This window comes from Episyrphus balteatus, chromosome 1, assembly GCF_945859705.1.
Source record: "Episyrphus balteatus chromosome 1, idEpiBalt1.1, whole genome shotgun sequence".
Lineage (NCBI taxonomy): Eukaryota > Metazoa > Arthropoda > Insecta > Diptera > Syrphidae > Episyrphus > Episyrphus balteatus.
In genome coordinates, this window is record NC_079134.1 from 14,302,075 (window position 1) to 14,590,432 (window position 288,358).

Consider the following 288,358-nt stretch of genomic DNA (forward strand, 5'->3'; position numbering starts at 1 on the left):
TGGGTTTAAGGTTTGTGAAGAGATGGCTGAGTCATGTTAGGCTTGTAAGCCATGTTTTGTTGACGCAGGTTTTTAAAATTTTCCTTTAATCCAATCAAGCTAAATTTCTAACTCTCCGAAAAAATCTGTATGGTTTGAACAAATTCTTTATGATTATACAAAATACATAGCTCAGGGAAATTAGTCAAAATATGGGCATGAAATCGCATTTTTCGCGGGACAAAATTTTTTTCATGAAATGTGTTCGGGTGGTTGTCCTTATCATAAAAGTCAATTTGTTGGGATAATTGGAGGTTGGGAACAGCCGCCATCTTGGAAAAGAGATTGGTATCGTTTTTATTGAATAGCTCCATTGTTATTCATTTTAACAAAAAATGACAAAGGTAAGACTTATTAACAATAAAATTATCTAAGAAATGATATACAAAACAATTCCGTGAGTTGATTAAATTAAATTTTATAGTTGGTCAAAGTGCGGGTTTGTATCGCAAGGTTGGGACAAAATGACATTTTTTCATATATCTGACGAACTTTTGATTTGTTTGGATAATTCTTCAAGAATGAATTGTAGTACTTATAATTACCTATAAAATGAGCCCACAATCGTTATTGTCACCATCGTATTGTAGAAGTAATCTAACTCCGAAACTCTTCATGTACTAGTCAAAAGTAAGAAAAAAGCTGTTTTTTTGCTAGTAGGCCGAGAAAATTTTGGGAGTAGAGGTATAACCAAAATATAAGTACGCAGTTTTGCAGCCATACGCGTGTTAATGTCGATTTCGAAGGTCTGACAACTCTAATTTTGTGCTTTATACGGTTTTTGGGGGGTTAAATAACGTAAGTTTTCCAGTTAATGTGAATGGGCTAAATTTATACTATTTGAAATTATAAATATACAAGCTGATGCTCTATTATTTTTCCTAAATCTGAACACCCCAATCTTGAGGATGTGACCAATAGAACTATATATAAGCCGTTTATACGATTATGTTTTAGAAGCTTTTTTTGTTTAGATTTTTGTTTGTTTATTTGAATTGAAAAGCCTGAAATGGTTAGTTAAAAAAGCTTATATCGTGAGTTCTATTAACCCCATAGCCGAGATTGAGGTGTCCAGATTTAGGAAAAATAATAGAGCATCAGTTTGTATATTTATAATTTCAAATAGTATAAATTTAGCCCATTCACATTAACTGGAAAACTTACGTTATTTAACCCCCCAAAAACCGTATAAAGCACAAAATTAGAGTTGTCAGACCTTCGAAATCGACATTAACACGCGTATGGCTGCAAAACTGCGTACTTATATTTTGGTTATACCTCTACTCCCAAAATTTTCTCGGCCTACTAGCAAAAAAACAGCTTTTTTCTTACTTTTGACTAGTACATGGAGAGTTTCGGAGTTAGATTACTTCTACAATACGATGGTGACAATAACGATTGTGGGCTCATTTTATAGGTAATTATAAGTACTACAATTCATTCTTGAAGAATTATCCAAACAAATCAAAAGTTCGTCAGATATATGAAAAAATGTCATTTTGTCCCAACCTTGCGATACAAACCCGCACTTTGACCAACTATAAAATTTAATTTAATCAACTCACGGAATTGTTCTGTATATCATTTCTTAGATAATTTTATTGTTAATAAGTCTTACCTTTGTTATTTTTTGTTAAAATGAATAACAATGGAGCTATTCAATAAAAACGATACCAATCTCTTTTCCAAGATGGCGGCTGTTCCCAACCTCCAATTATCCCAACAAATTGACTTTTATGATAAGGACAACCACCCGAACACATTCCATGAAAAAAATTTTGTCCCGCGAAAAATGCGATTTAAATTACTAATTTCCCTGGGCTAACATATTTTTGGTGGATTTAATTTAACTTATCTTAAGTTAAAGTTAAGTTTTGGAAACTTTATCCTTATTCTGGAATAAAAATGGTTGTGATTAGATAATAGCTATAGTTTTTCAAACACTATTTGAACGAAAACGTGAAGGGGATGATAATAAAGGCGAGAGGTATTCCTATTTTATTAACTTAAATGGTCACTGTGGCGAATGCATACTTTTTTGTATGCAAAACAAATTATCAAACCAGCTGAACATTTATAACTCTCAAAATCATAAAATTGATCAATCAAAATATAACCATTATTTATTACTCACATTTGTTTGTAGATTCTGCTATTAGACGAAAATACCGCCATAGGATTAAAAACCCTGCATGGCTATTGGCTATTCTAGTTGAGAGTAAATTTTTTTTAAGTGACTAAATAAACATTTTAACATTTAGTTTGTTCCATATTTTATTTACACTAAGGGCCAGTTTGTTCAAACTCGTTTTTCTTTTATTCAAGGATTATTCTAAGGAAAATCCTTGATTAAAAGATAATCAAGTGTGAACGAACTGCCCCTAAGACTTGTTTTATAAGCTGGGTCGGGTAGTTTACATTTTTTCGTGGCATAAAATCTAACTACCTATATGCAAACTATTTCTTAAGACACTTGCTTAACCGAAAATACACTTTTCAACTGGTATGACGTTAATGGAATTTTTTTTTGGGAAAAAAGATAGTTTTGGACAGGTCTCAGATTTTAAATGAAAATATGAAGGAATATTGTGGGCATTGGCGTTAATTAATAATTTTTTATGTAAGTCGACTCTGTTAGAAAAAAAGTACTTTAAAGTGGCGGTAAGCCTATGACCCCACTCATTTGTCAAGGCCACCCTATTACACCGTGTTCCCAATAAAAAAGCTATTCAGAGACATGGGGTAGCAACCCATTTTTGCTTTGTTGATTTTAGTCTCATGTTGCGTATTCATAAGTGAAACTCAATGAGGAAAGAGATAATAAATTTCTCTCAAACATAGTTACTCCGCTAAGGTTCAAGTATGGATAAAATACTTTGAAATTAGAATAACAACGAAACGATTTGGAGTTTAGATCATTTGAACTTTAAAATTGAATTCAATCACTCCACTTAAAATAAAATTAATTTTAATCAATTTTTTTCTTCGTTGTTAAAAAAACAAGTGCGAAAGTGGGTCTTTGCTTTACCAGTCTGTTTACCTACATTTCGATTTTTTTTTTTTTCAAAAATTCAAAGAATGTGAGCGAAAAATTCGACTATTTTAAAAATAATTAACGCGTTAATTACTGCTGATATTAGAGATATACATTAGGCTGGGTCAAAAATGTATGGAGAAATTTTTTTTGCTGCGGGCACAGTGATAAAAAGGTGCCAAACTGTGAATAGAACAATAATATAAAGTTTGGTTATAATCAGACTTTATCTTCTGCCTCCGGTTGCCCAGCCAAGTTCTCTATGAACTTTGGTCCTAAACCCTTAGGAAAAAACTCATGCCTTTTTCGAAACATTCTAACTTTTGTTTTAATAATGTCAAACATTTCAAACTCGTTTTATTTGTTAACATAGACCAAATCAAGCTCCTCAAAAACTTTCAGCTACGTAGGATTAGTAGTTTCTGAGAAAAAGGCCTTTAAAAATCGCAAAAAGAGTAGCTGATTTACTCACTAACACACTAACTAACATATGATAAAAATTATGGCAAACTTCTAGTTTTCATAGAAACTTGTTATGGTCATGGATCTTGAAGTACATACAAAGAAAAAAATAGAAAAATTGAGATTTTACAATCAGGGGGCGTGGTAACCCATTTTGGTAGATTTAATATCAATTATTATTAAAAAGTATACTTCTGAATACCCTAGAATCTTGAAACTTGGTAGAATTATAGTTAGTGCAGAGGAAACATATTCAAACTAACGATTTTCTACCTTGGAGGCGTGGTATCCTCTAAAAATAATAAAAGAAAGATATAAAGTTTCATAAATTAATTGACAAGTCTTAGAAAAATGTAGTTTTGGTTTTTTTTTAATTTCTCAAAATCGACAAAACATTTTTGCATTAGGTTTTCTGTTTTTGCTTACAAACAAATAAGTGCATTGAATTTTGAAAACTTAAATAGTACTTAGAGCCAATTTTTCAATCTTCTAATAAACAGTCAGTTAACTGTTCGACGAATAATGTTATTAGGCTCATAAACAATCAGATAAAAACATTGAATTTTTCAATCAAGAATAATTTATTCTACAGAATAAAAAAAACAAAAATTGTCAAATTCAAAAATATTCAAAATTAAACGTCATTTTTATTCATGATTGTTTAGTTTTTGTTTTCTTGTGTTTCACTGTATTTTTTTCAAAATTCTTTGAAAACAACTTTGACAACTGACACAATGGGCACGTTCAGGAAATATTAGGGACTAAATATTTAGGCAACGTCATTTTCTGAACGGAAATTTGAATTAATTCACTAAATTAGTTTGGATCTGATGTTATTGTCAAATTTCGAAATTTATTTAAGAATTTTTAGAGACATCGCATATGGGGCAGACACCAAATTTCACTTTTCTTTAATTAATTACAACCGATAATACACTTTTTGCTTGTTTTTCACACAAATAGATTCAATTTTGCTCATATAATTCAATAATTAAAAACAATCAGCTGTCATGTTGACAAAAAAAACTTTCCTAAATGTTTAGGGAAAATTTTCTTGCCTAACTTTCCAGTCAGCTTTCCAATAAAATTACCTAAATTGGAAGGATTTTTTTTGACAGTTGACCAATCAGAGAACGAGAAATTACCTAAATATTTAGTCCCCAACGTTTCTGAACCTGCCCAATATTTTTGTTGAGATTATTCCTTAGAATAATTTTTATTCGTCTCTGAAAGAAGCAAATAGTTTTATTCTTAGGAATAAACTTTATATGCCTGTTGAAAAATTGATTTTTTCTCTATCCTTAGGAATAAGTACTAACTGACTGTTTAACTGACTATTGAAAAATTGGCCCTTAATCAAATAAAATTTTGAAAAAAAATTAGTTCGCAAATTAAAAAAAAAAAAATTTTCAAAATTTTGATTTTGAAAATAAATTTTTCAAAAACTATTTTATAAAACAGCTTTATTTGAAAGCAAAATAAAAAAGAGATTTTGGGCTTGACAAAAAGGTATAACATGTTGTTGTAAGTATAACCGTTGATTTTTAATAATATTTTTTCCTAATTAAATCATTTTTTTAGAAAATTGCCCCTCCTGACTAAACGGGGGCGAATATTTACTCCCTCCAATACGATTTTTTTCTTGTCCCGACCCAACCTACACGCTTAACTTTTTTGGCACATCCTCCTGAATTTGCTTGTATAAGAAATGAGATAATAATAAATTAAGCAAAGCATGTGTGGTTTTTAGGCACAAATCTGCTTTTTCAAAAATGAAACCACAATCCGGAGGCACTTAGGCTTAAAATAATGAAATGAAATTTTACTTATAAGCTAACCGAAACAAAATGCTCTAATACTATATTTTCCCTTTGAAGAATAAGCAATCGTAAATTTTTTGCACGCAATATGGTTTTTTTTTTTTTTTTTGTGTCGTTGTAGAGGTACCCAAATAAATTTTAGAACTATATTTCATTTAGTTTTTTTTTTTGGTTTCTAATTTTATACGTACCTAAATATTATGTGAAATTTTTTAATATGTATGTAATAGTTTTTAGCGACTTAAGTTTTTAATTTAACACGCATTTATGTAATTTATACATAATTTTTTATAGTTTACGGTAAAGTTTACAATTTTAATTTGGGCCACTCTGGTGTATACGTACTTTTTTTTTCTTTTCAGTATTGGAATTCTATTATTTGCTATTCAGAAGGTATTTGTGTATGGAACTTATGCCTGGAAATTACATAAAATAAAATGATTCATTAAATTAAAAACATTCATGTATTTTCCTCTCACTAATTTCATTGGAAAAAAAAAACCAAAAGAATAATGTAACTTTACCCTACCTAAATAAATACTCATACCATTCAAATACCCAAACCACAAAACATAATCTCCAACCATTCACCGCTAGGTGTCGAACCAACATAATTTCTTAAATTTGTTTATGCACCGACTACGCATGTTTGACCTTCAAACAAGGTGACCGACATAATTTCCACTACATTCATACACTTGCTATCAGAATTGATTGTAATCCACAGATTCAAATTCTCATAATAAAAATCAGAAGAGAAATCCAAATCATTCACAGAATTTTTGTATGTTCAATTGGCCGGTGTCATTTATCGAAATCACAATCTTCTTTCATCAAAACAGGGACACATATCGTCTGTTGTCCCAATATCTTTTAGAAATAAAAATTTATTTTCAAAAAGATACAAAAAAGACTTCACCAACCAAACATTCAAGCTCCATGTGATTTATAAGAAAATTTAAAAAAAAAATACTCAAAAATAAATAAAAACAAAAAAATCTCTTATATTTTTTTTTTTCTTTTTTTATTCTCTCCACTCCGTCCACAAAAATACATTTATACAAACTCTCTTATAAAAATTGAATCTTCTCTTTAATTTTCGTATAGAAACAAAAAAAAAAACTAAAATTTTATTAATATCTCTCTAATTTTATACATATCAAGCAACGTTGCTCGCAATTTTAGCTGAGAAGTGCTCCAGAGTTCGAGAAGACAGCACCACCAGTACCATCGTTCAGTGTCGTTATATTATAGTACTGTCCAGGAAAGTTTATTAGAATTTCGGTATCTCCCACGCATTTTGTGGCATTACGCAAAAAAAAAACAATCAAAAATAAAGGTCAATTTATTCGTGTCCTTAAAACAAAGTGAATAAACAAGAACATTTGAATATCCTTGTTAATTTTAACAACAAATAAATTAGTAAAAAATGTCGAAACCTCAAACCGATGCCGATCGTCGGAAGCAGATCAGTGTCCGCGGTATCGCTGAAGTTGGCAATGTGACTGAAGTCAAGAAGACTTTCAACCGTCATTTGCATTACACTTTAGTTAAGGATCGTAATGTCGCCACCACGAGGGATTACTATTTCGCTTTGGCTAACACAGTCAAGGATAATATGGTATCGAGATGGATTCGTACCCAACAGCATTACTATGAGAAGGATCCCAAGGTTAGTTGAAGTGCAAAAGAAAAATCGAATTTAGTTTTTTTTTTTTTTTAACATAGTACGTCATAAAGTCTGTCTATCGTTTTGAGCGGGATAAGAGCAAGGAGGACAAGACATTCGAAAAAAAATGTCAAGAAAATGTTCAATGTCACACAGTAGCGGGTGTGGTAGAGTAGGAGTGCGATTAGTAGACTAGATGTGGGGTGTGTCTGTTTATCCTTCATAAAATGGTTAGGGGGTTTCTGGGATACGAGAAAGTTTTTCGTCTCTAATTTCCTAAAGGAATTCTAAGACATAGACAAGATCAACATAATCAGTATATAAGTTGGCACGGAAAAAAGAATTCATTACAAAAATAATCATACTAACATAGGTTATCAAAAAATCTACCTTAATTTGTTTTTTCATAAAAACAATTAAATTAAATGGAATTTGAAACTTTTATTTTTAATTTGTTTTTTTTGAAGATTTACTCTTATTATTTTTAAGAAAGTTTTAGCATAGATAAAAGGTAGCTTACATAAGATGTAAAGAGCCTAAACGATATTATGAAAAGATATAAAAAAAGCATAACAAAAATCGAGCTTGTGTGTATATGACAGCAGACCAAAGGGATGATGAGGTGATTCAATTCAAAGTTGGTACTTACATTTGGGTTGAGATTCTCCAACTCGTATTTTAGAACCGTAAATAACGATACCATTCATTAAGTAATTTTGAAAATATACCTACATATTTTATTTTAAAACCGGCTTTTAGGATTTCACCCACTTTTATAGATAATCGAATTTGGAGCTGTGTTGTCATTTAAATAATGGCTTAATAAATGTGGCTTTATTTCTAAACAGTAGCTTCCAAAGAGCTATTTTTGTTTTTATTTTTTTTCTCTCCTAAGCCACTTTTCCGATTTACAAAAAAATCAAGTTAGGAAGCTTTTAAGAAACCTGAAAGAATTTTCTTTTGTGCTTTATTTTATTTTTTTTTTGTTCTGGAAAAAAACGTAAATCAAGTAAAATGTTTATAAAATAATTTTTTGATTTAAAAAAAAGTTCGAATTCATTTTTTTTTTTGTAAAATCAATTCAATTTAAAACGGACCAATGAATTTTTTTAAACTTTGTTTTTATGTGTCGATCAATATTTTTTTTTTAATTTCGTACCTTTGAAATTTTTTATTTATTTTATTATAGACCAAAATTTGTGTAACATATCTAACGGTACAATTCGCTATGCTCTTTGTTTTTCTGTCATTAATCATAAATACCTACATTTTTTATATTATTTATTTTCATAAATTGTAGTTCATGTAAACTAATATTTTCCTTCTAAATTCAACTAACAACAAAAAGGGTCTAGTCAATTTTGAATGTCTTTTTAATAACGAATTAAAAAAAGGCAGGTTAAATTTTTCAATAAAATTTTTTTTTTTCAAAATTCTGAACTGTGGCCCGATTTTTTAGAAAAGAAACGCATCATTGGACTAATTTGATCTAAAAATAAAAGACGACTTTTTAAAAATATTCAGCTTAGAATTGTAAGCGTTGTCGTTCTGTTCAAATAGTTTTTTTTTTATGTTTGAACTCAGTTTGTGAGAAAATGTCATAAGATTTTTTTTGTTGAATACCATTTAATTTATAAAATTTTTATTTAAAAATTCATAAAATTGAAAAAAAAAAATTGAGTTTGTTCACAAATTCTTAACAATACGGCAACCAACGTTAGCGGTAATTCATAGAGTTTAAAGTATTTTTAATAGCCGACATTTGAAAATAGTCATCAAAATCGGAGCTGTTCGGTTGTTCCGAAATATCCCCTCTGGATTTTAAAGTTTTTTTCCAAATCCAGCTGTGGACTTTTATTAAATATTTGATCAAACTTTTTTTTAATGTTTCCATCATTTTAATTTATTTAACATATGTTTGTAAATTAAATTATTTTGGATTATTTTTTTGTGTTTAAGTCCTAAAAATTCCACCACCAATATTCTACGGACCATGTTCCATAATCATTTTTATTATCTCTTTCTCTACCAGTTACTATTGAAAAACAGAAAATAAATAAAAATAAAAACAACAACAACACTGATTGCTGATTCAAATGTTGGGGTAGTTGCCAACTGCCGGCAAGTCAAGTGTTCTCTGATCACTTTTAATCAGTCGTTCTCGCCGTTCGTTGTTATAATAAAAACAAAACAAAAATATTAGCAATACCCTAATTTGTTATTTTTGTAAGTGCTGAACGAGTGCTTTTTAATTTACGAGTCAATTATGCTGATGAGAGAATGATGATTATATTGATTTAAAAATTAAAATCAAATGTACAATTTTCCCTTTCGGAAACGTTGGTGAAATAATTTTTTTTTTATTTTGATAATTTTTTTTTAGAAAAATGCCCCTCCCACCTAAACGGGGGGAGAGAGACCCCCCTCTCAAAGAAAAAAATGTTTGTATTGAGCTCCTCTACAAAAACCCGTTATCAAAAAATCCTTTCGCCCAAGTTATCCTACTACGTGCCGAAACAACATTTTTGTTCTATACCTAAAAGTTCGAATTTCTGTATCTGGGTTGAAATCGAAAAATTTTTTTTCTAAGCCAATTTTGAAGTGATTTTCATAAAAAATACCTCGATTGATTGAGGAATAGATATAGTTTCAGAATATATTTTTTAAATAGCATGTTGTTTTGAAAACATATACTTTAAATTGATGCCGAAGTTGGGCAAATGACGAAAAAATGGAATTTTTGAACTTTGACAGCTTATAAATTCTAAGTGGTTTAACCGAGTTACATGTTTTATACATTGTTGAAAAGGTATATTTATCTTCTATCAGAAACTGTAAAAAAATCGAAAATGGGTAAAAAATTGTCGAAGCTAGAATTTTTTCAATGGGTGAAGGTCCAAAAAACCGTTTTTTGCCCGTAACTTCAGATTTTGGGGGTGTTAGGGGATTTTCAAATACCGTTTCGTATTCAGTGCGACTAGCTCTACAAAACCTGATAGGTCTCCGCCCGCGTATATTTTGAAACCTCATTTTTGTAACACCGTGTAATTGTTGTCAGTAATGCAGTTTCAATCTTAAGTATACACATGATTTTTTGTTGAAAGAATTTCTTGAAAACAATTGATAGCATCTATTTAATCTATTTCAAAATCGACACATCTCAAAACTTCCTCCAAATTCAATTTTTCATATCAATTTATATGCTTTCCTTGGACTATGATTAATTCATGAATACTTACATATGTGTCTACGCTGTTCAGCATTTTGTTAAACGGCATTAAGTTAAACGGTCACTGTGGCGTATGCGCGCTATTTGTTTGACAATTTGTATATGTGTAAATAAAAGCAAATGATGAAAACAGTTTACTATTTTGAAGCATTTTCTTACCATCAACAATATAGGTGAAGTCAGTCGAAACTTAATATATGAAGTGAAGGGACTGGACTTTTCAAGTTAACGCTACACTGAAAGATGTACCATATCGTTGTAATAGGGTTCAAGTGGGGTAAATTATAATTTGGCCTGATTGTATGGTATATCAAAATCTCTTTGAGGGAGAGTTTCCTTATATCAATCTGATTTAAAACGGTGTTTTCATAATTATAAAGATAGGTTGTAATACTTTTTTAACATTTCTTATAAAATTTATGATAAAATAAAATTAAAATTATACTTCTATTAATGCTATAAAAAGCTTTTACTTTCTAAGCAACTTTTACCTTAAGAACAAGTACGTGCGACCCAGTCATGCATTATATTTTTTTTTTTTGAACCACTGTTCTTTTAGAAAAATAACATTTCTTGCATACCTACATAATTTAAAGATAAGATCTGCCAAAAACAATGATTTCTTTTCAAACAATGAAAACCTACATAATATATCATAAACATTCGTCGATATTGACAAAGTTCGAACAGCAGTCAAGGTTTATAAGAGGTACTGAAAAATTAAGTCTTTTGACCTCCTTTATAACATCAATTAAAAACATAGTTTGCTCTTTTAACACCTTATATTAAAACACCCAAGTAAAAACAAAAAATAATGAAATTGACATCACCAACTTGAGAAATTCAATCATATTCGCATAAATTTTTCACCAAATAAATTTGTCCTTCTCCAATGTCAATTATAATTTAGGCAGAAACGAAATTCTTTTTCTTCAGTTCACACATAAAAAAAGAATATACATTATTTATTTTTGCCTACAAGACATACCCCAAAGACGTTAGGGAGCTTTATATTCTATACTAATTTTTCGTTGCATCTAACAAAAGATATATTTTCTTTTCTTTATTTTTAAATTTTCTCAAAAAGAAAATTTGGGTAAAATTTCGATTTTGTTTAAATAAATTTATGACCAATGTCTTGCGCCTTAAAAATTTGTTTCTTCTTCAATTTTCTTCTAATATTTACTTCCAAGGTCATTAAAGGTCGTTGAATTTGGTTTCTCAATTGAATGTGTTAAGGGAGAAGAGGTTGGTGAAAGACTGTCAAAAGGAAAATAAAAAGCTTTGTGTATTCTCTTTATTTTGTCGTTTTCTTTTTATATACCTACACTACACAGCTTTTTCAAATTCACCCATAATGGTAAGGGTGTAGAGATGTGAGAAGGAAATAAAATATAAAATAAAAACAAAACAGATAGACTCATATGTAGACTGTAGATAGAAGATTAGATGGAATCCACTTGTTGAAACCATTATTTAATAAAGCAATGACAATGTAAAAAAAAAAAGGAAAAGAAGAAAATCGCGAAACATAAAAATATATAGATACGAGCACATACATACTAACATCGAATGGAAATTTTTATTTTCACTTGACTTGTTTTACAAAATTTGCTATAAGATGTGTCTGTTTGTATTTGGAGATGCCATACGACAGTCACACATTTTTAAATGTATTTATTCAAACCTAGAACATGTTTGCGATGTTTTATAATAGGTGAAAATCTAAGCAATTTTAATTTATTATTTTTGATTATTTGAAAATATCATAAACACACTTTTTTGACTATTTGGGTAAATGCTTTTCACTGCGTTTAGTTAAAAGATTTAATTTTTTTAATTTAAGAAACACCAAGAATTTTTGTATAGTAATTTTCTTTGAAATCAATTTAGTCGTTGACTGGAAAGTCAAAAGCGAAGAAATGGCAAGTTCCCTTTATAACTATTCAAGTATTTTTTTTTTATTCGAAAGTAGAATCTGTTTTGCACAACGTACCCATATTATTTTTTATCAAAATCGTTAGAGCCGTTTTGGAAAAAAAAGTTTCCCTCTAGGGTATAGGGAATCAACCAAAAACCTTAACTTCCAATTTTGAAGCAGTAGAGAGATTGGCTAAAATTGGATTTGATGAACGAAAGTGAATAAGATAAACTACAAAGTCATAACCTCATAGATAGCATAGATAATTTATCAATTGGAAATATTTAAAACTGTTGTTACATAAAACCAGGAGTAGCATTCAAAATTGTATAGTTAATATGTATGTCCCTAACCAACAATTGTTTTTTTGTTTTGTTTTTCATTGATTTTTAAACAACAAAAACTGATAATGAATGCTAAAAAAGAATATGCATACATACGTTTGTACGTGGTGTTATGTGAATAAATTAATTTACCAAATAAAGTCTGAGACCTTTCCTATAAAAATCATAAAAATGCTACATAACTGCATGGCTCCTCTCACTACCTTTAATATATTGTTGACGATTATCTAAAGGAAAAGACTGAAAATGTGTTAATTAATGATGAATCATCAATGCATCAACATTTCAACAAGCTAATCAATGGTTTGAATAATAACTCAGAGAAACCACTTTATTATGATGGAGTGCAGGTCCCATTTCATTTCGTCCAGTTATGGCTAAAGAAGCTAAGAAAACAACCATAAAATAGAGTTTTGATCCATGAAAGTCGGTTTTTTTTTTTTGTTGATAAAAATGATTATTTGAAAAAAAGTGATAACAAAAAAATAAATATTTTCAAAAAAAGGAACAAATTTAAAAAAAAATAGTTTTTTTCTTTAAAATTAAATAATTTTTTTCTCAAAATTTAACCTTTTCTGAAGAGTTTAAATTTTTTGTATGAATAAATTTGTAAATTTGAAGATTTATTTCAGGTCAATTGAACTAATTAATTAAACCTCATTTTTATCTTTTTTAGCTTTTCTCAAAAACAAATGAAAGAACAACATGAGCTAAAACAGTTGACTTTATTTTTTTGTAGAGAATTAAATGAATATATTAAGTGCATTCTTGAATTTTCTATAAAGTGATTCGGTGTTAGTATTAAGATCGTAAAACTAGTAGATTGTAGCATGTTAAATGCTTTTTATTTTATCATTACCAGATCATTTTTTTACCGACTTCCAAAAAGGAGGATATATTCAATTCGTCTGTATTTTTTTTTTGTTTTTTTTTTTTTGTGTTTGTTACCTCATAATTTTGTACTGAGTGAACCAATTTAGATAATTTAATCTTTTTATATTGGAAAGCTGGTGGCTGCGATGTAGTCCCATTTCAATTTCGTTAATTTTTGGCTATAGGAACTATTAGAAAAGCCATAAAACCCAGTTTTGATACATGGAAGTCGGTATTGTTTTTTGATAAAAATGATTATACTGCGATACAGACTATGAAAAATCACTTAAAAAAATCAAAAATTGTTGCTGTCCCATTAATTTTATTTGAGCTAGTGTATTACAAACCCCAATGGTAGGTTTCATAAATTGTTTATTTTATGCGTGGGAAGAGTTGATTTTTGTCACCGCAACACAAACGTCAAAACAAATACTGTTCTTTTATCTCTGTTGAATATCATTTTCGCTGCATTTTGTCTCAGCTAGTTATCTACTGATTTTGCTTGGAAAATAAATTAAAAATAACAATCTATCAAAATGTCTCCATACCTATTTAATGGATAACAAGAACAATCCCTCCATTAAGCTATCCCACACCCTTTCCAAATTGGTAATCTAACTTCGTGTTATTGCAAAATGTGCTCCATAATGAACTCCATAAGTTCCTGATAAGACACTATTCAAACAAATATGTTTTTGTTTATGCATTATTATATTATATTACATCCAAAAATAGTTTGACGACAATAATAAATGATATGATAAGCAATCCTGCTTTGTTGTAAAATCAGGTCAACTGTTAATAAACCGCGATGCATCGTTAGGTATTGCAAAAGGTTTTAAAAATAGATTATAGTTAGAAACAGCAAATAATTCTACATATATCTTTTCTAACATTGAAACTTAAAACACCCTTGCCATGCAAAAAATATTGTTTTCCGCGAGCGCGATGAGTTTGATTAACATCATCGATAACCAACTGCCCTTTTGATGCTCCATTTGATCACGGTTGTGAGTAGTGCTACACTTGTTAGATGAGCAATGCCTTCACGCCAATTAGCAAAATTTTGTTTATGAACAAACAAAAAAAAAAAAAATAACAAATAAAAAAGTTATCGATGTTTTTAAAATGGTCTATGATCTGCTCTTGATTTGGTATAAAGTTGAATGAAATACACTTGACCATTTCGTGATTATGATTAATTGTTTTTTTATGAATTAACAACAAATGGCAATGTCAAATGCGAAATTTCTTCTTCATCATAAATAGGTATTATTTGAACATTGCGTAATAATTATTCCACAGTGGGATAACATTATTAAGAAACTGGAATTATATTAACAAATAATTAATATAAAAGGCATCAAAATAGGTTAATCGCTTATCGATGATGCACATCATCGATCTCACGTTACAGGTGATAATAAAGTTTAATTTTAAAATGTATTTATAAACAGAGTAAAACTAATTGTCATATTAATAATATATTTTGCTTAACTATTTTTGGATGCATTTTATTGCAAAAACAAAAACATATTGGGCCATATTCATTAAGATTTACTAAAGTTAAAACTTCTAAGTCCACAGTTTAAGCTAAATAAGTTAAATAAACTCGGCTGCTGTTCATTGACGTTTTCATTGCAATGTTTAACTAAACTCGGTTTATTGAAAAAAATCTATTATATACTTAAAATAATGACATTTGACATCATAATTATCAAATTCATTTATGGGGTTTTCTTTTGTTAAAAAAAAAAAACAAATATATTTTATCTAAATCTGTCTTAATAATAATGAATACGACCGATTATCTTTAATAGAAAATGCATATTTGTAAATCCTATGAAAAATCTTGGATAAAAAAAAGAAAATAACAATCCTTTGTTAGGTACACACCAAATTTAGTCAAGAATTGCAAAAAAAAATTACTATATAAATCTAATTTTTGGAATCTAGCCAAATTGGCAAACTAAATTATTGCATTATATTAGCGCAGCGCAGCTAATTTAAATTAGACAATGTGGTGTGAAATTATTTAGGTACAACTGACGTTTTTTGTTGAACAGGTGAGTCGACAGCTCCTAACATTTACTACAATTTATGTTGAACACAGTATTTTCAAATTACACTATGAACAAAAATTAGAATTAATGTTCTGCCAAATTGGGTTTTCATTTCAATTAAACTTACCATCAATTTAAAATTTTATAATTAAGTCTGTTGGAATCTATTCATTGTTCTATACCTATTTGTTCTAGTTTTTAACATGAAGAGATCTAAAACTTTAAGATAAAAAAAGTTATCACTTACTAGTACAAAATTTGCACTTCTATCTCGCCGTCATCGTCATCGTCTTATTTAAATTTTCCTATAGGTATGAACATAATCCCAGCTGAGATCTTTATTGCGTTATTCCGTGAGGGTACAAACGCAACGTAAAATATAAAAAATAGTCAACGGATTTAGTTTGTTTCGTTAAATACTAACGGTACATAAGTACATTTTCTTAAAATTAAAATAACAATTATATATTATATTATTACAAAATAAAAGAAAACTTACATATAGTTCGTATTATAGATTGTTTTAAATGAACAATATTTTTCTTAAGTTAACTGATTTAACATTAACATTGGTGGAAATAATTATATTTGAATTTTTATTGTAGATAGTTATTAAATGATTTAAAGAACTATTAGCACCGTAGTTTGATCTAATAAAAATGTTACTAATTGGCAACTGCCTTCTCAAACTATAGAGAAGAGAGAGCACAAAATACTGAGCTTAGTTGAGAGTGCTTCTTACAATGATTGAAAAGGGCATCGAACTAACCATTACACCATGGAGAACATAACAAAAAAAATTTTTTGAATTGTTCGCAAATCACTGTTACAGATTTATCAGTCTAATGATTATAAAAGCTATAAAAGTGAACATAGTTACTAAATACATTAATTTAACGAGCGTATTTAGTTCGACCTGTTGTCACTATTTAAATAAATTATAGTCATTGATAAGTTGGGATAAGCTAAACGAATTGGTAGCTTCAATTTCACTGAAAAAGTGTAAGTACTTATTGCGTTACCACTGAGTTACCGCATTTTTGACATTTATATTATTGTTATTCTTATACAGAGTTTTTAAGCTCACAGTTTTGACAGTAAGGACATTTTTGACATTTGTTCATTTGTTATTTTTATGGTTTTATAAATAAAACTGTTATTTTTATGGTTTTATAAATAAAACTGAAATTTGTACTAAAGTAACGCAGAGTGTTATAATTGTCATAAATATAGAAATAACATTCAAATCATCATTGCAAATATTAATATAATTATAGATTAAACTAAGACCATTGTGTAATAACTAGAAAAAAAATATTTATTAAGATTTTAATTATTGATCAAGATTAAATATTAAAAAATATTGATTGTGATTTAAAATGATTAAGATTTAGCTAGACCTATAGCCCACCAAACAGTAGAATTCATTTTTATTAAGATTTAAACTAAATTTTTAAAAAAACACTGCCTTAAAGGCAAGCATAAAGTATTTTAACCCAAGAATATAGGAACATTTTAAACCAAAAACGAAAAGCCTCCTATTAAAATTGAAGATAAATCCTACCTGCAGGGGCGTATACAGGTTTACTTCTTGGGGGGGGTCATGCCAAAATTTTTGGCACAACAATTTTGATAGGTGGAAAATGTGATAGTTGAATCGAACAAAAACGGAATGTGATTCGTTTGCTTCCATTGAATAATTTGCCTAAAAGCAACTATGTATATATTTTTTCCGCTAGCCTAAAGTAATTTTAAAAGTTACAATAAAAAATAAAATCTTTTTTTATGTAATAAACAGTGGTAACTTTTGAATTAAAAGTCTTCTTAACCTCAGGCAAACGAATCGCATTTGAAAATAATGTTTTTTAATTTTGTTTTAAAATTGAATGAAAAAATTTAGTTTGGAGTTTGATACACCAAATCGAGCTTAGAAAAAACTTAAAAGAAAATAAAGTTTCTTCTTTGTTTTATATACTGATGAAAATGACACTCGGTTTCGTGTCTATACGGTGCTATTACACCTTAAAGATAATTTTTGAATAAATTACCTCAGTACAGACAAAATTAAAAATTAATTGTCGAATTTTTGTTTTAAATAATTTTTTGTTGTATTGTTTTCGTATTAGAAGTGACACAAAAATGTAAAATTTTCGGGGTGGTCGTGAATTTTTTCTCGTTATAACTTAAACAGTTTTGGGCGTGCAAAAAAAAAACATAATATAAATGTAAATTTAGATTTGTACAAAAATTATGATAAGATTTTTTCGGTTAGATGAACCTTAATCGAGAAAAAAATGTAATATTGACGACTATCTCCGAAAATTTTACCTACATTTTTTCGTTGAAAACTTTTTATACGGAAACATTACAAAAAAAAAGTTTTTTAATTAAAAAAAAAATAAAGAATGAGTTTTTCTACAAAACAAGACAAACAAATCTTTTCTACAACAAACTGAAGCCGAGAAAATCACAAAAAGGCATTTTTCAAAATGGCGGCCAAAAATTTTTTTGTAAAAATGTACTTATTTATGAAATATCAATGCTTTCCGAATATTCTCAGATGATTCAATTATGTAGTTATAGTAAAAACTGAGATTTTTGCCAAAAATTGAACAAACCTCAAAAATCTTCAGTTATGCAAGATTTCAGCCTGTCCCTATTTTTTCCATTTGCTTCATAGTAAAATGTCTCTATTCACTGGACTAAAATTATAGTTTGCCTTAAAACGCGATTGAAGATTGAGTAATGTATGAAAATCGATGAGTTCTTGAGGATTAATCCGTTTATTTTTATAGGGAAAGTTGCTCTAATGGTGATTTTTTTTTTACATACCCAATTCAATTTTTTTTTAAAGCTCTAAATATGTATTCTTGTTCGGATTTTAAATCTACACAAAACTCTACAGCAGAACTCAACTTAGTGTCTGTCAATTTGTAATATTATCGAACTAATGAAAATAATCCTAATCCAGCATAGCATTCGCTAAAAATATGATCGCATCCCCAAAAAATGGTAAAATAGGTTGTTTGAATACCAAAAATTTGTTTCACTTTTCATTTTCGTATGTTCTAAAACTTCAATATTTTGAAAACGGTCTTTCTTAAAGGAATTGAGTATAACATAACAATTTCTTGTTTAAGTTTTGAGTTCTTGGGGGGGGTCATGACCCCGTGACCCCCCCCTTGTATACGCCGTTGCCTACCTGTAGGTATAAAGCAACCACTCCAAGAACCTCTACTTAATCTTATTTTCACCTGATAACAAGCTTTTATACAACGAGAAAGTACCTTACATATACTTATGTATAACTAAACGGTTAAGGTCAGATATTGTATGAAATGTAGGTGCATATTTTTCGCAAAACAAAATTTGTTTAAACAACATTATCAATACATAGTTTGTTTGAGTTTATTTTTTCGCTAAATGATGAATTACTCATTGTCATCTACCACATGGTAATCATAATCAGTAATCACGTTGTTTACTGGTATAAAAAACATGTCTTTGACATTTCTGGAAAAATTAGATTTGAGATTTTATTTTGTTTAATAAAATTGTTATCATTTTGGTAGGCCACGCACGTTCAGAATGAATGAGAGTTCTTATCTATTATTTTTTGCTCTTTAGTCTAGTAAATTTTAATTTGGTGTATTTCAAGTTTTTGAATGTGTATAAAAATATTCTTTATCGATTAATTTATCAAAATGAATCGAAACGTAGATACTAATTGGATGTGGGTCAAAATAAAAAAAAATAGGTGAAATATTGTTTGTATACTTTTTTTTCTTAAACTATACATTTGACTATATTTATGTTTTAACTACAAATACGTACCTATCTCCTGTAGTACTAAGTTGAAATAATGAAAAAACACTTAAGTAATTGAATTTTTAAATTTTTTACATTTGCCTACCTGTTTTTTTTTTTCTTCTTACAAATAGTTGTAATCGTCAATTTGTCTACCCCATTATATAAAATGTCTTCTTCCTTCTAATACAATATACATTGACATAGGGTAAAGTCGGGTGATATGGCACCACGGGTGATATGGCACCCTTTCAATATCTCCCACTTAATGACTTCTTTTCAAAGCAAAAAGAGCAAAATAGAATTCAGTCTGACGTAAGCTTTCAGTGGATGCATTCGGATCCTCAGTAGCCATTGCCACTTAAATTTAAAAAATGGACAAACAAAAAAATGAGTTCAATTTGACCGAAAAGTTTTTTTGTGTAAAATTGTTGTACTTGTGGTTCCAAAAGTATTTGACGCTGAGGGTTCATTTTAACACAAAAACAACGGTAACGGTTGTATTTTTGTGTTTGCTCATTGCCATAACTAAGCAAACGTGATTATTCGTGTCATTTGAAGAAAACAGAAGTGTAGTCAAATGGGGGATATGGCACCCAAGAACTTCGGGATATATGGCACCGGTGCAATTTCCCCCGCATCTACTTTTGAACCTATTTATTTTTCAACTGACAATTGCATTTACAAAAAACTTCAGCAAACCAGGCCAAGTGGACTCAAAACCAGATCACAGCAGCCGTTGGAGCTGTTGAATGTCAAAAAAAAGCAGGACCTAAGCATTTTGCGATTCCCTTCACACTTCACTACATTAAGAAGGCTTAAATGACCAGAACCTAAAAGTTTGCCAAATAGCTTTCAGATTGACTGAAAAGTGCGGAATAAGGCAGTAATCATAATTTCACTTTTGGTCTCATGATTCGTGTACGTCTTTCAACAACACATGCAACAAGTTTTACAAAAAATATCAAGAAGAAATAGGGTGCCATATCACCCTCCATTTTTTCAATCATGTTTTTTTTAATGGTTTTTATTTTTGCAAAAAATAACAAGAAATTATCTTTGAATTACACTTATGTACCTATTTTGCATTTAAGAAATAGTTTTAAAATAAACCTGCCTTTGTTCGAAATAGATATCTTCTTTATTTCTCAAGTAATAACGAAAAACAAAAATGGGTGCCATATCCCCCGACTTTACCCTACTGAAATTCTTAAATCTAATTTTAAGTCTCATGATCAAGTGGGGGAAAAATCTTGGCATCCAACAAATAAGACGCATTGCAATATACAGAATACAGGCTTTATGTCATGGTCAACAATTCAAAAAATAAAACGAAAAAAGAAAACCGAGATAACGAATATCGAAAACAAAACAAAAATTGTTTTCTGAAAAAAGTTGAGGTATACCCACTAATTGTCTTTATTGACTTAAAAATAATACAAAAAAAAAAGAACTCAATTAGCTTATAAATGAGTTGCCTAGGTACCTACTACCAACCTAAACTAAGCGAACTAATAGTAAAAGTGTTTTGTTAATTGTTTGTTACTCAAAGAATGCAAACACAAATAAATGTCTTATAATCAGAAGAGTAGAGTTGCAATTTTAAGTCATGACACAATTTATCACAGTCAAAATTTCCCATAGATTTTGTCCAAATCCAAGTATTAATAGTTGTTAAGGTTAAGTTAGAAAAAGGTTTCTGTAACCATTTATATTTACAAAATTGCGTAACTCATTTGTTTCCATCATTACGGGCGTGACACTTATGAATTTATTTGGCTATTGTTCAATATCAAACGAATTCATCTTGAGAAATGACTATAGTAAAACATATTCATTCAATTTTTTGTTACGAGCGTGATCCTTTTAATGCTCAGATATTCGAATAGCGAATCAAATTTCTTAAAAGTGAAATTTAATTATTCGTTTTTATGCATTTACCTATATAAACTTCAATACTCTTTCAACAATGTAAAATTTTGCATACAAGTGCAATGTACATCTTATTTGTTTTTAATGTTCCGGGTGTGACTAATTGTATTTTATCTTGAGTTTTTTTTTATGATGTATGGTTTGTTATGGATGGTAAATTGTCTCTATTTCAATGTTTTGCCAAATTTCAAAGTTTTGTCTCACATTTTGAAAAAAGTTCCAATTTTAAACAGTTTCTTGAAACATAAGACTCTAAAATTTCAGAATATAAGTTCTGAGTCATTTTGAATCAGTATATCAACGCTATCAATCGTTCATATTTTATGTGAAACCGAATACATTTTAAGTATTAAAATGTAAAGTGCAGTTTTTCACAGTATAAATCGGTAATCGAAATGCAACCAAATTGACTTGACTATGAAAATTTGTATCTTATGAATGTATAGATTTATAGATTTAAGAGAGCCTACACAAAAGAGAATGTTAAAAAGAAATAATTCTCTCAGGTCTCATCTCTTTAACTCAACAGTCAACACATGTTGTTTCTTGTTTTATTATCTTTGTACAAAATTAAAAAAAAAAAAAAACATTATCTGACTCTGACTCTACTCTCATCTAATTTTTGTTTTCTTATTTTTATTTTGAGATTTTTGTTGTTGACCTTATTCTAGATAAGTTACTTTCTTATTTCATTTGTTCTCTAAAAATCTGAGATCGAGATGCAGTTTTTGTTTTCATTTGGTAATGATCTTGAACAGATTATTTTTTTTTTTTTTCTTTTATTGACTTACTTGACTAGTTGGATTAAAAAAAAATTATGTATGTCACTGCCAGCGTCTGTTTCATGACAATGAAAGTAAATTCAATTTATTTTTTTGTAGCAATTTCAATTTCAAGTATCAAGGAAATGTAATCAGGTAGGTACCAACAAAGAAAAGAAAAAAGAACTTATTTTTATCTTACCGACTGTTACGTAAAATTTGTTTTTCTCATTTTTTGTGTATATTTTTGTGTTGTGTAGATTTTTTTTTTTATTTTTGAATATTTGTTTTTTTTTTCGGTACTCTCGATCAATTTTTCGCTCAGTTATAGTTATATCTTGCGCCTTAAAGTATACAAAATCTTTGAAGTATTCAGTTTCAATTTTGGGTGCTCGTTTGAGATTATAAAGGGTGTTTTTTTTTAAGTTTGGAACAAAAAATTATATCATAATGGAGTTTTAATATGCGAATCTGTATGAGGCAACGTTATTTAAAAGGAAAAATGCAATAGCTACAGCATTTAGTAATTAGGACAAGGAATGTGGAAACCCTGTTTTTGTCAAAAAAAAAGGCTCAATTCTGATTCTCTTATTTTAGTTCGTGAGCGAGAATTATGATACTCTTTAAGAATGAAAAAGACAAGCCATGTTGGCACCCAAAAATAAATCAACCGAAAAGAAAGGCCATACATTACAGCCTCCGATCATTATACAAGAGAGAAAAGTCCAGATATGTATTCCTATGTATTCATGTAGGTAACTATCTCGTTTTTTAAGTCTCAATAAAAAATACAATCCAATCTGATTCTCTTATATTTTCAAATTGTCCGATTTCATCTATAAAACAGGGCTGCTTACATTTGTTGCAACCCTATTTCAATGCAAAATTTACTAATTGCGCTTTAAACTCATGCGTTATGAGTTTAATTCATTAAGGAAAGCATTTATACAAGGTCCTATGTTGGGCGCCATTTATTTGAATACAAGTTACTGTAGCTTAGTGAATTTTTAAACAAAATAGCAGCTTTTCCATTAGTTTTTATCAACCACAAAAAGCATTTTTCACGGTTAAAACTGTTTCCATTGTTAACAATCCTTAGCATGTTTTCCGTAGCCATTCATATTCATATAAAATTATTTGTTACTGTTACCTTCGTTCTTGAAGCAGAGTTTCAGAGAGCTGAGAGTTGATTTTTGATGTGTAAAGCTTTCAATTCAATGCACTCTCACGCCTAATCCAAAAGTCGAAATTTGAACAAATTAAATGTCATGTTCATGTTCATGTAATGATATTTCATTTTATTTTTGGCACTTAGACATTTGAAATTTGAATAGATCTTCCAGTTGATCACAAAGTGAGTTTATGAAGGTTCTCTTGATTAAGAAATAGGTTTTCGTGTCCAACTTTCGGATCAAAGTTAACGAGTTAAGTATTCAAACTGAATTTGATGAAAATTTTACGTTGGGCGCCATTTAAGCAGCACTAAGTTTTTCTTTTAGTTCAAACTGAGTTTGAGTGAGATGGAAAATAATCTCATCACACACTTCGCATGAAAAGTGTCTTTTGTCTTAAGTTTCTTTATAAATTAGATTCCCTAAGCAGTTTTAAATCATGTCTGACACTGGGCGCCATTTAAGTTAAACTTAAGAAAATAAAAGAATAGATCAGGGGTAATATTCGCACTTCTATGAAGACTCATTTGCTTACCATCGAGTTCATATTCAGAGAGAATGCTTTGTAAGAAGAAACACATTTAAGAAGCCGCTCTACATCAATATATGAAAGGTAAGACAGGTCACAGGTGTCCCAAGTTATTTAAAAAAAACGCAGAAAGTAGGTTTAGGAGTTATAGAAACAAAAAAGTAATTTACAAGTTCGCAGGTGATCTTTCTGAAATTCTGAACAGGCATTTTGACATTGGGCGCCATTTAAGCAAACCATCATTACCTATCATTATAACTTTATTTTCTTTGACTAATTTGTTATTTCTTTTTTCTTCTCATTCTAGCGTGTGTACTATCTTTCTCTGGAATACTACATGGGTCGTTCCCTACAAAACACCATGATCAACTTGGGCATCCAAAGTGAATGCGAAGAGGCCATGTACCAAATCGGTCTCGATATTGAAGCACTCGAAGAAATGGAAGAAGATGCCGGTTTGGGTAATGGTGGCTTGGGCCGTTTGGCTGCTTGCTTCCTCGACTCTATGGCTACTCTTGGTTTGGCTGCCTATGGTTATGGTATTCGTTATGAATACGGTATTTTCGCCCAAAAGATTCGCAACGGTGAACAAGTGGAGGAACCCGATGATTGGTTGCGTTATGGCAACCCATGGGAAAAGGCCCGTCCCGAATTCATGTTGCCAGTTAATTTCTATGGTCGTGTGATTGATGAAGCCGGTGGCAAGAAATGGGTTGACACACAAGTTGTCTATGCTATGCCATATGACAATCCAATTCCTGGATATGGCAATAATGTTGTTAATACCCTTCGTTTGTGGTCAGCTAAGAGTCCAATTGACTTTAATTTGAAATTCTGTAAGTATTCCTAAAACGTTCTTAGTCTTTTTTGAAGCTTATGATTCTTGCTTTTTCCAGTTAACGATGGTGACTACATCCAAGCTGTGCTGGACCGCAACTTGGCTGAGAACATCTCTCGTGTACTTTATCCCAACGATAACTTCTTCGAGGGCAAGGAACTTCGTTTGAAGCAAGAATACTTCATGTGCGCTGCCACCCTTCAAGATATCATCCGTCGTTACAAATCATCCAAATTCGGAAGCCGGGAAGCCGTCCGTAACAACTTCGATCACTTCCCAGACAAGGTTGCCATCCAGCTCAATGACACCCATCCCTCATTGGCTATTCCAGAATTGATGCGCATCCTTCTCGATGAAGAGAAGCTGCCATGGGCTAAGGCATGGGAAATTACCACCAAGACCTGTGCTTACACCAATCACACCGTCTTGCCAGAAGCCTTGGAACGCTGGCCAGTATCTTTGTTGGAATCGATCTTGCCACGTCACTTGCAGATCATCTATCACATTAACTTCTTGCACATGGAAGAAGTTAAGAAGCATTTCAATGGAGACATGGAACGCATGCGTCGCATGTCTTGCGTTGAGGAAGACGGTGAGAAACGCATCAACATGGCTCATTTGTCAATTGTTGGTTCCCACGCTGTCAACGGTGTGGCTGCTATTCACTCTCAGATCCTCAAGGATGCCCTTTTCCATGATTTCTATGAAATGACTCCCAAGAAGTTCCAAAACAAGACCAACGGTATTACCCCCCGTCGTTGGTTGTTGCTCTGCAATCCTGGTCTGTCTGATTTGATCTGTGAGAAGATCGGTGACGAATGGCCAGTTCATTTGGAACAATTGGCTGCACTCAAAAAGTGGGCTAAGGACCCCAACTTCCAGAGGAATGTTGCCCGTGTCAAGCAAGAAAACAAACTTCGTCTTGCTGAACACTTGGAAGCTGACTATGGCATCAAGGTTAACCCTGCTTCCATGTTTGATATTCAAGTTAAGCGTATCCATGAGTACAAACGTCAACTCTTGAACTGCTTGCACATCATTACCATGTACAATCGCATCAAGAAGGACCCTTCGGCCAAATTCACACCACGTACTGTGATGATTGGTGGCAAGGCTGCTCCAGGTTACTATGTAGCCAAACAGATCATCAAGTTGATCTGTGCTGTAGGAAATGTTGTCAACAACGATCCAATTGTTGGAGATAAGCTGAAGGTTATCTTCTTGGAGAACTACCGTGTAACTTTGGCTGAACGTATCATGCCTGCTGCTGATTTGTCTGAACAAATCTCTACAGCTGGTACTGAAGCTTCCGGTACCGGAAACATGAAATTCCAGTTGAACGGTGCTCTGACTGTCGGTACTCTTGATGGTGCTAACGTTGAAATGGCCGAAGAAATGGGCATGGAGAATATCTTCATCTTCGGTATGACTGTCGATGAGGTTGAAGCTCTCAAGAAGAAGGGTTACAATGCCTATGACTACTACAATAGCAATCCAGAGATCAAACAGTGTGTTGACCAGATCCAAGGAGGATTCTTCAGCCCTAGCAATCCAAATGAATTCAAGAACATCGCCGATATTCTGTTGAAATATGATAGTTACTACTTGTTGGCTGACTTTGCCGCTTACATCAAGGCTCAAGATATGGTTTCTAAGACCTATCAGGTAAGATCGACTTCAAGTCTTAAAATTGAAAGCTTATACAAATGATAAATTTTCTTTTTTAGGATCAAAACAAATGGTTGGAGATGTCAATTAATAACATCGCATCCAGCGGTAAATTCTCATCAGATCGTACCATTGCTGAATATGCCCGCGAAATTTGGGGTGTTGAGCCCTCATGGGAGAAGCTGCCAGCTCCAACTGATGCAAATTAAATTTGTTATTTAATTTTTAAAAAAATCTTATAATTAAAAATGAAGAAAAAAAAGCCATAAACTCATCATCAGAAAAAAGATAGAAGAATAAACTGCCAATAATTCAGCAGGTTTCAGTGAAAAAAGAAAATCAAATTAACGTCCACCTCTAAATACTAACTGTTTACATAAATGAATTCGGTTAAGTTACTATTTTTCAACTAAAAAAACAACAAAAAATGGTCGTTAAAGCACAACAACACCACCACCTCTCGAAAGAAACAAACATGACCTCAGGCAAACCAATTAATACCTATTTTTATAAAAATAAAAAATTTAAATTAATAAATATAATTGATATAAAAATTATATATATTTACTTTTTAGGAAAATATAAAAACAAAAGAAAATATATAAAAACAAATTAACTTTTAATTTTTTATTAGAAATTTTAGATTAGATGCTTTATTGTTAAAGTTTTATGAATAATAAATTAAAAAATAAAATATTATTCGAGTTGATTCTCGAAAAGAAAACTACAAAAACCCTTTGCACTAGTTAATGTTTTATTTTTTTGATGTAGCACATAATTAGTAAAAAAAAACATAAAAGTACCTACAAAAAAGACGTTAAAGAATCTTATATTGTATTATTGTACTATTCTTCAAAATTGTTCATAAATTCTTGTTGTTACATATCTTAAGACCAAAAATAAAACATTCAACTTTGAGAGCAGGGGCGTACACTCCCTTGGGGCAAGCGGGGCGTTGCCCCGGGGCCCCCGACCTACCCCAGAGCCCCCACTGGAGACAATGCAGAGAAGAAAACTGTTAGCATAAATTGAGTTACGAAGTAACCAGGGAGACAAATTATGTCATTTAGTGTAATGTATAATGCATTGGTAGCCACACAATATATGTATATTGATTTAAAAAAAAGTTTACCCCAGGGGCCCCAAAAAAATAAACTGCTTATTTAAAAGAAAAATTATAATTTTATCTTAGGGCCCCAAAAAATATTACTTGAAAAATCTTTGCCACCACAAATAATACAAAAATATTATTTGAGGATCCTCAAAAGTGGTTCAAAACAATCAAATGGAAAATTAAATATAAAATCAGGGGCCCCAACATAAATACATCAGGGCCCAAAATAAAAACATTACGTTATTGGTGGCATTCCGAATATTACTTCAGAACAAAGGCCCCAATACCTATTAATTCTTGGCTCCAAAAAAATTATATTATATTAAAGGGGTCTCTAAGCACTTAATTTTGGGGCTCTAAAAATAATTTTTCAGAGGCCCCAAAATAAAAAAAAATATGTGCGATGTTGAAAATAAAATATGTATTTATTACTTCAGAACAGAGGCCCCAAGAACTATCAATTCTTAGCTAAAAAATTTTTATTTTAGGGGTATCTAAATATTTAATTTTGGGGGCCCCTAGTGCAAGTGCTTACTACTTTTATGCTTTTATGAGAGACATTTTAAGTAAGTATAGCAAAGTACATTACGAACATATTAAAACATTAAAATAAACCTAAAAATAAATAAGCCATACAAAAAAAAAACGTATGGCGTATACGTAATTTTTTTTTGTAACTAAGGGGCCCCCTAATATCAAAGGGGCCCCAAAATTTAGTCTTACCCCGGGGTCCCGGCGACTCAACGTACGCCACTGTTTGAGAGTGTAAAGAAAAAATATTTTTTTGTATCAGTATTAAGGTTCAGGTGGAGTTTTTTGCCAAAAACAATACTCCAAAAACTGAACCTTTAAGAAAATGAATTATTTGTTTAAAAATCACGTTATGAAAAAAAGTCAGTTTAACACTTTTTAAGCATCAAATTATGGAACCTTTTTCTTACACCAATTTTTTTTCTAACAATAAGGGTGTATTTCGTTGTGATAAATGAGGGAAAAAGTGTTCCAAAAATAGCACAAAGTATCAATACCTACTGTGCAAAAAGTAGGTATGTACATAGCATAGCCGTAGCTAGGATTTCATTTCGGGGGGGGGTTAGCTCAGACCAAACAAAATTTTTTTTTAGAAATCACAATACTTTGTATCAACTATATGTAACTGCAGTCGATTCTAAATCCCGCTAAATCAAATAGTCATTTGAACTGTGTAGAAGCGAAAAATTTGCCAATATCGTTTTTAAGTATTTTTAGGAGAGGAATTCGTAGTTAAAAGTTTAAAAAAGCCCTGCTTACGGTAAACGTAATTTCAAAATGGCCGAATATTCAGCGGCATCTCTAGTTTTGTAGGTACAAAGAGTGATAAGTTGGTTGATATAAATTGCGAGCGTTAGCGAGCAAGAAAATTTTTTTTAAGAAACAAATTTTAACCAATCTAAGGCTTTATAAAAAAAATTATTTCGTACAATTTAATATATAAAACATTGAAAAATGTACTTTTTCTTGCACTGAAATTTTGTAGCAGAAAATTGACAGGTACATTCTATCTATTGAGTTCTAAATGAAATTAGCAATACTTAAAAACCAAAATTTTAAATAATCCAAGTTGTTTGACATCAGCTAATTACACTGGTCAACAAGGTTTTTGTTACAGAAACCAGGGTATACTTTTCTATAGGCTGAGCTCGAATCCGAAGTCAGAAAAATTCTATCACATCACGTTTTGGAGATATTCCCGTTAGAAAATTGAAAATGCCGATTTTTACCAGTTTTCAAAGTTATTTTTTAGCGTTTACTTATTTTTTTTTAAATTAAATTTGTAACGGTTTCTAAAAGAATTATGTCAAAATTTGAAAGCGATTGGTACAGAACTTTTCGATATTTGCTATTAAAAGCAAATAAATATGAGATGCCCCAAGCACTTTGATTTCAAGTTATGATTTCTCGAGGAAGAAAATAGATATTTAAAAGATTTAAACGGATTTAGAGAGACAAAACTTAATTCTTTTAGAAACTGTTACAAATTCAATTTAAAAAAAAATGAGTAAACGCTAAAAAATAACCCTGAAAACTGGTAAAAAGCGGCATTTTCGATTTTCTAACGGGAATATCTCAAAAACTTGATGTGATCGAATTTTTCTGACTTCGGTTTCGAGCTCAGCACACAAAAAACCTATAGAAGAGTATACCCTGGTTTCTGTAACAAAAAAGAAGTTTAATTTTGTTGACCATTGTTATACTTCACTTTGAAATTTAACAATCTACAATATTTAAATATACATTTTTAAAAAGCTAGAAGCTTATTCATATTTGTAAAATTAAAATTAAGTAAATTGAATAAAGGGCTCTTGAAAGAATGGTAATTGAACTCAGATTTTTTGAAAAAAAAAAATTATTGAAAACATTTTAACTTGTCGTTTTTAGAACATTTTCGTAATATAAAATGGATTTATTTTTCAAATTTTTTTGACCACATTTACTATGGTTTGAAATTATAAAACGAAATGTCAATATGTATTACGGTTAATGAAAAAAATTAAAAAGTATTTCATTTTCGAAGAACTTTTTTTAATAGAAGTTTTGAAAAAAATTTAACTTATTTTTTTTTTTAAGTTCAACATTTAAATATAAAGTTATTTTTTATTCAATCAACAGCCTTTATTGTTGAAAGTTAAAAAGCAAAAGTTTAAAGTTCTTATTTCATAAAATCTTTGAGAAAATCAATTATGTATTGCATTGCAATGCAATTCAGTCAATCAATCAAATCCAATAAAATTGAAGTAATTTTTATATTATTTTTTCAAAACTGTAATATATGTTACCTTTTCCTCTTCGGAATTCAACTAATAATATTCATGACCAAAATTTTTTTTTAAATAAATTCATATTTTGCTACGAAAAAGTTTGAAAAAAAGCCATTTAAAAATTTTTAATAACTTTTTTTTCCAAAATTTTGAGTTGAGGACTATTCTTTCAAAAGCTCTTGGTTAAATTAAGTGGATTTAAATTTTTCAGGTAGAAATGAGATTCTGGCTTTTTAAAAACGTGTCTGTAAATATTGTAGGTGTTGCCGTTGTGTTCAAAATATTTTTTTTGTGTTTGAAGTCAGTTTGAAAGAAAATTGCATTTATCGCCTAAACGATTTAATATTGGCCCTTAATCCCATATATTTTTTTCCTTAAATTACCTAGAGAATCTTTTGCTATCATTTGTTTTATGAAATCTAAGAAAAAAAAATTGTTTTGTTCAAAAAAATTTAATTTAATTTTTTTTTTTTACGGGAGGAAATCTTCAAAAGACACTTGGCAGTAATCGACACCAAGTAGTGTGGGACTCTTAACCACTTAAACCACCTCTTTATCAGCACCAATCTTGAGAGATCGACATCAGATTTTTCTTTCTTAACTTTGTAAAATCACTTTGTTGGGAGTTTAAACTTTTAATACCTTCCCATGTTTTTTTAGACCATAAGCTCATGACTCATGAGGCTTGGTTCTTCTTAATCTCCGAACATGGTTTCTTGTATTCAAGACGGACACCATTTCAGAATTGGTATGACTTTGCAGTCTCTGATTATGCGATACAGCGTATTTTTTAACAACTTCTGTAACCGTTTCTATTTGTAAGTCACGATGTAGACCGCTATTTCTTATGTACCAAGGTGCATTAACTATTCCACGAAGGACTTTGTTTTGGAATTTTTGGATGATTTCGGTATTTGTTTTCTTTGTACAGCCTCATAATTGGATACCATAGGTCCAAACAGGCTTTAGTACCTACTTGATTATACAGCATTATTTTGTTTTGGGTTGTTAAATCAGAGTTGTTACCAAGTAACCAGTACATTTTTCTATATTTCAAGTTTAGTTCTTCTCTTTTCTTTTTGATGTGCTCTTTCCACTTTAGCTTTGCATCCAAAGTCATTCCAAGGTATTTGGCCGTATTAGCGTAAGGTACAGCTTGATTATTAATTTAAAAAAAAACAATACGGCAACATCGGCAATTTTTAATCTATAGACTTTAAAGTATTTTTAATTACCTACGTTTGAAAAAAAAATCGTCAAAATCAGAGGTGTTCGGCAGGATTCCCTAATAATTTGCTTTAGTTACTCTACTAATTAATGATGTGCAGTTTTGAACAAAAATCAATTTAAAAAAAATTATTTAAAATTTTTTCTTTCGAGATATCAACATTGAAAGATAAATTGGCATGCAGCAAGACAAAGGAAAGAAAAAACTAATATACTTTGTAAAAGTTGTATTCGCAGCTGGATTAAGCTTCTATTCTTATCGAGAGCTGCGTGTTGATTTTATAAGACAAGTTGACACTTCAACTAAAGATACGGATAGTAATGCCAAAAGATCAGGAGGACGAGGCAGTCGATCGGCTGGAAGCTGTAGAAGCATCACATTGACACTTCCACATATGGACCTAGATTGCCAGGCAAACGCAACGCCAAGTACTTAGGAATCAACTTTAACGAGCTTCTCAGATTCAACAATCACTCCCATTTGGTCCTCAAAAAAGCCAACTTTGCCTTCCGTGTCGCCTTCACCCTCTGATGAAAAGAAGAACAGAATTGAGTCAGCCAACGAAACTCTTGATCTACAAGCAGCTTCTGCGACCAGTCATTGCCTACAGCTTTCCGGTATGGTACACCATTTCCAAGACAGCCATGAAGGAACTGCAAATGTTCGACAGAAAATTATTGAGGATGTGCAAGGGACTTTTCTTCGACCGACAGCGGCAGAAATACTATAGCAACAAGCGACTCTACGAGGAAGCAAAAATCATACCACTGGACAAGTATCTACTGCAATCGGCGAAGATACTTGTAGGAAATATCGCCAATCACCCCAATCAGCTGATGAGAAGAATGACAGCCCAAAAACGACCTAACGAACCTAGGTACTGGAAGAGCACATAATTTCAATGGACAGCGAAGAAGCAGTTAATTTTTACGCCGACTTTCGGACTTTTTCAGTTTTTACCTCATAAATTCTGTGCATATTACGAAAACATTCACCAGAAACCAGTTAAAAAATTTGCAATGCTGGGGTGGAATCGCCTAAGGTGATTGTTGATTGTTATTGTTGATCATCACAATAAATACTTTTGCTCCACGTAGAAGATTGTCAAAGTGACGATCACCTTTTTGTTATGGTGTTATTTAGGTGTCACTTTCACTTTCTACTTTTATTTAAATCCTCAACGAAGAACTACATTATATTCTAAACTAATGCGAAAATTTGAGTTCGTTAAGTAAAATATGGTTTCTTGTGAAGAAAAAATATAGAATTAATATTTATTAAAAACTAAAAAAAATAATTTGGGCACCACCGGTAGGAATCGAACCTCAAATTTCTGCACTTGTTTTAGTGATCACTTTACTCAGAGCAAAGAATAGGTGATGGTCAAAAGTGACAATAAAAAAGGTGACAAACAATTATCACCTTTGCAGATTTCTTTTTTTTTCCTTCTATTTCTTTTATTTTTTTTTTTCTTACTTTCAAAAGGCCTTACTTCCACGATGGATTTGTATTGACCGGTATAGCTACAGTCAAAATGTTATGATCTGATAGTCATGTGATTAAACAGTTAATTGACTATACTATTTTAAATTGCAGCCAAAATATCACTTTTTTTAGCAAACTAAATTGCACAATTATAACCTATTTAATCGAAACAAAATATTTGGTTTTCATTTATAGCTCAAAAAATGTATTCATAATCTAAACCTCGATATGACGGAGTGAAAACATAGGTACAATAAAGACTGAAAAAAAAACAGAAAGTTTTTACCGCTGGTCACTATGGCCTATACGTAATATTTTACCAGTTATCATGGTTTACATAATTGTTTGCAAGAGTTTTCTATTAAATGCAATACGCCGCCGGTCGATGTCTCTGCTAACAAAATCAATTGGATTTTGAGAAGATTTCAATGTAATCTACATTATGAAGTAGATTATAATATCTGCAAATGTATGGCAAATCTAAGTAAAATTGGATGATATTTGGAGGTTTTTACTCGAAACCTAAATTTGGATTTAGTGTGAAAAGGGTAATTCATGGCTCATTGAGACCCAATATTGTGAACCAGACAGTTAACGCATTCAAGCATTCATACCAGCTCTCAGCGTTTCGGACATTTTCATGGTGCATAGAGGAACATTTCTATTTTGCTAAAGATTTTTTAGACGCACTGGACTTTTCTACGTAAAGTGTAATTGGCACTTTCCTTATTCTTTTATTTTTCGATTTATGTATAAAAAAGTGTCGTTGTCAATTTTGACTAATATTAGTTATTTTTAAACTTTACCTAATTCATGTTTGGATACGTACAATCGGTCCACCCATCTAGGCTGTGGAAATATGTACAGATGGACGCATGGACGGACGAAATTGCGAGACCAACTTTTTCGGACTTCTCCATCAACGTAATGTTGGTTTTGATTAAAACCGCAAAATGTTTTTTTCGACACGAAATGAATACTTGCCCTATAAATACGGTGACCATCCGGCCCGGTTTACCCGGGACTGTCCCGTATTTCCATAGCTTGTCCCGGGTTTTTATTTAAACTCGGACGTATAACTGTCCCGTATTTTGAAATCTGTCCCGTGATTGTCCCGTATTTGTAAATTCTCTGATTTTTGTATTCAATTTCATTTACTTTTTAAGGAAAACAGTGGTTGGAAAATAAATGTTTTTCTAATTTCCCGGATAAAATCATTGGTTTTTAAGATTTTTCGTCTACTACTTAGTTCCAGCTTAAAAAGCTAAACCAGAAAAAATTTTTTTTAGAATAATGAACAACATATGGAAGAGTTAAGAACAAAGCTAAATTTCAAAACTTTTAAAGGCATATTAAAAGTTGAATTAAAGATTACACAACTTCAAAATCGTTTTAAATAAAATTAAAATGTTAAAAACCAGCTCTCACGATTTTGATAAAAAAAATATTTTTTTGAAGTTATTTTCAACAGTACTTTTTAAAAACCGTTTTCTTCATTTTTGACTTCCTTGTAAACGACTTAAATGATTACAACAAAAACGTTCCATTGAAACCGTTTAAAAAATCTAGACTTCAAAATTAGGCATAATTATGAAAAGTCATTTTAAAAATATATATATTTTTTTTAATCAATACTTTAAAAGCGACTTTTTATCTGTCCCGGGTTTCGCTCCTAGAAATATGGTCACCGTACCTATTAAGCAAGTTGAAACTATGTAGTCTGTAGCCAACAAACAATTTTCTCTTCTTGCGGAATATTCGTCAAGAGATTCTACAGTTTTAACATTTGGAAAATGTCTAAAAAGACGAAAAACGAATACACATAGTGCGCATTTTAGATGTGTCGGTTAAATTTCGTTGTGGCGAAGTTTTTCTTTTGCAATTTTACTATTTTTTTTTTTGCAATTTCACTATTTTTCTACAAAAAACGCAAATTTATGGAATATATATATCAAACATTTTGTTAGTTTCGCTGGGAAAACTTTAGCCCCAAAAATTTTTGTCTGCCAGAATTTTTAAAAGTTTTAAGATTAACTCACAAATAGAAGTTATACTTTTCACCAAACTTGTTTTTTTTTCGCTTTAATTAAAGTAAAAAAAAACTTAACTGCAGATTTTTTCGGATTTGACTTTAAAATTGTTCAGAATAAGGGACTTTTAGGAACATGAACCTATTTTCAATGAAGGAAAAGTGAGATGCCATTTTTTTCGTGTTGATCGTTTGCAGTATATTTGATTTAAATCCGCTAGAGATGCCTTTTGATATATTTTTACCAATCCTCAGTTTGTTATAAATAAAGTAAATGATTTCACTGTTTTAATTGTTTTTATTTTTATAAAATATACGTCAATATTTGTTTCATAAATTCCCTTTTATCAAATTAATAATTTGCTTTATAATAAATAAAAATATAAAATTGTACCTACATAATGCATATAAAAGTCGTATTAAATGGTAAAGGATTTGTGAGTGAAAAAAACAAGTTCATGACCAAAAAAAAAAAAACATAAATAAATAATAAAATTAACTTTTGGTGTTCGCATTAAATCGTATTTATTTTAAACAACAAAATTGTTTAATATAACATCGATAATATTATATAATATATGTATTGGCAATTAATTTGACATAATATTTTCATTTTGATTAATTAATAAAACTAATAAACTACAAATACATGATTTTTAATTTTTTTTTCTTGTTTTTCTTTTGATAAATTTGTATATTTTGAACACATCATTTTTTTTTCACGCCATTTCCTATGTAGGCGAGTTTATTTATTTTTTTTTTGTAAATCGAAAATTTTAAAATAAAAAATGTTTACATTTGTTAGGAGAAAAAAATATATTAAACATTTTAAGGCACTTGCGTTTGTTTAGTATTTTTTTTTTTATATATATTCAAACTGGAAATTGCGTATAATTTTTTTTCTTTATTTGTTTATAAATTTTTCTTTAAAGAAATTGTCTGGATTGTTGTTAGTTTAAATACTGATGTGCTCTCATTACTTATTAAATTAGGTACATTTTAAAAATAATATTTATCGAACAATTTATTGGTTTCTAAAATTATAATATTCGTTGAATTAAAATTTTTGAAATTTTTTCTTTCTTTTTATTTATTTATTTATTTATTTTATTTTTTTTATTATTGTTTTGAGAGAGAGTGTTGTAAAATACACTATTTTCGGAAAGTGCATTGGTTTCGAGTAACGAAATCAAAAATATAATAATTATGCGACATTAATTGGATTTCCTCCTCCATTATAGTTGGCAAAATAACGAGGATCTCCAAAGCGACTGTACATCTGCAAAAGAATAAAACAAAATAATTTAATTAAGTAATTGATTGACTTAACATGTTGTTAATGGAAAATTAATATTAGGTATTTAAGAAGAGCAAAATAAAATTTCTAGAAAAATTCTGATGAAAAACACAATTTACATATTTACATGTGCCAAATTCTTATTGGTCATCATCATCAATTTGTTTGAAATTCAGCAAGTAGGCCAAAAGTTTCCAATTTATGATTCAGATGTTTTTTTTTTTTTGTGATTCAATTGAACACGGGTATACCAAGAACATCGAGTGTATCAAGAGGTCACGGATGAGTTTATCGGATTTAACATTCTACAATCATTATGTTGGTAAAATCCAAAATTGTCATACATTACTGATTTCAGTTTAATAAACCCAATTATTGATTAATCATTAAAAAAAAAAAATAAACCACCAAGGTTTGGAAAAATTGTTCAACTCATGGTGACTGTCAAATTTGTATACCTCAGACCAGGCTTATTATTATTATTGTATGAAGTAAAAAAATCCAATCGACTACATAAATTTAAAAGGAAAAATTCAACTTGGGAGTATCCCTTTTTGTGGGAATTATAAAAAATTCGGAAACGAACAACATATAAATTTTTTTTATAATTTCACTTTCAAAAAGAATTGTTTTTCTATTTAATATAAATAGTTGATTGGATTTACTTTATATGAAATTACCAATAACCCGGGTATGAAAATTACGTGGGAATTTTTCGTACACAAAGGTGTTCAGGAAACTTATATTGGTTCTAACCATTTTTTTTTTAAATAAGTCAGTGAGTTTCACATGAAAGTGAGAAAAGTTATTCAAGTTCGAAAAAAAACACCTTATTCTGAATTAATTTTCAAGTTGAATGTGAAATTGACAGCCCCTTTTTTCACTTACATAATGTGTAGCGAAAAGAAACAGTTTAGCGTAAAATATTAAATTTCATTTTCCGTATGTTTATAATGGAAAATATTGATTTCATTTCATTGAAATTCTTAATAATTTAAGAAAAATCGGACGAACAAAAATATTTCGGGCGAATTTCACTTTAGGGTTGTTTTTTATCCCTAATCGCATTGAAAACACATTTTTGAGTTCCGTTAATGTCGTGTTTTCTTTTCATTTTTGGACATGATAACTTTTGTTGCAATTTTTAGACTTAAGAAAATCGAAAAATGTTTGTAAACGTCAAAAGGTTAGGACTTAAAACCAATTAATTTGAGTCATTTCTGATAAATCTATTCTATTATAAAAACTCTCTATTAATTTTCTTAAAACAATGGTAGTTAAAAAAAAAAAAAAAAAACAGATTGGCCCATAACAAATTTTTTTATAATAAGTATTAAGTTCCACAACTTAACATGGTCATGTATAGAAATAATGAGGTAATTTTTACCTAGAAGGTATTACATTGTCTTACCCACAGATGGATGGCGATTTCTTAAAGGAAGCAGCTCCAGGGTAAAAGTATATTTTTAATTAAAAACGTTTGGTTGTGCCTTTTTTCTGCTGAGAAGGGAGTTATAATAGATCCATTAGAAAAACGTTGGAACTTTTTTTGTATTGTTATTATTGCGAATGAGTACTGTGAATTCCACGTGAACAAAACTACCCTCGTTTTTAACCTAATTTGAAATACGAGTGGGGTTCATGTTCGAAAAATTCCAAATTTTAAGTCGAAATAGCTCTGGCACGACACGTTTTAGAAATATTTTAATATACATGTCAAAAAACGTGGTTTTAGGATAGGTACTTTTGGGGAAATCGACGAAGTTACGAATACCAGAGTTACGGGCGACAGAGTTACGAGCGTCAAATTTACGCGAAACCGAAGTTACGAACAACTAGAGTTACGAATTCTAACGTTATGTTAAGCTATGACATGTTATTTTTGTGTTGGCAACAATTGCGAGGAACGATATGGAATTATGGAAATACAAACAAGAGATTAACATTTTTCTCATTGGTCAGAACTAAATGAGTTAAGCGAAAATGGGTGTTATTTAATCTTGTCAAATTTTGATTGGATAGGTATAGATATACATATATGGTTTTGTTTTTGTGAGAAGATCGCAAAAACGTTGAAATAGAAAAAAAAACATAAGTATACTTATGTAAGTTTGTTGGACATAATTGAAATTAACTTCTTATTTGTCCAACTAATATTGCACCTACGTATTTTTTTTTTCTATTAATTAATATAATTATTCATAGCGTATTTTGTAATACCCACTTTGTATATCTATACAAGATTAAATAACACCCATTTTCGCTTAACTCATTTAGTTCTGACCAATGAGAAAAATGTTAATCTCTTGTTTGTATTTCCATAATTCCAAAAATCACATGTCATAGCTTAACATAACTTTAGAATTCGTAACCCTAGTTTTACGTAACTTCGGTTTCGCGTAACTTTGACGGCCGTAACTCTGTTATTCGTAACTCCGTTACCATTTCGTACTTTTGACGTGGTATTTGACTTCTTATACATACAATCTGAAAAAGCCATATTTTATTTTCCTGACTATATTTTTTTCTCTTAAAAATTAATTTTTCTCTCAGACATTGGAAAATTTATGATATTTAAAAATTTTAGTGGTTAACATAGCTAATAGTTTTTTGAAGGATACATCAATGTGCGACTTCGGATTGGGATTAAAAAAACTAAAATATTAAGGAAAAATATATGAGCCCTATTCTGCTATTCGATTCACGTGAAATTCTTAAATGTGCCCTTAATTATGAAAGTGGACTAGGTCACTCCTAAAAATGGCATCAAATCTAGCCTAAAAATAATTATTATTTGAGAGGTACAGTTTATTTGAAAGCGAAATTGCAGTAAATAAATTTCTTTATTGCTTCTTCAGTGATTTCATAACAGAAATACAAGTAAATTGTTAAAAGGAAATTATTCTGTAAGTTTTCCTTTAACCAATGCAAAAAGTGACTTAGTTCACTTTCATAATCAAGGACACATAATAAGAAGCGTTTAAAAGGTGCTTAAAATAAATTTAGATAATTTATTTTTCCTTACAATTTTTAAAACAGACGGAAACAACACGGGTGCTTTCATAATTGCATGGTTGCTTTGTTTACATGCGGTCATTTGCGATCAGATTAATGTCAGAAAAACTATTTGTGCATGTATTTTACTTTGAATTTATGCACACTTTTTCTGATTTGGATCTTTTGTCAAAAGTTTGAAGTTTCAATTCAGCCTCTTCTTCAAAATAAACCAATTCCATCCTTTAAGAAAAAAATCTTTTTTTTAAACATTTCTCCAAATGTTTACAAATTTATTATATGCAAGAAATTCGTAGCTTTTTTTGTTATTTTGACTTGAATTTTGAATTTCCATTCAAAATATTGATAGAATTGAGAAATAAAGGAAAGCTGTATCATTTTTTACGTCATGTTCCTTCTTTCTTCAAGTTTAAATTCATTGCGCATGGGAATTTTTTCATTTGCACATTTGCGCTGCAAATATTTGCGTTTTACATTTATGAACATCTGACATTTGTCATTTGCATTAATGAAAGCTTTGCATTCGTCAGACTTGCGCAACCATGCATTTATGAAAGCACCCCACTTCGCTATGGAAAGTTAGAAGTTTTTCAGACCCAATTTGACATTGTTAAGAAAGGGAATCCTTCGATTCACGTGAATCGAATAGCAGAATAGGGATGTATTTGTATATGTACATTGTACATACATACATACATATAATTTGGAGGATTTCATTGCAAATTGTGAGTTCCACGTGAACAAGATTCGACCCGATAAAATTGAATTTCACTTATCCTCTATTGTCAGTTCCGGGCGAAAAGTTGTTCACGTTCGGACTCTTCTTCTTCTTCTTAGGGTGACCAGCGCCGTAAGGCGGCTACAATCCGTTTTGGATTTGGGCCTCAACCAACAAGCTTCGCCAGCCAGCTCTATCCTTAGCTCGCTGCTTCCAGTTGCGCACGCCAAGTTGAGTTCACGTTCGGACATCTACTTGTATTTTCAGGTAATTTGCGAGGTATTCGACAGGTTTTCGAAGGTTTCGAGAGTTTTCTTACAATATCCTTGACCGCACAAATCTCCAAAACATATAAATTCCATTTTAACCGAAATCAATTTTGTTTCATAATTTTAAATAATGAAAGCAATTTCGAAATGTCTGTTGGCTTTTTGTAAAGCACATGTTTTAAGCTAAACTCAATATTATTATTAATATCGTTATGGTATTAATTTCTCACATTAATTTATTTAACGCATACAAAATTAATCCCCTTGAAGTAAATGCTGTGTACATCCTACTTTTGAAAAAATCCTCAAATTAGGTCCTATAGATTCCTATAAACCTATACCAATTATTCTCCCCTTTAAAACAATTAATTATCGTCAGTAGAAAGCAATTTTTTCTAACTTTATAGGATTTATTATGGACTTGCCAATATCGATGATTTTGGATAGCTCGATCAACTCCGTTAATGTGCAATTTTATTTGATTTTAGAATGGATATTTGAAACTCAAAGTGCAATTGAAATATAGAGCTGACGGCTGAGATCAGCTAGCGTTATACTGACGTTCAAAATCAACATTTTTGTTTTATGTGATTATCAAAATGCCAATCGTTGTCACTAAAACCTATTTCAGTTAAACTGATCATAATCTCGTAAAGGCCCTAACTACATTTTTCATACTTCGGAGTTATAGAGTGAAACACTAAGGTCCATTTTCTTCACTCGGAGTTGAACATAACTTGAGAATTTTTAATATAAAAATTCTCAAGTTTTGTTCAACTCCGAGTGAAGAAAATGGACCTAAATTCATTACCGCTATTTGCATATAAAAATGAAAAAACTAATAAAATATATGGAAAGTATTTGTCTCATACAATTCGAATGAAAATTTTTAATATCCAAGTATAGAATAGTTACTGAGGTTCTTATTTGATGAATAATTCTAAAATACATATCGATACCTTCCCGTAAGAATGTATTAAGCGACATTTCTAAAATTGTTCAGGAAACGCAAAAAACAAAATTATTCTGTGAGGAAATGTATGGGCTGCACAATTTTATTTTCTACCAAAATGTGGCGCTCAACTCATAGTATATTTCCACATCAAAAAGTCATTTTCGAAAAAAATGTCGCTTAATACATTCTTACTGGAAGGTATCGATATGTATTGAAACAAAATTAAAACATTATGTAATTGTTTATGATTATAAAACTTAAAATTTCTTAATTTAACTTTCAGCCCTATTCTGCTATTCGATTCACGTTAATCGGAGGATTTCCTTTCTTAATTATGTCAAATTGGTTTTGAAAAACTTCTAACTTTCGATAGCAAAGTGTTTTTCCCGTCTGTTTTAGAAATTCTAAAGAAAAAAAAATGTCTAAACTTAATTTTAACCACATTATAAACGTTTCTTATTTTCGACTTCCACGTGAATCGAATAGCAGAATAGGGCTGTTTATCTTCTTCGAGTTAACTATTATAAGAATAATGTATACCTACTTTGTATATCAGCATCATGTACAATCCAACCAAAAATCATCGGCTGAATTTTTATCCAAAATAACTTATCCGATTTGTATTAGTTTGACAAAACAAACATTCAAAAATATTAAACCCAACACCATTTGTTTTTGTTTTTTCAATATTTTTTTTTTATTTTTATTGATATTTTGTAAATTTGTCAGTCAGATTAAATAACAATTATTATTACATTTTTTTACAATAACATATATACGATATTTTTATTTTTTAGCTTTTGTTTAACTAAAAATTAAAATTTTAACTATAGGTACACATACATTTAATTTACTTTTTTTTTTGTTTTATCTCATTTATTATAACTTAACTACAGCAATTAATTCTTTGTATTACGAGATTTTCCTTACACAACTTACACACACACAGAATTATTCAAACTACAACATTAAATATATATATATATTTTAATTTTTTATTTAATTATTTTTCTTATTTAAAAGAAATTATTTTTCTATATAGTAGACGACATTGATTTTTTTTTTATTTTTAATATAAATTCAGTAGACGACAATCTTGGTTGGCTTGACATGATGTGACAAATATACAACAATGACAGAAACATTATAATAGCTACTATTAAAGTTACTAATTTTTCTTTTTTTTTTCTCAATTTTGATTTATGATTATTAATTTATAAAAAAAAAAACACAAAAAAAAACAAACAATTCTACTAAAACATAGAATTAACATAGAATTTGAGCATTTCATTTGTATCATTTTTTTTGTTGTTGTTGTTATTGAATTGGTTCTTTAATTTTTCCTTGACAATACGGGTACGCACATACAAGAGGGCGGGATTGTGGGTTGTTTGGAGAGAGAGAGAATACAAAATAAACACTTCTTTTGTTTCTTTTGTTCGGTTTGTTACTTCTTTTTTTATAAATATTTACTGAATTTTTTCAAGATTTTGCTCTCTTTATAGTATTTATTATTTTCTTTTTAGAGATTCTTCTTCTTTTTTGTTTGTTTAATTAACAGATAAGCTCACCTGCGAATCATCTAAATCTGTTTCAATGTCGCTACTATCATAATCACTATCCGGAGGTGTAAGTGTCTGGGCGCCATTCTTTTCTAAATGATTTTGCATAATTGGATTGTCAAGAATACATGCCACTTGGTAAGCTGTTAGACCGGCATATGTTGCTGTTTCAATATTTAATGTTGAACATTCCTCGAGTAGGAAATTGGCTAATATCTCATTGCAACATTCAATGGCGATATGTAATGATGTACGTCCTGATTTGCCTTCCTGTAAAACAAAAAATTGAAAATTAGAAAAATGAACGAAAAATTTAATGTTGTAAAACTTACCCTAGCATTAATATCAGCTCCAAACCAAACTAAATGTCTCAGGATATCAATATGACCACCTTGTGCTGCCAAATGTACGCATCTTTCACCTGAAATTAATAAAAAAAAAAAAAAATAAGTAATTAATAAATAAATCAAATTTTTGATTAAAATTTTTATTAAAATATAAAAGAAGTGTGTGAAGGATTGTTTTTCTTTTTTTATTGGAGTATTTCCCATTGATAAGAAATCTGCAATTCATCAACAATTTTTTGGTATAAATAGAAAGATAAAGCGTTTATTGGTGGTAAAAATCGAGGTTCGGTAGACCATTGATGGCCGATAAGATTAATTTCAAGTATTTGGGAAATACCAAAACCTATTTCGTTTCCAAAAAGCTATGAGCAATGCGTTAAGATTGAATTCAATATACTCGTGGGCGATTTCAATGATAAGAGATTGGAAAGAAGGCCTATTTGGTATCACGATTGGCACACTTCTTTATCACTTCTTAGATCATTGACCAAGAAGTAAAATATTAACCCTTTGGCTGTCACATTTTAAGATTTTAGCATTCAAAAAGCCAATGTATGAAGTGTCCTTTTAGGTGTTCCATGAAAATGAGTAACGTGAGTCGTACAAAATGGCAGCCGATTGCTTAGGAAGGCATGTGGAGCAAATTGCAACATTTATAATTGAAAATATTAACTCAATGTGTATAATCCGATGTTTGGATGGTAACGTAGAGTTAGAGGAAGGACGAAAGCAAAAAATCTTGAGCTTCCATGATAGAAAGGAGTGAATTTAACGACCAAGCTCCACCATATGAGCATTGTAACCGCCCATTGCCCAACAAAAGAGAAAGATGACTTCTTCAAAAAAAAAATATTAATTTTAATTCCAAGACTGGAAAGGGAGATCTCTTCGATATAACATTTTCCTCGTCTCTATGTTCTCAAAGGCACTTGAATGTCACTTTGTGGTCGAACTTTCAACCAAATCGATCAAATTGCAACGTCGTCGGGGGCATACAGAATGTAAGTAGCTTCAGTTCAGCTAACATGGACTCAAAATAAAAATGGTTAGAAGAACTGTCAGAAATACTCCTCAAATACTTGGTTCAACTCCGAATGTACTCGGATGCAGAGGCCTGGCTGGTAAGCACAAGCAGAGCTTCTGGAGAAGATCTTGAAGGAAAAAAATACCTTACCTTACCTCATGAACTCTGTGTCCGAGGGCTGAAATTATTTTGTCATGTTTGAAAGGAAGGTCTGGTATAGCACTATTTTCATCAATAAGTGTAGGAGATGGAAGGTACATGAAAAAGTGAATTATGATGGAAACAAGTTATTAGACATGCGTAAAAGAGGTCCTCATTTCCCAAGTAACCAAGTTGAGGACGATCACCAAAGATCCAAATCAAGATGCCAAGTCGAAGGGTATGAGAATAAGATGAACTCTTATTCTCCGCTGAATTGGCTATGGAAGATGATCTCAAACAACTTGTTCTTGACAGTTATCTGGGGATCCAACTGAATGGAAAAACCATTGAATCTTATAACTTTAAACGAGCTAAAATTGTTTATATATATGTATATATATATATAAATATATATAAAATTGGGATCTCGGAAACGGCTCTAACGATTTCGATGAAATTTTCAGGGTTTGTTCATCTAAGCGAGTAAAAAATTTTGGAAGTATTTTTGGAAAAATCCGCCCACTGCCACGCCCACTTTTTTAACATATAAGTTTTTTCAGAAACGGCTCTAACGATTTCGATGAAATTTTCAGGGTTTGTTTATCTTAGCGAGTCAAAAGTTTTGCAAGTTTTTTTTGGAAAAATCCGCCCACTGCCACGCCCACTTTTTTAACATATAAGTTTTTTCAGTAACGGCTCTAACGATTTCGATGAAATTTTCAGGGTTTGTTTATCTTAGCGAGTCAAAAGTTTTGGAAGTTTTTTTTGGAAAATCCGCCCACTGCCACGCCCACTTTTTTAACATACATATAAGTTTTTTCAGAAACGGCTCTAACGATTTCGATGAAATTTTCAGGGTTTGTTTATCTTAGCGAGTCAAAAGTTTTGGAAGTTTTTTTTGGAAAAATCCGCCCACTGCCACGCCCACTTTTTTAACATATAAGTTTTTTCAGAAACGGCTCTAACGATTTCGATGAAATTTTCAGGGTTTGTTTATCTTAGCGAGTCAAAAGTTTTGGAAGTTTTTTTTGGAAAAATCCGCCCACTGCCACGCCCACTTTTTTAACATATAAGTTTTTTCAGAAACGGCTCTAACGATTTCGATGAAATTTTCAGGGTTTGTTTATCTTAGCGAGTCAAAAGTTTTGGAAGTTTTTTTGGAAAAATCCGCCCACTGCCACGCCCACTTTTTTAACATATAAGTTTTTTCGGGAACGGCTCTAACGATTTCGATGAAATTTTCAGGGTTTGTTTATCTAAGTGAGTAAAAAGTTTGGAAGTATTTTTGGAAAAATCCGCCCACTGCCACGCCCACTTTTTTAACATGGAATTTTTTTTTGGTAACCACTTTAAGGATTTCGATGAAATTTTCGGAGTTTGTTTATCTAAGTGAGTAAAAAGTTTGGAAGTATTTTTGGAAAAATCCGCCCACCTCCACGCCCACTTTTTTAACATGGAATTTTTTTTGGTAACAACTTTAAGGATTTCGATGAAATTTTAAGGTTTTGGTCCCCTAGCCGAATAAAATGTTTTGGAAGTACTTTTAGAAACATCCGCTCACAGCTACGCTTATTTTTCTCACATATTAGTTTTTTGGTAATTGCTTTAAAGATTTCGATAAAATTTTGAGGGTTTTTTCCTCTAGGCAAATACAACATTTTGAAAGTATTTTCTCTTACATTAGTTTTTTTTCGCGGAGACAGATTCAACGATTTCAATAAAATTTTGAAGGATGGTTCCATATTTTACGCATTGTTCTTTTTCTTTTTGTTACAATAACTAAACAAAAATTTTTAGATCATGACTTTTTTGATCATGTATTGAAACTTTTAAGTAATTTGTTAATTAGGTATCACACATTACCTTTGTCTTACGTTTTTCTTTTGATTAAATGCAACTATTGTTAACGTATAAAAATAAAATAACTCACAACAAGCCGACAAGGCTTAACTTGAAAAAAAGATTAACTTTATGTACACTATCCAAAACTTTCTGACCCGTAAATTAAAATTTGAACAAAAAGGGATCTCATTGCTGTAGGCATTTTCGATAATGCAGATTCCTGTAACCCTTCTATCCATTACTGATCGTCGTATGTGTATTCAAACGTAAATAAACTGGATTATAAAGTGGGAATGTGGTGTTTTGTAACCCGCGAAAAAACTGGTCATTGCAAACTCAAACCCACTCCAAAAAATTGCTGTTTACATTTGACTTTTTTCACTGAAAGTTATGACATTTAAAGATACCGAGCAAAGCTCGGTCACCCAGGTACTGTAATCATAATTCACACAGCACTGTAGTGCCTTTTCTCATTAAGTAACAGATACCGCCCGCCTTAAAAGCGGTAACTTTTAATTTTCTCCTGATTTGGATAAAAATCAGCTCCTATATATTTAATAATAAACTGTTCGTCATGTCATAATATAGTAAAAAGATTTTTTTGTTATATTATTTTGTTGTTGTATTGTATTTTACACACTCTCTCTTTCTCTTGTTGGTTGGTTGGGTTGATTATGATTTGTGTTGTACATTTTCATTCAGAAAAGCTCTGCTGGTTAACCAGTTTCAAGCCAACAAACTCTCACTATGACGAGTTTTTTTTTTTTGAGAGATCACAAAATATAGTCAGAGTTAGCTACAACAACAACGAAAAAAGAAAGAAAAAAAAGTTAAACACATTCCATGCGCCAATATAATATAAGCTTTTGGCATGTCCCCCTTTTGCCCCCGAATGAAAGGTAGCAGCTAGCTTAATACAGGTTAATTAACAGCAACGATCGGAACGAGCATTGGCATTTGTGTGTATGTTTATAAATTTCAGAAAAACCCAAGAAATTCCCATAATCCAATAAAAAATAAAATAAAATGAAAAAAAAAAAAACGTGGGACTGGTTGTATGATTTTTTTTGTTTAGAGATACATATACAAGTCTGTAGGTTTTTTTTTTTTTAATTGTGATTGTTGTTGTTGGAATAAACTGTAAATGTGGTATTGAGAAAAGAAGAAACAATATAAACCAGAAAGCAAACATCAAACGACTACGATGAACGACGACGACGATGACAACAACGACTGAACAATAAAAAAGTTAATATTTACTTGGTTTTCTGTGTCTCAGTCTAGCTAGCGTTTGAATTTGAAAAAAAAAAAAATAATTAAACTTAATTGCGTTGCATTGCAAAAAAAAGTTGTTTTGAAAGGGTCAATATCGAAGCCAGACCAATACACTCATAAAAAATTAGATTATGGCATAAATAAAAATAATATCGATTACAAGTTTATTTATGGTGGTCATCTCACTGGTCACACCAGTTGGATAAAATTGAAATTTATAATTCAATAAAAATATATATATCATAGACGACCACAAACATCATAAAACTGTGTTTTTTTTTTTCTTTTTGAGACGTGATAGTTCTAAAGTAAATCATCATGTTTGATGTAATTAGATAATTATTATTCTTTTACAATTTGTATTTTACTATGAATTACAAATATAACAACAACTTGGAGTAAAATTGTTATTATTTGATTTGTCATGAAGTACGAGTATGAATTCTATATAAGGTCACTTCCGCTTTGATGTGTGTGGAAACTAGTAGATGCAGGTGCTAAGTGACATAAGTTGTTTATTATTAACAATATTTATAGAACAATATTTTTCACGTTAATTTTTGTAATTTTTTAACATCATGGATTTTATTAAAAAAAAAAAAAATCGAGTAGATTTTTTAGATTTGTGCTAATTTTGGTAGAATGTTTGTTTTTATAAGACAAAATTGCTGCTGGTCCAATTTTTTGTTAAAATTTTCGAAAGGAACTTCAATGGAACTTTTCTGAGCTGGGAACACGATAACGATTTTTTCACTCTTGAGATATAGAAAAAAAGAAGAGGAGTTGTTAGAAAATTATTCTGGACTAGATTGGGGCATTTACAGGATAAATACATAAATTTAAAACCTTTTCTATCTCTTCGTTCAGACCTCATAAATCATAAATCATCATTTTGTGATCTTCAGGTTTCCAGTTAATAGCAAAAGCTGAGGTTTTCTAAAATAACACTGGTCGGCAACGAAAATAGAATTTAAATCTAACAATACTTTTCTAAAGAATTTTGTGTTCAAAAAAATTTAAAAATGAAGACCGGCTGCAAAACGGATACATATAACCATTTAATTTTGTAAGGTTTAGACTTGAAACCAATCAATTAACTTCAATTGCAAGATTTGTAATGGATCTGCTGATGCAAGGAAAGATGATTTTTTTTTACCGAATGTACGTTTTTTCTACCACAGATCTTGAGAATTTAGTCTCTGAACGGATGCTACCTAAATTTTTTGTCAAATATGTTGAGGCAAACATATTTTTGGAAAGCGTTACCGATTCCTCCGAAATTAAGAGGAATCGGTAACGCTTTATAAAAATATGTTCATTTTTTAAAACAATATAAAGGGTTGCTTCAACTATTAACTGATAAATCCTGTTCTGCTCAACCCATCAAACACTTTAAATGGGTTATTTGAACTCATTCAAGCTCATTCCCATGTCTTTAAGAAAAAACCTGTCTCTGCTGAAATTCCCAAACAACTTTCCAATTTAATTATAATCCATTTTTTAAAATACAAAAATATCCCAAAAATTAATTTAAAATCGGTACTTTCTCTATATGCCAAACGACCTTTAAGTTAGTTCAAGTACCTTTCTCATTCTATACACCACTCATATTTTTCGATAATTTTTTGTTTTCAAGAATTCGACTTTGAACTTTAGACTAATACAACACACCTATGGAAATTCTCAAACCACAAAACAATTAGATATTTACGTTTGCAAAAAATAATTTTAATTGATTTCTTGAAATGCTGCATTCTCTACACTTTTCTCTTCCCTCTGATGGAAGCCGCTTTTGTGTAATAACTACAAGCAAATAAAATAACTAACAAGAAGAAGAAATACAAATTAAAAAAAAAAAAAAAACTTTGGGAAATTCCGCATTTCAAATGTGTAACTTCTCCATCACAAGCCTTGCACAATGGATTCCTCTTCTCTTCAGATGCGAATTTGTGTGTTTCATCGCAGTTTGTAATTTTATGTTTATTTTGTCTGTCATGCAGTTATTTTTTTATTTCATCTTTTCATTGGTCACGTTTTTTTTGGAATTTCGTTTTTTGGGATTTTCCTACCTCCTACCATGTGAAGCATATGGATCATATACATACGTTTCCAATTGACTAACCACCAAAAAATAAATCCCCACATTTAAACTTAAAAAAGGAAATACATTTCAAAAGCCAAAGAGCAACAACACTTTGGACTCATGACCCCTGGTTATTTTTTTTTTACGTGATTTTTTCGGTTATCGATAAATATAGCAAAATTTCTCCAAACTTGTAGTGAGAAACAAAAGAAATAAAAAAAAATGAATCGATTAAAGGTGGATGAAGAGCATATTATACCCCGGTTGACGATCATTGTCGTCGGTCGTCGCTATGTCGACAATAATATCTGAAAAACCAGTTAAGCTCTTTATAATGACATAATCCCAGTCGGAGCTTGGTAGGTAGTCCCTCAAGGTTTTTTTGGTTGATATTTTTAATGAATTTTGTGATCGCGGTCGGTCGCGAAAAACCCCATTGGCATAGGTTGCGTCTCGTGCCGCGCAATATACGTGCGTGATTTATGATTATGTTGGGTTGGTTGGGTTGTTTGGAGGTGATGATGAAGTTGTGAATTTTCCAGTTGCGGTTTTTGTGACAAATAATGTCTCGTTTCTACTTTCCCAAAAAAAAAAATAAGTTACATTGCATTGTTTTTTGCGACTCATCAAGAGTTACTGTCCCACTTTTTTTTCTTTTTTTAAATCTTTTTTTGAATTCTGATTTCAGTCTTCTTTCTTTTTTGTATTTTTTGTTCCCGTTTCGTTGACGACAAGACAAGACTCTAAACTTTTATGGAAAAACCAATAATTTTTAAGAAAGTGATATAGCAACAAAAATTGTAGCGGTCAATATCAGAGACTTTTGAATAAAAAGTTGAAACTTGTTGGCAGACTTGAATTGATTTCTTTGTCTCTTGGCAAATTATCTATTTTGTTGGAGGAGATGAGATTGGCAATAATAGAAAGAAATGAAAATAGACTTTGTTTTTTTAGCATAGTTAGCATAGTTAATCATGAATACTAACTTATCTATCGGCTTTTCTTTTTCAAAAAAATTAAGTTTGAATAGAAACTATTCAAAATGATAATTTCCAGCCTTTATTAAATGGAGAGTAATAAATTCTATTCAAGAAAATGCATTTCTTGACAGCAAGCTAATCGCTTTGAAGAAGGAAAACAACAAGAACAATAAACGATCAATCATCTTTTTTTTTCTACATCTCTCAAGTTTCTTCAAAGGAAAACAAGAATATTAATAAAAACAACAACAACAAAGGGAAGTTTAAAAATCAACAACAAAATAAAAAAAAAATGCATCATTGGGAATTCCCACTCACAGTGATAAATTCTCGATCCACACATTGGTATTTTAAGTGGTGTTATTTTTCTTGTTTTTTTTTATTCTTTTTATGAAACGTACCTATATTTTTTTTTAAATTTTAATAAAATCATGATAAATCTGATTCTTGCAAATGTTATTTAATAAAATAGAAACAGATAGTAAAAAAAAAAAATACTTTTAACTGGAGACACTAGTACCGGGGGACCACTTGTATTTTAAACTAAAAATTAATTGGAATTAGATAGTCGCCAGATAATGATAAACGCAAGTCATTTGATATTGGAAACACAAAAAAAAAACATCGTAAAATTCTTCATAAACAACTAAACACTTTCACCTGATTTGATTGGGGGATATCTACTCGTACTTTGAATAGGAAAAGCAATATTGAATATTCATTTAATTTAAATTCATTGACAGGGGTTTCCATTTTCAGTGTGGGAAAAGGTTCAATTTAAATTAAAAATGTCTGGGTTCTGGGATGATTAAGATAAGTTAATTGATTAAACATAGATTAAATGGAAGTGTTGAGTTAATAAAGGGGTGAAAGAGTGTAGCACTAACGGTTAATTTGGTTGAATTTTTTTAAATAAAAATAAGGTCTCAGGAATATGGAATGAATTAAAATTTAATAGAGTGAATGAATTTTAGTTATTACCCCAAATTTGGGCCTCTTACCATAATTTTGTGGTTATCTTTCCACCATTTCCACAACAAATTGAGACCCGAAAATAAATTTTATCAAAAAAATTCTATAATTCGTAGGTGTTTAAGAACAAAATTTAAAAAACGCCAAGTTAGAACCTAATGTAAAATTACGCCCTTAAGATCAAATAAAAATACTATAGACTTGAGCATTTTTTTAAAAGACTTATAATGATGAAAAAAAGATAAATAAAGGTCTTAAAGTTTGTTATTTTAGTTATTTTCATTTTTCATCTGGTAAACTATTTTATTACAGAAGACTTATTTTAGAGTCATATTTTTTTAAAACCCATTTACAGCCTTGTTAATTATAGCGCATTTCACACTTTTTTTTTTAATTCACCGTTTTTTTATTCGAAAATTTCCAGCAATAATTTAAACAAAAAAAAAAGAACAATTGGTTTATCTAATAATAATTTCATGTTGGGTTTTTATTATTTTGGCTTTATCAAGAGTGTTTAAACAAGTGTTTGAATTTCCCCACTTGGGAGTTTCCTGAACTAGTTGCGACTTAACAAAATTAAGTACTCAAAGTGTACATAGGTAACGACGAGAAATAGAATTTCCGAAAAAAAAAATCCAAACAAATAATATGGCAACTATTGACATTTTGCATTTTTTTCTATAACACACGTTTTTCAACAAAAAAAAATCCATAAAAATTCCAATGACTTAATCGATTTTATTTATTTTATTTAAAACAAATATTTTAACATTAAAAATATAATATCATTCAATGTCATTTGCAAAATCTTGTGAAATTCTTAGAGAAATTAAATTAAGTACGAACTTCCTCTTTAATAAATTTTTTTTTCTTTCTTTCTTTAATCGGTTATCGTGTTTATTACAAATCTAAATCAACAAAAAAAAGAAATTATTTAAAACAGCTGCTAAAACTGTTTTAAAAATAAACTATGATTGAATAAACCGGAGTTGAGTAAGATTTATAATTTCTTTAATAAATTTTACTACCCTCAAAAAGCTTCGCGGTGGTTTTGTTGTAGTATGAAAGTTGTGAACAAAAAATACATGTTTAAAGGTTTATTTAATTCCCCTTTTTTCCTCATAAATTATTATCTAATTTATTGATAGAATTTGATTAAAAAGTGTAAATCAAATCAAATTCAAAACCTTTCTGACCTCATGTATAGGTATACTTGTTTGGCGATGACAAAACATAAAATATTACTCATACGCCACCATTTCTTTATGTTAATTTCGATTCTATTTTAAACAAAAATTTTTTGTTAGACCCGGCGACTATTTTTAATAATAAGAAACTTGATTTATAAAATGTAATTTACATATTGAATAAATTTGTATGATCCACATACGTTCCACAAGTGTATTCTACTAGAGTTTTTTACAAAAAAAAAAAAAAAAAACATTTTCTAAATAATTTGAGAAATATAAAAGGCAGTATTATACAATCGACTTCCACATAAGATCCACATGTTTATGTTCTGAAGATCCACATACGTTCCACAAAGGGTTTCTACTGAGATAACGCTGCCAAAATGATCAGTAAAAATTTTGTAAGAGTATTTATTTACAATAAACAACATTCCACAGGTTCTACATCGCTTAAAAACAGCTCTACATAATTTTCACAAGTGTTTAATGATAAACAATCGATAACTTGTCATTGATCCACATTTTGAGTACTATTACCATTACGTTATAACTTCTATGCATAACTTTTAAATACAAATTCTTAGATAATAATTGTTCATTTGTTAAATTCTTAATGAAAAATTGTAGTAAATAAATTTATTGTTTGGATTGTAAAGGAACACACAACACATTCTACAAGTATTTCCGCATTCAACACTTTATTAAAAAAAAAAATTAGTATCATTCATTCCATTTGTTTTGTATTGTGATTATGATGCATAGGAATTCTGGGAAATCCTATCGTTTCTTTACAAAGACAAAAAATAAACACTGAAATAAAGAAATTCTACAATTATTTAATAATGGCGCTACATTCTTTTGCGATCAGGAAACTCCCAATATGGGAAAATTCAAACAATTGTTTAAACATAAAACCGCCCACAAAACACAACATACAAACAGATATAGAATGTATCTTAACCTTCTTGATGGAATTTGTGTGTTTTTTTTTTTCTTACGACCTGAATAAACATTGAATATGTTTAGTTGGAAAAATGAGTCAAAAATATGTAGCACAATAATTAAAATCACACAGAGGTTAGGTTTTTTCAAGAATTAATAAACTTTTTTAGGGAATTGCCTTGTTCGGCACGTGCTGACCAACAGCTGGAAATGTTTTGTCATTTTTAGTGATAAATGCTTTATTTTGTTCTTAATTCAAAACCACTTTAAAAAGTCTGTTTCATCTATGATCCACATAGGTTTCATAAGAGATTGTAAATTATTTAAATATTGATTTGATTATTCAGTATAGTACATATAACGTAATATTGTTTGTCATTGCTTATGATCCACACATACGTTCCACAAACATTTTAACTTAATTTCAATCAAATTGAACTACAAATTAGTTTCGTTTCTTTAAGTTTATCGTTTTGTTTGTCCAAAATAAATACTAAACTTTGAGAATAATACGCATTCCAAGTATTTACGCATCAATAAACCCACATACAATTAATGAGGTGCAGAATGAAATGTAATGCATAAGCTTAGAAATCTATGTCGCCATACAATGTACTATGAATAAGTTTCTTCAATTAAATTGAAAAGTTTCTTGATAAAGAAATTCCCAATTTTTAGAAAATTGGTCAAAGGTGAAGGTGATTATCATGATAACAATAATCATTTATTGCGTTATAACAACTTATTTCTGTGTCCTTCTAAAATCATTTTTGTTTCTTCTTTTCTTTTTTTTTTTAGAAATTATGACTTCTAGTTGAAATGGAGATACCAATAATAAATCATTGCGGTTAATTGGACTTTGTGGTCGAATTCTCGGAATAATTTTCTGAATTTTTGCAGACGTCAATTCATGAGTGAATGGGATTTCACACATTTATTTGATGTTACCCCAAAAAAAAATTTTAAATTCAATTAACTTTGGCGCATTATCAAATTAGTTTTGTTTTTATTTTAATAATTTTAAAACAAGTTTGAGTAAACAATAATATAATTAACAGTGATAAAGTAAAAATTAGGTAAAAACCAAACTTAGTACATTCTGTGCCAGTCGGAACCACATAAACAATTCTTAGAATTGAATATAGGTTATTGTGATTTATTCTCATAGAACATTAGTTGAATTTTCCCAAGCCGAACTGCTTTTCGACTCATAGAAATGCATAATATCATCTTTTTAAGTTTTACATTTACCTACAATCTTTCTTTTCGAATTATGATTGGCAAATATTAAGATTTTTTCAATGCTATTTTTACTCTGTTACGGGTGTGACACAAAATTGATTCGATTCCTTATATCATTTGAAAAAGTCTATATTTAATAAAATACATTTTATCTCCTCATTATTCGTAAGACAAGATATTACGGGCGTGACGTTATGAAATCACGCCCGTTAGATCTTATTATGCGATATTCTTATAATTTCATACATATAGCATAGTTTTTTTATGCAGTCAAGGCTCTCAAATATTTATATTCTTTAATTAATTGAAATATACATATAATAATTGAGAGTAAAGTATTTAAGTTTATTTTTATAAAATTTGTAAATGATGTAAGACAGTGTCACATTTCAAGTAACCAAGTAATTGTGTAAAATTTCTATCCATTCAACCAACTTCAACTCTTTAGTCACATTAATTCAAAATAAAAGGCATTATTTTTTTTTTTCATTAATCGAAATTCAATCCGAAGATCAAATCATCAAAAATTTGAATGGATTATGTTACATTCACAATAAACATTATTTTTGTTTGTTGCATTCAATGACTTGTACAAAAATTTAAATTATTATTTCAAAGTTCAAAGTTCTTATTGCATCAGTCAATTCAAAGTTTTTTTTGAATGGATCATATATCTTCAATTCAATCACAACTATCATTTTCATTTTTTTTTTTTCTAATTACATTCATGACTTGTATAAAACTCATTTAATGATTAAATCTTGGTATTCCAAGAATTTTAATCGATTCATCAGTTTCAACAACACACTGAGAAAACAGGGATACCCCGAATTGTTTGTTATTTCTTAAACTAAACCACATGCCTGCATTATACTTATCAATAGAAATAGAAATTTCCTTAACAACACCGACTGGTACCGTGGAGTTTTACGCAAATGACATTTAATCATAATTATACTACGTAATATAATAACCCCCGTTTCCGGTTCAGTATGCAATGCATACATATTTAAGTTGATGATAACATTATTGAACTGCATCATCATTGTAACTTAAATCTAAAGATTTATTATAGCAGCGATTATCTATCGGTTCACAATCACAATAATAATGATTGTATTCCACACGACAACAAAAGCCGAGTATAATAAAAATAAATAATAATTGTTTTTCAACTTTCTCAATTAATATATTAAAGTTTCCATTCAACTAATTAGTCCTGATTCATTTGTTTACTTCTTTATTGCAATATATTTTTTTTATTGGGGATAGGGATTTTGAAAAAAAAAAAAAAAAAACCTATCCACAACATTAATTAATTCCGATTGACGTATGAAATGTTATTTTTGCTATAATCATAATTTCTTTAAGGAACGTCATAGTTCTTAATATGGCTATACTTGAGAGTTTTATTTGGTTTTTGGTTTCGATTTGGAAATTTTATATTTTAAAGAGAAAAAAAATCTTTTTGATTGCTCATAGGTGATAATTCTGATAATTCTTTGAATAGCGGAAAGAAATTTCCCAAAAAAGTCATTGTGAATTACAATATCATAAAAATTTACTATGTATAAGAAGAATACCTAAACGACAGGAATTTTTGTTGTTCAATATAATCATTATTGACCATAGTTGAATGACGTTCGAATTTTGATGAAAGATAGATATTCGACGGAATGAGATTGTAAACTTGAGGTCAAAAAGCAATAAATTGTGAGATAAGAATTATGAATTGATACAAAAAAAAAAAATTCACAGTAACGAAAATTATGAATCTGTGAATAAACACTATAAAAAAAATGGTTATAAAAAGTAAATAAAAAAAAAATGAAATAAAATTTCAACTTCTATAAGGTGTTAGTATAGGAGGTAAATTTTTTCTTCGATAAGGCGTCGATAAATTTCAATACGTTGCAAGTTTAAGTCCTTATTACAATGTCTTAAAAAAGAATCTTACGATACAAGTCTTAAAGAAGTAAAAGAAAGTTGTTATAGAATGTTTCAGAAAATTTACCGAAAGTCAATACTTTTTTGACAGTTAAAAAAATTTTACAAAATTAACTTCCGTAAAGAAATAAGCTTTATAGAAACGTTATAACGCGATATTTTCGATAGCATATTGTAAAATCATGATAAATGTCAATTGATTTTACCTTAATTTATCAATAAACTTGGCATTTTGAATCTTAATCTTTGTATTTATTTAACACTTGTTAACGTATTTGCCATCAGATTTGATAAAATTTATGTATTTTGCAGTTCATAGACTCTTTCTTCTCGAGTCCGCCACATAGGAGGATAGCCCATAACCTGCAGATAAGCAAAACACTTCTAAAAATATCACATTTGTCAAATTATGACGAATAGTTTAGAAGTTATGAGGGAACAAACATTCCCAAAAACACTGTCTTTTTTTACTGGGACATGATAAAAAAAAACTTGAGCAAGGTACTTAAAATGTTCATGAATCATATAAAATAAAAATTATCTTCTTTGGGTATTATTGTGAAAACCAATAAAAGGGTACTTAAAGGATAAAAAAGAGGGCACGAATGGGCCCGCTTACACTTTTTGTGCTTTCGATCAAAACAAAAATACCTAAAACGTAGCTCAAAATTTCCGTATCCATTATCTTTTTGTAAAGTTTTTTTTTTGTTTTTCAACCCTGATTGTGTACTACAATTATGTGGGAATTCCGTTTACGTTTTTGCAAACTTCAAGTTTATTTTGTGTTTTACCCCAATGATAGCCAAGATAAGATATTATACCTATTTTTATATGATTGACAAATAATTAAATATCCACACCCCATAATAACCCGTATGATTTTCTTTAACACAGAATAATAGCGTGTTGCTATGTTACTTGTATAATGTAAGTACTAAAGAAGGTCAGTATTTTAATTACACATTCTTTTAAGTTGTAATCTTTAGGAATTTACAGATTTACAGAGATTTGAAATTCCATATTTTTGATAACTTTTTAAATTAGTTTAAAATATTGTTTTGGTTTTATCGTTATTTCCGAAAACCTTGCCACTTTCGATAAAATCGCACCTTTATCGAATATTCTCATTATGTCAATTAAAGTTTTTTAGCTTCAAATTGATTCTCAAATCAAAAGATGACATCATTGATGGAACCAAAGAAGATAATGAATTTTATAAAATTCCAAAATATGACGGAAAGATTCTAGTAGATCACGAACGTTGCCCAAATTCATCCAGATCATCATTTTTTTAATATTATCTTTTCAACTCAATCAAAAACTTCTTTTTCGCAAGCAAAAATTAACAATTAAATATAATTATTATTAAATTTACTCTTGTCTCTTATCATAAAATTTAATATCAAATAAAAAAAAAGAGGATTAAAGCTCTTGACCTGATTATCTCATTTCATTGGCAAGGAATACTAAAAATATCTTTAAAAAAAAAAAAACAATTTGTGTCTTTTTTTTAATTTATTTTTTAATTTTCAAGAATTGAGATAGTAAATATAAATATGTACTACTTTACTATAATTCATCAGATAATTCTAAATTAAGTATTTTAAGTGCGACAAAAACCCACTTGATACTTAATTTTAAGAAGGCGGATGATTTAGATTTCCAAGACGATACCAAACTGAAGAGGTTTAATTAGATTCTGAATATTGATTATCTGCTATATTTCGTCTAAATAAAATTAAACGACGCATTCGGAAAAATTAAACAGTAATGGGGTACATTTGTCTGTACGAGACAAAAAGTTTTGATTTAAGTCAAAAGTTATTTTAAAATATTTACAATTTATCAAACTTTTCCTTAATTACAAAAATGACTTTTTGTTTCAATATGAAAAATAGATATAAAAATTTATATTTTTCCCTCAAAAATAAATTGCATGGCCCCATGACAAAAAAAGACCGCAAACCCGCAAACAGACAATATTTGGTCTCCCCCATGATAATCATCAATAAATTATAGAACCAAAAATACACACTTGACCAAAGATGATGAAAATAGTTCATAAGCACCACACAAACACATACAGATATGTACGAAAGTATATGCAAATTATGATATAAACATTTATGAAATATATTAATTGTCTACTGTAGAGTATATGCCACCGTTGCCATTTATAGTCCCTGAACGAGCATATGAGTGAGTGGCTTTTCTAGACACCATTTAGACAAGACATCCAATGGTGAAAAAAATGAAAAATTATCTAGAGATCAATTTTTATATTTTTAGAATTTGGATGCGCAAAATTTTTTTGCCTCGCATAAATTGTATTTTTTTTTTTTTTTTGTGAAAAACTTAAGTGTCAGGAAAAGAAATGTGTGCTTCTGGAAAGATTTGTTATGATTTATTAAGAAACATTTTTTTTTTTTTTATTTTATTTTTTAGAAAACGAAAATAGTTCAAAAGACTTATCTTGTGTTTTTCGCTCAAAATATAAAAAAAAAACCTTAATACTGAAAAGACAAATGAGAATAAAAAATCTTAAAAAACCTTGGTGTGGAAATTTTTTAAAAGTGAAACAAGTTGACATGTACAAAAGAATTCAATTTGTTTTGATTGTTTTTTTTTTTAGTAAAAATACTTTTGAAAGTTTTTATATTTTACGACAACCAATACTTATATTAATAAAGATTAGTTAAACGTCAAGAAGAACCACAAGATTTCCTTATTGAAAAACTATGGAAAATATGTTTTAACTAATGCATAATTTTTGTTTGAAGAAAATGTTACACATACACCACAGTGACCGTAGCTAAAAAAATCGACAAGATATTATTTATCGCTGATCAAATATTCGCACTTTGTATTCTTTTTGGCTACTTAATTAACTTTGTGCTCGTATAACGTGCAAATTATTTTAACGCAGCCCTGAAAAAAAAAAAAAATATTTAACATACCAAATCGTGAAATCAATGGAGCTCATGATACAGTCCATCCGCATGTGCCAGTGATAAGAGGTTTTAATCTTTCATATTTCACGCATTTTAGTATTTTCATTGAGAATAACCGGAATGAAACATAGGTTTTCTTTAAGTCTAATTTTCTTATCATTCAGTCAACTGTTTAAAATTTCATTTAATTTAGCATGTGCTCAATGTTTCAATATCACTGAAGCATTCGTCTAATTTTATTTGGTATTTTTCAGAAGAACAAATTGCAAAAAAAAGTTTCAAATCAATTGCAATTATTCTTAAATTAGTTCTAAATCGATTGCAAATAAGTTGCAAATCGGTTCTTGACGAGTTAATATCGCTTTACAATCCAGTCTTAGTAGTTTGCATCTTATCATATTTTGAATTTGCCATCATCATTTATGCAAAAATCTACCCTAAAAAATCGCTAGTTAATTTCAATTCGATTTAAACTGAAATTCATTTTAAAAATGTCTGCCTAAGCAAGTTGCAAAGTAGTTTCAGATCGATTGCAAATCATTAAATGATGTATTGCAATTTTGTTTAAGGCTCTTTTTTAAGTTAAAAGGAACTACCTTGTTTAAAAATCCTTTTAAAATAAACTTCACCAAAGCCAATAAATAAATAAAAAACAATTTGAAACGTAAAATTGAAAACAAAAAATAAAAAACCCTAAAGTGGTGTAGATGATGTTGCTCTTTAAGTAATTGAATATACTGACTGTTTCTAATTCAGCGAAGATGTAGTTTCTTCTTAATAAAAATTTGTTCCCAGCTTTAACGTGTCATACACGAGACAAACAAAAAAATTGTGCAAAATCATCATTAATTGTTTCTCAAATGTTCTAAGGAAATACAATGGATGATAAAAATCCCAAACTACACAGCACGTGTCAGAATTGTAAACTCAATTAAAAAACAAAAAACTATTCTTCCCATATAGGATAACTTTTACTCAGAATAAACCAAAACCGTTAAAATTGTTATTTAGAATTGTTAACTAGAATTCAAGACAATTAAAAATCATCATAGAGCAAATTTAATTAAATTTAACAACATACAAAAAAAACCTTCTTTGAAATACCCACTTTTCATCAAGTTCAACAAACCCAATTATTTGCATGTGAATTGTTATTTTTTTTATTTCTCATTTTTTTCTACTAATTTTTTTTGTCAGATCTTTACTGAAATGAATAGAATTTTTTTTTATTATATTTCCACTTCAGTGAGTGTAACAAAACAACATGAGGTTTTATTTGCGTCGTTAAAAACAATAGCTTCAAAACAAAAAAACAGCTATAGTAGAGCAATTACAGAAGTGCTTAAATTAAATAAACAATATTTTTAATTAATGATATGAGACACTTTTCATAATCAGGAAAATAACAACAAACCAATTTGATATGAAAGGGACTTTTTTTTCAAAGAAAGCATACGTGTAGTGCAGGTTGTAAGGTATTCACAATAAGTAAAATTGGAAGTTTTGAATGATGTAAACTTACCCAAAAAAAGTATGCACGCTTTGACCAATTCGAAGAATTGAAAACTTGTATACAAATTTTAGCTTGTGCCTCAAGGAAAACAAAAAATCTTAATATTCAAGAATTTAAGTTTTGATTAATCATAAATTTAAAAAATTAATACTTTTTAATCCTTATTTAAGCTTTTTAATCAAAAATATGCGATTATTAAAATAATTTAATAATTTTATGATGGGGCAAAACAAAACAAAAAGAATAAAAAATACAATATTCATTGAGAACATTAAAAATATTGTTATCCAATTTTTATAGCCCGATTATAAATTGTTTTCTATTTTTTTTTTTTAATTTATTCAATATTTTATTGAACTTTTTGATCCATTGTTATTGTTTTCATAACATTGATGATGACGATTTTACGTAAATGAGAGGCGGCAAAGCACCAGTACACAATTTAAATACAAATAAAACAAAAAACAACATTATTATGTATATAATTTATTATCTTGATGGGTTTTCCCACAATTTTAAAGCCAAAAAGCTAGCAAAACAAGAGCAACAGTAAACTCAAGCATTCTTCAGTTATATACATAGCTTGAGCGATATATGTATATTTTGTATCTTATTTAGATTCAAAAATAAATCCACTATGAGAATATAATTCTTCTTGACTATTGTTAGTCTAGCCATTACACAGCCAGTCAAGTAGACGAAATTCGAATTTAAATTTACATTTTTAGCAAAATGCTTTGAAAAGTTGAGGTGGATGAGATGTTTATAAACCATGAACAAAAATATCGAGAGCATTTTTATATATTTATATATTTTTTTAAAGATATTTTTGGGGATGGAGGGTGGTGGTGTTGGCAATGTGAGAAAAAATAAAAGAAAATAATGAATTCTTTTCAATTTTTTCTATATAATTTATACATTTTCCGAATAAACACACGAACTCTGACGTCAATGTTAACCTCAAGAATTATTGTATGTTTATATTAAAACGAAAAAAGAAATAGAAAAATTGAACATTCGCCAAAGTTAGATGGAAATTAGGTTTATTTTTTGACAAAATATCAAAAAAGATGAAAGACTATTTTTTTTTCTTGTCTGTTATTTTATTGTTTATAAGAAAAATATATATATCTATTTACTTAATGTATTTTTATTTAACATGTGAATGTTATTTCTTAAATAATTTTAGAATTGTATTTCTTGGTTGTTTTTAAATGAGAGTCTTTTTGGCGAGACAAAATTTTAGACATTTCGACGGTTAACTGGATGGAATTTTCTTTTTGAATTTTATTTTAAATTTCTTTGATGATAAAATTTATTTTTGAAAAGAAAAAATTGCTCACGATTCGATTTGTATTCTAACTTCAAGAACAAATGAAAGGTATTTCCATACTATGCATTTCTGAATTTAAAAACAAAACTCATCTGTTTCGATGGAAATGTCTTGCAAATTTCTAAATACGTTTTGGACTCGATGGGGAATCTCCGGAAGAATATTTTTTTCCTGGAAATACATAATTAAATCCTCCAAATTTTTTGTTTGTCATGATGAATCTCCCACGGATTTAATTTTCATTGAAAAAAATAAAATCCAATTAAGAGAAATTCCATTGAAAAAAATTCACGCGATAACCCTAAAAAAAACTACATCTGATTTTGAGTGTTAAGAAACAAATTAAACAAACAATAAACCGGAATAGAATATGATAATATTTCGTTTTCGAAGAAATTTTATATTTTGAAGAGTTGAGTAAGGTTAAGAATTCGTCAAGCTTCGAACAAAATGTGTTTTCAGCCCAGACAGCGATAAGAAAATTCAAAACTTTTTTAATTAGTTTATGTACCTAATTCCGTAGTATTAACAAATTTTTTTACAAATATTTATTATGTCTGATGGAAAACAATGGCAGTCATCAAAAGTTAATGGCAAATTCTACAAACGAAAAACAATTGCAAACCTTAACCCTTTAAACAGTTGATGGGACGCTTTAATGTAATCCGAAAATGTCATAGCTAGAGAACTTCAAAGTGCCAAATCAATCGATTCGACTGATTACAAGAATTCAAAATTCAGCAATCATTTCAAGCTTTTTCAAAAGAAAATTTCGACCGCAAACGGGTTAAGGGTGGTTACATAAACAAATTTCACTTTAAAAATGAATGAATAGATTTCAATCTAAAAATCTCTTTATTTTGTCCTACGCCCTACTTTGCCCTAAAAATATCTCTAAAGCCTTAATCTACTGCATCAGAAATTTGTAATTTAATACAAATGCACTTCACACCTCATGAATACCGTTTTGCCAACTGTTAATTCTACCGCAACTAAGGTATTAATTTTCAAAAAAAATTGCAATCTTCAAAGCTCGACCTCTAACTGACAAAACTTAAAAATCTAGTTTTTGTTGTATGACAAATTACTTTAGCACCCTGTTGACCACATGTTTTTCTCTTTACATTTTTATTATTAGCGAATTAAAATGACAACGTTAATTATAATCAATTATAAACCTTTGCATTTCTTCAGTAACCTCTTAATAATTAAGAATTTACGTTGTCAATGCAGATTCTCGTACCAACAAGTACAAGTATCATTACATCACCTTATCGATTAAGGTAAACTAGACGTAGAGGGGGCAGAGAGAGTCCAAGAAAACTATCAAGTTTGTAATATTTTTTGTACTTCACCAAAAACAGGTTTTAAAAAATATAATATAAATAATATCTATTTTCTGCCCTTCGATTTCTATAAATCTATCATGATTTGTAACAATTTACTTGAATGAAAAATATAATATTACCTACGTCCTTGACTAGGTTATTCTTATTACTTTCCTTCCCTAGATTGCGTGTATAGAAAATATACATTTTGATTGGTGACCTTTAGAACCTTTTATTGGTTGTATTTTGTAATTTACCTTGCATGGATACTATTTTTTCTATATTTCTTTTTTTGGTATTATCAAGGAATTTCCATTTCTATAACGTCAGCAAAAAAGAAGAACCTCCAACTCCAACACCCACCGCAATAATTCAAAAAAAGCCATTGTTCGACAATGTTCGTGCCCCAACAAACAAACAGCAGGCTGCTATAATTTCTATTCTATTTTTAAAACCGAGTTGAAATAAACAAAACCAGCTAGAGCGTGATGCGTGTGAAAAACAAAAACAACAAAACAAAAAACAAATTCACATATGGTTGAGGTGATGGTGGTAGTTCAATGAAATCGCACATGCCTAGCCTGACTGGAAAAACCCAGGAAAACTTATCCTTTTCTATTCTATAGACATAGGTATGTCTACCATAATCAAAAAAAAAAGCCACCCATCCATACCCATCATCATCATCATCGTTGTTGTCGACGTCTGCTTTCAATAACAACACAATATCCAACAGCTATATGGATAGCTATAGAGAACCAGAGAGAGTATAAGGGAGAAAGACTGAATCGCATGTGACCGGGAGTTATTTTTAGACCAATTCTAGTAGAAAAGTGGAATGTGCTTTGCAGAACATGCGCTCTTCTCAGCGAGGTTTCTAAATAAAATTTTCGTTTTCGACTTCTCTAGTTTTCATAAATATATTCCTCTCCTCAATTGTGTGTTAAAACAATTCGCAACAAATAAAGAAAAAAACATTTGTCATGCCTAAGCCTGCCTAAGGGATATTTTTATGTGTAGAATGTGCAAGAAATAGATTTTTCTTCATTCGCACAGTAGGAATTCCTCTTAGTCTGTGTCGTTTTCGTCTGCAAAATGACGAAAATAGTTTCTTTTTTTTTGACAAAGAAATTCCTATTCTAATTCTAATGAATGCAAAATGTGTGTGTATTGCAGATAAAAATACATTGTTCAAGGGATTAATAGAAATAATGTGTTAGAGGGACAATTGGTTTTTGAAAAAGAAAAAAATTTAAACTTACCATCATAATTACGAATTTCCAAATCAGCTGGTAGACGTGCACAATCGAGGTAAGATGTTGTTTTGTCACTACTCAGGTGACCATAAGAACGATGGGCTTCATTTATTTCTGATGCACTGATTGGTATTGTGAGAGCTTTGACACATTGTGTATCACCGGAAATGCAGGCTAAATGGAGAGGAGTATTGCCATGACGATCTCGAGCTGTGGGCTAGAATTAAAAACAAAAACAGAAGCAATTTAGTAATAATTCTAAAAAATGCTAAAAAAACAAATACATTCTAAGCTTGTTCCAGGCCTGTGGGTCATATTTTTTAACTGGCGTTTGTGGATTTTGTTGTTTATTATTCAATCACTACTGACCTATTGACTCTCCAATGTTTGCTGCCCAATTCAAGACAACCGATTTAGTGAAAATATTTTTTTTTTTTTTGACGGCAACTCTGGGTAAATAAAAGTAACGAAAGATCGGCAGACAACATGAACGTGGTGTGTTAAACGTGCAGCAGAATCCAAGGAAGTCAATGAAACGCCTAGGTCTTTGCAGACTTCAACTTGACGAATATTGCATTGGCATTCAAGCTAAGACACCTACTGACCAAGGACCTCAAATTTCAATAACACCGAAAACGCAGTTTGTCCCCTGACATGGTTTGGCGCCTTTAAAAAGGCCCTGCTTTTTTTTTGGAAGTATGTCTTTGCTGAGGCACAAATCCATAATAGATTGTAGCATGGTCGGATATGCAAAATTTGCTTTTTAATGGAAATGTGCCAATCAACATGAGGATCAAAAAAAAAAAAATTAGGACCTGAACGTAGACGTCTGAAGCTACGATGAGCATTCAGCAAAAAACATTTTTTCATGAGGGCGTCTGAATCAGGTTTAAAATTTCGATTTAGTGTGCAAGGTCTAAAAAATGATATATTGTTACTTGAGATGTTTATGCATAAATTTGTATTTTTTTTATTTCTCAAGTGAATAATCAAAAGTTCGGTATTTTCGAAGTTGTGGAAACTGAAGATAAAGATTCCCATGAGTCACAATTAGGAAATACTTAAATCGATACTGGTGCAAATATGCTCAGACATATTTTTGACATCCACTGAATTCTGGATCTCAAAGTTAAAGGAAATGACAGTTTTTACAAATGCTTTTAAAATTCGTTAGTGACTTTTTTGAAGTCTGAACATATCTAAATCCAATACCTATCGACTTTTCAATTTTTTGGGGGTTTTTCCTGCAGATTAATATTCTTTAAAAAAAAATCAGATAAGAAACGAACATTAGCCATATGTTTGGCTATTTTGTACATGAATTGAATCACACCATTGCGTAGATAAAGTTAAACATTTTTGAACACTGACCTCAGGGTCACTCTTATCTGACTTTTAGTCGGAATTTTGCAAGAAAGAACAATTTAGTTTGTGTGATGTGGAATCTTTCATGACTTCTTTGCAAAAAGAAAATACTTTTCCCTCGATAAAGGATAGAATATCTAAATCGGAATCTTTCCACAATTAGAATTGGTATCAGATTTTCCACTAAGAGCCGATTTTTCCATCTTCTAATAAACAGTCAGTTAACTGTTCGACGAATAAATTTATTAGGCTCATAAACAATCGGATAACAGCATTGAATTTTTCAATTAAAAATAATTTATTCTACAGAATAACAAAAAAAAATTGTCAAATTCAATAATATTCAAAACTAAACGTCTTTTTTATTTATAATTGTTTTTGTTTTCTTGTGTTCCTCTGTATTCTTTGTCAAAATTATTTCAAAGCAGCTTTGACAATTCACACAGTATTTTTATTGATATTATTCCTTAGAATAATTTTTATTCTTCTCTGAAAGAAGCAGATAGTTTTATTCATAGGAATAAGCTATATCTGCCTGTTGAAAAAATGATTTTTTCTCTATCAGGAGAATAAGTACTAACTGACTGTTTAACTGACTGTTGAAAAATTGGCCCTAAATACGATTTCTGTGTTATTTGTTTGATATTCGTTCCGAATATAATTGAACATTTAAGACACCTAAAATACCTAATTTATGCAATCATTAATTTAAATTAAAATAATTTTAGTGATTGTCTCTTCCTGTTTTATATTCATACCATCCTTTCTCTTGCTTTAATAGAAAAGCCTTTCATATTTTTTTTTGCCACACTTGCATAAATTGTAGCTTTCGCTATTTATTCCCATCTCATTGAATTCATTGCTTTGCAAAAAATCCCAAGTAAATGTGAACGAAAATAGTGTTTCTTTCATACCAAGAAAACGTCATTATTAAAAATAAGATATTTTTTTTATTGCCTTTCTATGTCTTCTTTTGTTTCAAGATGATTTCAATATTTAATAATTAACAACAATAACGAATTTAAAATGCTAACCTCAATTTAAAGATAATAAAATAAAATTTCAAACACTTACCTCAGCGCCTGCAATTAAAAGCATTCGTAAAATTTTAGGTTGTCCATAAATCACAGCCAAATGGAGGCTGGTTTGTGCTTCATCATTTTGTATATTGAATAGACATGGATGTGGTGCCATACGAATTAGAGCAGCAACAACATCAACATAACCAGTTATACAAGCCAGGTGCAATTGTCTGCAAAAATATAGAAAAAGTATAAATAATAAATGAAATGGTTTTAGGTATTTTGTATTCAAAGAAAAAATGTTATTTTTCTAGGAAGGTTTAAATCGAGAGGCTAGGATTGGGCGCATACAAAAAGTACAAATAAACACCAAAGAAGAGAATGAAGGGGATTTAACAGGTGCATTCGGATTACCTATGTTGTTCAAAGAAGAAAACTATTTTAAAAGCAGGTAGAATGGCTATGTATACCTTAAAGTTTAGAAATGGCTACCTGATCTCTTAAGGAATATGTATATATGTAACTAATTTGCAAAAGACAATAATTCTTATACTTTTTTGACAATAATGTATTTTTACGGGTTCTTTTAGAGAAATAAAAATGTACCCAAAGAAAGAGATCAAATTCATTTAGTTTCGGTCTTTTGTTTAAAGATCTATGAATAATATCAGAGAACTTGTCTTTGATTAAGAGGAATAAAAGACTTCCTATTTGAAAAAAAAGAGAAATCGGCAGATGATATCTGCTATTCCAAATTCTTATCTAATTTTTGTTAATTCTGCTTTTGGTAAAAATGTGACTGAAGATCAAAATGTGGAAATCCCCTGTTGCCCTGTTCTTTCAAAATGAAGGCAGAAAAACACAGCCAATTAGGATTTTCTTCACAATTTTTTTTTTATTTTGACATTAGACCTCATGATTTTTGAGGAATTTTTGAGGAATTTAACATTTGATCTTTGAGTCCAAAAATACGTAAAAAAAAATCGAACGAACCTTCAAATATTATAGAAACGAAACAATTCAGACCATCAAAAAGATCATTGGAATACATTTTGATTATGCTATACAGGGTGTCCCAAAAGTAATGGTTCAAACGAAATATGCTGATAGACCAACTTTAGGGCTCTCAGAATTTGGTAACTTGTTCATCCCAAATCTTTACGGTTTTCGATTTAATGCAGTTTTTGTGAAATTTCGATAAATCCCGACTTTGCAACAGTATTTTGCTTCCTCCGCTCATAATTGATTTTTGTTTTTTACAATTCTTTCACTAAAATATTGTCTGATAATAAGAAATAATTAATTAATCCAAATATTTTTCATTTCATTCGCCATTTTGCTGCAAATTAATTAACAGTTCCATGTTTTATGAAAACTCAATTTCTCACTTTTATTTCAGAGCAACACCCTGAAAAAAATTTTAATGGTGTAACCCTGGTTTATTATTTTGAAAACTTGACGTGTTATTGCAGATTTCAAAAATGTATAAAAGTTTCCAAAGATGAAATTAGAACCAAAGATATTACAATTTGAATGCAAAAAAAACAGAGGTTTTCAGAGCAAAATAATAAACAAAAATTGAGGCTTTTATTCAAAAAGAAATAAACAAACAACAGTCGACAAAATTTGTTTATTTTTCTTTGTTATTTTTCTCTGAAAGACCCTGTTTTGTTGCTTTTAAATTGTAATATCTTTCGTTCTAATTCCAACTTTGGAAATTTTTATACATTTTTGATAACTGCAATAACACGGCAATTTTTCAAAATAATAAACCAGGGTCACACCATACAAATTTTTTTCAGGGTGTTGCTCTGAAATAAAAGTAACAAATTGAGTTTTTATAAAAAATGGAACTGTTAATTAATTTGCAGCAAAATGGCGAATGAAATGAAAAATATTTGGATTAATTAATTATTTCTTATTATCAGACAATATTTTAGTGAAAGAATTGTAAAAAACAAAAATCAATTATGAGCGGAGGAAGCAAAATACTGTTGCAAAGTCGGGATTTATCGAAATTTCACAAAAACTGCATTAAATCGAAAACCGTAAAGATTTGGGATGAACAAGTTACCAAATTCTGAGAGCCCTAAAGTTGGTCTATCAGCATATTTCGTTTGAACCATTACTTTTGGGACACCCTGTATACTACGCATAGGTTAATGCGTAGGATACCAGCACGTGACTCGAGCTATAGTAGTGGTTACAATACAGTATGTGCGGCCTCTAGGTTTAACCGAAGGCTTTTAATTGGAATTATCTTATCACTCCTCGATTGTATCTAGTTTACATGTTTATACCTTGAAAGCCCATCGAAGTGATAGGGAAAAGTTTTTGAAATCACAGCAATTTATCTAGTCAAAATAGATAATATGAATTAAAATCGCGTGTTCTTTTTCATTTGAAACATGATTAGATAATACAAAAAGTTTGTATTTTTTTTTGTTACAAGAACCAAAACGTACCAGCTTAAGCCAGTTAATATAATTATTTAAGATCAAATCGAAGTTTCATTTTAAGTCGAATGTTGAAATCGCTTTTTTCTTATGGTGAAATAGGTTGTCAAAAAATAGTATTTATATTGGTATAGCCACAAGGAATGTCCTTCGAACGTTCCAAGTTATGCTCACAAATGTGCTAACAATCCTAACTGACGCAACGGTTTTCTTAAGCTATTACCATTTAAGTAATTTTAAGCCTTTTCAAATTTGAATTTGTGAACCATTATGAACATGAATCTATTCGATATTTGTTAAGTAGATACATAAGTGGTCTACCTAATTTTTTCTATTTCGGTTCTTTAGAATCTTAAACAAAAACTTCCTTGGTCGGACGATCTGATATTACAAGTCAATCCACGAGAGAACTTGGGAAATGCAGAAAATAATATATGAAAAATGGCACTGACCATCCACAATCGGACCATCGGTTCTTTAGAATCTTAAACAAAAACGTCCTTGGTGGGACGATCTGATATTACAAGTCAATCCACGAGAGAACTTGGGAAATACAGAAAATAATATATGAAAAATGGCACTGACCATCCACAAGACAAGTAAATGTTAGAGGCATATCGAATGGACATACATTATTTGCATAGTCTTATTTGATAAGAAACACAGCGACTAAATAATGGTTTTTCTTTTTAATTGCTAAGGGAATAAACCAAAGCAAAAATTATACATTAAATGTAGGTAATTCAGTTTTGAGTATTTGAGCCATTCAAAAATTAAAGTATAGGAGAAACAATATAGAAAAACACAATATAACAAACAATTTTCGCTAATTTGAACTCTTAGTTAACTTTTCCAATTTTTATCTTTTGGTTGAAGAGCCTTCAATTCAAAACGCCTTAGCTAATAGCGCAAATCTGCTACTTTTCCACACAAAGTTAAAATTTGGACATGTCTCCCTTTCATGCAAGGTCCTCAAATGTTTTCAACTTGACCCTGTAACTTAAAAAGCTAGCATGATAGCTCAGAGATCAAAAACCTGTTCCTTTTATTTCCTGCCATTAATGCAACTATATACAATTTGGTAAACTACCTTTAAAGACTGTTCGTAATTCAGAGGGTGGGATCAAATTAATACCTAGTTAAATCAGATTTAGGTTATTAAACTATAAATCAACTAAATAGGCACTTTGGGAACTAGCTTCCACCTTTTTAGGCCCTTCTTCGTGCATTCAGTGATGAAAAAAATTGACCCCGACTTAACTCAGCTTTCTGATCAAGAAAACAAATGCCTTTGGCGTTCCCTTCGTACTACTTCCCTGAGTCTAAGGCTGGTAATTCCATATACAAAGAAGATATTTCGAAAACGATATTCCAATACAATTGCGAAGAAAAGGAAGAACTAAGAACTACGGGAACAAACCAACGCAACGACAATTTTATATACTTGACATTAGATCGAGAAACTTGACAAAGTTTTTTTTAAGGCAAACAGATGAAACCTTCAGATGTACCCTTAAATTTATATAGTGAAGTGGGAAACTCAGTACTGACTCCAAACTAGTCAAGACTAAATTAATTAGCAGAATGATCAAAACTTTAAATAACAAAAATGACTAATTTTTCTTTTGGTGTAGAAATATGCAAGCTACGTGAAGCAATAAAAATAAATAACATAATAATCTCTTACAAGCTTTAAACAATACCTGTGGCTTCACAGTCCATCGCACGAAAAAAAATTACCGATATTTGGAATAAACAAGAAAACCAGCTGACATAAACTAAAAAGTATTAAAACCTTCAAGGTAAGTCCTATCAGACAAGACTAGTCAAAAGATCGAATTTAGAAAAACAAAACTTTGTTCGAAATTAAGAAAAAGAAGATAATGATTTTTTATGATCAAATTTTACAACTTTTTTGTTTCATTTTAAATTGAGTTAATAGCAACTCAGAGTTCTTCACAGAGACTCTATTGCAATAGAAACTGTGTATCTAAAGTGGATTCAAATTATAAATCAAGGTAAATTGCACAGAAAAGAACAGAAAAGATCCAAAAAGTACAAGTTTTTGTGTTTCATGAAAAAAAAACTAGCCCCAACTTATTCTACAATCTGTCATTTTATGTTTCATGAATTTGTTTAGTTCAAGTTTTTCTGCTGCTACTTTTGGGGTAGAGCAAGTGAGTGAAAAGTGTCAATTATCAGCTGTTTGTTTGATTGTGAAAAAATAAGAGAAAAGAAGATTTTAAAAAGTGAATTTCTTAAGAGTTTTTGATTAATAACAAAAAAAAAATTACGGGAATATCAAAAGTGCTAGTAAATAATTTATTTTAGTAAGAAATTATTTCAAGAAATTATTTTTGAATTTAAAATTATGCAATTGATTTAGATAACTGTCAATCTTGTTAAATACGAAGTTTCTTGTTTTGACAGTATTTACAAACTTGTGCTGCTCTGATCTGTTCTATCCTAGACTTTTTTCATCAAACAGACCTATATTATAGTGAGGAATCCCTCCCAAGTTACCTAGATGGCTAAGAGATATCTTAATCTAAAAGACCTGAATTGACAATGACCGAACTAAATTCAACCAATGTCCTTAACCCCGCAAGAAAGAAAGAAAGACGAATATTAAGTACCACACCTAGCAGCTAAATTGATTAATTAAGAATTCAAGGATAAACAAAAAAACAATGCAAACAAAAATCAACAACTTACGTATCGCCTTCATTATTTTGTTGATAATAAATTTCCCATGATGCCATATCACTGTTGCTATTATTTGTTGTTGTTCCACTTCCAGCTACTCTTTGAGTTGTTCCCAAATTATTAACTTGTTGATTTGGATCTCTCAGAGTTAATTTACAAAACCACTCCGATACACCGGAGTCAACACCTTTATCCAAAATCATTTGTTCGTCGTCGTCCTGTTGGGTTCCACTACCACCACGTTGTTGTGGTGAAGCAGCTGTTGTTGTTATAGCTGGACGTGAATGTGAATGTCCTCCACCAACTTTTGGTTCTAATTCAACTTCAACGTCTTCGTCGTCAAAATCTTCGTCAATACAACCAGAATCTAAATAATTTTCTGTGGATTTTTTTTGTTTTGAATGTACAATATTTAATTGAACTGGTGGATGATTAATTGATTTATTTCCTCCTCCAGAAGAAGAATGACCACGATGACTATTACCAAAATCTTCTTCTTCAAAATCTTCAGATAATTGTGGACCAGATAAAAATCCAGAATCAATTGCTCCTTCACTTGTTGAAGAAGTGTAGTTGTCCTTGTCCTTGCTGGTGGTAGAATGATCGAAATTATTACTTTCACTACCACCAACACCCGTTTTCCCGTTGCCAGATGCAGAATGCAAATGTTGCTGTTGCCCTGCCTTTGATGTTTCTACAACAATTTTCTTCTCAACAAAGTTGTTTGTAGTAGTTGTTTCTGATGCAACAACAGAAACATCCTGCTGCTTGTTTTTGTTGTTGTTATCACTATTTTGATTTTGGTTCCACATTATCAACAAATTGACAGAAGTTTTTTTTTTTTTACTAGTTTATTTAATAAAGGTTCTTGTTTTTTAGGTTAGAATGAAATTTATGTGCAACAGTTTACCGAATGACTATCGTCTGGGAAACTGAATACGTTTGTATCTGTGTGAGTAACATCTATTTACGCGAATTTTGCTGCAAAGATTTATTTATTCTTTGATTAAAAAAAAATATTTTTTTATTTGATCTTTTTTTACGATCCACACATATAAATAAAAATTGAAAGAATTGAGGAGAAAAAAAAAAACAATATAATTTTTTTCTTGATATTTTTTATTCAACAATTCACCACAAATTATAATCAACAAATACACACAAATAATAGACAACACATGGAAAAAAAATAACTTGGAAAAGTTTACCTACTCGGATTAAATTCAATTTTTTTTTGTTTCTTTTTGTTTTTTTTTGCAAACTGCGACGAAACGACTGACGGCGTGAGTGACGACAGAAAGATGATGGGTTTTGTGTAGAGGAGAGAGAGGAGAATGGTGTTTTAATTAGTTTTTTTTTTTTTATTTATTTAATTCCAATATGGCTACGAGAGTTGTTTTCTCCTTTTTATTTATTTTTGTCTTTATTTTTCAATAGACAAAAAACAAGTTTTAACACTGTTTTTTTTTTAGTATTTTTTTTTTAAGACAAGAGAGTCAGGAAGTTTTTTGTTTTAATTTAATTTGAAATTTTGTGTTTTGTAGAATTTCAAATGAGATGTTTATGCAAATTGGTATTTTGCTGGTAAGAATTTATGTATTTTTTTTTTATATATTAGTTTAAAAGGGGCGACGGAAGAGCACTTTTTAATCAACACTTCTCAAATCGTTCGCTGTCTCGTTAAAACTGATTTGGTTGGATGGAATTTGGAAAAAAGATAGACATCGAATGGAAATCACAAAAATCAAGTGGGGTTTTTTTTTTTTTGCTCGCAGATGATTTTAGTTCGGATTTTGTGTGGGTTTTTTGATAGGTGGTGCTTAGATAGGTATAGAGAATTTTACGGGGTTACGTTAGTACTGTTTGATTCAAAATTTTCAGAGGTTCGATAGTTTTCACTTTTCACATTGACCTACTATATATGGACTGCTAGTCGTTTGACTTTTCCATACAAAAATTGAAAAAAAATGATTCCACATCTTTCTAGCTCTACTAGCGGTATAACCTTAGACGGCGAAAAGAGGAAACTTTTAGTGAGTGACATCTGTCGTTAAAAGGTAGTGCTTTCTCTGTTTTTCTATATTTGTTCCTTTCGCACTTCGTCAAAAATGTTGCACTTATTCTCCGCTTTTTTTTAGGGCGCTAGTATCGCGAAGAAACAAGTGGAACCAACCTGAATATGCTTCTAGCAGTCCATATATATTAAGTCAATGACTTTTCAGATGTTTGTTTTTTTTTCGCTAGTTTTATTTATTTTTTAAATAATTTTATTGAGTAGTGAATAGAATAGGGAAAAAGTGGTTGTTGGAGATACATTACCCAGCAAACGTAGAACTACAGAAAAAAAAAACGGTAAAATATGTACGTCAAAGAAGTGCTTTTTTCACTGAAAAAAGATAGTTATATAATTTCTGTATATAAGAATACGTGAAGCAGCAGCTTGCATGAAAGATGAAATAAATATCCCCTCCATTAAAAGTACAGACAAATAATGTACTTTAAAAGTACATCAGCGAAGCACATCTGGAAGTGCTTCTGATGTATATTTACCAGTACTTTTTTAACTACAGAAAAACCACTGAAACTTGTTCTTTTAAAAGTACTTATATGGAGTACAATACAATTTCACCGGTATATCCGTACTGCTAAAATCCATATTTTAATCTCATCTGGAAATAATCTTCAAAACAAACAAACAATTCTTTTAGGGCCAGTTGTACAAACGTGGTTCAGCCTCGGATCAGGAATTTAATCCACCGATTTCGGCGGATTAGCTGCGAGTCAACTTCGGTTCAAGCATGGATGTGGATATTTTCACAAATTGTGAACCTTGAAAGAGTGCTAAAACGCAACTTTACCACCGATTTCAGAAGATAAAAGTTGCTGATCCACAGATTAAATATTTGTACAACTGGCCCTTAAACAACCATTAGGGGTATTCACGATTCGTTGCAAAGAAAATGTGTAAAATTGCAAAATTTTATTTTTCTACTACTACAACTACAACAGACAAATTTTGCACCATTGTATTTTATTTTTGCAATAAGGTTACTGTACTGTATAGCAAAAGTGCAAAAGTGTAAAAAAATTGTAGTCTGCATGGAATCGTGAATACCCCTATTATACTTATTGGAAAAACAGAAAATCGTTTGTTTTTGGTTAAAGCCTGGTACGCTGCTCGCGCTAAATTTTAGCTCCCATACAAATTATCGAAAATTTTTAGCCTTTATAATTTAAATACATACCTATATAACTTTATGAATAACTTAACTAAGTATTATAATTTTCCATTATTTTTTCTCTAAAAATTATATTTAGCTTTTAAGTAAGAGCCGCTAGTCCCTGCAGCTTGTGCTCTTTATAGATATTAACTTTGTAATTATTCTGTTAAGCCTGGTACGCTGCTCGCGCTAAATTTTAGCTCCCATACAAATTATCGAAAAATTTTAGCCGAGCTAAAATGAGTCCCATACAAATAATCGATAACTTGTATGGAAATTTTATCTTGGCTAAAATTTAGCGCGAGCAGCGTACCACACAGAGAAAAATGAATCTAGTATTTTATACTCCATATGACTAGTAAGGTAATTAAAGTAAAAAGCCCTAGATTTTAAGTGAAATTTACCTTACGTATTGAACATTTCTTTGATCCGTAAAGTAATTTTTACAAAAAAATTACGGTGAACAAATTAAAGTAGTATATACCTTACGAGTAGCAATATTTTCTTTACGTAGAGTCAAATATACCTTCAACCAAAAAAGTGTATGAATCTTTTCACTTTAAGATTCTAGTAAAACATATTTTACAAATTTAACTATTCTATGAATAAGTTTTACCTTACACTAAGGTAATAATAATACTGAATTCTAGGAATTTTCCCCAATAGAGATCAGTGCCCTCGATACATAGAAAAAACTCTTTAAGCTGTCATTGAAAAGTGCGCCATTTGCTCTCCATTTGTGTTGGATGTTTTTTTTTTTTGTCAAAGTTTTTATGTGGCGAGTGCGGAATAATTACATTAATTCATAAAGAATTCGCAAACAATTGGATCAAATAAAGTCAATTTCATTTTTATTGATGATATTTGCTAAGATAAAATTGTATGCATTTATCTTACAAAAATTAATTAAAATAAAAAAAGGTGATTTTTGTAATTATTGAAAAACATAACAGGGTCATACGTACTTACTCCTAAATGGCTTTGAGGATTAAGTACGTGTTACCCAGTTATGTTTTTCAATAATTACAAACCTTTTTTTATTTGAATTAATTTTTGTAAGATAGATGCAAACAATTTTTTTTTTTTAAATGTCATCAATAAAAATGAAATTGACTTTATTTGATCCAATCTGTAATTAAATTATATACCTTCCACAGAGAAGTTCAATTTACTTTAAAAATCAATATTTTCAGCCTTATAGTAAGATAAAATATGTACCTAACTTTCTAGCAATTTCTATAAGAAATTCATACAAAAAAAGGCTATACTCTAAAGTTAATCATAAGCTATACGTTTAAGCCTGGTACGCTGCTCGCGCTAAATTTTAGCTGAGATAAAATTCCCATACAAGTTATCGATAACTTGTATGGGATCCATTTTATCTCGGCTAAAAATTTTCGATAATTTGTATGGGAGCTAAAATTTAGCGCGAGCAGCGTACCAGGCTTTACTAGAAAAGTAAGGTAAATTTCATTTTATTGGGGAGTCATCCCTATTTTAACTTTACATTAAAGTTAAATGTACCAGAAATAAAGTGGTTCACACCTTATTTTTTCTCCGTGCAGGCTTTAATAAATAATAATAATAAATAATAAATTTTAGCTCCCATACAAATTATCGAAAAATTTTAGCTTCAAGCCTGGTACGCTGCTCGCGCTAAATTTTAGCTGAGATAAAATTCCCATACAAGTTATCGATAACTTGTATGGGATCAATTTTATCTCGGCTAAAAATTTTCGATAATTTGTATGGGAGCTAAAATTTAGCGCGAGCAGCGTACCAGGCTTCAAGCCTGGTACGCTGCTCGCGCTAAAATTAAGCTGAGATAAAATTCCCATACAAGTTATCGATAACAAGTTATCGATAACATTTTATCTCGGCTAAAAATTTTCGATAATTTGTATGGGAGCTAAAATTTAGCGCTAGCAGCGTACCAGGCTTGAAGCCTGGTACGCTGCTCGCGCTAAATTTTAGCTCCCATACAAATTATCGAAAAATTTTAGCGAGTCCTATACAATTATCGATAACTTGTATGGAAATTTTATCTTGGCTAAAATTTAGCGCGAGCATCAGCGTACCAGGCTTGAAGCCTGGTACGCTGCTCGCGCTAAATTTTAGCTCCCATACAAATTATCGAAAATTTTTAGCCGAGATAAAATGAGTCCCATACAAATTATCGATAACTTGTATGGGAATTTTATCTTGGCTAAAATTTAGCGCGAGCAGCGTACCAGGCTTGAGCTAAAACTTTTTCGATAATTTGTATGGGAGCTAAAATTTAGCGCGAGCTGCGTACCAGGCTTAATTGCTTTTGATTTGAGCTAAATTTTAGCTTTCATACAAGTTATCGAAAAATTTAGCCGATTTTTCAATAAATTGAATGTGAAGCCTGGTACGCTGCTCGCGCTAAATTTTAGCCGAGATAAAATTCCCATACAAGTTATCTTGTATGGGATCCATTTTATCTCGGCTAAAAATTTTCGATAATTTGTATGGAAGCTAAAATTTAGCGCGAGCAGCGTACCAGGCTTGAGCGAAAATTTAGCTCAAATCAAAAGCAATTGAAAAAAATATTTTTTGTATTTTGATTAGTAGTATCTATCGATATTTTTTAGAAAAGTTATCGATATCATAAATATCGAATACGGTCTCTACCTCTAGCACCCATCCACACACACACAAATATCTCACCTGTCACATAACATCTGTGTGTCACTTGTCACATTTTTCAGTTCTTCGATTTTCTTGCACAAAAATATAAAAAAATTTTCCATCGTTCGACACGATGTTAAATTTATTAAATAAAACCAAACACCTTATTAATTCGGTGCGACACTTGACCACCACCGAAATTATACAACCTCAAGCTCCAGCTCTAATCCTCCCACTAACACAAAAATCAGATATCCCACAAAATATTCGTGCAAACCGTCAGGCATGGATCGAAAATACCGACACAATTGAAGAGAAAAAACTCGGTCTTATCGAATTACATCCCGAAGTATTTGCCACCAATCCTCGAGTTGATGTCATCCAGGAGAATATCGAGTGGCAACGAAAATATCGTTATGTAAGTTTTGCTCATACAAAAGTGCGCTCGGAAGTGCGCGGAGGTGGTCGCAAACCATGGCCACAAAAAGGTGGTGGACGTGCTCGTCATGGATCCATTCGATCACCTTTATTCAAGGGAGGTGGCATCGCTCATGGACCACGTTCTCCAACAACTCATTTCTATATGTTGCCATTCTATAAAAGAGTCATGGGTTTGACTTCGACTTTGTCGGTCAAATTGGCCCAAGACGATTTGCATATTGTCAAAGATTTGGAAATTCCAAGTCGGGATCCAAATTACATTAAGGATTTGATTAAGGAACGTAACTGGGGTCCATCTGTCTTAGTTATTGATAAGTAAGTTGAGTTACAAGTCAAAGAAATAGCACACTTTTGATTTTTCTTACATAAGTTGAACTTATTTGTGACCTATGAAGTGGAATATTATAATTTTTAATTCAGGACATGAATTATCTTATATTTCCTTTCAATTCAATATTTAAAATAACCATACATCGTTCGATCTATAGAAGTCGGTTTTGTTTTTTTTTTTTGATAACACGTATGCACTGCAAGGAAATCCTCCTTTAAATAAAACTTTTCTTTCAAATTCAATTTCAATCTTCTCAATATCTCTTTTCTTCTCCGATATATCTTAATTTAAGTAAGTTTAGTAGGTTTGGCATATCTTACCATAAAGAAACTGATCTCTAAAAATTAATATATCTTTCTCCCTAGAACAAAAGTATACTTTTTCTAATGGACTTTAGTGTGCTGATTTTGAATCCGAACTCAAAAAATTTCGGTCAGCTCTGGTTTTTGAGATATAGTAGTTTTTTTTTGAGATTTTCTAAAAACAAAAACTTGATTTTGTGATACTTTAATGCGAATATCTTAATATCCTGAAGTGATAGAATTTTTTTGACTTCGGATTCTAACTCAGCACATCAAAAACTATAAGAAAAGCGTACTATTGTTTCAAGGAGAAACAAATCTGAAGCTTTACAAGGCAGTTTATCGAATGGTTTATTACAAATAAGATATTTCTAAATAGAAAAATAGTATATAAAATTACAAAACACGTAAAATGTTTTTTTATATGTAGGTATGTTTAATGTATTTTATTTTGGTTTTCTTTACATATTTGACTTTTTAAATATAATGGGCATTGATATTTTACATTTTCCTTAATTAATTAATTAATTAAGGTGCTTTTCTTCATGTAGGATTTACTAAAAAGTGAAGGGTTGCGAAATGTCTGCTTTTTTTGTCAATCAGTATTTTAACAAAAGAGTAAACATGAATATAAAAAAACATATTTGGTGTCAATCGATAGGTCCTATTATGAATAACTGGTTGAACAGAATGAAAATTCGCTTGTAGCAAAGAAAAACGTCGTGGTACAAGATGTCAAATAAATTCGCTCAAAATGTAGAAAAGATGAACAGAATTATGTGGCGTACAAAAATGTCAATTGCTTTGAAAAAAAATAATTTTAACTGAGTAACCACATTAGAAACGTCAAAAGTCATTCCGCTTGTAGCTTGAAGTAAAAGTCGACTCGACTTGTACCACAGCGAATTTCCTTGCCACAGCCACAGCTACGTATTCTGACACAAGCCACAGCTACATCATTTTGGTCTACCAATAAATTTGAGCTCAATGCGACAAATAGTTTTAATTTTATACAAGTTCAAATGAATCTAAAAGGGTGATTTCTTAGAAACTACTCGCATTTTTACAAAAATGGTACCTGATAGAATTTTTCTGAAACCAGATTTCGATTCAGGAAAGTCTAATCTTTCATAATATCAAAAAAATTATTTGAAGGAGTAAAAAAAAAGTTAAATTTTGCAGACCAGTGTAATTTATTATTATTATTTATTAACAATAAATTACAAATTTAATGTTAAAAAAAAGAAAAGTGCACTAGCTACAGAAGCTTTCCACTCGAAAGTAATATATACTATAAAATTATATTGTTAGTATTTTTTTTTTTTTATAACAGGCGCGCACTAAAGGGATTAGTCTACCCTTAATATGGTGAACACAGTACGAGCGTTAGGAAAAAAGGGAGGGGTTTGAAAGGAGATGAAGATAATTAGTTGTTATGTTTTCAATGCTTTTGATAATTTAATTAGGTTCTTCGTGCCGTGGCCTATTTAACACACTTCCACCAACTGATCGTTTACAAAATTGTTATTTCCAAAAACGAAAATTGTAAAAAAAACTTTTTTTTACGTACAATCAATAAGCCGCCAATATTACAGTATTTTTAATTCTCTAATATTTCTGCCCTCAACTCAAGTTAACTAATTTGCATTTTAGATATATTGAAGTAATAGAGTTATGCGAGTAATTTCGAGGTTTTAAAATTAAGTTGATTCTTGACACTAAATCATATTTCAAAACAATATAATCGTACATTACGCAAAGTATTGAATTTAACTCGTATGTTATATTTTAACTCTCTCAAACAAAGTAAAAATGAAACTCCTCGAACCTTTACCGAAGTCATGCCAATTTTAGGATTTATTTTTATTTTGACTTCTCGGGACCTCTAGACAAAACTTTCTTTAAATCAATCAAAATGGCCCCTTTTGTTATTTAAAGCAATATTTTTTGTTCTCAAAAGGATTTTTAAAAATGAAAAGTTAGGCAATAATATTTACAACACTGTAATTTGCGATCCTACCATCATGAAAAAAGAAATAATTAAACTACATACATCTCGTTTCTTATTTCCAGAATTAAGTATTGTTTGATATTAGATCTGCAGACCATGCTGCAGAAAAGCTTAGAAATTGAAATTGTTGAAAACTTTTTGCATTCTATAGGGTCTGTATAAAAATAAATTGGCTGAACTTATGTTCGAAAACCTGTACAAATTTGTTGACAATACCTTTCTTCAGAGCACTTTAGCCATAATCGTACGAAATGATTTAAAAAGTCCACATTTGTATTTCTTTCTGATCGGTCTATCTACTCGTATGGAAGTTTTTCGGGGATAGGTTCACACGATTCATTTTCAGAGTTTAAATTTCTATTTGCTTTAACTAAATAAATAGTATTATGCGACCATTTACTAAAATTAGAGTTTAAGCTATTTGAGAAGGATTTTTCCCTTGAATGTGAAGATCGAAAATAACTCTCCTTTCTTTCGCAGTTTAATTAACTTTTCTGTTAATTTTTTTTTAACACTTATGTAGATTAAATAGAAGCAATATAAGATATAAATTTTCTTCTACAACTTTTGAACACAGAACAAAAATTTAACGAAATGGAAATAAACATTGAAATTAACGCTACTTTTAAGACTATATTGTCTCGATCCCTTTATTTCGATAATATACCCAAATAAAAAAATGTATAAAAAGCATTCCACAAATCTGAATTTCGAATTACATTTTTTTTCTCAATAGTGTGCTATTTCTCTGTCCATAGCTGTATATCCCCTTCTCTAAATGTTTTTCTATTTTCCAGCAACGACATCTTCCCCGAGAACATCTGCTATGCTACGGATGACATTGGCTATGTCAATCTGATGCCAGTGTACGGATTAAACACCTACTCGATGCTCAAGCATGACACCTTGGTCCTCACAGTTGGAGCTGTTAAACAAATTGTCGATCGCATTCTTTATCAACTAAATCGAAGAGATGGAAATAGCTTACAAGCAAAATTCAAAACCGACCAATAAAGAAACATTTACACATTTATTCAAATCAAAAACATAATAATTATCAGATTTTGTTCTTGTTTTTTTTTTTCTGTTTTGTTTTTTGTTATTTTTTATTACATTTAAACATATTTTAACTATTAGCTACTATCGTAATTAAAAAAAAAAAAAGAGGCGAGATGGAAGGAAGAGATTATTATTATTCACATCTATAATCTGCTTGTCTTCTCTTCCTTTTTTTCTGGTTCTAGATATTTTTGTTAATTTTTAGTTTAGTTTTCTGTTGGTTGATGTGTTTTGTTTTTTAAGTAGAATTTGTTGTTTTTTTTATTATTGTTCTCCAAGTAGTTTATGACGAATCTGCCAACGTAGTTCAGAGCGATTTGATTCGCCGGGAAGATTTGTTTTGAATTTCTCCCATTCGTGTTGGTAGTATTGATACAATTGAACGGGATCCATCCTTGTGTGATGAGCAGAGTGGGGAGTTTTTGAACGTGAACGTGGTCGGATCCCTGTGGAATTGCAAAACAAAAATGTTACTAAAACAATGTAAAAAATATTTATATATGTAGAATTATAACTAACTGACTAATAATAAAGTCGAAAAATTGAATTTCACTTTTCTCCAATTGTTAAATACGAGCTAAAAGTTTTTAAAATGTCTTTATTTTGCTCTTTGACATAATTTTTGAAATTTGGATAGAGATTTGATTCGATATTTTGAAAAGGACAGCTTTGAGTAGTGAACTGTCGTAGTCATGGTCATAGTCAGTCTTTATTAAAGGATTTGATCAGTTAATTATACTATTTCAATAGAAAGACAAACTACTTATACTTATACAAATTTATAAGAAGTTTGTCTTTCTATCTATTTTTTTTGATTTGATCAGATGAAAATTGACTACATTCTGTCCAGTTGATGCAGTCATAGAATTTTTTTTAAGGAGTTTTAAAAGAAGAATTATAATTATATATATGAAACGTCCCGTGGGTTTTCAAAAGAGTTCCAAAGTTATTGAAATCATTGTAAGACAGAAACTAGATTCTCGATTGAAAGGATAGACCAATAAACATCCTTTCGGAAAAAATTGTCGATGGCATCATTGCATAAAGTGTCGAAAAATACTCGAATTGTTCAGTCTTTGGTGGCCCACAAGGACAAAAACGATATATAACGGCCTTTAGCAAATAAAGCCTAAATGGTTTCTAAAATATTGTCAATTTTGTCGAAATCGAATAATTTTTTTAATAGTGGTTCTAAAGCAAGAAAACCAATTTGTTCTAATTTTAGGGCTTAGAGCTGAAGTGAACCAAGTCACAAAAAGTGAATCCGGAGATATAACGAGTTAAAGTTAATACGTTTCCATTGAATCTAATGGTGAATATTTTTTTCGAACAAATAACAATTAAGGTCGAAAAACTTTTGACTTGGTCCGTTTCAGCTGTGAAACCTCCAATTGTTATACATTGTACCACTGACTGAGATATGCTTTCATACCTGTTAAGTTGGCTAGATATACACCCGTATTCTGCTATTCGATTCACATGAATTGAAAGATTTCCTTCCTTTACCACATCAACATGGCTTTTAAAAAACGCTAAATTTAGAAATCAAAACGTTGTTTCCGTCTGTTTTAGAAATTTTAAAGAAAAAAAAATGTTTTAAGTTTAATTTTAACCCCAATTTAAAAGCTTCTTATTTTAGGTATTCGATTCACACGAATCGAAAGATTTCCTTCCTTTACCACATCAACATGACTTTTAAAAAACGCTAAATTTAGAAATCAAAATGTTGTTTCCGTCTGTTTTAGAAATTTTAAAGAAAAAAAAAATGTTTTAAGTTTAATTTTAACCCCAATTTAAAAGCTTTTTATTTTAGAATTTCACGTGAATCGAATAGCAGAATACGGCCGATATATTTTAATCTTAGGTACTCTATAAGCTCTATTAATGCTAGACTATTTCCAAAACCAAATATAAAAACATTTAAAGAAATTTATCAATAACAATATAATTATACGATAACATACTCACACATTGCATTTGATGACTTCTCGGTGGCCCGACTTGTGCGTGCCGTACTTGTTCCTGCTGTATTTGGCTTTGCTGGCGCTGGTAATGTTTGTCTTCTTTTAGTAGAAGATATCGTCATCTTTGAACATCCAGAGGCTTCCTGTTTAGAACTAGGCTTCTGATGTTGTTGCTCTTGTTGTTTATGATCACGCAAAACTCCACTTCTAACTCCATGCTGCTGCAACATACCATCATTCTCCTGCCGTACCTGTTTCTCCATATTAACCATCTTCTTTCTCAAATTATTCTCCTTATCTGCATTCATCTTTGAATGACTACTAATCATTCCATCTCTCCTCAGACCATTGTTGTCATCGTCAGCAGTAACAGCAGCATCTGATTTAGCTCGAAAACTGGCCGTAGTTTTGCGATAAAGATTATCAAAGTAATCTCTTTGATGAACATTAACTCCCATTGATTCTTCATATTTGATTAGTTTTCGTAAATCTGTAAAAGATTTTTGTGTTTTTTTTTTTTAAGTATTTTGATTCGGTTATATCTCTCTTCTTCTTATTTACAAGTCCTTCATTAGTTGCATCATCGTCATTTTTTAAGTGGTTCTATAACCTTACTCTTGTTATCTTTCTTCTTCCTCCTTCTCTTTTCTCAAACTCTTTTTTTCTATCTTTAATATTTTTTTCTTTAATTTCTAGTTAGGTTCCATATTTTATTTATTTTTTTGCAGGCAGATTATACATTACAATTACAGATAATATTTTTATTTTATTTAATAAATTTTATTATTATTCTTCTTACTCTGGGTAATCATCATCACCCTCATAGTAATTTAAAGACTACCTTCTCTGACGAAAACGCCGAAATGGAGTACGCAATCGTTTGCAAGAAACTTTAACTTCCTTCTTAATAATGCTTCTCATGGCCATTGTCAGATGGTTTTTCGCTGTCGTCGGCGATTTTACCTTGAGTTCTTTTTCTGATGTGGCGGGTGGTGGTGGTGCAGCTAAAGTCGATGAGGTCGTACACTCATCATCAATGTCTTCGGTTTTGATTATTTGATTACAGCTTATATCTAAATCTGTCTCCAAACCATCGGAGGAGACTGTAAAAATGTCCGAATTATCGGCTTTCTCACTCGGACTCATGCAACTGTTATTGAGGATATCATCTTTGCAGATGTTAGAGACTTCTTCTTCTTCTTCTTCATCATCATCGGGCACAGAACTTCTTGTGCAGTCATCTTTGTCATCCAAATCAGTGTCGGGTGGTGTCATTGATGTCGTTGTGGGTGCAACTTGAGCTCCACTATTCTTCTGACGTGTCTGATAATCACAAAAGAAACGAAAACGTTCTGGTTTCTGAAGCAGGTGGTTTTGTCGCGTTGACATTGTATTTCTTCGTCTTGTCGTTGGCCAGCCTGTTTTATTGGCTCTGTTGTTTTTCCGTCTTCGATTGTGCGCCGAAAACAGATTATAACTACTGTGGCAGGCAGGTTTACGTGAAGAAGTATGATCATTTGGATCGTTTCCATTGTCTGTCCCTCCTCCACCATCGTAACAATCAATAAGATCTATCAGATCAATGTCACTAGTGAAATCATCGACAAAGCCCGACGATGATGATGACTCTTGGATCGGCAGAGTTGGTGTATGTCGCAGAGCTTTCATCGAAATACGACCCAAATATGCATCAATTTCATGCTCAAGTTGTATTGAGCTCTTTTCCTTGGTCTCGAGGCTTTTCAGACGCTTTTCATCGAGTTCAAATTCAAGACCACTGGTCTTTGGTTTGCCACCAGGCTTACCACCCTTCTTTTTGCTATTTGGCGACAACGGCGTTGCTGTGGGTATAAAATCATCGAATTTCCTCTGCCCTCGCCTCAGCCGCTTTACATTCTCACTGATTTCCGAAACAAACTGCAGCGGTTCGGGGGTATCATTGCGAGAAGGAGGAGCATACACTACTGGCGGCGGTGATGGTGTTTTTCTTTTTTCCGGAGTCTTCTCTTTTGGTGGAGGTGTTGGCGGTGACTCATCAAGCTCAGAGTCTTTGCGTTGTTTTATCAGACAACTGAGGATGGCCAGAGTAGAGGCATGCTCACGCGGTGACTTTCTTGGCATAAGATCACAGCTTAGGAATGTTGCTTTGTTCAGGTGCTTATTGTGAGGTGGTGCTTTGCTAGCTTTCGTCGACTTCGTCGCCGCAGTCGTAGTTGTTATCTCCGCCACCGGCTCCGGTGTGTTGCTTTTACTTTTTCTCTCTTTTTTAATTTTCTTCAATTTTCCAACTCGCTTTGCTGTTGGTTTACTAACACTAACTACTGGCTCTTGTTTTATTTCAACCATTTGCTGTGGAGTACATATTCTACAATTCGACACCGTTCGCATTGGTATCGCTCCAATTTCATAGGGCAATTTCCGATACGATGTACTACCCCAGTACTCAAACATTCGTTCATGGCAGGCATCTTGCCGCCGAAACACTTCGAACCAAACCTCTTTAACAGGCAGCCGTTCAAAGGCATAAGTTTGTTCTTTTATTCGACCTTGATTGACGTCAAAGGCAGGAACCTTGCGTACTTTTTTCTTAGTTGGTGACTTTTCTGGACTATCTTCACTCTCGATTGAGTTAAAATCCAAATTTTTAATTTCTTCATCTTCTTCTTCTTCGTATTCAGTATTTCCATCTTCCCCCATCCTATCCTCCGAGTCCCATCTTTGTTGCTTGCTACGATTTCTGGGATTTCTGCTAGTTGCACGTCGTTTACGTCCACTTCCTACGGAGTGTCTTTTCCGTTGTCTTGTTGTTGTCGTTGTGGATGGTTTTGATGTGATAGGATGTTCTGTTGTGGCTTGTGATGTTTTGTTCGGCTGGATGGGGGTGTTTGGAAAGCTCTGATAGCAGACAGAAGCCGTTTTGGTGTTGTTGCTTTTGTTGTTATGGCTATTGTCTGCTGTTCGTTTACGTTTGCCGGCAGCTGAGTCTGGTCGATCTGGGATAGATGGTTCTTCGGTCAAGTGGGACTCACTTGATATACTGCTGCTCGATATACGATTGCTATCGGTGCTTGTTTGTCGGTCTGAATCAGTTGCACGATCGCTTGAAGTTGGCCGCCGTGGGAACATAAAGTTCTCCGCTTCCCCGTTTAGAACTGATAGCTCGGTCTGACGAATCTTACGAAATTTGACAATTATTGAGGATTTCTTCGGCGACACCGGATCGGTTTGTGCTTTACTGTCCGCTACAACTTTGTAAATTGTCGAATTTGGCAGAGGATGGCGAATTGGTGGCGAGTCTAGAGGCACATTTAACTTAGACTTCCGGCCATTATTGTGAGATGGTTTCTTCTCGGTCACAACCTCCACCTCTTTGAGCTTAGTTTTGATCTTTATTCCCGGTGGCGCTGGATTGGCAGTTGGCGCAGGTGGTGGTGGAGTTTGTTTGCGTGATGACTTCCTCGTCGATCTAGAAGATTCTTCTTCAATTTCCATTGGTTCAACTGATTCCTCTTTGGCTTCGTCTTTTGAGGTGTCTTCAAGAAATTTATCCACACTGGCACTAGTTTTGATCAGTGAATCCAAGGCCAGATAATTGTTTTGATTGCGGGCAAAGAACTCATGATCCTTGGTCTTTAAATGTATCGTCAATGTGTCATATTCAATTTTACAAATTTCACACACACCACATTGCTTTTCGGAGGAATTATCAACAACCGCAGCAGGTTTTTCTGTGGCTTGTTTGGGTGCCTGTTTGGCCTTCAAACGCATATGGTTTGGATTGTGTTTGGACGACGAACGACTTTTGCGCGTCATGGCATTCGTTTTCGATGGCTTATCTTTGGCAGATTTTGTGGATTGGTCACGTCTTGGTGTTAAGCGAAATGCTCCACCTTCTCCTCCGGGTTGTATTTTTGGCCACTCGATATTTCGAAATACCGAATAGTAGGGTCTATTTGAACCTGATATGGCTTCGATTTTAATAAAATGACCTTTAAGTTGTATCGGTTCACAAGCTCCTTTTGTAGGTTGTTGGGATTTCTTGGCGTATTGTTTAACGTCGGCTGTGACTTTTTTCAAAAATCTTATGGCGTATTCTAAACTCCAAATTCTATAAGCACCGTGTTCTAGGTTAGGTCGCTTATGTTCTTCTGGTTGCTGCTGCTGATTCACTGAATAATGTTGACTTTGTTGTTGGCTTTGTAAGGCTCTGTGGAGCATTGCATCTGCACGAGAGATTTTTTTCTTATTATTGGGGGTATTGTTGGTTGAGGCCCCTTTAATACGTGAATGACTACTACCTACGCCATCTGTTGCTGAATCACCAGAATAATTGGATTGATTTGTGTATGGAGTTTTTGGTGTGGTCGGGGTTTGTGGGGATTGTAAGTATGGTGATGGAGTTATGGGATATGAGCCACCTCCACCGCCGCCTCCCACTCCGCCACCGTTTACTCCGACTCCAGCTGAAGGACTATTAAGACAATGTCCGTTATTATTGTAATTGCTGTTGCTACCTTGTTGGGCTTTTTGTTGACTTCCCGAAGGTGCAGCTGGTAGTGATCTATCGGTTATGAAATGTGTAACACTTTTGGTTAGAAAGAATTCTAAATTGCCACCTAATTCGGTGATGCGTTCTTCGACTTTTTTCGATATTTGATGATCTTTGATGTCAAGATAGAAATTGAAATTTACTAAAGGTCGTCGGCCTTTGACTAGCTTGCACAAACTAGGTGATTGAGTGCTTATTTTGTTATCTTTAATTGATGTTGTGGTCTTTGGAGAAACAGAATTTGTTGCTGTTGCTGATGATTTTGTAGTTGTGGTTGGAATTTCCGAGTGTGGTTGCATGCTATAAGCAAACTAGCTGCGCCCGGATGAAGAGATTAAAGCACAAAAAATAAGAAAGAAAGGGAGAAAAAGATAAAACGAAGAGTAAGATTTTTATTCAATTTTGTTTGTTTTTGTTTGAATTTAATGAAGAATGTTAAAAATAAAGTTCCTTTTTTACTTTGATATGAACAATAATGCAACAAATGAAGAATGATAAAAACACTTAGAAAATAAAAAGATAAAATATTAATGATCGTGAAGTTTTCATTCAAACCTTACTACATATACTGCTTCTTAATCTGCTAAGTAACCATCTTTTGTAGAAGTACGAAAAGTGTTAGAAATTAAAAGTTTCTTGTTTTTATTTTTTTAATTTATGTTAGGAAAAAGTATAGATTTCAATTGTAAATTTATTTTAAAACATCACTTCCCTGAAAATGAACAATATGGCAATCTATATAAACAAAAAAAAAAATACCAATCATGAGTTAATATTATTGAAACCATTATAAACAAAATTTAAGATAAATATCGCTCTCTAACGGCCAATTTCTTCACATAAGTCCTAAGCCAGCTTAGTACCCGGTCTAGCTAGACCAGGTCCTAGCACTAGTACTCGGTCCTAAGGAAAAGTTAGGACCTGAGCATTTCTTCACATATATAGGACCTGATCTAAATTCACAACGCAGTCCTAAGAATTAATACGTATAAAACTGGTCTAACTGTCATTTTGACAATATTTTGATGTTTTAAATATTTTATTTTGATATTTCAGCAGATTAAACCAAATGAAAAATATACAAAAAACAGTAAATTAATGAAATTATCATTAAAATATTTTTTTTTTAAATATTGTAAAGATTGAAAAAGAGGCCAACAAGAACAGAAGATAAATTCTATTAAGAATTGTCACAATCAAGAATGAAGATAACGTCTGGATCGTATACAAAAGTATCGGCAAGACTGGTAACTAGTTCACCAACGAATATAGATTGGCCATTGCCTGGGAAAGTCCGAAGACAAAAAAAAATCATTTTAAAATAAGTAATAAAAAAGACGTTAACTATGCGGATGTTTGTTCATAATGTAAATTCATATCTAAAAAAAATAACGTTTTTGAAAAACTGCGGCTTTATTGTTTTGGTGGAGTTTTTTTTTATAGCAGTCATAGGACGAACAGAATGAAGACAAGTTTGAGCATAATCTTCAATGCTATTTGTAAATAGAATCCTTTTGCAAATACATTTTGCGTTGGAAATTGGAAGATGGTTTTCACACGGCCATCACAAATTCTAAAACCTGTCCTCTGCCCGTAAAATGGTACCGAAAGATGATATTTTGAGTGAATATTGTATGTAGGTGACTCCATTTATATTTATACTTAACCATGGTTTTCCTATCAGAAATGCAGTGCCAACGATTTTTTTTTTTCATAATAATTTATTCAAAAGTTGCTTTGTCGTTATTATTCATGAATTATATCTAATGCAAAAAATCGATTATTATGTTTTTGGTAAATAAAAACAAAATCATCCAAATCATTAAAATCAATAGAAACGCACTTTTCAAACGCAACAACACCCAAGAAATTAAGAAATCTGCCAGATATCTCTTAAAAATAATTAAATTCATTGCTTTCATTGAAGTACTAATCGCTAGACTACCGATTTTGAGGTCCTAATAAATACCGAGTCCTAACTAATACTCGGTACCAATTTGACAGTACTAAGGCTTAGGACTTTTGTGAAGAAATCACTTGGTACCGATCTGAGTACTAACGATTGGTATAATAACCAGGTACTAGTCGATTTTGAGGAGCTAGCTAGGACCAGGTCCTAACTAGTACTCGGTCCTAAATTGACAGTTTTAGGACCTAGTACTTGGGTGAAGAAATGAGTTGGTACTGATTTGAGTACTAACTTTAGGACTAGGACCGGTATTAGCGTTAGGACTCTGTGAAGAAATCGGCCGTAAATAAAATACTCTCATAATTAAAAAACCTCCGTTGTAGTTTAATTTAAGAGCCCCCACACACTACAAACTTTCTGTCATTTAATCGGCCTCTTGGTCAGTATGGAAATATATGAAAGTGTTATTGGTTAGGTATCGGTTCATGAGAAGATTTGTTTTGCTTTTCATTGGCCATCAAACTAAACAATCGGATGGCCAAATATGTCATAAGCGTCTCTGCTAATGTTGCTTTTAGATGATGCATTCTACATTCTACAACTCGAAAATATTTCGAAAAAAACACATATTTTTCGGCCAAATATCTGCATAGTGTGTACACTCACCTCCAACCCAACTATTTAATTGGACCATTATGCGTACAAATAGCTCATAGAAAACCGATAAAAAGTTTGTATAGTGCAGGGTCTCTTAATTCAAAATTTAGGTTCTAATGTAAATCTATACAAATGATTTAAATCAATCCCTTCATGGTTCACGAATCTAAGTTTAAATTCAATTTTTTATCAATTAAAGTACAAAATTTCAAAAAAACAAGAAAGGCGTTTTCGTTTGGTCGTCCGGGACTGTCCGAAATTCATCCGAACGATTCTGAAAATGATCTTTGGCACTCAATAACAGTTCTAATTCTAAAAAGAAGAGCAAAGTTTCATCTTATCGTTATTTCTTTCTCTTTTGCACTTCTTTTACGCGAAGAAATGCCGGACACTGATGCACATGGAGGCTTTCTCAATTCCTCGCAATAGGCTTAGGCAGTACTCTTGAAAGATAATATTTAGGTGGAATATGCTAAATTCGAACGCAGTGACAGTCTTTCACACTAACCATTGCGCCTAGGGGTTCATAATCTAAAATCCTCAAATTTTACTAACATCACGACTGCAGTAGTTTTAAATTGAATGTTATCTTCGGTTGTTTGCCTTTCCTTGTTGACGTGGTACTGATGATCAACATTAGTTACACAATTCAACATTTTGTACTTTAAAGAAATTAGATTTACTAGTTTAAAATTAAGTGCATTTTTATGTCAAACCTGTATCGCAGCAAAACATGATATTAAAACTAAAATTTGAGCATTTTGTAGGTTGTTAATTTTTAATATTCTATAATGAAGTACATATTCATAACTGGACAAGCCATACAATTAGTAGTAAAAATGTCACACCGTCAACGATGAAATGCCTTAAAAATTAGTTGATTTTTTTCAAATTGAATATTATAAGAATTTGTAAATTTTAACGATTTAACGGTCTGTGGTAGTTTTTAATGTAATTTTATTTTTGTATTCAACATTTCTTCCAGAATTGAATATTAACATTATTCGAATTAGTTAAAGGGAAAATGTAACATTACACTGCACAACAAGGTTTTGGATGAATAAACTATACAATACTTTTCCAATGGTTTTTGGTGTGCTGAACTCGAATCCGGAGTCAGAAACATTCTATCAGCTCTAGTTTTTGAAATATTGCCATTAGAAAATGCAAAAACACGTTTTTTGGCTGATAGCTCTGGTCAACAAAATTTGACTATTTTTATTATGAATAAACCAAACTATACTATTCCAATAGTTTTTGGGGTGCTTAACTCGAATATGAAGTCAGAAATATTCTATCAGTCTTAGTTCTTGAAATATTGCAGTTAGAATTTGCGAAAAAAACGTGTTTTGGCTGTTTTTGAGGTTATGCTTTGATGTGAGGTACCTTATTTTGGCATATTTTTTAACGGTTTCTGTAAGAACTGTTTTTCTTCTTTGAAAATCTGTTTAAATCTTTCCGAAATCTGTTTTATTATCTGAGATATCTTAAGTTTAAGTACGTGTGTTTTGGCTTATTTTATCAATAACGTTATTTCAAACTGCAGTAACTTCAAATTAAAATATCTCGGATTATAAAAAAAGATATCGGAAAGATTAAAACAGATTTTTAAAGAAGAAAGGCAATTCTTATACAAACCTTCACAAAAAGTGTTGCAAAAAAATTCCCACACATTGCAGCATAACTTCAGAAACAGGTGTTTTTGCATATTCTAACGGTAATATTTAAAAAACGGGAGCTGATAGAATATTTCTGAATTCGGATTCGAGTTCAGCACACCAAAAACCTTTGGAAAAGTATTGTTTGGTTAATTCATCATACAAAAAGCTCAATTTTGTTGTGCAGTGTTATAGATACTTTTGAATGCATATTACATTTGAACTTAATTTTAAATTTTATGTAAATCCACTTGCTGTTTTATCTTAATTGAATAGAAAATTCATGTTTTCTTAACTGATAAATTGAATATAATATTGACTCAAACCAAGTACCTGCCATACATTACATGTATGCAAGAGGTAAATTTGATGTCTGCATTATGTACCTATATTAAATTTGAAATAATATGCTATTCCTCTTCCAAAAGCTATGTATACCTATTTTTAATAGAACATACTATAAGCTCTAGAGTACCTATCTATAAACTACATAATTATTATAATTTAATCGACCTATTTTTTTTTTTTATTTGAAACTCATTAAAAATATTGAACATACATAATACCTAGGTTTGATTGGTGGGTTGTTCTTTTTTTTGTACAGTCTCTCTCTATGCAATCGACTGAATATGGAAGCTAAAAAAAAAAACTACACATTAGTGCATGCAAGTGTAACCCCCCAGAAAACATCATACATTTATAGTGTGTACGTAAACAATATTATTTTTTTTTAATTCAATATAAATATAGGTAGTTTGTTTGGTTCGATCTTTGGGGGTGAGTAATTGCACGATATGGGAGTAATAATAATTATATTTTTTTTTAGATTCCAAATAAAAAAAGAAATAAATAAAATAAAACATGTTTTAGTGCTTGATTTATTTTTATTTGTTTACCTTACACACACATGTACTAGTTAGTACCTACTCACCTACAATTAAAAATAAAATTTCTTGTTTTTAAGATAAGCAAGTAATCTCTCTCCTTCCATATAATAATTAGATATCTTATAACCTAAACCTATATTAGAAGACAAAACAAAATATAGGTATCTTATTTTTTTGGCGCCAAAATCATACTTCCCATCTTTCCATTCTCTTCACAACATTTTTTGGCATCACATTCTTAGAGGAGGAAATATGTATCAAAAACCAAAAGACATGTGAGAGTTGGTTTTTATTGTTCCATCCATAAGATAGACAACAACAATAAAATATTGTTAATAATAGCAGATGCCATATATGCGCGCACAGAGAATCATAAATTCTTATGGAAGAAAATTCTATTGTCATCCAAAAACATAAATGCAGAAGTGTACCTTCCTGTTTTCTATCCTATACAGTCTCCTACCCCCCGTATTCTCTACTCTTACTCCTGGTACAATCCATCCACCCAACCCTTACTTTTTTTTCAATTTTATACCTACCAAACTATCATCATCCAAACCTACCTACAGAGAAAACAACATAAAATACCTATTTCAAAAAAAAAAAATATAACCTAAAACTCAAACCTATAGGAAGAACGAACCGCGGCCATTGTTGTTTTTGTTTACACCAACAAAAAACCCAACAAGAAGCAACGAATACATACACAAAAAGGAATACACAAATATTTTGATGTAGGTACGAGAAATGGAATATAAAATAAAAAAGAATGAAAGAAGAAAAAAATAATAAAAAAAAAAACGCGCTCAGAATAGAAACAAATAATAACAAAACTCGATTCTGCAAGTTTTTTTTTTTTTTAATTTGATTTTTTTCCAAAGTCGTTGTCGACTCTCGTCATTGTTGCAATTCTAACTTCAACATTTAAGACTTCTCTCATTCATTTTAAGACTTTTTTCAAGAAATTTTATGCCAAACCAAATGCTTACAGACAAACAAAAAGAACGAAATATAATTAAATAAATCGCAACTTTGTGTTTATCGAGAATTCAAGAATAAAATACAAAATAAAAAAGCTCAACCACTCGACAAACTGACACGAAGCAAGAAAAAAAAAAAGACAATTGGAAATGGAAAACTTGGAAGAGAATATGACCAAAAACAACATAATATCGACAGTAGAGCTCGTGTTCTTTGCATTTGACTGTTTAAATAAGAAGACAGCAGCAACCCGTATAGGCTCATTGTTTTGGGTTGCAAGTTTTGCTGTCGATAGCAAATGAAAAACTTTTTTTATAGATATTTATTTCAGAGCCATTATATTTTGTTCGAATCGAAACGAAAGAAGGCCCCGTTGTCATTCCCTTCGCCTCTGCTCTGTCGTCGAAGACAAAACAACACCGAAGAACGAGGGAGAATTAAAAATCGAAATAGATACAAAATAAAAATACAAAAAAAAAATAAAATACTGAAAAAAAACGAAATCAACATCTCTCTACACTAAACAGCAGAGGAAAATATAGCACCACAAAGGCACACGACGACGACGAAGCACCAGAACACCATAGCCAGGCAAATAGCAAGCCCCAGCAGAGCACCACCAACCAACATCTAAACCCCGAACTCGTCGAGAAGAGAATAGAATTTTTGCTTGTTTTTTTTTCAGTTTTTATTTTTTTCTTTCAGTTTCATGAAAAAAATATAAAATAAAAAAAAAATATAAACGCGTACCGAATGAATTAACCTAACCATCCCACTGCAATCGAGCAGCAAGCAAGCAAGCAAACGAGAGAAGCATGAGGCTGGTGGCTGTTTGGTTCGGTTTTGTTGGCTGGCAGCACATAAAAATATACAGAAAAAATTGTATACGACCAACAGAAAAAAAAAACAGAAAGAAAAAACTTTCCACGAAATGGCGATCCGAGTCGAGTAGAAAATTGTGAATATTTTCTCGATGTTTAGAGCCAGAGCACACTCCTCCATTAGATAATATAATAAAATGGGACACAAAAAACGAAGCGTAGCCCGGCCGACTTTTTACTCTGAAATGACGAACGATATACAACAACGTTGACAACGACGACAAACGATTGGAAAATATAATAAAAATTCATACAATTTGTGTAGGAAAACGAAAAAACTTGATGAGCAGAGTAGAATTTAAAAGAGTAAACGAATTGGAACATTAAATTAAAACTTTTACAAATAACAAACAAAAAATACATATATTTACCTTTAATAAATTCCTTTAGTTGTGCAGCGGTAATATTGCGATAACCCAATTCATTTAAATATTCCAAAATTGCTCGGGCGTCCAATGGCAGATGAGACATTTTTTTTTTCTCTTCGTATAGTCGGGCGTCCTATTAGAAGCTCGGCCGTGGGTTTTTTTTTCTCTTCTTTTTCGTTTATGAAAATCAATATAGTTTTCAGATAATTGAATATGAATTGATTGAATTGATAGACTATAATAAAAATTTGATTATTTAATAAATTGTTGGCGATGAACAACGAAATTGATACACCATTTTCTTCTTTTTTACAGAATTTCAACAAAAAAAAAATCTATCACGGCTTCATGCTCTGAACTTATAAGCAAGGCAACTATATGGGGGGTTTCTTTTTCTTCTTTTTTGTCACCTTTTTTTGCGTTTTGACAGTTGAAATTTGTTTAAGTGTGTGTGTGGTTTATAGGAAAGTTGAGGATGTGTGTAGGGTAAATTGTGTAGAATGAAGTATGGTGGATGAAATGGAAAGTGGAAATATGAAGAGAGGAAGCGAAATGCGAAAACGTTATGGCGATTTTGGGCAGGTGTGTTCGGAGACTGGAGTTGGGGATGTGTTCAAATGGTTGGGAGGGATGTGTTCGAGAGTTTGTTTTTAGGGAGATATCTCCCTACCTTTACAGGCCGCCTCCACAGGAGATAATTTTTGTCATGTTGACGTGTCTTAAGCCTGGTACGCTGCTCGCGCTAAATTTTAGCTGAGATAAAATTTCCATACAAGTTATCGATAACTTGTATGGGATCCATTTTATCTCGGCTAAAAATTTTCGATGATTTGTATGGGAGCTAAAATTTAGCGCGAGCAGCGTACCAGGCTTCAGCTAAAATTTAGCGCGAGCAGCGTACCAGGCTTGAGATAAAATTTCCATACAAGTTATCGATAACTTGTATGGGATCCATTTTATCTCGGCTAAAAATTTTCGATAATTTGTATGGGAGCTAAAATCTAGCGCGAGCAGCGTACCAGGCTTTAACAAGAAATGTCTTGTTGAGGCTCGCCATTTCTTGTTATGATTCAATGTTAGACAACCGTGTCTTCGATTTTGTCTGAACACGATTGTCTAACATCGAATTTGACAGATGTGTTTTTTTTCTTTTGGAACTATAGTTTTTTCATTATTTTTTGTCCTCTCATGAAGAAGGTTGTCTGCGTAGTAGCGGACGACAAAATATATTTGTTTGTTTTGCGAATTTTTGCATGTTTTATGTTGAAATGAATTAGATTTAATGAAATGGTATATACTTTTTGAATTTATTCATTTATTTTGAATTTATTTAACAGGTATTATAATTGATTTTTCTAAAAATAAAATTTTTTTTTTTGGAAGGCAAATAAAAAACAAACCAAGCAATGGGTACATCATTGACCTATTATATATGGACTGCTAGTTGATTCTCGTTTCCATACAAAATTTTTGAAAATGTGGTTCAATGATTACTAGCTCCTGTGGAAGAAAGCGGTAAATAGAACCTAGTTAGCGTAGCGACATCTTCCGGCAGATCGCTTGAACTACCATTTTTGGCCATAGAAACTAAGGCCATCTACATTTTTTTGCTATAAAAATCAGTAGCACCTGTCATCTTTGAAATGTACTTTTTGACGTATTGGAAGAATTCTTTTCAATTTCAAAAAAAGTAGGTAAATAAAAATTTTTGTGAAAAGAAAAATGTCGGTATCAAAATGAAATCATGCTGAAAAAAGGTATTATTTTCAATTTATTAATGCTTGAAAGTTATTAAAAATTATAAATAATTCGTTCATCCTATAAAATAAATCAAAAATGTTCTTTTATCAATAATTTTCTATTTATTTTTCAGATGCAAATTTTTTATCACATGGAATTTGTCTTGGAATGAATGCAGATTTGCAACCTGGACAGACGCCCCCATTTATATCCATAACTCTAGTGCCACGATGCATGAACAACAGCATCTAAAACAGCAACATCAACAACAGCTACAGCATCATCAACTACAAAACTGCTGACTCCTGATATGATGCGCCAGTCCATTTTTTCATAAATCTCGGCTGCAGAAATCAATTCGAGGACAAGCACAAGATGCAAATATATCACATGGAATGAATGAAAAAAATAATGGACACAGAGCCTCCGCCAAAAGTACAAATATTGTCTGGATCAATTGGAACAATCGCCTATACAGCCAGGACAACAAATGTCCGGAATGGGATCTAACGTAAAATTAAGGTATTGAATAAATACTTCAAATATGAGATTTTCTAATCAACGCTTTTTTATGTTTCCAGTTCCTACGGAATACTTCCAACATCTTGATCACACTTGCCAACGTGTGGATAATGTGAATCGTGACAATCGTAAACAGTTGGAATGATTTGGGAGCGAGAAATGCTGAATATTTTGGGTAACTTTGTCAATCGAGCTTTGGTGTTCTGTGAAAAGAACTACGACTCGACCATTCCACCGATGACTGACCAAAGACGAACACACAATCATCGGTTTGTGTTTTAACATTGCTTGTTTGTTGGCGAGTCTGCTATTCCCTTACATATCAACAACAGCAAGGACCATTGGCAAGCATTCTGCTTCCAGCTGGTCACAAAATTGGAAAGCCAGCACCTTTGTTTGCCAAAATCGAACAGGCTCGTATTGATGAACTCAAAAAGAAGTACGCTGGTCCCCCGGTTGTGAGATCGACTTCTGGTGGTGCTTTGAAACAAAGCAAAGCAGTTTGGCAGCCTGAAGTCAATATTCTGTTGGATCTTAAAAAATAACTTGTCACTGCACATCTCAAGCACCCGCAGAAACAAAAACTCCAACTGTGACTCCTACTCCCGCAAATGATGACAACAAAATTAAAGAACTTGAAGAAAAAATTGCAAAACAGGTAAGAACAATATAAAATCTCTTCCAAATGATTTTCAGTTTTAATGTTTTATTTGATTTAAGGGTGAAAAAGTTCGAGAACTAAAGAGTTCATCTGATGCTGCCGTTTGGAAGCCTGAAGTTGAAGTTCTCAAGAAGGATCTTTCTGCCATTACTGGTGTAACAGAATTACCAGCTTCAGGAAAGAACAAGAAGAAATGATATCCGGTTATTGGTTTTATTTCAACACTTTACGCCCCAAGATATTGAGTACTGGTTTTTTCTACCTTTTTGTTTTATTCTCTTCTCTTTTTTTATTTTGTTGTTTAATTCGATTGCTCCAATAATTTATTTGTTTTTTTTTTTTCTTTAAATTATTTTTTCTTTTTTTTTAATTTTCATAAAAAAGACATATTACATGAATTACTTGTTGGCATTTATTGTGAAAAAATAAAAGTGAGAATTAATGTATTGTTTGCATTTTTTTTTGCTCGCTACATGCTTGTTGGAAGTAAAGTACTGGGAGCAATTTCCAAAAGAGAGGGAGCAATGTGCCAAAAAGTTAGAGCGTGTAGGTTCGGTCAAGAAAAGAAAAAAATCGTATGGGAGGAGGGTCTTCTCCCCTTCGTTTAGCGGGGAGGGGCAATTTAAAAAAAAATATTTAATTTGAAACAAAAAAATATTAAAAATCAACGGTTACACTTACAATAACGTCCTATGCCTTTTTGTAAAGCCAAAAACTTCGTCTTTTACAAAAATAATATAATATGGCCATTTTCTGTTTCATTTTCATTCATTTTCAGTTTTTGAAAAATTAATTTTCGAAATCAAACTAATTTTTTTCAAAATTGTATGTAATTAAGTACCTACTACTTAAGAAATTAAAAAAAAAACCAAAACTATTTTTGTCTAAGAAATTTCTTTATTTTTTGTTTTTACGTGGCTGGATCATGGGGGTTGGGGGTGCTCGCCGCTCATGGATTCTTGCAGTAAGGGCCTTAAGTCAATTAAATCGCAATTTTTTAATGAAAATTAAACAATAAATAATAATGTACATGTTTTTCGAATTAAAAAAAAATGAGTAAAACAATAAAAACTCAAAAAACTCCATAAATTAACCTTTATGGTGTTTTCATTTTTTTCAAGTGACTTGTGAACCCTCTAAAACTTCTTTGATCGATTTGAAACTTTTTTGCCGTAATTTAAGTTCCAAATGGCACGGTACCCATCCTGGCTATGTAGAACAAAAAATAAGACAACTTTTTTTTTGACTCCACCCTAACATACATATAGCCATGGGATATTGTCCATGTGGTGTAATCTGTAGATTCCCCAACCTCAAAAATACCTTGGCAGTGTTGAAATAGGAACACTTTTGTGTTCTCCTCCAATTCTTTTGATTGGATTGATTATTAGTGAAATTATTCTTAGACCTGTTTCCGATGATTTTACATTTTTATCAAACACAAAGCGATATCACTTGAATTATCTGCTGTTCAAAACATTTGGTGATTGGCTCTCGAGGAGATTGGCGAGGAAGTTAAGCACCTGTCCACAGTCGATACATTGCAACAGATTCTTTACTTCGTACGGCGATAACGATGACATCGTTTACGGTATCATCCGTAGTGTCTAATGCTGTTGCTGTAGCCGTCGTAAGCATCGTCCATCCATGAAACATATCATCACCCTGATTGGGGGGCATGTGTAGAAAGTCATTTTGAGGCACTCTTCATTCTGCAGAACTTGAATTGAATTTCTGCTGCTGGTACTGGGAATTATTGATGTTGATGACAACACGTTCTGTATTGTCTTTCGATGATAGGACCCTTTGTTATCATGATGTTATTAATTCAAGCGACATAGTTCATTGGACAAGTTAGTACATGGAGCCATGATGTTTCTGTTGGGTTGGCTGAAATAATTTTAAATGAACTTACATTAGAAGTGAAAATTGAATTAATTTCAATTTACTTTACTCCATTTCGAAAGATAGGAACATCCATTTTTTAAAAATGTTTTTCGATCTGAAAGAAGAGAATATAAATTTTAATATGAAAACTTCAGTAAAAACAATTTTAATTTTTTTTTACCTTTTTGTGTTGGGAAACATAAAATTCCAAACAATTTCTGCAAAAATAATTGAATTGTTTTTTTTTTTTTTTTTGACAAGCATTTTTTTTTTGTGACAATCAAAAGTCACAAAACCTAGATGTCAAAATACTATTTCCCGCTGCCCTACCAAGGGGCGCCACCATAACTTGAACCTGGTCCTGGCAGTCCATATTATAATAGGTCAATGGGGTACATGTATAAATTGAAAAAAAAAAATAAAAAAAAAAAAGTATTCATACAAAATTGACCATATAAAATAAATTTTGTCCGCAAAAAATCATACATCATCCTCTGGCGAACGAACTAACCAGGCTTTAAGCCTGGTACGTTGCTCGCGCTAAATTTTAGCCGAGATAAAATTTCCATACAAGTTATCGATAATTTGTATGGGATCCAATTTAGCTGAGATAAAATTTTTCGATAATTTGTATGGGAGCTAAAATTTAGCGCGAGTAGCGTACCAGGCTTTAAGGTATAAGCCTGGTACGCTGCTCGCGCTAAATTTTAGCTGAAGCCTGGTACGACGCTGTTCGCGCTAAATTTTAGCGGAGATAAAACTCCCATACAAGTTATCGATAGTTTGTATGGGATCCATTTTAGCTCGGCTAAAAATTTTCGATAATTTGTATGGGAGCTAAAATTTAGCGCGAGCTGCGTACCAGGCTTTAAGCCTTAAAATAGTACCTACAAACAAAAATTTTAAAACTTATGTTGTGATGGTTTCCCGAAATGAAAAACTTATAAAATTGATGAGAAAGCTATTGTTTTGGTTTTAAAGACAATTGTTTGCCTTTTTACAAAGCATTTCTGCTAGCAAGAAAAAATGTACTTTTGCAAAAAGTGACCAGTGTATTTAAGACTTAATTATAGCAAATGCGGTCTAGCCTTAAATTCATAAAAAATCACCTCTCAAAACCTATCCAACTTCAACACAAAACTTCCTATAAATTATTAAAATTCACCTCTTCATTTTTCCACATCCAATGTTTCTACAAAAAAAAAATAAGAAAAAAAAAATTACACCAATAAAAGACAACAAAACAGAAGATAAAAAGAACAAACAACAAAAAAATCACACACACACACCAACTTTTTGATCTATCCATCTCTTACCCCGTTTGTATGACCGATTTAAAGATCGAATTGAAACTGAATCGAAATTTCGATCCAGGTATATGGAAGTACCAGATCGAGGAATCGAATTGAAATAGAATCGAAAACACAATTTTTCTTTTAAATATATTTGCAGTAAAATAGAAAAATCTAACCAAAAACAAAGTGCAAGTAAAACTAGATATCATAATACATACATACAGTAAAATTTTCAAATAAGAAGACAATCACACACAATTTCCACCATAAATTATATCTCGAGTATTCAATTCGTTTGGTATATATGCATATTTTCGATTCGATTCAGCTCCCCCAGTCGGATCGGATCGACAAATCCGGATTCAATTCGATTCAGGTATATATAGACCTAAATCCTGATTCAATTCGGATTCAAATCGCCATACAAACGGGGTATCTATCTTACTAATTTATTATTTCTCAATTCTCATCTTGTTCCTCTCCCACACTCACCTTCACCAATTTTATTTTATATTTTCTTACCTGCTTTTCCATGTTTCTCCATCTTTTACTTTTACATTCAACAATTTATTGTTTGCCTTGACTTGAAGTTGAGAAGAAAAAAAGCGTCTTTTAAAAAATTATTCTCGTTTGCTGCTGATCACTTGGCTTTTTTTTTTAATACAAAATCTCAGTTTTTATCAAATTTACATAAATTTAAACTTGAAGACAAAAAATGTTCAAATTTACATTTCTTTTAATTTCTTTGTTATTTGGTAAGTTTTCTTTTTATTCTATTTTTCTTGTTGATCATAAAAAAGAGATATTTTGCTGTGATCTTGTGTATAAAATCCATCTCTCTGAACTTAGCAATCCACTCATCGGAATGTGGTGTCTACGGACGTGACGGTGGGGGTCGATCCGGTTATGTAGGCCGTCGTAACAATTACATGGCTAGCGCTCCAGTTGCACCGCCACAACCTACATTACCACCAACCCCCAAAGAATACCTCGATGCCAAATCACAGTTTTCGACTTTTGGAATTATTTCCATTATTTTCTGTGTTATAATGAGTGCTTTAGTATTCTACTACAGCATAATGTGTTATCCATTTTTATGTGCGTCGGAGAAGAAATATCATTTTATGGATGTTTCGTCGACAATGACCACAGCTACATCCAGGTCAATACAATCGATTGAGAATTTCCCAGTAGATCAAAAGCATCCAATTTAAGAAAAAAGAGATCTTTCTTATTAAATTCTTTTATAAATAAGGGAATGTGAGAGGAAGGGTGTAAGAAGATAAAGAAGCTGAAAAAAAAGAGAAAAGGGTGGAGGAGGAGGAGACACAAAGAAAAGAAATGAAAGAACTGGTTTAACAAAAAAGCAGAACAACGAACAAATTTTCAATTGCTCATCATCATCATTATCATTATCAAAAGAAATAGAAACAGACACACCGGCAGGAAATAACTACCTACTTTTACCATCGAAAAGAAGTCAAAAAGAGTCATCGAAAAGGTAACTTCTTAATAATAAACAAACTGTCCCCGATAATTCTACGAATCCCTGAGAAAGAGATTTATCCATATTTACATACATTTTTTTTTATCAAAACGAATTCAGCTGTCCAAAAAAAGACTGAAAATGCCATTAGTTTTCTTTTTTTTTTATAGAAGTTGGCTAATAACTGAGCCTCATATTGTAATAATCATGAAAACAATAAGACACAAAAAACATTATAAATTGATATCAATTAGCCTCTCGTGTGGCTATGAGATGAGATTGCTTTTATATTGAAAAAAGATTGACATACATTCAATTAAATATCCATGACTCAATTTTACTGAACATTATATCGAATAAAAATAAGTTAACAATTTTTTTTACTACTACCTAACGTCTTCCCCCTTGAAAAATTAATTGTAAGCCACTCCAAAACATCACAATTTCACAATCAATGAATCTTTTTTATCTTTTTTTGTTTTTATTTGTAAGCTTCTGCAGCGTAAATATTCTTTCATTTCGGTAAAAGGGTGTTTTTTTTTTTGCATGTTTGATAGAACTTTAAATTGCGGTTATTTTTATTTATCATATGGAAAAAAGTAAATAACATGATTGGTATCAATTAAAACACAATTATTCTGGAGGTTCTGGATCCAAATTCAGTCTCTAGTGTACGATTACCGCTCTTTGCGAGAGTTTGACAAAACTCCAAGAGCATCATTGTCATGAAGAAGTGCATGTCACCTAATATTAATAATAATAACTGTAACGCACACAAGACTGGTTGAGAGTTGTTACACAAAAGGCCTTGCTCTTTCATAGAGTGGTGCCACAAGATTATTATATATTTACTTTACTAAAACTTCTATTTCAAAGCCGCCCTTCACTCCTTATAATAAAAACCAAATAAAAACAAATTGATCTTCTTCTTCGAATGTTGCGACGTACCAGTATGATCGCATACATTTATTGGCTTTCATAACTCAGCAATTGAACAAAAACATTATACAACAAAGCTCATATATAAGCCGTGTTTTGTTGGTAACTCAATACTTAGCTCAGTAAAATTTTGCACGGAAAACAACAACATATGATTGCTAAGGAGAAGCAAAAGTCACCGCACGAGTGGTAATATCTACCATTATCTTGACCCACCGTCACCTCTCTTGTGTTCTGTACGAATAAAATAACGCATGTGTGCATCAGGTATTTAGTCTGCCAGCATTTAGTCTGCCTCAGAAATGGAACTAATTGTAATAGCTAGCATCTTTGGAAGAATGAAAAATAAAACATGATCCATCCATCAACTTCAAGTGGGTGTCTTACAATTGAAGTCCAAGTCTGATGAAGAAGTCGTTTGGATTTTAACTTTACAGCTTAGTTATCTCAATTTGTCACAAACAAAATGTTTTTGATATAAATGCTGTACTTTTTTCAAGCAATTGATAGAGAATAAATACATTAATATCCAACAAACTCATAAAGTTAAACTCAAAACAATTTTTGCAATTCAGAGTTAGCGTTATTTTAATTCCGTACCGAAAAACTGGGTTTTAAAAGGGTACGACAGCATCTAACTTATTAGCCTACTGTCACACTTAGGTTAAATGTATTTTTTTTCTCCAAGTGTTAACAGGTCAGTACATATTTCAATTCCACATCAGCGTATTTTCACATTCCTTTCAAGATCCCTACTTTTGCAATGCTCGAAGACACAATTCACACGCGTTGTTTCACGATCAATATAAGCTTCAAATGAAAACTAAATTAATGCCGTCTGCGAATGCTGGAAATTCCGATTTTGATTTTGTGAGGCCTTTCATAAAAATTAATTCCAATTTTCTCTTTCAGAAGCAATTTCATCAATTTAGGAACTTAACTCTGCATTCAAATTTTTCCAATTTCCATTTGAAAATAATTAAAACTATTTAAAAATGTTCTTTCAAACTAATTTTATCTATTTGATAAATTAAAATATTTAAAATCAATATTCTATCAGACTCTAAAAAAAAACACCCTTTAATATAAAATTAAATAAAAAAGAACAGCAGGACAAAAAAAAAAGACGAGACATACATCACTAGACATAATTTTGCAATTGTAGTTTTATTATTTCATTTTTTTTTTTTTTTCGTATCTCTTAAGCACTCGTTATACAATTTGGCAAATAATGATCTTTAAGAAAAAGACAACAAAAAAAGAAAGACTAGCTATTTTTTTTAAATTTTTATTTTAAACTAACCTCTTTCATATATGGGTACAAAATTATTGGTATGATTATTTAATTTAAGCAAACAAATAATGCACATTGCAAAATGTTGTTCTGTAAGGTTGAGAAAAAATTATATCCATTTAAATGTAAGAATGTTTCGCTCGATTGTCATTGTAAGTTAAGGCATTTGTATTCTTAGCGCGCAAGTAGTTTGACGAGTATCTGAGAATGGGTTTAGTGATTTAAACAATTAGCAATGTGTTGCGATTCAAATGCTTACCAAGGTAGTTATAAAAGAATACATTAAAGCTGAGAATCCCATTTAACTCGGATTGTACGTAAACATACGCAACGTGTTTTTTAAATTATTGCTTAAGCAATTTTGAATGACTAAGCTTTTCTGGCTGCTCAAATGATACATTTCAATGTTAAAGAAAATGTTGCATGTTAAAAAGAGCTCAAATCAATCCTCTTTTTCTAATAACGACTGTTTGAAAGACTCGGAACTAATAAAAGAAAATGAATAAAACAACATACAAACTAAATTTTATTTTATTTTAAGTTAACTGCAAAATTTAACTTTATGTTATTTGGTTTAATTTTAAATTAGATAAATTTTTATTGTTAATTGATTGCCTTGTCTCCTCAAAATTTACATTCAAATGAATTGTTTACTCCCATAAATTAAACAATTTGGAAGTATTTTATATACAATAATTTATAAAATATTTACATATAAATACTAATTTAATTTAAGGAATGTGGTTCGCGTCTCCACAGATTTGAATCAAACTCTGTCAAAAAAGTTGAAACCTTCGATTCGTGAACCATATTAAGAACTCCATAAATAATATCTGCCAATAAAAGAAATAGCATTTAAATGACTTTAAAATTAAGTAAAAAATATTGTGATTTTATTGAAGAAACAAAAAAAAAAAAAAAAAAAGACGATGAAGTTCAAACATACACAACAAACTTTATTATCTAATACAAATTGAAATACATTTATATTTGTATCTCTAAATAATATTAAATATTTTTTTATAATTATCTTTACATAACATTAGTTTATAAGAATATTTGTGCAAAAATTTTATAAGATAAACCAACAAAACTTTTTATATGTAATAAAATGAAAAATATTTTTATACTTTTATTAAGAGTCAAAGAAAAATTCAAAAATAAACTAAATTGATCTAAAACCAAATTGATAAATGAGCAGTTTTTTCGTAACTAGAGTATTAAAGAGTAAGTTGGACTAGATACATTCTAGGTTCTGGGATGTATATTTCAGATCACAAGCAATGTGCTGCGTTCTGAAAATTGTGTCGCTCATTTTGGGAAGTCAAGTTAGGGATTCGTAACTAGGACAATATATAGATACAATTTTAACCCGCATACCTTTTCTCTACGACGCGCGGGCTGAAATCGATACGAAATGGGAGGGCTTTTAAAATCATATTTAATTGTAAAGACATAAAAACTGTATCATCACTTACAAATTTTTAATACAATTTTAAAGCAAAAATTGTAAAAAAAAAATCAAAACGGGACCAGTTGTAATCGATTTAGGTCCATTTTCTTTACTCGGAGTTGAACAAGTTATGTTCAACTCCGAGTGAAGAAAATGGACCTTATATATTTATAGTCCGGTCAATTTAGACATCCGAGGTTACATTTATTCCCAGCCAGTTGAAAATTGGTAGGATTGTTGGAAACACCATCATAAATTAAATCTAAAAATTCCTCATCGAAAAAAATTAAAGGTCACAAAAACTGGTTTTTCCATATTTTCAGCAAAACGGTAAGTCTTATCAAAAAATTGACGAGCGCGCCATTTTGTTATGCATCTATAAAAAGGTAAGGAATTACTCTATCTACATCTATTAAATTCTTTAAAATTGAACTCAGTGCCCATGTTCTGTAACTTTTATCACTGGCGATAAAATATTTTAATGACTTTAAAATCCATTAAATCTCATCAAAATAAAAGAAATTTTGTTCCGGATCATAATTTCTAAATTCTGAATTTGAAAGAAATTTTGCTTAATTTGCGGAAGAAAATGGATTTTAGAGACGTTGAAAAACGTTTATCGCCAGTAACAAAGTTACAAAACTGGGGCCCAGGGTTCATAACTTATAGCCAGATTTCTGGCGGTGGCAGCATTTTTAACTCTTGAATTATATGACATTTTACCAGTTTTAAATTATTTTGGCAAACATCATGACACGCAAGCCTTTAAGTTATACATCTATAAAAAGGTAAAAATGTACTCTATCTTCTGCTTTGTTATTTATTAAAATTGAAAGCAGGGTTCGAAAGCTATAGCTAACTAAAAACAAAAGTTTAAAAAAAAAAATTCCGTTTTTTTTCAGAAACGACATAAGTCCAGCGACTGTAAAGGCTTAAAAACCCGCTAAGACCTAAAAAAAAGTTAATATTTTAAAGGTTTCTAAATGCATCTTAGGCTAGATTATAACTCGGCATACTCTAAATTTGAAGTGTTGTGGAATTTTAAGTAAAAAACAGTTTTTTGTTGCTCCTGAAAAGTTTATGCTCATGGACTTATGTCGTTTCTTAAATAAACGATTCAATTAGGTTATCTCTTTTTTTTTTGATTCCTCTTTTGCTTCAACAAAACTTAAACACTTTCCTTACATGGAGCGAAAAAAATTTCTCTACTCTGCTTTTCGCAGATCCCCTTGGTCAGAAGCAGTGTTGTCACTTCTAAACAAAATTTGCGCAGTAGATCCATAGAAAAAATGCAGTAGATTAAAAAAATTCGCAGTAGATTTTATTTAACAATCAAAATACCCGTATGTTGAGTTAACAGTCAGAATACTTTTCTCATTACAACCAAACTCATGTACAGAATTTTAATTAAGCATTTGTACTTCCTTTTAGATTTTTGTTTTCACAAATATAGGCTCTATCTGTTGGGCCAAAAACACTTTAAACAGTGTTAATCTTGGTGTTTTGCAGCTTTTTAGAGCTGGTTCTGAGTTAAGAGCGGATTTTGTACATTGCAATACTACTTACTACAAAGGAATTATTTTATTATTTCCTTAAAACGCTTGGAATTTGATTTGAAGAGGTGCAGTAGGGTAAATTCACAAACGTCAAATTTGTTGGTAGTGATTACGCATCACTGCTTTTTTGCGACGCTGATCGTTGCTCAGCTGATGACGATGCGATGCTGATCGACAAAAAGTTTTACGTTTAAAAAGAATTTTTGCTTAATGATGGAAATGTACTAATAAAAACTCTTTGTTATAATTAAAATCTGGAGCCTCACATTTTATATCCTCCAGAACATTCCTCCACAATACTGACTTCGATTTTCTGCCTCCAATAAATTCACCTTCATATATTAATTTGCTTTCTATTAGTTGTTTAATTTGTGTGCTGGTAAAATATTCCCTAAATTTCTTCAAGTTATTTATTTATAAACAATTTAGAATTTGATTAAATACTTTTCATTGTCCTTTTCCTTCATTTTTACTCCAAATCGCGTCGGCATCACCAAGTTATTAAGAAAATTCTTGATGCTTTTTTGTTTGATATTTGCGCATCAGTTTATCCAAATTTGCAATAATGAACGATTGACTTTTAAGTGATGCTATTTATTTGCGTTTATGAACGTGCTATAGGAATTATCGCAAATCATCTCTGCAGTGATGCGTTTGTGAATTTACACGTAGATTTGATTAAGTCGCAGTAGATTTATTTTTGCAAGAAATGTAGATCTACTGCAATTGCATCAAAGTGGCAACGCTGGTCAGAAGCTCTTATTTTGTTCCAATTATAAAAGTCGTCGACTTTTAATTAATATACATATGCACCTATCCATATCAGATGCCGCTGGTATCATCGATTCTCCTACCATTGTATATATATACAATGCTCCTACACTCATCGAAATGATTTCCATTCCGATTCAATCAAGATGCATCTTATCTATATGGGAGACTTTGTAATTCAACCATCCTTTTTTTGAATGAAAAAAATAAAACAATTTTGTTTTTTTGTTTGTAATTAACTTAACTATAGTTTTTGTTCTATTTTTATTTAAGTTTGTCTTCTTCTTATTCTAAATGCATTAATTATTTTAAGTAAATACAAAAAAAAGATTATACATAAAAGTTTCATTTAGGTAAGACGACTGACATGACGTGGAAATACATAAATTCCAAATATAGAAGGACTAATTTAGAAAAAAAAATAAAATACCATCTTTATTTCTTAAAAATTTCACATCTACTAAAATGGAATTAAAGAGGGCGGGGGCGTTTTTATATGTTGGTGGCAGTCTTCAATGATAATTTATCACCTTCACGTATTCTCTCTTTATCTTACAGTTCATCTTTGCCCTCCTTCTCATCTTCCAAATCAACATCCGACAAATCAATATCCTCTTCCTGTGGCAATTGTCCATCTTTACCATCCCATGCATCTACACTATTAATCTTTGGCTTCTTAGCACCACGAACTGGTGCAGTATGTCCACGACCATAAGATATATCACGTAAAAATTCATCAATACCTTCTTTAGAGAAGGATCCTTTCAAAACGGAGAATTTCATTTTCTTAAAATTAACAACAGCCATTGCTGGATAACCAAATCCACCAATTTCTAGAGATTCTTCCAAAGCCAATTGGGCACCACCCTCAGCCCAAGCCCATCCCCAAAGTTTCTTTTTATATTTCTCACCAGCATCTTTAAGTGTCTTTAGGAATGCATTTCGACATTTAGCGTCGCAGTCGAGAATATGTGGCAATACCGAAACAATGCAAAGCGGTTTACCTTCACAGGCATTATCGAATGTCTCTTCGTTGGTAATTTCAATCAATTCTGGAGCTGGAACACTGTCTGTGTGTTTTTCCAGACCAAATGAGACAATATCAGAGGCAGTTCGACCTCCATTATAGTCTTCAGCATCGCTGGAAGACTTTTTGCCAGCTGGGAAGAATTTAATCGTGGGATAACCACGAACTCCATATTCTTGAGCTTTTGCCTGATGGACAGTTGCATCAAGAGCTCCCAATTTAACTTTGCCTTTAAGTTCTTTAGCTGCTTTAGCCCATTGTGGTTCCAGATTTTTACAATGGCCACACCAAGGAGCAAAGAATTCAACTAACCAAACATCGTCACTTTGTAAAACGAGTTTATCAAAGTTAGCATCAGTTAGTTCAATGACGTCATTCGACGATGACGATCCACTATCGCCACTACCGCCTCCAAATGAAGCTTGAACCTTTTTCTTGGCTTCAGCTAAACCAGCTTCAGCCATAGCTTTGGCAGTTCTTTGTCCATTAAAGTCAACTGGGGAACGTTTGTTTGCCCCGAAGATCTTTATTGTTGGGAAACCTTTAACACCAAATCGACCTCCTAAAGAATTGTGTTCATCGGCATTGACAGAACCAACTTTAATGACTCCTTTAACAGCTTTTGCCAGTTTTTTATATTCGGGGACTAAACTTTGACAATGGCCACACCATGGAGCAAAGAATTCAACAATCCAAATGGAATCATCGTTTGTGACGAGTTTGTCGAATAATGAGGGAGTTAGTTCGATGACATCGTCAGAGGAGGAATAGAAGGCCCAAGATGATTGGGCGCAAAGTAACAAAGCTAAGACTACTTAAAAGTTTAGTAATTTGGTAAAAATAAAGTATTAAAGTTTTAACTTACATGCAAATAGTTGCATCTTCTTTGATTTGTGTGTAGGCGTGTTTTTCTAGAAAGATTCTATTCAACAGAAGCCGGTGGATGCTACACGTTGACAAATTATTTTTTGTCGTCTTCAACAATCTGTTGTTTATTTTTTGGAAAAAAGATATGAGTCGGTTATTAACACTTGAATGATAAATTGATAAGGAATATAAATATACTTACACTCAAGTGAGTTTTCTTTTTAGTTGTTAGTAAAAATTTAACAATTTTTATTCTTTTATGTTGAAAATGAAGTGAAGAACTGGAAATGAATGTCAAAATGCAATAAATTTAATTGAGATGCGATTTCATTTATTATATGGATGTTATGGATTTTCGTGGAGTGATTTGATTGGTTTACGTGGCCTTTTTGATGATTGGAGTGACATCTGTGAGTGAGTAGGAAATGAGATAGGTTTTGTGGGATTTTGGTGGCAGTTGGATTTGAATTTTTAAAAAAATGTTTTATATAATTGAATATTTTTGAAAGCAATTAAAAAATAAATATCAATTGGATTGTACAAGAAAGTTAAATAATAAGAAAAGCGCTATGATTCAGCTAATTTAATTTTGGTTTGAAAAATTTGAGAAACGTGACAGGTGGAGAGAACAAAAACTGTTTTCTTGTGTCTAAAAATTGCTCTTTGTTTGTTGCAGCGCCATTTTCAATGTATGTGTGTCGAGTAGTGATACTAAATTATCAATAGAAGGCAATTAACAGTGTTTTCCACTAAAGTAACTACGTTTCATGCATAGTAGAGGAAAAATAGCGCGGGGATAACTTTACTTCTGGTAAATTTAACTTTATTTGTGGTATATTTAATTTTATTCTGATTAAATATGCTAGAATTAAATTTATCGCTGGCGTTATGTTTTCTCCGCGTAGTTGAAATGGTTTTGGGACTCGATCCCACTCGCCAATTGAAGTCAAGTCCAAATCTTTCTTGTCAATGAAAAGTTTAGTAGTTAAGAGGAATTTGTTCTCAGTGTATTATCTCACTATTTTGGGCGTATTGATTGGGCCTGTGGGGCGTTGCCATTTTGAAGAATGCGTAAGTCTCAATATCTCGAGAACGACTTGTCGAATAGAAAGTTATTGCAAAGAACTTTCTGATTGAAAACACAATTATCTCTTTTCTCCTATACCTACATCAGTTTCTTAAAGGAGTTATATTTGCATAGTTACAGCACCGCAAATGGTGTGCTTTTTTTTTTTTGATGTTTTTAATACCCCCTTAGGAAATAACTGATAGGTACTGGGATACTTTGCGGTACTCGAAATTGGATGGAGTTACACAAATTTTCTGTGCTTTATAATACAAATGAAAACCATAGATTCCTGAGATAATTTTAAGTCGAAAAATGTATGTGGTAATTTTCTCGTTTTCGTCCCGTTTTCGAGTTATGGTGGTTTTTATGGTTTTGGATCTTTTTCCCTTAATGGGCCTTATCTTTGCCAAACTACATCTGATTCGAAAGATTTGTTTTGCAACCAATCAAGAATTTACAACAGGATTAGTTTGTACCTAAACAAACATCTTTTTCTGCGGTCAATCGTTTCTCCGCAATTTTCCATCAAACCCAATTTTCTTCGTTTTTTAAGTTGTTTTTTTGTTTTTTTTTTTTTAACTTTCATATCATTTTATTAAAAAAAACACGAATATACATAAGTACTTATTTTTTTTCAGTTATTATTAAAGCCCAGTTTATTTTCTTAAAAAAAAAAACAAAAAGACTATTAAAAGTAATTAAAAAAATAAACAAACTGAGTGAGTTTAAAAAAAATAATTTTTAACTACAAAATTAATTCAAATGAATTAAAAACTTTTTTCTAAGCTATTGTGGTCATATGTAACTCGAAGAAAACGAGAAAATTACCTCATAAATTTTTCATATTAAAATGGCCTCAGGAATCCATGGGTTTCATTTGGGGCGGTGACTGTGGGACACCGTTTTTTCATACAATGTCACACCCGTTAAATTTTTGAATTGTTATAAAAACACAGTTTTTTATAAATCTTCAAATATACATATGCTTACTGGAAACATCATAAAATATCTTTTCATATCGAATAAAATATGTAGTTGCCAAATGTCAAAAATAAATCCAAGTCCAAATTAGTTATCTCGATTTTAACTATGAAAATAGTTAAAAAATAGTAAAAAATAACTATTTTTTTATCTGTGAGATAGTGAATATTATGGATTTGGATTTATTTTTGACATTTCTCATTCCAAATTATTAAAAAATATTAAATAAAAATTCTTAATGTGTACTAATTTAAAAGCGCTTTGTGTTTTTTCGAAGTAAAATGTATGATTTACTGAGAAAATTTGATCGATTTTAGAAAATAACAAAGCAATTTATATCACCTATAATTACGGTGACCATATTTCTGGAAGCGAAACCCGAGACAGATAAAAATTTCGTTGGATCGTTTTGAAAATATTGATTTATCAAAAAAAATTTTAATTTTTTAAATGAGTTTTCATAATTTTTCCTTATTTTGATATCAAGATTTCCTAAACGATTTTATGGGAGCGTTTTTGTTAAAATCATTTAAGTCGTTTATACGAAATAAGAAATCAAGAAAATTGTTTTATAAAAATGTCTGTTATTAACTTCTAAAAAAATTTTAATCAAATCGGGAGAGCTGTTTTTTAACATTTTAATTTTATTTTAAATGATTTGAAATTGTATGATCTTTAACACAACATTTCCTTAAAAGTTTTGAATCTTATCTGGGTTCTTTATTTTTCTTTATTCGGAAACATTGTACCTGGTGTAGCAACCTGACAAACAGAAGCTGGAACTAAACAATTGACGAACATTAAAAAAAAACTAAAGCCTAGTCTAGAGACCAAACGAAAATTTTCATACAAAACCAGCACAACGAAATCGTAAACGAAAATTTTGCTTTTAGTTGCACAATACGCTGCTAAGGTAACGAAATTCTTACTTGTGCTAGAATATATGGAGAGCTTTCAATTGTTTTTTACTCCCATTTATCTATGCAGGCAATTTTTCTTGCAGCAACAGATTTTTGACTTTGGAGACTTACAGCTTCAACAGCGTACTGGGCTAAATGCTTTATCCGAAAAATCAGAAACATTTTAATTTTCAACCACTGCTTTCTTGTTTTCCGTATAAAGTATTTAAAATATTGAATACAAAAATCAGAGAATGTCCAAAAACGGGACAATCACGGAACAAATTACAAAATACGGGACACTTATGCGTCCCGGGTTTCTTAAATAAAAACCCGGGACAAGTTGTAGAAATACGGGACAGTCCCGGGTAAACCGGGACGGATGGTCACCGTACCTATAATAGAAAAAATAATATCACCACAATTTTGTACAGAATATTCACTTTCAGTAATGTTTTGAAAAAAGAAAGAAAATACTTAAAATAATAAAAATAATGAAAAAGAAAGAAATAGGTTTCATCATAACGTAAAATCTAGTCAACATTGATATTTTTCAAAGTAAAATTTAAAAATGTCAAAATGATATGATAAAATATCAAAATTGATATTTTAATTGTTGGACGACTTTTGTCACTCAAAAATGTTAATTTGATAGAGGTGTAGTATGTATAGTTACCAGTTTTTTCTACTTGCCACTTACTACTGGCCAGTTATTACATGCCAGAAGCATAGCCGTAGCTAGGATTTCATTTCGGGGAGGGTTAGCTTAGACCGACTAATTTTTCTTACATATTTTTACATGCGAGCGTAAGCGAGGAAAAAAATTTTAGAAGCTTTTCTTAGCCTTATAAAGAAAACTGTTTCGCAAAATATCATATAAAAAAACACTAGATACAATCAAAGGTTTAAACAGCAATAAAATGACAAATGGACTTTTCTCTTACTGATGGTTTGTATAAAAAAAGTTATTTAGAAATAACCAAAAATTAATGTTCTTATCTCTAAGGCTGTTAATTGGGTTATATACATAGCCAAAGACAAATTTTTGACATCCAAATATGTGTTGAATATTAAATTAATACATTTTTGACGTTTTGACGGCTTGAAAGTTTCCTTAAGCTGCAAAAAAAAGATTTAAGGGTGTTAAAAACATATTAGCAATTCCTTACAATTTCAAACTCTTTCTTGAATTATTTTTTCAAATTTCTTCGTTTCTTAAAAAATTTGAACATTTATTTGCAAAACTACACAAAACTCCGTTTATCACAATAAACACAAATTTAATATGCACCCAGAACATCGGGATATATCTTTAACAGCTGAAATTTTATGTTCACTTTTATAGTATCTATATCCTTTCCTAAATATTCAACTTAATTCACACGCGACCTCAATATCGAATTCAAGTTGAAATCTTACACCTCAAAGAATTTTTTTCATTAAATTTCAATGTAAAATAAATTGTACCTTTGTATATCACATATGAATTTGAAAAATGGAATTTTTAACCCCTAGTTCCGAAGTTCAGCAATATATTTCAAAAAATTGTTTTCCTTTACACCCAGTTTAAGATTCAAATATAGAGAGTACAAAAATAATCCGTTTTCGTCAATATTATAACGTTTAAAAATGAAAGTTTCAAATATCTAGGCTGAAGGAACAATTTTTTTGCATTTCGCGTCTTTTTCAGTCAGCCTAGTTTGCTGTGTTGACGCAAGCCTTAATAGGTCAATGGGGTGGTGGTTACAACTTAAAGGCTTAACTACATACACATTTGAAAAACTACATATATTTTTGAAAAAGTACAAAAGTGGAAATATTTTTTTTCTGCTTGCCTAGCAGAATTGTTTTGTGAAAAAGAGTATACGATTTGTTTTTTAGACCAATAAGCTTTCTGCATCAATTGTTTTAATTTTCTAGCCCGAAAAACTATACAAAAATGCGTTTGAAAATTTTCACTTTTGTACTTTTTCACTTTTTGAGCCAATGTAGTTAAGGCTTAAGAATGACATTCCCAAGAAAAAACAAATGATGAATATTTTTTGTGTTTATGATGTGTTTTGTGTTTATGATGATGAGGGGTTAAACCCTGTAACCCCCCCCTCTCTAAATACGGCTATGGCCAGAAGTCACCTTCCACTTGTCCACTTTCAGCAGCTCCACTGCTTATTGCCACAAGCGAGGCTTCACTTTCCACTAGCCACTTACCCCTTTTTAACCTAATTAAAAATTAAAACTATATTGAAAGCGATCTTAAATATATAAGTACAATTTCAAAAGATAGAAAGTTAATACCTACCGTCTTGAAAATAATGTAGGTACTACCAAGTTCGCTATTTAAAATTTCAAAATATAAAATATACATAAGTTCACCCTCACCAAAGAATATCTAAGAACTAAGAACTTAGTCCTATGCAACGAAACTCTGCCCCTGTCAAACTTCTGACAAAAGAAATGTATTTATAGATTTTTTTAAAATTTTTGTCTAGTAAGCTTTTCAACATCCGCAACAGGTGAGGAAGTTTCCGTCTTTAACAAATCCCAATACCCATTTGCATATCATTCTCCAAAGTTATGACGAACTTGACACTCAAACTGACCCTACTTCAATATTCTGAATGTTAGACGAACAAGATCTTTTTTTTGTTGTATTCAAAAACAAACTGTTTGTTATTTTCTTTTTGTATTTTTTGTTTTGCTTTGCTGATCCATGATCGGACAATCTTTTTCCGTCTTCATTGTTAAGTTTATCCTATTCTAATTCTAACGACTGTCAAGATCGACATGAGGGACACATTTACACATTTGAGTGATGTATAGATACTTTCCTCCCATTCATTAAATGGATTTAATTTTTTTTTTTTAGTTCCAAATTTGGAATACAACCGAAATAAAAAAAACTAATTTTTCTTTTATGGGGTGGTTTTTAGTTGTTAAGAAATGAGGAGAAAAAAAAAACTTTCTTCTCAGGTGTGAGAAGGCCTGTCATCCGTAAAAGGTATAAAAGCCCGGAACTTTAGTGATCATGAAACCAGAAGTTTTTCGAATTTCCAAACGATCGTGTTATTTCTATCGGGTGTTAGTGTGAACAAAATGAATCAGGCAAAATTATATCTTCGAGCTAACAATGTGCAACGTCACGATGCACAGCAGATCATTCAAGAGTTTTCAAATGTTTTTCAATGGCGTTTGGATGGAAAGGATTCATTACTCGATGTGGGCAGTGGAAGTGGTGATGTTTTAATGGATTTCCTATATCCGGTTGTTCCGAAAGATTTCAAAAAAATTGTCGCTTCCGATATTTCGTCGAAAATGGTGCGCCATGGCAAAAAAACTTATTCTCATATCGACAATGTGGATTTTAAAGTTCTTGATATTGGAACCGAGACGCTGCCAAAAGAATTTATCAATGAATTTGATCATGTTACTTCGTTTTACTGCCTTCATTGGGTTCAAAATCAACGGTAAATATTTTGAAGATACTTTTGAACATTTGAAGTTATTAATTGTGATTTTGTGTAAATATTCAACAGCCAAGCCATAGAAAACATCTACCAAGTTTTAAAACATGATGGAGATTGTCTTTTGGTCTTCCTTGCAACAAATCCAATATTCGATATTTACAATATCGTTTCGTTAAATCCAAAATGGGCGCCATATATGAAGGATGTGACCAGTTTTATATCTCCATTGCATTGTAGTAAGGATCCTGAAACCGAATTCAGTCAGATGTTAGAAGATGCTGGATTTGTTGATATAAGTGTCGAAAGTCGTGATAAAATATTCGCCTACGAAGGTCTTGATAATATTAAGCGTGAGTATCCGAAAAAGTTATTTAATGCGATTTTATATTACTTTCTTTAATTGTACAGAAAATGTTAGAGCAGTGAATCCTTTCATTGAACGCATACCACTTTGGTTGCACGAAGAGTTTCTTGATGATATTGTCAAAACTTCAATTGGACTTAATTTAAAGGAAACCAATAATGATGAATTTAAGTTGATAACGCCGTACAAGTTAATCGTTGCATATGCAAGAAAGTAATCGTTTCTGTGTGTAAAGTATTAGGTTCAATTCATTTTTGTATTTTTGTTTATTTTTAAGCCTATGGATATTATGTAAATAAATATGTATTTTTAATTTAAAAAATTGTAAAAAATTGTTTTTTTTAAATACTTTAAAATATAATCGTTTAATTATTTTTAATTTTAAAGTTGTATTAGGAAAGTGGAAGAGAATACTTTTTTAAAAGTTGTATTAGGAAAGTGGAAGAGAATACTTTTTGCCAGAGTGTAAAAGCAATACAAAAATCCTGCTAACATACAACCTTATTATTCTCAGCCAGTGTAGTGTGAAAACATACTCTCGGAAAGATCTTTTACTGATTTTTCATTGTTTTATAGACTGAACATGTTAAATTTTTGCAATATGATAAAATAAAATTTTAATAAAAAAAGCACGTATACGCTACAGTGAACACGATCAACTTTGGCAAACTTTTGAACTCTTGGGTAGAAAATCGAATACCCTTTCATTTAAAATTAAAAACCGATTAAATAACAGATGAAAAAATATACCTACATTTTTTTTAACGAGTCTTACATAAATATTTATGTGATAGTTTACCCATAGGAAAAAGAAGAAAATAAGAATTTATGCTCAACATAAATAATTTAGGTTTCGAATCGGCAAATGGTCCTTAGATCTTAGGACAAGTTTATGGACAAGTTCAAAAAATAATAAATATAGTTACTTTTCTCGAGACCTAGTAGATGCTTTTTTAGATTATATATTAATGAAAAATACCTATTAATGAAATTCAAAGAATAAGATTATAAATTGATTTTTCAAATATATAAACTTGTTTTTACATTTAATAAAATATTTTTTGTAGATAATTTTGACCACCAAACGAAGTTTCTTGTGTAAAAAGAATTTTTGAAATAAAAATTTAATTGTTAGAGCCGTTTTTTCTTTAAATATTTTTACATGCTCTATAGGTACTGTGACCATATTTCTGGAAGCCAAACCCGGGACGGATAAAAAATTCGTTGGATCGTTTTGAAAATATTGATTTAAAAAAAAAAATTAAAAATTTTTTTTAATGAGTTTTCATAATTCTTCCTTTTTTTGATAAGATTTCCTAAACGATTTTATGGGAGCGTTTTTGTTGAAATCATTTAAGTCGTTTACGAAATCAGAAATCAAGAAAATGGTTTTTTAATATTGTCTGTTAATAACTTCTAAAAAAATATTTTTTTAATCAAATTCGGGAGAGCTGTTTTTTAACATTTTTATTTAAATGGTTTTGAAATTGTAAGGACCTTAACACAATTTTTAACATGTCCTTAAAAGTTTTGAAACTTATCTGGGTTCTTTACTCTTCCATATGTTGTTCTTTATTCGAAAACATTTTTCCTGGTGTAGCAACCTGACAAACAGAAGCTGGAACTAAATAATTGACGAACATTTAAAAAAAACTAAAGCCTAGTTTAGAGAAAAAACGAAAATTTTCATACAAAACCAGCACAACGAAATCGTAAACGAAAATTTTGCTTTTCGTTGCACAGTACGCAGCTTAGGCAACGAAATTCTTACCTGTGCAAGAATATATGGAGAGTTTTTAATCGTTTTTTTACTTTGGAGACTTAAAAAATGTTTCGTTTTGCTTCAGCAGCGTACTAGAAAAATTTTAATTTCCAACCACTGTTTTCTTGTTTTCCGTACAAAGTATTTAAAATATTAAATACAAAAATCAGAGAATGTGCAAATACGGGACAATCACGGGACAAATTACAAAATACGGGACACTTATACGTCCCGGGTTTCTTAAATAAAAACCCGGGACAAGCTGTAGAAATACGGGACAGTCCCGGGTAAACCGGGACGGATGGTCACCGTATCTATAGGGCAAGTATTGGTTTCGTGTAGAAAAAAAAATTCGAGGTATTAATCAAAACCAACATTACGATGATGGAAAAGTTCAAAAATGTGGTTTTCGTCATGCCGTCCGTCGGTCTGTGCGTCTGTGCGTGTGTGCGTCCGAGCTAGGGCCTAAACGGATGGATGGATTTACTTGAAACTTGGTACAGATGATTTTTGCGTAATACCCTAGTTTTTTTAGTTTTTAAATATCTCTTTTTTAATTTTAATTTAATTTTTTAAGTTCATCCTATATGATCAAAGCACAAGTCAATTTTATTCAAAATTTTAAGACATCACTTTGAAGTGTAAAATGTAAAAAAAAAATTTAAAAAAAAAATTTGAAAAAAATGTTTTTTTAACTTTCGATTTTTTTTTTTTTTAATTTTTTTTCTCGACACTAAACAAAATCTTTATTTTCCAATAGATATTTAAGATAAAGATGCTTTGAACTAAAAGAGCAAGTACGTGCGACCCAGTCGTGCATTTTATTTTGTATACATTTATATATATTTTAAAATATTAAAAAAAAAATTGGTTTGCCATTTTAAAGATTTTACATTTATTAAACATTCTTCAAAAATTGTTTTTTCAAGAAATGAACTGCACGAATTAGTCAAACAATCTTTTACCCATAAAAATGTATTAAGTTTCTAAATTGTTTAGAAAATTTATAAATGAAATCGTATTTATGACAAAGACAACATTTTGATACAAGATTCGTAAGGATACCATTTGTACCATAAAATTTCTAGAATCATAGCTTTTTTTTCACAAAATTAAATGTGGAAATAAATCAAGATAAATTACACTGGTTACATTGATACATAATATCAAAAAAAAATATAAATTAAAACAATAAAAATAAATAATCATAAGAAAAAAAATATTTCTGTAAGCACAGTTTTTTAATAGCCCTGTTCCATTGGAGGTGGTAGTTTACTCGTGAGTAGAAATCTTCTACAACAACTACACTTTCGTATCTCCTCGAGTAGAAGATCGTGTGTTATTTGTAGTACCTACTAGATCTACTCATGAGTAAACTACCACCTCCAATGGAACAGGGCTAATAATTTATTTTGGGCTAATAAATTTCGACAGTCAGATTCATAAAAAGGTATTTTATAAGATTGAATAAACTCATCAAACATTTTAATTTAAATTGATTACTATTCTAATGGTCATTAAAAATAAGATGTTATGTTTTTTTATAATTGTTACAAAAACAAAGGCAAAAAGTATTTTGCCCATATGCAAAAGCCTTTCGCTGCATCAAATATTTTAATTGGCTGTATAATGGACTTGATAAATGAAAGTAAAATTTATCAAGTTTTTTTTTTCTAGCATTTCACAAAATTCACTTTCTGAATCTTTGCTCAAAACACAGGGATAATTGGATTTGTTGCAAGGAAAACTAAGAGACAATCTCTATCAATTTTAAGAACCTGATAGAGATATTTTCCAAGGCCTGACTGCGCCGCCGGGAGAAAAAATATATAATTTCTTCGATATAAAAAAATTTAAATATTTACCGCTGATTTTCAACCCAATTAAGGCAGTAAAACGATGTGACATGATCAAATTCACCTATAAGGCTATAAGCTATCTTGGCAGTATTTCGGTGCTAATGTCTAGAATTTTGAACTCTACACTGTCCAAATGAGAATAAGTCTTTTTGCAATGTTGCAACATTTTAGATGAAATATCAGAGCCGAAGAATTTTAAGAAATCCTTTGGTACAATTGGGTATACTAAATCCATTAAAACATCACCACTACCACTACCTACATCCGGTAAAGAGTCCTTGCCATCCAAACGCCATTGTAAAATATTTAAAAATTCTTTAATAACTTGCTTTACATCGCGAAGTTGCATATAATTTGTTCGACAATAAAAGCTTGCTTCGTTCATACCCAAAAGCCACTCTTGGTAGATTAACACGTTATTGGAAATTTAAGAACTTTTGTTTTTAATTTTGAAAATTTTAGGCTTTTAAGGATTCGTTTTCTTATTAAACATAATTCCTTCACATTATATACAATTATTCAATTCAATTATATACAATTACCTATATTAATAATTAAAATGGTTTTTGTTGTGTGTTTAAGTCTTAATTGTTTATGTTATCGATCAATTCGAAACAAATAAAGGACATGCGTCAGCAAATATGTGTCTCATTTCAATTTTTCAGGTTGCAATCGTCAATCGTTTAAATAAAATTAGAATTGGTTAACGATGGCGGGGGAGTTGGAAGAAGCGTGTGCTTCTGTCAGGTGTCAGCTGAACCAACACAAAATTCTTTTCCCTGAAGATCAATGCTCTTCAGGACTGGGACGATATACGAAAATGATCATACAACCGCATCTATACTCTTTCGACTGCAATTATTTATAATTAATCAAAACCAACATAACAAAGATGAAGGTCTTTCCCAAAAATTGAAGGACCCCGGACGTGTCTGTAGAAGGAAAAAAGTGGTTTAGTATAAGAAGTGGCGTAGAAAACAAAGAGTGTTAACGATTTGTATTTATGTGGGTATGTATGTTCCTTTATAACTTCTATTTTACTTATCACTCTTTGACAAAAAAAAAAGTATCGGGAATAGCGTCACGCTCATTCGCTAGTTATAGGATATGCTACATTCTTCAATATGATGCAATCTAGAGGGAAAACTCATGAACTAAAAAAAAATTGAAGTTTGTGTACAACGGCTTTGAGAAAGCAAATATCATGATCATGATGCTCTACAGTAGTAGTAGAACCAAGTCACAAAAAGTGAGTTCGGAGATATAACGAGTTAAAATAAATACGCTACCACTGAATCTTATGATGAATATTTTTTTGAACAAACGGCAATTTGAGTCGAAACACTTTTGGATCAAAATAATGACATAATTTAGTGGAGTCAAACATTGCGCAGATTTGGCACTAGCTTCGGATTTTTTTCTTTTTTCTTTTTTATGACCAATATAATCAATTATTATATAAAAAAGCAATACAAAAACAGGAGGTAAAGCTCAAGGAGAGCTTTTCCATATTGCTTTTCTTAATACTAAAAACGCATATTTTTTTTGGCAAGGATCTTTAATTAACAGATCTGTCAAATTTTACTACAACATTAAATGAGCCTGGATTTATAATCATGATTAATTTGCAAATGCAAATAGTGTTTAGTTTTCCTATTATATTTACCACCCATTTAATAAAAAATGTCCGGGTACTTACTAGTCACTATCAGCGTTACCACTTGCAGAAAAAAAGTCGAAGTAGATTTGAAGAAAAAATGGAAGTAGATTGAGAAAAATTGAAGCAGATTTTAAAATATCCTTTTTTTAATAAAAATCTATGCTAAAAAAAATTATTCTTTTAAATTTATTTAAGTTAAATAATTTATAATTAGTAAAAACAACTAAAACTAATAATTTTAATTCATTCAAACTCCATATTTTCGTTATAAATGAACAATTTTTGACCAAATATTTGGTTTCTGAAAAAAGAAATAGATTTGGCTTAAATTTTGGTAATTTGAAGTAGATTGGAACAGAGATTTTAAAATGAAGTAGATTTCGATATTTTTGTGATGGTGCGAAGTAGGAAGTAGATTTTAATTTTTTTTTGAAAAAAAGGAGTAGATCTACTTCAATTGAAGTAAAGTGGTACCACTGATCACTATATCTTATTAGCAGTAAACTAATTTTAAGTCAATCGTAAATAGTACGTTCAATAAAAAAATTTAATTGAATTGACTTTCAACGCTACATTCCACATTCAAACATTTTATTATAAACTCGTCTGATTAACATCTCAGAATTCTCAGTAAAAAATTATTATTATTATTATTATTATTATTAGTTTATTTAAAGCAATATAAAATTACAGCAAATAAGAAGTTAAAAAGCGTTAACATTGGTAGCCATCAGCTTAAAAATAGTAAAGAAAGATACGCATACGCCACAGTGACCCTGAAAAAATAATAAATGACAAAAAACTACCATGAACTTAAAATTGTGCAGCAATGTCTTGCAAAAGTAGATAAACCTTTACAAAAAAAAATTTCCACTGCCTAAACAGGTGGACGGACTTTCTTCCTTCAAACTTGGTACAGATGAATTTAAAGAAATCTGAATTTTTTGTCTCGCTTAGAAGGGATAACGTTTTCAAAGGTATTGCAATTTAATAGAATTGGCTTTGATTCTGGATAGAATAGTTTTTCTATTTTCCTTGGTAACAACTTAGCAGATTTTAGTCTAATATCAAATAAGACTAGAGTCTTCTTATAAAACTAAACAAAATAAAATGTTTTTTTTTTTTTTTCTGGAAAGTTCTTAATTTGATTAAGAACTTAACGGTATATATACCGTCTGGTACCGGAAAGCATTTCAAAAGTAAACAAAATGTTAATAAAGTAATACCTTTTTGTTTTTATTTATTAGATTTCTCTTAAAATTATATAAATTTAAATATTTTCTTATAACTTTCATACATCTTATAACTTTCTCGCATAAGCAACAATCAACTTATACGTTGCTATACATCCAGGATTACCATTATTCGATTCATTTCCTAACTCGATTGCAGTATGAATGATTTCATCCAAAATCTCTTCATGCATCTCAACAGGCACCCGATGAATAAAAGGGTTCACTGCTCTGTAAGTATCTGTACAATAAACAAAGAAAGAAGATATTACATAGTGCAGCAATTCATTCGAATAGTTACTCACTTTTCATTTCTTCGAAATCTTCATGATCAAATATTTTATATCGTTCTGCGACCTTTACATCAACGAATCCAGCATCTTTGAGTATTTCACTAAATTCGGATCTAGGATCCTTGCTTCGAAATAATGGAGAATAGTAATTCTTGATATTTTTCATATAAGGTGCCCATTTTGGATTCAACGAAACAATATCGTAAGTTTCATTTATTGAATGGGTTGAAAGAAAAACTAGAAAACAATCTCCACCACTTTTTAACAATCGGTAGATATTATCCACAGCCAATCTATTAGGCGAAAACCGTTATTATATCTTGTAATTTCAGTCGAAAATTTGATCTGCTTACCGTTGATTCTGAACCCAATGGATGCTATAAAACGAGGTAACATGATCAAATTCACCAATTAACTCTTTTGGCAATATTTCCGTTCCAATATCCAAAACTTTAAACTTCACATTTTCACTTTGAGAATAATTCCTTTTGCAATGTTCTACCATTTCTGAGGAAATATCTGTTCCAACGAGTTTTGTGAAATTCTTTGGCAAAAGCGGGTAAATGAAATCCATTAAAACATCACCAGACCCAGTACCCAAATCGATCAATGAGTCTTTCTCGTCCAAACGCCATTGCAAAACACTCAATAACTCTTTAATAATTTGCTGAGCATCGTATCGTTGCACTCTATTAGCAACACTGTAATATTTTGGTTTGATTACAACCTGTCGTGCATCGTGATGTTGCATATTATTAGATCGACAGTAAAGACTTTTCCGAACCCACAGTCACTCCTGATAGATAAGCACGTTTGGAAATCCAATAACTTTTGGTTCTAATTTTGAAAATTTGAAGCTTTTAAAGGTTTTCTTTTTCTCAATATAAAATTATTGAACTGGGTTTTTTTATTTTTCTATATATCAATGATGATGTGGTCTAAACAAATAAGCGACTTGCATTCACCCAACATGTGTCAGCAAACATGCCCCTCTTCCATATTTACTTGCGATATAGTTACTATAGAGCAAGTTTTAGGTTTCATAAAAAAAATCGAACTCATACGATAACTCAAAATGTTAGAATTTTGTTGGTGTACATAAAAAATTATTTTTTCAAAAAAGGATCCAACGATTTTCAATTTTTTTTTTAAATTTTAAATACCTACTTTTTTAAAGAAATTTTATAGTTTTTGGAAATTCCTTAAAAGCTTTAACTTTAGATTTATTTTTATAACAAGAACAAGTTTGTGCGACTCAGTTATGCATTTAATTTTAGGTTTCAATCGTCAATTGTTTAAATATTTAAATATTTTTAAACGATGGACGGGGAGCTGAAAGAAGCTTGTGCTTCTTTCAGTTGTCAGCTGAACCAACACAAAATTTTTTGTATGGGTTATTTTCAGTCAAGATCAATGCTCAGCGGAAGGAAGTGGTTAACGCTATTTTAGATCTATTAAAATAGCACCAAAACTCTAATGCTCATTACGTTCAACTATGCCCACCCAACATTTTTTAAATATTTATATAAGCTTGAGCAGTGTGTTATTATTTGTAACTTAACAACTAGTATGTCGAAGAAAAATAAAATCCACGACTGGGTGTCATACGAAGTACTTGCTCTTATGTTTAAAAAAAAATAATTTAAATTTATGTTATTACATAATTAATTTTAGAGAAATGTAAAAAGAAAAAACGTTTTTTAAATGGTGTGAATTAGGGTTTCACTGGATTTTCACTTCTTGCATAATTTAAATGTTTTTTGTAGAGAAAATGCACTTCACATTCAACATTCAGTTAACAATTTCAATTTTGAACATTTTGAGCTTATGATTGAAAAAAAAAATCTTCTTGTGAACGCCTAAGTAGCAGAAATGGGGAATAAGAAGATAACATTTTCACCTTGGTTAATTTTTGACACAAGCAATGTGTATAAAATAAGTTTAAATGTACCCAAGGCATTCGATTTTTTCTGCCCTGCTCGATTTCACTAGTCAAAAAGTTTTATTTTTATAGGAATCAAAGTTAGTTTTTTGTGCGTTGAGCTCGAATCCAAAGTTAGAAAAATTCTATCACATTAGGTTTTTGACATATCACCATGTCAAAACATCACAAAAATAGTGTTTTGGACGTTCAAAATTCAATATCTCAAAAACTTTGCATGTTTGAGCTATTCTAATACTAGATTCAAATTAAGAAGGTCAAAGGCAATTACAAACGTATAATTTGGTTTCTATGGAAAATTATTTTTCGCCAATGTTACTGTCATTTAGGGAAAAATCAATCTTTAAAATTGTTTTTTTGTTGTTTTTTTTTTTAAATTTTTCTCAATATTTTCTAAAACAAAAGTAAACTTAGTAATAAAAGGTTTTAATCTAAATAATTGCATTCCAAACTTTTCAAAAACCAAAAATTTTTTTTTTCTCAAATTAAATTCGTCAAAAATTAACTTTTTGCTCAAAAAACATTTTTAGTAGATAGAAAACATAACAAAGTAATTTTTAACCAAGTTTTGTTAAAATATAACTATTTTTGTAAAAGATAAAAATAAAAAATCAAAAAATCATTTTTTTTTAATATTTTTGAGGTTTGAGTAAAAGTTGTAGACATTTATACTATCTACAACTTTTGCATTTAACTTTTTTCGATAGGAGGTCCAATTTTTGACAGAAATTGTAAAAAAACACGATTTTTGACACCCACCCCACTTTTCCGCCCACCCACCCCCTTTCCCCCAATTTGTTTGTGGCCAATTCATTTTTCCACTTTCATATACCATTTATCCTAAATTTTCCCACCATCCTTATGCTGCTGATAATTTTTTCAACTTTTGGCCCTCTGAAAACCGGATTGGCACTGGTCCATCATCCTGATCACTGCTGTAGAGAAAGCTAAAATTTTTATGACGGGTTAATAAAAATAAAATGCACGACTGGGGTCGCACGTACTTGCTCTTTCAGTTCAAAACGCTTTTATGTTAGTCTACTTGTAGATTTTAAAAGCTGGCTCTAAATTAAAAACAAAAAATGATATTGGGGAAGAGTCGATTTTTAGGGCAAAATTTTGTTAAATGAAAAAATTTTTTTTTGTTGTTTGACTTTTTTGAGAAAAAATAAAAATGCAGTTTTATTGCCACTGCTTTAAATATTACGTTTACAAAGTTTAATCAAAGTCGTTAGAGCCGTTTTCGAGAGATATAAAAAAAAAAACAAAAAAAAAAACCAACTTTCAGAATTCCACAAAAATCATCTGTAGCAAATTTGAAGACAATCCGTCCACCCGTTTAGGCTGTGGAAATGTGTACAGATGGACGCACAGACGCACAGACGCACAGACGGACGGACGGAATTGCGAGACCCACATTTTCGGAATTCTCCATCATCGTAATGTTGGTTTTGATTAAAACCTCAATTTTTTTTTCGACACGAAACCAATACTTGCCCTATATCTAGAGCAAGTAAGAAATAACATTTGTATGGGTTTAAAAATTTTCCAAAATGTTTTAAAATAAAATTTTGGTATGGTTTTGAAGAAATTTTTTTTCAACATATTTAAACAAAATCATTTATTCATTTTGAAAAAAATAATTGAAGTATTTTAAAAAAATTAAGAATTTATATTTTTGAATATGAAAATTTTCAAAATACCTAAGGTTCCATGACAGGTACCGTTCATAATGGCTCAAAAAATGTTATTTTCATTTCAAAAGTAGGCCCTTTGGGTTGTTTTTGAGAAAAAAACGTTAATTTTGACTGTAGGGAATGTCCCAAAACTCATAACTACCAAGTTTGAAGAGAAATAGAGGAAAACAGACTTTCTAGACTCACTTTCTTCGCATTCTCCATTATCGCAATGTTATCCTTTATTGCTATCTCGATTCTCGAGTTCTATTTTTTTTACGAATCTTTAACTTTCTATGCTCTAAAGTAGGTACCTAATCGCAAGTAAAAACTGTCAAAAAATTTCACAAAACTTAACTTTTCAGCGTACACACTACACAGCTGTTTGTTGGTTTATTTTATGTACATAGATTACGCTACCGCCGCGCCGACCCGGCGAACATTCTAATGTCTCAGAATAAATACCTTAAAAAAAATTCTAATTGAAAAAAATCATCACTGAACGGAAATTCCAGGGCAGAGAGTTTTTTGGTTTCCTTGATTCCTTAATGTATCTCTTGACTTTTTGTTTTTTGAGCATTGCTAAAAATAAATTGACGATAAGCAATCGAATAGGTGAAATTAATAAAAAATGTTTTCACAGAACCAGAATAGACCCCCTTAAAGAGATTCGTTCAAAAATACAAAACCCTTAAATTTGCGTTTCTGAAATTCTTCAACATTGAACTTGAACTTTGAAAGCAAACAAAATTTAAAACTGTAAAAAAACACAAAATTCATTTAAAATTTTTTTACAATGAAACAAAAATATTATTCAAATACATATTTTATTTCTGAATATCTTTTTGTCAAAAACAAACAATGTGAGTTTGTGAATAGGAAGCAAAGTTCATCAACCTACCTTAAGCTTAAAAAAAGAAACTTACACATTTTAGGCAAGGAAAAAAAAAACATCAATTCCATTGCCACTAATCTATTCCATACGTTTCTTAACAAGAATTTTGAAAGTCTTCTTTTGTAATCCCACAAGAGAAAAAAGGAAGATATCTTATTTTAGTTTCGTTTTCTGGGAATGGGTCAATGCACTTTAGTTTGTGGAAGCTCCAGAAAGATACATTTTTTTTCTTTTCATCTGCCCGCACAAGTTGAAGTTCTGGAATATCCAAAGTATCCATCAATCAACTAGAGCTCCAACACCCAAAATAGCCATCATTATAGAAATGATATTTTTCATTTCAATTCAAATCCCCATTTTTCAGTTCCGAAAACTCTATCAGAGATGAAAATAGATGCAGCTCTGTGATTATGTGATTATGTACATCTTCTATCTCAGGTGTTCTTTTAAATACAAAAATCTAACAAAAAAAAAAAAAAAAAAAAAAATGAATACAAAAATAAAACTTTTTAATACGATTTTAATTAAAAAACATTTTAATAAATTTTCCATGTTTGAGGATTGAGGAATCAGAAATATTTATACACACAAACAAATACATCTAGACCAACTGTTGTATCCTTCTATTTCTTCTGAGTTTCCATAGAAAACCATAACGAGAACGACCACCAACAACAACAACAACGATATAGTAATTACTCCACAACAATATTTTAACGCCCTTTGTTTTCTTCCTGTTGTGCAATTATAATCCTTGGGAAATTTATTTACATTTTACTAAGCAAAGCAATATGAGATAGGCATAAATCACAAACGAAAATAAATATAAATGTAAAAAAGGATGGAAAAAACATTAAGGAAATTCTCGTATTATAAAGAAGAATAGAGGTAGGTATTCATAAAATTCTTCTTTTCTTATTTATTTCATTTTTGCATTAAATATAGAATTTATAAGAATTAAACTCGAAACCCCATACAAATAAAGGCGGAAAGCTATTATTTTTTTGGGAAATTATCCTTTATGAGCTTATTTTGGAATAAGAAAATAATATTTGAAGGACTCCCGGTGGCTATTAGTAATGAAAAGATATTTTATAGAAATACATGTATGTAAATAAAATCGAAAAAAGTTTTTAAGGAGTTTTCCAGAAAATCTTGAAAAGGAACTATTTAAAAAAACTTAGGAATTTCTAATAGGATTTCTATAAAAATTGACTTTTTTTTTATTTTGATGAAAGAAAAATACCAAATTGATCTTATTTCAATCACAAAAGTTTTTAATAACGTTTAAAAAACAATTAGGTATTACTTCCGTTTAAAAAAAAAAACATGTAAGTAACGGTAAAACTTTTTTTAATTTGTCACAATTTTAACAACTTTGTTTAAAATCATAGATTAAAAAAAAAGAAAAATAAAATAATAAAAAACTACAATGATAAAAAAAAAATAAAATATTTAATTATTCGTTTAACTAAAATATACTTTTCGAATAGATTTTTATTATTCTAAATTCAAATCCGGATAAAAAAAAATACTGTGACCATCACGTTTCGAAGATACAAATTTTCCATTTTATCATGTTTTTTTTTAAGATTTAATTTTAAACATAGTTGGCATCAATATACATAACCCCAAATATTAATTTTTGTTTGAGAAATAAATAGGAGAGATTTTGTGCTAATTTAAAAAAGAATCCATTAATAATGTATAAAGAGGTCTAAAAGTGTTTTTACTACTTTGGATTTTTTTTGAATTTTTTCAAAAATTTTTGAAATAGACCGATCTAACACCTTTCTGACATGAATTAAGCTAAATTTCTGGGTTGTATAGGTACTGTTTCTAAAAAGAAAATCATATTTGAACCCCATTTTGAATAACAGAAAGTTGGCAGTTTTTTCGTACTCTCCATATAATAATGTCTTTCAGTGTACCAAATTTCTTCAGGAGATGGCATTGCAAATAATTTTTGACGTCAAAAATCAAGAAAGGCAAAACGTGTGCCGCGCCCGGTGTGGTGATTGAGAGACGTTATTGTTTCAGTTATTGATCTTCCATCACCTATCATTTTAAAAACGCCGATTTTGTATTTAGCCCAGGGAAATTAGTAAATTAAATCGCATTTTCGCGGGACAAAATTTTTTTCATGGAATGTGTTCGGGTGGTTGTCCTTATCATAAAAGTCAATTTGTTGGGATAATTGGAGGTTGGGAACAGCCGCCATCTTGGAAAAGAGATTGGTATCGTTTTTATTGAATAGCTCCATTGTTATTCATTTTAACAAAAACTGACAAAGGTAAGACTTATTAACAATAAAATTATCTAAAAACTCAGATACAAAACAATTCCGTGAGTTGATTAAATAAAATTTTATAGTTGGTCAAAGTGCGTGTTTGTATCGCAAGGTTGGGGAAAAATGACATTTTTTCATATATCTGACGAACTTTTGATTTGTTTGGATAAATCTGCAAAAATGAATTATAGTATTTATAATTATCTATAAAATGAGACCACAATCGTTATTGTGACCATCATATTTTAGAAGTAATCTAACTCCGAAACTCTCCATGTACTAGTCAAAAGTGAGAAAAAAGCTAGTTTTTTGCTAGTAGGCCGAGCAAATTTTGGGAGTAGAGGTACAACCAAAATATAAGTACGCAGTTTTGCAGCCATACGCGTCTTAATATCGATTTCAAATGTCTGACAACTCTAATTTTGTGCTTTATACGGTTTTCGGGGGGTTAAATAACTTAACTTTTCCACTTAATGTGAATGGGCTAAATTTATACTATTTCCAATTATAAATATAAAAGCTGATGCTCTATCATTTTTCCTAAATCTGGACACCTCAATCTCTGCGATCGGATTAATAGAACTCACGATATAAGCTTTTTTAACTAACCATATCACGCTTTTCAATTCAAATAAACAAACAAAATCTAAACAAAAAAGCCTCTAAAACCATAATCGCATCAACGGCTTATATCTTGAGTTCTATTGGTCACATCCTCAAGATTGGGGTGTTCAGATTTAGGAATAATAATAGAGCATCAGCTTGTATATTTATAATTTCAAATAGTATAAATTTAGCCCATTCACATTAACTGGAAAACTTACGTTATTTAACCCCCCGAAAACCGTATAAAGCACAAAATTAGAGTTGTCAGACATTTGAAATCGATATTAAGACGCGTATGGCTGCAAAACTGCGTACTTATATTTTGGTTGTACCTCTACTCCCAAAATTTGCTCGGCCTACTAGCAAAAAACTAGCTTTTTTCTCACTTTTGACTAGTACATGGAGAGTTTCGGAGTTAGATTACTTCTAAAATATGATGGTCACAATAACGATTGTGGTCTCATTTTATAGATAATTATAAATACTATAATTCATTTTTGCAGATTTATCCAAACAAATCAAAAGTTCGTCAGATATATGAAAAAATGTCATTTTTCCCCAACCTTGCGATACAAACACGCACTTTGACCAACTATAAAATTTTATTTAATCAACTCACGGAATTGTTTTGTATCTGAGTTTTTAGATAATTTTATTGTTAATAAGTCTTACCTTTGTCAGTTTTTGTTAAAATGAATAACAATGGAGCTATTCAATAAAAACGATACCAATCTCTTTTCCAAGATGGCGGCTGTTCCCAACCTCCAATTATCCCAACAAATTGACTTTTATGATAAGGACAACCACCCGAACACATTCCATGAAAAAAATTTTGTCCCGCGAAAAATGCGATTTAATTTACTAATTTCCCTGGGCTAAGTTCCTTCATGGCTGTCTTGGAGATGGTGTACCATACTGGAAAGCTGTAGGCAATGATTGGTCGCAGAAGCTGATTGTAGATCAAGAGTTTCGGTGGTTGACTCAATTCTGTTCTTCTTTTCATCAGAGGGTGAAGGCGATGGAAAGCAAAGTTGGCTTTTTTGAGGACCAAACGGGAGTGATTGTTGAATCTGAGGAGCTCGTTAAAGTTGATTCCCAAGTACTTGGCGTTGCGTTTGGCTGGCAATCTAGTTCCATCTGGAAGTGTCAATGTGATGCTTCTACAGCTTCCAGCCGATCGACTGCCTCTTCCTCCTGATCGTCTAAGGCACAGTAGTTCCGACTTGGATGAGTTTATTCGGATACCCCATTTACTGTAGAACTCATACAGTTTCCGAATGTGAGCTTCGACTTTCCTGGCAGCTATTGTTGGCGAGATGGACTTGCAGTAAGTGAGTGAATCGTCCGCGTAAAGCAGGTTCTCGCACTCACTTGCAGGTGGTTGGTCTGACGTCAGGATGCTGTAAAGGAAGGGGCCAAGTTTGGATCCTTGAGCAACTCCAGCTCTAATGACTTTCATTGGTGATTTCCGATCCTCCACTTGCACAAAAAAGTTTCTGGAAGAGAGAAAAGAAAAAATAATTTTAATTAGTGCCAAAGGAAAGCCTAGTAAATGAAGTTTATGGATAAGAGCATCTATCCATACGCTGTCAAAGGCTTTTTCGACATCCAAAAAGCATGCGACAGTAACTTGATTGTTGTTTAAAGCTGAGGTGATGTCTTGGTGGAACTTCATGAGCGGATGCAGTGTGGAGTGCTTCTCCCGAAAACCAAACTGCATGTCTGGGATGATGTTGTTATCGCATGCAGAACTTCTTCAGCTTCCTTAGTGTCAGCTCTTCCAAGAGCTTACTAAGATTGTTGAGAAGAGAGATTGGCCTGTAATTGGAGATGATGTTCCTAGCACCTTTCTTAGGAATCGCCACAATTCTTGCAGTTTTCCATTTCTGTGGGAAGTAGCAGTTGTTTATGCAGTTGTTGAGGATGATAGCTAAGAAGATTATCACTTTTTGCGGGAGCCTCTTTATGATGAAGTTGGAGATACCATCCGGTCCAGCTGATTTTTTCAGTTTGGATAGGTTAATTATTTCGGCAATCTCTTCTGGGGTACTCAGGTTTAGGCTGTCAGTTGGTTCACTTGCAGGATTGGAGTCGCTGAATGTTGCTTTATCGATGTTAGGTAATAAGGTCCTTTGGATGGATGCTTCGACTTCCATCTAAGAAGACCGGGACTACAGAAGGGTTCGGTGTGAAGTTACTTTCGAAGTGGACTGCAAATGCTTCTGCTTTTTCCTGCGATGTCGTTGCTTCTCCATTGTTGGTATTTATGACTTCCGGGATTGGTGACTTCTGACCGACGATTCGGTTGTTGTTCTTGAAGGCATCAGGCCCGGGCTTTATTGACTGTAGTCTCTTCTGGAATTGTGTGTTGTTGAAGTGCTGAATGGAGTTTCGCAGCATGATATTGGTGCATTGAAGTTCACTCCACAGCTACTAAAATAGCATTGGTTCCATCACTTTGGAGTTGTTGATTGTTATTTGGAAAATTAGATTGAACATTAGAAATCTGATTTTTCTTAAGACCAAATCTTAATATTTTCTTAAAAACAGATAACTGACACAGCACGAATATTGAAAAATAAATTAGACTAAACGGATAAGACAATCTATCCCGTTTGATTAGATAGATATTCATCTAACTATAATGACTTTCTAAAATTTTAAAGTTTTAATTTTTAATCAGAATATTTGATAAGATTAAAATACACATAAATCCTCAACATAGAAAAACACAACTCATTTAAAATTCGCGTCTACATTAAGGATCACAACAGTCTTCTTCCAGAAACTATTGATTTTTCAAACATGAAGGTTACGATCCAACCAAAATATTACAGTGTGGCAAACAGAGTTCAACGATACGATGCAGAGGAGATTGTTAAAGAGTTTTCGAGTGTTTTGAAATGGCGTTTGGATGGAAAAGACTCATTGATCGATTTGGGTACTGGTTCTGGTGATGTTTTAATGGATTTTATTTACCCGCTTATGCCAAAGAATTTCACAAAACTCGTTGGAACAGATATTTCTTCAGAAATGGTTAAACATTGCGAAAAAAATTATTCTCAAAGTGAAAATGTGAAGTTTAAAGTTCTTGATATCGGAACGGAAAATTTGCCAAAAGAGTTAATTGGTGAATTTGATCATGTTACCTCGTTTTATAGTATTCATTGGGTTCAAAATCAACGGTAAGCAGATCAAGTTTTCGACTGAAATTATACGATATTAAAACGGTTTTTCATCTAATAGACTAGCCGCGGATAATGTCTACCGATTGCTAAAAAGTGGTGGAGATTGTTTACTGGTTTTTCTTTCAACTCATTCAATAAATGAAACTTATGATATTGTTTCGTTGAATCCAAAATGGGCTCCTTATATGAAGGATATCAAGAATTACTATTCTCCACTATTTCGCAGCAAAGATCCCAGAAGTGAATTTAGTAAAATACTTGAAGATACTGGATTCGTTGATGTAAGAGTCGAAGAGCGATATAAAATATTTGATCATGAAGATTTCGAAGAAATGAAAAGTAAGTCACCATTCGAATGAATTGAACTATGTAATATCTTCTTTCTTTGTTTATTTTACAGATACTTACAGAGCAGTGAACCCATTCCTTCATCGTGTGCCTGTTGAAATGCATGAAGAGATTTTAGATGAAATTATTCATACTGCAATCAAGATAGGAAATAAATCGAATAATGGTAATATTGGATGTATAGCAACGTATAAGTTGATCGTTGCTTATGCGAGAAAGGGATAGTTTTTACTAAAAACTTTTTAGAATAAGAGAGTATAACAGAGTACATTGTAATTCAACGTAACGTCATAGATTTTTTTTAAATTCGGAGTCGAATGAAGAATAGTAAAATTTATTAGAAAATTATATTTTTGGTTTCAAGAAAAAATAAATATTCAATTTTATTGATCATATCAAGGCTTGGCCACACCGGAGGGTATGCGGTAGCGGTACGGGTAGAGGTAACGGTACTTGTATGAAAAAAATTCCAAACTGACATATCAACGTTCAGATGTGGAATTTTTTTCATACAAATATCGTTACCGCTACCCGTACCTCTACCGCATACCCTCCGGTGTGGCCAAGCCTTCATGCTTTTAAAATCTTTATGTAAAAACATAGTTGGCAAAACTATAACGCCAATATAGTAAATAGGAAAGATGTCAAAATTTTGCCTAGGTATATAAAAATCCGAAAATAGCATAATAAATGTTTCAAAAGTATATTTACTAATTTGTTTTCTAAGGAGCACAGCGAGTTTCACAACTTTAGACTGGAGGAAAAAAAAAAATTGGGGGAAAAACGCCTTCATTGATAAGACCATGGTAGCGTAGCTGACTTTTGAACTTAAAAAATCTAAAAAGTCAGTGCCCGAATAAGGTCCGGCTATCAAAGCTAATTGGGCACAATGGGATACGACTTATATTCAAAAGGGAGTACTCATCAGCAAATGGGCATAGGCGTATGCGGACAGAAAATGCCATACAGCTTGTCTCAGTCAAAGGTTTAAGACGTTGTTAAAGAGATGCACGACCCGATGAAAGTTCTGAACAAGAAACGAAACGGATTCTACGGTGAAACTTCTAAAACATCAACTTTATCATGTGCCCTTAAAACTCACCAAGTTTCAGGAAAAAAGATTGCTTCTTCAACCAGATAAACTAGCTATAACAAGCGTCAAAATGTCAACAGCATCTTCCCTTCTTATTTCCTGATGTAGCAGTAAATTATTTCTAAAAGGGTTTGGTAAAAGGTATAACATTTAAAAAATTCAAATTATCGATAATGTTATTGATAGTAATTTGTCTGGGCTTTTTTGTTGATGTTGTTTTTTTCATTAGTCTAAGCGTGTTAGATTAATTGTTTTGATTTTTTTTTTTATTAATTTAATGTTACCTATCACTTTCAAATCTTTTTATGTTGTAGTTTGCTTTTTTATCAAATTCCGATCTAAGATAGTTTTCTTGATCATTTTTTTAAAACTCTATTATAAAATCAATAACAAATTGAAGTGCACTAAAAAATAATTAAAGATTAATTTTTAAGGGGTGCCGTCGATACGGCTAACGGAATTTTCGATGATGTTTACATGACCTTTGTACACAATAATTATTTAAATCAAATAATCATTATAGATAGGCGGGTTAAGTATAACTTAGTATCAGATAAAAGGGCTATTTAGAGTGAAGAATTTATGTAAGTACAAAAAAGCAAGTGTGTGAATTCGGAACAATTTAACTCAGTAGGTAATTAAAACTTTAAATTTTTACTGTACTGTATCTATCTATGGTATAAGCATTTGATATCCTCAAAGCTAAAATTGGAAACAAAAACAATATGAACGAAATAAAAATAATAACTGTAAACACAGCTGTTTACTTAACATAGAACTACAAAAATAGACTTTCGCACGTTCAACAAAGCCAGCAATGTCAATAGAAAACAGTTATTTGTTAAATTTTTTCAGTATTTGTTTTTTTTTTTCAGTTCATGACAAAAACGTAAAGAGCCTTAAATAAGTATTGAGACTATTTCAACAATAGAGTTAAAATAAATATTTTCATTGTTGTTTCGATCGATTAAACATTATTACAATAATCATTTTTATCAAAAAAACAAAACCGACTTCCATGGATCAATACTGCGTTTTATGGTTTTTCTTTGCAGTAACTTGACGAAATTACAATGGGACCACACTGTAGGCACCAGCTTTCCAATACAAAAAGAATTATCAAAATTGGTTCACTTAGTCCAAAGTTATGAGGTAACAAACATAAAAAAAAAAAATACAGACGAATTGAATACCTCCTCCTTTTTGAAAGTCGATAAAAATAAAGAAGTGTCAAATAAAAGAATTACATAGGCACACAAAAAATAAAAGTGTCATGTACCAGCAACCAGACCTATCTTCCTATATGTTTTTGGGAACGCTGAATCCGAATTTCAAGTCGGTTTGGTCCTGTCACCCTCCAGTTTTGAGCTGTGTTTTATTGCATTTTTGTTGTATGTTGTATGTACTAGGAACCAGACCTATCTTTCTATATGTTTTTGGACCCGCTGAATCCGAATTTCAAGTCAGTTTTGAGAAAAATGCAACATTGACCCCAAAAAAGGTAAAAAACTTCCTTTTTTTTTAGTTTTTTGCATTTTACTCAAAACTGGAGGGTTACAGGGCCAAACAGACTTGAAATTCCAATTCAGCGGGTCCTAAAACATATAGAAAGTTAGGTATAACTTAGTAAATTTATATCTTTAAATTTGAGTTCATAGAATTTAATGATACAATTTTGCATTTTCCGTTTTTGAAAACTAAATTTTGGCATTTATAAAACTATGACCTGAGTTTACTGATGAACGAGTCAGGCAAGGTTGCGAGGCCTTCATATCTCCAAGGCGGACACTGGACAGGGTCAACATCCCCCTGTGAGGCGTGAATAGCAACATTTATGAACACTAACTATCTCTATCAAACCTACGAGTATTAAGAAATAGTTTGACAATCTGCAAAATATCAAGGAATATATGACCCACCTGCAGCAAAAACAGATTAATAGAACGTTTAGCTAAATGCAGACCAGATATGTCAAGCTCTAAAAAACAGCAAAAGAAATAAGAGAGGTACAGACTTGCGGGTCTTAGGTTGGATTAACTCGCTTCTGTTTTTTAGGATGTTGAATGAGTGCCGCCAGGTCTTAAGCCAGTAGCCTGTCACGTAGACGAATGCAAAATTGTTTCATGGTTACCTAAAAATGCCAAAACTAGCAATAGTAGGCCTAATTATTCTAGACAAACTCAAAGACTCTATAATCACGCTGAATGATAACTAAATCCTAAGATAAAAGCTTGTCATGTAGAGCCCATTATAGCGGCTGTCAGCGTGCCAGGCATTTCACTATTGTACTTGATTAAAAAAAAAACTATTAGAGTTAAGCGTTCTTTGAACCTTTCTATCTAATCACTTTCTTTTTCTAATGGTTTAGCGTCGATTTTAGACCTTCTGGCATGATTTCACGTGGCGAATTCCCCATATAAAACTTGCTTTTCATATAATTTTTACCTGATTTTTAGTAAATACCTCTTATTTTGTACCTGAAAAATGGTTAAGGACAGATTTACTATTTACCTTCAACCAATCTTCAATTTTAATGTCTTACACCACTTAAACCTCTTTCTTTTCATTTATTTTACTCCATCAGATAATATTATTAACGGATTATTAATCCAAAGCACAACACATAATAAAAGCTATACTCTACTCTCACCCCAGACTTCTATCTCTAAAATGCACTATATAACTTCTATAGAAGTTATAAAGGTTTCACCATCTTAAAATTAACGATTGTAAAAAAGGGGTTTCTTCTTCTTCTTCCATCCTGATGGTAGAAAGTCCTTTCGTTTGTTATTTTTATTTTATGATCTTCTTATTGTATTTATAAATGTTGACGAAAGCCTGCCCAACTGTATAACAGTAAGTAGGTAGCTATTCATAAAGCAAACAAAAGTCCTTTTTCCACAACTCAGATCTCATTTGATTTTAATTTAAATTTAATGAAGAATCAGAAGGCGGGCGCAAAAGGACCAATTCCCTTCCATTTTCGAATTTGCACTCTCACTCCTCTCACAGTCAAAAAAGGACCTTTTTGTATATTATTCTTGTTCGTTTTGGCCAAAATGCGGAATTGTTAAATAGCTTAACGTCCCTCAACACCTTCTTGTGCTCTCAGTTAACATAGTATAAACGTTCTGTAAATATCCTTTCGTCACTTTTGATGCTGTTATATGTTACAATTCCCAAGAATTACTTCGTCTTTTTCTTCGTCTTCTTCTTGCTTTGAAATGTTAAACTCAAGTTTGCTTTTTTTTTATTATTATTCCTTCCCCTCTCCCTGTTTAAAAGCCCATCTTAACCCTCTTTTCTCATCACAGAGACTTTGGGAAAACTTTTCAAGAAATGAAAATTACCAAGGCGATTTTCCAATTAAGGATACAATCTTCTTATTGTTTCTCTATGCATCCTTCAATATATATTAATTTTTTTTTATCTTTTTGTTTTCTTTTGTCTTATTCTTGGAATGTTCCTAATACACACATGTGTGTGTGTTGTGTATATGTTCAGAGCAACAGGAAGAGGATATATACGATAAGTCGTTAAACTTTATTTAAATTTTAATTCCTTTTAAAAAGGAAAGAAAGGTTGGGGTGGCTGGTTTTAGAGGAATGAAATCCTTTTTATACTTTCTAATTCACATGTGTATGTGTAGCGTGCGTGTAATCAAATCAAATCAAATCAAATCAAAAAGGATACCAGTATACCCAGAGAGAATTCTTCTTTTGTTTTGTGTATAATATGTTTTGTTGTTCCACATTTTCTGGGATCTCGACCTCGATGATGAAACATAAGAAATAACGAAACAAAAACAACTTCGCTATTCCATCAAAACAAACCCAATGAAATGTTAATGGAATTACCGTTATACATAGAGGGCGCAAAGGTACTTCCATAAGGCTAAACACACTCTCATCTTTAATATCATGCAAACACAATAGCGCGGGGCGCCAGTTAAAAAGGACAATTCTCTCAGAGCTTTTGTTTATGCGAATGAAATCTGAATATGAATTGGAGCATTAAATGGTTCACGCTCGTTAATCTGGATGACGAAGGAAAAAGGATGTGGCTGTATCTGGTGGATGTGCGTATTAAAATGGGATTGTTATACAGAACTTATATAAACTTGGGAGTGATAAAGGTAAAGATATATATGCAAGAGGTATCCTTAACACAGCGAGTTTTTGTTTGTTCTAGTTTTCCTAGAATATGTATTTCCTTTTTCTCTGAGGTTTTTCTGTCCATAAAAAGGGAAATGTTTATTTAATTTTAAGGATGTGCGTTGTAATGATTTTGGAGATTGTTTTCGTAGATAATCATGGGTGTGAAATGGTTCTTAAGTTGTGATTATGTTTTTTGTATAATACAAAAAAGAAGGGAGATTGATGAAGCTTTATATTTGTAGTTAAAAAAAAGGGTATTATTATTTTTCGATTGTTATCAAAGGAAAACTATGGTGTGTGATTTTTAAGTGATTTTAAATTACTTTGTATGCGTATGATTTATCTTGAAATCGTTAAATCTTTGATTATAACATCTTTTGTGCACTTTAAGTACGAAATGAATTGAAAGTTGTAATTTTTTAAGGTTTTTTAGCAGTAAAACGAAATGTAAGACACAAAGAAGAACAAGATCGACTTAATCAACTAAAAAACCTTAGAATAGGCAAAACAAGGGGCAAGCGTAAAACTTGTCCCTATTATAACAACAAACTCTGAAAGTGCGCTTTCAAAATTCATCTAGAATCAGCATTAAAAACAAATGCTTTGCAAAATTTAGACGACACATACGACATGACCTTCGAAAATTTTAACACATTTTCTAATATTTCCGAACATCTCCGAACATAAACGAACACTTCCAATCATTTCCGAATACATTCGAACATGTACCGAACGTTTCCGAAATTTTCCGATCTTTATCGAACATGTCCGAAAATATGTTCCAATATTTTAGAACATCTCCGAACATTTCCGAACATTATCGAACGTTTACGAGCGTTTCCAAATATTTCCGAGCATCTCAGAACATGTCCCAATATTCCACAACACTTCCCAACATTTTCAAACATTTAAGAACATCTTCGAACGTGTCTGAACTTTTACCATCATTACCGAGATTATGGAACATTTCCGAACGTGTCCGAAAATTTATGATAACCGCAATTTTGCGAACATTTTAAAACCTTACGAACATTTCCAAACAACTCTAAACATTTTTGAACACTACCTAACACTTTCGAACTTTTCGAGATATGTCCGAATATTTTAGAACTTCTCCGCACATTTCTGATCAACTCCGAACATATCTGAACATTTTGGAACACTTACGAACAATTCCAAACATTTCCGAACTTTAGCGAACATATCCGAAAAAATGTTCGAATTTTTACGAGCGTTTCCGTTTATTTCGGATAATTCCGAAATTTTTATAAGATTTCAGAACATCTCCAAACATACCAGAAAGCTTGTTTTACAATAGAGACATGTCCCATGAGACATGTCCCGTGAGACATGTCCCATGAGACATATCCCATGAGACATGTCCCATGAGACATGTCCCATGCGACATGTCCCATGAGACATGTCCCATGAGACATTAAACATGTTCCATGAGACATGTTCCATGAGACATGTCCCATGAGACATGTCCAATGAGACATTTCCGATTAGACATGTCTGATGGGACATATCTGATGAGGCATGTCCCATGAGGCCTGTCTGATGAGACATTCCTGATGGGACATGTCTCATGAGACATATCTGATGAGACATTTCTGATGAGACATGTCCCATAAGACATGTCCGATGAAACATGTCTCATGAAACATTTCTGATGAGACATGTCCCATGAGACATGTGCAATTTTTCATGAGATATGTGTCATGGAACATGTCTGATGGGATATGTCTCATGGCACGTGTCTCATCAGAAATGTCTCATTTGACTGTCTCATGTGGAAATGTCTCTTAGGACATGTCTCGTCAGAAATGTCTCAGGATACATATCTCTATTGTATATGTTCGGGGACAAGCTTTCGGATATATTCGGAGATGTTTTGAAATCTTCGGAAAATTTCGAAAATGTTCGTGCGTGTTTGCAAAAGTTCAGAAATTGGCTTAGATTTTCGAAAATGTTCAGAGATGTGCTGAGATGTGAGCAAATGTTTCGAAATATTTGTGCCTATGATTATGAAAGTGGACTAAGTCACTTTTTGCATTGTTTGAAGAAAAACTTACATAATAATTTTCTTATAACGATTTAATTATATTTCTTTTATGAAATCACTAGAGGAGCAATAAAGAAGGCTATTTGCTGCAATTTCGCTTTCAAATAAACTATACCCCTTAAATAATAATTATTTTTATCCTAGATTTGATGCCATTTTTAGGAGTGACTTAGTCCACTTTCATAATTAAGGGCACATTTGGTAATGTTCGGAAATGATTGAAGTTATTCGGAGATATTCGGTTAATTTCGAAAATATTCGGAGATGTTAAAAAATGTTCGGAGACGTTCGGGGAAGTTCTGAAATATTAAACTATGTTCGGAAATGTTCGGAAAGATTTGGATGTGTTCGGAATTGTTCATAAATATTCTGAACATGTTCGGAATCGTTCGTTTATGTTCGGAAATGTTCGGAGATGTTCTGATATGTTCGAACATGTTTCGAAATTTTGGGAAGTATTCGGTAATGTTCGGATGTGCTCGAAAATATTCAGACATAGTTTCGGACATGTTCAGAAATATTCGGTAATGTTCGGAAATGTTTAGATATCTTCGAAAATGTTTGGAGTTGTTTGAAAATTTACGGAATTGCTTGGAATTGTCTATTTCTTGGATTTAGAAAAAAAAATGTATGTAAGGTTTTTAATTTAGTTTTACTATTTTGGCACTTTTTGGATTTTGTTTTACAACTGTTTTTTTTTTTTTATTATTTTTCGATATCTTTTAAAACGCTCGCTCCTTTTATATTTTTTTTTTTCATTTTATTACTTTTTTTTTTAATTAAATAATTCTGTAATTATTTAGTGCGACTTCTTTAAAAAGTAAGTAAACATGATGAATTACATGTTTGCAACATCTAACTTCGTTCAAACCCAATCCAGTAATTTCAACTAGATAACAGATAAACCATTTGAAATGTAAATTTCTTATTTCCAATACAAGTTATTAATATTTCATTCAAAACTTGAAAAAAAAGGATCAAAAGAATGCAGAGTAACCACTTTGTATGATGATTAGAGAGGCCCCCTTTTTTTTATCAACTTCAACTGCAAAAAAAAAATGAGAGAAAAACTTTTCTCAATCAATTCAGCACCCAGGATGGCAAGTGAATATGAAAAAGGGGATGAGAAAAACACAAACTCAATGTTTGAGAATTGAGAATTTATAACCCTTTGACATTAAAGTTTTGTTTCAATTTTATCATGAAGGGACTTGGAAAATTTTCAGTTTTGCATGCAGCGCATAGAGCAAAAGGACCGATAAAAATTACAGTGACACTGCTGTTCTTTCTCTCTCTCACTCAGACTGGATAATATGGTTGGTTGTGGCCTTTGATTTTCATTTCTCGATTTAAAATATAACACAAGTGTATGAACCTAATAATTACAAAGTATGCTTGCCTCACATCCTTACATTTGCATATAGATTGGTTTTCGGTAGCAGTTTTTTGGGGAATATAAAACAATTTACCCAAACGAAACGTTTCGAACTGTAATTTCGATTAATTTTTTAACTTCTTTTTTTTTTTGTTCATAATTACATATAGATAGACGACATTATTACATGGTTTGGTTATGTAAAATGAGAAATATAATCATAAACCTCACACTTGAATTTTTGAGAATTTTACTAGATTTTCAAAACTCAATATGTTTCGGTTGAAAGAACATCAAAGAAAGATGCAAAATAAGTTTTCAAACAAAAGTTTTCCCATTCGGTTGAATCTTGAATGTGGATGCAGATTTTGTTGGATAAGTTTATTTTTTTTTTTTTGATAATATAAATATCGTCTACTAAAGTTTCATTGAAGCGAATGATAGAAGTCCTAGGAAGAAAATTGGCAAAGATGTTTTTTTTTTTGTTTTTGGTTATAAAAGTTGAAAGCTTGCATTTTAACTTATATACATTTAACCGGAAACAGTCAATTTATTTTTTAGACAATCTTTAGAATAAATACACTGGTCTGCAAGGAAATCCTAATTTAAATAAAACTATACTTTTCTAAAGGATTTTTGTATGCTGATTCCGAATCCGAAGTCAGAATTGACCTATTATTTATATATCTTTCTCCCTAGAACAAAGGTATACTTTTCTAATGGACTTTAGTGTGCTGATTTTGAATCCAAAACCAAAAAATTTCGGTCAGCTCTGGTTTTTGAGATATAGTAGTTTTTTGAGATTTTCTAAACAAAAAACTTGATTTTGTGATACTTTAATGCGAATATTTCAAAATCCTGAAGTGATAGAATTTTTTTGACTTCGGAATCTAACTCAACACATCAAAAACTATAAGAAAAGTATACTTTTGTTTCTAGGAGAAACAAATCTGAAGCTTTACAAGGCAGTTTATCGAATGGTTTATTACAAATAAGATATTTCTAAATAGAAAAATAATATATAAAATTACAAAACACGTACAAATTTTGTTTAATGTATTTTATTACGTTTTTCTTTACATATTTGACTTTTTAAATAGAATAGGCATTGATATTGTACATATTCCTTAATTAAGTTGTTTTTGTCCATGTAGGATTTACTAAAAAGTGAAGGATTTCGATATTTCTGCTTGTTTTGTCAATCAGTATTTTAAAATATAAGTAAACATTAATGTAAAAGGACATATTTAGTGAGGTCATATTATGAGGAATAATTCCACCAAATTTGAGCTCAATGCGACAAATAGTTTTAATTTTATACAAGTTCAAATGAATCTAAAAGGGTGATTTTTTAGAAACTACCCGCATTTTTCAAAAACCAGATTTAGATTCAGGAAAGTCTAATCTTTCATAATATCAAAAAATTATTTGAAGGAGAAAAAAAAAGGTAAATTTTGCAGACCAGTGATATCTACCGTTGGAATGAAGTGTATTTGTTCGTCCAAAACCTAATAAAAACTTTGTAATATGAATATGAAGTAGCATGTCCAACGGTACCTGCCATGCTGCCATATGGCGAATTTAGAAAAGTTTTTTCCTTTTGTTAAAACAGGTCTAACGATTTTGACATTAAACCGTTTATTTTATTTCTGACTTTCTCCTAAATGACTTAACCGATTTTAAATAAAATTCGGGTGGCTCGTGTAAATGATGTCTTGGATCTTCTCAACAATGATAAACTGGTTGCAGGGAACTGACTTTACGGGAGTTACCTTTACATGGGAAAATTCTTGTGGAATATAATTTTACTTTTTCCTGGTGCAGGTTTTATCCCACTTTTTCGGATTTTCAAAAATGGTTTTCCAAAAATGATATAAAACTTATAAGTGTAAATTTCGAATGCTTTTTTCTTAGTAACATATTGACAGAGGGCCCCGTGAATATAATGGTAAATTTTGTGTTCCTCGTAATATTTATTTCCCTCGGAATCTAATTGTCGTGAATTTTGTATTTTCACATCTCAAAATTTATTATTTTACTATATTTATTATTTACTAAAGTAATTTGAACTCAAGTTTTGTTACCAATTTTTTAAAGATAGGCATACAGAAGTAAATTAAAACAGCCTATGCTGTATTAAAACATGAAATTATTTTCCACCAGCGAGTAATAACTTCACTCAAAAGTGAATTTCATTTTCACAAAAAATGGAGCTGGTTCGCATGTTCAGTGGGAATAACCTTCACCAGAAAAAAGTGAAATTATTTTGAGCTGTAAGTAAAGTTATGTCTCATGTGAAGGTAATACTTTTGAAGTTAGTTCCCTGGACCGGTAAACTCTGTGTTGTTAATGGGATCACTGGCTGGATTGTGTTCAAATAAGTCCAAAATTTTGTTTTGCAAAAGGTTTCAAGTTTCGATTTTTTTTATGAATTTATCAACCTCTAAGAACCTGAGTAAAATTCGAGTAAAATTTCGAGTAAAATTTAGAACAAGTATTCAAGATTTTGTTTTCTATCGTTCAAGTAATAACTGTTACGTTTCTTGGCAGGAGGAAATGGAAAATTTTGACAACTCGAAACAATGATTTGAGAAGGAAAATTATATGTTTTTTTTTTATTTATATCATTTTAAATTGCAACCCCGGATATTCGTTGTATTTGAGCTTATCCGGAACCGATTTACTGTTTGAAGAAAATTTCTTAAATTGATTTCAAAAACAGAGAAACTTTGTGTTTAATTTGTCTCAAGTTTATTTTTCTTTGCTCTTAGAATTAATTCATTAATTCTTTTTTACTTTGATCCTGGTGCTGGTTGCAAGTTTAAAGAAGTAGCTGAAATTGTGTGTCCTGGAAGTGGAGCAGTATGTTCAACTCCAAGATTCTTGGCTACATAGGTGGCCTCAGTTGGCACAACAATTTGTGCTCTAATTAAATATGGAGAAATACTAAGAGAAAGTGCTGCTGGAATCGGTGACTCATGGATAGCTATTGATGGTGGAAGAGAATTTGAATCTTTTGATCCTGGTGCTTGTTCCAAGTTGATGGAAGAAGCTGATTGAATATGTCCAGGAAGTGATGCAACATGTTCAGAACCAGGAGTCTTTGCTGTGTAAGTTGCTTCAGTCTTCAAGCCAACTGGTACAATTAGAGGAGCATTGTAAACATGAAGTCTAGATGGTAAATCTGAAGGTGCATTTACAGGAACAATTCCAGGTCCATAAGCAACAGCGGAATACAAAAGTGGAGAAAAACGTACAGCCGCCAGTGGACCTACACTTGCATTTGAGGTCATGCACAAAGCGCATAGAACAAGGGCACAGATAGTAAACTGTGGAAAAAAGTGTTTTTAAAAAAATGTTCTTTAACTTTTATAGGGCATTAGTTACTGCCTCTTTGTCTGCTTATCACATGAATGTTGGATCTTCGTTCGTTGATAACACAAACAAGTAACTATAAGTGCTCCCCAAAGAAAATGAAAGGTTAGTAGAACATAATTAGTTTTTTAGAAAGTTGCTGGGGCAAACAAGCTTGAGCTCAAAGTATATCTAACCAATAATTACAAAACTAAACTGGAATTCTATATCACATTGATGTGTAGTTTATTCAAGTTGAAAGATAGATCTCAAACTAAGATTTATTTGAGAATACATTTATAAAATAAAAGACCATTATAAAGGTGCCTAAAGAACGCATAGTTTTCAACTTATTTGCAGTTATATTTGTTACACAATGAATCCAACTTCCAAAGATGACTTTCCGGGGTAGAACTATGTTTTATTTGGGCGAAATTCAAGAAGCTAGCTAAAAAAAACTTCTCAAGACTCATTTAGGATTAAAAACTAATTTTTCTTATCTAAATTCTTCAAAATATTAATTCTAACTTAAATTTAAACCTTTCTACCTATCACATTTTTGCACCTCTATACCCATATCGGCAGTATTATTATTCCTATATAGACAGAAAGGATATTAAAACATTGAATATTCAATAACAGAATTCACTAGGGATCACCACATCACTCCACAATCCACATCCTTTTTCCCTATAATCCACACATGATAGACTTAGACAATCGCCTTAAATCCTTTTTATCTTTGTATACACTCAGACCAAATAGATATACAGAAGATACCCCTTACCCTTTTAATTCCACACTCTGTCATCTTGGGTCGTCAGTCTTACTTAATATAAAGTTAACGATGTTTCAGCGTTCATATATACATATGTGAGGTCCTGGATTTCGAAGGTTTCTTTTCCATTTTGCGCCATCTTCGCTACAAAACTTTAATTGAATGGAAAATTATTTTTTGGTTAACGTCAGCAATACACAATAACACATCACCCAGTAGCCACCCTTTAACCCCTTTCTATGAAATGAACTCTTTCCCAACGAGAAAAGTATCGGATCGAAATAGAGAAGGGAATGAGGGATTATGTTTCCGTATGGGTAGTTGTGTAAAATCCTAGGAAAACAAAAGACGGAACCAGACAATCTACAATCATCTTCTTAAAATCAAGGATACATTTTCAAGATGAGCACATGAAGAAGAAGACCCAAACAACAACGAATTTCTTCCTAGAACCAGGGCCATAGTAATAGCAGAAGCAATAGCAATGTGTATCCTTATGCAGGACGACCGACGAGTCATTATCAATAAAGTTTTCTTGGAGAAATACTTTCTGGGAGATTCATTTGCGATGAAGAAAGGGTTTTGGACACTCACACTGGAAAAAAGATGTGTTTGCCCAAAAACAGAAATATACACCAACATATTGTTTATTAGATTTTCTCCTTTATAGAATAGTGCGCTTCAAGGTCCTGTGTTCATTGGCCATTTTGTTACGAAATTTGATTATGTATGATCACGTACGTTGCAAAGATCTAGACTTAACCATCACTACACTACTGCTTCCTTCAGAAGTAACTTGCTAGCAACATCTTGAGGTTTTATTTTCTTAGTATCCTGGTCCAGTTCAATGAAGGATACACATATAAAATTGCTTCGTGTGTAAGTGTAATTATAAACAGTTTGATATTTAATGGCCATTAGTCAAAAGTTACAGTAGCTCGTGTCGAGGGTTGAAGGAAGAGAATAGAAGAAATGGGTATCTTCTGCCAGTAGTTATGAAAAAAGGATAGAGTTTTTTTTTGGGGGAAGTAGTTTTTTTTTGTTTGTGTTTTGTGTCTTGAAGCAGAAACTATATGATTTGCATTTTATTATTTTAGACTCAGAGAATTGTTTAATGGATCGTCTTTCAAATGCTTACAAGAAAAATAAACAGTTTTATAGATTTTATGTAAATAACTTTGGATGGTGATTGGGCAAATAAAAACAGACCTTTTGGTGAAAACTGAAACAGATTGTTAGAAAAATAATTACAAAAAGCAGTTGGAAGTATGTAAACAATACAATGAAGCACATCAGTTCTTCATGAAATGCTATATAAAATTTTACAAAACTCCCACTTCCACAAAGTTGATAAATTTTTTTCGAAGTTTCGTTCGGTTTTCAATATTTCAGAAAACGGTCGTTTTTTTTTAAATATTTTATTTGTATGTAAAATTCTTTAGGTATTCTTCTTTAAATTCTTTATATTTTTCAGAAAAAAAAACTTTTAAAAACGAAACTTCGAAAAAATGAATCAACTTCTTTTCAAAATGCTCATTTATGACGGTTATATGATAGGTACTATATGTATATAAAATTCTATGTATGTATATAAAACTTAATATTAAAGATCCTTAATGTTAAAATCAAGAAAAATTTTCCACAAAATAATTTTTGGATTTTTAAAAGTACGTAATCAAACATTTTGTTTTGAAAATCATTTTTTTTCGAAAACGCGCAAGTAAATTTCCTTGAAACTTTGTTTTTGTGTTCATCAATATTTTTTTTAATAGCTCAATTGTAGAAAAATATTTAAAAAACTAGAAGGATTTTGATTTTTTTATTTTCTAAAAACTTTACTTCGGCGTTTAGAGGCCAAACATACCAATCTTAAAGAAGTTTTTTTTTATTTAAAAACAAATATAATATAATTTTTTTAATTTCAAAAAATAAAATTATAAAATTAAATAGGTACCTAAAAACTTCTCTTATGAATATTTTTTATAAAAAGCTTGTTACCCAAACCAGAATTTTATTTTAAAAATAATCATTTTTATCAAAAAACAAAACCGATTTCCATGGATCCATGGATTTTATGGTTTTTCTAATAGTTTCTGTCTTGAGGCTTAAACTGAACGAAATTAAAATAGGACTATATTGCAGCCACAAGCTTTCCAATACAAAAAGAATTATCAAAATTGGTTCACTCAGTCCAAAGTTATGAGATAACAAACATACAAAAAAAAAAGAGTGTGTGTACACATGTACACGCGACTGAAGTTATACTTCTCATTCAGTATATGTAAATGAATTTCATTTGATATTTTTAATTTCTATTATTAAAGTAATTTATCCACACGTCGTTTTTTTACATTTTTATCAAGTGAACAATAAATTAATTCTTTCATCCTCCTTGCGACCATGTAGTTTTCAATTTATTCTGTGAAATTTACTCATGTTGTGCGGAATTGCGCATAAAATGTGCGATATGGTAATTTTATGAGAATTGTGTGCGCTTCTTCAGCACTAGTAGCAGCAATATGGAACTTGCAGGGTTGCTACAAAGCTCAAAAGTGAGCTGAGCTCAGCTCACAGCTCAGCTCAAATTTTGAGCTAGCTCACTTTTGAGCTATGTACCATAGCTCCAGCTCATTTGAGCTGAGCTGATGGTTGAGCTAAGGTAAAGTGAGCTGAGCTGATCTGTGATGGGTGAGAGGATACATTGATTTTTATTTGGAAAGTATATTGAAATTTGAAGATATTTTAAACTTTTATAAAACACCATAGCTTAAGATGTTTGGTTCTAGTTATTAACGGATATATTTTAACACATGGATATTTTTATAAATAAAACAGATAATTTTTCGTGATCTTTTCTCTTGGTTTTTTCAATAGTAAATATATTTCTATTTTTTTAGTAAAATATTTCTTTTTTTATCATAAAAAAAATTCCGGTACAATCCGGTTTTTCGACTTTTTTCAAAATTCCGAGAAAATCGCGTTTGAAAGTTGGGGTAAATTTTTAATCACAACAAAAACATTACTGTTAAAAAAGGAGCCAAGTTCTCCTATGTTGAAATTATGCTGGCACAAAAAGTACTGAGATGTAAAAGTGTACCAAGTTCTAAAGTTTGGGTTCAAATTCGTATCAATAAAATTTTGATTGTTCTCTTGACAATTTTTCTTTTAATTACCGATTTTTAAAGTTATTTCAAAAATTGCCAAGTAAACAATCAAAATTTTATTGATACGAATTTGAACCCAAACTTTAGAACTTGGTACACTTTTACATCTCAGTACTTTTTGTGCCAGCATAATTTCAACATAGGAGAACTTGGCTCCTTTTTTAACAGTAATGTTTTTGTTGTGATTTCACTACTTTTTGCAAGGTATGGCTGTAGAATTGAAAATCTCTATATTTGATGAAAATTCAGTGAAAATGGGCGGTTGCCACGCCCCCTGGCTGAAATTCTCAAACTTTAAATTTTTTCCTTTGTATAAACTACCATCTCTACCATTCTACCAAATTTCAAGATTCTACGATAATCAGAAGTGCTTTATTATATTTAATGAAAATTCAGCGGAAATGGGCGGATGCCACGCCCCCTGAATTGAAAATCTCAAATTTTCGATTTTTCCCTTTGTATACACCACAAGCCCTATCACAGTGTAAAATTTCAAGTTTCTACGTTAACGGGAAGTTCTCCATAATTTTGATGATCTGTCAGTGAGTGAGTGAGTGAGTGAGTGAGTGAGTGAGTCAGTCAGTCAGTTACGGTTTTTGCGATTTTTGAAGCCCTATATCTCAGAAACTACTCATCGTAAAAGGCTTAAATTTTGTGAGGAGTTTTGTTTTGACAAGCTCAATAAATGTAGCGAGTTTGAAATTTCTAGCATCTTTGGTGTGGAAGTTAGAGGGGGGTCGAAAATGGCCTGAGTTGTTTCCTGTAAATAAGGGTGTAGTGCCAAAGTTGCTAGAGAACTTGGCTGGGCACTACCGTGCCCCTTGATTTCGAAAAATCCCCGAATCTTTGAACGCTCCTGGTAGCTAAACCGCTTGAGAGCAATTTTTGAGAGTGATGCCAAATGATAGCTTGTGTCATGGGCCTACGCTTTGCACATTATCAGATTTTAAAAAAATCGCCTTAAATGTTAAACCGCCACATCATGCCTTTTTTTTCAGAATCGTGCCTATTTTTTTTACTTTTAAGTTCTCCCGGTTTGAGAACGCGTGGACCTACATGAATGGGAGTTGTACCCAAATGTAGGTTAGAGTCCCCGCTACCTTTTGGCATCAAAAATTTTATTTTCATTTTCTTCAAATTCCGCAATATAGGCGTGGGAAGTTGGGAGCGCGAAAAAACTTCTGGGAGCTGAACGCTTTGATCTAGAGGCAGGGGAGTGGTGCCATATGAAAGCTTATATTTTCAGCTACCCGATAGTGGTATAATCCGGTTTTTCGATTTTTTTTCAAAATTCCGATAAAATCGCGTTTGAAAGTTTGGGTAAATTTTTTGTTCGAAAAATAAACGAATCTTTGAATGCTCCTAGTAGCTAAACCGCTTGAGAGCAATTTTTGGGAGTGATGCCAAATGATAGCTTGTGTCATGGGCCTACGCTTTGCACATTATCAGATTTTAAAAAAATCGCCTTAAATGTTAAACCTCCACATCATGCCTATTTTTTCAGAATCGTGCCTATTTTTTTTTACTTTTAAGTTCTCCCGGTTTGAGAACGCGTTGCCCTACAGAAATGGGAGTTGTACCCAAATGTAGGTTAGAGTCCCCGCTACCTTTTGGCATCAAAAATTTTATTTTCATTTTCTTCAAAATTCCGCGATAAAGGCTTTGGAACGCTTTGATCTAGAGACAGGGGAGTGGTGCCATATGAAAGCTTATATTCTCAGCTACCCGATAGTGGTATAATCCGGTTTTTCGATTTTATTCAAAATTCCGAGAAAATCGCGTTTGAAAGTTGGGGTAAAATTTTTTTTCGAAAAATCCCCGAATCTTTGAACGCTCCTGGAAGCTAAACCGCTTGAGAGCAATTTTCGGGAGTGATGCCAAATGATAGCTTGTGTCATGGGCCTACGCTTTGCATATTGTCAAATTTTTAAAAAATCGCCTTCCATGTTAAACCGCCACATCATGCCTTTTTTTTCAGAATCGTGCCTATTTTTTTTTTACTTTTAAGTTCTCCCGGTTTGAGAAAGCGTGGACCTACAGGGATGAGAGTTGTACCCAAATGTAGGTTAGAGTCCCCGCTACCTTTTGGCATCAAAAATTTTTTTTCATTTTCCTCAAAATTTCGAGATATAGGCGTTGGAAGTTGGGGCGCTCACTTTCAGCTCAGCTCACTTCCAGCTCAGCTCAAATGAGCTAAGCTATGGTACCTAGCTCAAATTTGAGCTGAGCTGTGAGCTGAGCTGAAATGTGAGCTTTTTGCAGCTCTGGCAACTTGCCACATGGAAATTATCACATGTAACTTGCCACATGCAACTTGCCACATGCAACTTGCCACATGCAACTTGCCACATGCAACTTGCCACATGCAACTTGCCACATGCAACTTGCCACACGCAACTTGCCACATACAACTTGCCACATGAAACATGTAACTTGCAACGTGTTGTGTGTTTTATGTTTGCCGTACTGCGGCGTACTGCATTTTTAAATACTAAAGTACTGCCTACTCTAAAGGTGAAACGACAGCCCTGCTACCCAGGGTGATCGCGTCATAATCCCTTTGACATTCTTGTCAAAAAGTAAATTTTCATACCCACCCTCCCATAAGAAGTATAACTTCAAAAAAAAAAAAATTACAGACGAATGGAATACCTCCTCCTTTTTGAAAGTCGGTTGTAAGCTTTTAGTAAATTTGTTTTAATTGTCTATTTTCAATAAAAAGGTCGCATAAATAAATAAAGAATATAAATATGTGGATTTGGGAAAGTTTATTTTTAGCCAACTCTTTGAACTTCTACCAATTGTATAACAACTTTGACATATGAGACACAATGTAAATAAGTTGGAAACAAAGTATAATAATAATTTAAGATCCATCTTTCAGCTTGAATAATTTATTTAAATCTGATGAAGAATTCCAGTTCAATTTTGTGGTAATTTGAACTCAAATTTGACTGTCGCACAACTTTCTAAAAAAAAGCAATTAGGTTCTCGTTCCACTAATTTTTCATATTTCTTTGGGGAGCAACTATAGTTATTTGTTTGTATTTCAAAAGAAGCTCAGCATTTATGCTATAAGCAGATAAAGAGGCAGCAATTAATACCTTATAAAAGTGTAATAAAAGTCAATTAAGACATCAAAAGCCACTAAGGTGTCATATAATCAAGTTCTTCTCTTTCAAACAATAAAAACACAACATGAAGGTTTGTATTTTATTTATAACACCTTTTATAATGCGCATTTTTCTAAGAACACTTTTATCCACAGTTCATCATAAGTGCCCTTGTTCTATGCGCTTTGTCCATGACTTCAAATGCAAGTGTAGTTCCGCTGTCTGCTGTGCGTTTTTCTCCACTTTTGTATTCCGCTGTCGCTTATGGACCTGGCATTGTTCCTGTAAATGCACCTTCAGATTTACCATCTGGACTTCATGTTTACGGTGTTCCTTTAATTGTACCAGTTGGCTTGAAGACTGAAGCAACTTACACAGCAAAGACTCCTGGTTCTGAACATGTTGCAACACTTTCTGGACATTTGAACTCAGCTTCTTTCATCAATTTGCGAACTATACCAGCTACCAAGGATTCAAATTCTCTCCCACCATCAGTAGCCATCCATGGTTCACCCAATCTAGTTGTTCTTCCTTATAGTATTTCACCACTTACCATTCCAGCACCACTTGTTCTACAAACTGAAGCCAAATATGTAGCCAAGAATCTTGGAGTTGAGCATATTGCTCCACTTCCTGGTCACACAATTTCAGCTACTTCCTTGAACTTGCAACCAGCACCAGGATCAAATTAAAAATCAGAAATTGTAAAACAAAGGAATCAAGAAAAAAAAATTGAAAATACAATTCCAAGAAAAACCGAAAGTCCAATTTTTTTTTTCAACTCAATTTCCTTTCTGCAGAAAAATTCTAAGACATCACTGTTGACTTCTTTTTAAAATTTCAACTGAATTCTTAATTTCTAGCATATTTTGAGGAAGTCTGCTAAACATTTATTGCAGTAAACGTGATTCAGGTATCACTCCTAAAAGTATACTTCAATTTTCAACTAATAGTCTTCTGAAATGAGCCCCAAAGTTCTCTACGAATGGATAAATGATTTTATCCTCGAATCCATTTCCAAATTTCAATCAAAACTATTCATAGCACCTGCTGCACATTCTCTTCTAATATCTTTTACTTATAATCTTCTTTGTTTAAAGTAAATGACGTTTTTATGCAAATCAAACTGACAGTAAATAGTCTGCACCTGAAGAAGGGAAAGTCCTTATGAGATTTTAATTCTAAAAGTGTTTCAAAGATTAAAAATTCCTTGAGAAAAAGACAACAAATGCAATTAAATAAGATTCCAAATCAAGGACTACATAGTACCCAACCCAACCAATATAACTTATCTATTAACTTAAACATGGCTGACCTGACATCAATTTAGAAAATCGGAAAATAAATAAATATTACGAAGAGGCAACATGCTGCCATCGGGCATCACCAAAAAAAAAAATTATCTCCGTCTTTCCAGGACCAAAAAAGTATCCTCACATAAATTTTCTCAGTCAGCCAGGAGAAAGAAAAAAAAACACCGCCACTCGTTTCACTCATAGAATACGAGCAAAATTATTATAAGGACATCGAAAAAGAGCAATATTTTCCTGCAGGGCGTGTTGATGCGAGACGTGTTAACATTGGACTCCTTAAGATGCTGCCAACAAGCTGGACACTAGAGTCTTATTTTATTGCCAGGATTTTCCCATATCTACCGCAAAATAAAAACTATTGCGTGCGAGCTGGGGCTCTGTGCTGATGGACGCCATAAATAACATTTCGATATAAATACTATGTTTTGGGGAGGAATATTTGGGGGTAACCCTTATAAATAGTCAAAAGAAAAGAAAAATAATTTCCACGAGAGACCAGTCGAGATGGCCCACATATAGAGAGCAGAAGGATAGGCAGGACTTTGGTTTCGGTTTGGAAGTTTTGTAGATAAATTATGGAGTCAATTAAGCTTAGTATGGATTTTGGGCAATGTTTTTTTTTTTCGGGGATTCTTTTCTTTCTTTGCGAAATAAACGAGTATCTGTGAAACAAGCTCATACTGGAAACCGCAGCGAGATTTATGATTCGATTTTATTTGGTTTGTTCTAATAGATATAGTGAGTTCACGGGGTTTTGGTGTGTTTGTATATATGTGGAAAGGATATTTTCAATTATTATTTGAATTAGATTTATTCTTGACACCAGAACACACAAATTCTTGGTTCTGTGGGTGAAATAGTAACAAAAGAGGTTTATTTGCGATTAAATTAAATTGAGATTGTGGTTTAAATGAGTAAATCCTTGTATGAGGATCAAGTTCGCAGTGACAGGAATAATTGAAATTGATTGCAAACAATAAACATCAATTTGCGGGCATTTGTTTGAGGTTATATGGATAAAGACTTGGAAAGGGTTAGCTGATAAGGTTATAGGTTCGAAAGTATTAAATTACCATCAGATAAAATTAAGGAGTAAGATCAAAGATTCTTAAAGCAATTTACTTTTGCAAATTACACCAAAGCTTCAAAAAGGAACGGTTTTTTGAATTTTATATTATATTAATGCTGAATTTTATTTATTTCTTGATGGTTCATACAAAAATTGTTATTTTCAATTTGATCCTGGTGCTGGTTGCAAGTTCAAGGCAGTGGTCGAAATAGTGTGACCAGGAAGTGGAGCAGTATGTTCAACTCCAAGATTCTTGGCTACATAGGTGGCTTCAGTTGGTAAAACAATTGGTGCTCTAATGAAATATGGAGAAATACTAAGTGGGAGAGCTGCTGGAATTGGGGATCCATGGATGGCTACTGATGGTGGAAGCGAGTTTGAATTATTAGATCCTGGTGCTTGTTCCAAGTTGATAGACGAAGCTGATTGAATATGTCCAGGAAGTGTAGCAACGTGTTCGGAGCCAGGAGTCTTTGCGGTGTAGGTAGCTTCAGTCTTCAAGCCAACTGGCACAATTAGAGGAGCGCCGTAAACATGAAGTCCAGATGGTAAGTCTGAAGGTGCATTAACACCAACAATACCAGGTCCATAAGCGATAGCGGAATACAACAGTGGAGAAAAACGCACAGCAGGCAGTGGAACTACGCTAGCATTTGAACTCATGAACAAAGCGCATAAAACAAGGTAGCAGATGATGAACTGTGGATAAAAGTGTTTTTAAAAAATGCTTATTATAAAAGATGTTGTGAAAAAATATATAAACCTTCATATTGTTTTTTTGTTTTATTAATTGAAATTGAAGAACGAACTTGACTTAATGACAACTCAGTGACTTTTGATGTCTTATTCGACTTTTACTGCTTTTTTATAGGGCAACTAATATGCTGCCTCTTTATCTGCTTATCAAATGAATGTTGAGCTTCTTTTGTAATACAAACAAGTAACCAAAAGTACTCCTGAAAGAAATATGAAAAGTAAGTAGAACCTAATTGTTTTTTTAGAAAGTTGTCGGGTCAATCAGACTTAAGTTTAAAGTACCATAAATAATTACAAAATTAAACTTGAATTCTATATATCATATTGATATGAAATTTATCAAGTTGAAAGATAGATCTTAAACAGAGATTAATTTTAGCATTTATTGGTAGAATACTAGAAGATTTTGAAAGAGCTTAAATATGATTATTTTAGTGTTTAACTTATTTGGAGTAGTAACTCTCTATGAATCAATTTTTTTTCATATGTCAAAGTTTTGACACCATTAGAAAAATTTCAAAAACTTGGCTAAAAAAAACTTATACATACATTCTGCAAAATATTAAAAAACAAAATTGGTATATCTTTGTCGCTGTTTTTTTTTTTTTTTTTTTTTATATTTTTACATGTTGGTACAAATTTTTTAACATTTTTGAGAAAAAAAAAAAAAATTAAAAACCATGTTTTAAGGAAATTCAAATTCCCTCACCTTTTGTTTCACCCTAAAGAAAACTATGCAGAAACGCTTTTGATACTTTTAGAGAGGAATTCAGAGTCGTTACTCAAGTAAAAATTTTACTCAAGTGAACATTTGGTCTTGCGTTTGGTCCACTTCAGCTACTAATTACGTTAAGAAAACCTAGGGGTGTCTTTACTTTAGCTAATGAATTCCAACTGAGGAAATTTTGAAGTAAATACTTGGGCAAACACTCAGAAAATTCATCTCAGACTTGTGCTTGAGAAAAATTTTCACTTGAGTAACGACTCTGAATTCCGCTCTTAAACACATTTAATGCATATTTATAATTTTTCTTTCACTTAATTTCTCTCATTTGAAGAGTGTTTTTCAAAAGAATACACCCACACGTTTGTATAAAAAATTGCTAAAAAATAATAAGTTCTTGTTAGGTTCTTTTTGTGTTTATAAAGCATTAAAACTAAAATGAATTATAAAACATTTTAAACTTCGTTTTCGATTCTGTATCAAGTTTGCATGTCAGCTCTTTTGTTTCCTTTATAACAAGAGCGTATTGCTTGTTAAAAACTTCGCTCAAAACCTAAAATTTTGCGGGACAGACGGATTCAGAAGCAAAAGACAATAAACTTAAGTTGAATTGTTATAAGAAAATGAAAAATTTCAGGCTAATTGATATCATCAATTTCAATACAAATTAGATTAAAGCACAAGTGGAATAACTCCAAGATTCGTATAATAACACTATGCAAGTCGAAATCTTTGACAAGTGGGCTGTTGACTGTTTCCCCCTATTTCGGACCTGAGAAATCGATTGGCATCATTAGTTTTTCGATTAATCGGTACGACTTCGAACAAAATTTTCTTCGGAAGATTTTTCAATATTTTTAAGTATTTTGCCCAGTTTAAAGTTATTTTTCTTGTTTATAGTGATATTTTTTCTGCTCAAACGTTATATACTACCAGCATAAACTACTGGCTTTGTGAAAATGTATATCTTAGTAACGAATGCGTTGCCGTTGTGTTTTAATACATTTTTTTTACATTTGAAGCCGATTTGTGAGAAAATTGCTTCTACCGCCTAAACGATTTAATCTTATAATTCACTCCAATATAATTTTTTTCTGTAAATAATCTAAATAATAATTAGGTATACATCATTTTATTTATGAAATTAAAAAAAAAATTATTTTTAGTTTAAATTAATAAATAAAATGTTATAAAAACGTCAATTTAAGTTAAAGATGGCCTTTTTATGAAGATTTATTGAAAAAAAAAATTGTCCAAAAGTACAATGTTAATTTTTATATACAGGGTGTCCCAAAAGTAATGGATCAAATGAAGTATGCTGATAGGCCAACTTTAGGGCTCTCAGAATTTGGTAACTTGTTCATCCCAAATCCTTACGGTTTTTGATTTAATGCAGTTTTTGTGAAATTTCTATAAATCCCGACTTTGCAACAGTATTTTGCTTCCTCCGCTCATAATTGATTTTTGTTTTTTACAATTCTTTCACTAAAACATTGCCTAATAAAAAGAAATAATTAATTAATCTATATATTTTTTATTTCATTCGCCATTTTGCTGCAAATTAATTAACAGTTCCATGTTTTATGAAAAATCAATTTCTCACTTTTATTTCAGAGCAAAACCCTGAAAAAAATTTGTATGGTGTGGCACTGGTTTATTATTTTTAAAACTTGCCGTGTTATTGCAGATTTCAAAAATGTATAAAAGTTTCCAAAGTTGAAGTTAGAACTAAAGATATTACAATTTAAAAGCAACAAAATAGGTTCTGTCAGAGAAAAATAACAAAGTAAAATAAACAAATTTTCTCGACTGTTGTTTGTTTATTTCTTTTTGAATAAAAGCCTCGATTTTTGTTTGTTATTTTGCTCTGAAAACCTCTGTTTTTTTGCATTCAAATTGTAATATCTTTCGTTCTAATTTCATGGAAACTTTTATACATTTTTGAAATCTGCAATAACACGGCAAGTTTTCAAAATAATAAACCAGGGTAACACTATACAAATTTTTTTCAGGGTTTTGCTCTGAAATAAAAGTGAGAAATTGAGTTTTCATAAAACATGGAACTGTTAATTAATTTGCAGCAAAATGGCGAATGAAATAAAAAATATTTAGATTAATTAATTATTTCTTTTTATTAGGCAATGTTTTAGTGAAAGAATTGTAAAAAACAAAAATCAATTATGAGCGGATTAAACAAAATACTGTTGCAAAGTCGGGATTTATAGAAATTTCACAAAAACTGCGTTAAATCAAAAACCGTAAGGATTTGGGATAAACAAGTTACCAAATTCTGAGAGCCCTAAAGTTGGCCTATCAGCATACTTCGTTTGATCCATTACTTTTGGGACACCCTGTATAGCTTGTAGCAAACCCTTTAATAACAAAAATTAGAATTACACATTATACCTAAGTAAATCAATGAATGTACATATGTTAGAAAGTCAATAAAAAATATTAAATATATATGTAGATTAGGGTGGGTCAAAAAAATCGAAATTCTTTTTTTTGATTTGGTACTCCGAAAAATGGATTGCTAGACTCCTCTAGAATATACACACCAAATATGAGCTCTTTATATTAATGGGAAGGTCCTCCGCTTTTAAATTTTCCATTTTTGCATCAAGCTTCTACAAAAAAAAATTATTTTTTTTATAAATCGACTTTTTTGCAAATTTGAACGCTCTACAAAAAAGGTTAAATACACTTTTTTGAATTATCTAACCGTTTAGTAGATATTTGAGGTCCAAAAATCGAGAAAATCTTTAAAAATTCGTTTTTTGTTCTTAATTTTGTAACAAATTGAAAAATTATAATAATCAAACGCGCATATTCTTGTAGGAAACAGATTGCTCCACAAAAAAGGTCTTAATAATTTTTTTCAATAATCTAACCATTCTAAAGATATTTGAGGTCAATTTAAAAAAAAAATATGAAAACATTTTTTAATTTTCAAAATTTTCTAATTCATTGAAAATTCAATATTTTCAAATTAGCAAGATGTTTTCTTGTAGGGACTTAAACGTTCTATAAAAAGTTCCTTGGAAGCAAATTAATTGCTTTAACCGTTTAGAAGATAATCGTATTCAAATCGCAATGCATACTTGTCATAAGAAAACTATTGAAATCAGTGGGCATTGGTTTGGATACGAATATCTTCTTAACGGTTAAAGCAATTAATTTGCTGCCAAGGAACTTTTTATAGAACGTTTAAGTCCTTCCAACGTTAAGGACCTTCCCATTAAGATAAAGAGCTCATATTTGGTGAGTATATTCTAGAGGTGTCTAGCAATCGAGTTTTCGAAGTACCAAATCAAAAAAACGAATTTCCATTTTTTTGACCCACCCTAATGTAGATACAAATTTAAGAATATTGTTTCAAAACAACTAAAGGGCAAATAAAACGCTTATATTAATAATTTCAACTTGAATAATTATCACATCAATCTTATATAGAAAATAGAATTCCAGTTTTATTTTGGTAGTTTGATGGTACTTTGAACTCAAGCTTGATTGGCCCTGCAACTTTCTAAAAAAGCAATTACTTGTTTGTGTTACAAAAGATGCTCCAACATTATTGTGATAAGCAGATAAAGAGACACATCAACAAATACCCTATAAAAGGGCAGTAAAAGTCCAATACGATATTAAAAGCCAATTAGTTGTCATAAAGTCTAGTTCTTCAATTTTATTTAATAAAAAAAATAATATGAAGGTTTGTATATTTTTCACAACATCTTAAATTTACTGCAAATTTTTTAAAAATGCTTTTATTCACAGTTTTTCATCGGTGCCCTTGTTATATGCGCTTTGTCCATGACGTCAAATGCAAATGTAGTTCCATTGGCGGCTGTACGTTTTTCTCCACTTTTGTATTCCGCTGTCGCTTATGGACCTGGCATTGTTCCTGTTAATGCTCCTTCCGCTTTACCATCTGGAACTCATATCTACAATGCTCCTCTAATTGTGCCAGTTGGTTTGAAGACTGAAGCAACCTACACCGCAAAGACTCTTGGTTCTGAACATGTGGCATCACTTCCAGGACACTTAAACTCAGCTTCTTCAATCAACTTGGAACAAGCACCAGGATCCAAGGATTCAAGCTCCCTTCCATCATCAGTAGCCATCCATGGATCACCAATTCCAGCAGCACTTCCTCTTAGCATTTCTCCACTTTTTATTCAAGCACCACTTCTTGTACCAACAGAAGCTAAATATGTTGCCAAGAATCTTGGAGTTGAGCATGTGGCTCCACTTCCAGGTCACACTGTTTCAGCTACTTCCTTGAACTTGCAACCAGCTCCAGGATCAAAATAATTTTATTAAAAAATATCAAAAGAAGACTTACAATTTTCAATAAAGACAAGATTTGGCAACGTAGAACTTTGTTTTTCTAAATCGAATTCTAAGTTTTTTACCATCAATTTTGTTTAATATCAAAATAAGGACTTCCATCCCATCACTTGCATTTTCTCACCAGGTATTGGTATATAATTAATGAAATATTACAATTTCAAAGATTTATTCACTCGTAAAATTAATTAACTCAAACAAAAATTAATTTCACTTAAAATCCCATCGTTTTACTCCATCTCCAATACCCCCTTCCCACTTTCTTTGAAAAAACAACCAGCAACTATGTTCAAAATAAGTCTTGTAATTGCAAAACAAATTTCAGAAATGTTCCTCTCTTCAACTCCCACTCCTGATGATGAAAATTTGCTAAGAATCATTTTTCATTTCAAACTCTGTTCTGTTCTGTTTAGTTAAAGAATGTTCAACTGTTGAACTACTGCGTTTGTTTTCTCTTCAAAATTAAATCGTCCTGAAAATGGCAAATGCATGCAAGCAAACGGGAGTACTATACACAAAATCCACAAAGACGACCAAATGAAAATGAAACTTTTCTTCTTTGTCTTAAAGAATGTTTGCTTAGCCAATTAAGCTTATCTTTTGTTTGAACAGGGGCAAGGGGGAATTCCCCTGTTATCTTCAAAAAGTTATCCTTGGAAATCAACGATAAAACAAGCAAATTAGCAAATAAATCAAATTTTCATTCCCTTCATTATTTTTGTTGGATTTGAGAAGAAGGAATCTTTAAAATTTTCATTCAGTTTGATCCTTGGCATATACACACATAACATCACTGACGAATAAAAGGACTATGACGAGAGTCCTTTTCTCATCTCATCACAGACATCACTCCTCTTGGCGGCGCATCTCGAATCATTTATCTAAATTAATCCCTGTCGTTTACATTGGAAAAACAAATCAAAGATTAAGACAAACACATTTGTGAGTTTGGTATTGGGTGAAGTGAAGAGAGGGGGAGGAATAGGACTCGCCGTCGTCGTCGTCGCGCCGCCTAGCACCGCATGACGAAGGCAAATTAAAATACTGGCTGCTAGTGGATAGAGAATCAATTTTCAATTGATGCAAAAGCAAAAGGATCATCTGCCAACTCGAAAAGGGGAACAGTTTGGTGTTATTATTTGTTGAAGACACCATCATCATCAGAGACTCATCGGCACATAATGAAAAACGATTAAAGACCGAATTTCTAAAAGGGGGCTTGAACAAAAAGCAGGCAGCTTTGCAAAGACAACAAAATGAGCAGCAGGATATGCCTTTTCTATAACAGAACTCCAAACCGGACCAGGTAAAAGGTTAGGTAGAAATACATATACCCACGGAGTAAAAGCTGTGGAGACGTCTACACTGCGCGAGTATTAATTAGTTGTGTCAAAATCAGTAATAATTCATCAAAATTTCATCATATCAACATCCGAGTTATAACGAATATGAAATAACCTACAACGACTTCGAAACGACAAAATCAACCTGGCTGGTTCTTTCACCCTTTTTCATCACAATTTTGAATTGAAAATACATAACAGCATCATGCTGTAGTAGCATTTCACTCAGAGACGATGGAAAATGTATAGAATCGCCGATATCATTATTATTATGAGAAATTGAATTCAAGTGACGATTAAGTTTTTAATGGAAAATGTTGTTTTTGACAGAAATTCAATTATTTGTGTGCTTGAGAAATGTGTTATTATTTCAATATAAGATGAAGAAGTTGGAACTTTTTTGAGGGAAAAGGCTAAATAAGCTATCAGATATCGAAACAAATCCTAAACTTTTGCATAGCAATTAATGTTTTTCTTTGATTCGTCATTTTGAAGCCTTTCCCAAGGCTTAATTAATATATTGAAACAAAATGTTTATCAAGCATTCCAGACAATAAGATTCAAAACCAAGACTGAAAATTATTAATTTTATGAAAAATTACTAAAATGGCGCCCGGCTGGGAAATCATAATGTTAATGTTTCAACTTCAAAAAAGTACGCTTCGATTTTGATTAAAAAAAAAACTCAACTTAACAGAAAAGGAGATGGGGCGTTTTTGGGCCATGAGCGTACATTAATGAGACTAGTCTCAAAATGAAGCTGAAGGTTAGTATATTCAATCTTTGAATTTTTTTTCAAATCGTAAGTCAGGGTCTTGAGATACAGGGCTACCAAAGTTCGTTCTGATAACCCTTACTTATCCCTTTTATATGCAAATATCATGAGAACTACAAGTGGTATATTGATGTTTTTGATTTCAAATGAAAGGTTGTTTTAATGCCTTTTAAACAATATAAAATACATATTACACAAAACAAAGAAACGGCGAACAAATAAAGAAAAGTAAAATGTTATTTAAAAAAATCGATTTTTGTTCAAAATATTTATTTATTTTCAATTTAAATATGCTTGCAATCAACACACAGGTATAGTTATAAAACTGTTTGAATTTTTTAGAATGCGGATTAGAAGCTTGTTTATTTGACCAAATTATGTTAGAGAGACACAAAAACTATAATTACTTGTGATGAACTCTGGGCTACACTCACTTGTTTACATAAACTAGATTACAAAATACATACTAAAGAAGATTTTCGATAAATCCACTCTTGTCCCAGTTTTAGTTTAAAATATATTTCTTGGAGCTTTTTGAAACTATAATAAACTTATAAGTTCTTTGAAATTAATTAAAACGTTATTAAATACAATAAACCAATGTTCTAATAAAATTGTTCTTTACAATAACAACATCTTATTCGTTCCTTTTCTATAAGTGATCTACAAAGTTTTTTGAAATGTGTATTAACCGATTGGTTTTCCCCACATGACATAATTTGGTCAGATAAACAAGCTTCTAAACCGGTTCTAATCGCATTCTACAAAATTAAAACAGTTTTATAACTACACATGTGTACGTGTCGATCGCAAGCATATTTAATTTGAAAATAAATGCCATTAATTTCGAACATGAATCGATTTTCATCATGATATTTGCATGTAAAAGGGACAAGTAAGGGTTATAAGAACGAACTTTGGAGCCTTGCATCTCAAGACCCTGACTTACGATTTGAAAAAAAAAGCTTCATTTTGAGACTAGTCTCATTAATGTACGCTCATGGCCCAGGTCCCATATAATTTTGCCCCATCTCCTTTGAATCCTGAACGAAAAAAAATCGTGTCTAAAATTTAAAACAATGTTCGTATAATGCCAAAGCTTGGGTTTATTGAAGATGTTAAGTCTTGTTGTTTTTGATATTATTCTTGTTTTGTTATTGAATCAGGGATTTTCTTCAACATTTATTTTGATCCTGGTGCTGGTTGCAAATTCAAAGAAGTAGCTGAAAGAGTGTGACCTGGAAGTGGAGCCACATGCTCAACTCCAAGATTCTTGGCAACATATTTAGCTTCTGTTGGTACAAGAAGTGGTGCTTGAATAAAAAGTGGAGAAATGCTAAGAGGAAGTGCTGCTGGAATTGGTGATCCATGGATGGCTACTGATGGTGGAAGAGAGCTAGAATCCTTGGATCCTGGTGCTTGTTCCAAGTTGATTGAAGAAGCTGAGTTTAAGTGTCCTGGAAGTGATGCCACATGTTCAGAACCAAGAGTTTTTGCGGTGTAGGTTGCTTCAGTCTTCAAACCAACTGGCACAATTAGAGGAGCATTGTAGACATGAGTTCCAGATGATAAAGCGGAAGGAGCATTAACAGGAACAATGCCAGGTCCATAAGCGACAGCGGAATACAATAGTGGAGAAAAACGCACAGCAGCCAGTGGAACTACACTTGCATTTGATGTCATTCACAAAGCACATAGAACAATAGCTAAAATGAAGATCTTTAAGGAAACAAAAAAATATTAATAAATGTATTAATCTTATAAGAATTTTACAATTAAAGACCTACCTTCATGCTTTTATTTTTCTTGTTTTTTTTTTTTTCAAGACGATCTTTACAATTAGAGTGGTCACTAGACACTGATGTTTTCAAGTGAAGTTAAGATACGCTTATATAGTTGCATCGATCAATTGTTTATTTTGATATTCGTATTAATAATGATGGAACAGGTTAGATTTGTGTCGCATGCCTATTCTAAAAATAAGTTTAAAAGTTGATATGCACACCTTGTTAAACATCATTGAATTATAGGTACATTTAATTACTTTGATTGTGTTTTTTTTTGTGACATTTTAAAGTGAGGTCAATTTTTGTCTTCTAACATCGCTCGTCTGAACTCTAGTTACACCTAGTTTAGTTTATTGGAAAGTTGATTATTGACCAAGAACTATAAAAAGACTATGGTGCCTAATTTGAATACATTATAGCTCACTTATCAAATAGTTAAGACCATTCTAAATTGTATAAAACAAGAATAAATAAAAATGAAGGTTTGTAACCATTTTATTTACATATTTCTCATTTTAAACTAACAACAAGGTTAACATGCAGTTCTTTGTTTCTGCCGTAGTTTTGTTTTTAGTTTTCATAGAATGTCAAGGAATTGTTGTTCCACTAGGCGTTAATACTCCATTACTTGATTCCACTGCTTATGGATCAAAGCTTGTTATTGAACACTCTGATTCGGTTGTCTTAAATGCTCCAACTATTCCATTTGCAAATCATAATTACTGTGCTCCTCTAATAGTAGCATTGCCATTTGGTTTGAAAGCTGAATCAACTTACAGTGCCATTCACATGATTAGACGCACCAATTTTCTTTTACATAAATTTCATTTTTTTGTAGGTGTGTACAAGAATAACCAAAAAAATTGTATTCGTTAGATTGGTTATTTAGTTCTAAATAGAAAAGCAAAAAGAAATAGTGGGTGAGTGGAAGTTAACGGTACTTTTTACTCCTTCTTGTCTCTAATGTAAAAAAAAGGGCACTTTTTTTGGCTCACATGATTAGACGCACACCTTAAATTAGTTAGTTTGGCGAGATCTATTGCACTGATTTGATTAAATTTGGAAGATTAAGCATCAAGGAGTATTTTTTTAGTGAGTTTCATTCAAAATCTGTACAAAAAAGTTCTGAGCGCGAAAGAAAAAGGGAAAAATGACGCTTTGGACTCCAAAGGTGTTTTGGCCTGTCTTGGTATTTAATGATATGACACATCTTTTTTATAAATGTAACAAGAGAACATCTTTATGCGCTTAGTTTAGGAGAAAAAAATTGTCTTGCGGCCTACCGTTCTTCTCACACTGTAGCTAGACCAAATCTAGTCATAAAATCAAGCATATTTTTTGGCTCATCTGAATAGGTTCAAAAGCAAAAATGTTGATAAATCATAAGTTGCATGGGTCTTTTGGACTCAAAATTGTGTCTGTCAATAAATCTGATTGTGTATAACCTGTAAGGATGAAAACGGGTTGTGAAAAATCTTTAGGCGCGGAAAAAATGGGGAAAATAAAAGAAGTCTTTGAATTAGGCCGACAACAACATTGCATTGAGACAAAAACAAACACAAATTAAAATTTAGTAAGCAGTTATATGCGCAATATGCAAGGGTATAGAAACAACATTAAAAGTCGATGTAACTCAGTTACAACATGGGCCGATAGATGTGCAATGATCAGAACAGCATGACTTCGCGCTAAAAATTAAGCTGAAAACCGGTATAAAATGCAGTTTAACGACGGCAAAACGGGTTGTCAGAAGTGGTAAACATTTGAGGACAACAAAACTTCGCAAAAATTACCACTTTTCAAAACATGAAAAGAAACTCGCCTCCAATAGTAACAAAAAACTGTGTTAGAAATTGCAGATCAAAAGTTTTGTATAAGGAAATAGCTTTGCACTTAATAACACTGCCTTCACAGTTATGTATACAGTATACACCTTAAAATAATGCTTCTTTCAACGAAGGTCATAAAAATAGGGCCCACTTAATTCATTTTTTTTTCCGGTTGCAAATTCGACGAAATATGTGAGCCAAAATATGTGTCCCCCACATATTTTGGCGGTTGGTTTGAAACGGTTTTTAATTTCAAACCAAGCGATGTTCCTCCTGACACTATAGAACAAGATGTTGAACAAAGTACTTCTCACCAACACGAAGCTCCAGTTCTAGAACAGCAAGAAATAGATGTGATTTCACAAGATGTAAGCATTAGGCGTGCCACCAGGTTTTGAAGTCGAAGGAAAGGAACAGTTGGTGTGTTTGTTGAATAAAATCATCTATGGGCTGAAACAAGCAGCAAGAGCTTGGAACGAGGCAATACATATAGTTCTCATAGCTGCTCAGTTTCTTCAAAGCAATGTTGATCCTTGTTTCTATTCGAAGGAGGAGAATGGTGAGTGGTGCTTCATTCTAATTTATGTTGATGATATCATCGTGGCGAGCAAATCAAAACACTTCATTCATTCAACGGAGAAGATACTATCAGCTAAGTTTATAATGAAGAATTTGGGTAACATTAGGAATATTTTGGGGTTAAAAATTGACAAAGATAAAGAAAGCTATATCCAGCAAATTACCTTCTATATGTTTCAGTGAACACAAGACCTGACATATCTACAAGCGTTTCGATTTTGGCACAGAAGGTCAGTCAACCCAAACAAAACGATTGGAATGAGCTCAAACGGATAGTTAAATATCTCAAGGGCACATCAAAGGTAAAGTTGTTACTGAGTGAAACCGAAAACAACAAAGATCGTCTTTTTCACGGTTATGCGGATGCGAATTGGGCCGAGGATAGAGTCAACCGAAAAGCCAACAGTGGCTACTTATTTAAGCTAAACGGTGGTGTAGTGAGCTGGTCATGTCGTAAACAAACTTGCGTAGCACTTTCGTCTACTGAAGCCGAGTTAATTGCATTATCAGAGGCGTGTCAAGAAGCATCATGGATTAGACGTTTGTTGATAGAAATGCAGCATAATATCAGTGGTCCAACGACTATATACGAAGACAACCAAAGCTGCTTGAAATTGATACAAGAAGAACAATTTTTCGAATAGAACCTAACAAGAAACAAAACGTGCTACGCAAATATTGTCCAACAGAATCAATGCTTGCTGATTTACTTACAAAACCATTGGCAGCTGGAAAACACAAGATGCTTCGTGAAAGATGTGGTCTAGTTGAGTAAATGAGGAGGAGTGTTGGAAATACATTTACACACTGTGTTTTTAGAAACCATTTTCTCAAATTGAATTTTAGAAAAGTATACTTTGCATACTACTTTGAATATTATGTTTTAAATATTTTTATTCTTCTAATTTTTATTAAACAGAAATAAACAAATTTCTTCTTGTTTAGAATTGAGCTGGTTATAATTTCTACAGTAAGAACTTAAGAAACAACACACTTTTTGTTTTATACATAGCTTTAATGACAAGGAAGTTTTAGACAAAAAAAAAATTCGAAAATGTTGAAGCCGTTAATTTAAAATACTATACCTAGAGTTTTTTTATTTACATATACAAATTTTTAAACATTTTTCATGAAATATTAAATGTTTCGCTTTAAGCTGAATATTTGTTGCCTACTCACCTTCACTCTCCCACCAACAGACTTCGAAATTTTGTAGATTTGATACAAACAAATGTAACAGAATTGGACCAAGTGCAGAGTCCTGAGAAACACCGACACAATGTCAACAACGAATAATTTTAAAATTATATTTTTATTTGTATAAAGTAGTTCGAGAGATTTAACTGAATTAGCTGGAATTGTTCACAGGATATGTCGTGCTTTCTCGAGGTGTTTAAAAATTCCTTAAAACTTTAAGGGTGCCCCAGTAAGTATAAGTCTATAATCTAAATGTAGGTAGATTGGTTTATCTTTAGTTTGCTTTAGGTTAACAAATGGCACTGCTTCCGTTTTTTAGGAGACTAATAAGGTTGGTAGTAAAATCAACCTCATCAGATACTACTTCAGTTTTTATTTCAAAATATAACTTTAGCGGTAAGAGTATAGCTGCTTTAGAATGAAAATTGAAATACCATATTATCTTGATGTAAAATGTGATGCTGATTTCTTTAATATAGGCAGCCATGTCATCATATCAATTGAAATAAATAAATCACAAAATAACAAAATTTATATTTTGCTCATAAAACTCTAAATGAGAATGAAATTTATCATATTTCCAATCTACCACCCACCAGGGCATAATACACCCGGTCTGTCATCACGTTCTTAAAACATCACTTAAGGTTTATATAACTTAAACCTTAAATCCATTCGTTTTGTAAAACAAGATAAATTACACGTTACAAGGAAACAAGGATTCTGTGGATTGCAATGTGGCACGATGTCACTTGTCGTTTTCTCTGCCTCTGATGACATAAAACAAAACAAAACACATTTTTTTCGTTGTGTTTCCTTCAAATTCTACATAGAATGTGCCACTGATTGATATTATTATTGACATATCCACCCTTGTAATAACTTGACTTGAGGGTTAATATTTTTGGATAACATTTTTCTTTTTTATATATGTATGTATTTTGACATTACAATAAATGACTCTAAGAGACCTTTTTATAACATTTTTGTTCTCGAGGTAAATACAATCTTGAAATTGTTTTAAAATGCTTACTGCGTTTAGTTTTCTCTCGGGGGAAATATCATTGAATCTCGATCACACAAATCATATTTTTCTGAACTCGAACTCAAAACACACCCCCGCATAATGACAATGTGAAAACACTTCTTGATATGAAAGAAAATATAAACAAGTGTCAAATTGAATTGTTTTGACATTAAGTTAATATCTATACACTACGGGATATCTCTAGAGAAGTTCTACATAGGAGTTGATATAGGCACATTGATGACAAATGACATTTGTTATACCCCTTACCTGAAAAAAAAACCCATGCGTTTCAAATGTTATATTTTTTGAAATGTCATTAGAAGGAATCTAATGTAGAAAAATATATTGACAAAGTGAGAAAAAGTTAATTATCCAACTTTTTTGGGATGACAATCATTTTGATGACAGTTCGAAATCGTAATGGATGAAGTGGAGACTCAGTTGCGATACCTATCCTCTTTATATCCACTCTAGAAAGTCAGATAAAAATGGTTGAGTTTTTTTTTTTTCTATTTTCATCACATTTTTTTTTTATTTTTCTTGGGGGATCACATGAAATAACGGTATATATAGAACTCATTTTTATATTTTTTTGTGTTCTGTGTTTTTATGCGCCAATGTCATAAATTCAACCAATGGGTCATTAATCATATCCTTGGCGAAGAAGAAGGAAGTGAGTAGGTTTTTTTTTTTGGTTTGTTGGATTTTTTTGTTGTTGCCAAAGAAGGCTCGAATGACTTTAAGGACTTTTGGTCTGTGAAAGATGTTGCAAACAAAAAAAATTTATCGATTTCACATTCACACTAGAGAGAGTTTTTTTTTTTTTGTCTATAAAGTGACATTTGGGTTTCCATTCTTTTTTTTTTTGCTGCTGTCGGGTGTTGAAGGAATTATTAATGACGGTTCAAGGCTTAAGTAGATATGCAATTCAGTTTGAGAGTTCTGATGGGAGAGGAAAAAAAAAGTTTTTCCGTCAGTAGCCAGTTATTAATAAAATTGTCTTAATACACTTAATAGATACACTTAGGAGAATTCAGTTGCTTTGTTTTACTAAAACATTGATCGATTGTTTTAAAACTATTTCTACATTCTTTCAATTCTATTTGAAACACATACATATCTCTAATTGTATCTACATTCTTCTATTACACTTTGTGACAAAAACAAGGTTTAAAAATATACGCAGTCGGAGACCTATCCCGTTTTGTAGAGCTAGTTACACTGATTACGAAACCGTGTTTAAAAACTCCGTAACACACCCAAAATTTAGAGTGGGGGCCAAAAACCGGTAAATGGCTGGGCAAATGACGAAAACAATAAATTTTTTTTAACTTTGTCACCTTATAAATTCTAGGTGGTTTAACTAAACCAAAAAAGAAATTTCAAATTCGCTACATTTATTGAGCTTGTCAAAACCAAACTCCTCACAAAATTTCAGCCTTTTACGATGAGTAGTTTCTGAGATATAGGTCTTCAAAAATCGCAAAAACCGTAACTGACTGACTGACTGACTCACTCACTCACTCACTGACAGATCATCAAAATTATGGAGAACTTCCCGTTAACGTAGAAACTTGAAATTTTACACTGTGTATACAAAGGGAAAAATCGAAAATTTGAGATTTTCAATTCAGGGGGCGTGGCATCCACCCATTTCCGCTGAATTATCATCAAATATTATGGAGCACTTCTGATTATCGTAGAGTCTTGAAATTTGGAAGAATGGTAGAGCTGGTAGTTTATACAAAGGAAAAAAATTAAAATTTGACAATTTCAGCCAGGGGGCGTGGCAACCGCCCATTTCCGCTGAATTTTCATCACATATTATAGAGCACTTCTGATTATCGTAGAATCTTGAAATTTGGTAGAATGGTAGAGCTGGTAGTTTATACAAAGGAATCAATTTAAAATTTGAGAATTTCAGACAGGGGGCGTGGCATCCGCCCATTTCCGCTGAATTTTCATTAAATATAATATAGCATTTCTGATTATCGTAGAATCTTGAAATTTGGTAGAATGGTAGAGATGGTAGTTTAAAGTTTGAGAATTTCAGATAGGGGGCGTGGCAACCGCCCATTTTCACTGAATTTTCATCAAACATAGAGATTTTCAATTCTACAGCCATACCTTGCAAAAAGTAGTGAAATCACAACAAAAACATTACTGTTAAAAAAGGAGCCACGTTCTCCTATGTTTAAATTATGCTGGCACAAAAAGTACTGAGATGTAAAAGTGTACCAAGTTCTAAAGTTTGGGTTCAAATTCGTATCAATAGAATTTTGATTGTTTACTTGGCAATTTTTGAAATAACTTTAAAAATCGGTAATTAAAAGAAAAATTGTCAAGAGAACAATCAAGATTTTATTGATACGAATTTGAACCCAAACTTTAGAACTTGGTACACTTTTACATCTCAGTACTTTTTGTGCCAGCATAATTTAAACATAGGAGAACGTGGCTCCTTTTTTAACAGTAATGTTTTTGTTGTGATCTTTTTTTCTTCATCAGATAAATAAATGAAATTTATATTGTAGATAGATAATAGACAGGATTTTATCTGTGCAAAATTTTTATCAATTTTGTAGTCACAATTTTGAGATAACTGTAAAATAAAGTTTTATTATTCAACAAGTTCTGTCTTTTGATCTAAAGCAAATACAAATTTGATTTAACTTTATTGAGCATCCTGATGATGTTACCTTTCATTAGGTATATCACACATAACTATACATTCACTACAGGCTACACAATGATAAATTAAAAAACTTGCGAAATACCTCAAAACACCTGTGGAGATCTGCTGATCATGAACAGCCACCAGTGTGGCAAGTACCGTAATATCAGTTTGGAATTTCGACATGGTTGGCTTAAAAAAATTCTAAATTTTTTTCTAAGCATCGCAGAAATAAGATTGAAACGTTATATGAAAGGTGAAATTAATTAATTTTATAGGTTGTCTAAAAAAAATGATTCAATAGCGTGAGAACATAAAATTATATGTGTTTTTTGCTTTTTTTCATGATAATTGATCGAGTTCAAAAAATTCTAGCTCTTTTTGTAGATGCCTAATAGACATGATCGATATAATATATTTTGATCTGAAGCAATAAGCTTTCAGGTGGTTTAAAATTTATTATAGGTTCTTTATCAAAAAAATGAATTTTTGGGTGATGGAAATGATTTTTTCACTTTTTTCATAAGAAAAGATTATTTTTAATAAATTATTTTAATACTTTTTGCGCATTGTAAAAATTTAAAAATGGTTTTATTATTTAGAAGAAATATTTGGCTTTTTAATGGTATAATTTTTTTTGTAAGCTTTTAAAATAAAAAAATTAATATAATGAGAAAAGAAAAAAGGTAATTTTTTTTAGCTTTTTTTTTTTTTTTTTGTAAATTATGATTGTTTGAAATAAATAATCGCTTCAATTGACTCATTTTAAAAGCACACAATTTGTTTTCTTACGACGTTATCACGTAAAATCATCGTCCGTAAACCGGCTTTACAGACAACCTCTTTTTCTTCTTAAACATTTCTTAAAGTGGTTCTAAAACGACTATATTCGATTCGCTTAACTCATTCAACAAAACTTCAGACTTTCAGGGAACTTCCAACAATGTTCATTTCATCACATTGTTTATAAGTCCTGTATCTGAAAGTTTGTTGTCATGTATTTTTTGTAGCTTGCTATGGTTCCTTCAAATTCCTACATAAATTCATATTCCTTTAAAACATTAAAATGTAATTTCCACACACATGTTACCTGGTTGTTAAATTCACAAACCGTAATCATTAACCAACCACCCGTGGCTAATTCTCTGTCTTTTTTTTACCATCACACATAATATTATAAAAGCAACAATGTGTGTTGTTGACTATGCTGAAAGCTTTAGAGAAGGTTTAACAGACAAAATGGCAAACGGAAAAACAAGGACTCGCACACTCCTTTTTGCGAGAAATGAACAACAAAGCGCTGAGCAACCATCAAAATAATCATCGATTGAATTATTAATAATTTTTTGGAAAAGTTTCGTATAGTTTTACTCGTACTCTGCTGGGTTTTATGGCAAATTTCAAAACTCACCCTTCCAACTTGCATATCTCGTCAAGTCGTCATATCGTTTGGTTGTTGTTGTTATTTTCTACGTCCCCATCACACACATTTGATGAGTCCTTATGGAGGAGGACTTCTAATAACAAGAGTAGATATTGTGATTATTATTTGAAGTGTTCTTCCTCTGAGTTCCAAGAACCCCCCCCCAAACCCTCTATAGTTCTATCAAAGGCAACAAAGTGACTTTGAACAAATGTTTAACCGAACAATTTCACGGTGTGAATTTTTAATGGCAATTTCCCAACCAATCCCCCCGCATTTAAAAAGATTTTGTTCGTTTTGTGCTTTTTTCTCTGTTTCCAATTTTCAAGGATCATATTGAAATGGGAGAAATAAAATATCCTTTTACATGAAAATATGAAAGAACATTCATAGTTTTGTTGAGTTCAAATTTTCCTTTATGATTTTTAGGTAAAAAGCGGAACTCCCCAAGGACATCATCTTTTTATGCTTTTCGATTTAGCTATACTGTCTACTTTGAGTTATGAATTTTCTTCTTCGTCCTGTGAAGCTGGCTAATCAAATCACAGAACCCTTTTGTTATTTAGAATTTTAATAAACATATCAACCAAATGTTATACACACACATGTCCCAAAAGGGAGTATCCGAAAATGGCTATTAAATGGAATGTTATATGTAAGTACAGTACAATAACAACAATGACAGAAATGCACGGTAGCAAGGACATCTTTTATCATCAGTCAAAAAACTTGAAACGGTGACGATGGGATATTATAATTGCGTTTGCGTTAAAATATTTCAAAAAGAACAATAAATTAATTATAACATTCCATTTGCTCGTCACACATTCTGGTCTTGTGGAGACGTATAGAGGCAGACAGTCAGTGGTATATGGGTGAACCTTCTGCTACTTGACTTTATCGTTTGAAGGATGACAAAATGGATAGAGATGACGTATTTAAAACAAAAAAAAAACCGCTTGTAATGTGAATATGACTAATGAATGGAATTCACGGAGAACAACCCTTTTTTTGTGTGTCCTGTTTTTTTCATTAGCTAAATAAATTTGCCAACCTACCTTTTTTATACTCACTCGATGAGCTTTGAAGTAAGAAATTTGCTTTAGCTACTAAAAAAAACTGCACAAAAAACACAAAATTCAAAAGAAAACTCATCTATCAGAAATCATTTTGTCAATTTTTTTATAAAAAAAAAAAGAAAAAAAAAACAAACAGTTTTAAATATGAGAACGAAGTCAGTTGAAAATTTAAAAATGCTTGTATTTTAAAAAAAAAAAAAATTACCCAAATTTGAAATGGAAATGCATTGAAAAAAAAAGAAAAAAAAAGTTCAAAATATAACGTCAACCTCATAATCGAAGAAAATATCACACGGGAGAAAAAGAACATTTTACAAATTAAACTTCTATAAAAAGTCTTAAGAAGGTCTTGAAAGCTTAAAAGAGTCAATTTTTCAGGTTTTATTTTTTTTATTAAAAACAAATTATTAACAAATTACACTGGTCGGCAAAAAAAAACAAAAAAAAGTCGGGAGTGTAATAGCCATAGCCCTTATGTACATATATATTTAATTAGTTATTCACTGTATTATATATATTGAGAAAATACTTTATCAAACTTAAATAGAAATAGTTTTTGGAAATAATGTTTATAAAATATTAAAAAATATATTTATTCTGATAATGAATTTCAAACAATATTGTTGTTTTGAATAAATCAACGTATAGAATAATTATTTGCATTTATTATTCCTGACATTATAATCTCAGAAGTGGGATACGAACTTAAAAGATGCCCTATATTCAAAGAAGAGATTTAATTCAAGCTTTAACCGAAGCAAATATTGTATTTGAAGAAAATGCAACTGTGGCAGAATTAAGATCAATATATGATCTTTCATTGGCCCATAGAGGAAATAATGACGAAGATAACCTCGAAGATGAAGATGAAGATTTACAAAGACAAGAAAATGTTTATGAACTCGACGAAGAAATCCAGCGTGTGGATAAGGAGTTACTATTACTCCGTAAACGAAAAGAATTGAAAAAATTGCAAGACGAACTAAGAATTGTAGAAAACAAGGGGTTTGATTTTATGGCTTTGGAAGCTATGGTAAGCCCTTTTAATGGCGATGATACTTATGACATCAAGAAATGGTTTGAAGATATCGAAGATGCTTTTGCTGTGTTCAAATGTAACGATCGTGACAAATTTGTTAGTGTACGTAGATTGCTAAGTGGAACAGCAAAATTATTCCTACGAACAACAACAGCGCATACATATAACGAACTTAAAAATGTTTTATTAAAAGAATTTGGTCGCTTATACTCAATCAATGAAGTTTTTCAACAGTTGAAATCACGAAAATTGAAATCAACTGAATCTGTTAAGAGGTATACAATTGCAATGCAAGAAATTGCTTCACACGCCAATATACCAGAAGCAGACCTAATAGAGTGTATTATTGATGGATTGAACGATAACAGTAACAATGTTGCAATATTAATGGGTGCAACATCCTTAAGTCAATTCAAGCTTCTACTGGATCGATATGAAAAAAGACGTGTAGCTTCAAGTAAACAAGTAAAACCACTTGCTCCTTTCATCAAAAAGCAGGATGCAAACAAATTCTCAAGTTCAAAAATGGAAAAGATACTTTGTTTTAATTGCTCACAATATGGACATTACAATAGTCAGTGTCCCAAGCCAAAACGTCCAACAAATTCATGTTTTTTCTGTCACGAATTGGGACATTTTCATCAGAACTGTCCGAAGAAGAGGAATATAACAGCTGGTATAGAAGAAAGAAAACAAAACCAAGATTATTATGATCAAGAAACTTGCAACAGAGAGGATGATTGTGTAGAAAAAATAAAAGCTTATCAAATGGTAAGTGTTGCTTTCATTGATATAAGAAATAGGTGCACTAAGGATATTTCTTGTTTTTCTCTTTTTGATACTGGAAGTTCAATTAGTTTTATACGAAAGTCTTTAGTACCATTTGTTTTTGAAAAGCAAAAAGAAACCCTGTTCCGAGGAATGGGAAACAAATATTTAAGTACGTTTGGCAAAGTAAATTGTAAAGTTAAATTTCGTGAGCAAATTGTAGCACATGAATTTCATATTATTCCAGATAACGAATCTGTTATACCTATGTTAATTGGACGAGATGCCTTGATTAAATTTAATATTTTCTTATGTCGTTTTAAAAGAATTTACCATTATGATTTGTTACTAAAATTAAAAGAAAATGAAGAGAAAAATAAATTAATCGTGTTATCGAAAAATACTCTGAGTGCACTTATAACTTTTCAATTGTTAAAAAATCCAAATCAAAAAGTTTGTAACAGGAAAACCCAATTAAATAACATTTTAAGTAAACCAAAATTAAATTTTGAAATTAAAAATAGCAAAGCTCTAACTGAAGAAGGTTATGAAGTTGTTGATCAATCGAAATTTAAAAAACAAAGAGAAAAGGCTTATTTTGTTGATTTAGATACATTGGTTTGTGCAGTCAATAACTGTAATAAGCTAAATTATGAAATAAATTTAAATGAGTTTTTAGATCCTTCATATTCGAATGTAATTAAAACTACCCTTACCGAACATTTTTTGAATTTGGAATCAGATATTAAAAAAACGGATTACTGCATGAAGATAATTGTGACAAAAGACGTACCAATATACTGTAGACCACGACGACTTTCTTTTCATGAACGGACTGAAGTACAAAATAAAGTTGACTTGCTTCTAGAAAAAGGTATAATAAGAGAAAGCAATTCACCCTACGCGTCGGCACTTGTTCTTGTAAAAAAGAAAAATGGGGATATTCGAATGTGCGTTGATTACCGGGCCTTGAACAAACACACGGCAAGAGATAATTTTCCTCTGCCATTAATTGATGATTGTTTAGAGTATTTTGCTAACAAGAGCATTTTCACGACCCTGGATTTAAAAGATGGGTTCCATCACATAAAAATTTCCGAGGAATCCATTAAATACACAGCTTTTGTTACTCCATTTGGACAGTACGAATATGTGTATATGCCTTTCGGTCTCAAAAATTCACCTGCTGTTTTTCAACGCTATATTTATTTATCATTAAAACCACTAATAGATAAAGGTCTAATTGTTGTTTATCTAGATGATATTTCTATTGCAACGAATGATATGAAAAAGCACATTGAAATTCTCACTGAAGTATTAAAATTATTAAGAGAGGCTGGCTTACAATTAAATATGAAAAAGTGCAGGTTCGCCTACAACGAAATTGAATACCTTGGGTATAACATTAATAGAAATGGAATTCGTCCTAATAAAAATCATCTAGCAGCAATAGAAACTTATCCAGTACCTAAAAATACAAAAGAACTGCAAAGATGTAATGGTCTGTTTTCTTATTTTCGACGTTTTGTCCCTGGTTTTTCACTTATAGCTAAGCCTTTGACAGACTTATTAAAAAAAGATGTAAAATTTAAATGGACTGAAGAATGTGCTAAAGCTTTTGAATTCTTAAAAAATAAACTTGTATCATCTCCAATACTTGCAATTTATGATCCCATGCGGGAAACAGAATTGCATTGCGATGCTAGTTCGCATGGTTTTGGTGCTGCTCTAATGCAAAAGCAAGATGATAAAAAATTCCATCCTGTTGCTTTCTTTTCCAAAAAGGCAACTAACGGAGAGTCCCAACTAATAAGCTTTGAGCTAGAAACTTTGGCGATAATTCATGCTCTAGAACGATTTAATACTTTTCTTGATCGTTTACCTTTTCTCATTATAACTGATTGTGAAGCACTTTCTCAGACTCTTTCGAAACGGGATGTTAATCCTCGCATAGCTAAATGGGCTCTTATTCTCGAAAATTACGATTGCAAAGTTCAGCATCGAAAAGGTGAACGAATGGCTCATGTTGATGCACTTAGTCGTACCCCAATTATTGCTGCTGTGTCAACTGTAGAACTAGATAAAAATATTCAAGTCACACAAGAACGTGATACTATTATACGGTCAATAAGAGAAAAGCTTGAGAAAGGTGAAGTTCCTGGATATATTTTAGAAAATGGTTTAGTTTTTCGTGTTGGATTACAAAATAGTCATCAGCTTTATGTACCAAAAGAACTTGAAGACAATATTATGCGATCTATTCACGAAAAATGTGGACACTTAGGTATTGACAAATGTGCGAATCAGCTGCTGAAAAATTACTATATTCCAAACGTTAAAGAAAAGTTGAATAAATTCATTAAAAACTGTATAAAATGCATATACAATTCGGCACCCCACAGAAGTAATGAACGAAATTTATATAATATACCAAAGCGACCTGAACCATTTGATACAATTCATATAGACCATTTTGGTCCACTACCGTCGAATAACTCAAGAAGAAAATATGTGTTTGTTATCATAGATGCGTTTACAAAATTTGTTAAGCTCTATCCGGTAAATACCCCCAGTTCAAGAGAAGCAATTAATGCTCTAGAACGATATTTTGATTATTTTAGTCGGCCACGTAGGATAATAAGTGATCGAGGTACAAGCTTTACCTCTCAGGAATTTAGTAGTTTTGTTGAAAAACACAATATCGACCATATTAAAGTTTCAGTTGCATCACCACAATCGAATGGTCAAGTGGAACGTGTGAACAGAGATATGAAAGCTATGTTAGCGAAATTAACAGAGTCTCCAGTTCAAAATGACTGGCGACAAAAACTTACAAATGTAGAGTACGCTTTAAATAATACAAACCATACAAGTACCAAAATTTCACCAAGCAAGTTGTTATTTGGTGTTGAACAACGTGGACGGGTCGTGGATGAATTGACTGAGTATTTGAATGATAGATACTCAAATCCAGAAAGGGTAGATCTAGTAAAATTACGAAATGATGCATCAGAAGCAATCAATAGATCTCAGTTGTATAATTTGAACTATTTTAAAGAACATCATTCCCCGCCCAAACAATTTGAGGTTGGTGATTTTGTAGTAATTAAAAATATTGACAGTTCCGTTGGAACTAATAAAAAATTAATACCTAAATACCGCGGGCCATACATCGTTCAGAAGAAATTAGATAATGATCGTTACTTAATTGAAGATATCGAGGGATATCAAGTGACACAGATTCCATATCATGGCATTTTAGATTCAAGCAGGTTAAAAAAATGGGTTGATCCTGATGATGATATTGAAATAAATGGTTTGGATTTTGAAAGCAACACTTAAATTTTATTACGTTCTTTAATTTTATCGTTATTTTTTTTTGTTATTATATTATGTTATTTTATTTTTTATTTTAAGTACAATCGAGGTCGATTGTAAAATCAGGATGGCCGAACTGTAATAGCCATAGCCCTTATGTACATATATATTTAATTAGTTATTCACTGTATTATATATATTGAGAAAATACTTTATCAAACTTAAATAGAAATAGTTTTTGGAAATAATGTTTATAAAATATTAAAAAATATATTTATTCTGATAATGAATTTCAAACAATATTGTTGTTTTGAATAAATCAACGTATAGAATAATTATTTGCATTTATTATTCCTGACATTATAGGAGCAAGAACTTTGTAAGGTGATTTCAATTAACTTGAGTGTGCTAAATTCAAAACTGTTAACAGATTTATTCCATCACGTCTAGTTTTTGATCTCTGCTCATCACTATTTTCGCTATAAAGTCCCAAAAACTAATCTTGAATGAAATGTTTTTTGACCTTTGATCTGAAATATATATTTTTCTGTAATATTTTGCTTTTTTTTTTGTCCAAATCAGGAGTCCGAACTGGACTTTGCATCAAATATGCTTCAAAAAACTATAAGTTACCTTAACCACCAAGATTTTGAGATATCTTAAATTGCTATACCAAATATCTTTTAGAAAAAAATAGCTTTAAAAAATAAATACAAATATTTAAGACGATAAAATATGGCTTTTGAAGATTGCTTAAGTAGTTTTGCAAAAAAATAATTAACGGTGATGAAATTCAACGCCAAAAGTACCAACAAAATGCGTTTTTGACCTGTTAATATTCAAATATTTCGAAGACGTGTGACGTGCCAGTGAAATTTTGACTTCAGATTCGGAATTAAAATCCTTTAGAAAAATATGGTTTGGTTTAAGCTCTATTTTCGTTGCCGACCAGTGTTATTAGCCCATTGAAGTCAAAAATTCCACCTTAGAATTTTTGTACTAAATTGTGTCCACCCAAAATTTTCTTTTTAGACTTAATTTTTTAAAAAGTCTAATAAATGCAAAAATAATAAAACGCTCATTATGATTTAGACCAGTTGGAACCGTTTGTCGACCTTGAGTTCTTGGTAGGGCTCTTGATATTACCCGGGTAATACTCGTTTCAATAAATACCCGGGTACCCGGGTACCCGAATATGCGCGTATTACCCAAATGTGCGGGTACCCGGGTATTTTAAGTGGCGGGTACCCGAGAAACCGGGTAACGTTCTCCTTTTTTTATGCCCAACAACCTTACTAAAGTTTAAAAGAAGCTGAAATGTAGCTTTTGTCCTTTTGTAATACCTTAACCGAAGCTGAAATGTTAGTTGGGATCGGTATCATCGGAACGATGCTTCTCTGCAGCAGGTAACGTTGTCTCATCAAAAAGATCAAGCCTTTTACCCGAAAATGTAAGCTTGTTGACATTTTTGATGAGAAATTAAAAATTGTTGCAAATAAGTGATAATTAAATTTATTCTTGTAATTGATATCTTGTTGAACATTATTTTAATTTCACAACGAAAACCCATTGTTTTTTTAATTATAAAATATTAAGGTTTCTTGTTTTCGAATAATTTTTCAGTTTTTGTGTTAAGTATTTTTAATATTAGTATTACACTCATGAAACTTGGCAAAAAGTTTGCTTTTGGGATAAGAACCAAGGATCAAAAAAGTAAAAAAAAAATTTTGGGTGGAAGGGTGTTTTTCCGAGGACAAGGAGGAGGGAGTGAAGGTCAAAAATACTTATAGTGAACAAAATTGTTTGTCGAACATCATCATATGACACATGTTTAAGGTTTTTAATCGGCAATAACTTTTCTTATAGCAATCGTATTCACTTTAATTATTTATATACCTTTAACATTCTATATATTATTTATTTATATACCTTAAACATGTGTCATATGATGATGTTCGACAAACAATTTTTTTCACTATAAGTATTTTTGACCTTCACCCCTCCACCTTGTCCGCGGAAAAACACCCGTCCACCCAAAATTTTTTTTTACTTTTTTGATCCTTGGCTCTTATCCCAAAAGCAAACTTTTTGCCAAGTTCATTAGTGTAACAATTTTTTTTTATTTGTGTATTTTATGTATATTGTTTATATAAGTTCTGTACTATACTACTGTTTTATATAAAAGTCTTAAAGTCTAAAAGAAATAAAGTTATGTTAAATTTATAATATTGTTTATGTTTTTTTTAACCTTGACTATAGTCTAATCGATCGAATCCAACTATACATTTATTGATTTTACAGTGTGGTAAACAGAAAAGACTGAGAAATGTTCTTAAATCTGTTTCAATCACATTATTTATGCCTAGATACGAAAATATTGCGGCTACCCGAATATGACCGGGTACCCGTATTATAACGGGTACCCGAATTTATGGCCCCCGGGTAATACCCGGAAATGCAGGTACCCGGGTACCCGGGTAGTTACCCGGGTATGCGGGTATCAAGAGCCCTAGTTCTTGGTACATACCAAAAATCATTGTTTGTCCAAATTTAAATTAGAAAATATTAAAAAACAAAACAAAATTTGCATTGAAAAGATCAAAAGCCTCAAATGATCAAAAACTAGCTATGTATTTTTTTTTTCAAAACTCCACAAATGATTTTTTTTATCAAGAAATTTCGGGGCTCCTAGAAAGAAATTAATATGGACTTTTTTTGGGAAATATTTAATGGGCTTGTTTCCATATAAAAACTTATACCAAAAAAGGTAAAATTCACCCCTCATCATCACTATTGGAAACAATGATCCAGATTATTTTCTCATTTATTTAATAATTTTGAGAAAAAAAATGGTTCACCAAGCTTTATTTTTTCGATTTCAAAAATTTGGTCTTAGAAAAATGAATATATGCACGTATATGCATGAATTCCACTATTAATTTGAACTAAAATTTAAACTCTATAGCGATTTGTATTTTGTTCTGATTTAAAACAAAAGAGCTGAGCAGCAAACTTGAACAAACTCTTTCAAACAAGGTCTTGTCTCGAAGCTGAAATAGTCGATTTATAGTAGGTAAATTTCTGTATTTCTGTAAACACTATTTTTCCTTTATGCTTTTTCCAAACAGATGACAAAGACAGACTCCAAAAGAATTATGTTATATCTTGAATAAAAAGAAAATTGATTTTGGCCTATGACTAATCCAGTTCAAGGCATACTTTACTAAACTTATACTATGTAGGTGGAAACGTATAGTATTATTTGATCAAAAAAAAGTGTTCATTGAATAAATTTCTGCAAAATTATGGATTAATATAACATTTTGTATAATTAATAATATAATAATATTAATATAATATTATTTAAAAATAAGGCTCCCAGAGGATATCATCGGACAAAAGTCTCAAAACAAGTTTTGGTTTACCTACAGTTAACATATGAGTTCACAGTAAACAGGCTTATACATTTAGGCACAACATTTCCTCCAAATTCATCGAATATTGTAAGATATTCGTATGAAAGGTTTCATTAACTGAAAACCAAAAAATTTAAGATATGAATACCTTTTAACTGCTTCGTAATTTTAAAGATGCTTTAACTGACCGGTTTTTAACATTCTTCATCTAATGTGCGTTTGTTAAATCTTTTTCAGGATCTTGTGACCTTGTGACCTTGAGAGCAATCGTGCTTTTGAACGAAATTTTGTTAGGCAGTTAGAAATAGATTATTTTTATACAATATTAGTACTTTACTAAGCTCAAAAAGGCGCCTACTTATCGCATAAAACTATTTCAAATTCGAAACATCATGACTTACAAACTCCTTACGTTGCAGTAAATCAATATGTAAAGATGTAATATTAAAATTTCATCAATTCTTTTTTAATTAACCATTTTTTTTTACACAATGGAATCTTCATACACGACTACGAATATATGCCACCCACTTAAGTGTGGCAACCGCACATTTTTCATTTTATCTCCGTTGTCTGCGTCAGCATCATCATATACATCTCATTCTCCATTTCTTCGCACTTAATGATAAAAGGATGCACACAATAATTAATATAAAGAGACAAATGAAAGGATAATTTCATTGAGCCTTACATACGTATACAAAACCAAGTCCGCCTACTTGTCCTCTGTGTTCTCTGAAGTAATTATATTCCACATTATACCTTTCATTGTCGTCGGTCCTTACTTGCGTGCGTGTATATTATAGTCATAAGTCCTTGTCGTCATCATCGTATCCTATCGTCGCTGTTTTAAGGGGTGGTATGAGTTCACTCTAATTTTAAGTACATTCCGGACTTACACAACAAGCGAATGTGCCAATTTGTTCTGCTCTTTTTTTCTCTTCTCCTTTTTTCTATTAAATTCCTATTTCTTCGTATTCTTCTTCTGTTTTGTGAAAACAAAGTCACCTCGTTAATAAATTTAACATTTCATTTAAATATATCATAAGACCGACTTATAAGCCTCTAATTGCATGTGTCGATGTGGCTTTTCTTGTGTATATAGATAAAGGCTGCTGTCACATTTGTCAAGGAGTCAAGTACTATCATTTGTGGTAGCATCAAATTAACAGTTACATTTAGAAGCCACAAAATTACTCCCAGCCAGAAGCAACAGAAAAACATGTGGTGTATGAGCCCAAACAAGACCGCAAAAATTTCAAAAACATCAATTATTTTCCTCTATAGCAACTTATAAATAGCGGTTCTTTTTTGTATAAACTAGGAATAAAGAGATGATTATACTGAGAATTGTCCTTGTTTACAGCTGTGAAAGGACATCATTGAATTAATATTTAAATCAACTTGCCTTTCGCCACATCATTCGTATAATTTTCATCCCAAAATCCTCCTAGCTTGCCAGTTAAGTGGGGAAATTAAAAACCCTTTTGTAGGTTGGTATAGAATCCTTTTTGCCATTTGATACGCACTTTTCTCGACTCGATTCACAATCCTCTTTTTTTTTTTTAGAGGATTCCTTCACTCCACGATTCTGAAGAGAGTGTCCAAAATTGTTAATTTTATTTTATTTACGATGATCCTTATTAAGATCCTGATTACTAAGGCAAGGACTCTTCAGTAAAAAAATAAAAATTACGACTGCATTTGGAGAAAGGTTTATGTTTTCAAAGAAAAAAATAAGAGTTTGGGGGCAGAGAATCCTTTTTTGCTGTTCCTCCGATTACTTTCAAAAAATTTTAAGAGGGTTTGAGATGTTGTAATAGGATAAGAAGAAAGAAGGTAGAAAGGTACTTACTAATACCTTCCCAGAAAGAAAAGGAAGTGTCTAGACAGAAGGCCCGGTCGTGTACTTTTTGAATACTTAAACAGAGTCCTCTTATAAAAAAGGATATCCTGCAGCAAAATAACAACAAGCATATGCTGCCAAAACCTAACTATACCTATCCTTTTATAACTCTTCTTGGTTCTTCTTCTTGTTCTCCTTAAAAGACTCATCCTTGATACTGATATGGCGAGATGAGAAAGGACGACGACGACGCATGGATGTTTTTAATAAATCGATTTAAATTTCTGATCGCATGTCCTGTGAAATTTTATCGCTTGCAATAAAACACAAAATATACAGATACAAACACCAACCAACCAACTGCCGCCAAGAGAAAATACATCCCTGAAACTATTTTTTGGAAGACGACATTGACTTTGTCCTGCGTTGGCCGTGTCGACGATGGTCTTAAAATAGTTTCAGTCCTATAAAATGGAAGATGTTCTTTGAGTTTTTGCGAAGCTATAGGGTGATAGCGAGGGCTATAAGGGCAGAGCGGTTAAATAAACTTGTTGCCTTTTTGTCTTCCAGGGGTCGTTTTAAGTTGAGTGGGTGGGTTATTATATAGCTTATGGGTTATATAAGGACTCCATCACCACTGACACATAATTAATGCAAAGCTTCGAACGAATGCAACACCTGTGGTTAGTTTTCCAAAACGAACTCCAAAAACATAATAACTAACTTTGTTTCCTTAATTACCGAATTCGGGTAAGGTGCATTTTATAGCTGTATATATTTGAAGAAGAAGACAAAGCAGAACTATGTAAACTATTGAAAGGAACAATTTGAAAGGACGAAGGTGAGGCTGAGGCTTAATAGCCACTTAAAGTTTCTGTACAGCTCTGGCGTAATGTAAATAAAGATTTTTGTGTTGGTATTTTTATTGAATGATTTAAAATGTTGTAAGTTGGAGGTAAAGGTAAGTTTTGCAAAGGTACTGTTTAAAGGTTTGACTAATTTCGTGCATGTGGCGTTATATAAAATATAATTACAGCACAATGGTTGTTATAAAATAAGGTAAATCAAATGATAGTGGAATTTTCATTGAATCTATCAGAATTTTCTCTATCAGACTAATTTTAATCTACCAACTTTTAAAAAAATTCTTGGCACCATCCAGAGGCGTACGTTGAGTTTCCGGGGCCTCGGGGAAAGACTAAATTTTTTGGGCTCCTTTGATGTTCGGGGAATCGTATGATATAGAATATTAGAACAAATAGGAAAGTACCCAAGTAACAATTTAGCTTTCATAAGGGCTATTTTTTGGCTTTCATAACAAGAAGGACTGGTCTTATGCAAATCATTTTGGCGCATTTTACCGAAATCGCATAGGACTTTCCTTCACAGGTAATCCACAAGCTTATAGCTTGTGACAAACTGCTTAAAATGGCCTTACGGAGGTCTTCCTGCAGAGGGTTTATCTAATGCACAAACCGGATTACTTGCGTAGGATGTTATAATAAGGCCTTATAGAAGTTGTTGTAGGTGGTGTAGAAAATGTTGTAGAAAATGCATAAAAAAAAAGAATTAATTGAATTTTATTTCATTTAGTTTTATTTTCTTTTGATTTTTTCTGTTTTGTATTTTCTACATATTATTTTATTTATTTTATTTTTTTCCTATTTTGTTTCTTTTCCTTTTTTGGAAATTCCACTGCTTTTTCTGTTGTTCTGAAATGATGAGAATATTATTTTAATTGAAAAAGAACACATTTTTTTATTTTCGTCCCATGGCCCGGCCAGGAATCGATCCCACGTAACTCTGCATACCAAGCCAGCACCTTACCAGTAGACCTGCAGGATAAAAGCTTTGCATACTTATTGGTGAAAAACATTGCATACTTGAGATATGAAAACATTGCATACTTACAAGAACCTCTTGGAACAGGCAGGGGCGTACACTCCCTTGGGGCAAGCGGGGCGGCGCCCCGGGGCCCCCGACCGACCCCAGGGCCCCAACTGGAGACAATGCAGTGAAGGAAACTTTTAGAATAAATTGAGTTACGAAGTAGGTAAATTAAAATGTATTTGAATCACTTCGGATACAAGGGAGACAAATTATATCATTCAGTGTAATGTTTAATGCATTGGTAGCCACAAAATATATACTGATTTAATAAAAAGGTTACCCCAGGGGCCCCAAAAAAATAAACTGCTTTTTTAAAAGAAAAAAAATTTATCTTAGGGCCCCAAAAAATATTACTTGAAAAATCTTTGCAACCACAAATAATACATTAGGGGCCCCAAAAAAGCAAAAAAACAATTTCAGGCCACGGGCCCCAAAAGCCTTTACTTCGGGGCGTCAAAAAAAAAATTAAATAAAAAAAAATTGTTTTTTTAAATTAAATTACATTTGTTGATGGATTACTAAATATTACTTTAGGAGCCCCAAAAAATATGACTTCGGGGCTCCAAAAATATTATATGAAGGGTCCCAAAAAATAATTTTTCAGGAACCCCGTTTGGGGGCCCCAAAATCTATTACTAAGGAGCCCAAAAATATTCATTAAATTTTCTGATGGCATGACAAATATTATATGAGGATCCTCAAAAGCTATTACTTCAGTGTGGTTCAAAATAATCAAATGGAAAATTAAATATCAATTCAGGGGCCCCAACATAAATATATCAGAGCCCAAAATAAAAACATTATTTTATAGGTGGCATTTCGAATATTATTTCAGAACAGAGGCCCCAATACCTATTAATTCTTAGCTCCAAAAAAATTCTATTATATTTTATGGGCCTCTAAGCACTCACTTTTGAGGCCCCAAAAATAGTTTTTCAGGGACCCCAAAATAAAAAAAATTATGTCTGGTGACGGAAAATCAAATACCTAACCTATAGTATGTATTTATTACTTCAGAACAGAGGCCCCAAGAACTATCAATTCTAAGCTTCAAAAATTTTTTATTTTAGGGGACTCTAAACATTTAATTTTTGGGGCCCCAAAATTAATTTTTCAGGGGGCGCACAGTAAAAAAAAATTATGTTTAATGATGGAAAATCAAATATGTACATGTTCATATTACTTCAGAACAGAAGCCCCAAGAACTATCAATTCTAAGCTAGAAAAAAATTTATTTTAGGGGTCTCTAAATATTCAATTTTGGGGGCCCCTAGTACAAGGATTTGCTACTTTTATGATAAAAATTTTAAGTAAGTATAGCAAAGTGCATTACGAACATAATAAAACATTAAAATAAACCTAAAAATAAATAAGCCATACAAAAAAAAATGTATGGCGTATACGTACTTTTGTTTTTGTATCTAAGTGGCCCCCAAATATCAAAGGGGCCCCAAAATTAAGACTTGCCCCGGGGCCCCGGCAACTCAACGTACGCCACTGGGAACAGGTCTTATGAAAGCCTTCTGTCACTTGAAAATAGAAGGCTTCTTTAGAACGGTTCAAACAGGTATTATAAAGGTCTTCTTTAACTTATATTTACAAGGCTTCTTCTAAACACTTCCAGATAGCCTTAAGGAGACCTTTTTTTTTCCAAAATGGATGATTTGCGTAAGTAAGCCTTAAACTAAACGTATACAAACTATAGCTTGCCGAATCGAAGAAAATGGACTTTATGCAAGTAAAATTGTTACTTGGGTACGTATTTAACCTACTTTGTTTTTTGGGGCTCCTGATGTATCATTTGTTGGTCGCTAAGATTATTCAAGTAAAATTATTTTTTACTTTTTATTTAATTTTTTATATAATTTTATATAATTTTTTTTGGGGCCCCTGAGGTAATAATTTTTTTTTTTTAATGAAATATTATGTGGCTGACTACCAATTCATTATGTAATACACTGAAGAATATAATTTGTCTCTCTTGTGTCCGAAGTGATTTATGTCAAATATCTTATCTTTTTGCTTCGTCCGTCGGGGCCCTGGCGTGTCGGGGGCACCGGGGCACTGCCCGCTTGCTCCAATGGTGTGTACGCCCCTGATATCATCAAGTTTTGAAGTACATTGAAATTGTTAAACGTTAATAATTACTTTTTCCTTTAATTCATTGTAGTATCGGTCAAACAGTTCAACAAGATATCATGGACAGAAAGCCAAAACCAAGAATCTACAAAATTGTAGTTTTGGAAAGTCATAACACGGAACTACTGTGCAATGGGAAAATATATCGTCCGAATACATCTTCATGAAGAGAACAAGCTTATTAAGCCAACTAATACTCCAAACAGCTTCTCCAAACAATTTTCGCCTATACAGCTTTCCGATATGATAAAAGGTGACGAAGATAATAACAATAATTTAATACTCAGGATCTGGAAAGGACTTTTATTCGACCGACAGTGGCAAAATTACTACAACAAAAAAGCGACTCTAAGAGAATGCAAAAATCATTTTGTTGGACAAGTTTATACTGCAATCAACAAAGAAACGCTTTGAAAGTATCGCCAAACAACCCAATCAACTGATAAGAAGGATGACAACCAAACACCGGTACCCCCTATATATTTACTTCGAAGGTTCTAAAAACAGTCAACATAGTTTTTATTACTTGAAACAAAAGAGCTGAGCAACGAACTTGAATTAATATCAGAAATGCATAATAATGAATTTTGTGTAGTATTTTTGATTATTTCAGGAATTCAAGATGTTTGTTAATTTATTGAACATGAGTTCTTCATTCATTACAATTTTCTTTATGATGTTAGTGGCAGTCGTGTTAGATTTCTCTATAAACGATTAAAGTCATTTTTGCATAAATTTTTGGTACCACTGCAATATCTAGCTTTAAGAGGGATAATAGGCAACAAAAATTGGAGTAAACAAGGGTAGAAAACAAAATCAATTAAAATTGATGTAATGCAGGTATCGTTTTTGGTCCGTTGTTTATAGAGTTGCTTAGATGTTACTGAATTATTCCTTTTTATATACAATTCATATAACACTTTAATCGAGAAATCGCCTTTTAATGAAGAATACAAAAGTAGACATAGCCCTTAAAACCCCTAGTACTGAGAACCTAGACACAAAATTTAATTACTAACAGAAATCGGTTTGAACACTTCCACTTAAAATATTTTTTTTTCAAATAAATATCTCTCATTCTAATTGAATTCCCATTTCACGAACTCATATTTAGCAAATATTTATTTTATAATTTGCCATTTCGAAACCTCTCACCTTCTCATCATCTCTCAGCACACACCCATCATATCAAAAATCACCCTTTTTCTATATCGACAACCAAACAAATAATAAAAAAAATCTCACAATCATCATATTGCAATATCCTCATATTTTTTCTTCAACCCCGTCTTCCCTTCCACCTGCTGCTGCGTTGGCATAACCTTTATCAAACAAAACAAAATTAATTCAATTTGAATGGTAACTCAATATTCTAACTGTATATAGAAATAGATGTTGATGTACGCATAGTATAAATGTCGACGTGCCATTTCATCATTATAAGCGCACACAAAGCTCATTTCCATCATGTCCTTTCGTCAAACGACGACGACTAACAACGAAAACGACGACAACTGACGTTGTTTCATCTACAACGCTGATTGTTTACATTTCCATTATTATTTACACAAAACACTGAAATTGATGAAATGAAACATTTGCCAACGCGGCGCGGTGCTTATTTTCATATTTTTGACGTCCCACGTTTTTCATCCCTCATCCCCTATTAACTCGAAGAGTTGAGAATTTCCATCGAATTGAATTTCAATTTTTCAACTAATACCAAGTATATTGAAATGTCCCGCTGTTTAAAGTGTATTTGTGTGTGTGAATGGGTGAGTTTAATTTTTGTAAAAATTAAAAATAATATTTGACGCACCGTCAGAGCGGACTAAATGTTAACAAAAAAGGCTTAAGGGCACAATGCCAACTGAATTGTAACCGATCCCCGTTTGAATAACATAGTGGAAACATCGACTAGCCCCAAGGCACATCTCTAACCCCATTACTCTTTTTTTTTTAGAAAATAAATCTCCCCCAACTCTCACTCTCACAATCATTTTCACCGAACCTGAAGACACACATTGAATTTGAGTAAATAGAATTCCTCGAAATATCATCCGGGGCTTTTATATCGACGAAACGACTCACAGAAAAGCACGTGTCAAAGAATAATAATTTCATTATGTTCAACCCTTCATTTGTGTGGAAATATCCTTTTACACCGCGAAAATGAGTTTGAAAACATTTCTGCGATTCCTGGGAAATTCAATTCACTCTTAGGCATATAGACATGATTGGCACACGTAGACTAGACATATCATCGAATTCCGGAAGTGATGATTGCGAGAGAGGGCAGGACGAATAGAGAAAAAGGATATTTCGCGCTCGAGTTATTTAATTAAATTTAGAAAAAATAACCGAAACAGATTTCTGCCAAGGATATTTTTGATTTACAAAAAACTTATATAAAAAACATGCCCGTTGGTAAAAAGGAGTCAACAAAGCGAAAAGAAATTTCCAAGTGAATATCCTTGGCCCGTAATCCATATCCATTTGTTGGCCGCATCCACATCCTTTTTTGTATGCTATGGAAATTAAGAATCATCGCTCAAGGGAATGAACCTTCATCCCCAAGAAGTAAAAGAAACAAGAAAGCATAACTTCTCCTTCTCTATTTTATTCTTCTTTATATATTTCTACATCTTTCCACATCCTTTTTGCAAGAGGATATACAAGGATATACTGTGTATAATTATTATTTTCTGATTTTTGTTGTTTATATTTATGAAATATGAAACAAACAACATCCAAGCAAGACTTATAAAATAACAACGTCTCACCTTACATTCTCTCAACCCTTTTGCTTCTTCGTCGTCTTATAGGAGTCTTATACGAGTATGTCTTGGGAAGTTTAGTTTGGAGCTTTAGTGTATGCATTTTGTTCTTCAGGATGCGTACAACCCTCGCGAATATTCCATAAGATCACACACATATCCTGGATACTTGTAATGAAATACCAAATATTTTATAAGACGAAGGATTTCTCTTCCACAAGGACGACTTTAGGTTTTCTTCACTATAGAAAACACTCAAATATTCTGCCACACATTTTTAACAAGCAACATACACGTCTTGGATATTTTACGTCTTCACACATATTTCGTCTCTTCACTTCATCATCCTTTGGTTGGTGCAAGAAGGATTTTATGTATATTTATTCATTGGTTTCTATGTTTTTAGGAAAAAACTATACAAGCATGCAAAAAGGCATATCCTGTATAGTATTTTTGTTTTTTTTTTTTTTTCTTTCTTGGGGTTTCCATAGGGAAGAAAAGTTTAATTTCCATATATCCTCCGAATTCAGGCGAAAAACACTCCTAAGTCAAAAAAGATGTAGAAAATGGTTATATTTTATGTTGGTGGTAGTAGTGGTGGTGATTGGTGAGAAGTGAAAATATTAATCATACTTGGTATATGTATTCGGTTTTTGGCTTCCATCTTCATATGCATCATAATATTGCGACTATAGGAGAAAGAAAATTATGAAATCTTAGAAATGCAACATCAAGACATAAAACAAATTTGTAGAAAATATAATAATAAGTTTCACAAGAATCCTTCTCCGTATTTTGGGATCATATTTTGAAAGCTAAGAAAATTTCATTTAGCAGGAAAACGGTAATTGCAAAATTCGAAAAGTAATAACAAAAAATGTTCATATTTGTTTTTGGGTTTTGATTTAATATGTTCTTCAGTGTGCGAAGTTAATTTATTATAAAGATATAATGTAATAAACGAAGTAAAATTATATTCAATCCAAAATTTTTTTTTGGGCGCCATTTAGATTTAAAACATGTTGGAATGCCTCTAGATTAGACCACTCTAAAAGTATTTATAATAACTGTCAGTTGGAGGTGAATATTTATTCAGTAAAAGTTATAAATAAATAAAAACTTGTTAAACATATTGGTCGCTATTAAAATTTGGCACAATGGTTTCGGATTTCTGTATGGTTTTTTGCCAAGATGACCTTCATATAAAATTAAGCGGACAAATCATCTTAATTTCTTGAATGCGCAAATTTAAAAGATATCCACTTTAGGGGTAATAACACCTTGTAAACCACGAAATCGAGATTCATTTTCATCAGCGTATAAAACAAAGAAGAAATATTATTTTTTTATGGTGTTTGTTTAGTTTAATTAAGTATATTAATAGGTAACAGAATAGGCTAATGTTAAATTTTGTAATGATGTGAAATTTTTTAAATGGCGGTGTAGTTCAGGATGATAGTAAAATCCTGTGCTCCCATCGGGCGACCAACTAACTCCTACAGTTTTTAACCGATTGGGCTAAAATTTTGTGTGGAGCTTAAAAATACTATTTTCTAGTGAAGTACGTAGGATTTTTTTGAAATATTAGTTTTTAAAGAAATGGCATTAGTTTGAAAAAATTATTTCATTCCAAAAACAAAATTCGTTGAAAAAAAGAGTATAAAATCGTTAAATTTTAATATTTCAAAAAAATCTTACGTACTTCACTAGAGAATAGTATTTTTAAGCTCCACACAAAATTTCAGCCCAATTGGTTAAAAACTGTAGGAGTTAGTTGGTCGCCCGATGGGAGCACAGGATTTTACTATCATCCTGAAATACACCGCCATTTAAAAAATTTCACATCATTACAAAATTTAACATTAGCCTATTCTGTTACCTATTAATATACTTAATTAAACTAAACAAACACCAAAAGAAAATAATATTTCTTCTTTGTTTTATACGCCGATGAAAATGACGCTCGATTTCATGGTTTACAAGGTGTTATTACCCCTTAATTTAAATGAGAAATCATCTTATTTACAATATGGAAAAAATTTAATAAAAAAAAAAATGTTTGCAGCCACTGGATATCGAACCTACAACTCTTGGGTCATTAGGTCAGTGCCTTTACTTCGTGCATTTTTGGTCATTTTCACTTAAATGCATCCTTTAACTTAACCTCTATTTACAAAATTATGATCCTAAGTGGGCTGTAGGTCTGTCTTGGTATTTTAATATTTTGTCGACGTTTCGGGCGTGATTACACCCTTCTTCAGGACTCTAAAGTAAAAAATTTTTATTCTAAAAATACTAAAAAAATCTAAATTAAAATCTATACTTACAATATTATAAAATAATAAATTTTAAGATATTTCTTCAAATTTGTTTTGGTTAATTTTCTGTTATCTCTTTTTTATTTCTTATATTTTTGCAATATTTCAAAATTCAAAAATTGAAGCCTTGAAAAAGACGTTTCAATTAATCGAATTTCATAATAATGATAAAAAAATCAAAATTTGACTTTCAAAATCAAACACGATCTTCAGAAATCAGGTCAAATATAAAATTTAGCCTAAAATATTTCTATGGACAAACTGGCTATAGATATTGCTCAGTCCTTCGCAATCTGATCGCCTATTAACAGTATTATTAGTATTTAAAATGTGCAACATTTCCAATAACATACGTTTACTATAGTGTTTTTCTGTCTGTAAAATGTCAACATTGTTAAAGTCTGGCCTATGTCCTTAATCTATGCAATGTAAAGCCAATGCTGTTTTTTGTGAGTGTCCGCTATTTATGTCTGATCTGTGACCAGCTAAACGATTTTTTAGCTTTTGCATAGAAGTTCCTACATAAACGGAAGGACAATGGTTTATTCCGTCACCTAGACATTTTATCTTATAGACAATATTTGATCTTTCACTTTTCGAAAATTCACCTTTTAAATTTGAAAACAATGAACTTCTTAAGATATTTGACGATTTAAAAGCTAAACGAACATTGTCTTTATTTCTTATGGGGGCATTTAAAATTCTATTTGAAAGACCTGGAATGTATAGAATACTTTTGTATGAAAACTGTGTAACATTTGTTACTAAATTTGTTTGAACCAAGGGATTGAAATATTGATTCAATATTGTTCTTATTATGTTTAATGGAAAGGAGTTAGAAAGTAAAGTATTGGTAATTATTTTTATGTTTTTTTGACGAAAGACAATGTCACTGATATCCAATACTCTGTTGACAAAATTTTTAGCTGTGTTGATAATAACATGTTTCGGCTGTTTTGAATTAAAATTAATAAGACGACCTGAAAATGTTGGTTTTTTATACCAATCAAATACTAATCTATTATTTTTTCTTTTTACTAACACATCAAGATAAGGAAGTTCTCCGTTATTTTCCAACTCAACAGTAAACTGAATTTTTGGATGAAAGGAATTTAAGGCAGTTAGAGTTGAATTAACATGATTCGATTTGAGAATAATAAAAATGTCATCGACATATCTTGTAATTAGCTTTGGTTTATTTGGAATTTTATCAAATACGCTATCTAATAATGCTTCCATTACGATATCTGCTAATATTGGAGAAGCAGGACTTCCCATAGGAACTCCTTGTTTTTGTTGATAAAATATTTTATCATATTCCAAATAATTGTTGTCGATTACACAGAATCGCAAAATTTCTAAGAATTTTAATTTTGGAATTCTTGTATGATCTTTGATAATATTCCAACTTTTTTCAACTAATTCTAGAGCCAATTGAATAGGAATATTGGTGAATAAAGAAACAACATCAAAAGAAACTAAAACATGGTCTTGTTCTAAAACAACTGGTGAGACTGTTGAAATGAACGATGATGCATTTTTTACGTTATATTTAGAGTTAACAGTAATGTTATTTAAAATTTTTACTAGGTATTTAGATAACTGATAACATGGAACATTCATAGAAGAACAAATTGGTCTTAGAGGCATGTTTTGTTTATGAATTTTAGGTAATCCATACATTTTAGGACTATTAGCAGTATATGTCGTCATATTCTTCTTTTCATATTCATTAATAAAATTATTAGTGAACAAGTACTTAACTAGATTATTATTCCGACTTTGAACCTTATTTGTGGGGTCACTTCTCAAAATTGTATAAGTGTTCCTGTCAAGAATTTAAAAAGATGAGTTTTTATAATTATGTTAGAAACATATACGGATTTCACGTATGTACAATTTTAAAAGATTATAGCAGGAATTTGATGTAGGTTTAAAGAAAAAACTTTCTTCAACCTCAAGAAAGTATCACTTGAAATTACTCAACATTGCAATTTCATTTTTTGAGGTATTTGGTTTGAATTGAAAAATTTGTATGGGAGGTACACTTTCTAAGCGAGATATAAAAAAACAAAAAACCAACTTTCAGAATTCCAAAAAATCATCTGTACCAAATTTGAAGAAAATCCGTCCACCCGTTTAGGCTGTGGAAATGTGTACAGATGGACATACAGACGCACAGACTCACGGACGGAATTGCGAGACCCACTTTTTTGGAATTCTCCATTATCGTAATGTTGGTTTTGATTAAAACCTCAAATTTTTTTTTCGACACGAAACCAATACTTGCCCTATAGAGCAAGTAAAAACACCCTTTCACCTAATTTTTTTTTTGTGAAAACTCTTTATTCTTGCTTTCTATCTCAAATTCAATGTTTTCACCAAATTTCATTAGGGTGACCCATCATTTTTGTTTTCACTCAAAAAAAAACACCCTTTTAACCATGATATTTTTATAGACACTGTAGATTTTTGTTTCTTATCTCAAAAGAAGCATAATTCCTGAAAAAAACAACCTTTCACCTGAAATATTTTTATACACTACTTAGATTCTTGGTTTCTGTTACAAATCAAACATTTGTACCAATTTTCATTGGTGTAACAAATTTTTTCCCAGTTTTTGTGGTACTAATTCCGAATTTCATCATATCTTTAAAAAAAAACCACCTTTAACTCAAGAAATTTTTGTACACTTTATGGATTCTTAGTTCTTATACCAAAAAAAACTTTTTCACCAAGTTTTAAAAATTAATAAAATATAAGTCAGCTGGTTATGATACCTTTCTCACACATAACTCAACCCACAAAAAAACACCCTTTCACCAAAAATATCTTTAAAAACTTTATGAATCCTTTGTCCATGCTTTATTTAAAATCTTCATTCCGAATTTTGTCAGTGTAGCATTTTTTTCACATAGATTTCTGTTATATTTTACCTGTTGAAGTAAAAAAAACAAGCACCCTTGTTTTTAATCAGCAATAACTTTTCTTAGAGCAATCGTATTGACTTTATTTGTATGTCATTAGATTTTGCACTAAAAAATACCTTGAAAACATGTGTCATAATGTTCAAAATGTTCAATGTTCAAAAATCCCTCCCAACTTTTTTTATAGACTTTTTTTGTCCTTGGTTTTTATCCCAAAAGCAAACTTTTTGCCAAGTTTCATGAGTGTAACAATTTTTTTTTTTAAATGCCTATTTTACCTGTACTAATCAATCAGTTTTTTGAAAAGGGGTCAATAAAATTAATTATATGTCGTTTATGTATTCCTTTTGAGTAGAGTATCAGATATTTTTTTTGAAAAATATTTTGAAAATTTTTGAATTATTTTTTTATGTTTTATGTTGAAGGGAATTTTTGTCAGGATTTTCAGAATTTCTAAATAAAGCAAGTTGCCAAGTATTGCCTTAGTTCTGTAATATAGGCTTAGTGAAATGCCCAAGAAAGATTATATGTTAAATCAAGTTTGCAACTTGGAAAACCTGTAAGTAAAACGGAATTTATTATAATTTGAATAAAACAACAAATTTGTTAGTTTAACAGTTTTCAGCCCAGAATATGATCTAATTTTTATAGGCTTTGTTGCAAGATCAATTAATACTGTTCAACTGCTGTAAGAATCAATATTTTCAGCAATCAAAAATAGGTTGCAAAATTCCTTATACCATCAGTTATTATTCGAGTGTAGTTCATTCAAAAATAAATTCCTCCACTTAATCATTTCGAAAAATAAACGATTTTTTTTTATTATCAAGAGCTATCTTATCTCCTCGTCAGACAAAAACACCCACCATAGACCTGAGCTGCTGTTCATTTTTTCTCCATTTATTTCGCTGCCGGATATCGATATGCTAATAACGAAGTTATTCCATTTATTTTTCCACTCCATAGCAGGAATTATTATTATAAGCAAACAACATTGGCTTCTTACTTTACCACCCGTCTTGCTCCAGTCTTCACTTACACACAATCGCTAATGCCATTCAAAAACAAATTTAAAAAAGCAGAACTGTATCAAAGCATATTTTTATTCTGGTAGAACGGTTTTATGCTTTTTCAATAAACATTTATCCGATTTCATTGCCGGAAAAAATATAGATACTCTATACCCCAGCTCCTGCAGTTTTTACACTCTCCAGCCACCCTTATTCGTTTTTTTTTTATTCTATTTCCAAATACTAAAGTATGAGTTCAAAAGATGAAGCTCACTCAGAGAAATCCATCCATATCCATCCCTAAACAAAGCCAAATGGTATAATATTGAGCTAGTAGAAGCACATTACATTCCTTCGTTCTGGGATGTTGGATGGTGTATCCTTTTTTATTTTTGAGAAGCAGGCTTATCCGTAGAATCCAGTCTGTCATCTATTGCTCATTTTTTTCTGTTGTTGCCTTTAATTCAACTTACATATACTCGAATATTTCCCTTGTTCGATTTGTATTTTTAGAGGGTTTGAGGGTGAGACTTTGAATATAGAAATCAATGGGATGGAAATTCCTTTTTCCAAATCATTTATACACACGGGCGTTTCGTTTTTTATTTATATTTTTTTTTTTTACTTTTAAACGAAACAATATAAAATAAGCTGAAACATTACCAAATAATATTTAGCGGCCACATCCGTTTACGCCTACGGGGGGCCAAGGGGGCGAATTTGAGAATTGATGCTTGGAATATGTATGGATGGAGATTCAAAACAAATTATATCGAAATATTTTTACTGTTGGTACTAAAATTTATTTTTAAGGAAGGGCTATAGTTTGAATTTTATCTTGACAGTACAGAATGTTATGTAAAAATAAGTGTGGCCCATCAGGCCTTAGCGATGATCAATTCTTTATAAATTCGTGGAATCGGGTATTTTGGGGGCACGTATTTCACTTCAAATTAAATCTTGCCTATTGAAGAAACGTGAGCTATTTAGGGGACATCAATTGATTTACCAACAATATTTGCAGTGTTCTTTCATAATATCGCTGATTCACATAACTCGAAGAACAACACTCCCAACCTAGCAATCAAACCAACAATGTAAAGGATGAAACGGACTTCAAAAATGGCTCTTACCCCATTAGTATTCTCCAAATGAAGTAGGTACGCCATTTGATTTCTTATGTAACAAAGAAATATTGGATTTTTTTTTTGTTTGAAAATTGTTTTAAAAACTATTTTTTCTGTGTTCAAGAATTAAAAAAAAAAAAAAATTAAAATACCGTTTTGATGAAAGTCTATTTAATAGACCGGAGCTCCAGAGCAAAACTAGAACAAATTCGTTCAAGAGTTTTTATTGCTGATTTTGATTAATTGGAATAAAAGAATACTCCAGCCAAAAGTGCTACTAAATCCATTGGTGCATTTCTGAGAAAACGGCAACACTGGTCGGTTTTCAGTTTTTTTGATTTAACTCGAAAACCAAGCCTAACTTTGAAATGGTTCAAAGACACTTTTCATAGCAAATTAAATTTTCTGTCATGTTAAGATGATTCAAAAATTTTAAAAATTATTTTTCATTGAAATTCTGACTTAAAATCAAAGAAAAAAAGTTTAAAAAATGACGATTTTATTTTTTTTTACTAAATCAAGGGGCATTTTGTGTATGTAGCCGGTACGTCCAAACTTTGTACTAATGAAATAAAGTAGAGGTAAAATCCTTTGATAATATGCAATTTTTTTTTGTCAAGAAACAACTTAAATGTACCTATTCAAAAATTAGCACTTTTTCCAAATTTTTGACTTTTTTAGTTAAAAGCAAGTTTTTAAAACTCGATAAAATCGTTTAAACAAAATTTCAAGTTAATCCTTAAATCCATTTAAAAAAAATTTCAAAAAGAAAATTTAAAGTTATGTACCTACCTTTTTAAAAAAAAATAAAAAAAAAAAATGTCTTCGCATTTTTAAATTGAGGCTACTTAATCGTGTGAGTATAAAAAAATTTCGTTCAAATCGGTCAAGTGGTTTACTAGAAAGTAAAAAAAAAAAAAAACGGTTCTAACAGGTACCGTTACGTTAATAACGTTAAAAAAAATATGTTTTCTATATCAAAAGTAGGACCTTATACGCCAGAGTGCATGTATTTTTTTTAATCAAAATCGGGAAATTGGGAAAGCTACAATGATGAACCGATTTTGGCCAATTAATCCATTTTATTTTCCTATATCTCAGCACTAAACGGAAGGTAGGTAGAAATAGCGGCCTTAAAAGCACCTGCTCAGCCAAATTAGCACTCTGGTTTGTACCGTTTTGATACCAATAACTCTTGTGACCTTTATTGTTTGTGGAATTGTGGTTTTTGGCGTTTGATTGAATCTACCCTAGTCAGATATCCGCGTGAGCTCGGTAGTTTGATGATGTATTTGGTGGCAGGAAGATGACTTAATGTTTGCCCTTTCCCAGTATCCTTGCTTTCAAATTCCATTCAGCAACGCAGGACCAAGACGTGTTCGTGAAGCAGGAGACCTATTATGCAAGAGTTTTCCTCGCAAGAGTACCTGCGAATGTCGCTCACTTTTGACCTTATTGCCCAAGACTGAAGCCGTCTACGTGATAGGCTATACTGGTTTAGCATTCAGTTCCCATTTAGCACTCTAGAACCTGGAGAGTTCGTTAAGCACAAAACAAGATGAGAAAAAGGATTTCTGTGAATGTTTATTCGCTCATTGCTTGAAGCTCCCGCCTCATTCAGCATAGTAAAACTACAAGCGAGTTCGTGGATGTCACTCGCCTTGATCGCCTACGAACGGAGCATGAATGGCTAGAATGTTATAGGGTTTGGCAGTTGCAGAGGAAATGTTCTAGTTTATGTTATTCCTGTGCAACTTTGAAAATTTACATTATACGGTCCTAAGTTTCCTATCGGCAAGTTTTTCTTTTTTTTTTTTGAAAACATGCTTAGCTAGTTAATAATATGCGATTAAAAAATTCTGATTTTATTACTGCTGAAACACAATGCAAAATCGGAGCCGGAGCCGTAATCGTAACATATTTATCCACTTTTTTTATTGAAAAACTATAAAAAAAAATATAATCACCAAGTTATTCACGTCAAAAATCCAAACGTCACATGTGTCATACCTACGTAAAAGTTAAAAGTTGGTCAACTCTTCCGACTCCGGCTGCGGCTCCGATTCCAGTTGCGTCGCGTTGTGACTCCGACTCCGACACCATTGTATTCCAGTTCCAGCAGTTATACATATGTAAAAGACAAAATCGATATCTGACTGCATTGTCTGAAATACTTAGCGACCGAACTTCTTAGTCCAGAATATTTTCGCAAATCACCCAAAACCTCACATAAACATAAAGTCTTATGTCAAATTATAACAATCACCCTTATTCCTATCTTTACCATCAATGTTTATATTGCCATAACATCAAAATTAAATAACTCGTAGTACACATTTGGAAAAAGACACTGTTTATTAAGACTTTTCTGAGAGGACAAAAAATATAAGTCCATTTGTGTAATAGGACACGCAATCAAACCAAATGTCCTTCCATTAACTTGGATAGACTCTATTTCCGAAAATGTTTAAGAACATTTTTGTGATCTCTCATATCTTGTAGAAATAGTAAAGAAATTATGATTATTATGATTGTCAAGGATATTGAGTGTCAGTTTTATTTGTGTCCCAAAGTGTGCAACAAAACTCCAACCCATGAATTCTTATGAAAGATTTAAGGGTTGCAATAAAAGGAAACAATAAATCCAAATTGCAGTCATCCTTGTGTTTTATGTGATTACTTTTCTCATATTCTCTTTTCCACCAGCTAAATCATCAAAATAGTTTATTGATTTCCTAGAGAAAAGTTCTCATATCCCTTCTAGCACAATATAAAGCCCCTGGAACTCAAAGGGCGTGTTATTTCTCTCTAGAACGGTCAAATAAATCATCTCGAAAATAATTTAAAGGAGGCATAGAAAAAAAAACTCCTTCGTCTTCTTCCATCGTCGTCGTCTTGGTCTTATTGTTGTTTAGCTAAAAGTAACATTTCAATTTAAGAACCCCTGTCCAGGGAATAAGCCGTTACCCACAACATTCTTCTCTCCCGTTTTTCTTCTATGTCCTTATACAGACGAGTAGAGGGATTGTGTTTTAAACTTTAACTAAGTACGGATTACCTTCTCCCAATACTCTGTGATTAGGGATCGTTCATCATTGTTGTGAGTTGAGTTGAGTCAAAGCCTCCCCTTCCCCCATTCCAAGTAACTGGCCTCAAGGATAAATGAACGGGTTACACGCATCTTGCAAGGAAACTTCTTCTTTCCTTCAGGAGTTGGAGGTAGCAAGCCGTAAAAGGAAGGTTTCTTGGTCTACCGGAAATCTGTAGAGTTTTCGGATTTCTTAACTTGGTTGGCTGTTAAAACAAATTTGCTTCCTTCTTGCCTATGAATGTTTATGTGTATATGTGTAACTGTAACTACAGAGGACTAGAAAATATAGGGAATGTGGCTTCCGTGCTTTCTTATGGCTCCATAATAAGAAGGATATAGCTACTTTTTCGAACTCATACTCTTTCTCATAGAAAATCAGGGATTCCGTGAATCCTTGAAAGCGAACGAGTGCCAGTGGTGTGGTAGTGTGGCTCGGCTCTTTGCGGTCGATGATGACGATAATGGGTTGTGAATTTGACTTTCGGCAGAAGGTATATAAAAGAAGAGAGAGAGTTTGATGGTTGCTTTTACGAACTTTGACTTTGGAGCTCTTTGCCAAGAATCTTGGGGTGACTTGATCGGAGTTGGGTTGGAAGAAGAGAAGAAGAAATGAATGATACAAATGTCGAATTTTATCGTAGAAAACATTTGGGGTTAGTTGGTCTAGTTGTTTGGAAGTGATTGAAGTGAACATCATTTCTTATTAATTGAAGACGACGAAAATACAATTTCTGTGATTTAATTACAAAATTACTTGTCATTCTGTCTTTTTCTTCATCAAGAAAATGGAATGGAATGAGATTGAGGGAAATATTTGAAATTCTTCGTCATTCATTTTGTGAGGGAAGTTTAAAAAGAGGGTTACCCCTTTTAATTTTGGAAATCGAAATTGATTTATTATTTTTTTTTTTTTTTTTCAAATTCACGATGGATGAGTGTGAGATGAAGAAATGAATAATTGTTGTTGTTATTTTTGCTCTTGTTGTTTTTTTGTTGATGTTGGGGGAGTTAATTTTTTGGATTTTCAAAGTTAATTGAGTAAGGAAATGAATTTGTAAGAGAAGGGAGGAACAGTTCATTAATATTATTTCTTTGAAATTCTTAGTTCTGAGTTTTTGCTGATGATGCTTAAGATTGGAAGAAACTCAAAGAGCTTTACTCTCGATATTTACAACGAAATGGAAACACAAGTTTTTAGAAAAGTAGAGAAAGTTTGGAAAAGAGGTAGGTAGGTACTCAGGTGGAAAAGTTCTAATTTTGATTGGTTCTAAACTATTCAAAAAAAAAAGATTCAGAAACATTTAAGTGTATATATAATTTGCACGTTTTGGTTGAAAATTTGAGGATCAATATTGAAATAAAAAATTTGGACCGAAAAATTCTCGACACGTTTTTAGATAGGTAGTATACCTACACAATTTTGAAACAAATAAAGGTTCCTAAAATATTGAAATTTTTATATAAAAATTCCTTGCCATTTAAGAAATTATATTTTAAAGTGAGTTTTTTGTAATTTTTAACAACAAAAGGCCCAATTTATACACACTCCATTTAAAACGGGAAATTTTAAATTTTGTATGTGATTTGACAGATTTTTCATTTTTAATGGCGACTTTAATGCAGTGTGAATAAATTGGGCCTTAATGTTATTTGTGTTTAAGTTTTTTTTTTTTTTTAGAATTTTCTTATAAAAAGCTTTACACCGAACAATATTTTTGTTTAATATTCTAATTATGAGGAATTTGTTCATTCTTCATCATAAATTGTATTGAAATACGAAATATTTAACAAAAGATATACTCAAAATGTCAACCATGGCATGTAAAGCTCACATCTTCAAGCTTTTATTAGGGGTTGGGGTCAAAATTCTGCCGGGGTCAAAATTCTTTTGTCAAAATTCTGCTTTCAAAATTCTGCTTTACAAAATTCTGCTTTCAAAATTCTGCTTTTCAAAATTCTGTTTTTCAAAATTCTGCTTTTCATAATCCTGCTTTTCAAAATTCTGCAAAAAATAAAAAAGCGCGCGCTTTTAAACATTTTTCAAACCCTTTTTTAATTTTTTGCAGAATTCTGTAAAATCATCTTTTTGAAAAATTATCTGCTTATTTGATTACTTACCTACATAATTTGTCATTTTTTAAATGCGAATTAATTTTTGTTTTATAAATGAATAAATTTGAAAATATTAAGAAAAGGTTTTTAATATTAAACATTTCCGAAAATAACTGAAAATTTATTAATTTATCAAATAAAGATGAATATTCAAAAATTTGAATAAGAAAAGGAATATACAACATCGGTTCCAATTAGTATACATATTTTATTTGAAAGAAAGTCAGTATATCCATTTCAAAAAATATTTGCGACACTTAAATAAAAAAATTTAAGAAAGTACCAATGTCGAATTACATTAATGACGTGTATTTTTCTTTAGCCAGCGCATATGCTATAAAAAAAAAACAGAATTAGCAGAATTTTTTTGTTCAAATATAATGCTGGCAGAATTTTAAAAAGCAGAATTTTGAAAAACAGAATTTTCGCTGAAAAAGCAGAATTTTGAAAAGCAGAATTTTGAAGCCAGAATTTTGACCCGATCCCTTTTATTAGTAAACAAAAAGATCAGTTAATAGAACCAAATAGAATTTTACCAAAGTATCAGTACCACGGGTCTGAAAATTTATTTTCGTTTTTTCTTTTTCAGTATACCTAAGCACAAATCTCACTTAAAATTGCTCTTCTGTACCTATGTAGGTACCTACTTCACATTATACACATATCCAATTTTATCTAAAACCAAAATATCAACAAAAACCATTTAGAAAACAAAACAAATAAACCCACAAACCTATTTATCATTATTTTGTTTAACAAAAACTTAATTCCACAATAGCGCATTCCATTTCAGTATATCTAATGAAACCCGATAGTGCCATTATTAGTCTTCACTTTTCCATATAAATAGATATTTTCACATATGAATTCATTCCATAAATTCCATAATATACATGACAGTGGTTCTATTGTGTTTACACAAAAACAGAGCGCTAAATCATGACTCTTTTATAAACAAAAGTAACAAAAATATTTCTCTAATGTGAAGTATTTATTTCACAACAAAAATTTCATAACAATAGAACGACATAATCCTCGCATGAATTGGCTCTAAGCCATAACTACACTGAACGCAAAAAAAATGATAATTATAAAATGTTTGAAGTTAGTGAACTCAATTGTGGATTTTACTGGTTTCTCTTAGTAACCTCGGAAACATAACCAATTGAATCCTTAAAATGGTAAAAGTCTCCAAAACAAACTCTCCAAGGAAAATTATTATCAAAACCATCCATTTTGGAGAGAAAAGTCGTATAATTGAGTTTTTTCTCTAAGTGTACTTTAGTTCAAAAAAAAAAAAAAAAAAATCTCAAACAAAACAAAAGCAACGATTTGTTGATTCGCAAACACAAATCGCAAAATGAATATGTGCGTTCGTGCATGCACGTCTATAGTTTGCTTTTGTGTTGATATAATAACCTCACCCTTTTTCCATAAAAACCCCCATAATTCTCGGCACCAAACATGCAAAGCTTTTTCAATGTTTTTATTGCAAAAAGTAATTCGATATGATTTTATGTTTATTTGTTAGAAAATGCACACCCAAACCTTTACCCCATCCCCTTCATATAGAGAAATAGAAATAGGAAAAAGGACGAGAGTGAAAAAGCTTTTAGCTCACCCCGCAAATCGGCATTAAACGAGTCCCCGAGTTGACAGCTGAATGGAACTGAAACTGAATCAAAACGGAAATCACCGTGTAAACTTATTGTGTTTATTGTTATTTTGTACATTTTTGAAAGGGGTTCCCCCCTTTTTTTTTGGGCATAGCAGGACTCACATGACAGGTGGCAAACAATGAACCACACACGCGTCGTATGTCAGTGCCATCGACCATAATATTATTATACGAAGGACAGACGATGTGTTTGGTTCCATTTGTTATGTGGTATTGCATATTTCAATGCAAGCAATATTTTTGTGATTGCAACATCAAAATCCCCCCTAAAAACCTCAAACCCGTTTGAATTCCAATTCGATGCTCGAGGATATTAGAAACGGTTATCGTTTATATAGTCGCGCCAAACTAATATCCATAAAAAGCACCCTCTGGTGAGTGGAAATGGTAATAATTTTATGGTGACGATTGCTAGAACATGTTAACAGCGATGCCCAACATAATTATTTGCTTTTGTCCTGGATGCAGTTTGTGAACGAAATGCATTTTGTGGATAGAAACCGTTCGTATCCATCGAAAGAACAAAAATTGGGGAGAGAAAGTCAATTTTAACGGTGTTAACTATTAGGAAGAGGGTGTTTTTGTGGTTTAAAGTGAACTTTTAATCGCTATCGAGTGGTTTTTAATAAGCAATTTGGATTAGGATCTTTGGGGGACTCCATTCTGCATTGTGCATATTGTTTGGGAAATTACTTGGATTAGCTTTATGTGTAGGTAGTTAGTGGAGACATTTGTGCAATTTCTGTTATGTATAAATAAATGGATAACTCATGCAGGTTATTGCATGATATTGCGATGTTGCTGTTGTTGCAGCTGCGGATTTCGGAACAATTCTTTATCGAAATTTTTAGAATACCTATTTGAATTTTCCAAAATATTTCTTGAAAATTCTTGCTATTGGACCTTTTTCTGCAGGATGATTATTTCATATCACATAAATTTCAATTCGAGGTCCAGACTGAGGAATTTATCGAGTTCTACGTAAAATTGCCTTCAAAGTCAAATACAGACTTATCGATGATTCCTAACCTTTATTAAGCCCTTTTTACTCATAAAAAGTGCGGTTGTCTGAGACAGGATCAGATTGCAGATGTTCATAATGTCTCCCAAGCTGAAAATGAAAAGTAACAGATTGCGATGGAAAATAAAACAGGGATAAAGAAACTTAAATATATTTGATCGTACACCGAAAAAAAAAACAATATCAATTTAACATTTTTTTAATATCAGCCAAAAATGCTCTATAAAATGTGTTTTATGATATTTAAAATGTTAAAACAACATTTTTATTAACAGGATGATATTTAAAAGTCACATTTTGGAAATTTTTTTTGATATTTTATTATCATTTTTTCATATCAATTTCTCATTCCAAATTATTGAAAAATATTAAATAAAAAATTCTTAATGTGTACTAATTTAAAGGCGCTTTGTGTTTTTTCGAAGTAAAATGTACTGAGAAAATTTCATCGGCACTAAGATTTTACTTCACAATAGTTTGGGAGAAAATAACAAAACAATTATATCACCTATAATAGAAAAAATAATATCACCATTATATTGTAAAGAATATTCCCTTTCAGTAATGTTTTGAAAAAAGAAAGAAAATTCTTAAAATAATAAAAATAATAAAAATGAAAAGGAAAGAAATAGGTTTCGTTATAATAAACTAAAACGTACAATCTAGTCAACATTGATATTTTAGTTGTCAAAGTGAAATTTTCACTATCACTTAAACTTAAATAAATGTCAAAATGATATTTTTATTGTTAAAGTGAAATTTTCACTATCCCACCTGAAATTAAAAAATGTCAAAATGATATGATAAAATATCAAAATTGATATTTTAATTGTTGGACGACTTTTGTCACTGAAAAATGTTATTATCAAATTTTTTTTTTCGGTGTAAAATATGAACTCAAAGGAAAAGAAAGATGAACCTCTCCAAAGAAAGCTTTTAGATATTCTTCAACAAAATCTATGAACAATGCTTCAAGAATTATACTCAGCTTTCGTCTGTCTTCAATGCAAAGATTGGAAAATAATATGTCGTTAGTATGACAGACGGGTAAACAGAGACTGGACTATATTACTTCTGGAAAAGAACGCAAGCTTATTGATTTTCATAGCTGGGAATAGTTTGGTAGCCAAAATAGAATGCTTCTGTCTCAAATTTTAATATTTGTATGCAAGACACAGAAATCAAGTGTAGGTACTACAGTTTTCTAATTGCTGTTTCTTTGGACTGAAAGTTGATCTCCAACTACATCATGAGTGGTGTAGTTGATCGCGTCTAGTTAGAGATCAAGCTTGATGGAAAAGGCTATTGAATGTGGCTCCGACGCACAAAAGAGAGCAGATAAGGTACAGTCGACCAATAATTTGCCAATTCCTCTGAATAAGTTTTGCAGGGGAAGTTCTATATAGTTTTGAATTTTTTGATTTCTTAAATTTGGATTCCGATGCACCTATTGTAGTCCAGAGAGTTCATCTAGTTTCAATCTTAGGCTTCTTAGACTATGAAGTTAATACAAAAGTTGTGTGTGTTCAAATTGAATTTTTATGGTATTTGCATGCTTATTTCCGCACATTACTAATACAATATTTGGTATTTAATTGATTTTTAAGACATTTGGCCCTCAAAGTAGAAGCGAATTTCTAGATTTTCCAATACTTTTTAAAGATTCTTTAGCTGACATAGGCCTTATTTAGTATTTGCCAATAATTAATGATTATTCAGGCAGCAGTGGGTATTCATCTACTTGCACCGGTTAGCTACTAATGGTGTTTACTGGAACACTATTAAATATTGTATGGACTAATATTTCATCAAAGTAGTACAAAATCTCACCACAGGACGACCTACCCTCATTGTAATACCCAGTTAAGAGTTTTTGGTTTCATTAAGGTGGTGTCTATATAGAAAAAGTTTGCACATGGGTTGCTCCAGGAACATCCTTTCAAGTCATAGGGTTGCCACGCTTTAAAGTTCATGTTTTGAGTTTTTTCGACTACGCCACCTTGATTTAATGGTTAGTCCTAGAGGTTGTTTTTTTTTTTTGTATTAGCAACAATGCAACAAGCGTTAGTGTTTTTCTAATGTAAGAATATTCAGTGCTCCAGTTTTAAGAGTAACCACTTTAATTTACTGAAAATCTCCCCTATTGAATCTCGTTTTATCTGACTCAATTATTTTTTACACTTGAATTAACTTCTTTTTCAATTGGTTTATAAACTCTTGATTGTCCCTTTATTCAGAATTGCTCAATTAATTTGCATTTACGTTTTTTTTTATTAACCAACAAATAGCCACAAATCTATCTTTGACTGCCCATTACGCCATTAAGTCCTTCAAACTCATCTAATAGCAAATATTAAATGGATACCTAGGCCGTTGCAATCATATTGCATCTCTATCAAATGGTCATATAACCACCCTCCGGAATGACGTTTTTCCTATGAAAATAAGGACATGCAATGCAGCATATCACAACTAAGATAGCAAAAAAAGGATGGGCTTAAACAAAACAAAACTGCAAAACCCGAAAAATAATAACAATGTCGTTATGCACTCATGTCGGAATTGTTTTCAGCATTCCTCACATATTTACCCCACTCGTCGTCGGTCGTCGTACAATATAAAGCCTTCACTCAGATTGTATGTTGTCGTCGTTGTCCTTGCATCCAGGATTTCGTTAGAGAGAATGAGGCAAGTGCCGACATGCAGGACATAACACACCATCATGATGCAAAAAGCATTTAATTAATTGTTCAATAAAATTAATATATGTACACACAACTGCAGTTTCATGCAATCAAATATGTGTGTTGTTCGGGCCAATGCCAATGCAAGAGCCCAGTTCAGTGCGGAAAAATAAAAATAAAAAAAAAAAACTGAAAAAATAGACAAAAAAAGACCAGGTCCTTGCTGCACATCCTTGTTCCGAGTGCAATTTCACAAGCTATCATCATCAACATAATAATCATTGCGTCTGCAAAAAGTGGGAGGGGGGTTCGAAGGGGGGATGAGTCTGATATGTGTTCATTTGATTCAGGACAGGAGTAGAGACCTCCCGAGAGAAAAGGGTTACCTGATGTGCCTGTGCCAGTAGTACGACACTCAGGCGCTACAAATTGCATCAATTTAAGTTGAAGGGTGTGAAGGGCGAGTATCCTGTATGTGTCCTATGGAACAGCAGTGGCAAAGCACAAAACAACACACACATCGGTCTCGGTTGCTGGATAAACAAAATGCAATTGCAATATTTTCATTATTTCAACATAAAAGGTGCATTGTATCAGCGTGGTGGGGGTTACCCCATAAATGTGCGAAAAAGGACATCCCTGATGGTGATTGTGTTGTGTGCATCTCAGATAGAGAGATGCATCCTGTATGCAACACTCGTTCTCTAATGTTTAGCAATATTATTATTATTGATAATACGAGTATTTTCGCACAGCTTGCAAGGAGCCCTCGTTGGGTGGGGGCTTCAAAACAACTCTGGTGTTATTGTAACTTTTTGAAAAATGATCACCGGAAGGGGACACAGAGAATATGTTTTCCATATATTGGAAACTGATGCCAGGAAAACATTTTGCCACAAAAAGAAAAGAACTCTCTATACTTTATGAATTGCATCGGTTTTCTATATTCTATAAATGTTTTTTGGGAAATTCAAAAAGGTTTTTTGGGTAGAATCAAAGGGTAAGGGGCATGCAGTATTGTTATATAGAGGGATGCACTTTTTGGTGCAGTAGTAGCAGTTGGCTATGCAACTGCAATATCATATAATAATCGGTATGGGACTTATGGGTTATTGGAAATTGAAACCAAAACAAGGACATTGCATCGCAAAAGTGCTGCTGCTGCTGCTCCTCTTTTGGGTTTTTGGTGTTTGGTTTTGACTTACGATATGAGCGTCTGCATCCAACTGTGTGTTTTAATGAAATTTTCCAAAATTGTGCGGTGACATATGCAATTTTCTGGCTTCTGAATTTATATTGCATAGAGATAATAACCTTTCTGTATTTGGGATTAAGAATTTTTTTTTATCTATATAGTTTTTTGTTGTGGGAACATATGTATAATGGTTTTTGGGACTATTTTTGTCTCAAAAAATTTCAATATTTTTAATAGTTTCCAGACAATGAAAAAATATTTGACTATAGCTGAGATTTAAGTAACGAAAGGGTAACTTTTGGTGTCTTTTATAATATAACCGAAAGCTTCTTGCATGTCTTAAATGGCTGTTGAGGAACCCATATTTTTTATATAAACTAAGTACATTCTGCAGCAGTTAGACTGTTTCCATCCTTATTTTCATTTATTTAATATTTTTTAAAGTTATCCCAGTTTTATTTTTAACCACCAATATCGCAAGTTAAAGTATTATTAGAATTCAAAATAGATACGTATTTTTGAAAAATCATTAAAAAAACAATACAAACATTAAATTAATGTATCAAATATGCAACATTCGAAAATGTTGTATGGCGTATGAGTGCTTTTTAGATGCATGAAAAATGATTTTCCCTCAAAGCTTACAGCCCTGCATTTTCGCGAGTGGCAATCTTCAAGAAACGATCCGAATCCGCCTTTTTTTAAACTAAGCAGTTCTAAATAAAGTTACACTGAGGGAAAAAACAACTTAAAATCAACGAAAACCACGTTGATTTAACTATGATTTTTCGGAATGATTTTGCGTTGAAGACGATAACTTTAAAATCAAAGTCGAATATCGTTAGTTTAAACTGGTTTACCGTTATAAAACATCTTTAAATCAAAGTTGTTTCAACTTTAAAAAAAACCATCAATTTATTAAAAATAAAATGCACGACTGGGGTCGCACTTGCTCTTATGCTTAAAGTAACTCTAATGTTAAAGCTTTTTATTCAAGAAAATTAGGAAAAATTTGATATTTTCAGTGCCGGATTAGCCTCAAGGCAAACTAGGCAGCTGCCTAGGGGCCCCACTTTAGCTAGGGGCCCCTCGCCCCGACTACGAACAAACAAAATTTCTTGGAGTTGTACCTTCAATAAAAAACAGCATTACATTTGTATTTGTAAAAATAAGAAAAAAGAAGAATAAAAAAACGTTTGCAAATCATTAAACATTAGCCCCGTTCCATTGGAGGTGGTAGTTTACTCATGAGTTGATCTAGTACTATAATTACCACATGATCTTCTACTTCTACCACTGATCTTCTATTTTTTTTTTTTTTTTTTTTTATAATGAGCCGCGCACTAAAGGGGTTTTGGGTACCCTTAATATACATGTGTTTATAATGAATTATGACTCCCATCCCATCCTGAAGGGCCCAACCCAGCGATGCCAGATTGAGGGATTTTTTCCTGTTTTTTTTTCGGTATTTTTGATTAGGGAAAAATGGAAAATCAACCCAGAACAGTCAGCTCAAAATATATCACGGTTAAATACCAAGACAAATACTGGTCTATTCGAATATTATTCCAACGACATCGAACCAGAGTTTAGTAACGAGATGGTGCCATTAAAGCTCTTCATGTTGCAATCAGATAATATGTCAGAAAAATCTGAGATTGTGCATGCAGAGAAGTTAGAAGTTAATATAGGCACCGTTACAAATTTATTCATAATGAATTACCCCAAATAAAAACATAAATTCGAAAACAGCCAAAATGACGTTTATTGGCATTTTCTAACGGTAATATTTCAAAAACGGATGCCAATAAACTTCAGATTCGAGTTCAACACATCCAACACTACTAGGAAAGTATATTTTGGTTCTTGTGGCAAAAACCTTGTTGACCAGTGTTATCAATTAAAAAAAAAACTAAACCACCCACACGCGTTTTGAACGCGTTTCAAACGCGTTTAGGACGCGTTTTGGATGCGTTTTGGACGCGTTTCGGACGCGTTTGAGATGTGTTTTGGACGTGTTTCAGACGCGTTTTGGACGCGTTTCAGACGCGTTTCAGACGCGTTTCAGACGCATGGACGCGTTTCAGACGCATGGACGCGTTTCAGACGCATGGACGCGTTTCAGACGCGTTTCAGGCGCGTTTTGGACGCGTTTCAGATGCGTTTTGGGCGCGTTTCAGATGCGTTTTGGACGCGTTACAGGCGCGTTTTGGACGCGTTTCGGACGTGTTTCAGACGCGTTTCAAACGCGTTTTGGACGCGTTTCAGATGCGTTTTGGACGCGTTTCAGATGCGTTTTGGGCGCGTTTCAGATGCGTTTTGGACGCGTTACAGACGCGTTTTGGACGCGTTTCAGACGTGTTTCAGACGCGTTTCAAACGCGTTTTGGACGCGTTTCAGATGCGTTTTGGGCGCGTTTCAGATGCGTTTTGGACGCGTTACAGACGCGTTTTGGACGCGTTTCAGACGTGTTTCAGACGCGTTTCAAACGCGTTTTGGACGCGTTTCAGATGCGTTTTGGACGCGTTTCAGACGCATTTTGGACGCGTTTCAGACGCGTTTTGGGCGCGTTTCGGAAGCGATTCACAAGCATTTTTTACGCGTTTCGGACGCGTTTTGGACGCGTTTCTGACGCGTTTCAGATGCGTTTTGGACGTGTTTCAGACGCGTTTTGGACGCGTTTCAGACGCGTTTCAGACGCATGGACGCGTTTCAGACGCGTTTTGGACGTGTCTTGGACGCGTTTCGGACGTGTTTCAGACGCGTTTTGGACGCGTTTCAGATGCGTTTTGGACGCGTTTCAGACGCGTTTTTGGCTCGTTTCAGGCTTGTTTTAGGCGCGTTTCAGATGCATTTTGGTTCACTCGGAACTAGTTCCACTAGTTCCCCAAAATTAATTTAAACAGTTCCATCGTTCAGACACAGCCACACACAAAAGAAAGAAAGAAGAAGAGGAACAAGAAACAAAACGAATGCGAATATATCTCTTTCTCTGTTTGAAATACACAATACACACACGCATGTCATAGAATTCTCATCCAAAGCCAACACACATGGATGCGAACGAGTTGAGCGCCAAAAATTCACAAACCAAAACCACAACTACTTTCTTATGAATCATGCTCACGGACATGGAACTACATTAATAGTTCCAGTTCCAGGATCAGGAAAAAATATTCAAATTCATACTATTTCTTATTTTGATGCATTTTATTGAAAAAAAAAACTTAAATTCTAGATAGTTCCGCGGAACTAGTTCCAGGAACTTGTTCCGACCGAAAAAAGAACCGTTCCATGTTCGTTCCGGCTTTGGAACTGTTTTGCGGATCTCTGTTTTGTGTAATTTGCCTTGTCTATAATAATAATAAAATCAAAATTGAAACTTTTTCGTATGATTTCTCTTTCCAGTTTTATAATGAAACCGTAATGCCGACTTATAACGAGTCGATTTTCGCCGTGCGGCGAAGCTTTTTGGCGTCAGTCGAGTCGTGTGAACGTAAGCCGCACGCGACTTAAGTGACAATCCCCATACTAGAGTCCTAGTCGACTTAAGCCGTGAGACATATCATGTAGTTAAAATCGACTCGTGAAAAGTCGGGATAGGTATACCTACTTATACCTTTTGAATCTAATATATTTTCTAATAACTTATCGTTAATAAAAATTATCTGTGAACCATCAAGTTGCTAAAATTTTTTTGTTGAGATATCACTACAATATTTATTAGTTATTTCAAAACTTTTAGTTTATAAAATGACATGATAGGACACCAGATTATATCCGATTAGTCTCTAGTAAGTTACCTGCACAAATTTCTAACCTAACTTAAAAATAGCTTATGATATTGAAAAAGCATAGGAAAAGGGCCCAAGAATTATTTTGCCTAGAGGCCCATGACATGGTTAATCCGGCACTGGATATTTTCAAGAAATTTCATAGGTAGTGTAAAAAAATAAAATCTGTTTTTATAATTAATTAAACAACGTTTTAATTGATGTTTAAAAAAAAAAAAACAAGTATGCCATTTTATTACTTATATAATAAGGTATTTTTAGAAAAATTTTTTCGAAAATCGTTAAAATCGTTTTTTAAAAAAATAATTTTTTATACATAAAAAATTTCTAACATTTTTCAACAAAATAGTTGGTATGCCATTTTGAAGAAATAATTAATTTACACATAAAAACTAAATTTCAAAATTTTTATTAATCCGTTTTCAAAAAATTGATTTTCAAAAAAAAAATTTTGAAATATTTTTTAAAAATACAAAAATGCGTTTTTTGAAAATTTTCTCCAGATAGAGACAGTCACACAGACAGACAGACAGACAGACAGACAGAATTTTCGGACCCACTTTTTTGGCATTCTCCATCATCGTAATGTCATTTACGAATCCTAAACTTACCCTATATTACCTATATCGAAAGTAAAAAAGAAAAAATGGACAGCCGCTTGGGATCGAACCTACAACTCTTGGGTTACTTCGCGAATGCTTTACAAACGTGCTATCTCACTGTTGAAAATTAGAGTGATAAAATGCAAGAAAAGCTAAAGTCCAACAAAAATAAAAAAATTTCTTACGTTGTTTCAATTTTATTTTGAAGAAGTTTCATGTTAATTTTTTCAACATTAAATCAACGTTGAACATTTTACATTTTACGTTGCGTTTTTTCCCTCAGTATATGTATGTACATATGTACATATAATAACTCGGAACACTTCTGAAAGTTACTTTGTTTTGGCTTTTCTAGATAAAAAGTAATTTCGTAAGGTTTTTTCATTACAAAATTAATCTCTGATTTTGTTCTAAAGTATTGGGTATTATTTGTTCCGTTCTAGAAAAACAACCATTATAAAAAAAATAAAAAAAAACAGTGCAAACTCGTCGTACCTAATACAAATAAGTCCCAGTTATGACTCTCTTATGAAAAACATAGGTTAGGTTAAAAACAAGGACACTTTCTAAAATAATTGATTTCGTCTGTGCGTCCATCTGTACATCGAGCTAGGGCCTAAATGGATGGATGGATTTGCTTGTAACTTGGTACAGATGATTTTTACGTAATTTCCTAGACCGGTTTTTTTTTTTTTTTTTAATTTTTTAATATCTCCTTTTTAACGCATATCTCCCATATAACGTTTTCGAGTTATTGCAATTTTCTCGAAAACGGCTCTATCTATTTTGATTAAATTTGATGTCTGTAGTACTCTTATTGATTCTAACAAAACTGCGTTTTTAGTTTTTCTAAAAAATGCCGAGAGCGGAAATATGGCGTTGCCGTTTTTCAAAAATTGACTTATTTTTTAAGTTTATATATTTCATCAAAGCATAACTCAATTTTATTCAAAATTTACAGACATCATATTGAAGTGTAAAATGTAAAAAAAAATTAAAAAAAAGTTTTTCAAAAAATAGCTATTTTTAAAATTTAATATTTTTAACATTCGATTTTTTTTTGATTTTTTTTTCTCCACAAAATCTTAAATTTCCAATAGTAATTTAAGATAAAGAATTAAAGATACTTTGAACTACAAGAGCAAGTACGTGCGACCCAGTCGTGCATTTTATTTACAATTCTTTCGCTCAAACATTAGGTCTGTTTAATGAATTTGATCCGCACAGAAAAGAACAGAAAAGATCCAAAGAGTACAAGTTTTTCTGGTTCATGAAAAAAAACTTGCCCCAAATTGTTCTACAATCTGTCATTTTATGTTCCATGAAATTGTTCAGCACAGAAAAGTTCAAGTTTTTCTGCTCCTACTTTTGAGTGAAAAGTATCAATTGTTAGCTGTTTGTTTGATTGTGATAAAAATAAGAGAAAATAAGATAAAAAAAGTGAATTTCTTAAGAGTTTTTGATTAATAACAAACAAACAAATTTCGGGAATATTAAAATTGCTTGTAAATCATTTCAAGAAATGGTTTTTTAATTTAAAATTTTGCCACTAATGTAGGCAACTGTCAATCTTGCTAAATACGAAGTTGAACTTTTCTGTTTTTTCTTGTTCTGACAGTATTTACAAATTTGTGCTGCTCTGACCTGTTCTGTCATAGATTTTTTTCATTAAACAGACCTATTGTCCGAAAATTGGAAACAATTATTTATTAATCAAAATATTTTTTTATTTCATATACCATTTCGCTACAAATTAATTAACAGTTCCAAGTTTTAGTGGTAACACTGACACTTTTCCGTCTGCTTGCTCTTTAATTCAGCTCCAGTTTTTTTTGATTTTTTTTTAAGTAAATCTATCGTAAAAATTTCAAATTTTGTGCATTAACTAATATTAATTGCATTTACCTTTAATCTGCACATTTAAATTGTGATATTAATTGCATTTACCTTCTAAATTTTTCACTTTAAAATCTAATTTATATTTGAGTGATAATCATTATAAGTGCATATAAGCAATCTAAGTTGCCCCCGTTAAAGCTTTGTTTTTTTTTCTTTCTCCACTGGTTAGTGAAAAATTTGTTGTATATGTTCTGCCTCTGAAGCAAATTGGTGCTATACACAATCAAACAATTGTATTTGTACTTTGCATGCCTATAACAACACCCTCCCTGCAACCCGCACCAAATATAATTTGAGAACCTTCTACCAGTGCATCGTTACAACAATTACACACTGAACCCTCAACGGAATTACCAAATATTTTGGTTATCTTCTCCTACTTGCCATCAACATCAAGCTGACTGTGAGCGATTCACATATTTACAACAACAAAGTTTTTTGTCTTACCTCCACCGGTGAGTTCATTTTAGTATTGTTCTGCCTAGCTTTTTTCAGACTCTACTCTAATATAAAAAAAATTGGTCTGGTTCTCTTTGCATGATAAACCTACTAATACATCATCTACTCATCTTCATCATATGCATCATTCAACATAAACTTTAACCGATAACTAAACACCTCTCTCAATTGAGAAAATCTCTGCAATATAAAAAAAAAAAAAACATAACAATAACAAGTACACTCAAGTGCAAAAATAATTTCCTATTGCAAAAAAAAAAACTTTTACACTCCGGTGAAAAATAAATGGTCTGGTTTTTTTTAACTAATAATTAAATTTATAAAAACTCAATTTCTTACGTTAAGCCCCGGTTTGTTCACACTCGATTATCTTTTAATCAAGGATTTTTGTATAGAATAATCCTTGATTAAAAGAAAATCGAGTGTCAACAAACCGGCCCTAAATCTTTCAAATTAATATTTAAAAACCGAACCGATGTTGTCGTCGAAATTTACAAAATTATATTAAGCAAAGTTAATTTCCTTTATTGACTACAAAGACAAACACTTTACAGTAAAATTACGAAATTCTTAATTTTTTGAAAATTTGAATTTCGTTTTTTATTGTAAAATTTTTGTCTTTGTAGTCAATAAAGGAAATTGCCTTTGCTTAATATTATTTTCTCAATTTCTTACTTTTATTAGAGAGCAAAACACCTAACAAATTTTTTATGGTTTGTATGTATGTAATTGCTATTTTCAAAGAAGTATAAAAGTTTCCATAGTTGAAGTTAGATCGAAAGATATTACAATTTAAATTCAACAAGAAATGATTTTTCAGAGCAAACAAAAAAAAAAAAAACATAAAAAAAGGTTTTTGTTCAAAAATGAATAAACCAACAACAATTCGAGAAAATGTGTATATTTATACACTCTTGTTCTAACTCATGTCAGAAAAAAAAAATCAAAATAATAAAGTTTTGGTTTGTAAACTATAACCAGGGATAGGATGTTGTGGAATTCGCCTTTTTTTCTTGCTTAATCGTACAATATTATAGATTAAAAACAAACACGTTTCACGTCCCCCTCGTGCCAAATATATGTATTTTATTTTGCCTTTTTATTACCTTTTCTTTCGTTATTGCCTTTTTTTGCCTTTTCTCTTGTTATTGCCTTTTTTTGCCTTTTCCTATGTTTTTTATCTTTTTAGCGTCTTTAAAGTTCACACAAAACACTGACAAATAGGAAACTTACACAATATATTACAAACTCAATATACCTATATTAAGGATTCACTAATTACCCCACACTAACGAATTCGAGTGAAAAGATCTGCCTACAGTCCAGTCATTATATTTGGAAATGCAAAATGAACCGAGAAAGCTCCAACATTTTTAAATTTTAATCAATAAAATACATTTAGAAGCCAGGAAAGGGGCAGTCGCAAAAGATGTTGTTGAGAAGTACAAATCAGATTTTTTGGCAAATAAGGGACTCGAGAGAGTTGAACAAATAAATTGAGAAATGAATGGGGACACAAATCTAGAGCTCCCGGCGAATGTTGCAGAGAGTGATGTCGAGTGCTTTTATTTAGCTCCACTCGTCTCTACAGATGTAGAGACATCTTTTAGCTCCTTTAAAGCACTCTTAGGAGAAAATCGCATGCGTTTGTGACCTAAAATTTAAAAAAAACTCATGGTTGTTAGAAATTACTACAGTTAGATTTTATATTTCATTCTTTCTCTCAATAAATGCCTTTTTATGCCTTTTTCGTAGTTTTATTTTTCCTTTTTATAAGTTTTTAGGTCCACAAGATCCTATCCCTGACTATAACTATTGAAACTTTATTTAAAAAAATTAAAAAATAACACACAACTTGCTAAACCACACCAATTTCTCAAATCAAGTCCTTGCACATTGCATTCTTTTAAACTGCCTTAAGTTCGATAAATTATTGATAACCCCAACTCATTTCTTCAAGTTAATTTCATATGTTGGTATAATTTTTTTTTTTCATTATTTCCAAATAAACACTAAGACAACATTTTTTTTTTTTTTATTTTTATAAAACAACTTGATAAAAAAGTTATAATTTCTACACCTATCATTTGCATATAAAAAACAAAGAAAAGAAAAAATTGTCTCCATCATTAATTCATCCCTTTTAGCCAGTTAATATACGAAAAAGCTGTAACAACATAACTAGTAGTCTTAACATCGTATTTAACCCTGAAAATTGGTACGAAAACAAAAAGAAAGAAAAAAAAAAAAACTTTTATAAAAGAAATAAAAACTTCAAGTCATCATTGTGGTTTGCGACCCTAAATTACCAACTCACCTAACCAAGTCACTTAACTGAGGACAATTACACGTGAAAAGCAAATATTTAGTGCCCCCAACAACCAGTAGCAAAAAGCTAGCGGCGATGACATTCCTTGAGGGTGTGTTATCCTAACAGAAGACAAAAAAAAAAAAAAACACGCAGGACTAAGGATAAGGAAGCCTCTACCGCCGACAAATTGCGTGGAAAGTTTGTTGTTTTTTTTTTTCGTTTGTGTTGTTGTAAGCTGACAACAATATTTAATTCTCGACAGAGACGACTATCACTCAACAAATATACACCTATACCAATAACCTATGGCCTCTCGCCGCCGCCGTATTGACAGGGAATTACATTCGCCTTTTCCGGCTTTTCGGGCACAGTAATTGAAATGTTTAACCGACAAATGGACTTTCCCACTTATAGATATATAAAAGAAGATACTACGTTAACGATTAATACCTACAACAGGAATAGGAACATTTTGGTGAGACTGTCTCCAGGAATGAAGGTTGAAAGCAGAGGTAAAATGCAGACAAATTGAAATAACAATTGACTGTTTGGCCATGGTCAAACATTAACCGCATATGCGGACGAAAAGATAACCGGATGGTTGGACTTTTGGCTTTGGGGGCTGTTGTCTGTACTCGTTTACTCTGAGTGAAATTTAAATGTGGGGTCCGTTCTTTCGGAAGAACCAGTGGCAAATCGAAATTATGGAATCGGGAATTGAAAAATGATATTGGATTGAAATTGAATTTGTTGAATGCTCACATAGGTTTTGGAATAAGGATTTGTATTGGCAAGAATGTCTCGAGGCAAAGATTATAAAAAAATTGTACTACAATAAAGCTCTATAACTGCAAAAATTGATATGATGATGATTTTAGAAAACGCTTACTTTGACATACCTTAACTCATGTTAGTGATGATTTCTCTGTTAATACTTATGGTAGAAACTTGGAAAAAATCTTATTTTTTAGAAAAAATTCTATTCTCTAGAACTGCGTTTAAAATTTTTCGATATCATGTTTGTTTGGTCATATATTAATTTTTAAAGGCAGTCATTTTTTCTTACCCACGATAAATTTTGACTTTGAGGCTGATTTTCTTTGAGAAATGTGTGATAAACTAAGTGTTTTATTAATTTATTCTCATCAAGAAAACAATAATAAATAAAAAAGTGGTTCACAAAATTAGGTAGGTACCAGAAATCCAATATATTATGATACAGAATGTGGAATGTCTCCTACTCGTCAAGTTAGCAATTCAAATCTTAAATTAAATTAAAATTTTTACACTCAGCAAGCCATGTGTAACACTATTATTCAGTCAATAAATATTTAAAATTTAAGTATAAGAGTAAGTAATAAATATTATTAACATTGCTTGCCCATCTGTTCTCAAAATTAATGCAAACACAAAAAAAAAAAAAAAAAATATTGATAAATAAAACACAGAGAACTGTAACAGCTTTTTTGTTAAGCATAAAAATTAACATTGATGGCATTATTTTTAAGCAAGCTAAAAAACTATAAAATATATGTATATTTTTATTCATATAGTAAAAGTGTTAAAGTTAATTAAAAAACCACGAAAGAATTAATTATTATTATTATTTTCCCTCATACATTATATAATTCTAGGTACATATATTTTATTATTATTTTACTTTACTTGTATCAGAGCAGAGGATAAATATAAACATTGTGCACCCGTTGTGCTCGATTGAATTATTGAATTGAATTTATAGTGAAAAACCCACCATATCAACCAGATGTAGCAGACGGACTGAAAATGTATTGCAATTAAAAAATATGCACTATACAAGTGCATATGCAGCATAACGCAACGCAACGCTTCAGTTGTTGACCAAATTAAAAACTTTTAATAAATAATAAATTAAATCAAGTATGGGCATAAATGTAAAGGTACATATGTTTTGTATCAACATTATGTAAAGTGCTAAAGTTAATTGGCGGTTTTACATGATGGTATTCGAATTTTATGTATTTTTAATAAATATTTCAGAAAAAATACATTATATAAAATTGTGGTTTTTATATAAATTCTTGCAAATTTTATACTTTACCTGAAAATATTTACTTCAATATAAGTTCAATATTTACGTTAATTTTTTTTTTCCAAAAATTATATTTCATTTAATTTAAAATCATTATTGGTTTTTTTTTGTTTCAATTCAATTTTTATTTTATATATTTTTTTAACCGAATTTGTATAAAAAAAAAAATGGTAAGAAATCAAATTGACATAAACTTAATTCAGCGATAAAGCATTTTTTTTTACATTTTTACAGTTTTTAAGGAATAGTTCATTTAGGATTCTCCACCAAGTATTTAAGTCTCCTTTAATAAGAAATTCCATATTTACAAACACAGAGGGCGCTTTGTATCATTCGAAACCAGTTGGGGATACTGGAAAGACGATTGATCAACTTTTTGAAGAGAAAATGAATGAATACAAAACCAAAAGCAGAAGCATGTATGAATTTATTAATATTCTTCCAACTTAGATATTATTAAAATAACTTTTTTTTAAGTGGAGGAAAATTATTTGAACCAACTGAAAAGATATTGAAAGAACTTAACGACGAATATTGTCGTATAAATAAATTATACGGTGTTGAAGATGAAGCAGAATTTGAAGAATTCCCAACTTTTGATTTCAAGGACCCGGAAATCGATCCAATTAATGAAATAAATACAGACAATGACGAGTCTTCAGAAAATAAATAGTAAATTTGTATATTTTTCTATCAAATGTATATATGTGTATGATATTTTAAAACTTTGGGCCTTAACCAATGTTAGATCATACATTTAATTTGGTGTTACAATAATTTGGCGGGAAGGTCTTGAAATTATTAAAGTAAAATAAAAAAGAGAATTTCTTGTTGAACTGAAAACTTCTTTAGTATCGTGATTTGATTTTAAACAAGATAAAACGAAAACGCAACACGAACGTTCAACTTGTAATAACTTTTTTGTTTTAATAGACAGATGAATGAAATTTGTACTATATATAGGTAATTAAATAAACTATTAATGTACAATATTTAAATTAATTTTATATGCAAAATTCTGAGATAACGGTAAAAAGATGTTCTTTTTCTATACACGTTATATCTTTTGATCTAGTGCACATACAAATTTGAATTAACTTTAATACGCCTGCTGATAACATAACCTCTCATTTTATATATCACAATATATCAAGCTCTACAAGTTACACAATCTTAAATTGAAAAACTTGAAAAATACCTCAAAACACCTGTGGAGATCTGTTGACGATGACCAGTGTAGGAAGTACCGTAATTTCAGCTTGAAATTTCGACATAGTTGGCTTTAAACAATTCTTATTTTTTTTCTAGGCATGGTAGAAATACATATGATTCATACGTCATATAAAAGGTGAAATAACCTTTCAGATGATATAAAATTTACTATAGGTTGTCATTTAAAAAAATATATTTAATGGTATTGAAAGCGAAAAAAGATTGATTTTTTTGCTTTTTTGATGAAACGTGATTTGGTTTGAAAAAAATAAGCTCTTTTTGTAAATGTTGTATAGACATGAACGATATAAATATTTTGAGCTGAAACAATAAGCTTTCAGATGATATAAAATTAATATAGGTTGTCATATAAAAAACATGTATATTTAAAGGAGATAGAATAAAAAATAGGTAGGTAGATTTTTTCTTTTTTTTTGCAAGAACAAATTTTTTTTAAGGTTTCACTTCTACCACGTGTGAATTGCACACATGACTTTTTTTTTATTTCTTCATATTTTTTGGCGACTAATATTACAAACGGTTAACAACTTTCCAAAAAATATCAATTTAATATAAACATTTTATAACTTACTCTATTGGCTGCAATATTTTGTTTGAAAAAAAGGAACCGTTTTTACATGCACTTAGGTATACCACTTCCAAATATAACAACTCATTTAAAAAAAAAATTGTATACATTTTTAAATTTTAAACCAAATCGGTCACTGTGGCGTATGAGTAACATATTTTTAAATAAATTTTGATTCGTTGGGTATAAGAAATTTCATAAACTAGTAATTTAAGCTTAATGTACATACACGTTTTTGGATTTTGTGCAATTTGGTGCACTAAAAAATATAATATTTGTAAATTTTTGTTCCAAGATATTTCTTAGAATTTTTAATACAAGTATTTTCATTTTCTTATAGTAGAGTAAGAGCAGATTTTTCAATCTTCTAATAAACAGTCAGTTAACTGTTCGACGAGTAAAGTTATTAGGCTCATAAACAATCAGATAACAACATTGAATTTTTCAATAAAGAATAATTTATTCTACAGAATAACATAAAAAAATTGTCAAATTCAAAAATATTCAAAATTAAACGTCATTTTTATTCATAATTGTTTTTGTTTTCTTGTGTTCCTCTGTATTTTTGTCAAAATTCTTTCAAAGCAGCTGTGATAATTTACAAAATATCTTTATTTAAATTATTCCTTAGAATAATTTTTATTCGTCTCTGAAAGAAGCAGATAGTTTTATTCCTAGGAATAAGCTTTATCTGCCTGTTGAAAAAATGATTTTTTCAATATCAGGGGAATAAGTACTAACTGACTGTTTAACTGACTATTGAAAAATTGGCCCTAACTAAAGCAAATTATTAGGGAACCCGGCCGAACAGCTCTGATTTTGACGATTTTTTTTTTTCAAACGTAGGTAATTAAAAATACTTTAAGGTCTATAGATTAAAAATTGCCGGTGTTGCCGTATTGTTTTTTAAAATTAAAATTAATTTTTTTTTAACAAAACCATTTTTTTTGCTTAAATTTCATAAAACAAATGATAGCAAAAGATTCTCTAGGTAATTTAAGGAAATTATAAAAAGGCAGTAAGGGACAATCTTCCATCGTTTAAGCGATAAATGCAATTTTCTAACATTCTGACCTCAAACACAAAAAAAAATATTTTGAAAACAACGGCAACACCTACAATATTTTAAAATACATTTTTTAAAAGCCAGAAGCTCATTCTTATCTCTAAAATTTAAATTCACTAAATTTAATCAAGACTTTTTGAAAAAATGGTCCTTAAACTCAGAATTAAAAAAAAATGTTATTAGAAAAATTTAAAATTACTTTTTTCCAAACTTTTTCTAATAAAATATGAATTTATTTAAAAAAAATTTTTGGCCATAAATATTATCAGTTGAATTTCGAAGCAAAAAAGGTAAAATATATCACACTTTTGAAAAAAAAATGAAAAATTACTTCAATTTCAATGGTTTTTTTTTTATTAAAACTGAATTTTTGCATTGAAATAATTGATTTTCTTAAAGACTGTGGTAAATAGGAACTTTAAATTTTTGCTATTTAACTCTCAACAGTAAGGGTTATTAAATGAATAAAAAATAATTTTATGTTTAGATGTTGGACTTTAAAAAAAAAATAAGTTACATTTTTTTTCAAAACTTTTATTAAAAAAAGTTCTTCGAAAATGAAATACTTTTTAATTTTTTTCATAAAGCGTAATACATATTGACATTTCCTTTTATAATTTGAAATCATAATATATGCGGCCAAAAAAATTTGAAGATAAATGCATTTTATATTACGACCAAGTTTAAAAAACCACATGTTAAAATTTTTTCAATAATTTTTTTTTTTTCAAAAATCTGAGTTCAATTACCATTCTTTCAAAAGCCGTTCATTCAATTAACTTAATTTTAATTTTACATATATGACTAAGCTTCTAGCTTTTAAGAAATGTATATTTGAATATTGTAGGTGTTGCCGTTGTGTTCAAATATTTTTTTTTGTGTTTGAAGTCAATTAATAAGAAAATTGCATCTATCGCTTGAACTATGGAAGATTGTCCCTTACTCCCATATATTTTTTTTCCTTGAATTTAACAGACAATCTTTTGGCATCAATTAATTTATGAAATTTAAGAACAATTTTTGAAAAAAATTTGTTTTTGTTCACAAAAATCTTCAATTAAATTTAAAAAATCAAAACGGCAACACCGGCAATTTTTAATCTATAGACTTTAAAGTATTTTTAATTACCGACGTTTGAAAAAAAAATATCATCAAAATCCAAGCTGTTTGGCCGGGTTCCCTAATATTGCCAATTTTTGAGCTTTAGTTACTCCACTATTACAGCCTTTCAAAAATAACAAAAAAAAAAAAAAAAAAAACCGATTTCCTTTACCTTCTTCACAGTTATTTTTTTTTAATAAATTTTAAAATATTAAAATTTAATCGGTTAATAAGGGCACATTTTTGGTAAAAAAAGAAGAAAAAGTTTTTTTATTTGGTAACGAAACGATTTGCCCTTTATGGTAAATATTCTAACCATTAACGTAAGACAGAGGTTCGTTGACCGTGTAATCATAGGTAAGATCAGATAAGTACTGTTTTAAAATATGTCTGTGCTTTCAAGTCAAAGGTACGTAAAAACATCTCCAAAATAAATGCTTTTTTCAACTGCTTTTTCTGCGAGTCTTCATAATTCAATTGGTTCACTAAATCAATAGCAAGTTTAGCATCTTTCAGCTGATGCAATTGCAAAATACGAGACATTAATAAAGTAGCGAGTTATAATAAATATCATCAACTTATGTGGTTTTTATTTAAAATGTTATAAAACTTTTTTGAAGCAAGTTTAAATTAATTTAAAAAGTATTCAAACAATATTTTTTCCAAAGAGAAAACTAAAAAATGTTATACCTATATGAAAAAATTCATCTAAATATTTTCTCTCTCAGTTATTGGCATTTAGAATCTCAACATGCCAATCCAAAGATCCAAAACATTTTTCTCTACAAAAAAAAAAAAAACTAAGAAAACAAAAAAAAAAATATATTACAAAAAAGTGGGATTATGGTTTCAATATCCAATCTTTCTAGAGAAAGCCTTTAAAATGCAATCACTTTTTAGCTCAAGAGGTAGAAAAGTTTCGCAAATCCTCTTTCGATTAAATTGCATCCTTCTTTCTATATCAATAACCCTCGTTTCGTTTTTTTTTATTTTTCGTGCTTTATACTGAGACTACCGCCATCTACCGCACTTCATTATCATATCATCCTGCATAAGAAGGAACATCAATCGGACCGATAACACACACACAGTATAGAGGTAAATCGATTTTCATAAACTTTTTTTCCACAGTTTTCTCATCTCTGTGTTTGTACTCGACATATTGAATCGAGTGTGTTAGTGTTGGTGTGTTACTGTAAAATTAATTTTCTTGTAAGTCCTTTTTTGGTTTATATTGTTCGTGTTTTTTTTTTTTTATTATTTCTTTTTTATTTTTTATTTTCTGTGCGATTATTATTGTTATTATGAATTGTAGCCGCATCCTTTGTGTTATCCTGGATTACAAGGGTATTTCCAGTTCAGAAAACGATTAATCTATTTGCATTCTTTGAATTATTTGAGTTGAAAAATGCGAAATCAGAGTAGCCTGGAACATATCCTGTTGATTTATTCGAGGCTTGGGATTGAGTCTGAGGGTGGAAACAGGCAGGGCATATAAATCACCAGATGAAGAGTATATGAATATTTAAATAAAATAAACGAAAGGCACTCGGCGGCATTCGACAAAAAGAAAGACATTTTTAAAGTCCATCTTTTTTTTCTTTTATTTTTTGGGGGGAGGTGGATATTTATCCTTCGTGTTTACGACAGGAACGCGAAATCAAGCCTCCTCTCCTCATCTCCATTCAAAGTCCTGAATTCAAATAACTAATCGAATGCAGAGAGAGAAAGAGTTCATCCCTTGTTTACACGGGGGGGAATCGGTTCGGAATATAGTCGCAATGAGTGGCGTTTGGCGAATCCTTTGAACTTTTGCTCAAGTTTTATATAGCAAAAAGCGATGTTGATGCCATCAGAATGGATAAAATCAACACAAATCACTTCATCAATGAGAAGGGGGGGTAACAGCATGGTTTTCATAACGTTGTTGGCATGAAATGGTCATATGTATACCTATGTTAGCCCCCGAACAGTCAAGGTAAATATAAATAAACACCCGTCGTATTATTAAACGATGTCCTGTTGTAGTCCTGGACTCCTGAATCCTGATAGAAATGAATATGGAATAGGTAGGTACTCACATGAAATGGACAGTTGTTTTTCGTGCTTTTAGCATAGCATAGGCCAAGCGAAAAGCAAATACCAAATATTTAGTGGGCGAGTCAGTTAGTCAGTCAGTTGTTGTTGAGTTTTTTTTGAGGAGGCGGAAGTTTTTGACTTTCAAAACAAAATGACCATTTGTGATGAGGATAGCGATATTCAAAACGAGTATACGTACCTTTGTTTTACATATATATGTAGTATATGTGCGGAGTTGGTGTTATTTGGCTACAGGACATTGAAATTTGTTGTTTGTTTTGTTTCACTTTGTGTTGGCCAATATGCAAATGGGAAAATAATAGCTGGGTACTGCAAATTCAAATATACACACGTAAAGGGAAATGGACAGGACATATTCGAGTTTGATTACTTTGCCAACTGTTTTGCATTTTACAGTAATATTAGTTTGCAGGATATTTACCATTCTTCATTAATTTTGGCTTTGAAATTATAGGTTAAAAAAAATAAAAATCTGGAATGGTGATATCTAATTTTATTAGTAATGGGAACTATCGAATAAAAACTATGGAACTATCGATAGTTGTAAAATATTCATTCATTCGGCAGTTTTAAATCATTCATTTAGTTACTATATTCATTTGATAGTTTTGTATTCCATAGTTTTTTCATTCGAATAGTTTTTTTTATTTGATAGAGTCATATTTTTCGATAGTTTATTTGATAGTTTCAATGTGCTTGAAAATGCAACTTTTTTAGTTTTTCAAAGTTGGCTCAGTTAAGAAAGATTTTGGCCTTTGAAATTTTCTGTTTTAAGCCCGAAATCATCGAAAAGACCCATATATATTTGGCATTTATTGATTTTTTATCGACGACGTTTATAGATCAAATATATGGTCTTTTAGTAGAATTACAGTTTGCAGAAGATATTTTATCAGTAAAATGACTATTTTGAAATTTTTAAACATATGTGTTTGAAAAAAACTCTTTTCTCTGTTTAAAAAAAAAACTAAATATTCTACTAATTTTTTCTTCAAATTTTATTATTTCAATTCTTTATATTATGGCCAGTAAAATGACACTTTTTTAATGTTATTTCCTACAAAAAATCATCAAAATTTCATTTAATCTACATACATAGTTCTGTGCACAAGGTAAAAGGGCTTAAGTCGACTTAAGCCAAAAATGATTTTTTTGAATAGTTAAATAAAATGAAAAATTAGCTTCATTTCTGTGTCTTCAGATTATTTTTATTCCATCTAGAAGTCGCATTTTGGGGGTGTTAAAACGGCTTAATTCGACCATATCTAAAAATTTGCATTTGGTTAAGTGTCCTAAGTACAGCTATTTTTTTCGCTTTATTTTAATATGGCTTATGTCTAAATAAGCCGTTTTAAAAAAAATTAAATTTCACTTTTTTTTTATTAGGAAGAAAATATTAAGTATACTTAGGCCACTTTTCCAAATCAAAATATTATGCTAAGTAAAATTTTAATTGTACTTAAGCCGGTTTTCCCTTTTAATTTTTAAATTTAACTGACATAAGCCCTTTTACCAAAATAAAATCTTGGAGTTTGTTTGAACTATGTGAACATAAGCCGCTTTTCCAAAAGAAAAAATCAAACTTCAAAGATCTTTATCGTTTGGAACAACGGTTTAACGGACATAAGCCACTTTACCCAAAGCATTTTTACTTGCTCTATAGGGCAAGTATTGGTTTCGTGTAGAAAAAAAAAATCGAGGTTTTAATCAAAACCAACATTACGATTATGGAGAAGATCAAAAAAGTGGTTTTCGTCATGCCGTCCGTCGGTCTGTGCGTCTGTGCGTCTGTACGTCCATCTGTACATCGAGCTAGGGCCTAAACGGATGGATGGATTTGCTTGAAACTTGGTACAGATGATTTTTACATAATTCCCTAGACCCGTTTTTTTTATTTTTTTAATATCTCCATTTTAACGCATATCTCCCATATAACGTTTTCGAGGTATTGCAAATTTTTCGAAAACGGCTCTAACGATTTCGATTAAATTTGGTGTGCGCAATACTCTTATTGATTCTAACAAAACTGCGTTTTTAGTTTTTCTCAAAAAATTCGGAGAACGGAAATATGGCGTTGCCGTTTTTCAAAAATTAACATATTTTTTAAGTTCATATATTTCATCAAAACATGAGTTAATTTTATTCAAAATTTACAGACATAATTTTGAAGTGTCAAAAATTAAAAAAAAAAATTAAAAAAGTTTTTGAAAAAATTTTTTTTTTAATGGCGTTTTCGATTGGCAGTCCGGAAGCGTCCGGAATCATTCTGAAAAAGTTTTATTTACACAAAACTATGAGTTTTGTGCGAATAAAACGCTTTCAGAATGATTCCGGACGCTTCCGGACTGCCAATCGAAAACGCCATAAGTTTTTGAAAAAAAAAATTTAATTTTAATTTTTTTAACTTGCAACTTTATTTTTTGATTTTTTTTTCTCGACTAAACAAAATCTTAAATTTCCAATAGCTATTTAAGATAACGATACTTTGAACTGCAAGAGCAAGTACGTGCGACCCCAGTCGTGCATTTTATTTAAATTAACGTTGTTTTAAGTTCAAATAAGCCGTTTTACTACGATCAAAGTATACTGGATTTAAAAAAATATTAAAAAGGAAAAGTGATTTATGATGACATAAGCCATTGTATTTTGAGTTGTGAAAGCGTTTAATACGTTCGTTTAATAGAAATTAAATGGGATTCAAGGGGATAATTGTAAACTATTAAGCAATTTCACTTTATCTTTATTATTTATATTGCAACTGGACTAAATGGCCATGAGAGCTTATAGGCATATTTTTGTATGTTTTTTCTTCTTATTTATTTTCATATTCACTAAATCAAGTATTTTTATGCATTAACACTAAGTAGTACATATGTTAACTTGTGTTATTGTTTCTAACCTCAAAAATATTCTAACTATTAATTGTTCAAAGAAGATGTAACAGGTGTGGCATTAGAAAGTCACACCCGTTACCTACATTCAAGTATAATCTATGTATATTCAAGAATAACAATCTTAAATGTTTTGGGTTTAGGCTTAAGTTTTTATAAAATTTGACGTTTCTATTTATTAGCGTCTTATTTTCAAAAACTAGGAAAATGGGTATTAGAAAAAAAAACTATGACTGATACGAATTAGAGTATGTTGAAGAGATGTAAAATTTATTTTACTCAAAAAGGCCACGAGAGAAGGAAAAAAAATTAAAAAAGAAGATCTGAGTATATAATGCAAGTAGAATAGCAATTTTTGGCGAAAAAGTACTTCAGAAAACTTAAACACTTGATGAAGAAAAAGAATTATAACAACGACTTTCTCATCTACCCCATGCAAAAATATCTCTTGGAAGAATTGATACCTATGAAAAAATTATCTTTATTTAAAAGATAAATTTAAAAAAAAATTAAAAAAGATCGCTCTTTTTCAAAATTACTTTTTTATTTTAGTTTGTCATTTTCAATATTCAAAAATGCTCTTATAACAAATTCAAGAAATGTACATTAATCGAAATCGATTACTGGTTATTGTGGTAATATTGAACAAAGAAAGTTATTGGAAACAAAAATTTTGACATTTTCAACAACTGTAAGCCATATTGTGTATGAATTCAAACATCTAAGTCTCTTCTTTCACCTCCTGGATTTTTCCAATTTTAAAATTTATCAGGATAACTATTTCTTCTTTTATCTACATAATTTCATTGACTTCAACTTTTTTCAAACAAAAAAAAACTCGTGGAAAAGCCCCAGTTTTTCACAACACCATTTCGACGTAATGAATCAGGCCATTTAAGGCCTAGTGGAAAAATTGGGCTTTTCCATCAAACCTCCTTTGAAGCTTTTGAAGCTTTTGAAACCGATAAACGGTAGTAGTCTTCCCTTCCACACAAAGTAAGGCAGTTCTTAATTCTAAATTAGATCCAAAAACTTGCTTTGAGACTATACTTGGTACATAAACCACTTCCGACGGCTTTGATAACAAAAGCTTCCTTTTTTGGACCTAGCGAACTATACTCGCAGAGAAATGTCTTCAGTTTGTTGTAGAAATCGTGCTTTGCGAGCATTTTGCCGAGCTTTTTGAAGGTGTTAGCACTCCATTATAAGAAAAGTCATAAGGTTTGTTGCCCTGATGTATGTGCTTTCTTAATCAAGATGATCCTACTTTTCGCATGAGTAACCTTTAAGAAACCTAGAAAAAGAAAATTTTACCATGTTCTCTCCTACATTTTGTGTCAAATCTGGGTTTTGGCAAAATTTAATTTGGGTTAAAGAAATATCATTCACTGTGCGAATAGCGTCTTTAGAGGTGTAGAGAGATATACATGGCATCATTTTGATTAAATATTGTAAAAGAATCAGGTCTTAATCAAGTCGGCTTATGGACGATAATTTAATGCGATAACGTCATAAGAAAACAGGTTGTATGCTTTCAATATAAAAATGGGTTAAAAATGATTTGCAAGCAAAAAAAAAGTACTCCAACCTTGGACCTCTGGTGCAAAAGTCAAATCATTCAGGGCTTAAGCACCCTGGTCTGCAGACTCCATATACGTATGGCTGCCTTAATTTCGACTTGCCTTCATATAACTTGGCCTTTAAGATGAAATTGCAATCCATATCACACAGCTAACAGGCTCAGGTGGAGCGGGAGAAAGATTCAAACCTGATGGATGGATGGTAGCGGGGTCAAAAAGAGGCGTTTACAATCTGTATTATCACCAAACATCGAGCATGTCACTTTAAACAATGACAACGGCTTAAATTTCTTTTTGTATATCGCAGTCTAACTTTTTAAGTAATTTATTTTTATATTCTTTAAGTTCTTTACAACTATTTCAATGAAAATTGGTAAAAATTTCCTAATGGAAAAGCGTCTTAACTAATAACATGATCAAATTTATAAATAGGAAAAATGACTTATGTATACGTAAGTTCACACAAGAATTTAAAAAAAATGCGGAAATCGGCTTAAGTGACATATTAAGATACCAATTAGAAAAAGAAAAAAGGTCTTAAAAGTGAGAACTTTTGCTTCTAAAAACTTAAATTAAACTATTTTTTTTTAATCCTTAAATGCATATAAAAAGAGTAGAAAATTATAATGCCAAGGTGCAAATTTCATGTTTCTACACAAAACGGTTCCCCTTTAATATTTTTTTAAAGTTTAAATTCGTTCTCCTGAAAAATGATTAAAAACGACTTAAGCCGTTTTACCTTGTGAGCAGAGAGTTATATCAATTTGTTTGCCAAAACTTTTTTTAAGAGGTTAGGACACTAAAAGTGCTGAAAAAAATAGGTTTTTATTTTTTTTTTTAATCAAACGAAATGTGGTAGCAAAAAAGTGCTGAGGTACATGATTATATTGTTAGGCAGGTAATGGGTGTAATTTTAAAGAATCATAAGAAAATAACAAAATAGCGTGCTTACAGTGATTCTGAGTAAGCGCCTTTGTAAAAGAAAAGTATCTAGCTAAACGGCACACAGCGCAGCTCAAGCAGTTTTGAACATTTTGACTTAAAATTTAGTACAAATATTTAAAACATTACTTCGCATTGAAATACGTACCTACGGGATTTTTAGAATATTCAAATTTCAGAATTTGGAACGCAAGTAGGTTTTTTTACACAAAAAAGCAACCTTAAATTGCTTATCAAGTTCGATCTATTAAATGAATCAAAAAATTCGTACCTACATTTTTCCGCGCGAAATATCTATAGTGTTTTTTAAAGATTTGTCATAAATTTTAAGTGAACATATTCAAAAATTTTTGCTGCGAGCAGTTTTCTACAATGCACGTACAGAGATTCTCTGTAGAGACACTATTTTGTGATGTTTGTTTATATAGTTTTTGTAGTTACACTCAAATACCTGGCCTGACAGCATTAAGGGAATTTTTTTCAACACCTTGATTGGCCTAACCACATTAAATAAAATTAAAAAAAAAAATTGCTTACGATTACGATCATACGATAACGTTTTGTTTATTGCTCTCTCTATTTAATCAGTGGAAAAAAATAAGGACGCATAGCAACCATGCGTTAACAAACGTATGCCGTAGTTAAACCCCTGAGTAGAATATGAAGTTTTTTTTACAAAGAGAAAATAGTTTTTTTGTCCAACATGTATGTTTAAAAGTTTCAAAATAGTCATTTTACTGATAAAATATCATCTGCAAACTGTAATTCTACTAAAAGACCATATATTTGATCTATACACGTCGATAAAAAATCAATAAATGCCAAATATATATGGGCCTTTTCGATAATTTCGGGCTTAAAACAGAAAATTTCAAAGGCCAAAATCTTTCTTAACAACTTTGAAAAACTAAGGACGCCATCGTGTTCAGCATACTCGAATTATCTTCAGTAGATGGGAGCGCCATGTGTCGGTTTTTTGAACTAGCACAGTGTTTTTAATCGAATGAATGTATGAATAAATGAATGAACTATCGATAGTTCAAATCATTCGATAGTTCCCATCACTAACTTGTATTCTTAAAATTTTACTACATTTACTTCTTAACTTACAATTTTGATAGTTGGAGTTGTTCTTAATCATTTTTATCAAAAAACAAAAACAAAAAGACTTCCAATGTTCTAGAGAAACTTGGTACCTATGTTCTTTTTAATTATTTATTTGTTTTGTTTTCTCTATGAAGTACTAGTTTAGTCAAAAACAGAAAACAATTGTTCTTCTTTCAGGTCTCTAAAGCCGGTTTACGGACGATGATTTTACGTGATAACGTCGTAAAACAGGTAGTGTGCTTTTGTTTAAAATGGTCAATTGAAACGTTTATTTATTTCAAACAATCATAATTTACAAGAAAAAGCTAAAAACATTACCTTTTTTACTTTTCTCTTAATATTATTTTTTTTTTTTATTTTAAAAACTTGCAAAAAAAAATTATGCAATTTAAAGCCAAGTATTTCTTCTTAAGAATAAAACCATTTTTAAATTTTTATAATGCGCAAAAAGTATAAAAATAATTTATCGAAAACAATCATTTTCATCAAAAATAGCAAAAAAACATGAACAACCTATTAAAAAATTTTATACCATCTGAAAGCTTATTGTCTTAACTCAAATTATATATACTGTGGTAATAAGTTAAAAGAGCTTATGTCGACATAAGTGAAAAACGATTTTATTTGCTTAACATGTTCACCTTTTGTTCAGCTTTGTTTTAGTCTGGGTCTCATTTCTCTACGCAAAATATAAACCGTTAAATTAAAAAAAAATCATAATAGCTTAAGTCTTTTTGGACAAAAACTGCATTTGCAAAATAGCTTATGTATAAAATCGTCAAAATCTTAAAAATAATACACTTTTTTAAATAAGCTTAAGTCATGACATAAGCTACTATGACAATTTGAATTCAAATATATTCATCGCTTAGGTCAACATAAGCTATTTTAAACTTGTGGTCGAGTGAACCATTTGTGTTCTTATGTCGACTCAAGTCATTTTTAAAAAATGCATTTTGAACCAAACCCAATTTTGCAAAACAGCTTAAGTAAACATAAGCTGTTTTGTTCCTTGAAATGTCTGCAAAATTGTATACTTAAGTCAAAGTAAGTTATTTTTTCAAATGTAACGGCCGTCCCGAACGTTTTCAAGGAAAAATATACATATGAAAATTAAGGGTATAACAAGCCTGTACCCAGAAAAAAAAATTGTTGGTTTAGCGGCAACAGTTTAAAAGTAATCACAAAAAAAGTAAAAAAAAATCTGGTCCACAAACTTCATTTGCTTATACTGAAAAATGATAAAAATTGACTTAAGCTCTTTTAACTTATTGACACAGATAGATCAGGTCTATGAGACATCTACAAAAGGAGCTAGAATTTTTTGAACTCGATAAAAAAAGCAAAAAAAAAAAAAACATTTATTTTTATGTTCTCAGGCTATGGAATCAATTTTTTTGTTTGACAACCTATAAAAAATATACACCATGTGAAAACTTATTGTTTCACCTTTCAAATGACGTATCAATCTCATTTCAAAGATGCCTACAAGAGAAGTTAGAATTTTTTAAAGTCAACCATGTCGAATTTCCAGACTGAGATTACGGTACTTCCCACACTGGTGGCTGTTCGGGGCACAACAGATCTCCACTGGTGTTTTGAGGTTTTTCGCAAGTTTCTTGATTTAACATTGTGTAGCTTGTAGTTAGTCTACCGTTATGTATGATATACCAAATGAAAGGTAATTGTATCAGGATGCTCATAAAAGTTAATAAAATTTCTATCTGCTCTTGGTCAAAAGTTATAACCTGTTGAATTCTAAAATTTTATTTCACCGTTATCTCAAAATTGTGTTTACGAAAATGTTTAAAACTTCGCACACATATAGTCGTAGTCATGGTCTATCCTGTTTCTATTACAGAAAAAAATATAAAAATAAAAAACGATGAAAATCGGTTAAAAACGGTCAAAAAACGTGTTTTTTAAAAATTTGTTTCTTCCGTTATTCAGTCAAAACTCACTAAACGATTCCAAGTTTTTTGAACGCTCCAAAAAAAAACTTAAAATAAAAAATTAACCAAAAATTCCCCTAAAAAACAAGGTGTTTTTTAAAAATTCATATCTCGAAACGCAGAGTGTTGGAAAAAATCCGTATCAGACGCCTAATTTTTTTCTCTCATCTTTCACCTGGAATCTTTAGAATTGTCAAAAAAAATTTCCTTTACCCAAAATCATCATTTTGTCATAGCCACAACACGTGTACAACGTTCAAACAAAACGTTATAGCTTAGTTTCAAATTTTTTTTAGAATTTTTTCTTAATTGCAGTTATTCTTAAATTAATCTCATATATCTATAGCAAAAAAATCAATTCTCTACGACTTCGCGTTTAGATTTTAGCCCAAATTTCATCTTTCCGTTTTACCCCTGTTTACCCTATTAAATGACGGAATTTTAAAAAATTCTTCATTTGGATTAAGTTTAAGGTTATTATCTTTCAAATAAGCTATAGAAGATTTTTGTAACGCTAATAGTTTATTTTTAATTTTTAATTGAAATTTTTGTGGTGGCTGCAATGGTTCATCGATTTATAAGACGTTATCACGTCAAAAAAGAAAAACACTATTTACTTAATTTTTTAATTTTTACGAGGTTGGATTTTCAGATTTCTCTCGACATATTTCATTGAATTTTTTTTTGTTTGTTTTGATCACTGTTTCCTCATCTAAAAAAAATGGTAAAAACATAAAAAAGTGAATTTTTTCAGAAACATCAAAAACAATATAAATCAAAATTTAGTTATAAAAAAAATAAAATAACCATTAAATAAAAGAAAAAAATATTAACATACCTACTTACGGATTGCAAAAATGCAAAACTCTCAAAATCGTAAAGTCCTTGTTTTATGCCTTTTCTAAATTATTCAATCCATTTCCATGTTTGGCTATGTAAACTAATCGAATTCAGATTTAAAACGATGACGTATGGAATTTTTAAAGCAATTTTTTGATTTACATATTTCAATTGCACAGGAAGAGGCCCTCTCAAAAGTCCCCTTTTGATATTTTTGCATACCTTCATTTCATTCCACTTTGAAAGGGAACTTAAAAAAAAAATTCAAACTAGAATAATTCCTACATCAGCGAATTTTTTTTTATCCTAAACGTTTTCATTTTGTGTTAGGGCAGTCATAAATAACGCCACATTGCAAAAATATATCTATTCATTTTACACCAACAAAAAAAATACAAAAGGGATGTTAGTTACAACACACAAAAAAAAAATATAAAAAATAAATTTTCAAGTGAGGTCAGCGCAATGCCATAAATTGCCCATGAAATTTTGTTCTGCATTTGATGTTGTGTGTTGGCAAAAAGCGATGTAGAAAATTTTTAAATGTGTTTAGGAAAGTTTTAAAAACTAAAAAAAATATTGATTTATTTTCACCACCAAAACAAACAACGAAAATTCTGGGTTATTGAATTTGTCAAAATAACAAAAATTGTTCACTTTCCCTGGCCTGGTTGGTCCATGGAAAAACAAAAAGAAAAAGTGAAAGGATTATCAAAACATTTTACACTCACCCCTAAGCGCTATACCCAACCCAAAACCCGTCGCACCAAAAAATATGATGCCACGAGTAATAATTTCTATTTTAAAATGGAAAATCCCTTTTCCCCCACCTCGAATTCTATGCGTCACAGTGTGTTTCCTAAAACATTCATAATTATGTCAGTTTTATGAATGTAATTATATTTCATTTCTTGGTTGAATGAGTCGTCTTCGTCTGATGTTTCTCTTCGTATTTCGTATACCTACTTACCTATCCTGATGATTCTGGGAAAAACTTGAAATATTAACTACGACGAGAAGTACTTTTTGGAATTTCATAAAATCTCTGTTTCAATAGTAACAAAACTGTTGTAGAGGTTATAAGAAGTAAATATGAATCCAAAAAGTCCAATAATAAGCGAGTATTTCAAATTTCAGACAACCCCTTTTTGTTTCTTTTTGGTAGAAGGAGGCACACGGAGGGGGTATTGTGAAAATGAAAGAGTTGGTTCTTCAAAGTTTTTCACTACCAGACGCGCAACTCCCGCCAGGACATAAGTTCGATTGTGTAATTAGAGGACTTAAGAGGCGAAAATTATTATTATTATTCACTGTTAGATTGCGTCGGGTCTTAAATTACCCAGTTTTTTGTTGGGAGGTATTGGATTTTTACTCGGGCTGGGCATCAGTTGGTTATATTCATGGAAGTTTCTTTTATCTTAGAGATGTTTACGAGTGCGAAGGATTAAGATAATATTTTAATGGAAGGATGTAAATGAAGGAAGGCAGAAATGAAGAAACAGCAAATAGAAAATGGTTAGTGTACATAAGTGAATTTTCTTAAAATAAGATCTATATTATCATAATTAAATTTAAATTGGCAGAAATATTCATTTTCATTATAAAAAAAACACAAAATTTGAAGTTTTAAACTCTTCTTGAAAAAATCAGAATTTTACATTCAAGATAACAATTAGTGAATTGTATTTGAGAAGTAAGAAAAAAGTGACATCACCCAAGCCATTAGATAAGATTACATTCCATCGAGTTTATAAAATATTTTTGTCTTTACATAGAACGCCCTAAGACTTCGAGAAACAATATAATGGAAATAAAAAGGGGATGACCCATTTTTCTATGGAGCCTGGGCCCAGGGCGTACACCAACGAGACTAGTATCAAATGAAAGCTTATATTAAGCTCTATTAGTGAGCCAAATATTTTCAAAATTGGTTTTGGGGGATTTCGAGATATTTGAGTCTGAAGTTGAGGACGAAAAAATCAAAAAAATCGGATTTTTTCGAAACAAATCTTCATAGCATCCGAAGTATAGAACCTAGAAAAACAATTTTGGTACCAAATGAAAGGTTAAGGTAATACCTTTCGACTGATACTAATATCTTTTTCCTATGCTCAGTATTTTTGTATGGTACTTAGGCTTTTTTTGAAAAAAATTCCTTAAGACTCATTTCTACGACTGATATCTCGAAAAAATAAGTTATGACATACACTTTTTTTTACACCAGTGCAATCTTCAATTAAAAGCCTTTTATTTCATTTACATAAAAGTTACAAAAAAACTTAAAAAATAACAAATAAAAAAAAAATGAGCATCATTTTTGCAACTTTATTCTCGTCAGTGTACGCCCTGGGCTCAAAAATGGGTCATGTCCTTTGGTCATAAGAACAAGGTGTGACAAAAAGAATTTTGAAAAATATAGGCGGTCGGAAACCTTTTTTTAACTTCACCCATTGATAAATATATAGCTTCATCAAATGTGTACCCGTTTTAGATTTCTTTCTTGGATGTAAAAATGTATAAAACATGTGGTTCGGTTAAACCACGTCATTTAAACAATTTCGACATCATAATTTAAAATTATATGTTTTTATTACAATATACTGTTTTAAAAATATATTCTTAAATAATATTTATTTCCAAACCGAAAGAAATATTTTTTGTATGAAAATCGGTTGAAAATTGGTTTAGAAAAAAAATGTAACGATTTCAACCGATTTCAACAGTTACAGAAATTCGAACGTTTAGGCACCGAATAAAAATGTTATTTTTGCACGTAGTACGATAACTTGGGCGCCAGGATTTGATAACGGTTTTTTGTAGAGGGGTTCAATGCAATCATTATTTATTATGGGAGGAGGGGGGTTGCGGTCTATCTCAACCCCTTAGGCGGGAGGGACAATTTTCTAAAAAACAATTCAAAATATGCAAAATAAAAAGAGGTTGTCTGTAAAGCCGATTTACGGACGATGATTTTACGTGATAACGTCGTCAGAAAACAGGTTGTGTACTTTTGTTTAAAATGAGTCAATTGAAGCGTTTACTTTTAAACTATCTATTGAAAACAATCATTTTCATCAAAAAAAGCAAAGAAAACATGAATTTTTATCTTCTCACGTCATTAATTCCATTTTTTTTTCCCTAACAACCTATTAAAAAATTTTATACCATCTGAAAGCTTATTAGCTCAAAATATATACAGTCAAACTTCTTTATAACGAACCTTCAAGGGAACAAAAAATTGCTTCGTTATAAAGAAGTTTTATAAAAAATTCGTTATATAGAAAATTTATTTTTTAACACTGCATGTGTTCTTTTAAAATAATATGGTACAAAAAAGAACTCATCTTAAGGAAATTTATTCATTTATATTTTTTAGTTAAAACATATCAACTTTGAAATTGAACATGCACATGAATCATAACTTTAAAATTTTTAGTTAATTCTTTAACATTGTTGATAGTGTACTAAACGACACATCAAATTTTTCAGCCACATATTTTTCTTTTCTCCACTTTTAATTTTATCAATATTCGCCAATTTCTCTCATAGCGAAATAGCCTTGTGATTGGCTAACTTAAAATGTAAACTCAAACTAACGATTCCCCTGTCTATATGCGTACAATTTCTAAAACAAATGTACCCTTTTTCATGCATCCAAACATACATAAATACAATAACTTTAAGAAAATTCTTGCCAAAACGGGGAGTTCCCTTTTAAAACTCGTTATAAAAAACTAGTGAGATTTTTTTCAAATTTGAAAATTGACATTTCGTTATAAAGAAACGAATTTGCTCTTGGGTCAAAAAAATTAGTTCTTTATAAAGAGAATTTCGTTATAGGGAACTTCGTTATAAAGAAACTAATTCGTATGGAATGTTTTTTAAGGGGAAGGGGAACGAAATGAAATTCGCTATAGAGAAAATTACGTTATAAAGAAGTTCGTTATAAAGAAGTTTGACTGTATATCGATCAGATCTATGAGACATCTACAAAAAGAGCTAGAATTTTTTGAACTCGATCAAATTTCATTAAAAAAAGCAAAATAAAAATTTATTTTTATGTTCTCAGACTATGGAATCAATTTTTTTGTTTGACAACCTATAAAAAATATATACTATGTGAAAGCTTATTATTTCACCTTTCATATGACGTATCAATCTCATTTCAAAGATGCCTACAAGAGAAGTTAGAATTTTTTAAAGTCAACCATGCCGAATTTCCAGACTGAGATTACGGAACTTCCCACACTTGGTTGCTGTTCGGTTCGGGGGGCAACAGATATCCACTGGTGTTTTGAGGTTTTTCGCAAGTTTCTTGATTTAACATTGTGTCGCTTGTAGTTAGTCTACCGTTATGTGTGATATACCAAATGAAAGGTAATTGTATAAGGATGCTCACAATAAAAATGCTTAATAAAATTTGTATCTGCTCTTGGTCAAATGTTATAACCTGTTGAATTTTAAAATTTTATTTTACCGCTATCTCAAAATTGTGTTCACGAAAATGATTAAAACTTCTCACACATATAGTGGTGATCATGGTCTATCATTATTCATCATACTTTATTCCTGTGTCTATTAAAGAAAAAAAGATAAAAATAAAAAACGATGAAAATCGGTCAAAAATGGCCAAAAAACGTGTTTTTTAAAAACTTGTTTCTTCCGTTATTCAGTCAAAATTCACTAAACGATTCCAATTTTTTGCACATGTATGCACAAATGTAAAACCTACATGTCCTATAAGTTTAAACGATTAAAAAAATGTTAAAAATAAAATACCTTTGAAAAACAAGGTGTTTTTAAAAAACAAGGTGTTTTTCAAAAACTCATATTTCGAAACGCAGAGTGTTGAAAAAAACCGTATCAGACGCCTGATTTTTTTTCCCTCATTTTTCACCTGGCATCTTTAGAATTGTCAAAAAAAATTTCCTTTACCAAAAAAACATCATTTTGTCATAGCCCCAACACGTGTACAACGTTCAAACAACGCGTTATAGCTTAGTTTCAAAATTTTTTAGAATTTTTTCTTAAATGCAGTTATTCTTAAATTAATCTCATCTATCTATAGTAAAAAAATCAATTCTCTACGACTTCGTGTTAAGAGTTTTTGCCCAAATTTCATATTTCCGTTTTACTCCTTCATTTGGATTAAGCTTTATGTTATTATCTTTCAAATAAGCTATAGAAGATTTTTGTGTCTCTAATAGTTTATTTTTAATTTTGAATTGAAATTTTTTTCCCCACTGCGAAAGTGCGAGAGTGTAACGTTAGAAAATGGCGTCACTTTTTTGTGGTGGCTGCCATGGTTCATCGATTTATAAGACGGTATCACGTCAAAAAAATTATTAAAAAACATCTGTAACACAGACAGTTTTAAGTGGTACCATTTTCGAAAAGCAGAATTGTGAATTTAATTCTAATTTTTGAATCCATATACAGGGTGTCCGGTTGAAAATGGATAAGCCTGAAATGGCTGATAGGTGCACTTTTGACTGTTCTGAAACCGAATAGAAAAAGTTTCTATCGCAACCAGTTTAGAAAATATTATCTTTTTTTCGTTCAGTGTACTTTAAGTTTCGTCATCTTACGTTTTCTTTAACCACAACCACGAATTAATGAATTTTATAAATTTCTTATTTTTATAATTTTCTACAATAATTGGCTCACTACATAAGAAGTCAAAAGTTTTTATAAATTTTTCTATTTTGTTTCAGAACAGTCAAAAGTGCACCTATCAGCCATTATAGGCTTATCCATTTTCTACCGGACACCCTGTATTTCAAGCAAACAAATTTTTTTTAAAAACAATTGATATATCACACAGAACGGTTAGTTCACTACAAGCTACACAATCTTACATTGAAAAACTTCAAAAACACCACAAAACACCTGAGGAGATCTGTTACCGATGACCAGCCACCAGTGTATGAAGTACCGTTATCCCAATTTGAAATTTCGACATGGTTGGCTTTAAAAAATTCTTACTTTTTTGTAGGCATAGTACAGATATGATTGAAGCATCATATTAAAGTTTAAATAATAAGCTTTTAGATGATTTATACAATTAATTATAGGTTTTCATATAAAAAATAGATTTTTATGTTATGGAAGTGATTTTTTCACTTTTTTCATACAAAATGTTTTTAATACCTAAATTATTTTTATACCTTTTGTGCATTGTAAATATTTAAGTACCTATTATTTTAATTGTTTAGAAGAAATATTAAGCTTTCTAATGGTATAATTTTTTTTGTAAGCTTTTCATATAAAAAATTGATATAATGAGAAAAGCACAAAAAAAAAAGATAACTTTTTTAGGTTTTTCTTGTAAATTATTATTGGACGTTTAACCTAAAATTATCTTCCGTAAATCGACAACCCTTTTTTTTAGAAAAATTTAAATATTGGTAAGCAAAAAAAAAAAAAAAAAAAACTAGCCAAACTAAACAAAAAACATGCAAAAATTCTCTAAAAATATATGAAATAAGTTTCTAATTTAAACATACATGTACTGTATGAATGTACTGCGCATTATGTACCTACCACCTCTTTACCTGTATTTGAATGAAATTTTAATATTTCTTTTGTAAAAAGGTAACGACAGAGAAAATTGTAATCAAAAATTCAAGTGATGAGATTGTCATCCTTCTACTCTCTTCATATATTTTTATAAAATAATCATAAAAGTAGGATAATTCCTTTTCTGACTGACACAGCTCACAGTCACATATTACAATATACACTCCTCGTGTCCTCATTCGTTCATTTAACCAAAAACTACTTCACTTTGCTTTTGTCATATGATGAACACCCCCTTCTGTTTGCATGAACATAATCACAATGAGATTTCGTCAGACATCAAACATACACAGCCTAGACTTAAGTACAACGAAAACTCGCAACAATATATGCTGGGGAAGGAATTTTGAGGCAGAAAAAAAGGATCAAAACCCATTTCCTTGCATACACAAAGTAGGTATGTACAACTCATGCCGATTTTTGCATAATTTATTCGATGATTATTATGACAAGCTCGCTGCTCGCTTTCGTTCTTTTTCATTTTATTACAAATAATATCCTTGAAATCCTTGAGTATACCCCGCTCATGCACAGTAACTTTTGTAGTCCCAGAGAAAAAAATAAAGGATATTGAAACGCTTTTATGTTCCATGTCAAAACTTCTCATTGTGAATTGTGTGACAAAAACCCCAACTGTGATCTTTTTAGTTCAACAGGAGAAATAAAAATCAAGAAAAAAAAAATGAAACACCGACAACTTCTTGTAACTTCTATCCCCCATCCCTTTGGGAGGCACTTAACAATGCAAGGATATCAGTACACAGTTGTTAGACTTTCGTTTTGTACAAGTCCTTCGTCGTCATATCATAGTACTTGTCATCGTCATCATTGTCGAGAACGACGACGACGACGACGTCAACGAAGACATCTTCGTCCTTCTTTTTATGATTATTATTAGACGCACTTAAACGCGGCAGCATGCAGCGGGAGAGGGCAGGCGGAGGAGTATAAGAACTCGTATATAACTGACTAGCGAGTGCCATGACATATCCTCTCTTGTAACCAAGTAAGTAATCACCTAGTAAAAGATTGTTAAAGGCGGTGGTAACATCATCCACAGCTATCACTGCCACTGCCACACGTACACGCTGAACGCCTAATTTCTTGTCATCGTGGCAATTCTTGCAACTTTCCACCAAGAGAATATTTATGTTCGAAATGAAATTTCTCCAATTACATTAATAATAATAATTTTTTATTCACGTTGATGATTTTGCTCATCTCTTCAGCTTGAAGAGTGCTTCGTTCTGTGCTTTTCGTGATGGTGTAATGAAATTTACTCTTTATTGTTCCCGGGGGGAGTGTAGTATATTCAAGATACAATGTGACTGTTGTTGACTTGACAGTAATGATGCAAAAGATGATGATGATTTTTCAACACCTGATCTTTTTATATGAGAGGAAAACAAATGACTTGAGTTCGTATGCAATCCATTGAATGATACTATTTTTTTTTCGCTAAAAATTACCAATTGTGGAAGGTGTTTTTTTTTTTTTTTGATATTTCAATTGGTCTTTTCTGGGATCAATCATCATTTATCATCAAAAAGCATTTTTTTAATTTTTCTTACTCATTTCATAACATTTTAAAAATGTTTTCAAATATCTTAGGCCCATTTGCTCATACGGATCATAAATTTGATTCATAGCTAGGTCGAACATAGTCCTTGTGTTTTACTTAGTTTATTCTAAGTTGTTAAAAAAAATGTATGTTTAACCTAGCAATGTTTTACTTTCATGCGAGAAATCGCTGAGAACTTCAAATTCGAATGTCAAATCGATACAAACGTCAGTTAATTTTATTTTTTTTTTGAGCAATTAAGCTGAAATTTTTTAATAATTTTGTTATTTTGTGGTTTTTTATTGCAAAAATTAATTAAATATAGTGAAACTGATAAAAAATGTGTGTTTGATTTGATAAAAAAAAATTATTCATGTGATGGAAGTTTTTTACAAATGTGTTTGTGTGTCACAATTAAGTGACAGAAAATTGGCAAATATATGAAAAAAAATTGACAAATACTTCTGTAAACATTTATGCGAACAATTGTATCATGGTTAACGTATAAAAGTGAGTTGACCATTCTTTAATCAATTACTGATGTTAATTTTATAGACAACATCATTTTTAAGGGATGTTATGGCTTTTTGCTCAATAAAAATTTCTTATGTAGATCATAAAACCCTTATGTTCTACTATTTCTTGCCCCTAAGTTATGTTAAACTTAGAAGAATTTATGACACGAGTTAAAGTTCGTGCAAACGATAATGTAGAACTTTAGGGTTTATGTTTCACATAAAGATTTAAGTTCCGTTTCAGCAAATGGGCCTTAATAGTATACCTATCAATCATTTATAGCTGAATATCTTAGATAATTTTAGTAACTCTAACGTGTTGGTAAGAATCAAAGTGTTTTTTTCTTCGAAACTTTTAACTAGGAAGCTAGTTATTCGCTGTCTAAACTCTTGCCAAAAGTAGAGCAATACCGATACTATACTGCTACTTACACTGAACCAAAAAGGTACATAAAACTAATGAATTTGTACATTAAATTAATGTAAAATAAATAAATTCATGGGAAATGAGCCAATGTACAAATTCATTAAATTTAAGAATCTTTTTATGAACAAATTCATAAGCGAATGAATCTTTCTTAAAATTTAAGAATAAGTTCTTAAATTTTAAGAATTCTGTTCATAAACGAATTCAAAATTTGTTGAACATGTTTAAGAAAAGTTTCTTAGATTTTAAGAAAAGTTTCTTAGATTTTAAGACAAATTCATACAATTTAAGAATTATTTCTCAAATCTTTTTTTTTTTTTTGCTATAATTTAAGAATAAAATTTAAGAAAAGTTTCTTACATTTTAAGACTATTTCTTAAATTTTATGATTTTTTTCATAAATTTCGTAAAAATTTAAATGAAATTTTGCTTAAATTTTATGAAAAAAAACTATGAATTTTTCTTAAAGTTGTATGATTGTTTTCATAAAATATAATACACTTTTCATTAAATTTTATGCAGTTATTTATATAAATGCATATAGTACATTACCATTCCAAGCCTTTAATTTGTTCCTAAAAAATTGTATTCCAAACCATCAAACACCAAAGAAAACAACCCAAAATCTAAAACAAAAAAAAAAGAAAATTGTTTTTAAAAATAAAAGAAATTATTAAGTTTAAACGTTGTAAAAATGTTTTTTTGATCACTACCACTATACATTTCACTATAAATTTAATTTTTAATTTAATTTTACTTTTTTAATGAATGCTCATCTGGAAAGATAGAAAAAAGTTTGTATTAGTAAAATCAATATGTACTACTTGGTTTAAAAATCGAAATAGCTTGAAGGTTAAATTATCTTATTCTTACCTTATTCTAATGGGCAGCATTGGACTCTGGAGCAGAAAAAAAAAAAAACAATACAAAATTGAATAAGTTGGGGAAAGATAAAAATATAAAGAATTTAGGTACCTATAAGAAATGTTGATAATATTAAGTTAAAACAAAATTTAAATATTTAGAGAAATAAAATAAAATGCAACACTTACTAAATTCAATATGTTGCTTTAGTTTACAGTGACAATTTCAAGTGTACAGGATTTGTTGAGAATCGCCTTTAATATAGTTTTTATTTTGTGTTGATTTTTCCCCCTTTGCCGGTCCAAAGCTGAAGATTAAGTACGTGCCTCCATATTTCACAAAAATATCAAATTACGATTTTCAATTTTAAAATATGCACCTATAACAAAAAAAAAAAATAAAATTTATTTGATAAATAAAACAAAGCAATTTTTAACATTATATGTTTTTATACTTATCTGAGTATATGGGAAAGAGGCAACGGGAACCACCAATATTTTACACTGTTAAATGTACTTATACTCTTCAAATTGTCTACGTGGTTGAAATGCTTAACACTGTTTATAATAAATATTGTCTTTTATTCACAAACTTTTATAACTTGTTTCGGCAACAACCGTCCACTTTGAATATCAGATTTTAAATTAAATCCTCAAAGAAATCTTTCTAAGGCATAGATTCAGCACAACAGCTATTATTTTCTAGATTGATGAAAAAGTGCATAGACTTTAAGAAAATATACTTAAACACTCAAAACGTAAAAATTTTTTCATAAATTATATGTATACTTTCATAACATTTAATGAATTAATTCTTAAATTTTGGATAAATATGAATTTCGAACATAAAAGGTATGAACAGATTCTTAAATGTTAAAAATAAGTTCTTAATACCGAATACAGGATAACGGTAAAATATTCGTTGTTTTTCGATTAATGAAAAAATAAATTCATTTAAAAAAAAAAAACATTAATTTTAAGAAAAAATACTTAGGCCCATTTGCTCATACTAGTCATAAATTCTCATCTTAGCTAGGTCGAACATAACTCTTGTGTTTTACTTAGTTTATTCTAAGTTGCTAAAAAATATTTATGTTTAACCTAGCAATGATTTACTTTCATGATATAAATCGCTGAGAACTTCAAATTCAAAAGTCAAATCAATAGAAACGTCAAATAATTTAAATAGATTTTGAGCAATTTAGCAATTAATATACAACAATATCGTTAAATTTTCAAGTTTGTGTCTTTATCTTGCGGAATAAAAGTGTAAAAAAGTATATTTGAGCCAAAAATAAGTGTTAATTGGTTAAACAAAAATTATTCGTGTGTGTGTGTAAATGTGCTAGTGTGTCAAAATTAGTCAATGAAATATGACAGCAAAATAGTGCCTCATACTAAAAACTGTGGTGTAAATTGTACCATCTGTGGATGGTTTAAGTTAATGAATGTAAGTTTATTTTTATTAAATTGATAATAATTCATGTCCTTTGTACTACCGACATCAATTTTTGAGCGACATTCTTGCTTTTTTCATAAAATAAAAGTGCCTAGGTAGAACATAACAGCTTAAGTTCTACTATTTCTTCCCCCTAAGTTATGTTAAACTTAGAGGAATTTATGACACAGTTTGAAGTTCGTGCAAACCGTAATGTAGAACTTAAGGGTTTATGTTTCACATAAATATTTAAGACTCGTTTCAGCAAATGGGCCTTAAAAACACAAAATTTAAGAACTTCTTACAAATGTAATTTTGAAAATAGATTTTTTTCAGTTTTAGAAGGGAAAAAAGTCAATTTTAAAAATTATTCTAACTCAAAATACAACTGAATGGAAAAAAATAGTGAATTTTCATTCATAAAAGTATGTCCAGATTCTATGATTCAGCAAAATATTCTTTCAAATTGGAGCTAGAAGTTTATGAATTTATTCATAAACCTTCGTATTTGTTCTTAAAAAAAAATCATAAAAATATTTTCCATAGGAAAATTTTTATGAAAACTGATTCTTAAATTTTATGAATCTTTCTTAAAACTAAACTTTTTTTTAAGAATTTGTGCTTAAATTTAATGATAATGAATTTTTCTTAAAAATGTTAATCCAGTCAAATAAGGATTTAACCTCGGAATGAATGTTAGTAGAAATTTTTTTTGCTCAATATCTTCCTTTTGCCATTCTATAACATATCTCAAAAGTCTAGAAAAATCTCATGTCCGCTTGTCGCGATTTCAAGGTCAAATCGCGAAATGGAGATTTTCAAAATTAGCAAAAATCGGCTGTGGTATTATATATGTGTATATACATGATTTCAAGGTATTTTTTAATGCTGATTCCAAAAAATCTAAAATCAAGGCAATCTGACGTCTCTGAAAAAAGTTATACCTGTTTTTCATCTTTCAACCCATATTATTATAACAGTTGCTAACTTACTACCGAAAAACCCTTAAAAGTAATTTTAGCGGAATCATATTTTGCATAAGGGTTTTCATATCCATTATCATTAAGAATCAAAACAATGCAATGCAAAAAAACATTTATATCTAAGACAAAATAGTATTTTTTGAGAAAAGGGGAAATTTTGGGATGTGCACTAAAAAACATCCTGGTACAATCTTGGAATTAGTGCTAATAGGCTAATTTTTTTTTTTCTATCTTTGTTTGGATATTCTATAACTTATGTCAAAAATCTAAAAAAATCTCATGACCGCAAGTTCTTATTTTCCAGGTTAAACTAAGGTAGGTGCAGATTTAAAAAAAATAATAAGAAAATTTTAGATTCTTATATGTATAACATAACCCATATCATTTCAAGGTATTTTTTAACGCTGATTCCAACAAAACCCACAAACAAATCAATATGACCATCCCTGAAAAGTAATGTACCTTATTCATGTTGATCTGACACAAATATCTGAATATTTTTTTCAAATCTGCACCTTATCTTCAAACCAAGAAAATTAGGACTTGCGGACATGAGATTTTTTTAGATTTTTGAGGGTAGTTAAAGAATATCCAAACAAAGATTAAAATGAAAAAATTAGCCTATTAACACTTATTCCTAAGATGAACAAGAATCTTCTTTAGTGCATATCCTAAAATTTGCCCCTCCATCAAAAAATACCATTATTTCGTAGGTATATATATTTTTTGTAATGGATTTTTTTGATTTTTAATAATGATGGATTCTAAAATCTTCATGCAATTTGGTTCATCTACCATAACTTTTAAGGGTTTTTCGGCAGTAAGTTTGCAACTGTTAGAATAATATGAGTTGACAGATGAAAAACAGGTATAACTTTTTCCAGAGACGTCAGATTGTCTTGATTAAAAAATACCTTGAAATCATGTATCATATGTGTATATAATACCATAACCTATTTTTGCTAATTTTGAAAATCTCCATTTCGCGATTTGACCTTGAAATCGCGACAAGCGGACATGAGATTTTTCTAGACTTTTGAGATATGTTATAGAATGGTAAAAGGAAGATATTGAGCAAAAAAAATTTCTACTAACATTCATTCCGAGATTTACCCCTTTTTTCTCCTTATTTTACTGTATTATGTATGAATTTTGGTTTATGAACGAGATTCATAGTTTTTAAGAATAATACTTTTTTCAGTGTATTTAGTATCTATTTTATGCTAAATAAGACGTAAGCGTTTTATCAGGGGGACAATTGCAACAGGAATTGACACAAGAATTAAATACTAAGATTCGTTCCAAAAATCAGATAACAAAGATCATTAGTCTTACAGTTAAAGACAAATTCAAGGTTAAAATTATTTCAAAAATACTGTTCTTATTTTTTTTATTTCTTGTTGTATTTTTAATTCTTTTTTTCAAAAATTCTTCTATGCTTAACCTGCATCGTTCCAAAGTGAAACGATCATATTTGAAAACTGCATTCATAATGCCTTTAGGTAAAATTAATAAAACCATTATTACTTACGTTTAACCATATTTTTACGTTAATATCTATAGGTTAAACTTGTTTAAACAAAAGAGCTGAGCAGCGAACTTGATTTTGTTTTTTCATATTAAGAAAGATAGGTATTATACAATTTTAAATTAGAGGGTCAGAAAACTAAATTAATCTAAGAAGGACTTTAACTGGTCTCCATGTTCTGTCTGTCTTTGTGTCTGTCATTATTTCATGCAACAACTGAAAGTTTTTACTTTTAACAATTTTTTTGAACAATTTATTAAACTGGCCAACACTTTTCAACTTTTTAAAATTTTCTAGAAAAATTTATATCTAATTTTATAGATTTGGGTTCAGTAAGCTCAAAAATCATATTGGTTTCTTTCTAGCAGCTCTAGTTTTTGAAATATTTAATTTTGCATATTTGGGGAATATTCATACAAATTTTTCAATTTACCTTATTTTGAGCGTTTATTAGAATTTTCCAGAAAAATTTATATTAAACTTAATGTATTAAGGGTTAGTAAACCTTAAAAATCACATTCATTTATTTCTAGGAGCTCTATTTTTTGAAATATTTAAGTTGTCCACATTTTGGGGTTAATTTGGTACTAATTTTAAAGTTATGCTTATTTTAACTGTTTGTTAACATTTTCCAAAAAAAATTTTGTCGAATCTAATGCATTTGTATTCACTAAGACTAAAAATCACATTGGTTGCTTTCTGGGAGCTCTAGTTTTTTAGATATTTTAATTTTTCACATTTTGGGGGTGATTTCATACTATTTTTTTTTTCAGATTTTATTATTACAAGCGTTTTTAAAGTTTTGCTTGAAATTTTTTTTTTCGAATATTTTGTATTTTGGTTCGGTAAAATAAAAATACAAGAAAAATTTTTTAACTAAAAAAAAAATTAAAAAAAAAAAATTTGTATGAATTTCTATGCCTTTTCATGTATGAATAATTTAAGAACTAGAGCTGCTAGAAAAAAACTAATGTTGTTTTCGGAATCAGCCCTATATTTTACAGAAATTTTTTCAAAAATTTTACAAAAAATATTTTATAAATTTTTTTTTAAGAAATATTTCATTTTTTTTTTTTGAAAACGGGCAGTGAATTTTTTTTAAACTTTATTTAAATGAATGAATGAATGAATAAATTTTATTGAGGCTTACATAACAACAATAAAGTTTTTTTTTTTTTTACAAAAATTCTTTAAATGAGTCAAATAAATTCTAAAATTTTTTGGAGTTTTTAAAAATAGTTTTTTTAAAAATCTAATTTTCGAATCAATGAATTGAAAAAACAAGTTTTTGTGTCCATTAGACGTATTTTTGATCACTTTCGTTCGTTTTAAAGCACTTTCGTTTTAAGCATAATTTTAAGTGATTTGAAATAAAGATGTTGCGGATGTGGATTTATACACATCCGCGGATGCAGATGCGGATGCGGATTTTTGAAATTTAACATCTAAAGATGCGGATGTTTAAGATCTTATATAAAAAATTAACATAAATGAAACATTTGTAAACAACATTTTTATTTATTTGTGTTTAGTGAGAGAAATTAAAAAGAGGTGCATTGGACTTTATAAAAAGTAATACCGCCACCTTCTATGCACCAAGTAGGTTACACAAGATGTTGGTTAATTAAGCCCGCGCTACTAAATAATTGTAACTCCATAGTCTGTAGAAATTATAGTTTAACACTTCACTGGAACCGGCCCTTTTTTTTTGTTCGGAAAGAAAGAAAGATTCCAAAACTCCAAATTCTTAAAATTTTTCTAGTGAAAACGGGCTATAAAATTAAGACCTTTGCATTTTGTCTGTGTTTTTCCTAAAAAATATCAGTCACAGACCATTACTCGGTGTGACTCCCATTGGGTATATGAGCCATTCGCCAGTTGGCCCAACTTCTTTCTTATCGCAACTTCCTTGCATCCGCATGAAAACCCACATTGATTATTGTGGATGCGGCTGCGGATGTCCCAAATTCATGCAGATGTTCCGCATTTGCGGATACGAATGCGAATATCCGCAACATCCCTAATTTGAAGTATTCACGTTTTGGGGCGCTATGAACTCTCGGAATAAGAGGTTATATCATAGGTTACCACTTTCAATTTTTCTCAACATCTTCTTGTTTCTTGTTATCTTGAATTGGCGAAAAAAAAACTCTATCATAGACACTTTTAAGATCATTCAAAACTGATAAACATATTTTTAAGAAAAGGTCGATTCTTTACTTCAGCTTACAACACCTTATCAGAATTAAAAGATTCAATGCTTTAATTTTTACTAAAGCTAACCTCATCCGTCCTATCACAGATTATTCCATGCATGAAAAACACCCTTTTATAAATACTTTTTAATCACAAATGTAAATCTAATTCAACTTTGTCACAAAGTTAAATTTACAAAACTAAATAACAAACACTCCTCAGGCTACATTCCTAATCCAATTGTCATTTAACACTCACAACATCCAGCAGGGTTCTCCAATTGACTCGTTGACTCGCTGTTGAATCAAATTTCAACTTCAAGTTGAACCCTCTCTGGGCCAGGGCCATGCTACAAAAACACTTCAAAACTCACAACACAGAATGATATTATGATGGTGTCGATTGCTAAGTGCACAGGCAAATAAAACCAAACAGCTACTGTGGAAAAAAAAAGGATAACAAACCTTCAGTATAAATGGGGACAAACATCCGAAAAACCACTTCAAAAAGTTGTACCATTTTACCCCGAAGGCGGACATTCATTGGCATTGCTCCCAAAAAAACACTCAAAAAAAAAAAAAAAGAAAAAAATATCCAACCTGTTTCGACTGAGGTAAAACATCCATATTCAAAATGTCACATCATCATCAAAAGGATTTTTGACTTCCTCAATTTCTGATGCGAAGCAACGACGGGTGAATTATTGTCGAGTGCGAAATTCACAAAAGAAAACTCAAGTTATATAACTGAAATTTAAATTTTATCATTACGCCAAGAGAGGACTATTATTGTGAGCAACTTGAATTATATCCTTGCTTGGTGCAAAAAAGGAAGATGGAACAAAAGCCCTTGAGCAATATTATCCAAAGGACTCGTATCTTCCTCGAAACGTACCGTTCGACTCTTCTCTTCATGTGAAATTGAAAAGTTCAAATTGAATTCGAATTCAATTTGAGTCGAGCAGAGCAGAGAGATGACTTCAAATGAAATTTCAACAATTTCTCGATGGCTTCAGTGAGTTGGGTTTGGGGGAAAGAGAAGTGATACAGCACTCGCAGTGTTGTGTGTGTTTTAGAGAAAATCAACAAAACGAAACATTATTTCCTGGCAGAACGTATAATCTTCATCTATGTGAGAGAGAGGTCCTTACATTATGGCAACAGGACAACACATTATTATGATTAATCACAGAAATGTCCATCATTGGAAAATGTCCTGTCGACTATGATCATGATGATGATGATGTCCCGCACTTGGAACAAGAATTCTGGCAAACAAATATTTTTAGAGGAAACATAAACCAAAGTTGGCTTCCATCATCCATGTCCAGCATTTGTCAGCGTTGGTTGGTTCTTGTGGAAATAATGTTTCGTTTGCATTGCTCGTCCATCAATAGATATCAAAACGCCAGGACATCATCCAGAAAGCAGCTGTCGATGACAGCGAAAACGATGATGATGTCTTCATGATGATTGTGTGCATCCCAACGAAGGACCACAACCATCACGGATCAAATTCCAAACATTGGACAGAGGGAAACACTCTCTGCGCGCCTAAAACGTGTTCGTTAAAAACAATGACCACAAGGATGTGATCAGGACTTGGTTGGTTGCGATGACAGGCACTCGCTTGCTCAATAATTGACTCATACCCGCTGTGTCCACCGCCATTCAACATATATCGAAATTGGACGAACCAGTTGTTCGTTGTCGTTGTTGATGTGCGAAGTGGCTTAAATGGAATGGTCACGAATCCTTCATCGTCGGCGTCGTCGTCGGTCGTGGTCCTTCTTCAATATTGGTTCTTTTCCCGCCTGCAGGCGATATAAATGTGACTGCGAAGCCAACTCATTTTTGACTTTATCCGAATAACAGTGATGGCCGTTTTGTTCGCCTGTCAATTGTTCAAGTTTTTTGAGATCAGGAATGGGTTCTCCACGTACGTCAACTACTCGTGTCCTATAACTTAAAACTCTCAGGTGAGATGCGATGTTGATGATGATGCGGGCCGAGCGTCCAGCAGATTGCGTTGGTTGATGCTAGGAGAAGAAACGCATATTTTGGGAAACAAAAATTCCATTGATTGATTGGATATTATGTGGCGACACGTAGGTGTGCAAACTTTGCGGATGCGGTGTACATTCTGAAATGTTGGGAATTTTCATGTCAGATGGTTGTCATTGACTGGTCCGGCTGGATTGCAAAATTTATACATTATTATGGTGTGGGGAAAAGGGAGATTATATTGAGAATTGACTTGTTGTGCCATGTTCATGTTCAAGCAGATTGCTATGATTCAGTATTATCAAACTTTTAGTTTAATATCAGGATCAGAATATGAATAATGGGTTATCAATTCTTTTATAAACTCTTAGCCAAGACGAAAAATTAGAAAAAAAATGCAAAACGTTTGAAATTTTTTCGTAAATTAGCAGTGCCTTTTAGTTAAAAAAAAAAAAAACTGATAAAATAGCAATATAAATCGTATTTTGGGTATTAAGACTTCCAGGTATTTGTTTTTCTATAAAATCGATCGTTCGTTCCAAATAGAAAATAACGCCAGGGAAAATTTTATTTCTGGAATATTTAATCATAATATAGTTAAATATACTAGAAAATAGTTAAATATACCAGATATAAGGTTAAATATACCAGAAGTAAGTTATGCCTGCGTTATTTTCTCTCTGTGTGGTAGGTATAGAAATTCCGAGGAATGTGCTGCTGTCCCAATTTATGAACTAAGTAAAACCATCTGATTGATGATTAAAATATGATCTCGCAGCAAACAAAGCTTGGAGAATTAATCGCGTGTCTTACAAGTAATTATTTGTCAGGAAAAGTTTATGGTTGCTCCACCTGTGTGGTTTACCCCGTGTTAACCGCATAAAATGTAGTCAAGCCGCCTCACAGTGTGACAAATCGCTCATCTAGCGGAATTTAATTAAAAAAATCACTTGCAAGAATCTATGCAAAAGCCGGTTTTATGTGAAGCTAATACCTTGTACTAAGTAAGTGTGATTAAATTTTTGGATGGAGATAACGCAAACAAAAAATAACTGATCTTAAAGTTGTAATTTGTGATTTTTTGAAGTAAAATTCAGGTTTAAAGGTGCTTTGGTTACTATGGTTTTTTAAATGTTTTTTTAATTTGTAGGTTATTGAAAATTTTGTGTGATTTTTATTAAATATAATACTGGAGCATATCAATTTAAGTAAAATATCATTTCATATGATGTTCAATACTTTGCTATTTTGCTTAAAAGTTGAAAAATCGTGTTTTTTGAGTTAATTTTTACATTAAATGGAGATAATTTAAAATTATTCCGCATTATTCCATTGAGAATCCATATTAATTTTAAAGCTTGATATATTAGCTTTCCTTTTGCATTCTAAGTGGCTGCGCATAGGTGCGACACCCATACATTTTTTTTTCATTTTCGAACTAGCCTTCCAGAAAAATAACTACTATGGAAAGAATCAAAAACCAAATTATAAGGATTGTAATGTTAATTTGTGTGGATTTTTTTTTGCCATTAACAGGTGTATTAAATGGTCTTTATTCTTGTTTTCTAAAAATAATTTTCGAAATTTTAAGACGCAAATTCTTGATGTTTGGTTGTCTTAATCTAAAATTAAATTCACCTGCACCACCAGTGCTAACTCAATACTTACAGGGGTATCTAATTTTTGTTTTTCAGGCACCTAAAGCTTCCAACTAACTCTATGTGTTAAATTTCAAAGACCGTTTTTGTTAGTTGCACTGTTAATGCCAAAGTTATCGAAAATACCCAAAAAATTTGTTTCCTTATGTATCAATTTTCTCAAAAACTAGAAGGTTCTTTTTTTCCCCAAATTTTGACTTTGAAATCGATTATTTCAAAAACTTTTTATTATAATAACTTGATTTAAAAATAGCAATTCAGTAAACAACGTTAGCTATTGAAAAAGGTATCATTCATAACTGTGAGTGTTGCCGTCATTTTTAAATATTTTTTTTCTTTATTTTAAGTAATTTTTTTGAAAATTGTACCTCCCTCTTAAACGGGGGGAGATCGACCCCCTCTCTGGTAGTAAAAAATTCTTGTAATGAACTCCTCTACAAGAATACGTTAAAATTTTTCACCTTCTGAGTTATCGAAGTTTGCCCAAAAATGACCCCCCATTAAACCTCTTTTGGCTAAAAATATGAAAAACTATTAACAAAATTGTTGCTAAATTTCATTTTGTATACAAAAAAAATCTTCGATAAATTATAATCTGTGAGCGCTATTAATTTAATTCCGCTAGATGAGCGAATTGTCACACTGTGCCTGGGCGAAATGCTTTGTTACTGAGGCAGTAAGTTTCAGGGGTGTTAAAGACTTATATTTACCTAGCACTTGGTTTATTTTATCTGAGACCTGTTTTTATCATATAGGCTTCTCTGAATTTTCTTGCCTCTTTAATGGATTAGGTCCTATAACTCCAGCTATCAAGCGAAAAGTCATTTTTTTGTACATATACATTATTCGACATTCAGAAATTCTATAGATTACAAATTTAGGTGGGTAACTCGATTGCAAGGAAAAACTGATGCACTTGTAAGCCTGTCATTTTCCTTCAAAATGATATTCAAGGTTTCAAGGTCTCAGCGGTGGATAATGACTTTGTTTGAGAACCGCCACCGCTAAAGAACCTTCAAAAACGGTCATGCAGCAAATAGAAAGATTCCAACGTGTACTGTAAAAAAGCTCCCTGACATCAGCTGTGACTTGTTTTTATTATTTTTCATCTTGTACATATCGGACGAGATTCAAAGACCTACCCAAGAGCTTTTGCCCATTTGTTTGATGGGGCCTAGAAAATGTAGGGTAAGTCTTCTTTTTGATGCCTATACGGAGCCAAGTATTATCTTGATGTCAGCATTAACATCAGATATTTTTTTCTTAAACGAAAGAACTTAAAAATATGTATTTTTTCCTGTTTCACTTCATTTTTCAAAACACTTCAACACAAAATCACTTAAATCTCATTAATTGCCAGTCGTGCCGGACCACAATTTTTACCCCAAAATCCCACCGCAATATTCCAAATTAAATAAAAATTTCATAGCCCCCAAAAGTAAGAAAAAAAAAAAGGTAAATTGTGTCACCCTGATGCCCTAAAGACACCGACAGTCGGCCCTCGTAGGACATACAAAATAATAATTCATTTCTACGTCTTCTCAAGAGTGTCCTCAAGAAAAAATATATTTGCACCCCCTCTCTTTTCTGCCTAAAATGCCTGGCGTGATAAAAATGGAATTATAATCGCTAAGCAGTTAACAAAAAAAAAAAGAAAAAAGCTTAAAACGATGAACTCCCTTTCTATCAGAAACTCAGTCCTCGGCATATAAATAGAGGCACAAGGAGCAAAAGCGAAACAATTATTCTTAAGATATCTCCCAGGAAACATTAAAAGCCAATCCAATCTGTTAAGGCGCACGGTGTCAACCATTCACCAAAAACAACACCCTCAACACAGCTTTACCCGGGATGATCCCTTGGAGCAAGAAACGCATCACAGAGCAATCAGCAAGTAAAAACAAAAAAAAAAAAGAACACAAAATATGTCACCCCTTGGAGAGAGTTTTTTTTTTATTTTTTTTTTTTGTCGAAACACGACTTTTCGTTTTCGCACACTAAACGCTTCATCCCTTCAGGTTATCCCCGAAAAAAAAACTCTGGAGTGAGTTGTTTTATTTTCTCGAAAAGAGAAGGTTAAAATGGTTTTGTTTGTACCAAAGAAAGATTAAAATAAACAGAAAATCGCTCGAAACACAAAAAACGAAGTAGGAGAACACAATCTTTTTGAATGTCTCACTGTCTCATAATCAAATCTTTTTCTAATGGGTTTTTGTGTTGCGCGTTTGTCTTTGGTTTTTGGAAAAAGTCGCGCGAAACAACAATGGAGCCTTAGGGTAGGTTTTTGGTATACCTCCTTTTTTTTCGACTTTTCGTTGATTTTATTGTCACCAAGGGTGCGTTTCAGCATGACGATCTATGAAAATCGCGAAATGGAAAATGCAAATATGATTTCTCTTCCTTCTTTTTCGAGTATAAAAGTGTAATAGTCAAACCATCAAAACTTATTTAAACGATGTAATTTGTGATGCCAATTTTATTTCCCAACACACTCTCTCACTTTTATCTTCTGTTGGATGAATAAATTACCCACAAAAGTCATCTCAAACCTTGGGTTGTGGTTTTTTCTTGTTTAGAACAGGAAGGGTTTTTTTTCCCGAAACCCATCCTGTTTTCTTCTTTTGGGGACAATTTATTGCTATTTTATTTGGCCCATTTGAATCCGATTGTGTGGTGTGGAAGAACATCTTTCAACAACCCTTTACGACGAAAAGGTTCTTTTTGTGTTTTCATTTCAATTGATGTTATAGAGTGGGAGCTGGAAGCTGTTAAGTGCTTTCAGTCTTACAAAAGGCAGTAAGTACCTGTTGCTTCTGCTGGTTTTGCAAAAGTCTTTTGTGGGAATTCAATTGAGCTAATGTTTGAATTTCAATGAGACAGGAAACGTTTGTGGATTACAAATGGAAAACACAAGGACCGAACACAAAGGTCTTGAGAGAAATTGAAATCGAGAAAGGTATGAAGAAGAACTAACCTGTTGCTGGTAGAGGTCTTGGGGCTTTAAGGTTGTAAGGATTCAGTTAATCATTTGTTTTGTTCTTTAATTGTGTTTAAAAAATGGTTTTGTTTAAAATGTGATTAAATGTTTGGTGGAAGATCAATGATCAATTGAATAAGTAGAAACAAAGTAACATATAGATACTTTTTCGATGTCAAGAAATAATTAAGTCATTGGTTGGAATGAACTAAAGTGGATGATCAAATCGACAACGATGATCGCTTTAAAGAAAAAGTAATAGCACCTATTAGAGAAATTGATCTAGCCGATTTTAGATAGTATGCTTATAATCTTATACGGTCGAAAACCGTTCTCTCTTATGGACCGGAAAAAATATGAATATCTGATGATATCAAAATACCTTGTAAATTTTTGTTCAAGATAAAAGTTAAAAATCTAATACTTCCGGTTTAGTGTTAGAATATGAAGCATTAAGTCTTCAATTCTTGAATTTAAATAAAAGTTCTATCATTTTTTTAAACTTTTTTCGGTAGTTCTGGCTCATGATTGATTCTCAGCACCCCAAGAACATAGAGTTTGTAGAGTGTCCATGCCCACATACAATTATGTAGGTACATTCACCCAATCAATAAAAAAAAAATAATTTTAAAAATAAATCGACACCGTTCATAATACGGAAATATACACACTTTAAAATTAAACGTGAAATTATAAAAATTAATGAATTTTAAGCTTCCAAGGAGCACAGTAGGAAGTTCGAAATGAACCATCTTCTTAACATCACCTGAGCTAGTTTCACACCATTTACTTTTCTTGTAAAAACGGAAAAATAAGCTGTAATTTACTTGTGCATATATCATAAGGGTTTTTTAAACATTTAGTAAATCATTGAAATTAAAAGAAATGAGTATTAAAATTTAAAAAAGAAAAAAAGATTTTAATTAAGAAAAAAGTATCCTAGAAAATAATTTAAAAAAGAAACACAAAAAAAAAACTCATGTGAAGCTAGCAAGCGATTTTCGAAAGATATAGCTAAAAAATAAAATGCACTATTGGGGCGCACTTATGTTAAAAGTTGATTTGAATATAAAAGCTATTTAAAAATTCAATAGGTACCTATTGATTTTTTTTAAATCAAAAAAATTAAAAAAATATGTATGTATAAAACAAAAAACTTTTTTACCTAAATCTTATTTTTTGAAAAAAAAAAAAAAAAAATAATTGAAAATCGCTGGAGCTGTGTTTATTTAAGGAAATAATAATAGACACAGAAAAACAAATTTTTTGGTCCGTTTTCAAAGAATTGATTTTTGAAAAAAATAAATTGATTTTTTTTTCAAAAGTGAATTTTTTGAAAAATTGTCTTAATTTTTACAAAAGTTAATTAAATGTTTCTGTTTTTAAATTTTCATTGAAATCCCTCGTTTCGCTTAATAATCCAGTCAAATAAGGGTTTCACCTCGGAATGAATGCTAATAGAATTTTTTTTTGCTCAATATCTTATCGTTTTGGCATTCTGTAACATACCTCAAAAGTCTAGAAAAATCTAATGTCCGCGAGTCGCGATTTTCAAGGTCAAAGCGCGAAAGGAGATTTTCAAAATTAGCAATAATAGACAATGGTATTATATACACATATGATACATGTCTTCGAGGTACTTTTTAACGCTGATGCCAACAAAATCTAAAATCAAGACAATCTGACGTCTCTGACTTGCGGACATGAAATTTTTTTAGATTTTTGACATAAGATATAGAATATCCAAACAAAGATAGAAACAAAGAAATTAGCCTATTATCACTAATTCCAAGATTGTACCAGGATGTTTCTTAGTGCATATCCCAAAATGTCCCCTTTTTTCAAAAAATACCAATTTTTCATAGATATGAATGTTTTTTTCATTGCATTTTTTTGATTCCTAATAATAATGGATATGAAAACCTTCATGCGAAATTTGGTTCCTCTACCATAACTTTTAAGGGTTTTTCGGTAGTAAGTTTGCAACTGTTATGATAATATGGGTTGACAGATGAAAAACTGGTATAACTTTTTTCAGAGACGTCAGATTGTCTTGATTTTAGATTTTTTTGGCATCAGCGTTAAAAAATACCTCGAAGACATGTATCATATCATATGTGTATATAATATTATTGTCTATTATTGCTAATTTTGAAAATCTCCTTTCGCGCTTTGACCTTGAGAATCGCGACTCGCGAACATTAGATTTTTCTAGACTTTTGAGGTATGTTATAGAATACCAAAACGAAGATATTGAGCAAAAAAAATTTCTATTAGCATTCATTCCGAGATTTACCCCTTTTTTCACCTTATTTTACTATATTATAAGAGAAATACAGGCACCAAAAAAAGTTTCAATGCAAGTAGGCTCATATCATAACGATCCAAAAAATATTTTTTTTTTTTCAAAAATACGACAAACTAGCCACATTACATGTTTTTTTTTTTATGGAATTGTTTAGAGCTGTTTTTGAAAAATAGTTTTTTTTGGGCATATGAAAAATACCAAAATTAAATTAATATTCAATATATAGCCAATTCTTCATGAAATTTTCTATTTTTCACAAACTTCAAATAAATTTTTCTCACAACTAGGTTGGTGCGGAAATGGGCAGTGAAACGGTTATCGGTAAAGAAAATTTCTATTTAAATAGCAGTTTTTTTTCAGCAGCTTATTGGTAAAATATAGTCCAACATAAGCAATATTTTTTTAGATCATTTGCTGGATTAACGAAAAAAGCCAACAAATGGTCTTTTCTCTATTCTATGCCTTTTGTATTTTTTTTTTAAATTCAAAAACCAAGTAATTTAGATTGTTTGTTTCGATTGTCAATGTGTGTTTTCACCTTCAAACAAAAAAGTAAATATATCCCAAACCCATAGAAAATTTTTAATATCCAAGAAGAAAAATTACTTTCATTTCCATAAATATACCAATTTATTCATTTCTTCTTCTACATTATATTAACTTTTCCCTTCTCCCACCATAAAACCTACACGAACAAAAAAAAAAAAAACAAAACAAATGATGGACAAGCTAAGAAAAAGAATAAACATATACAAAAAAAAAGAATAAGGAATACAAAAAAAAAAAACAACAACCAACAACAAAACAAATTACATGATAAATAAAAAAGATGAAACATCAAAAAATATTAACCGCTTTACTTTGCCTGAGCAAGAGTGCGGTAAAAGATTACTTTTAAAATGCAAACAACAGATGTGCCCCGTACTCTATACAACCTGGGAACACACCAACAACACGAACCCGAACCTAAACGCACCCCAAAAGTCTGTAAATATATGACAGAAGCATCAGCAGCGCCCCCATACCGCCATTCAAAGACGCAACAAGAAAGAAAGAATTCCTTACATTCTTAGTTTGCCCCCGTTTATAGAAATGCCAAGATTGGGAGTGAGAAGCTTTTTGCTTTTTTTTTTGGTTATAAGCGATTTGAATTCGCAGGCGGAACAGAACAAAAAAAAAAAAAAAAAAAAAAACGGAAAAAAATTCCATCATTACTTTTGAATACAATTTATTATCATTATCCTTGTGTAACGGTGAACAATAGAAGCGAAATGATGACACAAATGGCTGCAAGGATGTTACAACACGACAAAAGGAAGAAGAAGATTCATTGACATTGTCTTACCAAGATGTTCCATTTGTTGCTGATGGTTTTTTTTTTTTTAGAATCGTGGGGAGGGAAATGAAGGATTTTTATATATATTTTTTTAACAACCCCCTTCAATATAAAAAGTTAGGGGGTTTGAGATGGATTACACAAAAAGTAAGGAAGGAAAACGATGAAGTCTATGCCATTTAAAAGGCGCTTAAACAATTTAATGCCACATTTATGCAAACCGGGATTACAACAGTCGACCTACGCTTCATGGAGTCAATTTTACCAGGCACCCCGATGTCTCCCGATCCACACCCACAACCCTTTCCGGTGCTTTATCATCAACTCTGGCAGATTTTCATTCTTTTTTTTCCACCCAACTTCTGCACCCTCTTTATTCACCCAACACAAAATCCAGCAGACGTGATAAATGACCGGCATTGCCATATTAATTGATCAAATCCAATGTCAGATTGGGAATATCCGGATCCGGATTTAAAATCCTTCTTCGTTTAATTCTCTGCAATTGCAGAACCAAAAATTATATTCCTCCAAAAACAGATTGAAATTTGCATGTGAATTATACAGACAGACACACACAAAAAAGGAGAAAGGGGTTGGAAATGATATGTGTGTTTGGATGTATAAACGATGGACGAGGATTTGCGATTGATACCATTGACTGTGTGTGTCGGTGTCAATTGTGGTCAATATGGAGCGAATTCATCAAACCATTTCTCTGACACTCATAGTCCTTACCTTACTTGGAGTCCGCATCGATTAGAGAGGGTGACGCAATGCAAGCACAGGAAACAGCACCCTCGAGGGCGGTCATCTCAGACACGTATCACTAACGCCATGTGAAATTGAAATCGGAATTGCAAATTAACAGCATCCTTCCGCTTTCGGTGGTGATTTGACCGGAGTCAGTTTGGGGAGTGAGAAGGATTAATTGACCAACGCTAGAGATGATTTAGAGTTGGAATCGATTTGGCATTGATTTAGATGACCATTTCGTTTTCCAAATAAGGGAGTTGGCATTGGGTGTGGGGTTTTTTGTTAATTGTTGTATAGTTGAGCTCCGTCAGTTTGTGTTGAATATTTTAAATTTTGAATAGGATTCGGAATTAGAGAAGTTGTTTTTTTTTTTTTTCAAAAGGGGAGCAAGAAACAAAATGTATTTTTTGTGAGTGTGCATGAAAATTTCTGTGATTTAATGGAAATTTTTTTGAATTTTTATTCCAAAGTCATTTGCGATAATCTCGTCGAAATAAATGTGAAAATATACCAGAAGTTAGATAAGTCGAGAAAGAAGAAGTTGCAAAATTGCTTGAGTAGGTACATACGATAGAATAATAAAGAACTTTAACAAGGCCGAAATCTTTCATTTGCCAATTGAAAGCTAGCTTTCCCTTCCATGCATTTGTTGACTAGTTGAAGATATCATATAAAAAGAGGTTGTCTGTAAAGCCAGTTTACGGACGATGATTTTACGTGATAACATCGTAAGAAAACAGGTTGTGTGCTTTTAAAATGAGTCAATTGAAGCGTTTATTTATTTCAAACAATCATATTTTACAAGAAAAAACTAAAAAAAATTACCTTTTTTCTTTTCTCATTATACAGGGTGTCCCACAGTCACCACCCCAAACGAAAACCATGGATTTCTGAGGTGATTTTAAGTCGAAAAACTTAAGTGGTAATTTTTTCGTTTTCGTCCCGTTTTCGACTTACCACGGTTTTTATGATTTTTGCTCTCTTGTCCTTTAACTAGCCTTATCTTTGCCAAACTACGTTTGATTTGAAATTTTACAACCAATCAAGAATTTATTACAGTTTTAGTTTCTCTCAATATTTTTTTTTTGCGGACAACCGTTTCTCCACAATTTTGCATCAAACACAATTTTCTTCATTTTTTAAGTTGTTTTTTACACTTTCATATCATTCAAGTAAAAAAAACACGTTAATGAGCATTTTTTGTGCCCAGTTTTTTTTTTATTAAAGCCCAGTTTATTTTCATAAAAAAAAATAAGATTTATTTCATAAAAAAGGTATACTGAAAGTAATAAAAAAAAATAAATAAACTGAGTGAATTAAAAAAAAAAGTAATTTTTAAATACAATATTAATTAAAATGAATTAAAACTTTTTCTAAGATTTATCTATTTGTTCTTTTCTTAATCACAGTAGCTCAGAAAAAAAGTTTTTAATTCATTTTAATTAATTTTGTATTTAAAAATTATTTTTTTTTAATTCACTCAGTGTGTTATTTTTTTTTAAATTACTTTCAGTAGTCATTTTTATGAATAAAAACTTATTTTGTTTATTTTAATAAACTGGGCTTTAAAAATAAGCGCAAAAAATTAATACTTATTAATCTGTTTTTTTTTTTTTTGACTAAAATGATATGAAAGTGTAAAAAAGAACTTAAAAAACGAAGAAAATTGTGTTTGATGCAAAATTGCGGGGAAACGGTTGTGCGTAGAAAAAAAAGTTTTGAGACAAACTTAAACTGTAATAAATTCTTGATTGGTTGTAAAAAAAATCTTTCGAATCTGACGTAGTTTGGCAAAGATAAAGCCAGTTAAAGGAAAAGAGAGCAAAAATCATAAAAACCGTCATAACTCGAAAACGGGACGAAAACGAAAAAATTACCACTTAAGTTTTTCGACTTAAAATCACCTCAGAAATCCATGGTTTTCGTTTGGGGCGGTGACTGTGGGACACCCTGTATTAATTTTTTTATTTTAAAAGCTTTTAAAAAAAATTATACAATTAAAAAGCCAAATATTTCTTCTAAATAATAAAACCATTTTTAAATTTTTACAATTAGCAAAAAGTATTTAAATAAATTATTAAAAACAATCATTTCTTTTGAAAAAAGTGAAAAAATCATTTTCATCACCCAAAAATTCATTTTTTTTATATAACAACCTATAATAAATTTTATACCACCTGAAAGCTTATTGCTTCAGCTCAAAATATATATATCGATCATTTCTATTAGGCATCTACAATTTTTTGAACTCGATCAATTTTCATCAAAAAAAGCAAAAAAAAAAGTTAAATCAAATTTGTATTTGCTTTAGATCAAAAGATAGAACCTGTTGAATAATAAAACTTTATTTTACCGTTATCTCAAAATTGTGACTACAAAATTGATATAGTCATGTCTATTATCTATCTACAATATAAATTTCATTTGTTTACCTGTTGAAGAAAAAAAGACAAAAATAAAAAACCGTTAAAAAAGGTCAAAAAACTTGGGACAAAAAAACTTGTTTTTCCCGTTATTCTGTCAAAAACCATTTTGAAATACCAAATTTTTGCACATGTATGCGCACAATCATAGACTACATGTTCTATAAGCTTGAGATTTTTTGAATGCTACAAAAAATTCAAAAAAATAAAAACTCACCCAAAAATACCCCAAAATAAGTAGGTGTTTTTCAAAAATTCATATTTCGAAACGCAGAGACTTAAAAAAAATCCGTATCAGACCCTTAACTTTTTTTTTATTATCTTTCGAATGACGTTTTTCAAATTGTCAAAAAAAAATTCCCCTACCTATAATCACTACTTTGCAAAGGTCTACCTCATGTTTTAGTATTAAAAAACCATTAATAGCTTGGTTTTGAAATTTTTTAGAATTTTTTCAATACCATTTTCAGTCTTGCAATAAATTTATATATTGATTAAAAAAAAACAACTATTTATATTGTAGCGTTTAGAAAATAGCCAATTTTTTGAAATTTTGTTTTACCCCTATTTACCCTATTAAAAGATTTAATTTTTTAAAATCCTTCAAATTTATTTAATTTTAGGTTATTATCTTTCAAATAAGCTATAGAAGATTTTTGTATCTCTAATAGTTTATTTTTAATTTTGAATTGAAATTTATGCCGCACTGCGAAAGTGCGAGAGTGGAACGGGAAAAGTTCATCGATTTACAAGACGTTATCACGTCAAAAAAAAATCTGTTTACCTACATACGTACTGAACACGCTTCATTGTTATCATTTTTACTATACATGTTGTCGCGTTTTTACAGTAACCCTTAACACAGGAAAATGAGCACTTATGTACATATGTTTATTCTTAAATAAACATCTGGTTAAATTTTTCGCTTCGAATACATAACACTGTGCAAGTCGAAATTCTTGACAGGCGCGCGAATAACTGTTTCGCCATATTTCGGACCCGAGAAATCCATTGGCATCATTAGTTTTTCGATTTATCGGTACGACTTCGAACAAAATTTTTTTTGAAAGTTTTTTCAATTATTTTGAGATTTTTTCACTGTTTTTAGTCATTTTTCAATCAAAAACATTGTTTATATTGCTAATAATTCTGCTCAAACGTTATTTGCTGCATTGTAAACAATTTATTTGAAAGTTTAGTGATTTTTTTTTTGAAATTTTTTTTAAAAAAATCGAAATTTTTTACATTGTTATCGTTTTTTCGCTGTTTTTGTTCTCTTTTGCACAAATACATAGCATGTTTTCCACATAAAAATTAATTTAACTGTTAATTTAGTGTTGGTTAAACTTTGACATACTATCGATAGCATCGATAACAAAAAAATATCGAGTAGGTATATCGATACTTCACAAAACTATCGATAGTTTCAATACTTCCAAATTATTATACCACAAGGCTACCGATATTATCGATAGTTTTTTCTTAAAACTATCGATACAATCGGCAATGGAAACTATCGATATCTACCAAACACTATGTTAATTCGTTGTTTACATCCAATGTCAAACGAAAACTTAACTTGTAGTTCAAATTGTGTTTAATTAATTTCAAAGCTATCGATAATGTCGGTAGCCTTGTGGTAAAATAATTTGGAAGTATTGAAACTATCGATAGTTTTGTGAAGTATCGATATACTCGATATTTTTTTGTTATCGATGCTATCGATAGTATGTCAAAGTTTAACCAACACTAAATTAACAGTTAAATTAATTTTTAATGGAAAACATGCTATGTATTTGTGCAAAAGAGAACAAAAACAGCGAAAAAACGATAACAATGTAAAAAATTTCGATTTTTTTAAAAAAAATTTCAAAAAAAAAATCACTAAACTTTCAAATAAATTGTTTACAATGCAGCAAATAACGTTTGAGCAGAATTATTAGCAATATAAACATTGTTTTTGATTGAAAAATGACTAAAAACAGTGGAAAAATCTCAAAATAATTGAAAAAACTTTCAAAAAAAATTTTGTTCGAAGTCGTACCGATAAATCGAAAAACTAATGATGCCAATGGATTTATCGGGTCCGAAATAGGGCGAAATCGCGCGCCTGTCTCAAAAATTTTTTTCAAAAAACTTGCACAGTGAATAAAAGTTTAGATTGAAAAATTAAAAATCACACTCCACATGAGCTTTAAAGGAAAGAACTAATCTTTGAACTTTTTTTTTTAATTTAGGTGTCTCTAAGACTGATAATTTTCTAAAAGAATGAAGATTTGTTATTTGTTATCTCTCTTTAAATTCTGATCAACAAATTTGAAAAAAATAAAACAAATTTGATTCAGTTAATCATCTCTTTTAATTTCAAATGTTACTTATTAAGCCCAGTGAACTTGGGTTTCGGGAGCGGTACGATTGATCGCAAACTAAAATCCCTTATATCAAAATCTCGCATTTTTGCAAAAATCACGCATAACAAAATCTCGCATTTTCAAAATCCTGCATATTAAAATCTCGCATTCTTGAAAAAACCTCGCAAGTTCATTAAATTCTTGCTATATCAAAATCTCGCATTAGAAGAATTAGTTTAGAGCGTAAAGTATCTTAAATTTAAATTGGTTTTTTGGCAGCAAAATGTATAAGCAACAGATTAAATGAAAAGAGAAGGTCGAATACGACAAATTCACATGCATTAAGTCCTTTTGACTCCAACATTCAACTGTTGACCCTGAACACTTTAATTCGCGCGCGCGAATTAATAAATATATTATTTCAATGCGAGATTATAAATTTCGAGATTTTAGTTTGCGAGATTTTAATGTTGCGAGATTTTGGTAAACGATATTTTGAAATTGCGAGATTTCGATAAAAAAGATTTCATAATGCGAGATTTTAAGATGCGAGGTTTTAAGAACAAGATTTTAAAATGCGGTCAATCGTACCCAACCCGGCTTCTGAGGTAATACCAGTAGCAGAACTTGGCTTTAACTTTCCATGTGTATGAAAATAAAAAATTTTTCAACTTTTTAACAGTTTTCTGAACCGGAATATTTAAAAACTTAATATACAAAAATATTGGTAACCTTCACTGTTAAAGTTTAAAAACCATAAAATTTCGGAAAAATAAAGTTCAGTATTTTTAATAAATTAAAAATTATTTTGTAGAACAATGCATTTTCAAGAATATTACACTGAGGGAAAAAATAAATCGAAGTTGAAACGTCGTTGTTTCAAAGATGAACTACTTTGATTAATGTGTTTTTAAGATACGAAACCATCAAAAATTAACCTTTTTTCCACGTTGATTTGAAAATGCTCATCTTCAACGCAAAATCATTCCGAATATTAGTTAAATCAATGTGGTTTTCATTGATTTCACGTTGTTTTATGGTGGCTTTTCCCTCAGTCTACACTCAACAATTCTGTTCCAACAGAAAAAGTTTAAATAGAACCATTTAGTAAGAACTTCCACCAAGCATATGATGGAAATCATGAATACAAAACTAGTATGTACGAAATGGAATACCAGCAATTTGTTTGTTTTGTTCAGCTATTAGTGGAGTAACTAAAGCTCAAAAATTGGCAATATTAGGGAACCCGGCCGTACAGCTTAGATTTTGATGATCTTTTTTTTCAAACGTCGGTAATTAAAAATACTTTAAAGTCTATAGATTAAAAATTGCCGGTGTTGCCGTTTTGATTTTTTAAATTTAATTGAAGATTTTTGTGAACAAAAACAAATTTTTTTCAAAAATTTTTCTTAAATTTCATAAATTAATTGATGCCAAAAGATTGTCTAGGAAATTCAAGGAAAAAAATATATGGGAGTGAGGGACAATCTTCCATAGTTCAAGCGATAGATGCAATTTTCTTATTAATTGACTTCAAACACAAAAAAAAATATTTGAACACAACGGCAACACCTACAATATTCAAATATACATTTTTTAAAAGCTAGAAGCTTAGTCATATATGTAAAATTAAAATTAAGTTAATTGAATGAACGGCTTTTGAAAGAATGGTAATTGAACTCAGATTTTTGAAAAAAAAAAAATTATTGAAAAAATTTTAACATGTCGTTTTTTAAACTTGGTCGTAATATAAAATGCATTTATTTTCAAATTTTTTTGACCTCATTTATTATGATTTCAAATTATAAAAGGAAATGTCAATATGTATTACGGTTTATGAAAAAAATTTAAAAGTATTTCATTTCCGAAGAACTTTTTTTAATAAAAGTTTTGAAAAAAAAAATGTAACTTATTTTTTTTTTAAAGTTCAACATCTAAATATAAAATTATTTTTTAATCATTTAATAACCCTTACTGTTGAAAGTTAAATAGCAAAAATTTAAAGTTCCTATTTACCACAGTCTTTGAGAAAATTAATTATTTCAATGCAAAAATTCAGTTTTAATAAAAAAAACCATTGAAATTGAAGTAATTTTTCATTTTTTTTTTCGAAAGTGTGATATATTTTACCTTTTTTGCTTCGAAATTCAATTGATAATATTTATGGCCAAAAATTTTTTTTAAATAAATTCATATTTTATTAGAAAAAGTTTGGAAAAAGGTCATTTTAAATTTTTCTAATAACATTTTTTTTTTAATTCTGAGTTTGAGGACCATTTTTTCAAAAAGTCATGATTAAATTTAGTGGATTTAAATTTAAGAGATAAGAATGAGCTTCTGGCTTTTTAAAAATGTATTTTAAAATATTGTAGGTGTTGCCGTTGTTTTCAAAATATTTTTTTTGCGTTTGAGGTTAGAATGTTAGAAAATTGCATTTATCGCTTAAACGATGGAAGATTGTCCCTTACTGCCTTTTATATATTTTCCTTAAATTACCTAGAGAATCTTTTGCTATCATTCGTATATGAAATTTAAGCAAAAAAATGGTTTTGTTAAATAAAAAATTAATTTATACGGCAACACCGGCAATTTTTAATCTATAGACTTTAAAGTATTTTTAATTACCTACGTTTGAAAAAAAAATCGTCAAAATCAGAGCTGTTCGGCCGGGTTCCCTAGTAATTTGCTTTAGTTACTCTACTATATAGCATTAGTCACAGAAAAACCCACAATTTCAAAAACTACAAAACTTTCTCCATGAGCTCAAACTTAAATTTATAGTTTGGCATCTCAAAGTATAACATAATTATTAATGGTTCATCCATCTGTCAAAATCAGATCGAAACAATAATAAATCCTCGTCAATCATGTACGTGACATATCAACATAGTGTCTGAAGCCTCTATCTACACTCCGCAGACGCACGCAGATGATACGCAAATTTTACACTCTGTCAACGAACTTTCAGAAGGAAATAACTTTTTTTTTAATGTTTCTGCAATCTTTTTCACATTTTCTTACAAAGAATTTCGTCATAATGGTCGATTTGGGGTTGTAATGTGACAGCAAAGGGTGATATTAATAAAAAAAATATTTACGCCTTTTTTACTTTTGAACCCTGAGGACTAATTAAATGTAACAAACAGGCCTCTGTTTGAATTAAAAATAAAAACTTTCAACAATTTCATTATACGAATTACATAAAATATTTACAATCAAAGACTATTAATATTTTTCTCTTTTTTAACTTTTTTTTTTTAAATAGAAAAACTGTTGTTTTCCTTCCTGAATATCATAGCCACTTCAATTTAAAAACTTCATATAACCTATACAAAAGCCAAAGCCAATCCTATGCTTAAAAAAAAGGGGTAGTATGGGCATGGAAAATATTCTTTTTTAATAATTTAAAAATGAATGCCGGGAATTTGGAAACTTTTTTAATTAATTAACTAAGACGAACCTGGGCTTGGTATTTTACTTTTTTTTTTTTTTGTTATATTTTTTTATTTTCGGACTTTTGACGATGTCCTGGGCAGGTTGAGATGAAAATGTAATGAAGGTACACTCGTATAAATGAAACTTTTTTTTCTCCTTTTTCAACTCATACTTTCGTCTATCTCTCTATATCTACTTGATGGTTAGGTCGTTAACACTTTATTTTGAAGGATCTCTCTGTGATGATATGATGTTGTCAACCAACTCATCCTTACAAGGACGACCGAATTGTTGAGATGAAATATATTTTATTTCGAAACAAAAATTTACTCGACGAAGGACTTTCGCAGTCAAAAGCACAGGTGTAGACGACTGTGGTTGTGGGATGACAGTTTTTTTTTTGTATTTCTGGGGAATTTTTCTAATGAATTTTTAATAACTGTCCTTGTTTCTATATTAAAATGGGATATAAAATATAAGTGAGTGTGTGCAATAAAACACATTTAAAATAAAGACATGTGGTTTCGGTATTGTATCCTTATATCAGATTGGCTTTTCTAGCACAGGATGGAGCAATACAGACACTCCGAATCCTTAATGGCATCTTCGCCATATATATTACACCCTCTCTGTAATTTTCCCGTAAGGTTTTCGATGGCTTCATCTCAAAAACCGTCTCAAAATTAATCCATCAGAAATGGTTTTCCCATTAAATAAAAGTCGTGGGTGACTATCCCCCTAGACAACTGATTGCCCTAACTATAATCTATAGAAAATGTTTTTTTTTTTTTCAAAACAAATCTCTTTATTTACTGTTTTGCATTCTGTATTTATTTTGCAAAAAATTACTTTTCAAAAACCACAATGATAGATGACATCGATTTTTTTTTTCCTCATATTATGCCACTAATCGATCCATTGCCATCTTTCAAAATCATAATTCTGCAACAAAAACTAATCGGCACGTCTTCGATTGCCATTATAGATCTTCCATCTACCAAACAAATCCACCAAAAATTGCCACTTAAAAAATTCTAATCCGCCAAAAAATTCGCCACGTATACTAAACCTAACACGTGATATGCCCGAATAAATCTTAAACAAAAAAAAAAAAAAAAAATAAGAATAAAAAAGTTACCCCCCCAAATTCAAAACACAGACACTTTGTCATTTTATTAACTGAAAATCTTATTTGCTTTTGTTCATCTGTAAAATTCGATTACCTTCGCTAATTCCAAATTGCATGATGGTTACGCGATGACGACGCTAACGTCAAGACAACACCTCGAAAAAGCATCCTTATAGAATGTTTTTTCCATCGCTCATGCTCAGCCCTGTGTGACATGAAATCGACATAACGATGTCGGCAATTTGCATACGAAATCATAATAATTTTGAATAAACACAGAAAAAGGACCTTTAACGACGGGAAAACTGACTGCGACAGTTTACCCCCAACCCTAATCGAGACACTAACTGCATTTAAGGATAACGTGACAAGACATCAAGCAGCCGCATAAAGTGCTAGCAAACAGCAAACACACTTAACTCGAAATGACGATGAAATAAAAAAATAACATTTAAAAATCGAATTTTATAAAGTTACCCCCTCCCCACCACCGTTCCATCATTTTTACAATCTCAAATTTTGTTTTACTTTTCTCTCTGCCACACAATTATTATTGTTATTATTATTTTCCGTCTCCTTTTGCAAACGCATTATCAATATGACTGACTTTATTTTTGTGTGCCAAGTGTTCGATTACAATTCCTTCCATATCCTTATACAAAGGGGAATATTGTCTCCTTGTCATATCGAATCGTATATTTACATACTGGAGCTGGTTTAATTTTACGCCTATTGGTTTTGTAAAATCGCCTGAACAAATACTACGACAGCGATAAGAAAAGAAAAAGGACCAAAATCGACAAGGGTGAAGGAGGAAGTCCTTTTTTGCATATGGCACAAAGACGAAAACGACTCAACGCATAGCATTTTTGCAAGTGAGTAAATCGGAAAATAATGATAAAAATTTGGTTGATCGGTTGAAGGTCCTTTATTTGCATTATTGACGATTTCTTTTGACACAATTTGACATTAACCCAACAAAATATAGAAAAAAAAAGAATATAAATGTGACAGGAAGATTGTCTGTTGTGCTTCTTCAGGGGACAAACAGTTTTTCTGCCAATTTTTTCGCATGTATGAGCTTTAGATTTGAGAAGCTAGATAAAAGGATTTTTTTTTTTTTGAAGATTTGTTGACTATAAAGGGTTAAGGTGGATTTGTTGTATGATGAGTAAATAAAAGTGGATTTGTATAAAACTGGATTAAAGGATTTTATGCGAGACTTTAGGTCCAGACTCTTTTAGATGACTTTTTAAGATATTGCTTTTTTTTCTTGAATTTAACTTAAGTTTAATAAATTTTATAAACCTGGTGTATATTTTATGTAATAAAAGGTAGAGAGAGTATGAAAAAAGGAAGACTTACAAATCCTATTTAAGATTCTCGTCGAAGAGACAATTCTTGAAGAAGTAGGGAAATATACGGCGACTACTGCACGGAAAGTTGTAACGGTGAAAGTAGTGCTATTTGAAAAAAAAAAAATATAGGCACCTCGAAATGAGCCGCATTTTTGTTGGGTCGGAGAAAAAAGATTTCTAGGCGAGAAATGTTAAATATTTCATGTCTTACTTTTAAGAACTATAATAGTACCTTTTTTAACAACACAAAATAAATTTTCGTGCAGATTTTGTTTGGTGAGTGATGGTCGCAAATTTTGTTTACAAAATACTTCATTTCGACCATAAAAGTATTAAAGTGCTAAACGGATGGAGAACAAATTTTTAAGAATTTTAGTTCGTTGTTGAAATTAGTTGGTGTTATTTTTTTTACAAATTTTTTTACGATTCTAACTAAAATATGTACCACACTTGCAACCCTTTTTACTCGTAACATTTTATTGCACCTTTTTTCATTACATTCCTACCAAAACTATAAATGTTTCTATGTCTTCTAGATTTTGAGAAAATTGAAAAATTATTTAATCAGATTTCTCTTTTTTCAAAATATTTCGACGTGATAACGTCTTATAAATCGATGAACCATGGCAGCCACCACAAAAAAGTGAAGCCATTTTCTCCCGTTCCACTCTCGCACTTTCGCAGTGCGGTAAAAATTTCAATTCTAAATTAAAAATAAACTATTAGAGATACAAAAATCTTCTATAGCTTATTTGAAAGATAATAACCTAAAGCTTAAAGCTTAATCCAAATTCCGTCATTTAATAGGGTAAACAGGGGTAAAACGGAAAGATGAAATTTAGGCAAAAATCTAAACGGAAAGTTGTAGAGAGTTGATTTTTTTTTGCTATAGGTAGATGAGACTAATTTAAGAATAACTGCATTTAAAAAAAAAAATTCTAAAAAATTTTGAAACTAAGCTACGTTTTGTTTGAACATTGTACACGTGTTGGGGCTATGAAAAAATGATGATTTTGGGTAGGGACATTTTTTTTTGACAATTCTAAAGGTGCCAGGTGAAAGATGAAAGAAAAAGAAATTATGATTTTTTTCCGACACTCTGCGTTTGAATTTTTGAAAAACACCTTGTTTTTTAGGGGTATTTTTGGGTAGTTTTTGATTTTTAGCTTTTTTTGGAGGGTTCAAAAAATCTCAAACTTATAGGACATGTAAGTTTTGGCCTTATGCATAAATGTGCAAATTTTTGGAATCGTTTAGTGAGTTTTGACTGAATAACGGAAGAAACAAGTTTTTAAAAAACACGTTTTTTGACCGTTTTTAACCGATTTTCATCGTTTTTTATTTTTATCTTTTTTTTTAATAGATACAGGAAAAAAGTATATATAATAATGATCGACCATGACCACGACTAAATGTGTGTTTCAATCTTTTTCGTGAACACAATTTTCTGATAACGGTAAAATAAAGTTTTAGAATTCAACAAGTTATAACTTTTGACCAAGAGCAGATAGAAATTTTATTAAACTTTTATGAGCATCCTGATACAATTACCTTTCATTTGGTAAATCACACATAACGATAGACTTACTACAAGCTACACAATGTTAAATTAAGAAACTTGCGAAAAACCTGAAAACACCAGTGGAGATCTGTTGAGATCTGGAAATTCGACATGGTTGACTTTAAAAAATTCTAACTTCTCTTGTAGGCGTCTTTGAAATGAGATTGATACGTCATATGAAAGGTGAAATAATAAGCTTTCACATGGTATTTTTATAGGTTGTCAAACAAAAAAATTGATTCCATAGCGTGAGAACATAAAAATAAATGTTTTTTTTGCTTTTTTTAATGACATTTGATCGAGTTCAAAAAATTCTAGCTCTTTTTGTAGATGTCTCATAGACCTGATCGATATATATTTTTTGAGCTAAGACAATAAGCTTTCAGATGGTATAAAATTTATAGGTTGTTAGGGAAAAAAATGGAATTAATGACCTGAGAAGATAAAAATTCATGCATTGTAAAAATTTAAAAATGTTTTTATTCTTAAGAAGAAATACTTGGCTTTTAAATTGCATAATTTTTTTTGGAAGCTTTTAAAATAAAAAATTAATATAATGAGAAAACAAAAAAGGTATTTTTTTTTTAGCTTTTTCTTGTAAATTATGATTGTTTGAAATAAGAAAACACTACAATTGACTCATTTTAAACAAAACCACACAACCTGTTTTCTGACGACGTTATCACGTAAAATAATCGTCCGTAAACCGGCTTTACAGACAACCTCTGTTTTTGTTTTTATTTGTTTTATTTTTCAATTTTCTCAAAAACTAGAAGACATAGAAACATATAGTTTTCACTGTTCGATTAGGAATCAATTGAAACAGTTTTTTGTGTGAAAATTTTTTTTATTAAAATTCAGAGTCTGGACAAAAATAGTATAAAATGGTTTTTTTTTGCACTTATTTTTAACTTTGAAATCGATTATTTCAAAAACTATTGGTTATAATATATTGATTTAAAATATAGAATTAAATGTACAATTTTACCTTTGCGAAATGGTATCATTTATTACTGTAAGTGTTGACGTTGTTTTTTAATAATTTTTGTTTATTTTGATAATTTTTTTTAGAAAACTGCCCCTCCCACCTAAACGGGGGAAGATAGACCCCCCTCCCAAAGAAAATAATGTTTGTATTGAACTTCTCAATAAAAACTTGTTATCAAATCCTGGCGCCCAAGTTATCCTACTACGTACCAAAACAACATTTTTGTTCTATACCTAAAAGTTCGAATTTCTGTATCTGGGTTGAAATCGTAAATTTTTTTTTTCTATGCCAATTTTAAACTGATTTTCATAAAAAATACCTCGTTTGATTTGAAAATAAATATTATTTTAGAATGTATTTTTAAAACAGCATGTTGTTATAAAAACATATTCTTTAAATTTAGGTCGAAGTTGGGTAAATGACGAAAACGAGCATTTAAAACTTCCTTTTTCTCCCACGGTTTAGGCGGGCAAATTATCTTAAAAAAATGCACTACTGGGTTACACGTAATGAAGTTGTATCATTAATTCTAAAAGAAATGTAAAAAAATTATTAAAAATTATTTTTAAAATAACATAAACACCTTCTTAAAATAGTCTACACCTCCTTATAAAGACTTTTTGGATTTTTTTTTTTCAAAAAATCGTTGTAACCGTTTAAAAAAACCGTTTTAATAAAATAATTAAAATTTTCGAAACATTTTTCAAAAACAATTGATATATGCTGTTTTGATGAAAATTATTTTTAATTTCAAGAAAATTCTTTTGTCCATTTTGAATTAATTGATTTTTCAAAAAAAAAAAAAAAATGTTTATATTTTTTAAAATCAAAAACTACAATGTATTTTTGATATTTTTGAAAATTTTGAAATTATGATTATTTAAACGTTTTTGTACAATAATTTGATTTAAGAAATCACTCCGAAATAAAAAAAAAGTTTCTGCATCTTGACCTGTTAATAATGGTTTGAAAATAATTCTACCAAAAGTTCATGTATCATCAAATTTTGATCTAATCTAAAACTTATAAGTTCACGTATGTCTTTAGATCACTCATAAAGAAACAACAAAAACTTTTGCAAAAAGGAAAACATTTTTTTCGAAAGAAGATGATTTAAGATTGTAAGATGAGGAGCATTCCAGCTCCCTCATAATAATAATAAATATTCACTTTCTATAACCAAATGGCACTCCGGATGTCACCATAATGATTAATGACTTTCAATTGAATTGAATTTTGTCCTTCTTTTTTTATGATTAAATTCTATTATTTCTTCTTCAGGAACAAAAAAAAAAAAATCACATAAAAATATGGGGGAGGGTGTAAAAACCAACCACAAGGACGAGTCTTATCTTTTTCTATAAAAAGACACCTTTCTTTCTCGAACCATCTCTTCTTTCTATCATTTTTTGTTGAAAATAATTCAACTTCACTTCATTCATTATTCTCGTTGTCCTCAAATTCATTTTCACAAAAAATCGAACAAACAAAAAAAAATTTAAATTAGAAAAAAATTAATACCAAAAAAAAAACAGGAGAAAAGAAACAAAAGAGACTAAATAAAAAGATGAGAAATACTAAGAAGACAAAAAATACAAAAAAAAAAACGAAAAAAACGCGTAATGAAAATTAAAAAGTAAATATAGGTGGGATATAATATTAGCAGGATATTCATTAATTTTGAATGTTGTCCTTGTGTGAGGAGGACAATTTTTTTGTTCGTCTTCTTGTGTTTTGGTTTCATCATTCAATTAGACATTTTTTTACTTTTTTTTTTTATTTTTTTAAATTTTACTGTATACTTTGTAAGGTTGGACTTGAAAGTGATAAGGGTGTTGGGTTTGGGTAAATATCACGTATAAAGATGGGTGGATGTCATTTGAGAAGGTAAATTTAAATGATGGACTGGCCGGATAAATACGAAACACGCAGTCAGATCGGCTTTTGTGTGATGAAGAAGCTTAAAGAAAGTCCCAAGAGAATGCAATTTGGTTGGGGTTTCTTAATCTCGTTTTTGAATTTTATTTTGTCTTTGTCAATAAGGTTTATAATTATTATTAGGCTAGACGTTAAGGGGAGATGTTTTAAAAATTTTCCATTAATTGAAGGACTTTCTTAGAATTCTAATATTAAATTGATATAAAGTTACACATAGTTAAATTCTTCTAAAAAATCTACTACTACTACTATTCTTTCTCAAGTCAATAAACACACTCATAAAAGTTGCAACAAAGTATCACAAAGCTATGCAAAAGTCGTAAATTTCAAATTTCATAAAGAATTTAAAACTCAAATTGAAATTGCAAAATTGTTTCCAAAGAAAAAGGAAATCAATCAAAGATCTTTCCATCAATTTTTACCATCGCACACATCTTCAACGGCACAAACATTCATTGAAAAAGTGGCAAGTTTAACAAAACATTTTAGCCACAAATTTAATTTGCCCACAACCACAACAATTCGACAGCCGACCATCAATCAAAACTGTCATTGTCCGAGAGATAATCGTCACATCAAGCAAAGAAGCATACAATGTTACATTCTTGAGAGAGGTAAAACACCCAGAAAAAGCGCTTAACACAGTAGCTGAAAAACTAACCAACTTTTATGGTTAAAATGCCATCAAAAAAGGTGAAGTCTCTGGCTTTGAAGGAGCTCTCAAAGTCTCATTTGAGTAAGGCTTCCAAATCGACAAAAGGTATGAATGCAAAAATGTTGCGGTGCCAGAGACCGCATAATTCCGATTGCGGTTTGTAGATTTGTTGGCACTCTGTGTCTCGATGAGGATAACAGCCTTAAATCATATTAACGATCAAATAAAACAACCTTCAGTTTTTCTTCCAATTCCCAGTTTGTTGATTACACTTTGACCACAGATCAAAGAAAACCGGCCGCCATTGTCGATTTAGCGAGATTCCCACAGCGATCTATGATGACTCGATGACAGGGCACGTCATCGCGATGATCGGTGTCACCCAAAGGTGCTTGTTCCAATAAATCTATGCCCGGCATGAGATCGACGGATTTCCAGTGGAATTCCACAGAAAAAAAAATACTCACGCATCACGCTCTTCCCTGTGCCGCAATTGCGCTGAAGCTGCAGAATTGCCTTGTGAATTATTGGAAAATTAATTCGCAGATATTCATAAATTGGCGGCACAATTAATGGCCGTCCAACACGATAAAGTCGTGTTAGCCGTTTCAATCTCGTCCTCCGCCAACCGCGACCGCAAATTATATTTGAAAGCAAAACAACATACAAAAAAAAAACCGAACGAACAAATCGCAATCGCACAGCCCTCCGGCGGATTGGAGTTTTTGCACGTTGTTCTTTGGATCGTTGTTGCTGGTTTTGTTTTTGTATTTATGAATAAAAAGGGACTTGTTGCACGCAATCACTTCGGCACATCACTTCGAGAACAACTGTAGCAGCATCAGGTGAGAGATGCGCCGCCGCCGCTGTCTCTGCTTGGAACATGTAACATTTTTGCAAGAAGGAATCTTGTCGAGAGTATTTTTTTTTTTGTTTAATTTGATTTGCACATGCGCGGCAACCACAGAGTCGTATTTGTGTGTATCAATGGGAGTCGTCGATGATGACAAAATATTGGAATTAATAAAAGAATATAAATCCGGCATTTATCCAGGCGGTAACACTAGTCGAAGAAATTAAATTAGCATCAAGTGCACGCACGAGCTATTTGGTATTTCAAAGCAGATGATTTATGCAATGGCGGCGCTAAGGGAAATGCAAAAGGAGAGTGTTTCTGTAGCACGCAAACTTAAAGTATTCGGATTAGTCATGCAGATGGGATTCTTTCTGGATGTTTTACAGAATGCACCTGGTAGTATTTGGCCTGAAAACAAAACACGGTATTGTTTGCTTATTTTTTATTAGGAGCCTAAAATAACATAGGTACAACTAAACAAAAGAGCTGAGTAACGAACTTTATTTTTTTTTAAGTTTTTTTTTTGTAAGAATTTAGTTCATGCTAAATAATTGTTTTATACCTTTAAGGTTGCTGGTAGCTTGGAGTGTAAGCTTAATAAATATTTCTTACAACAAATCGTAGAACAATTTTTGTTCAAAGGTACCCAAACGATTTGAAAACAAAATAGGGCTGTAGTAGGGAAGTACACTGCGATTCACTTGAATAAAGGCACTTATTTTAGAAAAGATAAAAGCAATTGTAGCTGTGGTTTGTTAACTTAACAGATTTTTGGTTTTGGGTTTTTAAAGAGTAACTTATTACAAACAATATTGTAAAAACAAAAAACAGAAACCGTTTGGCTACTAGTTGCGTTTTTTCGCATTTCCTGACAAAACACTGTGTTTTGTTTGGTTCACTAGAATCTTGTAAAAACAATGAAAAAGCGTGGACAAAATTAGTTTTAGAATAGAAAAGTGCAACTTTGTAATAATTTGTGTATTTTAACAAAATCTGCGCTAAGAGCTACCATTAGGTACCACAGACAATGCAAAAATAGAAGCTAACATTTTAAATGCACTTCTAATATGCACAGTCGTGAATGGTGTTTGTAAATACGCTAAATTTGTATGAGAATATTTTGAAATTAACGTAAACTAGTGATTTAATGTAAAAGTAAAGCATGGCACCTAGACAAAGAGCCAAGAGAAAAATAATTCAAAAGCTAGCTGCACGTTCCTTAAACGTTGGTTCTAAAATGAAACGAAAAGTGGTGTTTATTTGATGTTAGTGTGATGGTTTGCACCTATACTTAAGTTAAAAATGTGTACAATATTTAAAAAGCTTTTAAATGCAGAATAAGCCCACTATTATGGTCAAATAAGGCAAAATAAAAAGTTCATTATTTACGGTTGCATTTGAACAAAACAAAAATGGGGTGGTGAGTGGTTTTTGGATGGAAAACAAAACCATCTAAAATGTTCCAGAACGATATTAGTCCTATTTCTTAGATTTTGAAAGGAGGTACATTTTTTGCATCACCAACAAAGGTCGCTGAAAAGTGTAATAGGAAACAATACTTTTTTATAATATGCAACAATTAACTTTTAGTTACATGGTTCAAAAATAATTGCAATTTTTGACAAACAAATGACAGTGGAAGCTTTTGTTGTGGTAAACACTATGGGTAAACAAACGTCATGAGCATTCCATAAGGTAAATGCCCGAAATCACATCGCAATAGAAATAAAACTGATTCATATTGCATCAAGACGAAAGTTCACTGGACTAGCCTTCATATTCATCGAATGTAAATCCTATGGAAAACTATAATTTCTTACTTTTTAAGATGTTACCAAGCATTTTATGTAATTTCTCAACTTTAGTTCGTGATTGTGCACTGTGAAAATGCATTTCCAGTGCAAACTTCGATTTTCTTCTTTTTTCGTGGTTAATAATAAAAGCTCTTGGTCCATATTTGGTTAAAATGCACAAATAATATCAACGCTTCACTTTTCTATACTAAAACCAGTTTGATCCACACTTTTTAATCATTTTTACTCAATTTGATAGCCTGCCTTTATTCTAGTGAACCACTGTGTTTTGTGAAAAGTTGCGAAAAAACGCAACTTGAAGCCACACGGTTTTTGTTTTGGCTTTTTGTTTTTGCAATATTGTTTGTTATAAATTGCTTTTTAAAATACCTAAACCTAGAATTTGGTAAGTTACCTTACCAAAGATCCAATTGCTTTTTTCTTTTAAATAAATATAAATAAATGCCTTTAAATATAAATAAGTGCCTTTATTCAAGTGAATCGCATGTAGGGTTTTTTTCCTTTCTGAATTCAACTTATTATTATTATCTTCTTATAAAAAGGGACAAGAGCCACCGTTCTAAATTTTTGATTATAAGACTGGTAAACATTTCATTTTAACACAAACCAGAATTTTGAAACTAATGACCAGTGAACGTAAAACTGTTGCGGTGAACGAGCACTTAAGGAAATAAAATGCACGACTGGCTCGCAAGTACTCGCTGGTATCAGCAAAACCATTTTAATAAAATATTTTTTTGTCTGAATATTATATCATTTTAAAGATTACAATTTATGAACATAAGTGAAACCACGTTTAATTTAAGTAGTTTAATATAACAAAAAAACGTAAAAAAATTCATAAATCACTATATTTTTCACTGTGAATTGAGCGTACGTTCCTTGAATACTTTACCATGAGGCCAACTCACTTGTGAACGTTACTAGTAAATATATAAACTTACCAGAAGAGTGATAAGAAATTAAATATTTTCTTAATAAATTTTACATTTAATTTTTACAAGGGAGAATCAAATACGATCATTTTAAATTTTACGTTACGTATTTTTTTCCAGTAGATATGAGAATAGCGGTATTTTGTGTCATAATTAAAATTTAAATCAATGAAACCACTTTTATGTGAATTCAACTGTTTTTTTTTGTTAATTTTTATTTAAACAAGAAGACAAATTAATAAACATTTTACCAAGGATAGTTGGGACTGTGCAAACAAAAGAGCTGAGCAGCGAACTTTATATTTTTTCTATTTGTTTTACTCTTTTTATTTTTAACTTTACAAAATAATTTTAAGTATTGGAAAGACAAAAATGAAAATATCAATGCAAACAATCATGTTTGATATTATTTAATTAAACAGTGAATGAATTTTGATTACAAAATAAAAATATGTAGGTACCTAATTATAATTTTCAAAAAAACTAAATAAAAAACAATTTGTTTAATCTTGAATAACTTGAACCTTATTCTTCTAAGAGCCGATTTTTCCATCTTCTAATAAACAGTCAGTTAACTGTTCGACGAATAAATTTATTAGGCTCATAAACAATCGGATAACAACATTGAATTTTTCAATCAAAAATAATTTATTCTACAGAATAACAAAAAAAAAATTGTCAAATTCAATAATATTCAAAACTAAACGTCTTTTTTATTTATAATTGTTTTTGTTTTCTTGTGCTCCTCTGTATTCTTTGTCAAAATTATTTCAAAGCAGCTTTGACAATTGACACAGTATTTTAATTGATATTATTCCTTAGAATAATTTTTATTCGTCTCTAAAAGAAGCAGATAGTTTTATTCATAGGAATAAGCTATATCTGCCTGTTGAAAAAATGATTTTTTCTCTATCAGGAGAATAAGTACTAACTGACTGTTTAACTGACTGTTGAAAAATTGGCCCTAAAAATAAAAACATTTGCTAGTCTCCATAGCATTACGAATATAGCACTCGTATGTCAAGCATTATAATTTGTTAGTGCAGTGTGAGTTTTTCATATTCGTTACAAAAATTATGATCATTACCATTTACTACAAATAAATTACCTACAAATATTGCATACATAGAAACAAGTTTTTTTTATACAAGAAATCATAAAAGAAGAAATAAAATAAAAACAAAAAATAAGAAAACCAAGAAAAAAATTTTAAATAACAACTTTATGCCCCAAGGAAACATCTGCAAATTACCATCAAAATGGCGATGCGGGTTCAAAACGTGAATGGAGCGCGAATATTTTTTATCTAATAACTTGAAATTATGCATCAAAACAGACACACTGCGCTTATGTTATTCGATTATTATAATTATTTAAATGTTATAATGATGTTTGTCGGCTGGTTGCAGCTTGCCAGTAAAGTGAGTTTAGAATGCAAAAAAAGT

The 288,358-nt window shown here is 31.1% G+C and overlaps 14 protein-coding genes and 3 long non-coding RNA genes across 21 annotated transcripts; 9 read left to right on the top strand and 8 right to left on the bottom strand.

Annotated features, from left to right (window-relative positions):
* The first annotated feature begins 6,490 nt into the window (after positions 1-6,490).
* LOC129920967 (glycogen phosphorylase) lies at positions 6,491-26,773 on the top strand. Its single transcript, XM_056002553.1, has 4 exons — positions 6,491-7,027; positions 23,963-24,491; positions 24,552-26,158; positions 26,221-26,773. The coding sequence occupies exons 1-4, from the start codon at positions 6,785-6,787 to the stop codon at positions 26,368-26,370; spliced, it is 2,529 nt and encodes an 842-aa protein (XP_055858528.1). The 5' UTR covers positions 6,491-6,784; the 3' UTR covers positions 26,371-26,773.
* An 8,769-nt stretch (positions 26,774-35,542) lies between these two features.
* On the bottom strand, positions 35,543-74,251 carry LOC129914539 (NF-kappa-B inhibitor cactus). Of its 2 annotated transcripts, none has more exons than XM_055993851.1 (7): positions 73,759-74,251; positions 72,556-73,527; positions 67,437-67,614; positions 65,004-65,214; positions 42,964-43,052; positions 42,641-42,901; positions 35,543-36,094 (listed from the first exon to the last, which is right to left on the bottom strand). In XM_055993851.1, the coding sequence occupies exons 2-7, from the start codon at positions 73,356-73,358 to the stop codon at positions 36,020-36,022; spliced, it is 1,617 nt and encodes a 538-aa protein (XP_055849826.1). In that variant the 5' UTR covers positions 73,359-73,527; positions 73,759-74,251; the 3' UTR covers positions 35,543-36,019. The 2 variants fall into 2 exon arrangements, with proteins under 2 accessions (XP_055849826.1, XP_055849834.1); XM_055993859.1 differs by having other exon boundaries at positions 73,755-74,251.
* A 4,203-nt stretch (positions 74,252-78,454) lies between these two features.
* On the top strand, positions 78,455-82,558 carry LOC129915805 (39S ribosomal protein L4, mitochondrial). The gene is made up of 2 exons (XM_055995494.1): positions 78,455-79,175; positions 82,302-82,558. Exons 1-2 carry the CDS (start codon positions 78,553-78,555, stop codon positions 82,516-82,518), a joined length of 840 nt encoding a protein of 279 aa, XP_055851469.1. The 5' UTR covers positions 78,455-78,552; the 3' UTR covers positions 82,519-82,558.
* A 210-nt stretch (positions 82,559-82,768) lies between these two features.
* Positions 82,769-96,815, bottom strand: LOC129915815 (uncharacterized). 2 transcript variants are annotated; one of them, XM_055995514.1, is made up of 3 exons: positions 96,421-96,815; positions 84,528-85,017; positions 82,769-83,009 (listed from the first exon to the last, which is right to left on the bottom strand). In XM_055995514.1, exons 1-3 carry the CDS (start codon positions 96,518-96,520, stop codon positions 82,871-82,873), a joined length of 729 nt encoding a protein of 242 aa, XP_055851489.1. In that variant the 5' UTR covers positions 96,521-96,815; the 3' UTR covers positions 82,769-82,870. The 2 variants fall into 2 exon arrangements, with proteins under 2 accessions (XP_055851489.1, XP_055851481.1); XM_055995506.1 differs by having other exon boundaries at positions 84,532-85,017; positions 96,421-96,801.
* LOC129915796 (protein chiffon) lies at positions 85,016-89,657 on the bottom strand. Its single transcript, XM_055995484.1, has 2 exons — positions 89,637-89,657; positions 85,016-89,391 (listed from the first exon to the last, which is right to left on the bottom strand). The coding sequence occupies exon 2, from the start codon at positions 89,373-89,375 to the stop codon at positions 85,365-85,367; it is 4,011 nt and encodes a 1,336-aa protein (XP_055851459.1). The 5' UTR covers positions 89,376-89,391; positions 89,637-89,657; the 3' UTR covers positions 85,016-85,364.
* A 1,227-nt stretch (positions 96,816-98,042) lies between the features above and the next one.
* On the top strand, positions 98,043-99,786 carry LOC129906609 (uncharacterized). Its single transcript, XR_008770832.1, has 4 exons — positions 98,043-98,174; positions 98,291-98,679; positions 98,739-99,337; positions 99,400-99,786. It is a non-coding gene; the product is annotated as an uncharacterized LOC129906609 (long non-coding RNA).
* A 1,136-nt stretch (positions 99,787-100,922) lies between these two features.
* LOC129906611 (uncharacterized) lies at positions 100,923-101,496 on the bottom strand. Its single transcript, XR_008770833.1, has 3 exons — positions 101,409-101,496; positions 101,295-101,342; positions 100,923-101,230 (listed from the first exon to the last, which is right to left on the bottom strand). It is a non-coding gene; the product is annotated as an uncharacterized LOC129906611 (long non-coding RNA).
* A 1,509-nt stretch (positions 101,497-103,005) lies between these two features.
* Positions 103,006-103,928, top strand: LOC129918668 (uncharacterized). Its single transcript, XM_055999300.1, has 2 exons — positions 103,006-103,277; positions 103,372-103,928. Exons 1-2 carry the CDS (start codon positions 103,238-103,240, stop codon positions 103,734-103,736), a joined length of 405 nt encoding a protein of 134 aa, XP_055855275.1. The 5' UTR covers positions 103,006-103,237; the 3' UTR covers positions 103,737-103,928.
* LOC129918646 (juvenile hormone acid O-methyltransferase) lies at positions 103,915-136,760 on the top strand. 3 transcript variants are annotated; one of them, XM_055999283.1, is made up of 5 exons: positions 103,932-104,023; positions 122,979-123,322; positions 135,682-136,092; positions 136,154-136,434; positions 136,496-136,760. In XM_055999283.1, exons 3-5 carry the CDS (start codon positions 135,713-135,715, stop codon positions 136,666-136,668), a joined length of 834 nt encoding a protein of 277 aa, XP_055855258.1. In that variant the 5' UTR covers positions 103,932-104,023; positions 122,979-123,322; positions 135,682-135,712; the 3' UTR covers positions 136,669-136,760. The 3 variants fall into 3 exon arrangements, with proteins under 3 accessions (XP_055855264.1, XP_055855251.1, XP_055855258.1); XM_055999289.1 differs by lacking the exons at positions 122,979-123,322; positions 135,682-136,092; positions 136,154-136,434; positions 136,496-136,760 and adding exons at positions 117,731-118,328; positions 118,398-118,678; positions 118,737-118,987 and having other exon boundaries at positions 103,915-104,023; XM_055999276.1 differs by lacking the exon at positions 122,979-123,322 and having other exon boundaries at positions 103,924-104,023.
* On the bottom strand, positions 110,559-112,233 carry LOC129918636 (protein disulfide-isomerase A6 homolog). The gene is made up of 3 exons (XM_055999263.1): positions 112,118-112,233; positions 111,914-112,033; positions 110,559-111,859 (listed from the first exon to the last, which is right to left on the bottom strand). Exons 2-3 carry the CDS (start codon positions 111,927-111,929, stop codon positions 110,574-110,576), a joined length of 1,302 nt encoding a protein of 433 aa, XP_055855238.1. The 5' UTR covers positions 111,930-112,033; positions 112,118-112,233; the 3' UTR covers positions 110,559-110,573.
* On the bottom strand, positions 125,274-126,315 carry LOC129918974 (juvenile hormone acid O-methyltransferase-like). The gene is made up of 3 exons (XM_055999749.1): positions 125,852-126,315; positions 125,553-125,791; positions 125,274-125,509 (listed from the first exon to the last, which is right to left on the bottom strand). The coding sequence occupies exons 1-3, from the start codon at positions 126,247-126,249 to the stop codon at positions 125,274-125,276; spliced, it is 873 nt and encodes a 290-aa protein (XP_055855724.1). The 5' UTR covers positions 126,250-126,315.
* An 11,165-nt stretch (positions 136,761-147,925) lies between the features above and the next one.
* On the bottom strand, positions 147,926-149,298 carry LOC129907204 (adult cuticle protein 1-like). Its single transcript, XM_055983302.1, has 2 exons — positions 149,275-149,298; positions 147,926-148,462 (listed from the first exon to the last, which is right to left on the bottom strand). The coding sequence occupies exons 1-2, from the start codon at positions 149,296-149,298 to the stop codon at positions 147,926-147,928; spliced, it is 561 nt and encodes a 186-aa protein (XP_055839277.1).
* Positions 149,299-155,627: 6,329 nt separating this feature from the next.
* Positions 155,628-156,234, top strand: LOC129907210 (adult cuticle protein 1-like). Its single transcript, XM_055983307.1, has 2 exons — positions 155,628-155,633; positions 155,698-156,234. Exons 1-2 carry the CDS (start codon positions 155,628-155,630, stop codon positions 156,232-156,234), a joined length of 543 nt encoding a protein of 180 aa, XP_055839282.1.
* A 6,954-nt stretch (positions 156,235-163,188) lies between these two features.
* LOC129914598 (uncharacterized) lies at positions 163,189-163,769 on the top strand. The gene has a single exon (XM_055994301.1). It carries the CDS (start codon positions 163,218-163,220, stop codon positions 163,716-163,718), a length of 501 nt encoding a protein of 166 aa, XP_055850276.1. The 5' UTR covers positions 163,189-163,217; the 3' UTR covers positions 163,719-163,769.
* Positions 163,770-166,945: 3,176 nt separating this feature from the next.
* Positions 166,946-167,826, bottom strand: LOC129907157 (uncharacterized). The gene is made up of 2 exons (XM_055983233.1): positions 167,660-167,826; positions 166,946-167,591 (listed from the first exon to the last, which is right to left on the bottom strand). Exon 2 carries the CDS (start codon positions 167,553-167,555, stop codon positions 167,055-167,057), a length of 501 nt encoding a protein of 166 aa, XP_055839208.1. The 5' UTR covers positions 167,556-167,591; positions 167,660-167,826; the 3' UTR covers positions 166,946-167,054.
* A 309-nt stretch (positions 167,827-168,135) lies between these two features.
* LOC129907212 (uncharacterized) lies at positions 168,136-170,711 on the top strand. The gene is made up of 3 exons (XM_055983309.1): positions 168,136-168,141; positions 168,191-168,413; positions 170,248-170,711. The coding sequence occupies exons 1-3, from the start codon at positions 168,136-168,138 to the stop codon at positions 170,709-170,711; spliced, it is 693 nt and encodes a 230-aa protein (XP_055839284.1).
* Positions 170,712-225,158: 54,447 nt separating this feature from the next.
* On the top strand, positions 225,159-225,660 carry LOC129907725 (uncharacterized). Its single transcript, XR_008771138.1, has 2 exons — positions 225,159-225,381; positions 225,440-225,660. It is a non-coding gene; the product is annotated as an uncharacterized LOC129907725 (long non-coding RNA).
* Positions 225,661-288,358: the final 62,698 nt, after the last annotated feature.

What these genes read in the sequence shown, in the direction of transcription:
- LOC129920967 (XM_056002553.1), top strand. Translation starts at nt 6,785, where the DNA reads ATGTCGAAACCTCAAACCGATGCCGATCGTCGGAAGCAGATCAGTGTC. An exon ending in ACTATGAGAAGGATCCCAAG is followed by an intron (nt 7,028 to 23,962) that starts GTTAGTTGAAGT and finishes TTCTCATTCTAG; the next exon opens with CGTGTGTACTATCTTTCTCT. An exon ending in TGGTTTCTAAGACCTATCAG is followed by an intron (nt 26,159 to 26,220) that starts GTAAGATCGACT and finishes TTTCTTTTTTAG; the next exon opens with GATCAAAACAAATGGTTGGA.
- LOC129914539 (XM_055993851.1), bottom strand. Translation starts at nt 73,358, where the DNA reads ATGTGGAACCAAAATCAAAATAGTGATAACAACAACAAAAACAAGCAG. An exon ending in CAAAATAATGAAGGCGATAC is followed by an intron (nt 67,615 to 72,555) that starts GTAAGTTGTTGA and finishes ATATTTTTGCAG; the next exon opens with ACAATTGCACCTGGCTTGTA. An exon ending in CAGATTTAGATGATTCGCAG is followed by an intron (nt 36,095 to 42,640) that starts GTGAGCTTATCT and finishes ATTCTTTTGCAG; the next exon opens with ATGTACAGTCGCTTTGGAGA.
- LOC129915805 (XM_055995494.1), top strand. Translation starts at nt 78,553, where the DNA reads ATGTTAAATTTATTAAATAAAACCAAACACCTTATTAATTCGGTGCGA. An exon ending in TCTGTCTTAGTTATTGATAA is followed by an intron (nt 79,176 to 82,301) that starts GTAAGTTGAGTT and finishes TCTATTTTCCAG; the next exon opens with CAACGACATCTTCCCCGAGA.
- LOC129915796 (XM_055995484.1), bottom strand. Translation starts at nt 89,375, where the DNA reads ATGCAACCACACTCGGAAATTCCAACCACAACTACAAAATCATCAGCA.
- LOC129915815 (XM_055995506.1), bottom strand. Translation starts at nt 96,520, where the DNA reads ATGTCTCATCTGCCATTGGACGCCCGAGCAATTTTGGAATATTTAAAT. An exon ending in ACTAAAGGAATTTATTAAAG is followed by an intron (nt 85,018 to 96,420) that starts GTAAATATATGT and finishes AATCTTTTACAG; the next exon opens with ATTTACGAAAACTAATCAAA. An exon ending in GAAGTCATCAAATGCAATGT is followed by an intron (nt 83,010 to 84,531) that starts GTGAGTATGTTA and finishes GCAATTCCACAG; the next exon opens with GGATCCGACCACGTTCACGT.
- LOC129918668 (XM_055999300.1), top strand. Translation starts at nt 103,238, where the DNA reads ATGTTCAAATTTACATTTCTTTTAATTTCTTTGTTATTTG. An exon ending in TTTAATTTCTTTGTTATTTG is followed by an intron (nt 103,278 to 103,371) that starts GTAAGTTTTCTT and finishes CTCTGAACTTAG; the next exon opens with CAATCCACTCATCGGAATGT.
- LOC129918974 (XM_055999749.1), bottom strand. Translation starts at nt 126,249, where the DNA reads ATGCAACATCACGATGCACGACAGGTTGTAATCAAACCAAAATATTAC. An exon ending in CATTGGGTTCAGAATCAACG is followed by an intron (nt 125,792 to 125,851) that starts GTAAGCAGATCA and finishes TTCGCCTAATAG; the next exon opens with ATTGGCTGTGGATAATATCT. An exon ending in TGATGTAAAGGTCGCAGAAC is followed by an intron (nt 125,510 to 125,552) that starts GATATAAAATAT and finishes AGAAATGAAAAG; the next exon opens with TGAGTAACTATTCGAATGAA.
- LOC129918646 (XM_055999276.1), top strand. Translation starts at nt 135,713, where the DNA reads ATGAAGGTTACGATCCAACCAAAATATTACAGTGTGGCAAACAGAGTT. An exon ending in CATTGGGTTCAAAATCAACG is followed by an intron (nt 136,093 to 136,153) that starts GTAAGCAGATCA and finishes TTCATCTAATAG; the next exon opens with ACTAGCCGCGGATAATGTCT. An exon ending in AGATTTCGAAGAAATGAAAA is followed by an intron (nt 136,435 to 136,495) that starts GTAAGTCACCAT and finishes TTTATTTTACAG; the next exon opens with ATACTTACAGAGCAGTGAAC.
- LOC129907204 (XM_055983302.1), bottom strand. Translation starts at nt 149,298, where the DNA reads ATGACAGAGTGTGGAATTAAAAGG. An exon ending in CAGAGTGTGGAATTAAAAGG is followed by an intron (nt 148,463 to 149,274) that starts GTAAGGGGTATC and finishes TTTTTTCCACAG; the next exon opens with TTTACTATCTGTGCCCTTGT.
- LOC129914598 (XM_055994301.1), top strand. Translation starts at nt 163,218, where the DNA reads ATGACGTCAAATGCAAATGTAGTTCCATTGGCGGCTGTACGTTTTTCT.
- LOC129907157 (XM_055983233.1), bottom strand. Translation starts at nt 167,555, where the DNA reads ATGACATCAAATGCAAGTGTAGTTCCACTGGCTGCTGTGCGTTTTTCT.
- LOC129907212 (XM_055983309.1), top strand. An exon ending in AATAGTAGCATTGCCATTTG is followed by an intron (nt 168,414 to 170,247) that starts GTTTGAAAGCTG and finishes TATATGTTTCAG; the next exon opens with TGAACACAAGACCTGACATA.